Source organism: Cygnus atratus, chromosome 7, assembly GCF_013377495.2.
Source record: "Cygnus atratus isolate AKBS03 ecotype Queensland, Australia chromosome 7, CAtr_DNAZoo_HiC_assembly, whole genome shotgun sequence".
In the NCBI taxonomy this organism is placed as follows: domain Eukaryota; kingdom Metazoa; phylum Chordata; class Aves; order Anseriformes; family Anatidae; genus Cygnus; species Cygnus atratus.
Window position 1 is genome coordinate 27,724,450 of NC_066368.1, and position 249,696 is coordinate 27,974,145.

The window sequence follows — 249,696 nt, forward strand, 5'->3', positions numbered from 1 at the left end:
CCCTTGGCAGCTGCTCTTTCCCTGTGGTGTTGACAGATCTCAGCTCCTGCCATGGCACCTGGCTCTGGCTGTCCTTGTGTGAGGAACAAGATGTCCAACCTTGGGGACACAGCCTGCAGCTCCTGAGCCCCAAAATGGTTGACCCTAAATAGGCAGGGGCCATTGATCACCCCTCTGCTGCCTCCAAGTCTGACGGGGTTTGATACATATGCAAATATTTGGAAGGGACAACCTGGCTGCAGGTTTTAAACAGTAAACAGTTTGGGCGCCAAAATGGCGAAAGAGCGTCTCTTGCTGGTTCATGCAAGATGAAAATTTTTGCAGCAGCACCTCAGAGCATGGCATCACCTCACGGCATTGTGTCACCTCATGGCATCACCTGATGGCACTGTGTCACCTCATGGCGTCACCTCATGGCGTCACCTCATGGCACTGTGTCACCTCACAGCATGGCTCCACAGCCTGGCACAGCCCTGCAGCATCATGTCACCTCACAGCATCACCTCATGGCACGGTGTCAGCTCACGGCATGGCCTGGTGGCACAGGGTGGCCTGGGGCACGTCCACCCCCTCAGCCAGGGAGCCACACTGAGGGTGCCGCAGAGGGGGTTGGGGACAGCCCCTGCCACATACCTGGTCTGAGGGACATCCTGAGACATTGCTGAGGGTTGATTTTATTTCTGCAGGTCAATTCCAGAGTGAAATGAGTGAAAATTGCAGGCTTTTGCCTCCCTTTTATCCTCTGTTGAGGACAGCCCCACGTGCCTTGCACCTCAGCCCCTGGCTGCCTCGCTGAAGGGAGGGGGGAGGGGTGAGGAGTCGCCATCAGGTGGCCGCTTGTCACCAGGAGTCTGCCAAGGGTTTTGTTGCTGATCACAGAAAAAAAGCAGCTGTGGAGCAGCTCTGTCTCCTCAGGAGGAGGAGGAAGATTTTTTGTGTGGTAAATTCGCCAATGAAAGATTTTTTTTCTTTAATTTTCTGCTCATGGTGAGAAAAACCCTTCCAGGTCCTTGAAGCGCATTTTCCCCCAGTACAACGCCTTAGCATTACAGTGCTGGGTTTGTAACCCTCTTTTGGCACAGCAGAAGCAGAGGCTTGAGAGGACATGACGGTGCCACTGCTCCACTGCTGTGTCCCCAGCAGGGGCTGGCAGAAAGGGCAGTATGTGCTGTGGTGAGGGGACAGCTTCCCTGCTGCCACCGCTCAGGACCCGAGCCCTTGGTGTTTGCCTTCAGTGTCCCTGGGCAGGGCCATCCCTGCCCTACCCAGCTGCCACCATGACCCCCGCAGCCCATGGCAGCCACTTTGGGCTGTGCCCCAGGGCAGCAGTCTCCTGGCTCTCCCACGTAGCGGGGCTGCCGATGCCCCGGCAGAGACAGGGCTTGGGGCTGAGCTCTGCGCCTGGGACAGGCCCACTCGGTTCCCAGTGCCCCAGCAGAGGATGTCCCATCCCATGGCAGCTCTGGCTCATGCCTCAGGTAAGACACTAGATGGAGCATGTAACATTTTTAATACTTTTTTTTTTTTTTTAAATAATCCCGTGAAGGACAAATTGAAAAAGCTAACTGAAAACACAGCTGAAGCCACCACCAGCAGGCCTCATGTCCTGGAGACAGCCGCTGCATGGGCAGCGGTGCTGGGAGAGGCCCTCGGCCCCGCACAGCGGGAAGCAGAGCTCCTCTGCACTTCTGCCCCCTGCACTGCCCAGCCTTGCTCTTGCCAAACTCAAGTGACCCCAGCTCCAGGTGCACATGAAGGGGAGGTGCCATGTCCCCTGCAAGACCCACAGGTGATGTTAGCACAGACCTCTTCCTCAGCTCCATCACCTGTGTGACTTCAGCTGCTGCCCTCTGGGGACAGGGCTGCTTCGACTGTGAACATGCCTCTGAAGCTACAGCAAACGACAGACTTCGTGCCTGTGTTCCCCCCACCTCCTTCAGTCATACGTGGGTAGAGAAAAATAAAATGTTTAACCTTGGAAAAGACAGAAGTGGAGGGGAGAAGATGTTTGCTGGGGGGGGTCCCATCTTTTCCTATAGTTTCACAGTTGGTGTGGAGATAGCACATAGGACATGGCTATTTACTCTTTGTTACAAAATGTGAAAAAAGTAACTCAGAAAATTATCTGTTAAACCAGAGAAAGGTTTGTTCTGCTGGCTCACACATGCTGCATACCGAAACCACGACCATCACTGCACAGCCTGCTCTGAAGAATGATTGAACAAGGAGTCAGACATCAAAAGAGAGAGGAGATCTGCCAAGGGCATTAAACACGGGCTGACAAGATCATTAAACACGGGCTGACTGCTCACTGGCTCGGGCAGCACCTGGCTGGGACGCTGCAGCTGGGCCAGGCCATGGGTGCCTGGTCAGTCCCTTCACCGGGAGGTGGTGCAGGGCTGCCCACTGCCGTGGTGCAGGGCTCTGGGTGGCCGTCACCCAGGTGTCCCCCGGGCAAACCCAAATGATGCTTGACGTAGCTCCACAGTGCCCAATGGCACTACGGTGCTTCACGTGTGCTGAAAGTCTGCCTTTTCTCCCAGCTGGTATTTCCCCTCATTTCCCCGCATGCACAAGAGTTGCTTTTTTTGTGACTTTCCCTCAACCGCAGCACGTATCTGGAAGCCTCATCTAACGGTGACATCAGCCTGCTCTCTGCTTGCCCGCCTGAAGCACAGTTAGGGGAGCATCCCCCACCACGCTCTGTACTCACGCACGTCCCCACAGGCTGGGCACCCCGTACTGTAACTGCATACAAGACAAAAGCCATGGCTTGGGGATGTTGAGTGGGAAATTGCTGCTCAAGTGCCAGCTCTCACTAGGGCTGCAAATGGCCTCACCCAGAGATGGGAGCACAAAGCAGCAGCCACCTCTGGCACCACCATGGCAGGCGCACAGCTCTCGGGACCCCTGGGATGGGGATGGCTCCCCCACGCTCCCCAGGACCACAGTGCTAAGCCACAACCTAGGACTGCAGGGCACATCTGCCCCTGCTGCTGAGGTGTGTGGGGCAGCAATGGCACATTCCTGAAATACAGCCAATGAAAAGATTTTTCTGGCTACAGAGGACAGGAGCGTACCAGTGCTCTGACCATGCTTGCTGCACCACAGCTTTCTCAAAGGGCCGCCAAGTTAAGGGGGCGGGTATTGGACCCAGTAACCAACAGAATGCAAATTCATTTTACTTGATGGCTGCTTACTGTCATCAACAAAATCACCAGTTAGTGTCCGACTCCAAAATCTTGCTCTTGGTGGTAGTGGGAAGAACAGAAGGTCATTTTCAGGCCCCAGTTTGAGCCTGCCATACCAGCGGGAAGAAGTCCTGCTCTAAGATGCAAATGGAGCAAATTTGCTAGCAAAGCCACTGGCTAAGCATAAATGTCATCCCATCCAAAGCTGTGACTGCAGTCAACATAACCACGACACACTTTAATGTGAGCACACTGCGAAAATAGAGGGGCACTGAAGATCTTGTCTCTTCCTCCTCTAGGAAATTACAAACTTCCATTTCTTTAATCTAATCATTTGCAGGAGGGGATATTTTCTCTCGAAAAGCCAATAGAAGAGGGCCGAAAGGTCGGATGGGATAATATGTAACCCAATGCGATAAGGGCTGTTTACAGAATTATTAATCAAACACAAAAGGGAACAGATAGTAACATTTTTTATTAAATATTACAGTGGATCAAAAAGTACAAAATATCTTTTGCCTGCTATGTGATTGGGAAACTATTGGCACATAATACAGTATCAAAAGCATTAATAAGTACAATTTGGAAAACATACAAAAATTGAGTGTTTATAGTTGGCTCAGCTTTATTTCTGGTAGTGTTTAAACTAACGCAAAGGTTACTCAATAACCTTTTAAATGGGAAACTATATAATATTACTGGGCCATTTTTATATATACAAATCATCACCTTACAGAGCATATAGGCTACATAACTTGAATCACAAAAAGTATACAATATTTACAACAAAAGAAAGTTAAAAAAGTATAAACAGCTAGTAGATTATGCTGCCATTATTAGAACATATTTAAAACTATGGGGCCAGGGAAGGAGGGGAGGAGGAGGAAGAGAACAAGTGAAGTATCAACCACGTTTACAGCAAACACCATAGTAAGTGCTCATGGAAACAGTTCCAATGCCGTGGGCCTCACACCAGCGCAGGAATTCTCAGGAATTCTCACTAAAATGTGACAACTGTTCGATCGGCCCCGATGCCGCCTGGTTGACCACTGCAGAGGAGAGCGCGCCAAGGAGCATCCCCGTGTGCCCCGAAAGCTCCCGACACCGCTGCCACGTGCTGCCGCCTTGTCCCGAACTGGGACAAACTACTTCCCATGCATGGGTATACCAGGCAAACACTTCACGTTGCCAAGACAGACTTGCAAAACGCCGTCCTCGCACACCTCGGCTCTTGCTAGGAGTGCACTGCACTGACAAGTGCTACTGCTGATGTGCTTCGTGAAGTCAGGCTCAGCCTGCAGCCAAAAGGCACGCGTGAGCCGTTGCTGCTGGGCCGTTACAACCTTTAGCATCCCTAATGAATCCTGGACATAGTGCGTTCAGCTTGCAACATTTCTTGGAACTGGTTCTTGGTAAATAGATTTATGACTCTATTGCCAATTAGATTCCACAGTTTCCTTTACAAACCTAGCAATAACAATGGTTTGATTGCACAAAGACAGGCTTGTGCAATTTCATTCAATAATAAGGCCCCTTGAACTCAAACAATGCAAACAAAGCCCTATTTAAGACATTAAAAAAAAAAAAAAAAGACTTTTCAGCCAATGGAGAATTCAATAGCCTTTCAAAAGATTTCCAAGATTTCTCTTAGGAGTTTTTAAACAAATAACACACCACTTCTGTTGGGGGTTTACACTACCATTTCTTTTTATTTGTCCTGAGGTTTTGCCCATCATATGATGAGCCTCCCCAGACTGAAGGGGCCAGTGTCCTCCTAGGGCAAGTGAGGAGCCTCCCTCCCCGCTCACCTTCCCCCTGCCCCGCACGGTGTTAACTCTGCTTCACAAAGGCTACGATCAAACTCCAACACGACACAATCAAAAGGGAAAGCGGACACTTTGCGTAAACAAATGCACAAATCCAGGACACACGTTTTAACCTAAACAAGAAGGAGAAACGCTTGCTTTGCCAAACACACAAGCTCCTAGTTGTGTTTGCTGTAGATTCTCATATTCTCTCTGTCCCCCCACCCTCCTTCCCCCCACCCATCCCTAAACCCCTGATTCTCACATGATTCAGATCTAGTGCAACTTTACTAGAGATGTCCTCAACATTATGGCCTCTGCCCAGCTGAGCCTGCGGTTTTGTTCCTGTATGATCTGTGGAGCAGCAGGATGCTCTGCATTGGCACATCCATGTTCTAAGTTCTACTAGTCTGTTTATTGATCAATTAAATATAGTTTTACCACAGGAATATAAAGTATTTAATCGAAGAAGCTGGATCTTTAACAGTAGATGAGTATATTATTCTGGTTTCCACCTTTGGATATTAACTATGATACATTATATATTGTATTTGGCTTCATATCACGGGAAAATTTAATGACATGCCTAGCATGCAAAGTGTTTCTTAGTAGTTTCCATTTTTGTTTTCGTATCGATTATGCTGTCTTTGAACAATAACTGAGATGGTTTGAATCACAACCAATGTTCACATTGTAAAAAGCCTCCAAGCCACACTTCTCTTTATCGATGTCTACGCTCAGCTGCATGGCGGTGACATCCTTCAACGTGAACATGCATCCACAGGAAAGCTCTTTCGTTATCAAAACCCAGCCCCTCTGCTCCTGGCTTCTGCTCTGTGGAGGATGCCCGGGGAGGGCTGCGGTGCCCGCAGGGTGTGGAAGGACCGTCCCAGCAGGCACCAGCTCCGCTGCCACCTCAGGGGCTGGATGCCACCAGCAGAGACCCAGCCCACGGGCGCTGGCTGCGCTCATCAGTGGGGAAGCCGGGGCTGGCGGGGCAACCACTGCACACAACCCCAACCCATTCCACCGAGCTTGGCCCATGGCATGGGACCCAGCCACCTCTGGTTCAAACCAGCACGGGCTCCTGTCCTAATTTCTGAAATTCTCAACATTCTTGCAAACCACAAATCCGTTTTCTGGACCCCTCTGCCAACCAGCAGCTCGTGTCAGTGAGGTTTTGTTTTCTAGATCTGGTACACAGGAGGGTTTCACAGCCTAGGTAAGGTAAGTGCGACTCTTGACAAATTCACGGACCATGATATGGGAAAGCAAAGCTTGGTGGGAAGGGGAAAGCAGTGCGTGAGCCGCCGCAACAGCATGAGGAGAGCGGGAGGTGCTCAGCACCCTGCAGGACTGGACTGTAGGGAAAGGAACCTTGCTTGCATCCTTGCACCATAATATTACCTACAGTATGTTTATATCCGTTAAAATGAATCTGAACCAGTTGCTTCAGTTTGTAAACAGTAAACGTTACCACAAAAATAAAACAAAAACGCTGCTCCAAGTATGAAGAAACTGGAAAAATTACAAACACATAAAAAAAATTAGGACAGCCACAGCCTTTAAAAAAAGTTGCAGATAAAATGATACTGTTTAATTTAAAAAAAAAAGAAAAACAAAAACAAAACAAGAAATGAACATAAAGAGCACAGAATATACTGGACAAACAAAACTATATAAATTATTGTGACCAAATGTGACACTGGTAGTTTATGAAGTGGATATGTACAGTCAAATTAAACAGTGTTTACCCTTCTGTTCTAATAGTGTTAAAATGAAAAATCTATTGCCGTTTTACTATACATTGCATTGATTGAATCTTTAAAAGTCAGGAAAAGTTACCCAAAAAAGCACATCCAATGATTGTGTGGATTCTCGGCCCTCTTCTCCTTGCCAGGTTCATCTTGAGTCCTTGACTCATTTGCAACAACGCTCAGCCTCTGGTCCCTGGCTCAATGAAAAGCAAATGCAAATGTCACCTCTCATTTCAGTGAGCTCAGGACTGGGCCTGCATTTCCACGGCTCCCTTTGAACATTTGCTCTTACCATACACAAGTCCTTTCAGAAAACACATATGCAAAATCCAAAGACTTTTTTTGTGTGTTTGTGTGTTGTTGTTTTGCCAGGGCAGGGGTGAGGGGAGAGGGGGCTGACGTGGAGCCAGAATTAAAGAAGTAGTCCTGTCTTGATCACACTCTGAAGCTTTCCGCTATGCGGGATACGACTGCATCCTGGTTGACAAAAATACAGATTGCTAAATCTGCAAGACATCGTCACAGGGGAAGGAATGTCGCTAACTGAACTTGTTTTCTCAGACTTTTTTTTCGAGTGAGGGGGTTTACAGTTTTGTGCTGGGATGTACAGAGGACAGCTGGGAAGGTGGAAATGCAGCTTGAGGGTTTATAGCAGCTAAAGGATAAATGCTGTTATGCAAAAGGTCACCGTACGAACTTCCTACAGGTGTTGCTGCGGCTAAGTGTCTATACAGTTGCTGAGAATTTGTAGGGGACGTGAGGAACTGTCTCTGCACCATGAAGGAATGAAGAGCCAAAGGCTGCATTAGTGGGGAGAGCACGGTCTGATTTTTCAAGTACTGTAAAGGATGGGAATACCCAGGCGGGAGGCGATTGTTCAGCCCTGTGCACAGGGTTCCTGGATACAAGCCTGGGAAGATCGGGGCCGAGAGGGGAAATTTGTGGCTCTCCAGCACGCTGCCTGAATGCAGGCCATGCAGCGGCTTGCTGCCTTCCCCCTCTGCATCGGGAACCTTTTCTTTCGCCGAGGTCTCCTTTGGTAAGTGCAGAGGAGAGACAGCTCGGATTTTTTTTTCAGAAATGACTTTGTCCAAGTCCTCCAGGCTCCGCTTCAAAGGCCGGGCAGCCCCGATGGTTTGAGGGCTCGTTCTGCGGCTTATGATAGGATGCACCATCCCCTCCATCTTCCTCAGATTCTCCAGTCTCTGTGCCTGCTGCTTCCCAGACCTGTGGAGCAACTCACTGTGTTTTTTAGGGGCTGTCATGGCCATGGGGGACACACGGCAAGCTTTGGGGTTACAGTCTATGCTCACTGTCTGGCTGCTCACAGCCTGGAACGGGGAGATACCTTTGCCTTCTTGCTGGGCCACAGATGAATGAGAGAGGCCGGAGCCGGGAGCCTTTGCAGTCTGTTTGTGTATGCTCTTTGGAAGACTCAAATCTGTTGGCTGATCATCTGAAGAGGCTTCCACTGACGCCTTTTTTTCTTGCTGATGCAAAGATGGGTGATAATTTAAATTTAGTTTTTCTTGGTGTTTGTGTTGAGTAAAAGTAGAAATATTTTCAGACTCTCTGAACATGTCCCGGGGGAGGTACTTTGATGTCTGTTCATTATTAAGGTGGTGTTCTGTGTGCCTATAAAGGCTGTGCAGATGAGGTGATGAATAAAAATCTGCCAAGAAAGTGGGCACATGGGAGTGCTGCAGTGCCCTTTTCTCACTCATTTATCTTTGCAGTCCTGGATATCTGTCTTCGGTACATACGACTCAGCAAGAGAACTGAGGTGATGTTTTGAAAAATCACAGCGCTGAGGATCCGGTTTACTTAGCACGTCATGTTTAAAAACGTCATTAATTGATTTCCTTTCTTCCTTGGTTTTAAAACTCTGTACATGTTGTATGACTGTTGGCCTATTAATTGCTATGGGATCAGAATTCGGGATGTGGGGACCTTGTGATATGCTTGAGGACAGTTCATCTCTGCTGCTCAATTTCTTTTTGCTAATCAAAGGTGGAGGAGAACCATAAGGATAACTACATGACAAGGCTGCCCCACTGACCTGCGACAGCAGCTTTTTCTTTGCTAGGGGTGACATGATGCCTGGATTACCCTTTGAGTAGAGCAGTGGTGTGTAACCAAAAGTGGAGTCTTCATTCATGGACCCAGGCAGCTCCTTTTCTTTGAACATGTCGAAGTTCTGGACCACCAGTACTTTGGGCGTTTGCTTCAGTGCGTCGTGGATATCTTCGTTTCCCAGCTGATCCACTTTCACCGTGCAGTTTGCAATGTAATCAGCCATCTCTGGCAATTTGTCATCTTCCATGTCACTTTGAGTGGGCAGCTGGACTGGAAAAGCTGTGAAGGGCATTTCTGAAGGTTCGCTTTCTAAGCTCTCATTAAAAGCTTTGTGTATTCTTTGTTCCAGCTTTGGGTCTTCCAGGGCATCTGCTGAGGGGTGCATTCGTTTCGTGACAGTGGCATCCAGCATAGTATCTTCTTCTGGGGGCACAGATATACTTGAGAAAGAGGATGAGTGAGGAACATCCTCCTTGGCTTTCTCACTGTTCGAGCTGTTTTCTGTCAAATCTGTCTTTTCCAGAGGTAGAGGCCGAGCTGCCTCTGGTAAAAGAGATGGAGGGCCTTGCATGGGCTGTTTCATCTCTCCCGCTGTAGGATGTTCTGGGAAATTTTTCTGGTCTGCTGATTCTTGATCTTTCTCTTGTTCTGATGAAACCTAATAAAATGATACAATTGACAGTAATAAGAATGCTGTGCATTTGGCAGGCTGTTAATAAGATCATACACAGTACACTATTTGCTACTCCTAGAGATGTACTTGTCAATCACCTTGTTGGAATGTGAGAGCTCTAATACCAGGTATCAGAGTCAAACAAAGAAACATACCTCCTGGAAATATTAAGAAATACAACATCCCTGCCAATGTCATAATAAGGCATTTCAAAACAGCAGATGTTTGTAACCTGACTAGAGGCACCAGTGGCTTCACCAGATAACTAAACACTGAGGTTATATTCTTTTGAAATTAATTAGGCAAATGCAGAAGAGCAGATTTCATACCACAAACAATAAGGCTATAGAAATTTCTCTTGCTTGCTTTCTCTTTCACCTATGAAAACTGCACAAAGATCCTATGTTTTTTGTTACATAAAGATGAAAATGCAGTCTCTCCAGAACGGCTATCTTAAAATTCAGTGATCACAGAGGAGATCATTCACACCCAGTTCTGCATTAAAGTGTGAAAATGATAGAAATGGCATACTAGGAATCCCTATTGTAGGCAGCAAATCACTGCCGCAGCTTAACTAGGACACACATTTTTTTATTAACGGATTAAAATGAAGTTGTCAACATTCAGTAAGTGTGTGTGCACACTATTACAAACATAGCTTTTATACGTTATTGTCAATGGGACTGCAGCTCTTTCTGCTCCCCCATTAATACAGCTTGTGTGCACAATTCACGCTATTCATCCCATTATGTCGCTGGCTGAACTGTGACCCGCAGAGGTCATCAGAGCGTCCCATCTGCAATCCAGCTGACTGACAGCCCTTTTCAAAACTGCTGTCATTCTCCTCTGACATGTCGTGGTATAAGACAATCATAAAACAGCAGCATTGTGCGAGCCCTTTATTATTATTGTTTTCTTTCCTTCTTAGTTGTAAAGATAAGACGCATCGAGAAAGTTAGTATCTAAATGCTGCTCTATGGTCTGTCATAGGAGCGAGGGGCTGGAGAAGGTCCTAACAAATCTAACCATCTCAGAGATTTATTTCTTTGCAGCTGCTTTTAAATATTCCTGTGTGTTTCGTTGGCCTATTAGTTACAGTGTCTGTTAGTCATCGTAACTTCTTCTTTTTAAACTAATAGCAGCCTTTTGCAGTCCAAATACCATCATTAGGTCCTTTACAAAGTAGTATCACTAGTCTCTTGAGCTTATAAAATTACAGGAAAATACCAGACAGATGAGCAAAGCAAGGCGGAAAAAAAAGAGAGAAATCATATTTAATAACTGTACATTCTGCTCTTTGTTTCTGTTAAGCAACATTTTGATTGAAGTCTCAGCTATTGTGAGGAAATGTGCAGTCTAAGGCTAATAGCATTTTGTCTGGTATCTTGTTACACTGACAATGTCATTGTGATGGCAGGAAAACAGCGAAGAGCACAAAAGCAAATGCAACCCTAATAAATTAAAGTTATAGTATCTCCCCACATACTTCATATGCTGCATGAGTTGAACATGCAATGGAGAGGACCGCACATCTGTAGCGTGGTATGCTTTTGCAGCCCACTGCTACAGCCAGCTTTGAGGCCACGTGCAGGAACAGTTTCAGCAGTGCCTTGGCTGGGGCGATGCCTACACACCTACACGGGAGTTCGCTCCAGGCAGTGGGGCTGGACGCGAGGCTCTGGGCACGGAAGCCTCCCTGTGGAGCAGCACCGATGGGCGCTGCAGCTCTGTTCCCACCCCAGGGCGGATGTGCCCATTCCTGCGGGCGCCTTCCCTGCTCAGTCTTCGTGTAACCACCCATACTGTGACCTGATTGAAGGATGAGGTCCTTAATTGCCCACCCTGATTAAACTGGGGGCAGGACGGCATCTTTCATCTCAGTCAGAGAGAAGACATTAATTCTGCTGTAAAAGGTACCAATTTACAATGGGAAACTGCCACAATTGTACATTTTCATTGTCTCGCCTAGGCTCCTTACGCTTCCGATAAGCGCAGCTTAAGAACTCTTCCTGCGATCCACATACAAAAATAACTGCAGTTTAAGCAGCAGGAAGTTTGAGATAGGGAACAACAAAAGCAAGGAAATTCAAAGTTAAGTCTGACGCTCTGTTGCTGGCTTGTTATGCTGTGCTTAGCTGTGGCAGTACCAACAGTACGTGAGGTATCTTGCTGATCCAAGACGCCACAGTAAACAACCAGACACAAAGGAGTGACAGGGGAAGGGAGCACAAGCCTTAACTCCACATTTCCTTGCTTTGGGCGATTTGTATTGTGACCTTCCAGTGACTTAAAGACGCTTGGGTGCACTCTCCTCTCTAGGTTATTTTCAATCAGGAGCAGAGGGGTTCTCCCCCAACAGGTTTCCCTGATGTACAATTATGGTGCAAGAGTAAACCAAAAAAACCTCCTCTCTCTGAGGAGTGCTCTTATATTCAGTATTAAAGCTGCTGTTGATCAAGACAATTTAAAACAAATTCTGGTTTGGACAGGAGATGACATTTGTCATCGTAAGCACAACTTAAAGCGGTAGTGGGACATGCAAATCAGAATTTTTTGTTCTTGAAACACAAATCTCAGATGCATTTGTGTTTACTGGTTCTGTGATTTTTTTTTTAAACAACAAGGAGGATGGTTGTTGGTAGCTGACTCAATACCGATTTCCAAACTGGTTTAGAAACAGGACTTAAGTACCTGCCAGATGACAATGAAGGCAAAGGAGCAGCTGTAGTCTGCTGGGCACACCATGTGTCTAGACATTCTTTAAATACTTCCACTGCAACGCCTTGAAGGCTGCTGTGACCTGGCAGACTGAGACAGGGAAAGCAGAATCTTGTGCATGGGCTGTGTGCAAGGAGCTTCACTGCCTCACTCACACATGGGTGCACGGAGGGCACAGGACAAAGTGGCTCAGATGGGCAAAAGAAGTGCTTAAGAAACATGGCAGCAAAAACCCCACTGGTTTTATATCACTGAACAAAACATGAAACTTGCCCTTACCTGCAGACAAATATGAATCCCACTGGTCTATCTAATCATGGGCTGTGAACACAAATACTATTTTATGAGAGCTGTCCTATGGGTGCACACAATGTGGCTCTATCTGGAAACCAGGGCCTGCCCATGTGAAGCAGGTGACAGCATAGGAACCTATCTCAGCTGAAAACCAGCTGTGGTATGTGAGAGAGACATCGGTCTCAGTTAAGGCTTCCCTCAAAATCCAACCTTTGAGTCTAAAGCGAGATTCAGTATAACACGATAAAAATCCTGGGGAGTGATATCCTTTTGGTGGACATGTACATACATCTGTAAGCATGGAAACGCTGATCCAGGAGTTACCACTAGAAAAACCAGCTGTATCCAACAGTTACCACAGCATTATCAGCAGTATTAGGGTTCTTGTACCCTATACTTAGATTAGGAAATAACTGTGGTAGTTGTGTGGTTTCCTTTTGGCAGCTGCTGATCTTTTCGTGGTGACCACTGTATAATACAATGAGCAGAAATGATACTTGCTACATCCAGAGCTTGGTCTTCTGCCATCACTCTTAGGCAATAAGAAACTAACTGGTCGCTGTAGCCCAGTGAAATCACAACACAAACAGTACCACAATAAATGAATTTCCATTGCTGAACAAACTCAAAGGCCAACTGATGGAATCCTCCAGTTTAAATTACCTATTTTATCACTGTATTTTGAGTGATTAAAGCTGCACATTTTTAATTGACAAGTTGAAAAGCAGGAAAGCAACCAACCTCAGATGCATCTTGGGGTTTCTGTGCATTATCTTTTTCCTTCTTGCTCTTTTGGTTTTCATTTTTGATGCGTTTTGTTCCAGACACTTTTGTTTTCACTTCACCCTCCTGGGAACTGTTATCCTGTTTTCGAGGTTTCACTGGAGGCAGTGGCTTATCTTCCTCTCCTTTAATAAATCTTTCATACGGCAGGATTAATCTAGGGGATTAAGGAACAAATAATTGATCAGATTTTGCCATTCTAGCAAAGAACAAAATGTATCTACTATGAGCAGTTTACTTAATAAATCTATTTTCTTCCATGGCATAAAAGCAACACTGTAAACTCTACATCTACAAATCCAAGTATGATAAATCAATTTATTTGGCAAGATTATCATGTGGCGTAAATTCCATGGAGTTGGTATGTCTCAGTTGTCAGTAAGGTTGCAGTGGTTTATGCGGCTACACCAATTTGTAAAGATGAGGATATGAGCCACTATGTTTTAGACTGATAGAAAAAAAGCGCAACCATTTACTTTTATTTCCCCTCCCTACCCTTAAAAGCATGCAGTAAACCCCAGGAAAACACCTCCAAAGCCACAGCCAACCTGATAACAGCTACACAGTTCCCAGGCTGGAGGTTCCCCTGAGTGCAAGGGTAAATGCCAGAAACTGGGTAGAAGACATCGGAGTGCAGAACGTGCAACGGCAGGCACAGCACGCAGCGTGGTGCAGCACCAGCCCACCCGGAGCCTTCCAAACACACCCGCAAAGTGACAGTCACCATGGTCCCTGCCTTATCAAATGAGTCTTGTCTTTTACAGGAAAGAAAGACGGAGAAAAAGAGTTAAAAGTGAAGGAATTTTGAGCCGTGGAACTTGCCTCCACAAAGCATACCAAATCACTTTAAAAAAGAAAGAAACACAAACAGAAAAAATATCCTCCCCCAAAAGCATCAAACACTTTGAGTTTTAATCTATCTGTTTTCCCTTTGCAATTCTTGATCTGAAAGGAAAAATAACTGATATAATTAAAAGGGATGGATTGCATTACAATCTCAGTTTCAACTTCAGTGATTAAAGTTTTTATAATGCATTTGGTATGATTAATGACTCACTGTGGGATTAATACAAGACTGAGACTTTAAAAATATGAACTTTAATACAGCAAACATAATTTGTTTAAAAAAAAAAGACAAGTTGACTCTATGAAGAAAATGTACTTTGCTTATAAACAACATAAATCTGTTCAAATACCAGGAATCCGTAATTATCTTTAATCTAAGACTCCAAGGCAGAAACCTCTTTGGTTCACATATTCGTTTGTTATCCTAGAATCAGTTCCTAAGCATGCAATTTTGATTTACATACTTAGATGTTCAAACACAGTTTGGGCTTAAGAGAGCAGAAATTAGATTGCTCGTGATCATAATATTTTACATTTTAATAAAATACAACATAAATTATGTTAAAATATAAACCTAATTTATGCTATATTAGAAACAAAATTCATTAACTGAGCATGCTCTGACATGGTATGTGCAAAGAGGCGTGAATAATACTTTCTAGCCCTGAATTTGGCAGGGCTCCAGTAATGAAGCTAAGCAGAGCCCACAGGGAATATTCATCTTCAGATCCCATTACAAACTGAGTTTAAACATGTTACAGCTGCTAAAACTGGAAACTGCTCCCTCTATGCAAACTTAGCAAAATAATATGTAGTTGCCAAATACCTGCTTCCCACTGTAATATTACAGTTAATGTTTATATAATAAAAAGCATAACTAAGCAGAATCAGAAAAAAATAATCTTGTTCATACTTGAGGCTGCTAAATTTCACTCTCAAAGCACAAATATTCATAAAAGCACCGGATACCTCCCCATGCTGCACACAGCGCTCCGGACTTCACTGGGGGCGAGGCCGGGTTTCACACAGGGCTACATCGACGTCGCCCTGCCACGTGTTAAATATTTAAAACCTCTTTTAATAAAAGCACGTTTTACAACAATCACTGCGAGCGCTGCGAGGGGACTGTTTGACTCTGTTTTGTTTCCATGGGAACGTGCCGCCCGTTACGAATGCCCGCGTCCCATCAGCAGGCGAGGAGGCTGCCCCGGCCCACGGCCCACGGCCCACCGGTGGCCCTCGCCGTGAGGAGGCCGCGTGCCGAGCCCCGTGGCCGCAGCAATGGGCGGCAGACGGCTGGCGGGCCTCCCGCCCAGCCTCACGGGGTGCCGCGGCACGGCGGCTCCTCCTCCTTGTGGTGCACCTCACCAGGACTCATTAGCTTCGGCGCTAATTAGCGACCGTGCCTTAAATTTCCTTTTCTGATCTGAAGAGTTCACGTGGGAGTACAACATTTTCATTTTAGCTATTTTTCACTGAGCTCAGCAGTTGGCAGTACGACAGCAGTAAAAATACATTTCACATCACCGGTCAAAGGCCTGGAGCCAGCAGCAGGAAATCTGGAATTAAATGTTTCTTGTATCTGGAAGGAGGCATGACTAAGGTAAAACTGAATCAAAACACAAGGATGGCTTGTTCTAGGAGCTCTCCCTCCTCGCTTCCAGCGAGCCCCACGTGCCGCAGAGACCGTTTTGGGGGGCTGCTGGGGGCGGCGGGGGAATCCCGGCGAGAAGGTGCGCACGAAGGCCAACCACACGAGCAACTGCTGCTTCGCATCGAGACTTCCGCTGGTTACAATTTTCACTGAATGTTTTTTCGGTTATCCTGTCACGGTACAACACAATTACCCACAGGATATGATCTTATCATTTGATTATTAGAAGTTTTTATAGCACAAGGGTAATAAAGCTAACGCAGCTCTCGGAACAGTTAAAGCCCCAGCTCACATGCCATTACCACTCGCTGCGCAGCCAAGTTAAGGTCAATATTGCCCAACGCAGGAAGAATGCGATTCGCTATTATCCAAATAGTTTAGCAGAATGTGACATGTCTGAAATGAACACAAGGGTTTTGTCAAATATGTGCAGTGCAGGTAAGATTTAATCAATCTTTGCGCAAGGAAGGGCAGAGACGGCGCTCACAAACGTGTGCCCCAGTGCCTCGGACGTGCCCCGCTCGGCACAATGCCCGCGCCGCCCTCAGCCGCGGCCGCCTCCCGCGGGGGGCATCAAAGTGCCCATAAAGAAGGAAAAGGGGGGGAGTATTCTGTGGGCTGAAGAATATTTACTTGTAAAGCCTGCGAGGAGACCAAATAAAAGGGTCTTTATCATGATCATGATTCCAATATTAAGATTAATAAAATGTATTATTTATAAGTCAATTAACATAAATAGAATATGTAAGCACTAGTGTATTAAAAAATCTTTCCACAGGCAGCAGATTTTTAGCAGCATGAGTTTTTTTTTTTTTCCTGGAATAATACAAGAATAACATTTTCCAGCCAAGAGCAGAAACAGTAGGGGAGTCTTTGCTATCACAGAGCTTCTTATTAAATTCAGTCACTGTGAAAAGCGAGTCCTTTTTTTTTTTAAATAAAGACAACTTAAAATCAATACAAGTTAGATTAACAAATCAGTACTATACTAATCCTGATTTATTACAATCGGCAATATTAAGTTTAATCACGTATAAACTGCTACTCAAAAAAAGATTTTGCTTTACTAAGTCCTGAATTAAATAATGGTGCAGAGTGTACTCAGTTTTTAGATCTGCATCATCTGATATTATGAAAAATTCAATGTACTTCTCTGCAGCAGATGTCAGAGGTCAGTAAATCTATTACAGTAATGTAAGTAATCTGGCTTTCTGCCAACCTTTTTTTAAAAAACACTGAAGCAGATAATTTTATATTTACAAATTCTAAAATCCTCCAGGGACTGAATCTCTTTCCCAACAAAAAGCAGAAACTTCACATTAGAGAAATGTATTTCACAGTATATCAAACATGTCTTCATCATTAGCATTTCATAAAAAGAAAAAAAAAAAGCCCTTAATCCTTATTAGTCAACATTTTTTTCCCAGCTATAGAAATAACAATACAAAGTCTAATCTGAGCCAGTAACCACTACATCTTCATGTATTGATTATGCAGAACAAATGACTTTTTTGGCCCAACTCTGCTTCACAGGACACATGAGAGCACATCTATTTATAGACATGATAAAAAAAGTAGCTACAATAATGCAAAGGATCTGACCAACCCAGAAAGAGGAAGGAAATTAAATGTTAAGGCTGCCAGTTTCCTCTCTAATTCTCCCCACTGTGTGTGGATATTGCGGAGCGCTCAGGCCAGGGAGGAACCATATGCCCAGGACACAGCGCTCTCTCCATGGGCTGCACGGGGGAAGGAGGGCAGGAGGCTGTTCAGCACAACCCCTACAGTATTTTTATACTATTTGTTTCAGTGGTTATTTTTGCTTGCTTTCTGGCAGAATAAAATATTCCGGCATGTCTCCCATTGACATCATCTTGCTTTCTCAAGGGCTCCAAGCCCAACACAAAACAGTGCGCAAGGGAGCCTCTCAGCCACAAGAATAATCTTGGAAGGACGTAAAATACCAAAGCCCATTACTCGGGAGACGCTGCCCTGTTTCCATTCTTGGCAAGAAGGTTAAGGAAGCTGTTTGCAATGGGAATGGAAAAAGACTTAAATCTGCTCCACCAAATGAATACAGCCACCAGTTAACCCGTGGAACTCACTGCCAGGGGGTATCTCAGGGCCAAGGGATTAGCGAGATTACGCAAGGATTAGATGCTAATGTAAATCATGAGAACACTAAATGCTTAGAGTTTCAGGAACACTCAGAAGGGACAGGCAACAAATCACCTTACTGGTAGGAGTTCAGAAAACACCTCCCTCCTGGGCACTTTATGCCACTGCGGGTCTTGCTCCTTCCTTCCTCTGAATGCATTGCTGGAGCCAGCCCAGTTTGACGGGGAACCCTCTGTTAGGTCCTCGAGAGCAGTGGGGCAGAGCTGCCTGCAGCCGTGGGTCTGAGCACAGCCCAGGATGAGTAGCCACTGAGATGGGGCGGCTCCAGGGACAGCCCCATGCTGCCCCCAGAGTAGAGGGCCCCCAGTTGATAACCTCAGTTGCAGAAGCCCCATTCTCCTTCCCTAGAAACTCGGTGGCAAAATATTCAGTTGTTTTAAGGGACCAGAAGGAATGCCCTAGCTCTGATCCCGAGAGAAGGCTTATCTTTTTTACACTGATGCTCTTTAAAAGGGACAAATCTTGGGGCAATGCTGTCGGTGCAAGCATAGGAAACAAGTCACCTTCAACGGCAATCAGCTGGTGGGGATGGACGGGAGCGTCAGGCAGCTCTCCTGGGCACCAGCGACCAATTCCCCGCAGAGAAAAGGGGGGAGGAATAACCCAAGCTCTAAGATCTCAGCCTATTTTCTGAAATGGGAATATAAAACACAATGAGGAAATCAAGCAGTGTGTTCCTCCAGCCTGATTTCCCCGTGCTGCATTGTACAATCCAGGGTTACGAAAGCAAGCCTTGCATGCTTTTGTGCAGAATATAATAGCAATAGGATTATTTGCATTTGTCTGAAGTACAAAACTGGCATGTATTTTATCAGCAAAGGCAAAATATGTCTGAGTTCAATTTTGTTCCCAAAGAACTTTCCTTCCTTAAAGAAATGGCTCTTTCATCCTTTCATCAACAACTTTCCTCACAGCCCACTGGGAGTGCTGGTGGGTAATGAGAATGGCTCGCTGCTGAAAGGTGGGAACTGCCTTGCTGTAAGAGAATTCAAAGACACTTTGTTTTAAGTAAACTGGAAATTAGTGACATTACAAACACAGCTGTTGATTTAGCTGCACAGCCAGGTGATGGAAGCTCAGACACTCTCCAACCTATGGCTCAGCAGGGGGAAATGAACAACCATCCCAGATTTACTGCATGGGAAAGATTCAAAGGAAGGGTGATGGGGACTGCGAAGGTGACCCAAGTCACCTACCAAAATCACTACAAGCCTCTGTTTTAGCCACAGTCACCATTTTCCATCTACAGGCAGTAATACATTTTGCCCAATAGTGCAAAATGGTCTGCACAGACTGTGCAATGCCCAGCCCCTGTGCTCAATACAAGCTTACAGATGTCATTTTGCACTGCTGGCAGGGTGCAGGTCTCCTAGAGGGAAATCCTGCTGACCCGGCCTGGGAGCTTGGAGCCACATCTCCACTGCACAAAGCTGGGCTAACCACAGGCAGCCCCTGCCATGTTAGCAAAGCCCTGCAGTAAAATACAAGGTGGAGATTCCCATCAGACTTGGGGAATGTGAGAGGGAACAACTTACTCCCCAGCCCTGGTGCTGCTCCTGCAAAGGAGAGTTGCACATCTCCCATTGCGCAGCACCCTCCTGGGACAGCTCAGCTCCCAGCAAGGAAACGGGCCATGTCCCCGTGAGCACAGCCTGTCCCTACTCCTGGATGTCACGAAGTGGAGTCACCAAGAGGGACCAACACGCTTGGCCTGATGCTGACCAAAGATGCACACCCAGCTCAGATGCTAGGAGTGCCGGGACCCCGCGTGTGCACAGCCGCAGTGCCTGCTGAGAGCCGATTCACACCAGTGCAGGGGGTGCACGGACAGGAAGCTCTTCTCTGCCTGGCTGACACCCACCCCGGGGCCCTGGGTAGCACACTGCATGCCCCAGTCCTGCTGGGACAAAACCCTGGGTGGAAAGAAGGCTGGGAAACAATTTCGACAAGGGAGAGAGACCATTGCTGTGCAGTCACTGGAAGGGAACGCCTGGTCGCCCAGCACACTCACCCAATGACTCCAGTGCTGGCCAGTAAGTCTCCTGGGTTGTAAACCCAGTCCTGACGAAATTCTGAAAAAACAGCGTGTTCTCAGATGTTTTGAATGGACAGTTAAGGATCTGTTTTAATGGTAAACAATTACATTCCTCTGTCATCTGATACTTTTTAAATTTTGGGGAGGGGGAAAGCTTTCTGAATTTTCAATAGTTCCTTTGTTACAGCATCTGTTACTCACATAATTGAAAAGATGTTTGTTCAGTGGTATGCTTGAGAGTACAGTTATTTAATCTTAATGATAAAGCCCTGAGGGCAGAAAATCATAAGTAGAAACCTCTTGTTATTTATCAAAAAAAAAAAACAGGAAAAGAAAAAGAAGGAAAAGAGGACAGACACCTCATCTATCTTCAGGCTTAAATTCATGCTTGATGGAAAACTATTGAGACAATTTGAAACTTGCAAAGTTTTCTGGGAGTCTGTGACTAGCTGAAGTGGGAGGGGGGCAGGAAAGTGGGGTGAAGACAAAAATAAAACAATCAAGTTAGTATGACATGAAAAAACTACTGCTTGGCAAAATTTTTTGGGTCAAACAAAGAGCTAGCTGTAGTTTACAGGATGACATAACACTTGATTAATTTTTGCCTAAGGATGTTTTCACACTTAACATTGTAAACCAAAACCTTCTATTAATTATAATGTGCATTAAAAGACAACCATAAGCATTTCCATGTATACGTTATAACAGAATCTTATTTTTTCTCCCCTCTAAAAGACTGGCTGCTATTTCCTACAAAACTCCACCAAAATGCTTACACTCCACCAGAGTTATCCAAACACTTTAACAAAACCAAGCAGCATTTGTGTGGAACGCAGGACTCTCTTGCATATTGAATTACTTCACAATATCCTTAGGGTAGAGAAACTTTACGGTTGTTACAAGAAAACCATGTAAGGGACCGACTTTGACCTGCCTTGTGTTTCTGATAACGTGTAATATTTATGTGAGCGGTTACGACAGAAAAATGGCAGAAGGGGCTCTGAGCTGCACAAGAGACTATACCTCCTCATTTCCAAATCCTGGGAGCACGTGGCCCCTTCCAACGCGACACAACTGCCCGCCGGGTGGCTGCGGGGCAGTAGCGCACGCCGCGGCACACCCCGCATCCCCAGCCCCGGCCGGGTTGCCTGGGGCTGCCGAGCGAGCGGGGCTTGCTTCGGAGGAAGCAGAGATGAAATGCGGCCAGACTTTGAGGCAGAAAAGGCCCCAACAGGCCACTGCTCATATTTCTGTTTTGTTCAGTGAGCTTTATTTGGAACTTCTTATACCTTGCGAAATAGCAAGTTGGTGGTGGATTTTCGTTGTTGGTTTTTTTTAGGGGGTGGAGGTGTGATATTTATGAAAAATCCCTAACGACAACGTCACCAGCATTGCAGAAACACAGCCTATCGTTTACGCAGGATAAGTAAAGCTGCTGATCATGTGCTTTGTGTAAAAGCGAAAGAAACATCAGCCCCTGCATGTGAAAACCACATCTGCATTATTAGGGGAAGGCAGCGGGGAGAAAGGTGCTTCGCAGAAAAGTAGCTGTTTCTGACAACCAAGAGATGCGGGGCACCGACAAGGACCTCTCCGTTTCCCAGGAAAGGCTCAGCCTGAACCAGCCAACACCAGCCGCTCACGCCCCTACGCTGCACGACTGGGCAAGGTGACTGCACGGAGAGGAGCACAAAGAAAGAAAGTTAATGACCAAAACAACAACAACTCACAAGCTCCGTACGGTCTGAATCATGTAGAGAGCAACAGCCCCACGATGGGAAAACATTAATGCTTTTTATATTGGTAATCATCTGTAACATGAGCAATTAAGTGCAGTACTAATGGACTATAGCCAAGAGCCTGGTACTAATATTAAAAACTGACAGAGATGAATAGGTTTGGAAGGGAAACTAGGCTGACAAAGACATTTTTATGAAGTGCCTGGGCCTACGTGAAATAACCCAATCAGAGGCAGGTTCAGACCAGCCATGCCTACAGTGACAATAACGCATTCATTGGCATTATGTGATTCCGGCTATGCTTTAAATAAAAACACCCATTGCTTCCACTCAGCAACCTGCACTTTCATTATTATACTCATTAATAAAACAAAAGTTGTCTAACTAATATACAGACAACGCTTACTGAAAAACTGGCAACCTCGCCTTGTTTTAAAATGAAGCCACTTACTGGAAACCCAAACTGTACTTCATGAAATGAATCAGCTGACATTGCACACAAAATCTTTCCCCTTTAGGAGAGAAACAAAGCCATCGCCTCGCTGACCCAGGCGCTCTGCCCACCTGCAGCACCCAGCCTCTCCTCCCCGCCTGGGTGCTGGAGGGGGAGCAGAGCAGTCGCTATAGATTTGGCCATGCCGTGACTCCTCTGCTTTTGGCTCTGCTTTAGTGTTTGCCACATTGGTACCGGGGGGTTGCAGCCATATCCTGCCTTTTTAGAAGTTATAAGCAGTGGAGGGCATGTGCCATTTCGCTCCGCAGCATCCTAACGATGTCATTGAAAGGTCGCGCCATCTAAGCAGCCATGGTATGCTCAAGCCAGTGTAAACAGCTGGTAGCTTCTCCATCATGTTGGAAAGAAGCTAGTTATCTCAACACGGCTGCCCCTGACATCTAGTTGTAGAGACAAATGGCAAGGCTAAGCCAAACAGCAGCGGTACCAGTGATGCCAGGGAACCTTGTGTTCTGCCTCCAGTAAGCAAGGAAAGACCCATGGGATTCAGAAAGGAAAAATCATGAGGTTTATTCAGCATTTACTTCCCAGCTTAATTCAATTTCCAGTTTAGCTTTACAGCTCACCTTCAAGTTAGAAAATGTATGTGTGTCCTGAATCATGAATGTGTATTCCTGTGCTGCAGTTCTAGTTTTAGATTAAATGTCATCTGAGCACTTCGGCTATAAATGAACATTACATTTACAGGTGCTGTAGTTAGAATTACCAGCTGAAACAAACCATGACAATTTAATTTACTTTTTTCCAAGTCTGAGGCTTAATACAGCTTTCCCATAGTGGAAAAAAGTGTCTAACCCTAGAAATCTAGAGATTGGACCAGTCACTGAGTTTTTTCTTTCTATATGTATTTTTGTTTTTCAGACCAGATTTGATAAAGCATATTTTAGGTTACCTCAGGGCTGATCTAAAAATTCTACAACACTTTTTCTCCAAATGCTGTCTTCTGACAGCCTGCCACAAAGACCTGAAAAATAGGTCCTGCCTTGTATCAGACCGAACCCAGAATTACACAGTGGCTCTGGAATCCAATGGCTCACATTGGAGCTCTTTGGTGTCTTAAGACCCATCCTAACCATCGACTATAGTTGTGTCCTCCCTCAGACTGGCTTGGGGCAAGCAGAATTGGTTTTGGGTAGCTGGGAAAGGCTGTTGAGTTCTCAAGGCATGGTGAGTCTGCTCAGTTTTTCTAGTGAGTGTAATGGACTTTGTAGTACATCCCTAAGTAATGAAGTCACATGGAGGAGTCTCTGTGCATCAAAGAAGAGTGCAATTCCAGGGTTTTGCATGTAAAATAATAAACCACTAGCATGAAAGCAGAAGAAAGAGAGAAGGGTTCATGGAGTATTTGTGAATGGCTCATTTATTTTTCCACCACTACAAGAGAGTTGCTCTCTCAGTGAATCTCGGATTTCATCACAGAGCCCAGCAACAGTCGTGACCCAAACCCGCAGAGCCCTAACTCTCGCGTGTGCCCGGGTCTCCTCTGAGAAGTAAACAGGATTTTGCACAGCGCATCTGGCGAGGGAAGACCCAGACTACCAGCTTCAAACCAATCAGCTGGCTTGGGTGCAAGAGGAAGCCTTGAGCCTACCGGGGCTGTAATAATGGAGGGGAAGAGCCGAATGCCCACAATCTGATGAGTCAATTACAGCAATCTGTAACATTTGTCAGCAATGCAACGGCAGGGAAAACCCCATCTGACGTGTACAGCAACGTGCACAATTTGCTCTGCTGCTTGGCTCGATCTCTGGAAAGCTTCTAACTCTAACTGTTATGGTGCATTAGATGCAATTTCTTTGTTCACCCAAGCCCTTGTGGTGGAGATGTCTCCTGTAAATGAGGGTTGTGAACCTCCCCTCCACGATGAGGGCAGGGTCTCCCTTGGAGTGGCCAACATGTAAGGCACAAAAAGAAGGTGAAAAACTGCCCAATGCAGCTCTGCTGTGCCACCTTCTGCACAGGCAAGTACAACCTCTTCCTGAGCTCAGTACAGTAACTTTCTTATGCCCAGAAACAAGAGATTGGACTTCCCTTATCTGAGCCTGAAATTGCAGAGCTTTTATTAACGTTTGCTTGTCTTACAAAAAAAAAAAAAAAAAAGAAAAAAAAAAAGAGTTGTTTCTAAAAACCAAAGCAAACCAAAACAACATTCCAGCTCCAGTATTTTATTCAATGCGTGTTGGCTTCACAAGCCCTGGAAGTTATTATCTACATGTGAAGAATAAGAAATCAACAGTTCTGACCAGCAACAATGGCTGCAGAGAAAGAGTGCTTGGCAGCAGCTTGCAGGCAGGGAGGAGGGAAGGAATGCAGTGAAGAAGAGGAATGCAATGCTCTGCATGACCTACAACATTAACAGCACCCTGCATTGTGGGCTGCCCCGTTATTTTGATCACAACCACAATTTGCTTAATTGGTATTCCTAAAAAACGACAAAAGACAAGTGTTTGCATCAATTAGCTGTCATTCCTCATTTTTCCTTGAGTATGCTTTGCTCTATTTTTTGGCTTCTTTACTCAGAAAACTGTTGTAAAAATTAAGATATGTACCAAAGAAAAATCAGATTCTTGTTTTATTTGTTTAGTCACCGAAGACACACACTCTGGTTTAAATTACAATGGATTATCTGACTAAAATGTTGGGGGAATATTTACTATATCTTTAAGAATCCTCTCTCTCTCTCTCTTTCTCTAATTCTTTATAAAACACTTTGAAGGCTCTCCAAATTAATTTTTTCATTATTAAACAAGCATTTCAGATTTGTTATCTTACCTTTCATAATGTCTGCGAGTACATGTAGCAGCACTTGTGCTTCCAGGGTTACCACCTAATTCATCATAAATATGTTTCCATTGTCGACGGGCTGTTATCTGTAAAAATGGCAATGGAAAATTTAATCTTGCATCTTTACAGATTCTACAGCGTTTGAGTTCACAACAACAAATGTATGTGTGGCACTTTCAGAACAGCATGTACTACAAGCACTATAAAAGCCCCTACAGAATATATAGAGCGCGCAGAGCTTTGGGTGTCGTTTTTTCCTTTTTTTTTTTTTTTGTAAGTTAACACTATGCCTGTTTTCTCTCTCTCTAAAATGGAGTGATCTGACTGATTCATTATCAAGTCACAAGCAATCCGGTCTCACAAAAGAGAATCTCAATCAATACAGGGTCATTAACCATCAGAAGTTTTGCAGACAAATCCCACGGTGAATTACGAAACTGAAGCTAGAACCATACTCAGCACAAATAATGATTACATAGTTATTTTAACTAAATTAGAGAAAATAAATCTGCTGCAAAACCCAAATCCACCACAGAATTCTATAAATCCATAAAAGCATAGTCTGTAACTCTATATGTTACAAGCTGTTTATTTTTATCCATTTATGTCAGTAAAATATATAGATCAAATAGTAATGAAATCTTAACATACTCCAATGTTAATATTTGAGCTATGTACTTTATTGGACCATGCTGATGAAAATAAACATCTTGTAACATATTGAGTTGCATACCATGGCTCTGTTTTTTTGTACAGAAATTAGGATTATACAGAATAACAGATGGAAGACCTGGCAAAAGAATTGTTTCTGAATACCACTTCATTATTTTATATATTCCGCTATATTTAAAACAGGAAGAAAAACAGGAATAGGACAAGCACAACAGATCACCCTCCTTTGCCTGCAGCTCATAAAGAAGGCCAGTGGAAAATTGCGGGGGCAATTTGGGGAGAATTTTGTAATTTTCTGTGGAATGCTGTGGATTTTAATATATTCAGCCCCGGAGGCTTCTTTGGAGTTACCCACAGAGCAGTCAATGGCGTTTACTGAGGAGCTAAAGGCAGCAATCAGAAGAAAACAAATATTACAACTTGCAATCTGAGGCCTGTAATTTTAATCTAAACAAGGGGAGATAGCTACCGTCATTAAATATTACTGGGCAAGAGGTATTTCTGTTTTGCTCTATATAAAAGGAACATCCTTGCTTTGCAGAAATCATTCTCTGAAGCCAAAAGGATGGCTGGAGACTTAGCACTTGATAATGTTACAATTCCAAGTTCGTCGTTTGCACAGATTTCCTCAGAAAACATCAGCACTTCCTCCAACTCACTACTAGTACCTTTTTTTGGACTTCTAAATACTTGGAAAAAAGGGAGTATTTTATCTTAAAGCTCATTCAAGGCAAAACGGGCTGATTGTATTCAACTGTTTCATTTTCTGTCTTCTGTAACAAACCCAAAGAACATGGGTGGAAGAGAAAGACTGCGATCCAAGGCTAAATTCTCCACAAATTAATTATTTAAATAAAACCTAAACACTCATCTGAGGAAAAGGCTCACTTTAAGTCTTAGTTCTCTCACTTAAGTTCTTACGCTGTCTCTTCCCCAGGCTACCCACACTTTGGTCTATTACTTTTACTAAAGGGATTGAAGAACTGGAGTCCTAATGAGCCATAAAGAACATTGCCTCCCAGGAATATGAACAGATGCTCCTTCTGCAACCTGAAAGGTCAAAAAAGCATTGGACCAATCCCCCTGCTGTGGAGGAATGCCTGGATGGAAAACTAGCTCTGCTCCTGCCTCCCACACCTTTGTCGCAGGTCCTTGGGACAGGCAGAGGGACAAGGCATGGCCAGGAAGCCCTTACCTTTTCTTAGTTCCTCAAAATCATGGATCCTCTGTGGACTGTTGCAAGGAGCTTTCTATTAAATATAACCTGGCAGCCTCACAGGCTAAGGGACCCAAGATGCTCAAAGCCAATCTGGGGACTGTGCTCTGACCCTTAGTAAGCACAGCCCAGCTGGCTGGCAAAGCTTTGTCCAGGACTCATCTTTGGCTGAGTACAGTGATGCTGTGCAGAAGATATAAATTAAAGCAAAGGATTCGTCCACAAGAGGACTACTGCGAGCCCCTTTTTTAAACGCACCCATGTTACTAAGAAGCACAGCAGACATTTTCAAAAGGAGCATGGTAACCTTAGAGCCCAAGTCTCATCAACTGTGAGCTGAATCCAGAGTCAACACTCAAGTTGGAACAACACTAAACACATCCATCTTTAAGGTGAAAGGGGAATCGCTCTGAAATCACTGGACATTTTTCGGTGTCTATCTCCTCTAGGCTGTTTGGAATAATAGTATTTACATAAATATTTGCCCAGCTTTATCCAATTCTGCCTCTGCAGTGGATCAGAACTCCTTGGCAATTAGCAGTTGTGCCCTCCCACGTTTCAATTTGACATTCCCTGAAACAATTGTTATTCTAACAAAGCCTAGGGTTGAGTTTTCCCCTGCTCTGGAAAGTTTAAGTTTTATGCTTAATAAACTTCAAAGGACTAAAGTAAGTGATAAATTACATCCTTAAACAACCTGAGCAAAACACTGCACTGTGGAAACCTCACAATTGTCATGTAGGGCAGCACTGTTCAAGCTGGATGCTCATGCTGGCAACGTTCAAATTAAGGACTGCTTTCTTTCCTCATTGAAGTCACTCCCAGCCACCTTCAGTGACCATGAACTTCTTGAGGAGCCAGGAAAGGGCACTGCTTGGCAATGCTTTGCTTATGGTTACTGTTTGTACCAAAATGCCTGCCTTGGCTGCTTTGTGCTTGGTGCACAGGGGTCTTCTACTCAGAATGGGCTCATATATGATCCTGGTAAGTAACATGCCCATGGCTGGGGCACATGAGAAACAGAACTGCAGGTAACAGAAGGTGCAAAAATGTTCAAATGTTTTAGTTGGCTGAGCAGGGAATTTCCTGTAAACATTCAGAGGTGTCATTTTTTTTAAGGGCATAGAGCTACAGTGGAGTAAGACAACTAAGACGCTGCAAAAGCTGTAACAAGTACCTCCTAAGCACTTTCACTGCACACTTTTGGTAAATTCAGCTTCAGTTTCCTGACTTCAGTTGGCCTGCTGCAGTAGACAACATACAGAGGACAAAGTTCCTTAGCTGCTTTAATTCTCCAATTTGTTTTTCTCTACACCCGCCATCCCTCATGTGTCTTGTACATTTCTACAGGTATAGGATGCTCCAGGCTCACCTATTAATCAAGACAATTGCAAAGGCCAGTCTCATCTCTGAGAGCTTTCCATTCTGATGCTGGCTTTAGATTTAAAGTGGTCTTCTGTTTTGCAGACCTCTCCCACAATTTGCTCCAGCCTACAGGTCCACAATCCTAGACCTGGGCCCATTGTGAGCCAGGAGCATCGAAAATCTCCATGCCATATTTTCCTATCAGGAGAATTTAGAGTTAAATGAGAGACTGCTCTGCCCAGGGACCTGACAGCAGATTCTGATCTCGTTCCTATAAGCATAGTATTAGGCAGTAACGGGTACTCAAAAGCAACCAAATAAAAACAATGATGTTATCTATTGAAGTAGAGGACTGTTTATACAAATGCTTTTAATGGATCTTCTGCTTTGTGAAATTTAAGGTCTTCTGCACTGCCAATCCCAGCTCCCAGCTCTCTTCCTCATGAAAAGGCTTCTTGCTTATTTCCTGCTGTAAATCTAATGGGGGATTTTCTGGTCATGGTATGTGATGTACATAAGGCTCTTCAAAACAGAGCTCTGGCTACTAGCTCTCTATGAAACAAACACAGGTTTGCATTCCACTGAGATACCAGTTCCTGCAGGCCTTCCCAGACACAGAACTTTTCTATGCATCAATCATTAATTTTTAAAAACTAAAGCACTTTATTGTTGCTTCCAGGAGGCAGCAGCTAATGGGATCCTACTGACCTTCAGCAAAACTTAAGCTGCTGCCCAGTGAAGGTTAAGCCCCACCTATTTTTTTTTTTTACCCTTTATCTTTGTAAGACATCTGCAGGTAGAGTCCATTCAGCACCACACAGTCTTCTACAATTATGCCAAGGCATTCCTCCTTTGTTGGCTCAGAGGGAAAGATGCCACTTCATGATTTGCCAAAGACAGCTCTTAAATAATTCCTGGAAGTTTCCCATCTATGAACATCTGCATCTTTTACTCACTTGACTTAAGGTGACTGACAAAATTTCAAGCCACGGTTGTTAAATGTCACTGCAGCTGAGCCCCCTGGAATGTGACATTTCATCCAAGGATTTGGGGACATTTTTAATCATTCATACTGTGAAGGTCTGCTATACAGAGTGCTTTCCAATGCACTCTCTTATTACTAGCAGTAAAGATGCTTATTTCATCTATCTTCATTTAAGAGAAATGTGATCCCACCAATTCAAAATAGACAGCTTCATCTGTTAAGGAGTTAAACCAATTTGTATGGGTTCCTATTTTTATTAAGAGTGTATTACGTCCAACAAGAACTACATGGGAGTGTGGTATTACACAGTTATGGATAACAACTAAGAATTAGTAATCAAACAGATAAGAGATGAGAAATGACTCTCACAAGCAGTGTAACTGGAGAGCCCTTAAGTAAAAACATGACACACAATGATGACATGACACTACTAAATATCCTGTTCTGTACAGGTAATAGTCTCTGCCAAACCCCACTGGATGCATTCCAGTACTTGGAACATGACAATTAAGGAAAGACAGACAGATGGTTAAGAAAGTTGTTCTCTGCCCTTCAAATCCAGTCCCTGGCAGTTTTCATTCACATTTAGATCCTTAAATAGGACTGGACTCAGAGGACATGCACTGTTCTGTGAATTTGAGCAGAAGCTGAAAAACACTGTACATAATCTTTGCTTGTTTCTCATTTTTAAAGTCCTATAAAGGCTTCTGTACATGTACAAGGTGGACAGGGCAGGGGCTGCAACTGAAAATTGGCCAAATATCATTGTTTTGTCAAACACAAGGATGTAAAGACTGCAACAGCCTTAACTGGGGAAGTTTCTGCACTCGCCTATAAAAAAATTGTCACCTGACCACTCTAAATTCTAATGTGATTTTAACCTATCTTTAATTTGCTGCCTGTTCAGAAAATGGCTGTCACATGCTGAAGCCAAATATTAAGTATTCATATTAAATATAAGTATTATTTTCTTCACAATACTTCCAAGAGAAAAGGCCTGCTTCTATCTCAATGTATAAACTAGAAGAGTGAAATTTTAAAAACAAGTTAAAGATGATGAAGCCCTTATAAAGACTAATGGCTCATCCAAGCCTGATGACAGGGTCCATACAGATGAATGTATGCTAATCAGGGTAGGCTCCTGCCACCCTAAAACTGGGGAAAGCCTTTGCTCTGCACATGACTTCTCATCAACAACAGTGCGTAAGAGTCACAGTCACAATTGTGCGTGTGAGTGGTGCAATTTAATCACTGCTGAATTACAGCACTCACTTGAAATTTAAATACAGGACTAAGCAGACCTCTCTAAGATTCTGGAATTAAGACTGAGGTCCACGTCATCTCAGTCATCTGATGCCTTGCTGAAAAATGAAACCCAAATCAAACACAAAAGCCTCTCACCAATGCTCACCATAATGAAATATGTACAGACAAACACAGTTAGACAAACTTAACGAATATAAACTGGTTATAAAATAATTTAAAAAAATGGCTGTGCACAGGTCAAAGTATTGCAACAGCTATTGGTTTAACATTCAGGGAATGTAAGGCAAAGGCAGATCTATACTGAGGATGAGGCTGCTCAAAGCAGAGGATGAGGTCAGGCAGGCTCACATTCCATATACAACCCAAATCACATCAACGTGCTCCTCCCTACTTCAGCTCTTCTGTGGAGAGAGCACAGAAGCCACTCATCCAAAAAACAGGATCAGGCCCATCACTTCAGCCAGAGACATTCCCAAATCAAAGGTGGGCTCCCAGGTATGTTAGACAGCTTGAACTATTATTGCCATTTTCATCAAACGAGGCAAGTGTCCCTAACCAACAAAGAACATCTGTCACTGAGAAAAGGACAGGAGCTCTGACACAAGGAAGGACTGATGCTACTCTGTATGACACTCTCACGTGTGTGCTCCTTTCCCTCTGATCCTCACATTGCCTCTCACAGTGTCTGCTGCTCTTGGTAGTCCTGGCTCTCCAGCCTCTTGTTCACAAACTCACCCTCCTATTCCTGCTCCTCCAGGCACAGGGGTTCGCCTTCTTCACCATCTCTAAATCCTCCTGCGCTCTCTCATTCTGGCACTAAAGCTCAGCTCTCTCCAGCAAGCCACCATTTTGGCACCCCTGCTTCTAGCTGCAGTCCCTTCAAGTAGGTCTGAAACATTGCTGTCTCCGTGAGCACTCCGAACACCTCGCTCTCCTCTCAACTTTCTTCCTGGCCTTCTCTTTGTGCTCTGGATCAAGATCAAGATTTAGCCCTCATTTTCACTGTACTTTGCCACTCACAGCAATTATTGTTGGCTCATAGTTCCTGTAACAATATATCTATGCTAGCTATTCATGCATATATACCCCTGAGCACACCTACACACACTCCTGTACATAAGCATGGTATGTGCTGATTAATGAAAGATATAGAAATAACAGAAGCCAAATCAAGCATAGATTTTTGTTGAGAATGTCAGATTCCATGTTTCACACAACCCCAACCACACCCATGCTAACAAACCCGGGCTGTTAATTTGTAGAACAATATGCTTTATTGTATGGAAGGAAAACGGTGAGTTTTGTATTTTGGTTCAAGTAACTTTCAGTCTCTTGATAGTGCATTTCTTCTTGTCAGTTCTCTACAGCGCAGATATCTCCCAGATTACTTCGTAAACAAAGCAAAAATAATTTCTTTCATCCAACTGCGGCAGGAACTGAACAACTTAATCTGATCATTGTGTGCAAAGAAAATATTTCCAATGACGACATCTTCCTATGTCAATTGGTTTTTATTACAGATGTCATCTCTATGTGCCATATTAATGCAGCTCTTTCTTCTCATTTCAAGATTTTAATCTAAGTTTGTTGCTCTAATATTTTATTGGTTCAAAATACATGCTGTAAAATCCATGGCCTTCAAATTTTCCTGTGAGCTAAAAATAAACTGCTCTTGTCAGATATGGTTAGCTGATAAAAAGTGTCAGAGACTTTTCTGAATTACTTTGATAACTTCCTGTTTATGTGGTACTGACCCTTGTCTAATAAAGATCTTTTACACTTGGAATAAGAGAAGATACTGCAGCATACTATTCCTTAATGGACAATGCTGATTACTTTTGAAAGCCTTTAATACATTTCCCATATTAGACATGAACAGATGTCAGGGATGTTGCCAAGTGAAATTTCTTTTATGCAATCTTGGCTTGTTGTACAATAATAGCCCTTTCTCAACATGGGAAAAAATTACAGACCCAACTAATTTCCTTGACAGGGAAGAGTTACATATGTTTTCCACTTGTAGCTTTTACGACAAGTTTACAATTTTGCCAAACCTGGAACTAATTGGGACTGTTTCCAAAAACGGTCCAATAAACCCACAATGTGTACGGCTAGCCTAAAATGCAGCAAATGATTGTTTGCTTTAACTTTTTTTTTTTTTTCTAACAGGGAAAAATCAGATTGCACAATTATTTCATTTAAGTTACTTAAACACTTACTGTTTCATATCCTCCCAGTTTTTGAGCAGCTTGAAACATAGTCCAAAGGTTAACTGTTAGAGGGACAATAAGTATTTAGATAAGCATTGCATTAACCAACATATTTCAAAGAAATGTAAATTAAACAGTTCTTTTTAAAAAAGCAGAAAAAAAGAAAGCTCACAGCCCCTGAAAAAGCTCCTGTGAAACATTTTCCAAAGAGATATTTACATAATCTGAAAAGTAAATATTAGCCCATACTATGTATATTTTTTTTAATTACATATAAGAGAACACACTTAGATTCCTTAACAGGACTGGAAAAACACACTGAGACAAAGGTATTGGGCTCATTTGACTTTGCTGATAAGAAGCACAGTATAATGAGACTATAGCATATTTCCATAACTTTGATAACAAAAATTACTCATTGGGAAGAATGTTACTTTTAATTATTTGTTTAATACTGATTTCATTAGCAAGCAAGCATGAGCCACACACTGGCTCCCAGAGAAAGCCTATTGATTAAACAACAATATCCAATATTTACTGCAGCTCAGATAATGGCCTCCATAATCAATAAGCAATAAGCTGTGTTCTAATGGATCTTGTGTAAATGAACCTGGGGGAGCCCAAATGCAAATTACCATAATAATTAAGGTATGGGTGGTCGTGCCGTGCCCATGGCTGTGGGGTGGAAGGAACAGAGGCAACTCCTTCAAAAGGCATGTTGTAAGATGCTTGTTGCTTCCTGCATAATTCCTCCCCTCTCACGTGCTTTTCATGCTGGTTTTTATTTTTTATTTTATCTGAGAGAAGAAAATTTGATGTCTCAGCTTTATGAAAAGTCTATGCACTGTTCCACCAACGAGCAGTGGCTCCCAACAGACACACTGCAAGCACTGCAGGCCAGACTCAGCAGTACGCTGCACAGCACAGCAGACAGGATCTCTTCCTCCACGGGGAGCATGCTCGTTTGCAGTGTACATACTGCTTCTTCCCACTAACCTATTTATATTGGCAGTGTTTGCACAGGTCTTGCTGGACAAATACAGAGCCCTGTCCTGCAAACATTTCTGCTCTTCTCAGCATACTTACTCTTGGCATTTAAGTATTTGCTGGATCTGGCCCCTAATTTCTAATGAATGACAGGCAACTTTCAGCGTATTTCATCTAAATGTTAGGAGAGAGCCCTACCTTAGATGGGGAATTTTAGAAATAATACTTGAGCTCATCTTTCAAGCCTCCCTATCCCCATGCTTGAGGGAGTGCAAAATAAGGTGGGGGGGGAAGGTGAATTCTTTCCTCAACACAGAACGTTCTGAAAGCCTCATTGAACCTTGTACTGCTTCAAAGCTATCAAGAGCTTTGCCTAGGCCTTGATTTAATCTGAATCAATGCATAATGCAACGAAGCCGTTCATAGTACATTAATTTTACTTCCATTTCAAGCAGCCAGTTTTCAGACAAACACTGTAATCATTCGGAGTTATATAAGTTTATAATGGCTGCTGGAGGCCTGCTGCAATCAGTGCCAATTGCTATTAGGTATGTAAATTGTTATGTAAAACATACAGGTTTGACATTCTTCATCAAAATAACACATGGTTTTAATCTGGGAGATAAATTAGAGTAAATAATATTTCAGTCCATGGAGTCCTCCCTTTAAGGAAATAAAGTATCATTCAACCTATAGATAAGGAGAAAAAATACCCCCATTTACAGCTTTTGTTGGAAACTCTGAAAGATCTACATTGCACTGCAATATTTACGTGAAATTTAGTTACAACTGTATCTTCTCCACCTACAATTGCTTTACAGATTGTGGCACTACAAACTGTACATGCCAAAGCAATTTTAAACATTGTATTCTGTATTAAGCAGATACAGTCTGGTTTTATATTCTCCAAAGTCAGTAATTTATTAACTATAAACACATTTTTGGGCTTAAAAATCTGATCCCTTTTGTGCCTTTCTTGACCACCTTTAAATGTCTTCCTTTAATATTTGTCCTTTCATAAAGAACATCTGGGCACAATAAACATACGTCATATTATTAACTCAGAAGAAAGGCATTACAGACGCTGCAGATTTACAAAACAGAAAACTACAGAGTTTTCAACATGCCTATTTCTAGTCATAATCAGCGGATTTAAACCTATAAATATCCAGCAGCAACTACCCCAGAAGGAAGAGATGCAAATCTGGGCATAAGACAGTAAAATGCCTGGACTGAAAAATGTGTAGATATAAACATGGTCCCCCCATCAGTAAGGATTTAAAATAGGCTCTGTGTGCAAATGCTTTCTCCAGAGAAGCCAAACCGTTCTAAAATGTCAACAAGAAATTGAGAAAAAGGATACTTACTCTGCTTAAAACCTAAATAGGGTATTCGTTCAATTGGTGTTTTCCTTTCTTTCATATATTTATAAAGTGCCACAAGGAAAGCCTGCTCATCAGCTCTGCATTCTTCACCTACGGCAATCTTTGATTTATCCTCACTTGAGCCTTTTTTACAGTTGTTGTTGTTACTCTTGGGTTTGGGCAAAGCTGACTTAGCCTCACATTTTACCTGGGAAAAAAAAAAAAAGAAAAAGATGTCATATCAGATCTGGGTAACCTTTAATTTTCACTTAAGGAATAAATACCCTCTCCTAGCAGAATGGATTGTTGAAAAAACGAAGGCCAAACCATGCAACTGTGTTTGAGAGGAAACAAAGGAAGCTATTTATAGAGCTAAATGTCTTGTTCTGAATCTTAGTCACAACATTTTTAAATAGCCACATCTTTAAATCATTATAACCCATTGGTAATGCTCTCCAGATCTGCATTTTTATGACTATACATTGCTATGTCACAGACAGCTCCCATCTCTCACATACACTTGCCATTAGCAAGTCTAATAATAACCTTCGTTCCAGGACTGACACTGAGCATTGTCAACTCTCGTAGACAACCCTTGGAGCTGAGGGTGCTCAGCCCCTTCCAGGAATGCTCAGCAGCCAGCTCGGGAAAGACACATTTTTCTCTCCTTTGGCCCACCAAAATAAATGCAGACCTTGGCAAGCCTTACCCAGGCAGACCCCTCAGCACACACAAGTGGAGGTTCTGCTGTAGCACAGACTAAAGCCTAGTGGGTTTGAGCATCTGCTTAAAGTTAAGCACAGCCCTAGGTATTTAGCAGATGGAAGAGGCTGGTAACAGGAGCCTTTCCTGGTAGGCACCAGCAGCCTCAATGCATGTGAGTCGCAAAGCTCTGCATCTCCCACTGGCCTCCCCGGCTGACGTGTGCCAGTCAGGAAGCCAACAAATTGGAACCACTTTACTTCTCATCAGTATTCAAACACGGGAACAAACATCCAGCGAGACTGGCTTAATCCTGCAGTCCTCCCGGAGATAATCCTCTCATTGAATCAAGTGAGTTACAGTTTGAGCATTCCCATAATTTGTGTGTACCAAAAACAAAACAGCAGAACCTTGCAAACTGATGTTTACAAGCTCTCCACATCCAAGATGGGATCAATGCATTTCCAGTGAAATACTGGAAGTCATCTACTGACAGGTAGCGGAGATGGTTACAGGCTGTGTTTCGGATTTGCACTTTCCCTTCAGTGCTTGCAAATGCTGTGAGGAGCCTTATGGCAGCTCCACATCCAAACCTAGAGGTGTCCTTGGGGCTCTGGGAGCGGGCAGGGAGACCATAAGAGCAGTACTTGGCATCCTGGGAGGGCAGCAGTGTATCTCGCTGAACAGGAAGACAGGGGCTCTCGGTCAAATAAACCACCGACTCTCCTTCGTCCTCCCCACTTCTATACCAGGTGCTTCGTGGGTACTTCTTGACTTTTCTTGAGGTAAGTGCTATGAAGAGCATTATGTAAATGCTGTAAACAAAAAGCAAACATACCACTGGAAAGTCTTTGGTATGCTTATCTCAATAAAGCTACCCTGTGCTCAGGCTCAGGGAAAGCAAAATCTTTTCTTTTATACTCCCCCAATGTGTTAATTTTGCAAAAAGTACTGATTTAGGGTTAGCTGTCTCCACAGTTTTCCACAGACATTGGACAAGGCAATGCTGGAGGGGAGATGTGGCCACAATTTTCCAAGATACTTGATGCTGCTTAAAAACTCCCTGTTGGACACCGCAGGGTACAGGCTTGGTCCTCCCAGGAAATGCAGCAGGGACTGGAAAATGGACTTCCTGCAGGGTTTTTCTTGGTCACTTACTCCTGAAGAATGCTTCCTGTATTGCTCAATATTCTCTGCTTGCATGTTACAAAGAGATATTGTCTTCCTATGGCACAAGACACCATGCTTTGCCTCTCGGTAATAGATATGCTCGCTGATTGAACTTCTGTAAAGATCCTGGGTTTCATCCAAAATAAGAATCTTTTCCTAGTAAATGAACTTTGGATTTCCTCACTCCGCTTTTCAGTTCAGAACTGTATTCCCTTGACTTTTTTACTTTGGCTCCTTGCAAAATTGTTTAACAGCTTCCACTTGTAAAGTTTAGATTATACTGTCATAATTTTCAGTGCATTACCGAAGACTGGGTTAGCACTCCCAATATAAACCCATAATTTCATTAAATATAGGATTTTAAATTTGAGCTGCAAATGTGTTGCAAGGTAAAATTTGGAATCAATTCACTGGACCTGGGAACAATTTTTTAGTTTTGAAGCCCACTTGCTTGACAGAGCCAATCTATCTATTTATCTATGTCCACCTTTTTAGTGTTTTCTTTTTTTTCTTTTTTTGAACTGGGCAATTCAACTATGCTCTCAAAGGCAGCCTGGGCACGAATGCTAAATCAAATCAAAGCTCACTTCTCTGAAAGCAAACTAATGGTAAGGGATGTTACTCCTAAGGAGACAAAAGGAAACAAAGAAAGTAATGTATAAAAAAAGCCACTGGGAGTGAGAAATCCCCATGTTACACATAATGTCCTTCTCTACAGCATACAGAGAAGAGAGGTCAAAGCGCCTGTGGATCTCAAAGGTGCCAAAATGCAAAAAAAGGCCTCCAAGTAGTGTCAGGTTCAATGAAGCTTTGATGAAGGCTGCAATGCTTCATCCACAAATGTTCGAGGCATAAGCCTCATTTCTGGAACTTCCCCTGCATACGACAGGAGACATGAATGAATGGCGTGACCAGTGATTAATGACAACCCAAAGGGCCAAATGCCATTCTGGATTACACCAGTGTAAATGCAGCATAAATGCACTGAAGTCAGTTAGAGCTATGCCAGATTTGCACCAGGGGACAGAGACCGACCTTCTCTCTCAAAGCACAGTTTCGAGTCTTCCTAGAAGGCAAAGACCTGGACGAAGGCCCCAAACATGGAGTTTTGCTTGGCTTTGCTCTCTTCTCTGGTCTGCTCAGAAAGCAGAAACGACTCCGTTATAAAGGGAGAGCTCAATTTCCACTGGAGCTAGAGCTCTTGTGCTGTAGCTTCAGTGCAAGTAACACATCCAAAATGAAACTGAGGGCTAATGCCCCAACAGGCAATCCAGAGCTGCAGTGTGGAGAGGCTGGGTGTGTGCTGAGACGGGCTCTGGAAACATCTGAGCACATCTTTCTGCTTGTTTCATCAGGAGTGCATGATCTGTGGTCAAACGCCCGGTGAGCATCACGGCTACACCCGTGTGTTTGTTTTCTCCTGCCAGAGGTCACACACACAGCAGACCACTACAGAGATGTATTTTAGAGTTTCAATCAGATAATGTCTGAGGCTCTCAGAATAAATCTTCAGGTCTGAGAGCGTGCCAGGCCACCTGTGGCCACAGAAAAAGCAAATCCTGGCAACTTTTAAACTAATTTCCCAGATCTTGCCAAATAAATGAAGTGAGAGATTTACTTTAGCATTTACACTAGGAGATGTAATGAGTAGATTCATTTGGGGACAATCTCCATGTTTAACAAGTTAATCCTTTCAGCTCTTTGAAATGGTCATATCAGCCAGTTGTAAAAAGCCTTACAGTGCTCTTTTACACGCTTTGAATGGGAATGCTCTTTGGGTGCATGAGGTGAGAAGAGTTTGCAGGTATACCGAGGGTTATGCTGGAGCTTGCAAGCCACAGAAGCCTGTCCAGCGGTGCTGACGTGAGGTATGAAAGGCTCCAGGTTCCTGGGAATGCCGGATAGAAGAGTTCGACATATGCCTCGCCAGCAGAGCTGATCCTGCCTGGGCCGATGGCCCAGCCTGGGAGGGATCTCCCCTGGGATCTTCCCGGGAGGTAAGAAAAGGAGACAGCAACCAGAAAAGAGACCAAAAGCAAGAAGTGGTACACGCATGAGCCACTTCCCCTAGCAGCAGCCGCAGGCCCAGGACCGCACTGTCTGTCCCGCTATGGCTCTACTCTAACAAGCCACACATGTTGGACTCTGCTCAGAACTCCTCCTACCGAACCAAGGGCTCTTCTGCTTCAAGTAACAGTAAAAGCCTACGAAACGATCTGCTCGTGGCTCAAGGTAAACATGCCTAACGAAAACTAAATTGTAAGAATGTACAAAGCTTTCTAGTCATTGGCAGCTGAGAACACGAAATGCAGCAAGTCATTATAACCATGTGGTTTGTGTTCGTCTTGACAGGCTCAAAACCGCAGTCTTCAGAATGCCACTTCTGCCATTTCCCTACCCAAACCCTACAGCCACTGCGTCTCCATCAGAGCCTTCTCCCCACCACCCTAGAAATTAGGCTGCTGTCAGACACTGGGTGCCACGAGCTGAGGATGAAAGCAGCACAACTTCTGGTTGAAAGGGATTTTAGCTGGAACAGGAACACGGCCAAAACCATTGCCAAAACGTTTCAGCATCTGACACAAGTGGATTTGTCCCATTTAATCTAGCAGTTTTCAGCTCTGCTTTTCATGAACCCATTGTCAGCATTTGTCAGAGGTAGAGCAAGGACAGAGGAGAAAAACTGGTGGTGAAGCCCAACATGAAGCCTAAGCTGATGACAACACCTCAGCTATTCCCCAAAATGAGAAGACAGTAGGTGGGTCTCCACCCCACCACCCAAACACACTTCCCCTCCTCTCCCTGAAACCTACTAGCAGGGCCTCCATAAAGTGCAATCCATCTGCTTTGGAAGGTCTCTGATTCACGGCCCCCCCTCTTATTAAAGTATATCCGTAGCTCTGAGACACAGATTGGTGCAAAGAGCCACAGTGAAGTCACTGTGACTACATGCAAGGACATTATATCATGAGTACGTCTATTATTTATAATGAAATTAAGCTGGCCAAGATAATTAATGCTATTAATATCTGCACAATGATGAGCACAGTATGACTAGATAAATAGGCAGAATTACTTCTTATCTGAAATATCCTCCCATTTGACTAGTAGGGTGAACCCAAATATAAACAGAGAGGATAAACAATTTGGTATGAAGTGTTACTGTTGTTTTTAATTATCTAACACCTATAGGTCAGGTGCTAAAGAGGCAGAACTACTCATGCCACAGGGCAGGGTGCTTTGGCAACACAGCTCATGCTGGATTTTCCTAGTAATATTTTAACATTAAAAATGTCTGGGGGGCAGGGGAATTGAGGCAAATTGAGACATTTTCACATCGCAGCTTTTGCACATTCCTCCACTGAGCAAAAACATTCAGGCAAACTCTATAGTATCTGGCAGGACCCTGCAACTCAACACACCAGGCTCCATCGCCTTTTACCACGCCTGTCTAATACGATAGTACAGCCTCCAACTGAGCACAATAGGGCACAAAGAGAAGAGAAACAGTGACTTAAGGGCAGAGCTTCATCATGAACTTCAGCCTCTTTTATCGTCATCAACAGAAGGCACAATTTTAACTGAACTCCTAGGGAGGAGGAGGAGGTGGAATTTAATTTGCCTTCCTATGAGAAACCCAGAGCGGAACACTTCCACTTGACCTCTTTAACCTCCTAATCTCCCAGGACATTCACAGACTATAACAATACAAACGTAAATGGATCTATAGATTCACTGTATTTCCTAAGGAGATGGTCACAACAATGGAAGCATTTTCCAAATACACATCCATCTAATTTAGTGAAACAATGGACTTAAGAGGAGTTGGCCTAAACATTCAGTCTATGCAAACATGTTTAGCAAGGGCTCAAAAGTATCACAGTGACAAAGTTCTGTCATAGATAAAAATCTAAAAGTATTGCTCTAAGTAATTTTCCATCTTTGCATCTTCCAGTTTCAAATTAAATCATCTTGAAAGAAGACATTTGTGCTACTTTTTTTAAGAGAAAATCAAATTCTTATTTAAAACCACACAAACAACAGAGAAAATAGGATGTAAATTACACTATAGAAGCTCAATTTTTAAAGTAGCTTTAAGGAAAAGACACAAACCCCCAAATACCTAAGAGAGAAGCCTATAAACACAAACCAACAATCCAATTTTTTACCAGCAGTATAGGCTAAGCACTGCAGTAAATACAGAAGGCTCCGTACACTGAACCTTGGAATGAATACGCAGCTCAGCACCAAGTATTAAAGAAACAGCCTTTTTCTTTTTTTCTTTTGTTAAACGTTTGTACTCCCCCCCCCCCCTTTTTTTTTTTAAAGTCAAGATCGTAACATCAGGGTAATCTCATTTGTATGTGCTTCTTAGAAACCATTATTTAAGCAGCTCTTGTTTCATACTCTGTTTATCTTCAAACTTATATTTAGAAGTGCATTGTAACAGGGTGAGCTGCTCCCTGGTTTATTTTTAATTTGAAGATACTGTCACAAACTATGTTTGTGTGTCACAGAATGTGAAAACTAACAGTGGATGCCAAGAAAGCTTAAGCACTACCAGTTACTAACACGCTGATAGCATTAGGTTGTTAGGCGATTATAGTTACTGGTAACTTTGAACACAGACATGATTTAACGTGAAGAATAAAACTGTTGAAAAAAAATTACATTTATCTCCCCAAGAAAATAAGTTACATTCTAAATTCAAAACAGCGTGCTAGGAAACAAAGGCAAGGCTGTATCTAAAAAAAGGAGAATGTACTGAAAAGAATATTATTAAGTGATTTACCTTGGCAACAGCTTTGCTTTCAGAATTATTGTTGGAATCCTTAATGCCATTTAATGAATCTCTTCTTTGTGGGCAAGGCTTCTTTTTGCGTGGTCTGCCTTTAAGATTTGGCGCTGAAAATTAATGGAGAACAATTTGAGTACACTGTCTTATACTGGATTCTTAACAGCTGAAAGCATAATAAATAATTCCACTACAATCAGTCACAGAAACGTACACATCTGTCTACAGTAAATGCTTATTACGAGATTCCCGTCCTCCATGGGTTACATCTTGACACACTATACGTTTCTATATCATATTCTCCAAGGCTAATCTATTCTACTTTCACGTAACTAATTAATACAAAGTCAAACACTGGTCTCTGAGGGACTGGGAGAGAAAGCACGAATATTTCTCCATGGTACAAAAAAGAAGAAAATTGAATATTAATAGGTAACTTTGCATTAATCAGCCTGCTGCATTTATTATTTTCTATCTTCAAGTAAGAGGACTAACTACTATTTCCAACTTTGGGAAACATCTGTTTTTGGAAATGTTCTGAAATATTGAAATTCCTTACAGCTCCAAGAAATGTTTATATACCCTGTCATTCTTGTCAAAGTTCTTCTAAAAAAGTTTTTTTTTTTTTAAAAATTACCCCTGAGTCCTGAAATGGATCAAAAAACGTAACAACTAGCTCTAGAAGTTGACAAGTACTGAAATAAGTGATTGATTGTTTCATAAGGGTTACATACCACCCGTATAAATTAACGTGAATCACTTTCAGTTTTGTCCAATTTTTAAGATAAAACAGCTCTGAAATAACACAGTGACTAAATCCTGGCCATGCTGAGCCACACTAAGAATGGGATATGGATCATCATAAAAAAAATCAGATTCATCTTTCAATCATGATATTACAATATAAATTATGACCACATATAGAAATAAGAGATGAAGCAGATGTTTGTTCATTATTAAGTGTCCTGCTTGCTTTCAAATTTAAAAATCAGCCTCCAACTACTATGGCAACATTTAAAGTGATAAACAATCATTAACTAATGACTGTACTGAAGAAGATAATTTCCTTTAAACCTTTAATTTCTAGGTAACCATTGTTTTCATTACTTAAAGGGATGATTAGAACAATGTCAGAAATCTGAACACCACAAACCTCTTGAGTGCCTTCTAATTGTTTCTAATCTTACATTTGTCACACAGTAAGCCACTGGTTTCAGGACATTTTACATTTTAATTAGTTTGCCAACACAATAAAGGGTGCTAATTTGATTTTATAGTTTGAATAACAGTGTCATATGTGGTCTGCTCTGAGAAAAATAAAAGTCATGGGTTTAAAACCAAAAAGTCCAGAAGACTCATCCTTTCTTCCCCCTGCACTGACACGGAGTAAATATACGTACGTGTACGTCTCTGAGTCTCTATTTGTGTATGTATAAAAATATGTTTATCTCCCTACAGAAATATCTCCATCTATCTCCAGCCAAGCTCATTCTGCTTATTGAAAAGTACTGAAGAAAGCAATTTTGAAATTGTCATGTGAGGCTAGCATGCAAAATCAAACAAAGAGATAAAGAAATTATTACCCACTCCAGCTGACAAACATCTGCCTGATTCCTATCTGTACTCATGAATGCTACAGCATGCGACTGCACCCCACGCCATGGGAAGCCTCGGCGCGCTGTGGGTGTTGCTCTGACACCGGCCGCGCACCGCCGCCACTCGCCCTGCTTGCCCCCGGCCGCTCCATCGCTCCCACCAGTGGGCGAGCGGCTCTGGGGCCCAGGGCAGGCACTGAGGGCTTGGGGCCCAGGTTGCTGTCCCCGCCACTGACACCATGCTGGGGCTGGCTGCTCGCACATGGCCCACACATGAGCTGTGCGGCCTTGCTGACGGCTGGTCCCAGCGCTTGTACCTTGCTTGGCAGGGCACTCGAATAATAGCAATGGTTCCTCCATGTGCTGCACCCTGGCACACGTGTGGAAATGTCGCCCAGCCTTCTAATGGGTCCCTGACACGGCCCAACCGGCAGTGGGAGAGTGGTTCAATGTGGACCAAATATGCTTGGACATGAATTACCTTCTTCTTTATTTTTATTTTTATTTTTTTAAGTAAAGAAACTAGTTCAAGGCTCAATGTTTTCCAAACATACTTGTTATCCTGAGTTTTGGCACCGTACTTTGTATCGCACTATAGAGCACTCCTAATGTTTTGCTAAAAGCCTTAACAGCAAAAAGGCTTTTGTTACTAAATTCCAGGTATATCGAGCTTGCATACAAACACTGTTTGCGTTGGAGCCCTCGACGGCCGAACTGGCACAAGACCATTACCACGGCGGGTTTTTGCGCTCCCCCAGTTGCCAAGGTGCTGCGGCAGGGAGTGCTTGGAGCACCGCGCGTCGCTTTGGGCTGCTCCACATCAGGCGCACAATTAACGAAAAAGCAGCCATTGGAGTTAATACCAAAAGAAGGCCCTTGCCTCTAATATCTACTCCATAAAAGAAAACATTTGAAATAGCTCCAGTCGCACTTGAAACAAATCCATTAACATTTGCTCCCTAAATCATTATAAATAAATGCATTATTCGAAGATTATTTATATTTCAGCTAGATCCATTTTGTTCTCTTGAGCAAGAAAATATGACAAGGACTGAACAAATAATTTACAACAAGGCATGTTTTAATTTTTTTAATTTTTTTTGTTTCATTTATGACATATTCATGAGCACACTGCAGATTTCTTGAATTTCTTATTCATAATTATTTTAAAGCAATTTTATGAACATGTTGTGGCTTAATCTCTGTCAGCTTTCCTGATAACATTGGATGTTGAATACGGACTGGATAGTAAAGGGAATATCCTTTGTTTTTTTCTGCTTTCTGTTTGGAGAGGGACTTATGGCATCAATACCTGAGAATATCTGAAACAATTCAATTTCTTTACATGTTTGCGCATATGGCTTTCAAATTCATTTCCTGAAAGCATTTGTGCCAGTGAGAACTGGTAGCTTGTATGTTCCCAGAAGGTGAGAATTAAAGCAAAGTGAATTAAAGTAAAAAAATTGAATAAATAAGTGCAGAAAAACATTTGCATTTATTTGCCACCTCTTCAGGCAAAGTGCCTTGAACAGGAGCACAAGAGGGATGATATACTACCAGTGCAAGTAACAGACTTCTCTTCCTGTACGTTTGACGGTCACTTTTGCAAATTTGTGTCTTTTTTCCTTTCTTTGTGCTTCCTGATGTTTCTCAAAGAGGGGAAAACTGGGTTACTGAAATGTCCACCAGGACCCTTGTGCTGCTGGGAAATCTTTTTGCCTCTACTTAGTGCATGATTCAAAGGATCCTTGCTGACTCAAGGACCTTCTTCCCAGGTTGCCAGTCAACCCAGAAGGCAGGTTCATTCAGAAAACGGCAACGCACATGAAACTATCTTCCTTACAAAATCTGTTGGTGCAACAGCAATCAAGAGCACAGCATGGAAAGCGACTTCACCTGCTGAGTCCTGGCAAACCCTCCAGGTATGACCAGGTGAAACACACCCAGCCACAAAATGCCCAGCATTAGAAGGAGCGCTCCGTGTGCTGCACAGGAGCGAGGTGGAGGAGCATAAGAGCTGGTGAGCTTCACACACGTCACTGGCGAGCCAGCCACCTTTACCCGCCACAAGGAGCTCTGAGGGACTGCTTCAGCTCTCCCCTGCTGCCAGTTTCGTATCAGCACTGCTGCTTTGTTTCCCTGCGCAGTGGATCAGGCTGGTGCCACTTAAACCTGCTCCTCGGAGCCCATCACCCGGCTGGCCCCACAATGAAACCACCACCACCTGCAGCACTGCCTACTTCTTGCAGAGGAAGCTGGGGCCGTGCCACGGGTTTTTACATGGAATCAAGCAAGAATTCAAGGTGAATGAAGACCTAATTCAACCACAAGTGTTTCTAACAGTAAAGAACAAAAGGGTTGATTATTAACTAGGATGCTTGTGGTGTGGACTTTGTTTTTCAGCTAACCACTACTCAGTAAAAGTCTTGTGCTTCTGATTAAGTGAAAGTGTGTGAAACGTGTATGTCATGAACATCAACAGTTACACAAGCCACGATGACAACCGTATCTTGACAACTCTTCCCATTCTGGAATACGTCTTATTGCCATCTCAGCTGTGAATTCCCAGGGAAAAGAAAATTATTTAATGGGCCCTGCCCAGAGACAGGAATGTTGTTTCCTCTTCCATGTCTGAAACGGTCCCTGGATGTTGTCTGGAAACAGGTAGCCACCACAAGTCACACGAACTGCTGCTTGCAGTCAGGTTAACTTGTGACTGAGTGGGATGCAGAGGCTGGGCAGGCAAAGAGAGAAGAGGGAAGAGCTTATGGCTGTGCCAGTGGAGAGGGAGGGAAGGGGATGATGCTGGAGCTGTGCCACCAGCCAGCTCCTCTTTACTGCATGGCTGGAGGCTCTGGGTTCAAATCACTCTCCTCCTGTGCCCGCCTGGGTGACATCCAGCCACATCCATGTGCGGCGAGCCTCCCAGGTACCCAGGTAAGCTGCAGGAGGAGGCAGTCAAACCCTCCTACCTGTATTGTATTGTTTATTCCCCTACACATGGTCTCCCTGGAGTGAGAGGATGAGGAGGACTAATAGCCAGATAAAAAAAGCCAAGAGTAAGGGAAACAACTTTTTTGGGCTACAGCTGTGCTGAACTCCTTCCAAATGCCCCTTGAGACTGACTAGAAACTCCTTTTCTACCCACACATGAGCAAAAGTAAGAGCACACAGCCCTGCTCTTCACAGGGCAGGAGTGAAAGGAAAGCTGAGGTTCGTAAGCTGCCACCTTCTCCTCTGTGCCAAATCCTCACCCTCAGGCATATGCCTGCCTTTAAAAGAAAAAAAAGTTTTGTACCTGATATAATGTAACTGTAGTAGTTCCTTGCCTCCTCCTCCCCAAACTGTGATTAAACTCTGCAGTACCAAAACACCAGCCACGTCCCACATGTTTTTATTGCAAACTGACATACCTGATAGGTTAAATGCAAACCCTGTGTTATGCACAGCACAGAGAATTAAATTACCTGTAGATGGAGACTGGCAAACCTTTGCTGACCTAAATTTACCCCAGGAAGATGCTGACCCAGCAATCTAGAAGCCCAAAGCTTGTTCTTGTGAGCTGCCTGCAGAGCACCAGAACCAAACACAGACAGTCCAGGGCCACCCCCAGGAGAGAAGTCAAGTCTGGGTGTTGGAGATAAGCTCGGTAGAAGGCACAAAGCAAGAGACCCACAGAGGAAAGAGAGGAGCTCATGGTTAATGCTGCTCAGGCCTGCTAGGTGTTTCCTAGAAGCTGGAGGTTCTCTGTGCTCATGAAGCCATTGTAGAGCACCACTGCTCAAAAATTACATCCTCCCCTCGAGCACATTCACCAGCCTGTGTCAGCACCAGGATTCAGTAGGTGACTGGGAGAGGGCCAGAAGGTGAGTACAGGGAGACAGCTCCAATGCTGCCCCACTCCGAAAATCTGCAATGTTGTGGCCACTGCTCGTCTGCCACAAGGCCTTCAGCTCCCCAGCCTTTAGATATCCTGTCTGCTCAGCAGGATGGGGGAAACAGGAGCATTTCCAAGCCTCCCTGACTAGTGCAACTCCCAGCTCTGGGTTAAACACGGAGATGCCAAGTTCTGGGCAGGCAAAGAATGAGATCCATGGGAGATGCCCACGTCAGCCATGATTAAACACCACATATGGTGGAAGAGTGTAGAGCACCATCAGAAAACAGTAAATCCATTAGCCTATTTTAATACCTGCATCCCCAGGAAGCAGATAAGATAGGTGGAGATATCATCTTCCCTGTTATCAAGCCAGTCTTACTTGAGCCATGTCCATCCTGAGAATGCAAAGTGTTCTGTATGCATGGGCACCCCGGGGTGCACAAGCAAGTCAAGTAATAATGACCATGGTTTTGGGGTAACCTGGCAGGTTAGTTACAATGGAACTGTATATATGTTTATTTTTAGGGAGTCTGATTATCATTGGAAATTCAGTTGTTCTCATAACATTGTTCTCTAGATGCACATGCTTTGATGTTAGAGATGTGTTGTTATAGGGAAGGTGTTAAAAAAAACAGTGGCCTTCACACAGCTGAGGTCAAGCTATGTTGGCACTTTGTCAAAATCAGTGCTGTAGCCAAGAGGTTTTAATGAGCCTGGAATGCATTACCTCATTTGTCATACCTGGATCACTTACTCATGCCGAGTCCAAAATAACCTTGGACCTTGTTGGCTGCTCAGCAAACCATGTAAGTAAACAGCCCTGTACTCATGCCTAAAACATGTACCTTTTCCTTGCTCATTCCACATTACTTACTCCAGAGAACATCTAAGCAACCATAACGTCTAGGATCAAAGTTCTCACCTTTTCCAGGCCTCTCTGACCTGCATAAGTATTTCCAGATACAACTTCTGATTCTTGTTTGCTGGTACTCCAGTTTCTCAGAAACATTTCAAAAGCAGGAGAAAAAGAGAAAGGAGTAGGTGAACTAGGCCATCACTGTATTTTGCTGAGGCGTTTACCAGGATAGCTGCTCAGTATTGCTAATGGCCGTACAACTTAACTGCAGCCAGAATCTGCTTGGCAGTGTGGTTTTGTGACCATTTTTCTCTCCCGTGGAAAGATGAAGAGAAGGAGTAAAAGTACTTTTGCCAACTACAAGAGTATGACAAAACAAAAAAAGCTCAAGCTGGTAAAACTGTCCAGGGACATCAGTATAGAAGGTCCAGGGGAAGATACGGGTCTACACCTACGGTGGGCCTATACAGCCAGGTCAGCCCTAAGCATGAGGGAGATAATCACAAAGCTGGAATTAGGGTGGAGCACTGGAGGGTGCAAGGAGAAGTTAATAAACAGAGATGCACTGGGGTGCTGGTTACACAAGAGAATTGTGCTCCCATGAGACAAACTGTAGCACACCTGCTAAGTGCATCAACAGTCTCCCCTCTCCTTCTGTGAGGTGTCAGACACCCCACAAAACATCTTGCAGAATCCCTTTGCACTGTGCCAGTCCTTATATTTTTCAGCTTTCTCTCTCTCTCCCTCACACACACACACACACACACACACAAATTGCAATACCAGTATGCTTGGCCCTCAGCTGCAGACACAGAGCAGACTAGGAGACTTTCCCTCTTACGCAGGTGGAAACAGCAGGACGTGTCAGATCACAGAGTTATTCATAAGTTGGGTGCCAAACAAAAGCTGGAGGTGGCATAGGAGGTGCCTGGCCATCAAAGTCACAGTGAGAAGCACAGTCCCAGATCTCCAGCTCATCCATGAACCAACCATCTCTGCTGGCAGGTGGCAAATAGCTGGTTGCTGAGGACATCCCTAGAGCAGCCTGGCAAAAGTTAGCTCTTGGCTGAAAAACATGCTTACATGTTGCACCTTTTAAAATGTAATGAATAGAAAGTTAACAGTTTTAATGGTTTTAACACTTACCCCTCTAGGGGGCTTCTGGCATTCTGCAATATCTGAAAGTTCAGAAAAGCATATTGCTAGATTTAAGTACAGTCTCAATAACTGTCCAAAGGTTAGTTAATCTTGCATACTGTCCTGGAGTCTCAGCTGCTTTCTTAATTTCCTCGTCTCCTCTGTCTCTGTTTCCTTCACCTCATTCTCCTTTCTGAATCCCAAGTTCAGGATCTTGTATTTCATTTGTTTTCTTTTCACCCCCCAAAGTTTATTTAAAAGCTGCTGCCTCCTGGAAACAGCATTCGATGCATAAGGCCTGGGGCATGCATAGCCCTGGCACACAGAGCAGAGCTGGTGGGGACAAGCATGTTGCAACCAACGCAGTGTTGCATCAAAGAGTCAGAATTTTAACGTGGCTAGAAAATAAAGGAAAGGATCGGACTAGGCTAAAATACCCCAGCCCTTTGTTTAGGGAACAAAACTATTGACTGAGTTGGGGGATACTCTCTACAGGCTCCCAAGAACACCCACGGTAGTGAGAGATGAACACCTACCAAGAATTAATGTTCTTGACCTCTGGAGGTCACCCACCCCCTCCACAAACACACACCTCTTGCCTACACAAGCTGCACATAAAACAATTTGAATATTAAAGCTGTTTTTACTAGACTTTTTTCTAAATCCAAACACTTGTTTATTCCTTTCTGCAACTCCTCTGCTCCGTGGATGTATAACTGAACATGTCAGAACTGACCTGGAGTACCGTGCGGTCACAAACAACACAACGCTAAGGATCCACACCGCTCTCTAACCCGTGTGGAGAAAGAGGACTTGTGTAGCCATTTCTCAAAGTTTTGTTTTGGAAATGAGATATCCCATGCTCCATGCAGGGAAAATCAATTTGCTACCTCTCTAAAGAAAACATTCCTCATTTGGAAATAACTGAAACAGACACTTCCTTGTGTGGATTAATGTGGAGACATATGACTTGCTGCAGACTGTTGTTTTGACCCCCCTCCTGACCAGACAATCTCTGAAAAAAGCAAAAAAGGTGGTATTTTTCACGGATTATGGGTCAGACCGGTATTGTTTTTAACAGTAAAGTTAGAGGCATTGCAAATACCAGGTTGGCTAATTATGCCCAAACCAGAATGTTTTTAGTTTCCATGGAAGACAGTGACGAGATTCAGGACAAGGCTTGGAGTCTCATTTTCTTCATTTCAGCATGGCTGGAAGTTAATTAAGACTTCTGCTGTAAGGGCTTTGTTTTGTCCTGCTGACTAATTTGGGTTAAAAAAAAAAAAAAGGGAAAAGGGTGTGTTTTTTTTTTTTGACAAATCTATGCAGATGTTTGATATTGTGAAGTATGGCAAAATGAAAAGGGAAGATGAAGACTTCAGAGAAAAAATCTATGCCTAACAAACATGTGACATTCAAGTAGTCCTCGTAGCAAATCTAAATAATAATAATTAAAAAAATATAATCCAGAGTATGCCTATTACTGGCTACAGATGACAGAATTGTTATTAATGATTCAAAAAGAGGCAGAGGTGTTTGGTAAATATTTGTTCCATATTTGCACAGAAGCCAGATGATATGCTTGCAAAAGAATATAATTAAAGTCAGTCAATTGACTCGGTTTTACATAAACCAGATCTTAAAACAACAAAAAAAGAAAACAAACAAAGCACCTTATTTTATACTTTGAAACTGCAAGCTTGATTAGAGAAGCTAGCAGCACGCAGGGAACTTACCTGCATTTTGGCAAGGCAGTTGATTTAACACTAGATAACACTTTGATTAAAAAATAACACCACATAATTTTACTCTAGCATACATTAAAAAGATTAGGAACTGGTTAAATGATAGATCTAAACACAGGCATCAGCAGGGAATTTCTATCAAATGAAAATATTTCTGGTAGGATTCCACAGGGGTTGCTGTTAGACTTGATGATATTCAGCATTTTCTTCAGTGAAATAAATACAAGGTCCCTGACAGTAATGTTCTCCGTGGCACCAGGACTGGCACAATGCTAACATTGAGGCTAAAGAAAATCAACTCTCTCCAGTACTGCTCCAGCATAAACCTGTGAGCAAGGACCCCAGGTGACACTGACAGACCCAAGGGTGGCATTTCACGGGCTGCCTCAAGCTCGAAGCCCAATGTACTGTGGTTGGAAGATGCTGTGGCACAAGGGCCTGCCGCCCTGGGAGGACACCCAAAAAGCTCAACCTGTGCTGGGTTTCAGCAAAAATGACTGAGAAATGACTTTGTGAGGTAATGTGAGAGCCCTGAAGGGGAGAAAAAGCTGGCACTCAGAAAGCAGGAGGTGTAATGACGCACACCGAGGCACTGGAGTCGACACACGAGAGCTGATGCCAGTATGCTGGGGCACGTGCACCATCAGCTTCTGGAAGACCTTCCAGGAAAAGCCTGAGCCAGCCACAGGCTGGGGGCACCGCGCAGGAGAAACGCACACGCTTGGAGGGTCTCTGTCAGACACCCGGCCAGAGCTGGGTGTCCTGCCTCAGGCAGGCCGAGGGCCAGATCCTGGCTGCTGCTGGACAGCCTCGGCAGGCGTCCAGCTGTCTGGCCCTGCTCCTTGCTCAAACAGCTGTCTCCCTTCTCCTTCGGAAAAAAGGTGGTGAACTGGATGAAAGCGCTTGCTGGTAATTTTGGCTGATGAGCCACTACTTGGTTCATACCAGACTGGATGACTCAGGGGTTTGTTTGGTGAGAAACTCCACGATTATACGAACAAATACAGTAAAGTACTGTGCTATTCAGGACAAGGAGCTTGAAGAGCCACAGTCTTGATTCAGCAAAGTACATGTCTAACTTGTAAAGACCTGGAGCACGCCCAGACCTCTGATGACCTCTGGGGCCATTCATATCTTTGAGGCTGAGCCAGTGTTAAGTGTCGAACTGAACCGAGCCAGCATGATTCTGTTTGTGACTAAGGGGAAGGAGCATTCAAGCCCTGAACAAAGAAATTGTCCTATCTCATCATGAAACACGCCGCGTTTGGGCAGCATCACAGGACTTGCCATGGGTTCCTCTGGTTTCACTTTCCCTCAGAAACCTGCAGCCAGCCTCCAGCCTTCATGGCCTCCGCACCCAGAGGCCACCCCTGGGAGGCTGCGGACAGGGGGCTTGGTTTTTGCAGGAGCATCACAGCAGCACACAAGCAGTGCATGTCTCATTTCCCAGGATAGTCTGGGTTTAAAAAAAAAAAAAAAAAGTAAAGTGAAGGAAGAACGAGCAGGTACAGGTACAAACAGATTATGTAATAGCCAAGACAAAAGCAGTACAAACACAGCAGCAAGGGAGAACGCATAGCAAACCCATGCAAGTCAGCCAACCTCATCACAACTCTGCAGAACACACAAGGTAGACTCCCCATTAGACTACGTTGGAAAATACAAGGCAAATAAGAGCACACAGCAAATGTTAAGACGTCTTTCCTAGCAATATTTCCTTTTCTCTCCCGCAAAAGTGAGCGTTTGTTAAATTGCTGTCTAGCAGAGTCAGCAGTGCCCAATGGAGACGTGACCTACATACCTCGAAAATACAATAGCTATGTAGCTGATGCTATCCGCGCAGATAGTCAGATTAGGTGGTCTAATTGACTGGTAAAGGATGGACACTGCGTAAACAGGCAGAAACTCATACGAAACGCATAAAATGGATGCTTTCCTGAGATCTTGCTTTGGGGAATGACAACAGCAGGTAGGAGGCTAAGATCATCCAAATGCACAAAACATGAAAATGGCAAATACATTATTTAAATCTCTTGCACTTCTGATTTGTAGTGGATTATATAAAAAACCAATATAAATTTTTTCTTAGGGTAAGTATTCTATATTTTTTTTCTCTTTTCTTCCCACCTTATCATTGTACCGTACTGCAATCATACCTTGTTAGGTGCAACCAACCTGCATGAAGATATAAGCAAAGTGATGCACAGGATCTATGCCAGCTCCCTCCTTGATGCCTACATGAAATGTCCACTGCAATGGAGACTACACACGGAGTCAGGTGGAGGCAGAACAGGAGCAATAGCCTAAGCCCTGCTCCCGTTCACATCTCCGTGTTGCCACCAGCTCCAACAGCAGCAGTTTGGCAATGTCCAAAAGCTGCTGCCTGTGAGGACACCCTGTCATAGTGCGGGCAGTGGGAAGGAGGATGAGAAGCAACGCTGCTCCCACACAGAGCTCGGGACAAAGCCATCACTCTGCACCGCATGCTCTGGGTCCTGCACCCACCTGAAGAGTGCTGGGGTGGGATGGGACCAGATGGGATGGGATGGGATGGGACAGGACGCTGACCATCACTGCTGAGCAGGGGGGAATCTGCGCTTTTCACCAGTAAAATGCAGCAGTGGTAACTCCAAAAATTTGTACTAGTAAAAGGGGAATTTCTGTGTCCATCAAAACACCTGGAGGATGGTGGTTTTAAGGTCCTGCCGGTAACATCATCTGGCCAGGGTTCAACGTGCGCAAACCCAGGGGACTCGGTGCAATGGCCCCAGACGTGAACACAGCCCGGAGCGAGCCCATCTCCGCTCCACGCCCCCGCCGCAGCCCTTAGCACTCAGGGCAGCCCAAATGAAGCGGGGCTGCGCTCGTTAATTCATCGGAGCAGGGCAGGGTTTGAACGGAGCACGACGACGGTTGTGCAATGTTCCCTCGTAGCCAGCGCCGGTTCTTAGGAACCTATCGGCGTGAGCCCGGCGGAGGGGCCACTGCACGCTTTACACACGTCCCCGTGTTTCACGTGGCTAATTACAGCCGCCTCGCCTCTCCGGCCGAGCTGCGTGATGCCGCCCGGCACGCACACCCGGCGCCGTTAACTCATGACCGACTGTCAGTCGATCAGCATCTAACGGACGGGCCTACAAAAAAATCCTTATTTGGGCAAAAGCCGCCCGCGGGCCAGCCTTTTCCCTCACAGCTTCGCCGGGCCCGCTCCCTGCCGCCGGTGGGCCCGGGCTGAGGGGGCCGCGCTGAGGGAGCCGCGCTGAGGGGCTCGCAGCCGCCCCCTGGCGCCGCCCGCCCGCCACCGCCGCGGCCCCGTCAGCGGCCCCGGGCCCGGCCCCGGCGAGCCCCTCACGGCTAAAAATAGGGGGCGAGAGCCGGGGGAGCGGGCTGCGCTCGCACCGAGGCCCGCACGATTCCCTAATAAGGAAGAGAAGGCGAGTTTTCCAAAGCGGCAGTTTATTTGTTTCTGGAAATGGGCAACACATGTGGGGGATTTGCCGCTCGGAACCAGGTGTATATATAGCGCAGGTCTTCGCGTGGGCCCGCTTTCGTGCTATATAAAGGCTTTGTGCAGCCTGGAACTATAAATTTAATAATAGATTACTAAATTAAGTCTGCACAATCACTTCATAAAAAAAAAAAAATCATTTCAATTTAAAATACAGCTGTAGGGGTTTGGACCATTTCCTGCATAATACAGGCCCATCCCTGAAATGTAAATAACACCGGTATTAAAACAAGTCAATCAGGAAAAAAAGGTACCTGAAAACATAAATGCATTTTCCAGCCTATCCTAAGTGAGGATGCCAAACCTGTATTTTATTTGAATGCTGCTTTGATAAATCACTACTGCTTCAGCAGGCTTTTTTTTTTTTCTTTTTTTTTTAATGTCCTGTTTTTCCTAACAGAAATCCAGGGCTGATTAAGCCTTAGCAGTTTGAATATACCAAACCAACAGGGTTTTGCAATAGGAATTATTCACTTCTTTCCTGTGTACCGTCAGCATTCTTAAAATACTGTTACTATAAAACTAAGCGGCGTGCTCTTCAGAAACGCGTGACGTTGCCTGCTCTGTTGTTTTCAGCTGCAATTGTGCAATTTTAAAATTCTTTTCTTTCTCAATGCCTTTTCCCCAAACAAATACCTCTGATAGTTAGAGGATTACAAAAACAAGTTAGTTTTTTTTTTGTAACTTACAGGCCACCTGTAATATTACTGACTGATTGCACAGTAAAAATGCCAAACATTACTTTATTTGTTATGTATCCTAAGTTAATTGTCAGGCTTTCTCTGCCTAATTTGACAAGACTGAAATATCACAAGAAGTGCATATGGCAATTCAAAAGTCATAACCAGGGAAAAAAAAAAAAACACGAACGTTTGAGAAGACAAACCATTTAGTTCGCATACCCAGGTATGTGTAACATGCTGCCTGTCTGTGCCGGCCGAAGGCCACCTCCACCTGCCTGCTCCCAAGGGCGCAGCCCAGGAGCCCAGCAATTGCCCTGTCTGCAAGAGCCACACCTTGGGGGACCAGTGGGACCCACCTTGCCTGCACACCGGTCTCTTGGCTGAGCCTTCTCGTCCTTTACGCACAATGCCTGATGGGGTTTTGTGGGATTAGGCTGCTGGAAGACTGTGGGAGGTTCAGAAAACTTCTTTTCTCTGCCTCATGAAATACACAGCAAGAATTTTATTGACTAATCTTGGTCAGTCCCCTCCTCCTGATAGCATCTGGAAGGGCTTTCACACTGCATGGGAATCCTCATCTCACTTCCAATAAAAGGACTGCTCTGCTCCCAGATACGCCTGTGCCGACTGCTGCAGGATCTAGGTTTTTCCTAGAAGCCTCCCGACCAGACGTGACCCGACTTAGCTTTGTTTAGGAAACCTGACAAAGTGACATGAATGGCCAAAGCTTCTGTATATCTAATTTTAAACAGATAAAAGTAGCTCCAAGACAAACCAGCACCTCTCCTAGATTTCCAAGTACACTATTATGTAGATCTGGACTTCAGCTAAGGTGAATATGAAGATTCATTGTCCCAAGAGATAAATATTGACTGAGGAGAAGCAAAGGTCAAACTGGCCAATATTTACTCAAGAAACTCTAAATCTTGGTGCTGCGTAACACTCACTCTGAATGTCTTCATCACCTGCCTCTGGAGATCTTTTCATTATGACTGAGGATTTCAAAAGTGCAATCTTTTTCCCTTTGAAATCCTTGTTTTAAAAAGAAAAACTGATGCAGACCTATTGCAAACAGGAAGCTTTCCGTGCCCACAGCCTCAGCAAAAGCAGAAGTGTCTGTTTGCAAATGCTATCTGACCAGTCTGCATGCCAGAGGTCAGTATCCCTGACCTCTGAAGACGTGAACAATAAAAATTTTCTGACTCATCACATGACAGTATTTCAGGCTACCATGAACAGGAATTTCTTCTTTGGTAAGGATTAATGCACTCCCTTCTCCCTCTGTCTCAAATATCTGTAAATTAAGGCTGAAATTTTATCTCAGGCTTCTATTTCACATAAGGAGTTACTTTGAGACAATGTCAATCAAGACCTTTGGGGAGTTACAGTCCTATTATTTACTGTGGCGAGTATATTAGTCCTATTATTTATCTAAGGTTTCACATTTACTGTCTCTTTTCTGAAGCTCTTCCACCGTGCTATTTTTGTCTGAAGCCACAGCCTGACAGACTCTTCTTTCCACAGAACAGCATTGTTGAAAGCAAAAATTCAAGCTAATTTATAAAGCCCAATTTTTCTGGAGATGCGTGAGGAAAGAGGACACCCAAATCCATTGGATTTTCAAGGAGGTTATTCCCCGGTTTCCCCTGGGCACCTTCACATGGCCACTCCAATGGCTGTGAAGGTACCAACCCTTTTACTTCTCCGTTCAACCAAATCTCGTAACAGTGTGTAAACTCCTATTTCTAACCTTTGTCTCCACTAAAAGCCAAACACAGCACACATTTGTTGCAATCACCATGGAGATCGGTTGGTTTCGAATTAGGCAGAAACTGTTTGTTTCCTTTGCTATTTTTATTGTGTTTTGAGCCTATTACGCTCCTCCCTCCCTGCCCTTTCTTTATCTTTACTGGCAAATGAGACAATTTTATTCCTGGGAGCCAAATGGCAGCCGCAGCCGCCCCTCGCTCAGTGGGGGATGGCCGCGGTCCCCCCTCCTCAGCTGCCTTCCCTCCCTGTTTGGTGACCAGAAAGTGCGCGGGGCCTAGCTCCGCTGCTGGGACGAGCCAGAAGGGCTGGATGGGTGGAAAGCATGAGCCTTGCTTTCTGCAATTTCGTAGTTAGGCCTACAAGGGATGGAGGAATTAATTTAATCTCTGCCAGAGGGAATATTAGGTGGGCATCCCGTCTGCAATGTCGTGGATGAACCACTAACGGCTGTCAAGAGGGAGTGGAGTTATGCTGGTGGCACACACAGGACGGGTGGCGATGGGGAGAAAGAGGTGAAATGAGGAAGGGAGACTCGGGAGGACAGAAGCAGTGGGGAGAGGGGGAGCCAGGCTTTTGGGCTCCTTGGACTATGCGCAGAAAGCCACGAAAAGCAGCACTGCCAGCCCAGGTGCGTGCAGCAGCTCTCCCAGGTGGTGACTCCTGAGTGGCTGCAAGCAGAGACAACAAGCACCCTCTCGCCGGGACAGGCTGTCCTGCACCCCCGAAAGCACCGAGCTGTTGTTACTCGACTCCCAAGGATGCAAACTCTCTAACAAGTTTTTGGACGCACAGAAAAAGACACAAGGACTGATAGTGCTGAATGTAGGTTTCCCACAGCCCAAGTCAATGGTCTCCCTGTGCCAAAAATGCAGCAGGCTGGGATCTGACAGTACCAACGATGCATATGCCAAATGCAAGCTTTTCCCACAGCTCTGTGACAGGTACATTATTTCCTTAAAAACAGTATCACGTCTCCACTAAAAAAATCCCTCTGCTTCTGGAATCATATGCAATCCATAATGTGGAACTTAAGTTTAATTCAAAGAGCAATTAAAAAAAATCAATGAAATGCTTTTATGAAACAGGAGATTGATCTGCAGCTTAAAACTTCCAGTAATGTAATATTTTTGAACTTTAATAAATAATGCTTTTATCTTGATTGCAAAATAATACCCTGCCATGAAAACACAGAGTAGAGGTAGGAAACTGTTCAACAAGAATTAAAATGTCACACTTTGCATAGAATGGAGCATTACAATTATTGGTGAAACACATTTTTCAAACTTGTTAACACAAAATTAACAATTACATACATCACTTAATTCTGTAAGTGCATATCCCTCGAAGTACCCATTAGCTAACCTTGCCTAGTTCAGTTTTAATACACATGCAGGCTTTGTAGCACAGAGGGGATGTAACCATGTGAGTGCTGGCACAGTAAACCCTGAAATGGCAAGTGCTATTAAATTGAGATGCAATCACGTTGAAAGGGAAACATTAACAAACAGCAGACAATTGAGAAGAAAATACAGGGCGCTTGTGTTCTAATACATGTGCTTCAAAACCTTATATAACTATTCATTGTCTAGTTCATCTGGCCAGGGGCCCGGTTTGCTCTATGCTATGCTATACTAATTTTATAATAATAAACTGTTACACAAGCTTTATGCAGTCATGCATATGAAGAGGTTGTGGAAGACATTACATTTGATTATCTTTCTAGCAAAGACACCATCTTGAAATTAAACATTGCCTGTTAGAAGTATGTATAAGATAAAAAAAGAAAAGAAAGAAAGGGACTATCTCAAGAAAAAAAAAAATCATTTCAAAAAGGAGATGTTAGATTCTTTTCCCTGTCTGAGTATCACCTTCACATTATGCATGACAGATGAATACCACTAATCCCATAATACAATGCAAGAATCTGCATGTTCCTGGACTATGTTTGTTTGAAGAACAATCAGTGATTTTGGAAACACATGCTTGTGTGTGTGTGTGTGTGTGTGTGTGTTAAATGCACCTTATTTTTGTAAAAACAAGGCAAAAAGGGTTTACAAAGCCAGAAGGAATGTGTGAAATAGCTGGGGTTTAAAAACCCTTTGTTACTCGTTGCTTTAGCATGAACCAACATGAACCACTGAGATGCTTCAGTTAACGTTTAGCTGTACCATGAAACATTTTGTAAGATAGCAGTTGGAAAACATGGGCATGAGAGGGCACAAAAGCATACACAGTACAAACCAGATGCGATCCAGAAAAGTCATTTCATATTCTGCATTTGTCTATGGAATTGTCTGAGAATTTTCTGCTGAACATTATTTCCAGGTTTATCACAGCAGTTCAAAACTGGCTATATTTAGTCACTGACCAGTGCCAGAAAGCACTACCAGACTATAGGATCATGGCATATTTTAAGTTTGATATCTCATCCACCATCAAGGCCAGAAATAAATGCCTTTTATTATCACAAAGAGCGAAAGCCTCAGACCTCCAAGATACATAAGTGATATTTTTCAGCTCTCAGTCACAAGATATCAACCTCAAAAATCACATTATTCAGATTACCATTGTGTATCTGCTACTTCCCTACCACCCCCTACATATTTTGATTTCAACATTTTAACGTCTAATCTAAAAAAAACACTAAAGCTAGTGAACCAATGTTTTATGTGGGGCCCCTGAGGCACTTCCACATGCAAATAACAACAATACATACCAGAAGCAAAGAGTCGGCAGCCAAGTGGCGCAGAAGTCAAGGGGTGTAGCAGCAAACCCCCAAAAGCTTCAACAACAGATTCTGATCTAAATCACATCACTGTCAATCCCGAATAATTGCCTCCTGCAGATTTACAAGAGTGGAATGGAGATCACAGTCTTTCTCTTAACCTTTACCTTTGAAGTTGAGATGGTCAAAAATACGATTTTCTATCCAACAGGAAAATGCCAGAATTTGATCATTTTGTCCTAATTGGGACAGGCAGTCAAAAGAACTCTGAGCAACACTAACAGGCAACTATCAGGCTCCTCAGCTTTAACATTCCTGATGGAAAGAAACCAACTGAAAATACTTCAACTAATCAAACCTTTGTCTCAGAGCGTTCTGACATTACCCTGCATCCCTCTGAACCGCACCCGAGCTTGCCTCGGCCCACGTGCTGAGCAACCCGCTGCTGCCACGCAGCCAGAAGGGACCAGCACGCCAGCATCGCCACGGTGCTCGCCTGAAACCCTGCTGCCCAGTGGTCCCCAGAGGAGGCTTTCAGCTCGGCCTGATAGGTTCAGTCATTCCAGCCCTACGTCAAAGATTTCATTTCAACTGTTTTGATGGACAAGAAAAAAGAAAAAGAAAAAAAAAAAAGACCAAAACCAAAACAGAAACATAGTGGCTGTGGGGAGCTACTGGGGGAAAGATTTCCATTTTATTCAAATGGCATCTTCCAGTCCAAAGAAACGGACCTGACTTGGAAGAGTGAGAAAAATCTCATGTGAGGTAAGTTATGCCACAACTCAAATGCTAGAAAAACTGGGAATCGGGTGGTGGTGCAAGAGAAGGGCCAGTGTCAAGTCTGTCACGCTGGGCGTGTTGCGGTTAGACCTGGGCCTGAAAATCTCCGCTCAGCGAAGTGGGACCTTTAGTTGCAGGTGGGATGGAACACAAGGTGGCAAAATTTCCCCAGCAATTAAGCAGGGTTTGTTTATTTTCTATAATTTAACTGCTTTCTCCGTATTGTTTTGGTTTAGGCTTGTGGAACTGTGGAAGCCCTCCCGTAACCGCATCTGGCCGTGGGACTGCCCCCCTTAGCTCCCCTCTGCTTCTGCCTCAGGGGCAGGCTGGAGCTGGTGTGCGTGGCGCTGGGGCTGCCTCCGCTCACAGGCGTTCAGGCTTAGACCCCAGCAGGCAGCGCAGCCCTAGCACCTTCCCAGCTCACCTGACATGGGCGCCGACGTGGCTGCTCATTCATCTCGGCTCCCTTTGCTCTCCTGAATATTTCTGATGGTTGCTAGGCAACTATTGTTGAATACATGCATGAGGCATTAATTGTCTGAGCACTTTAAAAGAGGAAAATTCTTTAAAACTGAGGACATTGCCATACCAAAAATAGGATATTTCCTTTATAATGGGCAACACTCGTGGCTGGGAATGTTGATGGCTGCAGTATGTCAGAGGCTAGATGAGTCATGGCGATTACTCACAGCGCAGCACAAAAGAAGTATCTTAGGAGACCTGACTTTATAATAAAGTTTTATTTTAAATGACGTGCTTCAGATCTAGTTTTATCTTCCAACTGCTGTCCTTGGGATATCGTGGTCCACGTTTTCACCATGAAATTAAGGGCGTTGGGTCTATTGGCTGTTACAGTGTTAGAACTTACTGAGTGTATCAATTCACTACCTTCCAAACCCAAAATGGCACTGGCAAGTTTTCCTCTTTGCTACACTTCAAAGAGATACTCCAGTCTCACTGCTGATCCTAAGTGCTCTGTGCTCCCTACCCGTAAATGTGGATTTCATTTTATAGGGTCTTTTTTTCCAAAATACATTCCAATGTCATGATCAAGCTCTAAAAACAGTAAACACAGACTTCCATAAATTCACTTAAACTTCTAAACTAAACAATTGCAAGGATTTGCAGCTAGGTAATTTTTCCTTTTTTTTTTTTTTTTTTTTTTTTTTATAACAAACCCATCTCTATCATAACTAAACATTCACAGTGTACGTATATCCAGCTTAATTACAGGGTGACTTTCAAAACAGCCAACACCAAAACCCCTAAAGATCCATCCTTTTTTTTTTGGCAAATCAGTCAAACGACTGTGGTTCATCGCAAAATCAGGATGTATAAAGGAATGAGGGCAACTGTACTGCTGATTTTGAACATGGTATTCTGAATGAATAGGTGCTAAACACCCTGGGAATAATATTTTCTCTTTTTCAAACTTGTGCTCTACTTCTGTGCAAGTATGTCAAGAGACACAGGCTCACCTGAAATTCAGCTGAGGTTAGAAAGGCTTGAAAGATGAAGATGAAGTGACTTATTTAATCAACGAAGTGAGAAGTAGAATCATCAACACCTACTTAAAGTAAACATGCCACCCCATGGCAAAGAACTGTTTTCACTGGGAGGTTAACTTCTTTTACTACAGTTGCAAATCCCAAATGAAGCACAGGAGGGTGATGACAGAGCTGGAAGGGTGCACAGTACCTTTCTGTTGAAGCAGCAGCAGTTCTGTGAATGTCACCCATGTTAGCAGGATGATCACTATTAGCCTTTTCACAAATTCTCCTACCCTTTCTGGGGACTGAAACTGCTGATTTCAACTAAATTCCTCTTTTTCTATTACTCACTTGTTGCTAACACCTGCTTTTTAATTAACGCACTCTTTAAAGCTATTGCACAAAAAGGTGACTGGAGATATCTGAAGGACCCATCAAGGAAGGCTCATGAAGTTGGTACCTTAAGTCTGCACATGATCTTGCAGTGTGTAACAGCTTCTTTAAATGGATGCTACTGGGTTACATTTCCAGCTATACTTCAGCTGAGGAGCTAGTCCTTTGTAGAAATTACTGAAGTAGCCTAAAATGGACCAGTTCCCATCCTCCCTGAGCTGAGCTGCCCACCAAAGAACAGGCAGAGCCCACGCAGACCACAGCAGAGGAGCACTCTGCCAGGTCAGGCTCTGACACTGGCCACTGCTCGCGGTGGATGCAGACTGGTGAGGAGAACAAAGAGCAAATTTTAGGAAGGTTTGTTTTATTGTGTAATAATGAATGTGTAATGATCCAGCACAACCTAGCCTTTACTGACACAGATGCTACAAATGATTTGACATTAATACAGTAATGGTTTTTAAAGCCAGAAGAAAATAGTAGGATATTATTGCCTTGTTTACTTTCTGCACACAGTCTGTACAATTTCAGAGTGACTACTGGCTGAAGACTGTATCTCTTGTTTGAGTAAGGATCATGTCTTTTCGAAAGCAGTCTTGATTTCAAAGGTTCAAGTAATAAAGAATCCATGTTACTTCTAGCTGAATTATTCCCCTGGTTAATTACCCTTCGCTGCTAGATAATTGTTCCTTAGTTTCAGCACTAATTTACCTGCTTCCACTTTGAAGCACTGGGTCCTGCTATGTGCCTATTTGCCAAATTAGAGAGGCCTCTGCAGTCATGGGTCTTCTGCTCATGGAGGAATTCTCAGGCCCTTCACAGCCTTCCCATCCATGCACTAAAAGGCTCACCATCCTCTGGTCTTTCACTTGAAGGTGTTCCCATGCCATGAGCTGTTCTTTGAGTCTTCCCTTAACCCTAGCCAGTATTTCAATACAACGTGCAAAACATGGCCATCAGAATCCGGCACAAAGCTGAAGGTGGGAAAAATCTCTCTAATTTCTGCTCTTTCATGTTCCTCTGCAGCCCGTAGTTCAGAATAATGCACCTGTGTATTAGCAGTGCAGTTATCCCATGAAATTGTATCACCTTTTTTACAGAAAGCCATCATCATTTGACTGACTTACCAAAATGTTAGCTCTTAGGGGTTTTGATAATGATTTCCTCTAATGTTATATGCAGCAGTAGCAACACCTCTCTATTTCTTCTCACTATTCATCTAAGAATCAGGTTTGCTCTCCTACTCTAGTCAATTGGTTATCTGTCATTATCGTCAAGTAATTTATGGCATTAAGACCAACACAGCAGCCCTGAGGCACAAGGAAATGCTTGTCTGATGACTAAAAGACCAAGACACAGCTATATATAATATGCAGGCCCAAACTTCAGTTGAAATGCAAACTCTTACTGCCTCACAGGCCTTTGGCCCGTAATGGATAATAAATCTATTAAAAAACATTACAAAGTCCTAATTGCTGATGATAAACCTACAAATAATCAACATTTTTTTTTTTTGAGCTAAATACTGTTTTTTTTTTTTTTTTAGTTGCCTCCTTATTCAGTATTTATGCATAAACCCAAGGTCTATCAGCACCCATTGGCTATGACTGTGAAGATGGATGCTCACACCCCTTTTAGACAACATCAGTACCTTCTTCTAGTGGACATGAGCACAGAGGGATTGCAGCGGTCTCTTCAGCTCTGTAATTCTGTAAATGATAAACTAATTCACATATTCTCCATGATCTGTCTAATCAGGTATACAAGGATGCTGACAAGTAATGAGAACTTCCTCAAAAAGCATGAGAGTCAGTAGAGGAAAAAAAAAAAAAGCCTCTAGATTACCCTTAACACCCTAACTCAATTTCAGAGAGAGAAAACCATAGCAAAATTTTATTAATGCCCTATCTCACCTCTTTTGTGGTTTAATTTGAAAACAAACAAAACTAAATTCACAAAAATGCAGCCATGGGGAATTTAAATTCTGCAGAAATCTCACCCACCAGTAATTACTACTGCAGTGTTTAAAATTTCAAAAGAAAACAAACCAAAAACCAAACAAAACACTATTTTTCAATTAATTTTCTTCCTCTGATTTCTCTCCACATTGCATCATCTCCCAATTACTGTGATTTTGCTGAGTGTGCCAGTTTCTTAAAGACACAGCTATAAAATGTATGGACTAATTGTTGAGCAGTACTGAAGAGCTATTAAAACTGCAATAGTACAGCACTTCCAATGGTAGTCTATTATTTCTACATGATTGGTTTTGTACAGTCCAACTCAGGCAGCGAAACTCCTAGATAAATTAACTCCTTCGTTTTGACATAAACATCAAAGGCAGAATTAAAGGAGAATGAACATTATTTTCTGCTGCTATTTTATACATAATGTTCATAACATCCATGCGTGTTCCTGGAAAGTTACAAATTATTTAAATTGAGAAACCCATTTGCTGTTTTATCAAGTCTGTAATACACAAAATTTGGCTCCAGAATTATCTCATTTTCCCATTTCATGTTTCCCTGTCATCTACATGGTAGAGCATGTTTACAGAACTTTATAACTATAATATACAATTCAGTCATTTCTAAACAGCTCTATAAGAGTAACTCTGAAATGTACACATTTTAAAGATTACTTAGTGAACACCAAACCCTTTCCCAGCTGTTTTAAATTTTGAATTTCCCAATAAATGAATAACATACTAAAAAAGCAAACAAGATCTGACATTATTTAGTCTAAGTTTCTAAAATGGCATAACATCTGTAGCTAAAAACAATTTTGAATAACTATATTTAACTATAGCAGTATTCTATTATTCCTAGCTCATTTTCCTTACAGACTAGGGGACTTAATGTGGTGTTCAAACATTTCAAACATTTCTTTTAATTGTTTAGTCCTTCCAGCAGCCAAACTGCAGCAAAAAGGGGGGAGAAAAATCTTCGCTCATATCTTTTATATATATTCATGTGACCAACCCATGATCTCAGTTAAGTGCCACAACTGTTCATTAACGCACATCACAGCCCCACAGTCAGTACTGCAAGCTTTGAAACCGTGCCAGAAGCAGGGGCTCAACAAATGGCACTTTGACCTTTTCACTACTAACTTCAATCTTTATTAAAATCTCTAAGACGTCAGCTCTGTCTCCCTCTTTTACCATCTTTTATCTGCCTCAGAAATACCTAATATTCATTCATTAAACAGACAAGTTTGCTACATTCTTACGTAATGATAGATCCCCTTTTCACTTGCGATCGGCTTGTGAAATGCCTTTGATTAAAAAAGAGAAAGAAACGTGCCCTCCCCCCACCAAACAGCTCTAAATTCAGATTGCTCACTCATTTCCAGGGAAATCGAGCATGGTGGCTAGTATTAAAAAATCTTGCAGTATCGAGGCAAATTCTGCTCCATGTTATGCTTCTCTTATTAAAATCCAACTTAGTAACACATGAAATGCACAGCCTGTTCTTTTCTTTCTTTTTTTTTAATTTCAGGTTGGCATCCTCATACCATCAGCCTGGCCATTTGTGCAGGGATAGAGACCGATTTTTTGCCCAGCAGGGTTTCCATTCCCAACAATGGAGTCACCAAAACCAGTAGTCCCATGGAGTAAAATGCAACTGGAGACAAATAGAGGCTTTGATCATTTTTATGGTGCTCAAATATAGATTGGGGGGAGAGAAATCATGTCTTTTTTTGTTTGTTTGTTTGTTTGTTTTTTTGGCCTAGCAGTAAATAACTAAATATACGTTAAAGAGAAAAAATCAGAAAAAGTTCACATGAGTCATTCATGTGTTTTCATTCTTTGTAAACTTTCTGGCACACCCTATATGCTTCATTTCTTGCTTTAAATAAGTACTGGAAAATATGCATAGTATTTGGAACCAAGGGGAATGACATATTAATTCAAAGTTTGCTTTGTGTAAGTTTGCATTTTCCAGATTTGAAATGCAACTTCAAGGAAACTTAAAACTTGCCTGCAAGCTTTAATTTATACCACCCTTCACCCACGGATTATCTCGAACGTATAAGCTATTCGTTTAAGCAACACAGTGAAGTATCATCATTAGGTGGTTTAGTTGCCTGGGATACTACTATCAGCAGGGCCAGTGGGGAACCTGGGAAGCAGGAGCTCGAAAGGGGGAAAAAAGTAAACAAAGTAATGAGTAACAGTTAGAGCTCCTTAAAATGTGTACATTAACCTTGGTATTGGGAAACTATTTGCTTTTTAGAGGCAGTACCCTCTGATTGAAATAATGACAAATATTTTGGAAATTCCATCCAAAGCCGAAATGAAATTACTCAAGCGCACTCCACGAGAACAAAGCTTTTTAGTATACGTTCAAATGAACTCAGGTAAGTTTACAAATGGCCTATACCTAAAAGACCATTAACTAAAATTACATTTGTTTTTATTGAAAGACAGCCTCAAGTGCTGACATGTAATATATGACATGTGATACATAATAATACTCCTAAACCAGTTCTGACATAATATCTCCCAAGGCATAATAACCACAAATGACTGCTTTAGTTAAGAACTAGCCAGAAGCAAAATAGATCCATGTAAAAGTAGCTTTAACCATAAATACCTCAACAATATTTTATGTCACTTTGTAAAAAAGTTAAAGGAGTCCCATAATAATTAACAACAAAAACTTCATGTTCTTTACTATTGTATGGTGGTTGTGAAAGGTTATTTCATAGTCCCGCAGCTGCCAATGCTGTAAATTATGCAGGCACCAAGAAGCATTAAGGAGAAATAATAGCAATTTAAACCAAGGCTGACGTAATTCATGATAAACAGTCATTGGAAAATATTACAATGTTGTCTTTTTTGAGTGGGTTTAATCAGAAGAATGTGACCGTATTCTGACACAAACCACTTCTCTTTTCCATCGCAGGGGCGCTGGAAGGCGGGCTGGCCCTGCCTGCACAGCTCGCCCCAGGCAGGGCTGGCAGGCAGGGGAAGGCTCCAGCCAGGACACCGTGAGGAGCACTTCGTCAGGACAGTAATAATGGAGAAACGGTGGCTCCATCAATGGCGTCATGGACCCCTGACATCACTCTCACATCTGTGATGAGAGCAGCTTGTCTTGCATTTCGCCAAATGGCAGAAAATAATTTTGATGCCTGAAACATAAAACTGGCCACAGAGTGGAAACTTGACACAGAAGGAATTAGTCACTCGCCTCCAGGACCAGTTAGCGGCTGGACACCAGTGAGAAAGGCACACGTGTAATAGGTGACAAGGCCCCTGCCATAAGGTGCACCTATCACGCGCAGAGGAACGGCACGCTCGCTGACCCCATTTTTGCTGGAGCAACACACTGATCCCGCATCAAACGCTGCCCAATGAACCACGTGAGCCCCACGTCCAGCACACAGGCCAAACCTGGAAGAGGAGAAGAGCCTTCCAGTTACAAGCGCCGGGCTGGCATGGCTGTGCCACAGAGGCCCCATCTCCGGCCCTGAGGCCTGCCACAGGGCCAGGTGCCCAGCTGTGTGCCTGGCCTCCCGCCTTGCCTGGCCCAGCCCATGGCCCCAGGCCCGAGGCCCGGCCGAGTGCTGAGGAGCAGGGCAGGAGCGAGGGGCGGCCACCTCCTCGCTGCCAGCCCCTGCCCCGCGGGAGCACACAGCGCTGAGGACGGCCAGCCGTGGTGTCGATGCTCTCCGTGAAGGAGTTTTGACGTGGGTTTTATGGAAGGAGAAATAATCTATCTTAATATTTACCCTGGTTACAGCTGCGGTTGCTAGTGAAAACGTAAAGAAAACAGCATTTGTTTCTACTGAAGTTCTTACAGACAGGAAGGTATTTTATCTTATTTTACCACACGTTACTTATGTTCACTTAGCAGCTTGCTGTTAATGTTGGGTGAGATTCTGCCCTGGGTTAACTGGTGAAAAACCTGAGTAACAGCCACTGGAGCACATAGAGTTATTTTGGATTTACGCCACTGTAAGTGAGACAGAATGTGACCCCTTATCAGTGCCTTTTTGCTTTGAGTATACAAATATTTTATGCATTTCAATGAGTGACAGAATGCAAAACTTGCAAATATTTATTTTTAGATGTATGGGGAAAAAGCAATTAGAGCTAAAAATGTTAAGAATGAAGAAATCACTTAACAGAAGCAATTATGTTGGGCATATAAACAGCTCTGCCTTCAGACATTTTATTCAAATGCTGCAGAGCACACTAGAAAATATCAATTGTTTAAAAAAACTGCAAGTATTTTTTCACAACCGAAAAATCAATCATTATAAACAACATCTGGGGATCATTAATATCTTACTCTACAGTTGAATTAACAAAATAAGAAAGAGGTCTGACTGGAATCCAGAACATTTCCAGATTTTCTTTTTCAAGCTAAAAGCTTATGTTTGCAGAGGTGGGGTGTGAGGGAGGAGGAAATGTACGTTTATCTATCTACATTGTATATAGCACCATTATGCATTAATCATTACTTCCCCTCCAGCTATGTCCTGTTTTTGTTTTGAGAGTTAAAATCTGAAATATTTAGCTAAGCCACTCTACCCAGGACCTAGGAAAAGATTTGCATATTTTTCAGACTGTTGGAGATGCCACCGTAAAGACCCATCTAAGGAAGTCCCAAGTACCCACACTAATAAAAAGCCTCCATGCTCTTCCAATCACGTTTTTAAATGCTTAAATGTTCTAGTGTTAGCAGAGGAGCGCTAACAGCAATCCTACTCTAATATCACATTTTTGTTAAGGTACCCTGAAAGCATCTCTCTGGAAACTTAATAAATGGTACTGAGGAAAGGGTAGAGGTAAAAACGGGGGTTCACAGCTTCTGAGTGTGTTTTAAAGGTCTACAGGATACCTTTTCCTCTTCCTGGAGAAAAAGCAAGCTTCCACTTCCACTATGACAGTGTAGATGCCGTGGAGGGCGAGATCTAGCCGGGCGTTGTGTTAGCCCAGCCCAACCCTGCAACTCGTCCCGGCTGTCCCCAGGTGCCCATCCCTGTGCAGGAGACGTGTGGTGCAGGACGCCCTGAGACCCCCGTGCATGAGGAGGCCACTGCCCAAGCCCCCAGCCTGTGGACAGCACTACGGGGGCCCTGCCCACGCAGTCCTGGTCAAAGGTACAAGAAAGTGTGGGACATCAGAACCATACCCCTGAACTGGTACTAGTCATGCCAGGATCTGTTGTCCCCATTAAACACAGACTTCTGCAACACGCTCTTAGGTGAACGCACCAGACCCAGACCTCTGGTGCTGCCTGTGAATGAGCACACAGCAACATAAAGAGGACATGATTCAGAGCAGTGTCCAGCTCATGGCGTTCTTCCCAAGGCTTTGGTGAACAAGGAAACATGAATATCTCCTCTCCCAGTATGCACCCAGTTTTGTGCATTATCAAAGATTTGTTCCTAGAAACACACATTAACAAACAAACACAAACCTCTTCCACTGTTGAGCTACCTCATGCTGGATGCTGATCTCAAAAGGTAAAAGGTGAAGGACTCATGGCACATTGATGGGAATCTTGCAGTTAATCACAGCTAATGCTAGCTGATTAAACATTCCTGTGACCTGAAAAATTACCATAAACTTAAGTGATAAAACATTATCTTCTAGCCAGTTTTGGAGACTAAATGTTGAGCTTGCTGGACTTGGTATAGCTGCTCTGTTCTTCCAAAGAATGAAAGCTGGCCATGTGAAACTGATACCAATTCTGGCTAAATTAACTTGTGACCTATTCTTGATCATTAAAACGTAGTTATGAGCTACATTGATGAAAACACTGACACAGATTTGAGGCAGCAGATGGATACAAACTAAGGAAATCCTGAAAAGGAAGGAATATTGCCATGCCAACCTTCTGGACAAGTGATCACCTAACATGATAGGAGAAGATTAGAAGACCTGAGATTAGAAAACCTGGAATCAGAGGAAGATCTTGTTGGCTTTGCTGAATTTCATTGATATAAATTATCCTGCAGGTAGCCAAAATAATCAATAGCGAAAATGCTGACACTTTACCTCAGCTGAAAAACATTAAATAAAAAAACAGCCCTTCAGTCTTAAGCATGATTTTTATACTAGAGCTGGTTTAAAAGCAAACGCCAACTTTGACTCGCACAAATAAAGAATGTCACCAACAGGAAAACTGTATTTCATTAGACTAGAAACATTCCACTCCCCTCCTCCCCCTCCCTTTTTGTTTTTTGTTTTTAACTTTCATTCCCTGCCAGGGTTTTGTTTTGTTATGTTTTTTCCCCTAAACAGCTTATCTTATCTAGGAGTCACAAAATTCTGTAAGCTAAGATGTATAATGAGAACAAAGACAAAATTTCATCTACACCAAGAATAAGGGTACCACTCTATATGTAGTAGTTTGGGGGGGTGGGGGGGCACATCACCTATCCCTAAAAAGTCCCCTCTTCTTTGTAGCCCTGTCCTGCCATGGTTTCCCTGGTCAATGATAAGAAAGAAGGTAATTCCTGAAATCATCATCCCCGAAACCCCAAAGGCTGGGTACATCATGGCTCACTCCTAATCATTCCCTGCCCACCTGGGCAGTGAGAGAATCTGTTTTCTGCATTGTTCTGTAGAGAGATCCAAGCTGGTGAAGGTTTTGTTCTGTTTTTGTTGAGGTGGTGGTGGCATTTTTTGTTTGTTTTTATTTTTTAAATTGAGATGATTTTTCCCAATGTAAGCAATATACTGTTAGTTTTTTTTTTCTAGGGGGAAGGAGGAGAGAAGGCAAGTGGGAACTGCTGTGCCTTTACACATCATTAACACAATGAGAAGTTTCTCTCTGTATTGCTCTTCTTATGGCAAAACGAAGAAGTTTCATTTTTCAGAGGAAAAAATGATATTAATACCACAGCAGGCTGCAGTTCTCTCACTTTTTGGTATGAAATATTTTATAAAAAAATTGGCCTTTATAGGCAAAAATAAAACTTTTAACCTTCTTTTGGGGGTGAACAAGTGTTTACAGCACCCCAGGGACCAAACAGCTTTTTTAACGGCATACTGGACCCAGCCTGCTATAAAAGTAATCCAGGATGATTTAAAAATTACCAAATATATTTTAAAAAGAATGAGAAGAAATAAAGTATTCAGTTTTCCCTCACACCCCTGTTATACAACACGCAACCCCATGCTCACAAAACCAAAGACAGGCTTCTGGTTCATCTTTAGCAGGCAGGATTTATAATATTTATCCAGCAAAACACCATGACAAATCTTTCTGTGCTGGGTTTTCAGCTGGTGAGGCTGATGAAGCTGCAGAAATCCACCACCTGAGCATACGACCATTCTGCTTCCAAGGTGCACGTCTGTTTTCACAGGACCGTGCATCCCCCAGGCTGGGGGCAAGTGGAAGTCCTGCCGACAGACGAATCTGTGTGCTCACTGGCTGCAGGGGTACACTTGGTGGCGCAGCCCACAGCTGGGTGGAAGAAGCTGCGCTCACTGATGTGCCCTGAAAGTCAGTCCCTGCAGCAGAGCAGGTACAAGGCTGGCAGAAGGCCAAGTCACCTTGTTTGGACAGGCAAAAACAGAGAGGACGTGTGCTGCTCTAGCAACAACTTCGCGCACTGATTTCTGGCCAGGAGCCCTCAAGTACATCTTCTGGACACCATACAGGCAGCTTTGCCTCCAGCTACATCTCTTTGGACTATAACAAAACTATTAGAACCCCGATTTTTTCATTCCTTCGCTCTTGCAGCACGTATGACCACATGGCAAATGCTGGTAAATTATATGCATTTACAAAAGTTATGCCACAACAGTAAACCCAGTGGCTGATAAATCAAATGAACTTTGAAAAACGTCTTTACCAATAATCTCAAGTTGAAGAGAAACTAATTGTTCAGCTGTTATATATTCTTGGTATTTTAAGGGAGCAGGGGAATGAGGAAATAGTATTTGATTTTTTTCACATGTCAATTAATACGAGCAGTTAGGTAAAGGAACACGAAGTCTAGTCTGCACAGGGAAATAAAACGAGGCCACCAAGAGCACCGACACTGTTTGGTCACCGCCGCATGGAGTGCCAGGGCTCCCCACAGCCCACCGCGTGCTGGTGGCACCGCCAGCCAGGGCTCGAGCCTTCCTGCGCCAGTTGACTGTGGACAGCTCAGCTCCCACCTTCTGTGCGGGTTCAGAACATCAGAGCTCTTGTTCCCAGCCTGCAACACCATCGTTTTGTTATCCAGCTGGAAACCAAGCCACGGGAGAAGCAGAAAAGGACACATGAGAAACTCAGCCCCGAATACTCCTGCCCAAACCACTAAGGCACGTGCCATACAGCAGTAGACACACGGGAGACATGCAGACACAGGTAGATGCTCCAAGCTTCCCGCACCCTTGGCAGTGCTGAAGCCAGAGGTGAAGCTTCCTGCAGCCCTAACCCTTGAAAGGAGCTCTGTGGAAATAAAGAGGCCATCCACATGGGACTGCCCAAAGCATCAAGGCCTGAAGTGGCTCACAGATCTCTTCCAGCCATGTCTGTGGGAGCCGACAGGCAGCTTCTTCATATCTTCACTACTTAAAAAAGAGAAAAATCCCACAGCAAAAACCCAGAACTTTCCACCTTAACTATTGTCAACAAAACTTGATTTTCATTCCTCATTTCCTGCTTTATTTGTTTTTTGTTAACCTCCATAGAATGGGGAAAAAAAAAAAGGGGGGGAGCGAGAAGGAGTCAGAGCAGAACAAAATGTTTTTGTTAAAAAGGTATAATAAAAGTGGGGATAATACTTCCTGGAAAAACATTTCTCTCTATTAGAACTGCCTAACAAGAACAACAGCTTACACGCTGTGGTGAATGGGGCTCTTTGTAAAGGTATTTCTGGCGTCTCCCTTGTTACATGTTGTATCTACTGCATGGTGTGCCTATGCTCAGAGAAGGTGCAGCACCTTACCATACAGCAATGCTCCTGGAGAAACCCTGCAACCATAGCAGGCGTCTTAGGTTCTCACAAAGACTTTCATAAGCCATACTGTCCCAAATTTTGTTCTTGCTTTAGAGTTTGGAGAATTTCAGGTAATGGGGAAATACACGTGGTCAGATCTTTTTCCTTCTGCATGCTTCTTTCATTTGCGAGGTAAGAAATAGCCAAGCCCCGCAAATTAAATGTGTCTGGATCTCTTTATAAGCACCTTTTAAGAATTTTAGTCACATTTCTGTAATCTGGTCTCCCCCTCAGATTTGACTGATAAATACCAGTGCCTCAGAGTAATCCATTTATCTACTGTACCACCCTGCCTCTGTTTAGATCTAGCAGTCATCACTTCCTACACGTGACATCAATCTACATGATATCAATGTAAACTGTTTGTATAACGAAGTGTTGTACATTTTATTGTCCTGCCAGCGAAGAAAAGGATGAAATAGCACTTTGCCTGTTGCCTTCAACAAAGGTAGTATAATTGACACCATACATTCTGCAATATAGAAGCAGAACCATACATTGGCCAGTTTTTTCCTTCCTAGCATAGCAGGGCTTGCAAATTTTACCACATCATTATTTTCATAAAAAATACTTTTAAAGAGTAGTACATTTTTGTTTTTATAGGCATTGAAAAAAATCTGCTTCTTAAACCAAACTAAATTTTAAATACACACTATTAATTTCTATGGCAAAGATTTCTGTGGCTCTGGTTTGATAATGAGATAATTGCCTTGCAAAGGTCAACAGAATGGCATAGTTAGCTTTCAGAGACTGAACAAAGCACTTGCTATGGTTCACTAAGCGTAGTTTCTGTATCACTCCACATCTCTTTGATTCATCTATTACTAATATTCCATGATACACTTACATTATGGATCCAACTATTTCAACAAACCTGTAATCAAGGAATGACCCTGAATAAAATACTCTGCGGAAAACAGATGGTACGCTCATCAAACGCCTTCAAGCCTAAAATAACCTTTCCTATATGAGAAGGATAGTCAATTAAAACTGAACTTTATATTCTGTGCTGAAGCTCAGAGTAAATAAAAATCAACACGATACTATTGTGTTATTGGATCAAACTTCCAGGACATTTCATTCATTTTTTTTCCACCACACCCACTCCTAAGAGGAACCAACACTTTTATTCATAGTTCATTCAAAGCCTGTAATGTTTTGTGTAAGTGGACTTGACAATTTGGGCCCAATTCTGCAAAAGCTTGACACAACAAAATTAAAACTATTAACAGTAGCAATGTGCTCCAGCACCAACACTGCAGGAGGGCAGACCTCCTGCCTTCTGGAGGCTGATCAGTGCATGGTGCAGCAGAAGAGCAGTCCCACACCGCCCCAGAAGATGCCTCAGTTCCACCCGTTGGGCTGGTGTTTCTCTCTGGCACACACACCAAAGGCCCGGACTGGGCACAAATTAGCAGCCACCTTGCTAAGGTCAGGAAAATGGGGAGATTACTGTCCCACCACAGTCATTGTTGAGTCCCTTCCCTCTCACTCATGTTATTGCATGTTAAATGCATAAACCAAAATGGTCTCTCTGGAAGCCCCCCATGAGCTTCCTTGTGTAGATGTATGGATCTCACACAGCAAAGACATAGCCCACCGCTACGCATGCAGACTGCTAGCATTAGCTGCAGTGCTCATCCATCTGGAGATACTGGTAATAAAACTTGATTCTTACAGCATAGCTACATAGCTGAAGAAATTACACCAGCCCATTACTGGAGCTGCCCTGTGTGTGTGCAGAATATGCACTCTGCCACATGCTTAGCAGCACACCCTCTGCACTTGGGTTGACTTAACAAAGCAAAACAAAACCAAAGTGTTAAATCACCTGGCAGCTATTGGAGGCACATCTTACAGCCCTCTCTCCCAGCTGTGCGGGGCTGTGTACTCCTCTGGAGCGGCAGACTATTCTCCGCACCCTTTGAATTAAGAGGTCATCTCCCAGAAGTGCCTCTGCACTCGGAAAATCAAGCTCCTAGCACTGGCAAAATCCCTACTGAAAAAGCCCGTCTTCCAGGAAGGCCAGAAACACACAATCTATAGCTGACATTTGCTCAGGGCCCTGGGAGCATACGCGCAGTTGATGAGCGCTGTGCAGCAGCAGTGGGACACACAGGGAGTCTCTCCTGTTTTGCATTTGTTAGCATACTGCACCAACAATGACTTTAAAAAAACAACACACGTTGTAAAGTTTTTGCAAAGACATAGGCTATAGGCTAATGGTTAAGGTAGATGGATTTCAAATCCAGTCAATGGATCCTTTCACTTACACTGAGTAACTGTGCTCTACCCTTGTAACATTATCTTTGATTGTGATAAACTAAAGTTGCAATACTGAGATCACTAGCGGTTAGAAGCCTTCAGTCTCAGAGGAAAGAGCACATTTAGACTTAACATTTCAAACATAAATAGCATTGGTTCACTTTAAAGGAATCACATTTTCCCCTTGGAAATCAGTGGACACTTAAGAAGAAAAACGTCTTTACTTCTGAGAAAAAGAAAATAGATGAAAAGTGACTTACCAAACTCATCACATATGCTTTCATTTTCTATAAGAGTTGGATGATCAAATGTATCCCGACAGTAGAAGATTTGGGGGTTCTTGCTTGTTACTGCAATGCCACCCAGGGCTAGAACAAACTCATCTGTTAGTATTGAAGAAGGCTTGTCCTGAATGCGCTTTAGCATGGAACGATATCGACAGTACTGTGGGTAGCTGAGAATTAGCAGGTTTGAATCTTCATCATCTTCACCTGGAAGACGAAAAAGGAAAAAAAAATACTATGTCAGAAAAATACAAAACAAGGTTGTTACTCAAGCAGCTCAGAAAACCCATGGCCCATTAATTCATTCTTTTCTCAAGACCTGTATTTCATAGCATGGTGATTTAAAAAAAAATAAAGGTTAAAAATAGAAATTTTAGAATAAGTTTATTGAAACAGTTTCTTCTCTAGCTTTCTGTCCAGTTCTGCCACACTTACCCACCAGGACTCTATCTGATCACGTAAGGGAGCACCACTCTGCACAAGCTGGCCAATGGCCTGGATCAAAGCGATCGCCATACTTTGCCAACTTGGCTGCTTTGATAGAAACATTATCTGTCATTCTTACTCAGGTCTCTATACAACACCACTGAACTCATGTTTATACCACCTAGCACCTTTTAAAAATAATAACAAACAAGCCCCAGAGAGCACAGCTGCTAATGCTCCTTTGAAGTGCCTGGTACTGGCATCCATGACAGGCCCCGGGCCGGGGAGGTGGGCTGATCTGACCTGGGCAGTGATGCGAAGCTGCCCCAACAGGTGGAAGTAACTTTCCTCACGTTAATTGCAAATGCAGTTAAGGCTCAATAAAACAGCTACAGAGCTCAATGAGCAAAAGGAATTTCCAAGCAGCTCAGACTGTTGAAAGGTAGGCTCAAAATGCAAAGCAATCCCAAGCTCGCTCCTTTCCATTCCCGAGTTTTAAATGATATTAGGCATAAAGGTGGCAGATTCTGAACTATCACAATCAAGTTTCATCATATGATAACCAGCAGGAAACCTAACAGCAAAAAAACAGAGATGCAAACATGAGAAATTATTCATTTGCAGGTATGCAGCCAGTACTTAACAGCACTTCTTTTTATGCTCATTTATCTCCTCAGGTGGGGTAACTGAACATGCCTTTCCCTGCATGCCAATGAAGACAAAGCAAGAGTATGCAGCTTATGTTTTCTGCTCTACTCTGATTACTGAATAACTCAGCTATTTCTTCTGTCGGAGACAAAAGGTCTAATATTTAATCCCATTACTAATACTGAAATCATCCTTCTTCCCATTAAAGTAAAAATCTCTTCAGATATTGAAAGAAATGTCAGATCAGTTCTCCCCAGCTAAATACGATGGCACAGCGCATCTTGATTTGTGTGAGGCGATGGAAATGTTGACACATAAAAGGCTGAATTTTCAGAAGTCTCTGGAAGCAGATAGATCGCCTAGAATGTCACCGCCGCAGACTGCAGTGCATTCAGCACAGCAGAGGGACTCGGGAAGCCCTGCTTGCACAAGCACAGCTCCTGAAAGCCATCGCTTTTAAAAATTCAGAACTTTGCCCACCACCCGGAGGTAGGTGGGGAGATCAAACAACTTGTGTAAAAAAGTAAAAGTAACGCGGCTTGGTAAACAGCATCTACATTACTTTTCTGAGAAAATAAAATTGATGGCTCCAATGCTCCTTTTGGTCAATAAGGCTGTGGCCACGCTTTGTTTTCAGCAAGTATCCCATGAGCCTACAAAGCAGCATGACCGAAGGAACTGCTCCTGGGATTAAGACAGTCTCTTCTTTATTAGGGAACTCTAAAATCAGATCAGGAAAACTGTTCTAGGAATTAACGAGCACATGATCCATCCTTTAGCTCCTTTGAGAGTTTCATACACGCCTGCCTGACAGTTATTACTACTTTATACCTTCGTGTAGATAGTGGTGAGCTGAATCTGTTGATCTGACAGCACTTCTCTCATGCCAGGATGTGGTCAGCTTTTTAAACAGGGTGTATATAAATGCACGTCCCACGTGCCTTTGTAGTAAACCATTAGTTTCTAGACAAATGTGCTGTAAGTCCCTGCACAGAATTATACAAACTTCCTATCCCTGACAACTAACATCTTAACTCAAACCCACGGCATAAATTAAAATCACATCATTTTTTACAGGATCACTCTTACACATGCTTGTGCAACTCCAATGAGTACTTTATGATGAATTTTTTACTTCCCTTATTCACTCCAGGTTCAACAGAAACCTCTAAGAATGAATAAAGACTGAATAAACTGAAGATTTGCTTAGTGAAAGACAAACAATGTTCCTGGAACAAAGACTTTTTTTCTCAACCACACCCACACAAGAAAAATCAAAGTAGACCAATCCCTAATAAAATGCAAGCCCAAAGAAGAAGTATTTTTCTTCTAGCAAAATCTAACACGTCATGTAATGGTGGGCTTAGTGTATACTGCTGAATATTTTTGATACATGTGATCAGAAGGAGTTTACTCTTAGGAGGAGGAGAGATTGAACATCGATCGCATTCCATTAAAATCCAGAAAAGCAATGTAATTTCTCAAAACACTTAACTGAGGTCTTAGAAAACCATGATGCTGTATTTCTGAATCTTGTTCTAGCATCAGTAGAGAGAACAAGGTAAAAGATAATACCTACAGTATGCTGCTTGTAAGATTCCACTGAAATTACTCTAATCCTATGCTTATACCATAATTACTTGTTTTAATAACACCCTCTGATGTCAATTTTTCATTTACTTATATGTTTCGGAGCTGAAAACAGAGTAACTATAATTACAATGCAAGGTTCCGCCCCTGCGTTACGAACATTGCCTATATATGCACAGATGTAATCCAACAGTTTCCTTTGTGAGGGGTAAAGAGAGCAGGGATTTGGCACAGCCTGGCATTTATGTTGGATTACATGTTCTTCAAGTTGTCTTTGTAAGTAAGAGATGCATGAAATGCCAAACACAATGAATCTATGCAAGAACTGACTTTTCAAATCAGCACAACCATTTTTAATATGTAATGCAAGACAATTAAAAGCCCCAAAAGAAGAAAAGCCTGCTAAAAGCATGAATTCCTAACAAATCCATCTAGAGCCAGAACTATTTACAGAGAGAACAGAGAAATACAAAAATGTAACTCAGCTTTTTGTTTGCTTGTTTCGGAAACATCAGACTACAATGTTATTGCTAACCGCCATAATCTACTCTCAACATCAGTAAGCATTTTTTTCTTTAAAAAGACCTTCACACCAGGATTTTATAGAGCTTGATGGAAAAACTATGCATGTTCCTTCCTGTACCTAATTACCTCAACTGCAAAATCTGCCAAGTATTTTGCCCTTTAGTTCTTTTAATCGTATTAGTGCAAATGCATTTGGGTGCCAACAGAAACAAACATTTAGAGATTTTTGCTTAAAAGACTCCAAATATGTATTCGGCTCGTGCTAGAAAAGCAGACGCTCCACTTCTTCCCAGAAAGCAGAGAGTTATTTCTTCAGAAGAAATATGAATTTGTGCCTCTTGTAAGACTAAATGTCTAGTTTCAACCCAATTTAAGTAAAATAATGTCAATATGAACTGCTCTCACAATGATTTATGCTACCTTCTGTTACTTTATTACATTAGACATTCCTTTCTCGAAGCTTTATACTTTTCGCTGTGCTCCTAGCAACCACATAAAGGCTGAGCAGCAACTTTACGCACTTGGCACAGCTCCAGGCTCGCCTGTTATTGATAATTATATTGAAGTTTCAATTTAATTGCTACTCTGTTGTGACACAGAATATTTTTTGTAATTAGGCATTTCCCATTTTCTGTCCATTCATTTTTTGTGTTACTGAAAATGATTTTTTTCCCCAGAAAACATAAGCAGAACAATGATGCAGATAAGAGGACGTACATCTGTTACTATCATTACCAACACTGCAATGTGAAGAAAAAAAAATTTAGAGGGAAAAAAATTGTGAATATAATTTCTCGGAAGGTAATTTTCTTTTCAGTTTAAGTGCTCTTATTCTTCTTCCAGTTACTCAATGATTTCCTGTTCTAATTACAAGACATTATACAGAAAGTCATTTTTAAAAAGGAAATGTACTAGAACAGGAGACTAAATAGCGTCACTCGCTTGCTGTGGTTTGAAATTCCAAACTTTTGCATCTATTTCATCAATTCTCCATTCTACCTTGGTGCAATATATTCTGCCACAGATCTACCATCTCTTCCAAGGCAGTTAACACAAATGTATACATCAAAGAGGAAAACACACTTGCAGTTAAACTGCAGGCAAAAGAGAAAATATATATATCTTTTTTTTTTCTCTCCTCACTGTAGTTGTTAAGTTGGAGGCAAGCCAAGCCTAGGAGTGGAAAATATTAAAAGTTAAAAAAAAGAAAAAAAAAAAAAGAAGAAGAAAGGTTGATTAAAAAGCGAGAGAAGAGATATTCAGTTCTAAATCTAAATGAATAAGCCACAAACTATTTCATAAAAACATACTGTGACGTAAATTACACATCAGTATTGCACTGTTGTGGTTATTTTGAGAAATGGCTTGTACTGTAAGTCAGCTGGTAAAACCCCACCCTTAATGATTTTGTAATTCTCCATACAGCAATCAACTGGAGCAGTCATGAAATTGCCAAGAAGGAAAACAGACAGAGCTGTAGAGAGTTTGTAATAAAAAGATAATGTACTTTTAACATAACAGAAGTAGAAGATTGGTTTTATTAACTAAAAAAACTACTTAAAAGGTCCCAGGCTTGCCATTTGTTTTGATAAATGTTAACACAGATCTTCATAAGATAAGCAATGGATGTATCAGGGGAACCGGATAAAATGGGACAATGCTTTGGTGTGTGGGTAGCAAATTGAGCAAGGGAGTTATTTGGAATATATAGCGAAAATGAAGGAAGCAGCAGTGCTGTGTCCATCAGGCTTCCCTCCCGCTCGCAGTAGGAGCCGCTCTGCCTTCTTCCATTACGCTCAGTTACTAAGGGGGGTGTCCCAGAGGATGCACAGATCATAATTAGTTTATCACTGCCTGCATGCGTGGCGTTGGCCATACCATCAACATGCAGCCAGCACAGAGGGAAGGGACGGTGCATCTGGATGTCCGGAGGGACTGGGATGGCGAGGGTTAGCGGAGATGCATGAGCACAGGCAGGACCCCCAGGTCAGGAGGGTGCCTTGACCATTGCAGAGCAGTGGTCAGGTCCCGTTGCTCCCCCAGACCTGGAAAGAGGCCAGGGCCTCAGCAACCCACTGGTGCACCCACGATGGGACTTGTTTCATTTCCTAACACAGCTCTAGTCAACGACAGATGTGCAGATCCCTCTCTAGTCAGACAGATCTCCTTACAACCTGCTGTTCTGTACGGTGTGGATCACTTCACTCTCTGGAGTTGCTACTGCCTCATCTCCAGTGACAACTAGCTCAGTTTCGGGGCTTAACCTGCAGATCTAATGAGTGACATGAATTACAACGATGTGCCAACGCAGTCTGTCCTGCGCCAAAGCAATGGTCCAAACCCATGCTAAATCATCCCCTTGCAGCAGATACACTCGCCATCAAGATATGAAAAGGTTGCCCTCGTCTGCGTTAACAGACTTTGGCTCTTCCAGCTGTTCAGACAGGACCCGATTCTCCTTCCTTCCCGTTCTGCACCTTTGGCCAGGACTTTCCGCAGCACGGGAACAAGGAGAGATGAGATGAAGATGCACACAGCTGACCCTTCCAAGCCAACAACCGCAGGCCAGACGGGCGCATCTAAAACCTGCCTGGTCCAGTAACACCCCACGGGGGCACAGCACAGCCTGCCAGCAGGCAGAACGAACTTAGGGCACTACTGGCTAAAAAACCTGACCACCTCAAAAATTCCAAGAGCAACAGAAACAGCAGAACAACGAAAAAGTAACTAGAAGGAGGAAGAAGAAACTCGGTCTTTATGACCTAAAAACCTTTAAGAGGAATCTTGAAATGAGAACACCTTCCCCTATCGCCCCCCAGTCACAGCCTGCCATATACTCCCAGTTCATCACCCAGGTAGCTGCAGCTGGCTGAGAAGCAACGCCAGTCCTCACCTCCTCCTCCGGGTACTCCCATGACAGAAAGGACAGTTCTCCCAGAAACAGCCATCAGGGGAGAATTATGGCAGGCTCCTTGCTTGACCACCCCACACATCTCATCACACAAGGCTAAGAGCTCCGGCAGGAATCCACCTCCCTTTGCACCAGGCTGCCATGACCTAGGATTAACAGCTGAGGAGCTTGGGCATCACTGGTATGAAAGTACTGCTGTATGCTCTAGCACACCAAGCCACTCTCACTCCAGGGATTAGGTCAGATTTACCAAATGCAGCTCTTCCAGGCCCCCCTGCCTTGTCATTTCCCTGTCTCTGTTCATCCTAGTAATGCCACTTGGTATGCCCTGGCTGGCTAATTAGTTACAGGATCTAAAAATATTAATCTAAGAATCATATTTCTCTCACAGATAAATGCAAATACAATAATGATTTAACCCTGCGACATGGAACTGAAATCTGTGTTTTTTGGGTTTAAAACAGTTTGGGTAAATTATTGACACAACAGGGATACTGCTTTGTTGGCAGGACCCACACTACTCCTGCTCGCTTTGAGAACCCCCCTCTATTTGAATGCTAATGCAATCAAGAACAAAGGCAACGTGTTGCAGGATATGGAACACAGTGATTACATTTATGTTTTCCAGATAATGATGATGTTAACAAGTTGCCTGTAATTCTTATGTGGACGTTTGCCTGCCTGATTTTGCTTTTAAATTGATCAAAAGGCAAAAGCTATTTTGCCAATACACAAAATACCATGTGCAGCCTTTCTGCCTGTATCAGGTATTTCTTCCCTTGTAAGTAGGAGTCAGAGCTAATTCTCAGAATTTTGTGCCACTTCCCCAGTTCTCCATTTTCTGTCACAGAGCCAGAAGAGCATCAGTCATTCAGAAAATTCCTAAGACTAGTGTAACATCTGAAAGAAAGAGAGGACTTAAAAATCTACTGGAGATTGAAACTACTGTTCCACCCAACAGCAATATAGTCATTTAAAAAAAAAGACAGCACCTTCTCATGCGTACTTAACGCGCACGGTTGAAGAACATTTTACAGTAAGTGATTTGGATTGGATTTGTTCTAGTCCTACTTAATGGGGATGAAACCGAGTATGTTCATCGATGGCTGAAGCAGCAGGTCCATATAATCAAATCTACCATAATATTTACCCCATCAAATCGCTGAATTTAAACCCTAAGTTTGTTTTTTGAAGAAGACAAAAGGAATTTAATGCCTAAAAAGTTTCCAGACAGACATTCAACATCCTTTTTCATACCCTGATTCAATACTCAGCTCCTCATAACTGCAGCTCCTGCTCTGTGCTCCCCGGACCCTCCTGTGCCATAGGAAGCAGGTTTATGAGGTGTTTCCAGGCTCCAAAGAAGAGTGACTGACAATCGCCATTTCCAGCTTTTATATAACCCTTCCATCCACAGCCCTCAGACTGCTTTATGGAGATGAGTAAAAATTATTATCCCCATTACACGGAGAGAGAAACTGAGACAGAGAGCGCTTAAAGGATTTACTCCACAACATCAAGCAACTTAGAGAGCAATGGAGACAGCAAACAGCCCAGAAATCCTCATCGGTGGGGATTTCTGGGTAAGTCAGAGTTTTCCTAAGTTTCCTCGAAAGGGAAACTCAAAAGGCCTCCCCAGGATGGGGCAAGGGCTCTGTGTCGAGGTGTCTCTGCCACCACTGCCACCTTCTCTGCCCTGCCTGATCCCAGCCACACTCCTTCATGCCACCGAGCATCCTCCGCTGCCTGGCTGGGACTGCCTGGCCCCTCCGCGGGGCTCAGGAAGCCTTACTGCAGGTGAGTGCCGCTACAGCAGCTGCAGGAGCACAAGAAAAGTGAGCTGGTGCCACGGATGCGGCCAAGTTTGGGGCCAGACTGTGAAACCCTCTCCCTGCCCCTCTCCTTCCCCTAATTTCCTTTTCTATTTAATCCCTCAGGGCACAGGAGCGGGCTAGCCCATGGCCAAACAGCCACAGATCACTACAGAAAACCGCTCTGAGAAGGTTTTTAAACTGCCCTCTTAGCTTTCTAAAGCAGATGGAGACAGGGGGAAAGGGGAGATTGATTGTAGAAGGGAGCACATGCTGCCTATCCTCTTGAATGTTCTGGGTCATGCGGACCATTCAGGTTGAATGTGCATCAGCTTTAAAACAAGTATTTATCCTGGTTGTCGTGGTTACTGATAAGCAGCTTCAATTCTGCTGATAACAAAAAGAAGAAAGAATTAAAAAGGGGAGGGGGGGCTGAAAACATAATTTGGTAATATGACGAAGACAAGAAGAGGAATTAAATCACATTAAACAAGCCAATTGTACTGTAAATGGCTCTGTCTCTGTATTTGCTTTTAAATCATGTAAGGCTCAAACATGGCAGCTGCTTCAGTTTTAACAAACAAACAGTAAAAAACCCTTTTAATAACGAAAGGAAATAATGATATACTTTGCTTTAGCTGAATTCAAACATAATTTAATTTTTCCTGAGGTGAGATTTGCACAGGGAACAATCAGATAATAAGTGTTATCATTCTCATAGACAAAACTGAACCAGCACTTTGCAATTCAAAGTGCTATTTAATGCATCATTTTCAGCAGTCTCTGAACACCATCCAACATACCACTGAACCACGCTTCAATACTTACATGTAAAGCCTGATCCTGCAAATACACGAGCACGGGAGTAACGCTACAAACACAAGTACTGGTATTGCTGCTACGGCTGACGCTATGCACTCCCTAAAGAGTTTCCATGAGTGGGGTCACATCCAGTAACTTTTCCTATAACACCTTCTCTTCATCTTTATTATTATTCCTATGATTATGTGTCTTAGGCTCCTTTCTTCTGAAGTGTAGCACTGCGCAGGTAAAATAATGGAGAGTGGAAAACTCTTGCAGAGAAAGAGGCAGCTGGAGCCACTGGCAAGAGAGGCACGTACTTACTTAAGGGGAAGACAATTAACCACTAGAACAAGGAAGCAAAGGCAGTAGCAGGTTCCCCAACCCAGTGCAGAAGACTGAATCTCTTTGTCTGAAGATATCCTGCAGTCCCACCATTTTTAAACTTGGGCTCTCTTACTTGCCTTCTGCGCTGAAGAGGTGAAGAGCAACATGGCAGATCTATACTTGCTTGGGAAAATGTTAAGGAATGAAAAATTGGAAACAATGGAAAGCCACTGAGAGTTACACTAAGTTACTGGGCTTAATATCAGCATAACGGGGTCTCCTGTCATCTCTTTCCTCTTTTCGTCCACACACCATTCGCACACAAATGAGAGAAGTGTACGACGCAGCCTTACTCATAAGGGACTGTTACACCACTACTGCCATATAGCAGAATCAGTCGCCTTCATTTCCCATTACCCCCAGACGCATGAGTCAAAAGCCTTATCTCCGTGCTTCACGCAGGGCCTTTCACTATCGTTCTGAAAATTCGGAGGAACTTGGCCCTCCTCAAAATAGCAACGGCAGAAGCTGCCGGTCCCAGAGCCATGACACAAGGGGTGGAGGGTGGAAATGATCCGATGATTTAAACAGTTCAGCTCTGCTTTTGACATTTATGCCCTCTTTGAAACCCTTAATGAAGTAACAACCCTGTTAATTCTTGCCGGGTATTTAGTACACATAAAAACTGCATTATCTACTATTTACCATTTACTACACACAAGCAGTATCTGGCTCCGTATAAAAATAACAAGCTCACTGTAACCCTCCGCTCCCTAACCATACTGCTGATTTCTTTGACACATGGAGAAGTGAGAATAATTACATTTTACTGAGTGCGTCTCATTACACTGATTTAAGTAAGATTTCCAAAGCTGCAAAAATATGCTTTTCAATTTCATTTGTTTCTAGCAATTCACTGAAGATGGTTAGTAAAACCTTCAGAAATCATCATCAATATGGACAAAAATTGTACCCTTCTCATGTGGACATTTGACAGAGGGATAATAGGGTCTAGAAACACCACAGTCAGACGTTTCTTTTCTATTTAATGTTTCCTTCTGTGCCAAACATAATATAACAGACAAGTGTTAGAGAGACATGCAGGGGGGAGCCTGAATAGAGAGCTTTAAAAGAGGTCCTTAATAGAGAAGCAGTATGCTTAGTCTTCGACAACATTCAGTGGCAATTTATTTGCAGCCATTTTCTCTTGTAACCTTTCACACTGGAGCAGGTAAGATAGAGCACAAGACAATTTGTCAACTGCCAGATATGAACAAAAGAAACCATTTTTAATAAGCTTCAGTAGCCCCTTGTATTTGTTTTGCAACATGTTAATAACTTTTTTGGAAGCCAATCAAAGGCGGGAAGAGCAAAAGAAGTCAAGCTGGGAAACAAAAAACCACAGTTAAACAATTTTACAGATAAACTTGAGTTATCATCTGCAGTGTAATGACGCTTAAATCCAGGAGTGGCACAGAATTAGAATTAGCATGATGCTGTTTCTTAAAAAAAAAAAACACAAAACCGCAGTTACAAAAATGTATTTTCTCCAAGAATTTACTGTCCTTTATCTCATCCCAGCACAGGATGTATGTGCTCCCAAGGACAACCCTACTCCAGCTCCCCTCCTTCCCTACGACCGGGTGAAAATGAGCAGGAGGAACAGCACCAGGCAAGGGCAGCCGGACACCGCCAAACTCCCAGCCACCAGGTACCCAACATCTCTGCACCACACTCCCCCAGCATCTTGGGGCGTCTCCCCTCCTAACCGAACGTCTTGCATTACATCCAATTGCCCACAAACTGTTGCTCTGAAAAACAACCCAAAGGCAGCTGCAGTGGCTGGTAAAGGTACAAGAGTGAGCCTGTGGTTGCTCATTTAATCCCAACCTGCATCCCAACAAGGCTGACTCAGGCTGAAGAGGAGCAGAAAGAAGAAGGTGTAAAGGAAATGGGAACTAACGTGCGCCCTCTCCTAGGCAAAGAGGACAAAAAAAAATGAATGATACGTAGAAAAAGATGAACAAACCAACCGTGCTGAGGTTGAGCAATGCCAGAGCCTGCCTGTGTGACCAGGCTTGTAGTACTACCTTTTTTTTGCGGTACAGCCGCATTTCAGTAGAAAAGGAATCGGTCACAGGTGTGCAAGAGCTCGTGGGCTGGTCAGTCCCTATCCCACAGGCAAAAGAGAACATACAGAGAGCTGCCTAGGAATGGCATCTACTGATACTTGTGCTAAAAAGGTCTCTGCAAGGCTAGGCTGCGATCACTGGACCAAATGCTCGTCAAAGCTCCCAGTTCCATTTCTAAGGGAAGCACCTTCTGGTGCTGAAGAGAAGTCAGAGCACCCAAATAGGGAGGCATCAAAATCTCAACACCTTAAGCTGAAAAATCTGATGAAGTGTTAAGCAATTTCATTAATGTTATTAAAACACAGAAAATTCCCTTGGAAAATTTCACACAGGTTTTCCCGTCTCATTGCACATTACTCATGGCCTGAGAGACGTGTGAGAAGCAAACGGACAGAAATAAAGCTTCTCTCGAGTCAGCTTGGACCAAGCCCTAGTCTCACTGGAAGAACAACCAGGCTTGTGGGCTTCAGTGAGAACAGGGCTGGGTCCTTTGAACTAGGTTATTGCGGCACCTGTAAGAGAGGTACAAAAGTTTCTGGTCAGAGAAGATGCACCAGGGAACAAAAGGAGCTGCCGGTCAGACAACAACCCTCCTTGTTACAGTGATGAAAAGACTCCCAGACTTCAGCAGACACATGCCTGCACAGTTTACTACCCTACCCCTCAAAGCACATTTTGCCTTCTGAGGACTTTGCAGGGGAATCTGTTAGGCAGTGGTGGAGGGAAGGAACAGAAGCATTTGCTCTCCAAGAAAGAGGAACAGCCTTTGAATAAGCAAGGGCTCCCTGTGATGGGAACCTGCCAGCCGTCCCCACGCTCCTCCTGAGAACCACAATGGTATTTCTCTCCCCTCCTGCAGGACCAGGAAGCGGTTCCTGGAGAAGAGAAGCCGCGCCACCTGAATTGTCTGAAAAGGCCTCAGGTGGAGGCAGGGTGAGAAAGGATTTCAGGACAAGTTATGCCTATGAGCTGAGGAGAACAAGCGAGTATCCTCCCACTCCTTTCTCTAGGCAGACTCTTTCCAAGTTTTCAGTGAGAGCATAAGTCTCCAGCGAGTCTGCCCAGGAAGGGCCCAGCGAAGGGCTGCCAACGCGCCTGGGAACAGTGGCTTGAGCCCCGCTCTCGATGGGCCTGGGCCCGACCTCCAACAGAGAGGAAGGCTCCCGAGCAGAAAACAATCCTAACATACTATCTACCAGTCTGGAGTGTGCTCTAATAATAGATAGCACTGTCTATTTCAAAGCACTTAAAGGACGCTAATTAGTCCTCAGGGCATTCCTATGAGGGAGGTAGATAGATAAGTATTATTTCCCGTTTTACATATGAAATAACCTCCTCAGAGATGTTCTGACTTGCTTAAGGCCACTGAATGAGTCACCGAGCTTTGCTCTCAGCAGGTCCTGGCTCCCAGACCTGTGCCTAGACCTTCAGCAATACCTCTTTCACCAACGCAAGTGCAAAATCTTCACTTCAAACATGGAGTGAGAGAGGAAGGAAGATCAAGGAGGGGTGATAACGCTGGGAAAAAATACTCTCTGGGAAAGGAGCTTCCAGAAGGATGACAAAACATAGCCTTGTATCTGCCGAGCACTAGAGATGAAATCTAGGGCAAGGACAGATGAAAAACATACTCTGATACAAAACTGTAGGAGTTTTTGGTACACACGCAATTCACTCACAGCTATTTACTGTGATTTGTCACCACCATTCATGGCTGTTTGAAACAGTTTTTTGATTCTTAACTTCCAGCATGGCTGTGAGCGCTGAAGCCCGTGCCTGGGCAGCAGACAGCAGCCCTGTCACACACGCTCGGTGCCTACCTGTAATTACAGGCACGCACCCACAGGGTTACGCTGAGCTCATGTTCCACGCTGGAGATCACTCCAGTACATATGTCCCCACATCACTGGACGTGCCTCCCAGTGACACGTTCCTTTTCAGCCCGCAGCCCCATCCCACTGTATGGATGTGCCAGGCTCCCGAAAACGTGCCCATGGCCCCATGGCATCCCTGTGCCCCCCTGCACCACCAGCACTTGGTGCTCGCTCTCCTGGGAGCAACCGGGGACGTTCTACTGCTGGTCCCAGGCTCTGGAGCTTCATCTCATCTGCACAAGGCAGCGGGATCATCTCACACCTCCTGCCCCTGCCCCAGGGGTGCCAGGAGCATCAGCACCGAGGCCCCACATGGAGCTCACGGGGCTGCATGGAGCGAGGTGCTGGCTGCAGGAGTCCCTCGCTCCCTACAGCAGGCACCCACCTCCAAGCTCCCATCCGTGCAAATTCAGTGAACTGGAGTCCTTGGGAAAGTGAACACAGTGTGACAGATGCCGAGAGCACTCACTCACTGCTTGTGCTTAAAAAAATCTTAATTTTTGCTTCTACAGTGTTCGAGGACCAATCTCCAGCAGCTATCGGCTATGCAAAACATTATTAATTTATCAGAGGGGAAAAATTATTTATGCGGTGCATTATCAATCTTAAATGGTGATGTTTAAGTACAAGTCTGATGAAGTATATGCAGTGTAATGCAGCTGCTTTGCATTTTGATTCCTTTATTTATAGACCACGGCAAATTAATAACTCAAAAATGTTGTTTCAGGCAAAGTAATGGACACACAATAAAACTATTCATTTCCTCAAAGGTCACTCTAGGAGAAGCATACATTGTTTAGAAGCCTACCAACAATGCTATTGTTCCAAAGAAAAGTGAAAATATATAATAAGCAGTTAGTGCATGTATCTGCATTGGAGACCCTAGGCTAATTTAAAGTGCAATCTTAAGGCAATCAATCATACTCTAAAATTACTTCATTTTCCAAACTGTTTACACTTTTTAAGTTACAAATCCACTTTCTGCTATTTCAACTCACGATTTACAGCTCCAGATTTAGCCTGCCTTGGCTTGCTGCCAAGCGCTAGTCATGAGGGAGCTAATGATCTGAACAGATCAGTGTTTTATAATGGAGAAAAGCGCATGTAAATTTCCAGTATGTCTGCAAGTAATCAAGGCATGCTGACTATAAATGAGGCGGCCTGAAATTTATTTTAGGAGAAATATCTTAAAGCCGCACTTTTTATCCGGGCCAAAAAAGAAATAAAAAAAACCCTCTTTTTAAAAGGTACTCCAAGATTATTCAAAATTATTCTAAATGAAACTGCTAAACAAACAATATGTTAAAGAATAGTACAATAGCTAATTTCCTTTAGTGTTTCTATCTCGGCCAGATCATATCCTTATCATGGCAAGCTGGAACATTAAACTCTCTACTTCATGGAATCAAAACACAAGAGTGCTTCATATTACATTATAGAAAAATGAGCCATTCCCTACAAACAAGGTCAGATTTCTGGAATGCCAAAGGTCTACATTCAAACAGGGCCGGGAGGAGGGGAGGCTTTGCCCACTCCGCTCTCTGAAAAGCAGTGGGAAACTAGACCAGCAATTTAAATGCGTTTTAATAGCCAAAACGCTAGAAAGAGAACAAGAAGTCTCTTGGGAGACAACGATACTTACATTAAGCATGATCTTTATTGTTTCATTACAGTGGCATAGCCAAATAATGACTTTGTGTTACTGTACAAATAATGCCGGATCCTCATTTTCTAGCGGAAATAATTACTCTATTCTATCATATTCTGTTTACTATCAACCTACACATGCACTCCCCCTTTGTAGGCACTGGGTTGTGGTAGCTTTGGGGCTGGACTGAGAAAAGTTTCAGGTTTTCTCCTGTTTTTAAAGACCATACCAAGGAGGCATATTCTGACCCCAAAATGGCTTTAAGAATGGAGCTATAAATATTCTTGCATTGTACTTCATGAAATTCAATCCATCATGATGGATATTTCAGTTATAACATTATTACATGCCTAAACTCAATTGTATAATTGGATAGGGCCAGAAACAATAAGCTGGCATTGCTTTGTTACAGCATACTACAGCTTTAAAATACCTGTAATCATAAATCAACATAATTATTTGAAGCACTGTCATGAAGCAGAGCAGGAAAAGAAAAAATAAACTAGCTGGTAGAGAATCTCATTTTACTTTCTAGAGAGTGAAAGTTTTTACTGGCTTTGAGTCTCACCACCGTTGCAACTGGTGAAGTCTTTCTCCTTTCTAGGTTGCCTCGAAAGGCACCTCCTCCAGAATGCTCGCTTTTGTACAGCTTTCCAACACGCCAGTGGAGGAGCCCTGCGGCACTGCAGCATGACAGACGTGGCTCCCGGCAGCCAGTGAGCAGGGGCACGGGGAGCCAGGCAGGGGGAGATAAGGGATCCCACTCCCCGCAGCCAGCCCGGTGCCTGGGGGCCCTGGGTCCTGCCCCATACATTGCTGCAGCACCATGGGTCATGCAGGAAGACCTGCAGAGAGACAACTGAGAGCCCTCCTGGCGGTGGGAGCACAGGCAGCTGAGCCTTCCCTCTCCCAGCTCATGAAATATTTTGCTACTCACCTGCACAAAATAATTTGCTAACTCCTCCCTGACCTCTCTACACTTCTCACCTCGCCACGGTGATACCAACTAACCAACCATTTCTGGCTCTTATTTTTTTTTTATCCCCAGAACTTACAAATGAGAGCAAGAGGGACCGCTTTGATGGACAGCCCCTGGCTTTGAAGAAAGTTTGTTGCCTGTTGGTTTCTTTTTCCTTACTGCCAAGTAACTGGCAGTGGGAGCTGGCCCTGGGGAGACCCCAGCCAGCTAAGGCAGTGGGCCCAGCAGAGGCGAGCACGAGTCCTGCGGTGCCTCCCTGATGTACCGACACCCCCGGGTGCTTCCAGACACAGCACAGCTTGTTGCTTTAAGAAGCAAAAGCACTGAACCTGGCTTCAGCATTTCTTCCCTCCCCTTACCTACCATTACGCAATGGGTCTCCAAATCTCATCTCCACCTACCTTCCAGCCATGCAGAATTTCATGCTCACTGGAGGCACTGGGCTACAGCACGACTGAAGTTAATATTAAAACATGGATTCCTCCTACAGCTTCACTGAAAAAAAAACATTGAATTTGCAGGGACGGACATCTCCAAGAACCTTCTTGTTCTGTTTTTCTTGCTGCTGTCACATTTTTTTCTTTTTCTTTTTCTTTTTTTTTTCCTTTTTTTCTTTTTCTTTTTTTCTTTTTCTTTTTCTTCTTCTGTTTTCCCCCCCTTCTTTCTCTTTTGATCTTTGAAGGTCTCAAACAATGCATCTTATTACTTTTGATACCTATGTGGAGAATGTTAAGTCTTTCACAAATATACTCTCTTGGCCAAGTGCTTTATGGCTATTAGAGCTCAGCAACATGCAGTTTTGTGCATATGCACACATAGTTTCATCATAGATAACTACACGTATATACATACACAATAAACACAATACAGTTACTGTAATGTGATAAAAAACCTTACTTTCTCAAACAGTCAACTTTCATTCTCGTGCACTGGGACATCATAAATTGGAGAAGCAGCTGAAAATAGGTGAGACTTGGACTTGAATTTCCTCAGTCAAAGAATAAGAGGAAGAAAAAACCCTTTCTCTTTAAATGCATCTAAAAGAAGCAAAAAAAAGGGGAAAAACAGATTTGGGGGCAGGGGGAGAAAGTAAGTCAACTCATAAGCTCAGCAAAAGTTACTAAAAAAGAAGAGAGATAAATAAGTGATGTGAACATTTTGCGAGAACAAAAAAGCATTTGGTATCATCAGAGCTGGTGTCACAGAGTGGCTATTAAACGGCATAAACATTCACTTTCAGTCCCACTGAGTCACCCAGAAAAGCTGGCTCTCAAATAATGAGGCTGATGGAGTCTGAGATCCCGTTCTACTTTTCTTTACTCCAACTTGGAATTGCTGTACAGTTACGATACAGAATGTCAGAATACAATAAACAGAGCTGAAAAAGGGAAAGAAAACAATTTTTTCCCCTACAAGTCAGGTTCAGTGCTTTTGCCTATTAAAGTAACCAAATATGTTCCCTCTGAAATCAAAGCCAAAAGGCAGCATGCCAGACACAGTTAACAGATAAATCAATGTTCCCGAAGGGCGGGCTTTTTTGTTTTGGGGGGTTTCTGCCTGACAACAATCTTGCAGCGAGCAAACAGAACACCCACTACACATCTTGTCAATCTACTCACATGAAACAGGAAAGGAAAAGTGAATACTTTTGAAGATCTGTGCACTGTTTGGAAAAACTTCATGTTCTAACCTCTCTGTCAAAGGTCACGGTTTTCTTAACTATGAAGTCTGTAGCTATTGTAAAGCCCACTACATGTAATGTGTAATTGCAGTTAATTTATCACTAAGGTTATTGTACACTAGCTGGGAGTTTGTAAACAAGAATGAATCACAGGTTTCATTTTTGTGTCCCTTTCAAACTGGAAGACCTAACAGTTTCCTGTTCCAACATACAAAATAGTATTGCTTCTATAAACCCACTCCAGTCTCCTTGCCAGCAGTTTCCATTTAATTAAACTGACAGCAAAACAGGGCCCTTGCTAATGTGATCCAGACCAGTTTTCCTTCAATGTAAACTCTCAGGCATGAAATTACATCTGAAACAGACACAATAATCTCTCTATATCTTAGTCATAAGTTTAATCTATACTAAAATAACATTTTCTTTGTCTATATTGAAGTCTGTTTTAGAATTCAGTGATCTTTTTCTCATTTTCCCAGTTGAAGTTCAGGGAATTATTCAACTTCCATTCACCTTACAGTCAATTCAGAATTTTCTTCTTGCCTGCAATTTATACATTCATTGTTGGTTTCTAGGTCACGGGTAGCACAATGACCTCGCACGTGAGAAACCAGATTCAGGACCTACTTCAAACTTTCGCTTTCTGGGAGCAAAACAGGCTGGCAGTGCTAGAAAACCAGCCCGCAGCTGCTTAAAGCAATCTAACTTTCCTGGGCTGGCAACTCGATCTTTCACACGGATCCTCAGGTCAAGTAGCTGTGAAGAAGAAAACTGATGAGATTTGTACGTAGCTTCAATAAAATGAAGGTGGGGTTGGTTGTTTGTTCAATGACCCGCAACATTTTACTCTAGCCTAGTCATTCTTGTCAGTACACAACTTAAGCATGAATTCCTACAGCGCCCAGGAAGACGAGAACATGCCAGGGAGTAGTTCTTTGTCACCCAGTGACCACTGCGCTCACGATGACCAGCTCAATGAACTGCAGAGTGCATTTATGCCAGATTGAAATGAGATTGGGATCTCTGTGGTTAGGCAAAGCATTTTGTTGCTGGCCCACATGCTGCCTTTTCCTGCCCCAGCTCTGGGACCAGGCTGGGGACACTACAGCCCCTCTGCAATTCAAGCCTGAAATAGGAGAGAGCTTTGAAAAACAGAAAGGGACGGTGTCAGAGTGTAAAACCTGCAGAAGTCACCATTAGTAGGGGAAGGGCAAATAACCGTTCTTGACTCACTCAAGCCAGAGTGTGTCACGGCAGGGACCTCGCTGTAACTGCCAAGCCACACCTTTCCACTTGATAGGACAGAGAAGCTTTATCTCTGCCAGTTAAACAGTGATTGCAAAAACACTCTCCTGGACTTGCCACCCGACCTGGCAGCCAAGTCCACAGAACGGTATCGCAGAGAAGCTGCTCCTCCATGCTGCTCTGAGGAGTCCCGATTCTGGAAGAGCACATCACCCCGTCTCTGCCATGGCAGGTCTCCAAGCCTCATGGGAATTATACAACATTTAGCCAGCAACACCTGAAGATACACCAGGACATACATTGAGAGACGTCCTGTGGCAGGGTGGTGTGAGATTTGGGTTGCCTAGCAGTGACTGTCATCTCAGTTTTTTGAGCCTGGAAAGGGTTCTGGCAATTAGCTACATGCCTCCTGATGGCAGCCGTGCCTTCCAAAGGATGGTAGGTAAAATGATTGTTTTAAAAGAAAAGCCTGAAGCTATTCTGAAGACAGATTTTGAGTGAAGTTTCAGCACCACCAAGTTTTTACCAAAAGCTGTATAGATGAGTTCAGATACAGGTACAGGTAGCTGAAGCTCTTCTCTTCCAGCCAGCGTGCCCTGTAAGCTGGGTTGAGCTTGGAGCTTTCCTTACACTACCTGTGACACTCAGTATGTCGTGGGCCCAAGGACTTTTGTTTCTTGTGAGCTTGTGCTCCAGCTGTAAATATGATGACCATAAAAAGCACAAGTGACAAAACCACTGTAAAAACAAGAGAAAACGAAACCACAGCTTATTTTGCTTATTTTCCAAAATTTCTACTTGCCCAACCAAACCTCTGCAAAACCTTTGTTACCTTCCCAACTAGAAATAACTGCTGCCCAAGAAATGCTTCATGATTTTAAGTGAGAAATTTGCCATCTACCCAGCAACATATGAACGACGCTTTTATAAAAACGTACTCAAACCGTTTTCAGAGCCTGGACAATACAATTTCTAAGCACTATTGTCACAATCTTCCTCTTCAAATAAGAAAATTAATTGCATTGTTTTCCTAAAAAGTAGAAAGTGAATTATTTAGGAAAAACAGCCATACACTAAGCAGTCTGACATTCTTGGGGAAAAAAGAAAATTTCATTTGTGCAGCAGAAGACAATGGTTAGTCATTAGCTTGATTAGAAGTCATTACAGACCCTTCTGGCAACTGCTGTTCTGCTTCACCGTTCATGAGGGTCTCTTATTTTAGAGACAACGCTCAACAAGTATTCTCCAGGTAAAAGCTATGTAAACCATTTGTTACCGTTGGGCTGACTTTGTCTGCAAGGTGACAAGGGGAAGAGGAGTCTAACAGAGAAGAGCAGCCTTTCTTCATCTCTGCCCATTACGAAGCCGCTCCCTGTGCTTCCCCAAGCCAACAGAGGCAGCAAAGAGATACTGTGCTGTACAAACACCCTACACGACCGGCCAGAAACGGGGGAACAGCTTTTCATACTAACTTATGTGGATTTGCCCATTTGTCTGATCACTTAAAAGTCTCTCAACGAGGCAGAGAAACTAGCGCTAGAGTTTCTGCTGTAGAGGGTGAAAAATGTTCCTATTCCATTTGTGCAAATACGCTGGGCCCATGTTATCAAACACACAAATTCCTGTCCACACTCTCTCCTTCCCTCCTGCGCACCCTGCCATCAAAATCGCAGGGACAAAATTGGCCTCATTTCCTGTAAATTTCATTTAGACCCAAATGTTCTTAAGTATGTTGTCAGGGAATATATTTTAAGGCTGTTATGCTCCCTTCTGATCTCCTACCCTATGCTTTTAAGATATTAAATAGGCTTTGCCCAATAAATCAGATGTTTTGTGCCTTGGAATCGCGTGGTATCTGAAATCACCGAAGGCAAAATCCTGGGCCATTCACATCTGCTATGTGCAAGTCAGAGGGCCCAGGTCTAAAAATGTGAGGTGAAAAATGAGCTCCAAACCTTCCCTGCAGGGAAGGCTCACGGCCACCCTTGTCCCTGTGGCAAGGCAGAGGGGCGCCCACCGTGCTGCCCAAGCAGTGCCCGTCCCTGCTCCCAGCACAGCGCCATGCCACCCTCCTGCTCCCCATGTGGCGCAGAGCTGGAGCTCCTCGTGGGGTACAGTGCCTCTTGCATGTCCCAGGCCAGCCTGAAAAATAAGAAAAATGGCACTGACCACTCCAAAACTGAGTGGAATGGTTGTCCCAGGGGCTCTTTTCCTGTTGAGGAGTATAATAGCTGGGTAGGAAAATCAAGGCATCCCTCCCTCTCTCAGAAATGCTCAGGAGGGCTCACATTGTCCTGCCACGCACAGTGCTAAAAGGTTTGCTACCGAGCATCACAGCAGCAAGCCTCAACCCAAGGTCCGGCCCTGAATATTGACAAGAAATGCTCCCACACGTCCTCCCTACCTGAGCTGGACGGCTGCCCTGGCAGCTGATGGCAGGGCTCCAGCGGCACAGCAATGCCCAAGGGAGTGAGCCCCCAGCCCCGCCAAGCTGACCAGCCCCCGACGTGCCATGAGCCTCCCCCTGCACAGGCTACGGACCCAAGCTTTGATGTTTTACAATAAATAGCACAAAGACAACAAACAAAACACATTCAAGAAACACGGTGGGAAAGGCGCCAGTGTTTTAAGGAACGTTCCCTTTGGAAATGAAGCCTTTTTTAGCCAAACCACTATGATTTTGTTTTAGTGACTCACACAAATGGATTCTGGATTAAGGTTTAAAAATGGGATATTTTCTCTTCTGCTTCTAGGTTCACCTCAAGACATGTGAATGAAAAAATAGCAGCAAGAATATTAGGTTGGACTTACATTCACCAGCAGACACTAAATAGGGATCTACTAAATTTGTAAAGCTTAGCTGAAGTTTCAAATATGTAATTCTGAAAATACAATTCCTCCTAAAGTCAGGCTGGGCAAGGACCATAAAACTATAAAAAGATACTTTGTCCCCATGGACTGTGAGAAGCTAATCATTAGCCACTCATTTACAGTGTTTACCTGTTTATCACATTATTTTAATATGTTTCCTTCGTAGCAGCCTACCCCTCATTTCTACTATATGGGTTAAAAAAAAAAAAAGGATCCACTGCCTCTAGGCAAAATGTTTTTAAAGACAAAGACATTTGCTGGATGAAAACTGAGCACACAAACAAACAAAGCGTACAGAAATTTGTGTTTGACTACTGTTGGGCAGCTAGAATGGCATTCATTTTCTTTGCAAAAATTTTCTTCCAGTTTTTGATACAAATGACAGTAAAATATGTACCCAGCAGCAAATTGAGAGAACTAAATTTAAAATGCACTCTCAGACCACTCTTTCATTATTTTTTTTTTTTAAACTTTTCTTTTCCAGGGTGAGAGGGGAAGGGAAAGCTTGTACCGATGTTTTGAAGTACTGCAAGTTCTTTTGCCTTTTAACAGAAATATGTAAACAAGGTGTATGGCTGTAGGGTAATGTTCTAGTCACAAAGCATTCAAGAGCCAGAGTGAAGCTATTTAAAGAATGGAGTATTCAATTCCTGAGGCCAGATGCTAGTATAAATATGAAACTATGTTCACACTGCAGACTAAATTATTTTTAGTTTCTGCATTTGAACTGCCAAAATTATTTGGTTGTGTTTTGTGTTTTTTTATACTATACCACAGAACTTATGGGGCCACATTTATAAGTTTCTGAACAGAGGATTAACAACACAGGCATAAAAGGACTTTTTCAGCTATTTTCTCTGTGCAACAAAACTAGGAGTGTATACTGACATACAAGTAAGGGTCACTCAGGGAGTAAGAAAAATAAAAATAAAGATGGAGCTGAAACATCTGAGATTCTTGAAATAGATTTTTATAGTACCTTATCATTTAATTTTCATCCCACAAAGCTTTTAATCTGGAAATACTCGGTGTGAAAGAAAAGTGGAAACTGTGGTTTTAAAATAATTGAAGAGAAAAACATGCACTAAGATGGCATTACGCACAGTCAAACAGTACTTGGGTTTGCCAAGAGAACTCACACAGACGCTGCTAATAATATCATGTCAAAGTCATCAGTAATTAACTAAAAAACAAATAATCAATAATCCCATGACCCTGCCACAGCAAGAACATGCATGAATCCAGACAATGAAATAAACTGGGGGAGATCAAAGCAAATGCAGGCTCAGAGACTAGCTGGGTGAGGACCTATGGCTGACACATGCCACAGCCTTCAAGTCACCCACGAGGCTGACAAGGACCCCCTCTTGCTGTTGACCCCTTCACTGTTGTTTTTTTTGGTCCTGTAATTATCTTCTCTTCGCTTCATCAGCTGGCAAGGGTAGAAAGTCCAGGACGTATCTCAAGGTCCTGATCCAACTCTTACTGTCAGGGGCATTTGTCCACCAGGACACAGAAAGTAACACAAGAACTGCATGGAGGGATGTCAATGAAGCCAGAGCCCCTTCCCACTGCAAATACCACAAATGCCCTGGGAAAGCATCTAGGAAGGTCCAGACATAAAGCCAGGAACGTCAGTCTGTGAGAAGGATAAGCAGAAAGGCTGTAGCTTGGTCAGTCAGGAGACCTCCTGCAACACTAAGGAATGTGGAATTACTGCGCAGACTTGCTTTGCACAGCGTTGAACATGCATATTTTGCCGATGACTTACAAGAAGGATGAGGCCAGTAACGCAGCACAGCTGTCTGGGGGAAGATGGTGGGAGGGGAAGGGGTCCTGCTGCAGCCTGTCTAATATCGGGATGTGTGAGCCGACACTAAGTACCTGTGGAGACACTGCCACCGCCCCGATCCAGGAAGGCAGGGGACACCAAGCTTAATTACAAACAGGTGACACGGAACGTGCTGAAAGCTGAACATGCTCTTGAATATCGCGTCAGGGTCAGGCCCCAGTTCCTAATTAACTGTTCTTATCAGGCACGGATCTGGTATCACAACAGCGAAGACTCCTTTCGGTAGACAGGCTGACAATCCCAACCTTCCCTGGGTATTTGCAGCTCGCTTTTAAAATGCATTAGCCTGCACTTTCAAGAAACCTGGAACCAGAATATCCGGGCCTTGGTTGTTTTGTTTCTTCAGTAATAAAAAGTGAAAGAACGATGCAGCTGTGGACAAAATGTTCAGAAACCCGCCAGCTACCTTGTCGTACTTTACCTGTTTTCCTCTCACTAGCCTCATTCGCAGGAGCAGAACAGGACTTGAGGGAATCTGGAGGAGGCCAAGAGGGAAAGTTTCCCTCTTTTTTTTTAAATTGTATTTCCAATTTGTTATAGGATCCTTGAATTGTACAACACATGGGGATCTATTCCACTCCTGACACACATGCCTAACTCCCCCTGGCACTAACGGGAATGGCTAACATGTTGCGAGAGGAGAATTGCCCCCTAAAACTGCAGGAGTGTGAATGAGGTTGTAAATCTATCTCGAGGTTCTGGTAACATTAGAAACCAGCCTAGCATCTTTCTCATGGTTTATTATGATATCACCAAATCCCCTCCATGTATTTATAGCCTTGTAATTCACAATTATTCTGGGTCCATAAATGTTTTTGGCATCTGAATGTAGAACTGATACTATTATTTCACATATTATGGTACTGTCCGTGAATGCTAAATTTATTCCAGCAGAGACTCCTGGAGTTCATTCATCAGATATTTTATGCTACTGTTCTTTTAATGATTCATTTATCCTTAGTAATATTTGTATTCTGAAGTGTGGCGTCTCCAGCCGACAGCACAATGCTCTGCTGAATTATCTTTTTCTTTCACAGCATAACAAAGTAGAGCACAGTCAAATTGAAGATGGCCTTTAGTACACTGTCAGAACAATACTGCTTACCAAGCATATCCAGACACATTTCTCAAACCACATGTAATGCTCTGGCTGCCAACATGCTCATAAAGTCATTAACCAGCATCTTAAAATGAGGGTGTGATACATATATTTAAATGTTTAGGAAAATCAAATGTGTGCTCTGCTAGAAGCTTATTTTGAATTTCAGCATCTACATCTATCAATTATGCAGCAGTGTGCAGATGTAAAAATACACCTTGATTTTTCACAACCTGCTAAAATAATACATATTATCTATCACTAGCAGAAGCTTCTTTACGGTGTTAAGTATTTGTCCTTCATAATGTAAGAGAGCAAGAGAGACCCAAGCTCAAGCTTTACAGCACTAAGGATTCATTTTTACAAGCAAATTATTATTAGCAATAAAATTAAGGAGGAACTTATTTTACATGGTACAGGTTTCACTAAATGAAGTAAATAAAGGTGATGCCACAGCACTCTCCTGTACAAAATCTATCCAGTTACAAGTCACGCTGTTACATTTTTTTAATATTCACTTTCTCTGTCACCCACAAACTGCACTCCAATTTATACACCTACTAGGTTTAACCCCTCCCTTCCCCAACACCCTCATCTATCAATGGTCTCATCCTGCATGGATCACCAAGCCTGCAAAGACAAGCACGAGCCTGCAAAGACAAGCACGAACCAAATTAAGCAGCCACAATGTCAATACTGAGAGCCTTAAAACTTGGTTTAAGAAGAGCAAGGATACCAGATCCCCCCTTCCCCTGAGCGCCCACAGAGATGGGTGCTCACAAGGGCAGCACACAGTGCCGGGCAGGTCCAAGGCAGTAGGATTTTGCAAAAAGAGGAGAACAGGGAGAAAAAGCAAGTCTCCTTCAGTTTCAGATGCACAAAGGATACTTTCCCTGATAAACCCCTGTGGCATGAGATGGGCCAGCTGTAAGAATAGTGTATCTTGTAGAACAAGCACCAGCCCTTCTGAAACAGAGTGGTCAGAACCACACTAAGCTACCTAGGAAGACAGACAGGCCGGGCACGTTGCAGGCTGTAAACAACAGACAAGCTGTGTTTCTGGGCATGGGAGCTACGGGCAGGCACCTCTGAAGAGCACCGTGGAAGGAAGGTGCTGAGGAAGCTGGGTCTGGCCCCCCTGCTCCCCCCAGCAAGGGAACTGGCTCCCAGGACCGGCCGTGGCACAAGAAGAGCCAGAGCATCCCAGCATGGCCACGCAGGTCGCAGGCGGGGTGATTCACGAGCTGTATGAAGACAGCTCCCACTTGATTAACGGAGCGCTCGAAGTCAAAGGTGACCGCAAGGCTCCCAGTCCCGGGCTCTGGCAGCGCAGAATTACAGCCCAGGAAAAGAGCCAGGCAGGAAAAAGAGGACGTCCTCGGGGCCCACCCAGCAGCGTTATGTAGGTGCTCGGCTTACGGATCTCCACGCTCAGCCGGGTTGGGCTGGCTGCGTGGGAAGGATACAACACAGGGAAAAAGCACTGGTGGTCTGTGGGGGACCAGCAGCTCTGACCAGCAGCCATGGCACATGAAGGACAACGCTGATCACCTCCATCGTGGCGCTGGGCAAGGCACGCTCAGGGACACAGAACAAGTCCCAAACTGGGTCCCCTGGGATCCAGAAACAATATGGGCAGGGACGGAAATGAGAGTGAAGGCTGGGGAGGAAAACAGCACCCTCTAAAATCAAAAGTGGAAAAAAAAAATAAAAAAAATAAAGGAAAAAAAGGCAGACATTGAGATAAAGTCAGATTTAAAGCACAGCAGCGCTGCACCAGGAGGCACACGTTTTCAGTTACTGGAACAAAACCTCATGGTCAGTAAGAATTAAATGTAAGATCCAACAGTGACTAGAAGGGAAAAAATCCTGGAGAGCAGACACATGTGGGTTATTACACAGCCTGGCAAGGTCAATCTCGGTGCTAAAAACAGACAAAAATAAAAAAAGCCGTCAAACATTTTTAAAGGGACACTGTCCCACACTGGCCGCTCTTGCACACTCTGCGAATGGTCGTTATTTTTTATCTACTTATTTTGCAATTACGCAGGCCGCTCCTGCTCCAACCAGAGGCTGCAACAAAACTCTTATTAATGGTGCAAGCTGCGGCAACTTCAGCTGCAGAAGAGCATGGGGCAGCTCCCTCCAGCTTCTCGAGGCACTAAAATTTAACTCTTCCCCCTCTCCTGCCCTGCAGCCCTGCTTTCTCCCCTGATGTTTTGGAGCAGACCAGGACCGCAACTGCAAATGGCTGTGCTCCACGGCACCGACAAAGTGCCCTGTCATACCAATACATAATTGAAAACGCTGACACAGTGACAACTGCTATCAGCGCCGTTCTGATAATCACGTTAGCTTGCTCCTGCCGCAGGAAGAGGGGGGGCGGGGAAAGGCACTGCGATTTAGGGGCTACCCTAAGAGAAGTTCTGTGGGATCCTGTTTGCATTTCTTGGCAGAACTTCGGCATTTCAAAGACCAAAATACCCACCTCCTCAATTCCCAGGGGCAACACCACCACCCCCTTCTATAAGGCCTTTACAGCATGTCAAAGTTTGAAAAGAAATCCCAATTTTATCTCTTTGATAAGGCACGCTTGAAGTTCGAGACGTGTGGTGTTAAAACTCCTTTCAAGAGCCACAAATAGATGAGGCTCAACACAATCCAGCGGTGAAAGAAAAGCTTCCATAGCCAGTGCTGCGTATTAAAATGTTTTTGTCACCCCCATACGCTTCCTCGGTAGTGAAGCAGGATGTCACCAGAGAAAGGAAGAAATTAACAGCACTTAAATCATCCCAGCATTGTTTGGGTAAACACGTGGCCTCATGAAGGTCCAGGTGGCTACAGACAACCCCTGAGGACCCCGCCAGCCTCCTCCGAGAGAGGCTGAGGGGGTGCAGAAGGGAACAGCCAGGGCTGAAGGGAGAGGGGCAAGTGAGAAGGGGGAGCCCAAAGATGCTACTGGGTGCAGGGTCACCCCCAGGAGAAAGTAAGCTGGTAGCACAGGATTACCGGGGCTACATTGCACCTAACAACAGCACCACCCTTCAGCATTCAAAATGCAGCCAGCAATTGAAGCCAACAACTACTAGTTACCTTAAACCAACTGGTTAACAAACAAAAAAGTGACCATTTACCTTGCCCTGTTCATGCAAGGCCAAAGTTGCCTGTCTGCTCAACACTTCAGGTTATGTCCAATACCAAACATGTTAACACCGAAGACAATTAAACCAAAGGATGTAGGACCAAAGGAAGCCTTCCTACTCGGCAGCACTCGGCGGAGCAGTCCCAGCACTGCCCCACAGCCCACAGGTGCTCTCGCTCCGCTGTAGCGCTGCCAGCATGTGCTGGGCGCTGCACAGGCACAGAAGAAAGCACCACAGTCCCTTCCCCAAGGGAGCCGTCCTCCTCCTTTCAGGCTCCGTGGGGCACAACAGACAAGCCACGTAATAGCCTCATCTACGGCAAAAGAGCTCTATCAATTGGGCTGGCAAAAACGAGTTAGAGAGGTCACTCTGACCCACAAGACAAAAAAAAACAACATACAGTGCACAAGGGCAGAGAGGGGAAAATGGGATAATGGGACACTCACAGGAGCTTTATCAAGATCAAAATGGCATTCAGTTTGGACAACGGGGACAGGAAGGCACAAAGAGGAGGCACAAAGTGCAGACAGAAGAAGGAAGGGAAGAGAGTTAGAGGCATGGGGCACGAAATATCCAAAGTAGCTGTACTCTGAATGGCTAACAATTAGCTGGTCAGAAAATTATTGCATCAGGCTAAGCCAGGCGAGCCTGAATTCAGCAGCACATGACAAACAATGAAAAAGGAGAGTCGGCATCAGTTCAGAAGTCCCCACAAGTGTCTGAACGCAGTACAGCTGCAGATGATCAGTTTTGATAGTATTACAGTTTGACTATGTTACGAGCTGATAATCTTCACCTGGAGAAGTCATGCCTGCTGCAATGCCCCTGCCTGTGAAGTGAGCTCAGTGCCTGCTGGAGCCGGGCAGCAGCCCTGCTCCGCTCCTCCTTCCAAACTCACTGCCATCTGCCCTGGATCACCCAATTTACATGGAAACATTATCTCCTAATGGGGACCCAGGATCTGCCTGCTGTGCCAACTATGAGACTGGTAAAGAGAAGGAGCTGAGAGGGTGAGCCAGTCCTGCGGCACTGCCCCAGCCCACAAGCTACACTGTTAAAAAGAGCGAAGTTCAAAAGAGTGAAGCAGAAATAACCACTGGAAAACCAACTATGGACTGGGGAAGGGCAACTGTCAAACCATGGCAGTAAGCCATGAAGTAGCCAAAAAGTAGCACTAGATTTTCCTGGATTTCCCTGAGAACAAAGATCCTAATTCTACCCCCAAACACACGACTGTGGGGAATGAAAGACAGGACAGGGATAATTTCTAAATTTTCTTCAAGTTCTTCCTCAGTGGATCCAAACTAAAAACCGCAGCAAAGTCTTTAGCAAGCCCCAAAACTTGGTCATCCATCAGTAATGCCACCAGCATGGGAACAGGAGAGCCCACAGTGTGGCAACTTCAACCACGCGTTTCGGTGTCATAATGCTTCACAAAAGATGGATAAAAAGAGCGGTGATGACAGCCTGGGGACCCAACCTGGAGCATCGTCATGACGGCCTCCTGTGCTGCAGGGGTGCCGACTGCTAGCTCGCCACGATCAGCCTTCTGCCACCTCGCTGAGCCTGGCATAGGGCGCTGGCTCCTCGGCTACACCCAGACAGCACCTCAGCCCAGCTGAACCCAAACCTGCAGAGCCTGCAAGTGCTGAATTCAGTCATTTTCCCCTCCGTCTCTTCTCTCAATTTCAGCTCTGACTCCTCTATCTTTTATTTCTTTTTCTAAAGACACATTTAGAGATGAAACCATTCATAACTGCCTATCCACAGACAGTTTGTGGCAGCATAATTGACAATGAGTCTGCTGCAAAAATGAAAATGCTGTTTTAATAACCTTGGCCTAAAATACATTCTGTTGTATGCCTCAAAGGGTTTCAATAAAAAGTCAACCTGTAGAGACATATTTTCTTGGCTTAAACAACAATCCAAAGCATATAAATGTAGTCCAACTATAATGACATATTTATAGGCCAATAAAGCTTACACTGCAGCTTTCATACTTCACTTAAAGGAAGTCTGTAAGAAGCACTGTTATATAAAATAATTTGAATTTTTGTCGAACTATAGCCCAAGGAATACAAATATGCAACTTTGCCATATTTAACTGATAGTGTTTACATTGCTTAGTTGCTAAAAATTTTGTAAAATGAAATAATTTCTCATTTGGTGACTTCCCACTAGTTTACCAAATATGGGTGTACAAGTCCATTTATTACAAAGAAAAATCCCCTAAATAATTCTAAAGACAAAAATAAATAACTAGCGGCCTTAGTAGTGAATGATTTAATCAGACCAATTCTTCTGGAAAAACAGGTTCTCATGTTCATTATGAATAATACATTCCTGAGCAACTCTATTTTTATATGCTGCATTGTTGTTATTCTTTGTTTTTCTCAACATTTGAAAGAAATATTCAGAAAGCTATGAATAGTCTTAAGATATAAACTGCTAGCATTCAATATTGACATATTTGTAGAAAGGGACAGAATGTATAACATAAATACCTCAAAATGCAGAAAGAAATAATTCTTAAAAATAATTTCTCAGGCTGAAATCTTGAAGCTTACCAAAAAAAAGGGAAAAAAAAAAAGGAAAGAAAGCCATTGCTAGATCTTTTATTTAATACAGTCCTAAGGAAAAGTTCTGCATAATTCACTAGTGATGAGAACAATGCCATTTTACAGAAAAAGAAAATTTGCAAAAAACAATGAAGGAAAAGAGAAAAGAAAGAAGAGAAAAAGACATGTGCAAAAAAAAGACTAGAGAAGAAAGAAAAAAGAAAAAGAAAAGGAGAACAAAAAGAAGACAGAACTACATAATTTGAATTAGGGTCAACTTTCAATTCTAGGTGCATAGTTTCTCTGGGTTGTGCATTAACCAGGCCTTATTTTTGTCTAAGCAAATGCCACAGAGCATATGCTACAATGTGTAAGCTGCTCATATACCAAGGCCCGGCTTTGCCTGGTTATTGTTTAAAGCCACCCTGCTCCCAACATAACACGTTTAATTAAGTATATTCACACAGTGCCACTTCTGTGGTTCTGTATCAGCCATGTTTTCATTTCATCGGGGTTCTTTCACCCTCCACCACTTCTGGATAGTTTGTGAAAAATGATTTTGTTTCTTCTGTAGTTTTTTGAGGGCTTTAGTAGGGATATAATTTCCTATTACTTTCTGCAGCTTGGTACAAAAACACCTAGTAGGAAAAATTTCAAACTCTAATCACTTTTATGGGGTTTTTCTGTAATGGAAACATGCCATTTCACAGGAAAAAAGGGGTCCACGAGATCACCTTGCTTATGTAGGCCTTTTCAACACACGTTTCAGCAACTTCCTCGTCTACAGTCAGGGTTACATATGAGCGTCACTAGCAGACTTGTGCATGGCCTGCCAGACTAGCACAAGAAGGGATTTGTTCCCTTCAGACCTTCTTGCCTGTCAGCTGCAGGTCTTCTTGAACCCTTGGTTTTACTCCCACCAACCAGTCATGAAGAAGAAACAGCAATCATAATCAAACATTAGTCAAAACACCCTTTTCTACTGAAAAAAAAAACAACAAAACAAAACAAAAACACCAAGCATAAAGCCAGAGCCACCGACAGAAAATGAGCAACATCGGAATGTGGGTTATCAAAATTATAACATACAGTTTGGATTCCATAAGCATTTTCAGTATAACCCTTACTTTCAAAGGGCTTAACATGCAAATATAAGCTTTAGGCTTAAGCATAATTTTCTTTGGCTCCTAGGGTAGGTAACAGCAATTTCATAACTTACCACAAGGGCCTTCTTGTTTGTTAAAAACAAAACCAAGAAAACATTAACACACAAAGTTCTATCTGAAAAACATTAAGATTCTTTTGACGTAAGAAACAAACACAAATAAATGTAGTATGCAAAGAAGATGCCAGGGCAATATCAGAGAAAATCACTGCATGTAATTATGAACCAGAAGAAACCACACGGAAAAGCAAAGGAAAAGAGAAAGAATTGTATGGGTCTTTTTTTTTCTTTTTTTCCTGGAGAGGTAATGAAAAATAAGATCAGCTTTCAATTGTACTTTAATCCTCCAACCTACATATCTAATAGTGAAATGCAAGACTGACAAAATCACTTTACCATTTGGTAAGATCAGAAAAACGAGATGCAGAAGATAAATCCTCTAAGACAGATCTTCAGCACAGTGTAAATTGGCTTCGACGCCAACACAGTTGTGCCATTATGAAACCAAACTTGGCCCTGTATCTCCTGCTCACATAGGTACAAAAGCATTTGTTCACATGCATTGGCCTTAACTTTTATTTTCTTACCTTTCAACCATTTATGTCCTAAATTTGTCTTTAAACTCAGAACGTTTGTTAAAAGTTTGGTTCAACAGAGAAACGTGCCTGGGATAACAGCTATCAGGCATCCAAGGTCCTAATACCACAAATAGGCATGTTTACCAGCAGGAGACCCATCTCCCTTGGAGAGGCCACCCACCACAATTTCAGAGATCTGAGTGTCTTAGAGGTGTGAAAGCAGTCACAGAGCTGTAAGCCTGTTTGCAACCATCCAAAGTAGCAAAGCTACCATATCCCTCCCTAAAAACAGCCAGGAAAAAAAGCACGTCTGTCGAGTACAAACCACAGCCAGAGAACAGCGGAGCACACGCAGAAGGCCTAAACTGTGTAATAACATAAATATTAGAAGAAAACACACCAGGCTCACAAGAAAACACATGAGCTACAGAGCAGTCTCTGAGGAAATAGTGGACATCTCCCTGCTGAATAAAACACAAAGCTGATCGTACAGAGCCAGGACAAACACTGAAAACTGGAAACAATCCTGCACTTCCAAAAAGATGGGATTTAAGAAGTGAAAGGCCTTCGGTCTCTCCTTCCTTGTGTAGGAAGCCTAGAGGAGACGTGTCATATTTCTTTCACCATGCTGCACAGCTTTGACCTGACCCCAAGGCCTGCACAACCCCAGGGAAAACCCTTGACAATTCACTGTGTTCCCATATTCGAGATTTGAGCCTTAGAACTCAGTGATACCTCTACAGAGTAGACAGGTAGTACAGAGTTGCCCCACATTAATCTCCACGGAGTCAAGATGCAGGGCAAGCAAGCCTGCAATGAGCTCACCACCAACACCCATCCCGCTCGAGTATCTCATCACCACACCTCTGCCCGAAGCACAGATATACCCTGGGAATCGGCAACAGTTTGGCAGGATTAGGCTCATCTGCCTCCAAAACACAGTTGAACACAAGCCGCTCCCCACAGGAGAAAGCAAGGGACACTTACCGAGGTCAGCCTTCTCCTTTAGGATGTCTTTGAAGTTCAAGCCGCTGTTGAGCGTGGATTGTCTATATCTCATCAAGGCTTCCTTCTGTCCATTCTTCCCCACATCCATTGGCTTAACCGGCTCAGCCCGGAAACCACACTTCCACTTGGAGAAATCGGACTGGGCCCATTTTGCCAAGTCTTCAAGCTTCACAGTGACTTTCTCTGAAACAGCAATAACTTCATCCTGCAAGAAACAGTCAGATGAGAATGCAAAATGTCATGCAGGGCTCCACAATGGCTGATAAACTCTTAGCCCCCCCCACCAAAAGGCGGTTGGAAAAGCCTGTCTTGTTGTTGGCAGATTAATTTTCCTGTGATACAGAATACCTAATACTTCATTTATTCCTCCTGCCACCTAAGTGGAAATATTAGTTGTTTACTTGAAGCAACTACACATAATCTAAAGACAATTTCTAAGACCAGGGCAATGATCCTAAAAGGCATTTGAAATACAGGTTGCCAAATCACATTGTGTATAACCAAAAGCCTTGAGGGAAAGTTTGTTTTTTAGGTGCAATTAGCTGCAAATGTAAAAATTCATGGCTGGATGACTAATGGTTATAGCTAGTCCTGAAATAAATGGACTAAGTAAATCTCAGATTCTTGGAACTCTGACTCACCAGAAAATTCCTGTGTTTATGGTACATTTTCCCTTGGCTTATACACAAATATTGAATTTAACTTTTGTCCTAAAAATTAAATAAAACTGTGATGTAATCCCAAAAGAAATACTACATAAATGTTATGTGCTTCCCACCAAAAGAAACTTGCACATTCTCATGTTTCTGAAAACCCTTTTCAAGATCAGAAGAGAACTGTAATTTTTTTCCCTTCTTAAACATACATTCTAAGAAAAGCACTTAAACCTAGTTTAGCCTCCAGAACATATACTTGAATTAAACAGCTCTAATTGCTGAATTTTATCCTTCCAGGAAACAATCAACTCCTCTCAGTCATGATGAATAAGCAGAATGTTTTATAGCTGACTGTAGTAAGCAAGGGCTCAAGAAAGCCTCAAAAAATAAACATACAAACATACATAAATATCCAGGAAGATACACTCCAGATTTTTTAGTTAAAATAGCAGAAATAATTTATATTGTAATGAGAGCTGGCTGCCCACCACACCTTGCACTCTGCACATTTCTAGCACTAAATAAGGTTACAGGTTCTTGAAATAAATAAACCAGAATCCAATTTTCCTTCCAAATAAACACAACTATTTGCAAAAGGGAAAGAAATCCTTTGAGTTATCAAACAAAGAGAAAAGCATGATTGATTCTCTCTGTGTGTTTTTTTTTCCACTGAACACATTCCTCAGGAAATAAAATACTGCTCAATAGGAAAAAAATAATAAAAAAAAAGCTCTATTGTGATAAGTTACACACAACACAAAACCTGAAGGATATCTGGTAAAAAAGCAGATCTGATATTCCACTCTCCCTCATATAATAAAAAATCGCTTCATAAGCAGGCACCTTCATTACATTTAGTGCAGTAACATGTATTTGGTCAGAAATGAAAGGCACGCTAAGCAAGCTTGTAATAAAATCTTTTCCTTTTACCATTGCACAGCATAAGAGCTTCCACCGAACAACAAATAATAGCGGTGATGTTTTAAACCTCTGTTTATGACAAACGTCAATACTTTGTAAACAAGTGTTGCATACTACAAAGTACAATTTCAATGGATGGTTTCACCCAATTTCATTACACCATCCACTTGAAATAATAATAAAAAGAAAAGCTGTAGTTGCTATCTATTTCATAGCTATTACGTGGTGATTAATAAATGTCAGATGAAAAAAAAAATATATATATATATATCAGCAGTTTGTGGATGAAGTTTTCTTTCAGGATGTTGCACACAATCACCAACCACTGTACTATTTCTAATATTAAACACTAGAGCACTTTAATAAAAACCTGACTTGGAGATCAGACATGTTTTTGGTTGAAATATTATTTTCCAAATAGCTCTCATGATCAAATGATTATGATTTCAATTACTAGTTTCTTCATATCCTTTCCAAGAACTGGTATGACTAATTTTGGCTGGCATACAAAGTAAGCTGAGCAGACAATTTATTAACCAAACGAAAAATACAATCACTATTACATCATCAATGAATAAACTTGTTTTCCAGAATACAACCTTCACACACACACACACACACACACACGATGTGTACATAGGAGGAAAAAAAAGAAGCCCTACTGTAACAAACAGTGAATGGGTGCCAGTGCAGCTGCCTTCACAAAATGGCGCTGGGTGTCTGAGCACAGCCTCAGTGGCACAGAGGGGTGCCCAGGAAGGCAGCACAGAGTGGCTGTCTCTTGTCACCCTGCAGCAGCCACGTCCCCAAAGGTGACAGGTCCCCGTCACCCTGTGGCAGCTGCATCCCCAAGGGCACAAAACGGGCAGGGACGCCCAAGGAGGGTGGCTGACTGCAGGCCTCATGCTCATGGCAGCTGGGCCGGGCCTCAGGCTCCAGGGAGGCGCCGCCGCGTAATGGCGGCCCTCACCTCTTGCCTGTCAGCCTATCAGGGCCTACCCTGCACCCTCTCAAAGCTGTGGCTCCCCCACCATCAGCACCCCCAAAACTGAGCTGTTCCTGATGCTGAAGAGACACTGTTGTAGTCCTCTGGCACACATGAAACCCAGGCACCTCCAGAGGAGGCCATTTTCCCCAGATCTTGGCCCTTTGCTAACACAAGAGGTCATCTGCTCCCATGGCACCCAAACTGTGGTCACCCAGCTGCTCCATCACCTTTGCTTATCTATGTATCTTGCCACCCTTTTACACACCCTCAAGCAACCTCCCCATGCATTGTGGTCAGACCCGAACTGGGAGTGGCACTGGAGGTCACCCAACATGTCCAGGGCAGCCCCCTTCCCCATTTGACATGAACCACTGCACACCCACTTCTGCAGCCCTTCTAGAGGAACCCTTTCAATGAGATGACAAAGGAATACAGATGTTGAATAAATAAAAACCAGGTACGCAGTGACACATGACTAACAAACCTTTAGAAGATTAAAGAAATCTGCTGTATAGCCTTCATGTCATTCATAATTATATCTCTGTGTAAACATGAAAACCACCCGCGTCGCATACAGTGCATATATATATCTAAACAAAAATCAACTTGTAGTCTATTAGCTATGCTCTGAAGTGATACGTTTATGAGGTCTCCATTGCCTGGTAAGTCTTTAATTGCAGGTTTTTTCCTGCTACACCAAAACTAGACTTACAGGAGGAAACAGTGAGTGCCGATTTCAGCTCTGCTCAGGAGCGGGATTTATCTCAGGTGCTCCTTTATGGATGCTGGTGGCCAATGGGAACACTTTTCCCAGCCACATAGTTGTCTAAATCTTGAAATAGATACTGACTATATAAAGAGGCACTTTTTCTTCTGTTTCTATAAAAGTGGGTATCTAGTCAGCCTGTAATTTCAGCACATCTTAAAAGACTCCTGCACGAAGCAGAATACTTCCATCTATTGAGTGGAAAAAGGGGAGATGGTTAAGAAACGGCGATGATACAAACTGTCCTCATCCCTCGCTTGTTTCTGAACAGCATAATCAGATTGGCATTTTCGGAGAAGAAATCCAGGGAGAAAGGGACAGTATCTTCTCGAGAGCCGTTATGCTTAAATATTATGTCACTGTTGTCTAAGCAACCATCACGGCCTCCTGCAAGCACAGACCACTGTATTGCCTGACTCAGCAGATGGCTGGAATACTTACATTCAAGGAAAGAGGTCAGGTAGTTAGAATAGTTTAAAGCAGATAATTATTTTTTAGAAGAAATATTAACTCTTACAAGGCAGGGAGTCACAGGGCACCACAGGGAGGTCGTACATCTCAACTCCACACCCGCATATGCTACATCACAACTTCTCACTCATTGCCAATAACTAGGAAAGATTTATATTTTAGAGACGCCAAGGCAGCCTTAAAAGAATTACGGCAACTGAGATATCTCAAAATTTTGACGTGCTGAGACTGTTTTCACTCCAGTGCTTCCAGAGGTCACTTAAGGAATTCTGGAGGGCAAGAGCGATCCGAACACCTGCTTGGCTGTCTCCTAACATCAAATATGTGGCCTGGAGAGAAAGGGGAGATGCACTGTAAAAACTCTTGCCAATAATTATAGGAGACACCTCGTGTCATTTATCTGATCAGTCCAACTTGCATTAGAAAACACCTTCAGCCTTTTTACTGAAACCTTTAGGACAGCAGATAGCTGAAGATGCATATTTTACAACCCAGTACACTGCCGATGAAAACATTCATCCACAGGAGCAAAAAATACATTGTGACTCTTACGCACTGTATTCACCACAGATAATAGAACTACATATTTCACTGGGACATAAAGTCCCCTGTTATTTAGGGCTTTTTTTTTTTTAATATATCCCATGTATTTTTTAGTTTTCCACAATTTAGGGGAAAATGCCCTTCGCATAATTTGCACAACAATGCTGCTCTCACCCCAGGAACCGGGCACTCTGTTCTCTGCCAGGCAGGAACTGCTGCTCCCATTCTACAGAAGGGATCACAGAGTCACAGCAAGCCTCACGGGAGGCTCCTGCATGTGGCACGGGCAGGTGAAACTTTCTTTCTCCTTTCCCTGCTTTGGGTGCCTCACATGGTGATGTGTATCCATGCACTGCCCTTGCCCAGGATGGACGGAGGCATCCTGCAGGATGTGGGGATTGGGGCTGGCAGCCTAGAAGGTACCAGCGTGAAGGGACCCAGGGTGACCATCGCTCTGCACCCATGAACCCCAAGGAAAGCCTTGAAAAGGGAAACGTGCACAGCCCAAGAATTGACCGGGCACATGGGAGAATTTTAAAGAGGCCAAGGCAGAAACTTTCATCTGTTAATCCTTCCCTAATTACTTTAAAGGGCTATAATGATCTCGTTAAATTCAGGTGACAGGTATTTCCCCAGCCTCCTGCACTATTTCCCCAGACTGTGCTAGGCCCTACGTGGCTGGCTTAAACTTATGCTGATGGTGAACACTGAATCCCAACAAGCTCTCCCCATCCACCAGCATCTGAGACCAAGTAGAAGACAGCAAAATTAAGGACGCAGGTGAAGCCCCTGAGGTCGCAATTCCCTTTGTGTTTGTACACAACTATTTCTACGTAACTCAGTATTTCCAAAGCGAGACATGCAGTGCATCCCGGGGCAGGGCAGCACCGTGCTGTTGTAGGATACTTTGTGGGATACTGGTCCATCTGGGCCAGAAACTGGATGGAGATGGAGCCCTCAGAGGGACGGCTGCAAGCAGCCATATCTGACATTTCTACTGCCAGCCTCCTTCTCCATTTCTTTTCTTTTCTTCCTCTGGCCCCTGAGCACAGGTTCAAACTGAATTTCTATCTGTCACTGCAGATAGAAGTTCTGACCAAAGCGAGAATAAGCTTCAGTCGAATTGTTTTCCCATCACATTGTTCACAGATCTCGAAGAGTTGTTTTAGTTTAGGCAAGTTCACAAGCAATTAATTCCTAATTTTGCCTACTACAGTTACAGTACGAAGAGCTTTCCTTGTAGATTACATAATTATATTTTTCTTAACAAGGAGTACATTGCATTAGCAGGTTTAAATTATGCAAGCTTATTCTTTTGTCTTTTGTTATACTGCGTTCTATTGTGCTAGTAAAACAATATGTGCTTTAATTAGCAAATATCTGTAAATAATTTACTTGCTTTTCATACAGCAGAACAATGGAGCCAATTTTCACATACATCCACTGAGCATGTCTAGTGGGTTTCTTGCCAGAATCTTCCATTGTTCAGTATCTGTATCAATCTGCCCATCATTAGCAGCTAACATCCAACAACCCAGAAACAAATCAAAGTTTCGGCCCCCAGGAGCACCCCCAGCCCCCCCCCCCCCCCCCCCCCCAAAACCGAGGCCACAGTTTGCGAAGGAAGATTAAAATATCTAGAAAATGAAAACAAACTATTTTATTATCTATATTACCCTGGCACCTTCACGTAGAAACATGGATGCCTGCCAAGCACTAAGGTCATTGGATTCATGCCATAAAATGCTGATGTTCATCTGACCTTCTGACTGCTTTTTAGCTACAAAATAAAAAGCTCAACTTGATATGACACTATGAATCACGCAAGCGTCTGGCCTCTGCAGGGTTAAATCTGGGCGTGAACCCACACTGCACACACACACACACATACACACAAAGAAAAAAAGCTCTTAAATCAAGAGTGGATGACTGTTCTGAGACTTAAGGCATTGTTATTTTGAATGCGAATGAAAGGGCCAGAATAAGCATTGCAAGAATATTTCAATTATGTATTTCCCAGAACTACATCTCTGAGCAACTAATGCAAATATTGCTCCCATAACAGTAGAACTTCTTCCTGAATAAAAGCATATAGGAGCGTGAATCAGAAGATACTTTCTATATCACATGCATATTGTTTGAATATTATTAAAAATGCAAAATCTATGTATGTGTTACTCTCCTGAGCAATACAGTAATTATGATTAAGGGACAAGCAGCACAAAAAGAGCCAATTTATCTTACTTGTGCTTAGGAATACTATTGTGTAACTAAGCAACTAAAGACAAAATATAGTCTAATTAATTCACTCCTATGCTTATTTAAAAGACACAATTAGAACTTTTTTATTTTCCAGCCTGCACAGTATCTCAACATGCTTGAGGGTGTACCATGTGAAGCCTATTATTCTCCAAAGACAAGAGTTTAATGTTTAGTGCCACTGATCAGACTGGGAACAGCAACTCCAGAGAGCAGTGGGTGTATTTTCACAGTCTGAATGCACTGGGAAAGGGAGGGAAAAGGGAGAAATGCAAAAATGTGAAAGAAAAAGGGATCTGCCTTGAGTGACCAGACGCGCCAGATTGCTGGCTAATGGCTAGCAACATGTGGCTTCTCTGAGTAATATCCCTGCCCTCTTCTTCCTTTGCCAGCATATGCTACTGGTGGCGAGAGAGATAAAAATATACAGAGTGGATACGCAATTACCAAAACCATGATATTTTATGACAAATGCCATTTCTCTAACACCGCTATTACGGTGCGCCCGATTTCCAAAGCTGAATTACTCTGAGCAAGTGTACGGTGGAGATTGATGCTATTAGCATGATTTTTGAAGCACCCTTTAATAATCGTAATCTGCATGTTCGAAACGTGTTGCCATTACCCGTGTTGACAGATACAAGCATAAGGCATGCACCACGGAGACCAAAACGGGGCCGTTCGCATTTCAAGTGAGAGCGTACAGGATCCTGCGCGTGGCAGAAACCCGTAGCCATGCGGAGGGAGCAGCACGTGCCCAGGGGGTGGAAACAAGCCGCGGTCCTCACGCATGCAGACAGGACCTGGCCACCCGGCGAGCCCCCGGCCGCCAGCCAGGCCCCTCAAGGGACGCTGCTGGCATCTGTCCCCAAAGCGTCAGAGAACGAGCCCGCTGCACGCCTTAGCTTTCTGGAAGAATCTCTGCAATTATAAATGAGATACATTTATAGAGTGATGACTTTTTTTTTTTTTTTTTCAATTAGTCTGAAAATGCAAAATACTGCTAGGGAAATAATTACAGGAAACTAGCTCTCTCCTCTCCTCTGTATGAGCAATGCTTACTCATGTAAATTACTTGCATGAGTAAGGATTATTTGCAAGGCGAAAAGCATTGCATCAGATCCCCAGTTTGGGAGAGCAGATGAAATCAACATGAGTTTGTAGTAAACTTAGATCCTGATGAATGAACCAAAAGCAGATTCCTACTGATGGTGCAGCCTAAGCGGAAACTACATTTATGATGATGCGGGACGATGCACAGAATGTCATACCATGCAAAATAAATCAGTCGCTTGTTTGGGGCTTTTTAGGAATTGTACACACCGCACTACAAACCGTCCCTGGATTTAATGAGCACCGGCTTTGATATCTATTTTTAAGCCCAGCCTAATTAATGCCAACACCTTTAAAAACATGAAAATACAAGGCACTAATAAGCACATTGCTCTGGAACTGCTTCTGCCAGGGTCAGCCCCTTCACAGCCCTGCACTACCCCTCAGAACAGAGGAGGGTCCGAGCCTGAGGAGGTCTTGCCCAGGGCTGGGAGGCCGCAGCCAGCCCCTGCCCCCAGCACGGCAGGTCCCAGGCACCGGGCAAGGGGCTGGGCAGGGGCTTTCATCAGCAGCACGACTGCACAGCCACCCCCTCGGGGCCCAGCAGCCCCCAAATGTCCTCCTCTGAGCCCACACGAGGCGCTCGCCCCTCCTGCACGAGGTGACCCCATGCGCAGCCGGTGCCTTCGTCTCAGCGCAGGTCTCACTGAGGCCCTCCTGGGAGCAGGGGGCGAGCTCTTCATCGCTGCTGGGCCTTCCCGCTTCATCCCCCTCAGCGCCGCACCTGCTGCAGCTCCTGGGCCCCGGTGCTTCAAAAGCAGCGGCGAAGTTTTCAGCAGGGCAGAGCAAAACTCTTCTGGTGCACCCAACACTGTCCCCCAGGGCAGCGTCACTGTCCCTCACACAGCAAGACCCCCGTCCTGAGCCCAGCGCTGTCCCTGCTCGCCAGGCTCATCGTGCTGGGAGGCCACGGGCTTTGTGGCCTGCAGCAGCATCTCCCTGCCGGGCCGGGGGTGCTGGAGCCCAGCCGGGGCAGCAGCAGGGGGCACGCGCCTCAGCTCTAGCCCCTCAGTGGCCTGGCCCTGGGCACACGGCAACGTCCGGCTTCAGCAGCGCTGAGGGTTATATTTAAGTCTGGGTGATGAATTCAGCCGGCTATAAAAAGACTTGTATTTACACTTATCGCTGATTAGCTCAAACATTTGGCAATCAGATAAAATACGCCATCAGAGATTTCTGAGTAACAGAAGCGTTACATACCTCCTTGCTCACTCTCTCTCCTCGCAGCCACTAGCTGAGTATCGTCATAGTGTCAATGCTGCTGTTACAAAAAAGCCGGCGGCGAGCTGCCTCTATTAACCACGATGCTAGCACAGAGAGCTGCCAGCCACCGTGCCTAAATCACTGGCGGGCTCGACCCAGGCCTGCCATTCGACCAGCCGCTCCCCGATGGATGCTTTTATTCACAGTGAGCGCCTCCGCTGCCCTTTGACACTGGCGGGAGACTCCGACACTGCAGCCGGACAGCACACGCCGCAGCGCTGGCTCGCCTCACCCACAGCCCTACTACGTACAGCACCAGGCGTTTTGGCCCAGCGTCGCTCCTTCGCCAAGCAAAGGTGTCCGACACCCACGAATTGCCTCTCCCCTCAGCTGGGAGCAGCGTGTGCCCCCTCACGCGGGAGCCGTGTGGGGAGCCGCGGAGCCCGGGGATGTCACCCACACGGGGGGCTGTGGCCCACCTACAACACCGGGGGAGCTGGAGACCCCCCGTCCGCCTCCCGCGCGGCGCCAGCCAGCACCGGCCTTTGTCTGCCGGCTGCGCGCCGCTGAGCAGGAGTCGCATCCTTGAGAACTATTAAAAATCAATGCTAAAAATCGTTCCGGTGTCTATAAACAAGTTAATGGAGTAAGTGAAAACAAAGTACATGTCTTAATGGGAGTGTTATGTTGCCCTCTCTAGGCCCTGGCTCTCAGTGCCGGTTTCTGTAGGCTCCCTGCCAGAGAAGTATCACTCAGAGCTGTTGCTGTTGCTGCTGCTGCTGCTGCTACTCTGCTAATGAATGACTAACTTAGGCCAGAGGGGAAATGACATCACCGGGGTGTAAAACACAACTGCATTAGGAAACTTTTTACCTGCTTTACATTTGTCATAATTATTCTACACAATACGACGAGCATTTGCATAATTTCAAGGCGTGCCATTATCTTAATTGAAAATTGTTTTCATATGGTTGAATAATGCGGAATGACATCAGTTAAAGCCCCAGTGAAACGCAGAAGGATAATCACACGGCTAATTACTAGCGGTGTTTGCACGTAAAAATAAATAAAATCGAGCATATTATTAGGAAGGTGCACGCAGCTGAGAACTCTCGTACCGGAGCAGCGTTCTGCTCGTAATGGCAGGATTAATTTTCTCTGATGTTCCTACCACAGTAACATGAGCCGATCATTACGGCGTATTAAAATGATTTGTGTCCCTTTCCCCACCCCCCTTCCCAATATCGCCGGCGTTACACGCGCACGCACACACGGCGCCCCGGACGCGCCGCACGCAGGCACAGTTTCAAAGAGTCGCCACGGGCAGGTCCCGAGCATCCCTCGCTCGCTGTCACCCCGGCGGCTCCCGGCGAGCTCCCTCCTCGCCCCGGCGGCACCCGCGGGGCCCCCTCGCCAGTTCCCACGCGGGACCCCGGGGCCGGGCGCGGGCGGAGCGGGGCCGGGGCGCGGGGGGCGCAACCTGCGCGGCCCCTGCCCGGGCTGCGCGGCCGAGCCGGCGGCTCCGGCAGGCGGCGCGGAGCCCCCTGTGCCCCTACCTGTCACCGCTCACCTCGCCCGGCGCGTCCCCGCCAGCCCAGTGCCTTTTGATCTCCCTCGGCCTCCATTTCGTAATTTCCGCCCTCCCCGGCGCACCGGCTGCCGCCGAACCGGCCCCGAGCGCTGCCCGCGCGCCCCCCCCGCGCCCCCTCCTCTCCTCTGCCCCTCCCGGCGTTTCCAGCCCGGCCGGGCCCCGGCGACGTAGCGGGGGGTCGGGGCGAGCCCCGCACTCGTGCCCCGCTGCCGGGCCGGGGGCGCCGCGCCCGCCCCCCGCCCGCCCGCCCGAGTTCCCGGGCAGCGCGCACCGGAGCGCCCCGACGGCGCGGCCCCTCCGCGGGCACCGGGGGGACACGGGGGGGGCCGAGCCCAGGCATGCAGGTGGGGACGGGATGGGGACGGGAGGGGGGGCGCGGGGGGGGGGGGGGGGCCGGAGCTGCGTTTACCACCTCGCCATGGTCACTGGTCCTGCCCTGGGGGTGTCCTCGGGGAGAAAATAAAGTTTGGCGCTGGAGAGAAGTTGCCGGCTGGTGCGCTCCTCCCAGAGCAGCTGCAGCTCCGCGATGCAGGCGGGCTCCTCCGCGCGGCACCGCACGAAGAAGAAGTCGCCGAGGGAGAGGACCCGCGCCCGGCCGCCGCCGCCGCGGCGCTGGAAGCGGAACGCCCGGTAGAAGACGTAGGGGCCGTGCGAGCCGCACGGGGCGCCGACCCACTGCGGGGAACAACAACACGGCGGCGGCATCAGCGCCGGCTCCGCGCCGCGCAGCGCCGCGCAGGGCAGGGCGGGGGGGGCGGCGGAGGGAGGGAGGGAGCGAGGGAGGGAGGGAGCGAGGGAGGGATGGAGGGCGGCGGGGGGAGAGGGAGGGCGGCGGGAGGGGAGGGAGGGAGGCAGCGAGGGAGGGGAGGGGGCGCGGGGCTGCGCGGCGCTGCGCGGCGGCGGGGCCGCGCGGTACCTGCAGTGCGCTGCGCTCCATCGCGGCTCCGGCGTGATTGAACTCAACATTCTCCCAAACTTGTTGGCGTGAATGGAGCCCGGCAGGTCCTGGCAGGGCGAAGCCGGCCCCGCCGCCCGCCGCCCCCCGCCGCCGCCGCCCCCGCGCCGCCCCGCCGCCGCCGCCGCCCCCCGCCCCGCCGCGCGCCCCGCCGCGCCCCCCCCGCCGCGCGACCCCCGCCCCGCCGCCCCCGCGCCGCCCCGCCGCGCCCCGCCGCCGCCGCCGCCCCGCGACGCGACGCCCCGCGACGCCCGCCCCGGCCCCGCAAAAATGCCCGGGGGCGCCGGCGGGGCGCGGGGGGGCGGCGCGGGGCCGGCGGGGGGGCGGCGGGGCCCGGCGGGGCGCCCCGCGATTTTTGGGGGGCCGAAAGGGCGCGCGGGCGCGCTGCGGATCTGACAGGACCTGCGTGTATATGTCTAATATAAAGCCCATTTCCTGCGGCGCGAGGGGCGCTGCTCGGCCCCGCACCGCGCCCGCTCCGCACCGCGCGGCCGGGAGAGCCCCCCCTGCGCGGGGCCGGGCGGAGCGGGGCCGGGACCCCCCCCCGGGCCGGGACAGCCGCGGGGGGGCTCGGTGCCTTTTTTCTCTTTTTTTTTTCGTTTTTCCCGGGGAAGGAGGAAAGTGGGTTATCGATTATATAAACGCATCAATATTAATGCGCGTGTGCGCGAGGGACAGGCACGAAGACAAGAAGCACCGGGGGGGGGGGGGGGGGGGCTCTGCGCATCCCGCGGAGCCTCCAGGCTCCCCCCCTCTCCCTGGGAGGGGTCACGGGCTGCGCACCCGCGCAGGGGCCGGCAAAGTTTCCGCCGCGGCCCCTCCGCGCCCGCGGAGCCCGGAGGGGGCATGGGGGGGCTCCGCTGCTGCCCACCCCCCCCCGCCCCCGGGCGCTGCCGCTCCGCGCCCGCGCAGCCCCGCGGCCGACCCGTGTGCGCACCCCGGGACCGGGGATATGGGGGGGGGGTGCGGAGCCGCCCCCAGCGAGGCAGCCCCGACCCCCCCGCAGCGAAACAGCGGGGGGCTGAGAGGGACGGGGGGGGGAAATAAATAAATGAATAAATGAATGGGGAAATAAATAAATAACGTCCGCACTAATGACGCCAGCGGTGACGTCAGCGCTGCGTGCCCCACGACACAGCGCGGGGGGCAGCAACAAGTGCGGGCGGCGGCGGCGCCGCTCCCGGGGCGACCCCTGGCGCCCGGCCCGGCCCCCCCCCGGCCCGGGGAGCGGCGGCGGAGCCCCCCCGGTGCGGGGCTGCCCCGCGGGGCCGGGCCCGGACGCGGCTTCCCCCGCGGCTCGCCAAGGCCGGTGGGCTCCGGGCGGCGGCCCCCGGGGGCCCTCTGCGGGCACCTCGGGGTGCGGGGCGCCCACGGGTGAGCGCCCCGCTGGTTGCGTTGGGTGTAGGAGGGCGCTTCCCCGGGCCCCGAAGGAGATCCATGTGCTGTGCACGTGTCCGAGCTGGCTTTGATAACACGGAGCTCATCGTGCCCGCTGCCATGGCTGCGTGAGCGCTGCGGGCACAGCCGGGCACCCCGGTGCTGAGTGGGGCGGCCGCGGGGTCCCCCCGCTGCGAGGGGCCACCCCGGCTGCTAGTGAGGTGAAGCCACCGCCTGGGCTGCCGGGAGCCGCTGTGAATGGGGTTTTGCTGGCTGGCAATAACGAGCAATGTTGGCGGTGCTTCCCTGGGGGAGGCGGTGATTCTCCTGGTTCCTCTGGAGGGAAAAACCAAACTTTTCGTTCCAGCGTGCAAAAGGTTTGCTCCTCTGTGCCCTGTGGTCCTTTAAGGTGGTGCCCTAGCGTCCATCTGGTCCGTGGCCCTACAGCCTCTTGGCTTGTACACAGCGGGACGGAAGAAAATCATCTTCAGCACAAGGGATGGGGAATTTGCTTCCATGCCAGAGGTGGAGGCAGTTGGGGTCCCTGTGGTGCCCTCCTGGGCTTACGCCTGTGGGAGTGAGCACCTGAGCTGTGGGCGCTGCTCTGGGGCAGGGGGGAGGCTGGCACGGGGACGGCGGGAAGCCAGCAAGTGGCAACGCTGAGGGTCCTGCACAGCCTGGGTCGGCAAAACCAGCCGCACAGCTCAGGAGAGCCACTGAGAGCTGTTCTGGCCACTAAAATCCAGTGCTTTGTGCCTGGGAGCTCAGTCAGCCAGGGGGAGGATATTTGGAAGGGGATGGGGAGGTGACACAAGGAGACCTGCACATTGAAAAATCCCCACAGAACCGGGAGCGCCGCTTCATGTCACCCCCAGCCAGAATAACTTGCATTTCTTCAGCAATTCACCTTTGTTTTCACTGACCTTGGCATGTTTAATCAGGGTTATACTCTCACGCAGATAAAGCCGTCCTCAAACGATTGTTACAATATATTGGGCACAAACAGGTTTTTATTTGTTTATTCATTTGCTTTATCTCAGGCAGGTAGGGCTGCTCCTTTCCCACAACATATATTCAGGTGGCAAAGAGAACTTCCCGTTTCCTTTCGCACCCAAATTCCTCTGCTTCTGCCCCGGCAGCCTCGGTGCTGCCACCGCTGCATGGAAGCATCCTCCCCGGCTCCGGTTGCCCCATCTTTCCTGCCAGCCATGACCTCACGCCTCGGGAAGCGAGCATCCATCCCTCCGCAGCACGGCACGGCACACGAAGGTGAGGCTGGGGAGCACAGGACGAGGTAGGGTGCACGGGTGCAAGGACACATGGTTTTGGTCCTCAGCCTTTGGTCTCCTTTGGAGACTGCTTGTTCATGCAGCACGCCAGCAGGCAGGGCTTGGCACGTGATGAGCTGAGCCACCACGCGGTGTGCTCAGCTCCTGCAGGGCTCCATGGCACCTCCATGGTCTGGGGCAGCTCAGCTCCAAAGTCCGTGCTCGTGTTTATCTCCTCAAGGGGTTACATTGAAAGCCAAAACTCAGATGGTGGCACCGTCTGATGCTTGCTTCAAGAGCCAGCTGGGCAATGTCAGAAAGGTCCCTAAGCAGGTTGGGTTCTTCTCACCAAACAGATCACCTGGCAGGTTGGTGTCCAGCATGAGCCAGTGGCCCAGCTTCGCCAGCAAGAGGCAATTCCCAAGGGCGCTCGCGGGGTGTTCCTGTTCTCCTGCGGGACAGGTGGCCCCTGAAGGTGCCCCTGCCTCCCTATAGCTGCGCTTGGGTCACCTGCCTGCCCTGCCCTGTAGGTGACCAAAGCATCTGTGAAGCACCGGCCGCCATCCTCACACCAACACCTTCTCCTCATGGCTCATAGCGACAGGAGTTGGTGCCACCTCAGAAGCTGGTGAAAGACCCATTGGGCTCCTTCCTGCACGCTTGCAGCTGAGCCGCAGCCCAGGCAGTGACTCCTTTCGGGAACGGCCCAACATCCGAGGCCTCTCCTGCTCTCACCAAGGATGCACAGAGCCATCGGGGAGGACGAGGTGCACACATACATTGCCAGCCATCCGCCCATTGTCCCTTTAGGCACCTTCCCTTTCATCCCCCAGCGTCCCCGTGGCAGGGGAGGATCCCAGCGCGGGCGGGAGGAATCATTCACCCTCCATTGCCATGCTCCAGCGCCCAGCCGATGCCATCTCTTCAACCAGTGCTGCTGGCTGTGAGGACCATCAGCATCCTGCTGAACTTTATGATGGTTTTGACATTTTGAAGGTGGCATCAACAGTCTGTTGCAGTGCACTCGAATACATATTTCCAGCAGCAACAGTACGCACATTGATCATTGCTCTCACATCAATTGCATAGAGGTCTCCCCTCCCCCTCAAACGCAAAAATAAATAAAATATAAAATACCCAGCTTGTTTATAGCAGAAATTGAAATTCCACATATAATCAAAAAGTTGGATTTTGTCCTGCAGGCACTGGATAAGTTTCTTCGTATGAATATTTTGTAACTTTCGCTGGCCAAAAGAAATGTGCAAAATGTTGTAATGTTTCTGTGCTCTCCTTTGGACATTCCAGGCTTTTGCTTAAGCTTCTCATAAAAGGCTATTTTCAGCAGAGGGAGGAGAAAAAAAGCTTACAGTATGCCGAGTCAATAAAGTAATGCAAAACCATAAAACATAGCAATGATAACAACAGAAGATCTGTAGATTACAAAGGAAATAAGATCGGGATCAGACAGAGCAGTAGCTGGAAATGAATACACAAAAGCCAAAATAAGACTGCTCCTAATAAACAAAGTTGAACCAAAAAGCATTTAAAGCGTTAATTTATTAAATAACTTTATTTTCGTGCCGTACAATTAAAAATATTTGTGGTTAGGAATGTTGGGAGACAGGAAGCAATTTAAACTGAAGTCTTCTAAACCCATTTTTATACTTGGAATGAAACCCAACCATGATCCAATCTTAAACCTCATGTTTGCATGTGCGGGGGCTGGGAGGCCAGCATTGTTTTGTTTTATTTCATTTATTTATTTTCTGCTTGGAGCTTTTCTCTTCCAGGCTTTTAAGTCACTGAGGAGTTTTATGGAGCGTGCTCGGGGTGGCAGACGGATCCACAGCAGAGCTGCGAGGGCGACGCCGGCCCCTGCCCGAAGCCAGTGAGCCGGGCGGGACCCGAGGCCCTTTGAAGTTGATGGGAGGCCCGGCGCTCACTCCCCTCGGGTTGGGGATCGGTCCCTTACTTAGGGAGTTCTTTAGATCAGACGTTCGCATCACCCGCTGGAAGCACTGAAAACACAAGCAGACAAAGCGTTTATCTCCCCTCTGAAAAATCCACAAGCCCCAGTCAACGGCCCCTGACCCAACTGAGAATAAAACCTCACGTGAGATCAGCTTTGAAATCACAACCTTTAAAGCATATATGCATTTGGAGTTATTTTTACTTACCTTGTGCTTTTCCACGATACTGGCATCACACTGTAAGCTGCCCTCTAGGACTGCCAGGTGCTCCCATGAGGCAGACCCCAAACTGCCCTGGCATTCGCAGGACTCCAGGGGCAGGCTGGCTGACAGGAATCACCCTGAAGATGAGAGGCTTGGCAGTCACGGGCTGGCCACCGTGGGACTCCTCAGGTCGCAGTGCAGAAACCGGGAGGATGCCCGGATACTCACAGAGCATTTGGAGCCCCGTAGCAAGGGGCACGTGTCACTCTGAAGCTCTGGGATGGGAGTAGCCGGTGGTTTGGCAGCCCCTGAAATGTTTGCTTAGCTCTCCCGGTAACAGTAAGCTGAGGTGGCTGCTACCTATTGCCTGAGGAGCTGGTTTCTTGGAGTGGCACGGGGTGATGGGTCAGCGAGAGCAGAGCCCACACAGGCTCTGCCTCATCAGTTACTAACCAAGATACACTTTTCAGATGTTGTTAATTGAGTCTGATGAATTTTGCTCCGGTGGGACCTATTATAGGCAAAAATACAAGTGACATCAGAGCCATAACTCATAAAAATCAAGTCCCTGAATTACATCTGAGAGCAATATGAAAATGCAAGTGGGATTGCAAATGGTATCAAATAACTTTCTGTCATACCTTATTAATACCACAGAGCTAATAGAAACAGCTATATTATCATCCTAATGTCATTATACATATAAAATACACATGCGCACATACACACAAACAGTGTGTGTAATTATAACAACATTATTTTGTTCACACAGCCTGAAATACGTGATTAGGCGGCAGCTCTGAAATGGCAATATTCAATCAGGTATGACTTGTATATTGGCTCAGAGCACAGTCTCCTACTTATGTAAAATTATGCCTTGCTATGTGCGGCGTTAGCATGGACGGCTGTGACAGAAAGTCGGAGCTGAGGCCACAAAGATCATTTCATCTCGAGTCGGAAGAACTGAATCGTCATTTTGCAGCTGAAATACCCTCAATGCCCAGCAAACTATCCCAGGCTATCATTTCTTGCCTGTATTACCTCAGAAAACATGCTAATTTATCTGCCAAAAATAGCTGCCTTTTCACAAAATCCTGAATAAAATCTCTCCGGTGGAACTGATCCTAGATGCAACCAAACTATTTCTTTTTTAATCATAAAGCTCAGAAAGGAACATCGTTTGTTAGGGCTTCAGATGTGCTTCAGTTTCTAAATGTTGCACAGGAAATGCGCACACCAGCCATTTCACATCCATCTCCTGTCAAATAATTTACCTCAACTGTTTTTAGTGAAAATATCCATATGTATATATATTCCTGCGCAACGGGGATAGCTGGAGTTGTAAATATCATCTCAAGAATGCCAGGCCATATTTACCCAAGTCAGTGGTCAAAGCAAGTTGCTATTCTCAGTGTGCCAGATTTAAATTGATTTAAGTAAACAAGCTGACCTCTTTCCACTTAGCAGGTCTTAGCTGGCACAGATCTTTTCCTGAACTTTTTTTTTTTTTTAAATGAATTTGGTGGGCCACAGAGGAGGGCAGGCAGCTACCTCTGAGGAAGCAGACAGTGCTGGTCGGGGAGCCAGGCAAGGAGGGCAATGTTTCCCAGGCAAGAGATGCACCAGTCAAACTCAGAACTTTCCTTTCTTCCTGCCTTGCCCTCATCTGAAAGCAGGGGACTCCACATCTTCATTAACCTTGAATATATTGCCCCATGCCTAAATCCTTAGGGCAACACTTGCTCTTCTGTTTTGGGATTCAAGTTTCCCATTTTTTCCAGTTGGTTTGTGCAAGGACTTCTGACCTCATGGTTACTGGGATCTTTTTTTGACAGCACTCCCATGAGATGCAGCAACACAGGGAAGGGGCTCCTGCAGCAGCTGAAAAAAGCAGGTTGGTTTGTCTGGGCACCGGGACCTCCTCCCTTGTCCCTCTTCATGCAGACATTTTCCTGTAAGCTCTAGCAGTCACTTGTACACAGTTATTCCCATGACTCCATCCTTCATCCAAGTTACAAATGCGACAAAACTTATGATTCATTCATCTAGCACAGTTTAGCAACTTTTAACCTTCGGCTAAGCTGTCTTCAAGCCGTAGCTACTTAAGTGCATTCTCAAGGCAGCTCAGCAAACAATTTGCTGCCCACATAAAACCACTAATGCTACAGCTACCCTGCTTAAGAAGGCCATATAGAGCCTAATTGCTGAGCATGACTCAAGAGGTCTCCCTGAAACTAATTTTGAGAAGAAATTACCTGCCGGGGTGAGAGGATGGAGCCACGTTCAGATCCCAGTACAGAACATTTCTCTTGCCCGTTGTGAAATTTCTTCCCAGGACATCTTTGCAAAGTGCTGAGCAGTCCCCAGCTGCCCGACACCTTGTGTGCATGCAAAAGGTTTTTGGAAGCTCACAAGCAGCAGCCAAGGCTGCCTGCATGACCAAGGAAGGGGAAAATAAAAATGCTGCGAGTGGGAACCCGGGCTGAGCCCTCAGCATCATTCGCAGGCAGGATCCAGGCAGAAAAGCTTCCCCCATGGCAGTGCCAGACTCAGACCCTGGTGGAGGCACAGTGAGCTGGTGGCAGCAGTGACTGTGGAAGGGTTACTCGTCCCCGGCTGGGACCTGCCTGTTGGCTGCAGCCACACAGTGCTCAGCACCAGGCAGAGCTCTTCGCTGGGGGCAGGAAAGGTCCTGGCTGACTTTTGGTCAGGTTCAGGTAACACCTGCCTTAGCCACCCAAGGAAAGGCTTGTGCCTTCGCCTGTGGGTGGGTAGGGACACCTCTCTCTGTTAACACCTGTGCAATGCTCAGACCCCTCCCTGTCGATGCCACCACACTGGAGCTGAGCCCTCGGCAGCCTCTCCTGTATTTGCCCTCATGCAGAGGGGAGCCTGCAGCTGGGTGAGGACATGACATCTGCTGGGGGACCTCCAGCAACTCGGCTTCTCCCAGACTTTACCTGGAAAAAGCCATTGGCATCAGATGTGAAGCAGCAGTAGAGCAGACACAGAACAAAATAACTCGTAGTGCCTCGACTCCAGGGCCTGAAGGCCTCTTCTTGCTTTGCCGGACAACCAGCTCAATGAGCAAGTGCTTTTCTGTCCCAGGTGGCGGTGGTCCCTGGTGTGGGGGTTTCTGTACCTCCCCACGAACCGGCGTTACAGTTGGGCTGACATAACTAGGGATTTTAAACACAAGACTTGTCTGATAAACACTGGAGAGGATGCAGAAATTATTCCTCCTTTTCCTGATGCATGTAAACACGTCAAACTAAAATACTAGAAGGGAAAAGGAATTGATCTGTAAATCCAGGCTTGCCAAATGTACCGGGTTATCCAACCGTTGTTTCCAAGGAGCAGAGATATCTGTCATACCAGAGAGTCTTTCTTTACCTCATCTCCAGCACCTCCTATTCTTGCTCAAGTTAGCTCTGGACACGTTTCTGAAGTACAAGAATCTCTGAGATCTAACCACACTGGATCCAAGCCCCTGGGGATGATAGTTTTTTTTTTTTTTTTAAGTCCTCTTGAGAAACAGATGCTTTGGCTCATCTTCATTATACCTAGTCTGATTTATTTTAATTGCTCTGGGTAACCAGAATACTATGATTGCATAATCTCAGGCATATGCCTTTAAAAGGAAGCCTTGGCTGCAATACTGAAAAGGCAATGTTAAATACAGAAAAAGTACTATGCAAAGTCTAATTTATTTTGGAAATCAGTGGAAAGAGTTCTGCTGAAAATTCAAGGGAAAACATATGCCACATTTGAATAATGAGTTGGAGAGGTGCTTTACCTAGCTTTTCAATAAAAAAGGGCTCTGAAAATTGCATTCCTTCGAAAACATCTCACATCCAAGCCCTGAATGTAAGTGAAATCAGAAGGCAGTTATGTACATGGTGGCAGCTACTGTCCCAGGGCTGGGCAAGAGCCTGACACTGAGCACTACGGAGATCAGTCGGACCCTGTACAAGAGTAGCTAGAAAAGTAGTAACTGAAAAGAAAAGCATGCAAGGGAGCATTTTGAGCAGCGTGAATGAGAAACACAGGCAAGAAAAGAGAAGGCCTGCTGAGATTCACCCTCGCTGTACCTAGAAATATAGTACCATCAGTATAACAGGACAGGCTTAGCAGGACTGCAGAGAAATATCGGAATGCCATCCACTTCTCTTCTGATCTGATGCAATTCACAACATGCCAAATATTGTCGGCTTGCAAATAAAGCTCTGCAGAGACTTTCCAATTAAGAAAAAAAATAAGGTACTTAAGAGTTGGAACTAGAAAAAGAATAATTTATTTTGAAGTCCTGTCAATATAGATTGTCATTAATACACTGGTTGTCTGGAGAGAGACCCATACCTTACAAAGAGCTTTCTCTTTCTGTGTATTTTTTTAGATTATCTATTTGGACAAATGAATAACTGCCATAAATACTGTCCCTAAAGCCAGTGGGTGTTCTCTGAGAGAATTTGTCCAAAAACTTGGAGAAAAAAACAAAAAACAAACAAACATAAAAACCCTGCTCTTGGCATATTGATATGCTTTCCTGTCTCAGAGGGAAAGGAAATGCCATGGATTTGGTAGGTTACCTACACTGTATTCACTATTTAAAAACATAGAACTGAGATTTTGTTTTGCAGGAAATACACTAGATTCATCCTCAACAGCCTTGGTGTGCACAGAGAAGCGTATCTGTGTAAACTGTGTCTCTGGACATGCAAGAGATATCGTGGAGGACGTTTAACCAAACACGGGCTTTGCACAAAGCTGAGAAAAGTAAGCCCAATAAATTTCACTGGTGAAAGAGGAGACCCATAATCATATCTTTTCTGATCTTTAAGAGAAACCACAAATACTTTTCCCTTAATTTCACTTTGTATTGTTTGTGTGGGAACAAACTTTAATTCGAAAGGACAAACCCCAGAACTGCAGTCAGTACTACCATGCCGAGAGGACAGGTGCTTTGAAACCAGGTCATGTAAGCTATCCATACTAACATCGCTAATTTTTCCAGAACAATCAACTCTACTAATCAATCCCCATGCAGCAAAACAAGCACATTCTTAGGAGACCAGTGGCTGCTCAGCACAGCTGGATCAGTGGGGACATTGAAGACACCGGTGGCTGCTTTCCTTGCAATTTGCAGCACAGAGCTACGAATGACAGAGCCTTGGTTTGTGCCTGGGCTTCTGAGCCTCTGCCGTAGGACACCGAAGAAACCATAATCAGCAGCAATAGCAGAAGTGCTGCGAACAGGCAGTAACAACACAATATAAAGGCTACACCTTTAAACACCCACAAATTTACTTCAGGTTTGGAGACTATAATGAGATTCTAGTTTGGGAGAATGAGCCCTCAGAGACTATTAGGAATATTAATGTTATCGCAGAAGTTTATTAGTGCCTGCATATCTAGAAGTGAGTAAGGAAACCCTTTGGGCTTTGTTGCATTATCAGCAATTATCATGCAAAAAATTTCTTTTCCTGTTCCTCCCTCTGATAGGGTTTTGAAAGAAAGGCTCCAAGAATAATCTTTGTGAAGTGTTTCAGTTTTTCAGTGGAGCGGATGCTTCTGCTGTTGCCGTCTGCGTACCTTCGTTTCTCAAACAGCTGAAGGCTTTCCCTCTCCTTACTTCTCACAAATGTTGCTACTTCCAGATCAACTATTCTGCATGTCTCCTGCTCATGAAAGTTGTAGGTGCATCTGCCATTGCACAGAATTAAAACAACTCTTCAGATTTGGGGTCGCACGTCTGTTTTGTTCACTTTTTCAAACCAAGCTACGGTCCTTTACTTTGCTCTCCTCTTTCTATTTATGCTCTCATTTCTGCTCGTGGAGAGGTATTGCCATCCCTTGATTTACAGTGGAAGCAATGTGGTTCTGTTGTTTATTCAGATGCCAAGAAGTTGTCGGTGATCGGCTTTGCAAGGAAAAAGCCATCAAGATGTAAGCACGGGTTCCGGAAACGTGTCCCTGACACCAGAAATCCTTCCTGTCCCTTCTCTTCTTTTTAATGGGTTAAGGGCTATAAAATCTTGTGCCTATTATCTATGCTGTGATCTAGTGCCTTGATCAGTCTTTCTGAAAGGTTTGCATTCTTTTAAGCTCCTCATATGTTAAGGGAAAAAAAAGTCAGCAGTCACACCGACCGATGGGATTGGAAACTCAAAGCAAAACTCAGCACTGCTGCACGCTGAGGTTGCAGTGCTGCAGAAATCAATGGGCTTGTGGCAGGAGGCTCGGGAAGAGGAATGTGCCTGGGAGGACATCCATTTCTCCTGAAAGCACTGTTAGTGCTCCTCTGCCCAGGAGGCACATTTAAAGATGAACCAGACTTTTTCTGACTTCAGAAGAAACCTGCCCATGCTTGGCTTCAATGGAGCAGCTGCATGGGTGCAAAATTTCAACCTTGTCTACTTTTTGAAAGAATATCTTGAACGCACCCCTTGCTCCAGGAGCTTTACAGCCTGAGATAAGGGCTCCATAGCAGTCAGCTGCATACAGAACAGGAATACCATGCCTTTCTGAAAGCAGAAGCAACAAGCACCCCCTAGTTTTTCACAAGCAGCAGAAGCAAGCTCCTGCACTGGGCAGCTCACTCAAAGCCAGCCAGAGCACTCTATGTCAGTGGTACCATCAGAGTGGTACCCCATTAGAATCTCCTCTGACATAGGCAGGTATCAACAAACCTTTCCGAACTAAAGACAAGGCCTTGATTTAGTCTTGGTTAAACTCTTGCTGCTTGGTGTGCTTTGAAAAGTGGGGCATATTGCTGATGGAGGAGCTCTTGGCTGTTACATTTAATTAAGGATTCTGCTGAAAGTTCTGCTTAAAATAACAAAGCTTGCTGTTTAGAGAAGCGTAGGTGATTCCCCCAGAGGCCTGGCCAGCATTCCTCCTCCTATTGTATAACATTATTGATTAATCAAAACTAATGCTTGCAGCTGTTGCCTGATGGATAATGTCTTTGGTGTTTGCCTGCATATAATTATTTACTACTTTATTGATGTTATTTATTTCTTCATTAAGTATTGTTGGCTGTTTAATTATATGAAACACAACTGCAAGTGTCGCTGCTAAAAGCCATGGGAAGGACTGCCCAGAGCTGAAATCTTTCAACCATAAACTCTAAAAATAAATCTAAAGATAAAAATATTTTAGCCAACGTTTTGAATGAAGACCATCAAACCCCAAATGCACTACATGTAATCCGGAGACCAGCGCTGGAGTGCCATGTTCAGATAGATTTGCAATGCTGATTTGATTGTGCATGGCAAAAGACCTTTACAGACTCGCATGTTTTATTAGATCTCCAAAACACATGAGAGGTCCCTATCTATTATTCTTGGTAGCTGAACGTTTGAAATAAATCACAGGGAAACTCTGATTTCCAAGAGCTTACACTCCAGGAGTGCCTGACAAAGCCCCTTCCAGAAAAATAAATCCTGTGCCGAGTTCCGAGGACCTCCCAGGCCAGATGCTGGCCCTGTCCAGCATCCCTGGTGAAAACCGCAGTCTTTCTCAAAGAGCTCCCTTCACAGTCTCCCTTTTGCTCCCCTCACTCTCCATGGGGGACACAGACCCCTGTGCCCTCCCTGCCCCAGCATGCCACTGCCCTTGCCCCTCCTCAGAAGCACCAGACACAGTTGTTGCAGCAGGTCTCTGCCCAGCCTCACTAAATTAAGAGCCAACCTCTAATCTGTGGATCCACATGGGATGAGAAGGGATGCACTGAAGTTTACTTAGCTCATGACAAAGCTAACCTTAACAGAATTGCTTCCAAGCCATTGGGATCTGAGGGCAAAGTCAACATCTCAAATTCTATCTGGTAACCACAAGGCAGTAAGGACTAATCAGATTTAAGGCACGAAGCGGCTTTCAGCAATCTCTAGGTACCTACCATTTCAAAAAAACATTGAGGTACGTGACTACAAATATGCTATTAGAGAACTCGGAAGGATCTTCTCAGTCTGTAAACAAACTAGAGGACCTACAAACCCTGTTGTTAGCTCACAAATCATTAACACACCTATAAAATATCCAAAGTAGCCTCTGTATCTCCTTACTCATAAAATAAAAATTCCTCTCTGACACCCTTTCCAAACAGCCCTCAGCAGGCCTTTTCCCCAGGGCAAGAGAACAAACAGCTCTGGCAGTCCTTGCTTGGCCATCAGTTTGTTATTTGGTAGCTACGAGCGTGAATATTTCCACACAGCTCTCTGTAGATCTTTTCCTTACTTCTGAGGTTGTGCATTAAAATTAGCGAGGTCTTAGCTACCACTTTATGAAAAGTGCATAGGATGGCCAGTTGCTAAATCTCTTAACTCCCTATAGCCTCCACCCTAGTGCAGAGGCCTCCACTTTCTCTTCAGGAGCCCAGAGGAGGACCATTACCACCAGATGTGGTGATCCAATGTGCCTCAAACTCAGAGCATGATCAAAAGTTTGCTGTTGAGGCCAGATTCTGTCCGTGCTTTCAATACACAGTGTACACTCACATCTCTTTTAAGACACATCTAGGAAAGACCCCATGCTGTCAGGTGGTATCTCCAAGGGGGAAGGAACACACCCAAAGGACCATGTTCAGCTGCGTTGGGAGTACGACCATACACAAGTGCACGGGACAGCCACTGAAATCAAGGTAAAACAGCAGAAAAATCAGGCAGTGCCTGGCAACCAGTCAACATCTCTGTGCCTAAATGCACTGCCCTCGTACCCTGGGTCTCTAGAAAACAACCAACTGTCCAGTGGATTCATTCCACCCATGCTCTGCTCCCTTTTTGCTGGATTTATAGCATCTCGAGGTGCCTCAACGGTAGTTCTAAAAGATAGCAGAGGGCTAAATGACAGAAGAGAAAATGCAACAGAAAGACACTGAGAACAGAAAACCAAAGAAAAATAGTAAACAGGCGTGTGTGTATGTGTAAAAAGAAAAGAAACACAATGGGCCAAGGGAATTTGGTCTCCATTTCCCTCTTTGTTTCCTACCCAACCTCCACATTTTCATGCATTTCCTCTGTCTAGAGGCAGTTCTTCCTCCTTCTGTGTTTTGAAATGTCACAATCTTTCCTGTATCCCTTATGCCCACATTGTGCAGGGTACCACGGGCACCATTCCAGCAGCGATGTGCAGAGCTATGGGGAGCAGAGCTAGGATTTTCAAAGGAAACTAAGGAAATCTTTATGGAGAACTTGGTGAGAATTTGGCACTTGGCACTCTTCTCCTCCTTTGAAAGTCCCACCCTACAGGAACAATCTAAACAAATGTATGCCCCAACGCTGATAAATCCATTTGGAAAGATATCAAAGAAAAGCTTGCTAGGTTTGGAGACCTTTGAAGAAAGGGAAATATCCTGCCAACCTGATGCTGAGATCTATCTTGTTCCACCATGTGGTCCAAATCATCAGAGTTCTCCATGGCTCCCCTTCCTCCTCAGGACATGCAGGGCAGTACTCTGCCTTGCTGAATAAAGGAATTTGGGGGCCAGGAGGACAGCATTATTTGAGGAAAATTCAAGTGAAAAATTACTTGACAATGGAAGTTGTTACTGTGCCTAAAAATATCTCAGTGACTCAGATTACTGAAAACGGCAAAGCTATAGCGCAAAACCATAGCCTCTTCTCAACAGTCAGCTGGCTTCATTCACTAGCCTGGCATCTCTTTCACCTTATGTTTTTAATATCATAAGAGTGGGGTGGTTTTTTTTTGTTTTGTTTTTTTTAAGTCTACAATAAGTTAATGTTTAATGGATTGCCATGTACTGTTCTTGGTGTTTACATGCTCTCCAACTAACCAAATTTGTAGAGCAAATTAAAAGTCTGTAAGACCAGGAAAAGCGAATTACAGATATTTGTTGCTCAGAAACTATCGCCTTGTTCAGTCCCACATGCCACCAAAATAAACGGTTTCAATTACGTTTTCACCTTCCCCAGCAATATTAACATCTCTCGCAGTTGCTTGCCAGGGCTATTGCTCCTTAGTCTGCAACTGTTACGGCTTTGTGCACATATGCTTCCTGCGAATGTGCAACCTTGCAAAGTACCAGGGTCCCAGTGTTTGCAGTGTAACCTATTAAACCAGGCTGGCTCAGGACCAGGAGCACTAGAGAAGCACGGGAGAAGGAAAGGTGGAGACTACAATGCTGTTGATGCTTTTTTTTTTTTATACAAATGAGATATGTGGGTGTGGCCTGATTCTTTCACCGACCAAAATATAAATAGCCAGGTAGATTTTTCCACTCTCAAATGTGCAAATCGCCATTGAGTGGGGTCCCACCACTACGCCAAAGGTAATTAGCTTGGCTTCTCCAGAGGTTGTTACACATGGGGGACTTGGCCTGTTGACCTAAAGGCCCAGGCACCTCTCCCCTGTTCCTCCCAAGGGACTGTCCTGCAAACTGCTGTGAAGGAAGCCAACAAATTCCTCAAAAACACACAATGCTGATGGGAAACTGGGGGACCCCGGGAACACCACCTTCCCCACGCACATACTTTAAATCTATTACCTGCTTCACATGATGTCTTGGGTTTGCTTTTCATGTGGCTGAGATGTCTGTAGTGAGGAGACCTGAGGTGACCTACTTCTGGGCTGGAAGAATCGCTGCGGCGCAGAGCCCACTGCACCCTTATGGGAAGGGATGCGTGAATCTCCTTGTTCCACGGCATGGGGCAGCTCCCACACCAGCAGATGTAGTAAGCCAGGATCGTGGGACCTAAGGAAACAAAATAAAATTTTTAGGTTTGAAATCAACAGAGAAATGTTGATTTTCTCATATTATTGATAGTAAAATTCCCATTGGTGCTGATGGGGCCAGGATCAGGCCCAGGCTGTACCCCTGTGTTTTCCCAGGCTCATGAGAATTTTAAATTCTGGATTTCAAATGATAGTTTATTTCTGGATGACCTGTTTGGCTTGAACTGTTACGTGTTTTTGACTGTTGGACTTATTTTTAATCTACTGTATTAGTACACAAACTTAATCAAGAACAAAATGTTACCAATGCAGAGTTTTGTTCCTACCCCCTCCTATCAGTGGAGCAGTTTAAAGTTCCCCAAATCTATAGAGATCTGCCTGCGACATCTGACTCCTTTCAGAACATTACTACATTCCTTGTACTGTAAATATACAAAGGGGAGGGAAGAGGCAAACACGAATGCACATCGACTACAACTCTCTTGCTTACAAGAAATGCCACAGTGCAGATTTTAACAATTAACATTCCTACCATGTAGGCAGCTACGGATAAAGCTCATACTTTTTTTTTTTTTTTTGGTCAAAGAAACTTCTCTCACACACACATTTGGGACATTTTTTGTCATTTGATGTCAATGGCAGGCTGTGACATTCCTCTGTGTTATTTTTTTCCTCCCTGCTATTTGAAGAACGAGATTTTATCTTTCTTTCCCATCCCCCCCTTCCTTTACCCCATGCCTATTTTACTAAAACCTGCCTTTTGGGTCAGCATGCTGGTAAGAGATTAATTTTACACTGCAAGAAACACCAAGCAGACTATTTCAGCTTTGACATATGAGAAGCCTGTTATAATATTGCAGTTTCTCTAAATTAAATATTAGGAAAAATTAAACCCAATTGTGGTTCGTATTCCTATGGAAAATATTTCTGTTCAAAACAGTCCCTCCATGCTAAATGACTGAAGTAACTGAAAACACAATAAATATGCAGCAAGTTAAAAACCCAGATTATTCAGGTTTTAAGGCTTATAACTAAAAGTGGTTTAATGTTTCATGCCTAATAATAGATTACTCCTATCACATTTCTAACCTTTATTTCTACCAGCTTTGAAGTCCAGCCATATAAAGACTGTTTGTAGAACCACACGAAAGTTAAAGCAAATATTACTCAGAGTGATTCATATGAACAAGAATTTGCAATGAAGGCAGAGGGTTTTTTGTGTCTGTATCAAAGGAAATGAAATGTTTGCAATATTTTCCAGTTGATAAATGCATTAAAACATTTTAGTTGTGTAGTACGAACATTGCTGACATAAACAGACTTTGACCTGAAACAGATTGTATTAAGCTCTGTGGGGGAGGCAGCATTACAAAAAATAATAAAAAAAATTAAAAAATAAAAACATAACTTCCTAGATTTCAAAATCTCCCACAAGGTCACTGCAGTCCTTAATTAGCTGAATACATTACGAGAAGGCTAGAACACAGATTCTGTAAAGAGAGCAAGTGTATGTTTAATCCTCTGTTCTTTGCTTACAGATTACCCTTTCAGAATGAGTAACCTTATTTTCTTTTTAAATATCTATTTACCTTTTTGAGCTTTGCATAGCAAAGCAGATTTTTTTCACTGTTGCAAAAGAAATTAATTTGTTGCTAGTTGCTATGCATTGGCAGGATTTCTGCATAAAGAATGTAAGCCATCTATCTTTGTATTCAAGATATAGTTAATCTGGCAGTTAAAATACTTTGGAAACATTTTGATGACTTATCTGGAAAAGTAGCTTTGCATTTTCAAAGAAAACTCAGAACTGTATTGCAAGGGGAAGATAAAAGATATATGAAGTGTTTATTCCAAGCGATACTATTCATTTAAAGATCAGAATGTAACCCCACCCAAGCAATTATTGTGGAAAAACAAGAGAAAAATCCTTATACAGCTCTCTGACACAGTCTTTATTTGGGAAACAAAATAACTATATTACAGTTATAGCCTAATGGATTGCAAGCTGTTTTATTAGAGTCAGCTGAATCCTGTTTAGCATAAAAAAGAACTCTGTTTGCTATCAAGAACACATTTACATTAATATGACTTTGACAAAGTAAAATAAAATCGCATTAAGATGATGTAAGTAGATAAGACAATGAAATCTCTGTGAGATAGTTTTGGCACACCAATTAGAGTCAAGTCCCTACAGGAAAGAAACATATTTTTACACCAAGTATCTATGTGTTTTTAAGTCATAGAGTGGCCAAAATTAATTCCATGCCTAAAATATTTCCAGCAAGGGAAAAAAAAAATATTATGATTATCTTTATTTTTCCCTTGAAAAGGTAAAATTTCTGATAAACTACTTTTTTATTTGCAATAATACAAACAAGTTTTGTTCTCTGTACTAGCCTGTAATCATCCTGATTATTGCAAGGGACTTTCCAATATAGAGCAGCTGAAAACAAGGTTTTAGATTACATGGTAATTTAGGAATGCATGAAAAGCCAAGCAGTCACCATAATAGAGCACTGCATAAACTTCATGGCTTTTACAGCAAAACATAACATATGTTTTGTGATTCATTCAAATGATTTTTCAGTTTTTTTGGGCAGGCTTCTATCAGAACACGTCGAGACCCACTGCCTGTCCTTCATTTCGGGAACCTCATTCCCCCGAAAACGACAACAACCACAACAGAACTTTGATGCCTCTCTTTTTAGTTGGGTCATTAAAAGAAAGGCAGTGATGGATGGCGATAATGCTGTGGATTTTATGACTAATCAGCCCTTGGCAGCCGCGATATTTCTTTGGTAGTGAAACTTTAATATTCCTTCCCTTCGGCCGCGCGTACGCCTTGCCTCCTCACGGCCCTCCGCTACGCAAGCTGCGCAGCGCGGCTATTCCCGAAAGCCAGCGCTTCCGCGCAGCGCCACCGCGGCCACCAGGGGGCCCCGCTGCGCCGGGAGGCTCGGGGAGGGCCCGCTCCCAAAAAAAGGGGAAAAAAAGCCATTTAGGTTGTTTTTTCCATTGCTTCCAATCAGCCCGGCGCGAGGCTCGGTGCATGTGCTCGCCGACATTCTCGTGCCGGGCTCGTGTTTTATCTTGTCACCCGCTACGCCTCGGTCAGGCAAGGCAGGGTTGGCCAGAGTTTGAAATCATCCAAATTCAGTCACTTAAAGCTGCTACAAATGCAACTCCCAGCAGCTCTTCTAAATCAATGACACCTCCAGTGTGCTCTGAGCCTTTCGGTTTCCTTGGGCAAGGGATGTCCTGCTGCGGTGGCAGCGGTAGGGGAGGCACGGGGCTATCTGTGAAACGAACGCCAGCTTTTGTCTGATGGTAAAAACCCACGCACAGTGAAAAAGGCACTTCATTTAGGCATTTATTGCCCCACAACTAACATCTGTTTCTTCGTGCAGTCAGGCTTGGCCCCGTGCTTTGGACAAGTGAACATTGTGCAGTCCAATCTATATGAAAGGATGCTACGATTAAACCCAAATACAAGCTTGTTTTTTATTTGGGGTTTTACAAATACAGCCAAATATTTTGTTTGGGTGTAGATATTTTTTTTTTTTGTGTGTGCCTCGGGCAAGGTTATCAATGCAAATACTAGAATGCCAGCCACAAAAGCCCAATCCCAGGGCATAGATGAGATTTTGGCAAGAACTGGAGAAGAAAAAAAAAAATCTCCGTAGCAAGCCCATGCAAATTTCCTTGGTTTGGGGTTTATTTTGCAAGTGTAAACATTCATCGGGTTTGTCAAAAGGCTCGCAGACTTGAGAACCTTTTGATCAAACCTTGGCTGTGTTTTGAGGAAACCTGTCCTGGAATATGGTTTTCAAGATGCAGCTCAGTGGCTTTGCTTTTGAAATACAAACAAGCCCCAAAATTCTAATCAAGGCTTCAAACCCTCACACAAGCTTCTATGGTGCGCGGCTTTCGCTGATACGTAGGGCTTATCACCTTGGGCTATGTCCTGGCTGCAAGGGCATGTGTTTCATAAAATCTTTTTCCTGAAACAATGCGATGCAAGCTGTCAGAGTTAAATTCAGGACAAGGCATTTCTTTAATTCTGATTTTTCAGTTATTTGCTTTATACGAGGAGAGCCTGGCTGCTTCTGTGCTAAGCGAGACTCACATTGCCAGACAGTATGTTTTAAGTTATTTTTAAAATCGCTGGCTTTTGAAGGCTCTTAAATCCTTTGATGTAAATGAAAATAAAATCATAGTTTGAAATCTAACAGAGACTTTTAATCTTGATCTTAAAAGCATGAATCATGCTACAGCATAGAGTAGGGCTATTTTCTGTCCTTTGCATTCACCTTCTCCACACATTGATATTTATGGGTGGCAATTAGAGATCTCAGGTAGTCCCAGGTGCCTTGTGCCAAGCTCTGCACACAGCTACTGCCTGACAGTCTATGGATGAGTTTTCTAGAGTCTTACTCATTTAAATATGACATTTCAAGCAAGCCTGATTAAAACAAAGCAAAGCAGAAGCAAGATGTCGCAACTACCATGTTGATTTCAGACTGATTACTGTCTCGGAAGAGAAGAACTAGTGGTAGGGTAGGGATGTTGCAATAAAATTGCAGAAAAACTTCTCCCATAGCCACCTTTGAAAATCCGGCCATCATTTTCTGCCAGAGCTGAGGCAGAGCCCAAGGCCAGTCCCAGCCCAGACAGGAAGCCTGACCGTGCGACTGCTCCTCTGGATCTCACAAGTGCAGCTGCTGCAGGGGTGATGTTTTTCAAATAGTGGGTGAAGAATGATCACCTGAAATGCCCACATTTTTAATCAAGCTTTCTTATGTCTTCCCTTAATGCTAAAAGGAGAGGAGGACAGAATATCCAATTCAACAGTGCCATAGCACACGGACAGAGTCCTTCCTGGGGGAGCCCTGTCGCACACCTTCTCACCATGAACTGGGTCACTGCCAATACCTCAACATCATTTCTCCTTTCTAAGTGATTTTGCTCAAAGACAGCCACACTGACTACAGCCCCTAACAGCAGGCACTGTGCAGGGGACCCATATGGGCACAAACAGGTTGGTATTTACTACTGGAAGATTTAGCACATGGTGGGTTTGGCCCAGGATGATGTCCCTGTTTCCCTCATGCTCCTCAGAAAAGCCAGAGTCCTTCCCCTCCTGGCAGTGCCAGCAGAAATGTCCTTTTCCTCTGCCTGCATCAAGCAGGGGTTAGCGGCTGCCAGGATGTTCATCTGGGATGGGCATTTGGCCGGGGCAGCAGATACCAGACCCCACTGCCTCTCCCAACAGTCCCCAAACAAAGGTGACAAAAGTCATCTGGGGATGCTCTCCTCAGGCCAAAGTGCTTCCCAAGGTCCTCCAACAAGCTGACTGCCTGGGAGCTGCAAGCGTGCAGCGTGGCTGATGGCAACCAGACATATTGGGGGCCTTCATCCCAGTGGTCATCCCAAGAGCTGCCAGGAAGCTGTTCACAGCCTGTGAGTGCACGTCTGTGAGCAGAGGCATGCAGTGGGGAAAAGAGGTACCTGGCCCTTGAGGCAGTGCCACGGACATTGTCAGGCTTTCATTCTCCAAAACCCTGCCATGGTTTTTGTCCCAGAAGAATAGGCTGCAATCAGCAAGAAATTAATTCTAGTATTTGCTTACAAGTTGCACAGTCTGCTCCTGGCAAATCTGAAGATGACTCATAATGCTTTCCACAGTTACATCTGCCAACAGACCACGACAGAATAAACAATCAAGAGAAATCAATCAAATTCATCCTACTTGTATGAACCAGGCATGAAATGCCATGTCTGAATCCTTAAAACTCTTTATGACCTTCACTTGAGTTTTAAGGTGAAGAATTTCAACATTTGTCCCTAAATAAAAAGTGCCAAACTAATAAAACAGCATGGTGGAGTTCCCATTTACTGCACACAACAGTCAAGATATTCAGACTTATTGCTCCCACTACAATTGTAATTCAGTTTCCTTGCTCATACATAATGGTTTTATCTACTCTGAATGGGGTTATCTTTAGTTCCTTAACAAGCCCATATAATTCAGCTGTCACAGTTTCCATAAGAATACTAACTTGGAATTTCCTGCCTTTAATTTGGACTAACTCCTGTCTACAGCACGGCATTAATAATGTTTCCAGTGTGTGCGGTGACTGTGAAATCAAGCATTAAGTACATGTTACATATAGATTTATAATGTTCAAGTAGGGTTTGTAGAGGTAGCATCCCAAAGTAACGTAAGGATCTCATCTTGACAAATCTAACAGTCCCAGCTCGCCTGCCTCATCTCTGTCTCTACTGCAGACTTTGCAGCTGGGCTCTCCTGCCCGAGCAGGTAGAGACAACCCATATGAACCTGCCCCATGTCTTTTCCCTGCCATGGGGACTTTTCCATTTGTCTGACCATGAGAGGATAGTGGACCTCAGGACAGAAATATCTCCTTGTACACACAGCAGCATCATACCTGCCACAGAAGCACATTTGGGGAGCATACTCAGTCGCTCCCATTGTACTGAGCTGTGCCCAGTCCCCAAGGAGGTTTCTATTGCTACCTCTATTTTGTAAAGAAATGAAGCAGGACATTTAGTGGTTGAGACCTGAGGCTTCCCAATTAGCCATCCAGTAATGTATTGACAGATGGTTGTTTCTATTTTTGCTTCCCTTACTCCAGGCCCATTCATTCAGTGTGCTCCTTTTAATTACACAGAACCATGTGCCAAAAAGCTTGCCCGCCTTTTTTTTTTTCCTTCTTTTTTTTTCCTTTTTTTTTTTTTTTTTCCCCTCTGAGTGTATTGGTTGGTCTAACAGGAGATGTTACCTTTCCCTAAAACACTGCTCATACTTGGCAGTTCCTCTGCACTTCAGGAGACCAGCAGCTCTTTAGAGAACAGCGACTATTATCTCTCCCTTGCCTCTCAGTCCCCTGCCACATACCCACAAGCCAAGCTGGCAAGGAGGAGCATCAGCACGCAGCAGAAGGCAACAAATGTTCAGGATGAGGTGATCTGCATCAGCACAAACTCAAGCAAGGCAGCATCACATTAAGACATATTAAATCTCCCTTTCTAGCTTTTCCTCCCTCAAAAGCACGGGTGCTCAATTCAATATACATGTAAGCCAAAACATACAGGTAGGCAGCCCAGGAGTGACAAGTTGTTTCAGCCCGCTTCTTCTGACTCCATACCCTCTTCTCCTCCCGAAGATTTTCTACAATGTTGGTAATTTTCAAACTAAGCAGGTCCTAACATGCAGGATAAAGAGAACTGGAGGTAAAAAGCTAGACCCACAGAAGGCTGGAGTGGGTGACCTCCAGCATAGCTCTGGGGGGAATGAGCTGCCCCCTTGCTGGCTGCAAGCTGCCCTCCCTGGAAAAGCCAAGGCCTGGAGCCAGACCAAGGGGCTCTGGACTACCTGAGGAGAGCCAGCACCACACACAGTTTGGAAAACACTCGCCATTTCTGGAAGGATCTCAACCCGAAGACCACTGCTGTAACGCTGCTTACAGGGAATGGCTCTCACCCACTGATTTCCTGTTCACCTGTGATCAATGACCCTATGGAAAAATGGCATCAATAATGAATAAGCATCAAATGATATGCTCTGTCTCTCCAGCTCTGGCTATAACAAAGACCACCAGGTGGTACAAATTACTTGACTGTATTCATGTTGATTTTTACCAGCTGGGAATCTGGCTCACGTTTTGTCTGGTTCAGGAGGGAAATAAAACACAGTATCATGGCTGAATTGACAACACAGGTAGACTGCAATTTCCACAAACTCTGGCTGGTGGGAGGGTATGGCGATTTGCGCTCACCAGCTGGCACAAGCACAGTTTACCAAGCATGGAAAAAAATATCCAGGCACAGAGAGGCTGCAACTGGCTTGGTTAGGCATCGCGTGAGGCTCTGGCACAAAATCTCTGCATGAACCAAAGCTTTCTAGAGAGTCTGTGAGAAGATGCAAAAGCCTGTCCAAGGCTGAGCAGGCAGCGCCAGTGACACAGCAGATGCATATGTTTCTAAGAATACTGACTGGCAGCCTGGCACTCTGGTGAGTGCTGGAAGCTGCACTGCACATGCACACACAGCCACTATCATTAGAATTTTGCTGCTTTGGCACCTCTTCCTGATTTACTTAATTTCTATTTATACCGTTCTGTTTCTGTTTTGAGCCTTTATCAGATGCTGACATGTTTTCTGCAGAACCAAACTTTGGAAGGAGGCTTTGGAAAGAAAACATTCAAGGGGAGCTTAAAAATGACAGAACACTTAGAAGGGCCATTCCCAACCTAGCAGTGGCCACTCTAGCTATGAAAAGACAGCTTGGCCAGTTTTCTCCAGAACTAGAGCAGTGCTCTCCTGCCTGGGCAAGGCAGATCCCTGAGTGTCTGTGGAGCAGACGGAAAGTCTGTGAAGGTCATCTGAGAAAAACACAGCCTTGCTGACAGCAGGCCTAGGCTTTCCACACGTGGGTCTGAGCCTCCATTTTCCAATGAGGTCTGCAGATCAAGAAGGCTGATAACCACAGCATAATGTTCTAGCTCTACCTCTGGGGTAACAAGCAATTGTGTCCAATCGATGAGTACTTTTGAAATAAACTGCCTAGTTAGCATGATCTTATTGCAAGCATGGGCAGAGTGTGGGGGGTAGCACTTCCTTTCCTTTGCCTCCATCTGTGACCCAGTGATACGTTTGTCATGGCTTGGCTGGAGGACATATGGAGCTCCTGAGGAACAGCTTCTAGGAAGAAGCTGTATATATTTTGCTTGAACTGCACTGATTTAAAGTTTCAGCTGTTAAACCTCCAAGAGCTCAAACACAAGTAGCAGATCAGAAGAACACAGCTGTTGATGTTGACATGTTGCTGGCCTTACGGAATGAGTATAAACAGCTGGAAATGCATTTGATGAACTGGGGAATAGGGACAGAGCAAAGAATTTCAGGCTCACTGGAACACTACAAAACAAACGTGTCCTCAACTGAGGACATCAAATTCTTCCTTTGCAAATCATTTGTAGATCTTCCATTGCTTCATACTACAATGGGCTTCAGTTCTCTGGCTTCAGAAAGACACGCATGCCAAGGCTGCGAGCTTCCAAGCTGGCTGAGCCTGTACAGACTCGTTGTTAAAACTTCACAATATGGCAAAAGTATTTAAGGTGGATAAGTATCATCCAGAAGCAGAAGATTAGAGAAGAAAAACTCTGGTTCTCTGTTTTTGGATGACTGAGAAGATGCAGAATAGGTTCAGCAAGAAATCTTCTTGGAGAAGCCTTCTTTTTTTTTTTTTTTTTCCCTTTAATAATTACCCCATTAGCAAATCCTCTGTGCAGAGTGGTCCCAGACCTCAGAGCACACTGCTCCCTACAAGTCCCTGTCTCAAAGGACAGGTTTGGCACTGAGAGCTGTAGGACTTCACAACAAACCATTCCTCACGGGGACCAGCTTCTGAAGCACCGAAAGCCCTCTCTTAGAGATGACTTAAAACTGGGGAGCTTATCTCTGTATTTCAGTGGCTCCTGCTGTTGTACTCTGACATAAGCTTTAATTGTTGCTATTCTGAAGAAAGCTTTTTCATTCAATACAAATGCCTACTTCATGATGACATCATCTAAGACAGAAGAAAAAAAAAGAAAATAACCCACCAACACAGCCTGGAGTAGTCAGGCATGTGACGATGTATAAATAGCACTGACAGAACAATATTATAAACTCTATCGGTGCAGCTGAGATAAAAATAGCAAGTTGCTGATTCATCTAAGATATCGGCTACAGGGATGGCAGGAGGTTCAGCTACAATAAACCTTCCCAGCTAAAAGCATGCTACTTCACCATGAATCAGCTCCTCAGATCTTTCATCCTTTTCCAAAAAGCACCTGTCTTGTGCTTCTTCAGTCTTCCGCTACTGAACACACGAAATATAGGGACTGAGTTTTTTTTGTTTCCCTTATGCTGAAATGTGCTACAGTCAGAAAATTCTCTAACGCTTTATAAACATGTAAGAAAGACAGAATCATTTCTAAAACTGCTTGCCAAGTGCTTGGCAACAGCAAGGTTCGATGGTATTGCTCACAGCTTTTTCTACATTGCCTACCTTTAGAAAAACAAACAGGGGACCATTATTTCAATAAATCTGGAAATGCTGAACCATACTTGTAAAACATCTGAATCTATAATGACTAGGTCATTTTATGGTTTTCAGTAAGATACATGCAAAGTACACAACCACAGATGGTGTTCTTTTCAAACCTTTCAAATGAAAGAAAATGAAACCTCACACACCAAGCCTAGAAATACATGAATTAAAGAAACAAAACAAAAAAAGAACACAAGATGGGTGATTTGCTCCTTGGAACACAGCAGCAGTGATTACTTGTGCTGCATCTCACATGGCCCAGCACTTGTGTTCTTGTTTGAGCTAATTTTTAAGTACCTGGATTGTAACAACAGCCGTATCGATGCTATGCCTACTCTTCACAGAAAGACCCCGAAGTAAAGTACATAGACTACAGGACCAAAAACTAGTGCGAGTTCTGCAAATTCAGGTGCAGCTTTTCTTGGGAAGCAGAGTCTTGCACTACAGCCTCTCTGCTTCCCCAGCACATGTTACAGTGACAACAAGCTGCCCAGTGGAGGATGCTAGCTGGCCACAGATAAACATGCAGCTCCAGGAATCCCTTTCTTGTGGCAAATTCTCATGCAAGCTCAAGTGAATTCTCCCACGCTGCAGCCAGCATATTTTTAGACACAACTAAAAGAGGTCTTTGATGTTTAACTTTCATTTTTTAACACTACAGCCACATTACAGCAAAAAAGAAGCACACAAAATAAATGGTAACTTGTAAATTGGAAGATGAGGCTCCTCTCCCTTCAAAAAGGGCAAGCTACCCTGTAATGTGAACAAGACCGCTCAGTGCATTGACTTGGACTAATGGGTGGAGACAGGAAATTTACAGCCTGCTTTTTCGCCCCCCGCATGACTGATCGTCCCCCCCAAACCTGCTTCTGCATCACCTTGTGATCACTGCATAATGATGACAAAACCTCCAGAAGCAAGGTCAGCCTCCACTTGTGGTAAAAACCTTCCTGCTAGATATCTGTGGACACCAGGTGACAGAAATAAGCTCTCCTCAAATCAAATTAATTGCTTTGCAATTGATTACCCACAATTCCACTTACTAGTAACCTATTAAGTTTCTATGTGACAGCAACTGATGTCCACATTCTGTTCCTCAAGAGCATGACCTTACACTGCAATCATCATCCACATGAGTATCAACAACACGGACATGAACACCACCAGCCCCACTGAGCAGCTTGCTTGGTACAAGTAGAGCGCTGTATCCACTGCCTGCACCTTGGTTTACATCAAAGCAAAGTTGCTTGTTTAGGACTATTAAAATAAGCAAGGCTTATGCAATTATGGAACTTTATATTAATTTTTAAGACTTGCAGATGTTGCAGTCTGTACATATGGGAATAATGCCAAATACTACAATGACAAAAACAAAAATTACATTGGCTGGCGTTTAAAGGTAAAGAGGCAGAATGAAACATCTCACCCCACCACTGCTAAGGCATTGTACATACCTGGTTTTGTCCACATCATTCAGTTAGCAGCTTTGCGTTTCTGATAGTGACCTAATCAAATAATATTTTTATGAGCATAAAACTGAGAAAATGTGTGTGTGCTTTATAACAAAAAGTCTTTATTTGCTTTTAAACTATTTTTAAATCAATAAAATTATTCTTGCTATGCTCAGAGTAGACCTTTGCTGAACATGAATTTCAGAGAGCAAAGCCAACAGTAATTCTACATATCTGCCACATCCCCCTCTGGGACAAGCAGAGCTGGAAAGAAGCACAGTTTGGGATGTCACTGCACTGCTGTGTAGCATCTCAAAGAATGTGAGACTCAAGTGTTACTTTGGCTGAAGTTGCTGGTTGATCAACATATTGAGGTGCTTTGCAGAGAGCATTTAAGTGATACACAGTTATCTGCATAAGCAACATATGTTTCATATTATCAACATCCCCTTTGTATTTCAATTGCATGTCAATATTGGTAGATCCTACTGATTCTAAAATCAGCTTCAGCTTTGAAGCTTAGGACAATAACAAAATAATCTGCTATTTGTTTATGTTAGTAATAAGATCTACCAGCAACTATGATTTGATCATGGCCGTAACAGCAAGACAAGCCAAAGGAAACCTTCTCAATAAATAGGAAATGAAGGAAGTAGATGGGTTGTCTTGAGGATCTTCTAAATCTAGTCCAAGTGACGGTGACGCCCTTGTCACTGTCTTTCCTGGGCATCCCTCCCTGCTTCTCCTCCTGCCCTGCCTCCATTCCTTCTGCCACACGATCAGCTATATGGATTATCCTGTGCCTTTGGGCTGGGACAATGGACGTCCTTGTATTGCAATTCAAAGCCACCTGGAAAACTACAGCTGCATATACATAAGCACTGGATAGTTTATTGATTTTTTTTTTATATATATATATATATATATATATATATACACACATATATAAAACATAGCAATACCACAACTATAGGCATGCTACATGTGAACAGATCAAATATATCTTTTGTATGTAATCAGTCCTGATGCATTAGCCTTGCATTTCTGAGGTAAAATAAAGTTGGTTTACAGAGCACTCCTAAGCAAACAATTTCAATTTTTGGTATCTCTTCCCCGATATTTATACCATGAGTAAACATATGAATGTAACGTTGGCTCACCACAGCCTGGCTCAGTGGATTTTACAGTAGAGCATTCTGATAAATCCATAGACTTACATGTGAGTAAGACTTCTAATATAGCAGCACAATTTATTCCCATTTCCAGTTTAATGGAGCTTTTCTGATTATTTTCACACCATCATGCAAGGCTTTTTTTTTCCTACTGCACAAAAGGGAAAAGCTCCTAATATATTCCTGAAATGCCTTATGGAGTTAATGCAACTTATTCTCTATCATCACGAGAATGATACTGGAATGAATGAAAGTCAGTACTTTTTCCTCGAAGTCTCTTAATATTCAGTCCTCACACAGCATAAGGGAGTAAACTCTCAGTTACACAAAGGCACATACAGAGAAATCCGTCAAAGTCAATAGAGTTATTCTGGACACCTGAGTAATTTGTCCCTGGGTATGATTCATTCTCCAAAATCCACTCTGAATGTCCATAATGACCATCTGCTATTCACTTACATTTTTAGCTCTGTTACAATTCTAATTTTTTCCATGTTTCACAAATAACCTGAGTCAGTTTCTTTCAGAAGATGCTGTTTCTCCAGCTTGGCTTCCCTATGAATAACCTCCATCATCACTATGCTACTTTTACTAAATGTTTCATTTTTAACAATAAACATCTATCCCAGATGCCTTATTTTCAGCTTCATTAAATGTTTTACTAGTTCATCTTGAGTCACGTCAATATTTACCTTGGACAGGGTTCCATATCCTTCAGTTTCTAATACCAGAATTCTCTAGACAAGCTTATTGTTCCTGGCTTGACTTCTCCAAGTCACAGCTTAAAACTTTTTTTTTTGATGTACTAAGTAAGATGCAAATTCACCCAGCTATGCGCTCTGCTGCATGCTGCCAGCTCTGCCTATTCCAAACATCTCTAAACTGATTTACTTCAATTTCTGTGTACACACAGGCCCCAAACCTGTACTCAGTTACTCTGAGGTAATTTCAAAGTCATTTAATCACAGCAATTAGCAGAAAAGAAAGCAGAAATTAGATATCAGCCTTTCAGGCATAGTACCACAACAGGCCATTTCTACTGACCTTCTGCATCCTAGAAAAACGGTGTCAGGAGGCGTTGCCAGCCCCTGCCTCCTTTACTGGCACCTTTCTATTTTTCCAAACTTAAAACTCAGAGGCTTTTCTGAGAAATGGGACTGCTTTTCTTCAGTCCAGCTCTCTTTCCTGCTCCTGACAAACAGCATCAACTTGTGCTGAGCTGTGCACAGCATGAAGATCATTGTGCTGTTTCTTGTGCTCACCTACGTACTGAGCAGGGCAGAAGAAACCTTGTAAAACAGCGAGTGGCAGTGGGATGCCACGTTCACCAGATAGGAGGGCAGCATAATGCGGACATAAGTTCTCCAGCAACATCAATAACATAAAGCAATGGCAATAGCAAAAAGAAAGGAGGGATTGGTTTTGAGGGTCATATTGGAGCAATGCAAAGCCTAGAATGTGTAAAGGCAAGTGGAAAACGTTATGCCCCTTGGGAGGCTGTGTAAAAGCAACCTCTGGCTTTGGCAAGAGGTTGGCAAGAACTGCTGTATTGCAACAACAAGATATGTAAAGGAAAGTAGCCACAGCCACGGGGAGGAGCAGTGCAGGTGTCAGAGAGATGGGGTTTTAGGGAGGGTATTAGAAAGATAGTTTGTCTGTGTAGGTCCTCAGTGCTAGTGATACCTGAAACAGTTCAGTCAGCTTACCCCCAGGCGGTCCTGAGCTGTAGTCCACAGAGCCTTCTGGATCTGCACTGCTCCTTACTGCTGTATGCATACTTGCTTGAGAAAAGTTGTTCTAAATGAGAACAAGACAAAGGGGAACAGAAGTTTGAGAAGTGGAATTTTCTCAATAATTTTCTTGATCTTTATGCTGAGTTTACTTCAGGTCCCTTTTCAAAGCAGTAGCACAAAAAAGGCAGTGTGAGGTTTGATATATTTATATTTTATATTCATGGACTGCATTGGAATAAAACATTTTGAATTTTATATTGGATATGAAAAAGCAAAGGTGTCAAGCTGGGAAAGTGCTTTGAAAATAACAAAGGACTTTATGTGGGATTGTTTGAGGTCATTTTATCTGTTGTTCCTGACAGTATTTAAATACCTCCTTTCAATTTGAAATGCCTTTGCTTGTCACTCACAGAAATCAGTGGTGGAGACTAGCAGGGCAGCTGGGCACACACCACAGGGGGATACATGAGGAGAGAAGCACTCAGATTTTTGGAGATCTCCAAAGCTAATATTATACCTCTGCCGGCAACCCACATTTGTCAAGAGTTGTCAGTGTGGCCTGGAGAAGCCGTGAGCCACATTCTTGTGAGAGGGGAGAGAATTTCAAGTCATGTCAACTTCCCCGAGCAAGATACTCCTAAGAGCAGATCAAGGAGATGGCTTTACATCTCAATCCAGGTGTGTAACAGTTTTATGCAGAAATTCAGGATATTGAGCTGAGTTTACAGTGCAATCACTTCAGTGATTGCTACACATTCAGATACATGGGGCTAATTCTGAAGTACCTGGCTTAGGTGCTTTAGCAATAGCAGCACATGTAAATAATGTCTGTATTTAGCCCACATGCTATTGCTAACATCCCAAAGTTACATCTGCACAGTGTAATGAAGCTAATATTTCTGTGTACCCTAGATAATCCTGTGTCTTGTAGGTCCTTCCCCTGTGATTTGACCCTACAGGGCTCTACTGCCAAGAAGACAACTGAGAATTTATACGTTTTTGAAAGATCTTGCTCACCTTTAAAACAGAAATTGACAATTTCTGCTTTTGGTCTAAGCCAGAATCAGAGAGAGAGAAACAAAACTGGAATATTCAAAATTCCCTTCTCTTCTTTATGTCCTGCTCCACATATGTACCAAGTGAACAAAAGCAGTTCAGTACAGGAAGGGAGATGAGACAGGATGAGGGACCACTGTTCTCCACAAACACATGCAGCCAGAAGATAAAAGGGAAGAGCTGAATACTAGATTAAATGCAAGTTTCATGTAAATGATCACTTACAGAGACCTAATAAATGATTCTCTGCAATGTATTGTCAGAGATTTTTCTCTGCCTTTTTTTTTCTGTTTTGTTTTGAATTTGAATTTAGAAGCTTTTCCCCCTTGGAGGATAATGTTCAGGTTTTAAAATTTGTATTAATCTGTGACGACATTTATCTGTCATTCTATGAAAGTTTTGTTTGTTTTGTTTTAATTGTCTTTTCTTTAATGTGTTGACTTATCAGAATGGAGTATTTAGAATAAGCCCTTTGAATACCAGTCCTGCATAGGATGGGATGGCATGTAGGAAGGATGTTTTATAAATAATACAATTTCTTTTGACCTGAACAACAAATCAGTTTTGGAGCTTCTGTATTAACTCTAGCTGGGACTGACAAGGGTCTTCACTGCAAATCTCTCTGCTCCCAAGGACAGTCTTTATTTCCAGAACAAAGAAGGACTCAACCGGAGACAGAGGCTTTTCTGACAGACACCCACATGCCCCTTTCAGGCAAGAGTGATAGTCCGAAAGCTCTCAGTTTTGGGGGTTTTGTTTTTTGTTTCCCCATCAGGTCAGGGATGCTACTCTAAAGAAACTACGAATTGCTCCCTCCAGAACAAAGGTCTCTGACAGCCTCTGCTGGGTCCCCTCAGACACCTCTGTCCTACTCTGCTCTCCATGCCACCATCCAGCTAGATGTACCACAGGATGCTATCTGCACATTGCCTGCTTCACCTCCTTGTCAATACAGTTGTGAAAATCCCTCTGAGAGATTTGGGCTGTGTGCTGACTGAGGCATAGCCATCAGCTCAGTGCTGCCATCCCTGCTTGGACTAAGGACAAGAAGGGGACAATATAGGAAGGCATCACAAAAAAAAAAAAAAAAAAAAAGGAGGGCAGAGGATGCCCATCAAATCTCCACATTTTTTGTTGTGGGTGCCCTAGATAGCTTCCTGGAATAACTGCTTGTCCAGGGTCTGATGCAAGTTTGAACATTTGAGCCCTTGTGGCTACAGAAGACACCTTTCTCTTGCTCTCTGCTGTATCAATGCTTAGTCTGAACTTACTCTACCTTGTGATCTAATCAAAAATCATGTCAAGTTACTGTACCATGATCAATCAGTGTTTTCAGTTTCTCTTATACACACTTTACCTATATATCTTCAGTTATTCTGTCCCTCTATTTTTTTCCTCCGATCAAAATACCTGGACACATTCCGATACCTTTTTCCTGCTGCTAAATACAAACCTCTTATTTGCTAATTTCCACTTGCATTTGACCTTGAACAGCACAATGGCTTTCCATGTAATCTTTCACATACAGCCCATGATTTCAGTGTTGATTACAAGACAGAGATATGGTAGTCTCACCTGTTTGAGCTTTGGGAGTTTCCACTTCACTTGTCTCCATTCTCACCAGCCATCTTGCATTTGTCCACATGATTGCTGTCCTCCTGAAACGGAGAGGGGACATTTGTTTAGCCTGCAGGTCATACCTAGATTGTCTTTAATGATAGCAATCTCATTTCTTCTTTCAGAATAAGGGAAAAGCTCTCCATGAAAAGATAGATGATGTGAGTATGCTTCTGCATTACTCACTGAAAAAAGGTCCAAAGCTTGATTATTATACCTGTCTCTCCAGTGGAAATAGAGCGACTCCTGGAAAAACAGTGAAGCCACAGTGGTATAGCAGAGACAAACCAAGACAGAGGTTTTGGAATACACTGCTCTGTTTTGTTGTTGTTGGGTATTGTATTTAAAAACAAAAGAAAACATCTCATGTCCTGCTTTATGAGAATTTTTGAAGGTTTACACAGCAGCTAGCACACCTGAGAAAGTAGAGCAGAAGTTTAGATTATGAACTTTGCTCATGGTTCATTCAATATTTTTAATAAAGTTTGTAAAGGTTTCCTTCCATCAAAGAATGCCCCTTTTGATTAATCAATTGAATTTAATATTTTCTCTATGGAGAACACAAAGCAGTATACCCCTTTGCCAGTTATTTACAAGCAGCTTCACAGCACACAATAGAACAATTATTTTCTAAGCATAAGAGCTGTGATTGGAAACTTAATAAACCACTTAATAGTGTAGCATCCTTTTCTTCCTTTAAAAAGGCACAATAAGGACATATCAAGCCATGTTTTGTATAATCTGCATAATTTCAAAATAACCTATTCAGGGAAACAGACTTGTCTTAAATAGCCTTCTCTGCATTTACATCTGTAACAGCTGCAGTAGCAGCACTGACAGGCTTGATTTTATTCAGTGTTTCAGGATCAACATAAAATCTAGGCTGAAAATTAAAGGGAGTAAATGTACCCCTGACAGTCAAGAAAATGATCTTGGTCCAAGAATATTTCTGGCCAGAACTCGCTTTCAAAAGCAGCTTTGTCATTTGTGCCTGGCCTAGTCCCAATAAGTGCTATTATGATTTGTTACATTTTCTATAGAACCAGGAGACCATTTATTAGCCCCATGGTATTGTATTGAGCTTCAATTATGTAATAGTCATTATTCTGCTGAATATCCAAAGCTTTGTAAGAAAGTTTTAGCTCTGGAAAGAAATCTACAAGGTTCTCAAATGATTTTGAGGAAGATCAAACTCCCCCTTTTTTACTAGTTGAAAGAAGAAAGGTCCCTTCTTGATATAAATCATGAATAATTTGAATAGTCTTTTTTTAAAGAAAAACTCCTTTTTCTTTGAAGGCCCTTGATAGCTTAGGACTCAAACAGAAAAGAATAAAAGAAGAAATAATAGTTTCTTCCTAGAAGAGAACGTGATAGGTATGCCTCCAAATTAGTAAGATTTTAATTTAATTATAACAGAGGAATGTGTGTGCAGGTGTGATTTGCCTGCTTATAAGTAAGGAATGAGGGTGTCTCCCATATGTAGCTTGGACGAGGACGGGGGCAGGTCCTCAACCAGTGCAAGCCTTGCTAGGGCTCCCTGAACAGAGTTTTTGCAGCTGACGTTAAGTCAAGAATGCGCCCTCCAGTCCTCTTTGCTCATTTAGCTGCCCATTCAGGTCCTGCAATGCAAATCAAATCAAATTCCAGTGGCCTTCCACTTCCAATCAGTCTGAGCCATCCACATCTCCCAGACTGTTGACAAATTAACTTCCATAAAATAGTATGTGCTACTAGTTACCTGTTATCACCATCTTTCTGTGACCCCTCAGTGTTTAAAAATCAAACAACCCAAAACATAGATCTTAAAAAGCACTGACATCAAAATAAAATTTGATCATTTCCAAGCAATTGTCCTTTTCACAAACCACTTCATGTGATGAAGGCCTTAGCTTCCAGTTCTCAGAGGAAGTCTTGATCACATGTGATTTTTTCCCTGCTCTCTGCTGGCAGGCCAGATGCTGCAGTTCCTGTAACAACCAAATACCAGGTAAAAGTCAGTCCAGCTGTTGCTTCTGGTTTGTTTTTGTGTGTGCGCACGCGCGCATGTGTGTTTGTTTGTTGTTTTTGTTTTTTAAACTACTAAACTACTAACTAATACACCACATACAACACACATACAACTTATACACGCTACAGCTGCTCTGCCTCAGAGTAGCAAAACCAATTATTCCTTGGTATTCTCAGGAAATGGAAGAGAAATGTTCTCAAGGCTGACAGATTTCTGAAATGATATTTCTTTAACGTATGCTCAGTTTAGCTGCTATTTTAGTAAAATGACTCTAGCTTTATACCAGCTGAAGGGAAAGCAGAAAGTAAATCAACAAGCTTTCTTTCAGCTAGACTTCAGTATCTCAAAAATTCACAGCTAACGGAAATTTGCTACCAAGGTTGTATCCCTATTATGAAAACAACCATTTCAAACACTGCTGTACGACTTGATGTGATTACAGCCAGCGCATAGCAATGGCTCACGTGTAGGTTTTCCCATCTGAGAGGGAGCAAGAATAAAACAGGTAGTAAGTAATACAGTTTGGCCACAACCATATCATCCCCTGGTTATTTTTGCAATATGAGTTATAAATGGATCAGATGCATTTGCATTTCATTCACTAATTCCAATCAAAGCAACATATGTGTCCTTATTTTTCATAAGGGAAAAGAAGTTGGATATCCATTTTATCTTTAAGAAAGAAAAAAAAAAAGGCATCAAGCCAGAATCTAATCTTGTCTGCCACTATGTGCCACTATGTAAACGATGAGTAAGTCTGCTCAGGTCAACAGAGCAACAGCAGAGTCACATGAGTCACAGCACACTTCTCTTTGGAAAGATTTCTCCATGGCTAAATATACTTTTACAGTTGCTTTAAGAAAAGCTCTGTGTCAAGGTCTAATAAATGCTGGCAGTGATGCTGAGCTCTGAGCAATCATAAAGCCAAGAGGATGAACAAGAATTAACAAGTGGACTTAAAAACCTATTGAAGAAAATGGAAGGTTTTCTTCTGCATAAGAACTGAAGTATCAGAACATTGGTAATGAAAATCATAACCTATTTTTTCCGCTATCTACACTTACTCACCTTTCAAATGGATCTGAAGAAAAAAAATAGAAAGTGAAACAATTTTCTCCAGGATCCAACTGCAGAAAATACTCTGAAATCAACAGACTAAGCTTATGTAAGTTACCACTCAGCTATGCGACAACACAGAGTTTGTTCCACTATCATTTTAAGCAGTCTTTCCCCAATAAACATCTTGTTCCTTCCAGGGGAAAGCATTAAATGAACGTACTACCTCTGTTATCAGTGAACAGGAACAGCCAAACCAACAGAAACTAACCCAACACACCACCCATGATCCAGCAACATGGTAATTCCAATGAATACCCTTTATATCTCCATCTGATATACACAGTGCTGAATCTGGAAAAATGAGATCTCAATAAGCCATAAAAGAGATGCCCTTTAGTCTTTTCTTCCTTTTTTTTTTTTTTTTTTCCAGTGGGGTCATAATTTAGCACTATTACAATGATAGTTTTAGGTAATCAAAATCGCTTATCAAATGTGGGTTTGTGTTCCCTATCAAAAATGTACTGAATTAGAAAAGATTTAATAATTCCTTGTGAATTTCTCTTCTACCTAGTCTTTTCACTGGAAGCCTGATTAAACAAGTATTATTTCTTCTTAAGTGGTTTTACAGTTCGTTTATCTTAGATTTATGACTATCAACTTACTTTAGAAGGTATTAGATAGCTTTAACGTTTGACACACATTCTCTAAATCATTTACAGTGCTCTCCATTTGTACTAGATGATCAGTAATCTTCTCAATATTAGGTTTTATTGACAATGCACCATATAGAGTTCTTATTATATGATAATGATTTAAGATAGGTGTAGGACTGGGAACTAATAAATCCAAAAGCTCATATTTGATTGTTGACACAAAGCTGGGGAATAATGTGCATCCATCTAAATCACAATGTTTCTCAATAATGTAGAACACATACATGTTCAACCTGTTAGGAGCACAGCACAAAGGATCGCAAACAGATCTAAATTCCTGCTTTGAGACTGACAGACTCACTCTCCAAGTTCTGTATTTACTCAGAAAACCACCAGTGGGTACGAGACTCCTCCATTGTGTGGAAGTATCTGTGCCCATCCCACACCGCGAGGGGAGCAGGCAGTGGTGCAGTAGAGATGAGCAGGGGCTCAGCCCGGTTCTCCTGGTTCCTGAGCCTACATCCACCCCGCCAATGCCAGGCTGCTGCTGGTCCCAGCCTGACAGCCTCAAGCAGCCCAAGCACGCCTCTGTTACACTTGAGTCACACCAAGGTAAATATGCCTGTTGAGATCAAGAAGCGTTTCACCTGAGCAGGGAGTAAGCCTGGAGATTAAGGTTGTAAAAGATGATCCCTCTGATTTATGTTTGGGAGACAATATACAAAGGTGTCATATATAACAAAGACATACCATCATGCAGCCCTGCACAAGAATTATTTCACAGAAATATTGGCATTGATAGTTATTGAATTCAATTGAATAATTTATTCAGCTACTTCTACAGAATATCAGACCCCACATCCTTACTACTCACAAAAAAAATGAAGTAGGGAAAAAAAAAAGCAGGAGCCTTTGGTGGCAAATGAGCACCTCTCCACTGAATTCTACAGAATTAAAGTCTCATCTGCAACCCTGTAATCCAAAGGTAAGTCTTTTAAATGTAGTCAAGAGATCTGTATCAGTCCTGCTTTTACAGTACATCATTGGAAATGACTTCTGGGGCATCTGAGCTGCATGAACTGGCAATTTGTTAAGTTGAAATGTGACATCTGAAAAAAAAAAAAGCTGAAATGATCTCAGAGCAAAAGTAACACAAAATCTGAACCTTGCTTTTATCCAAAAATCACCTGGTATAAAAACTTCAATAAAAAAATTGTATTAGTGGCAAATTTGTCACGTGGCAATTGCAGATGACTGTAAATGTGAATAGTAAGGAAGTACAGTAAAGAGCTTGCTTTGTCTCACCTTGCTCATTCAGAAATACAAACAAACCAAAAGTCCTTATTCAGACTAAAGGCTTGGCGGGCTCACCCAGCTGCCTACAAATGATTTAGGAGGAGAGAACATTGAGAACTCGGCTCCAATCAAAATCAAAGACCTAGTTCAATGCTATGTACTAAGCATCACTGTTACATTGTCTTACTTTGGCAAAAGCAAGCACAGATTTACAGGTGGAAGGGATAAAAAAAAAAAGTACTCCTCAAATCAATACTCCCCAGTACAGTATGCACGCTTCTGGCTTTGACGTGAGGGAGTGCTTCAGACCCACTACTTAACATGTTAGCAGGCAATTTACTAATGTACTGTGAAATAGCAGAAATATCACAAGTTCTATTTTTCTTATTAATGGAGCTAACTGCATTCTGCAATGCAGAATCTACATTTTTGCCTGCTTGTCTCATTCACTCAGTTCCTAAATCAGCAAAATTTAGCAATCTTCAATATCTCTCAGTGATGAGTGAAATTTCTTTTACTACTGTGAAGAAGGGAGGAGGTCAATAAGGCTTGGGAAAATTTGTTAGTATGATCTGTAATATGAATTTGGCAGAAAAGAAATTGAGAACATTTTGGAAAACAATCAAAGGGCAAAGTTTTTCTCTTGGAGCTGCATGGTAATTCACGACTTATATGCTCCAAAGAAACTTGCTACTCTGATGATTACAATAGCAAAATATCCAGTGTCTGCCTGACAGACCAAACATGGTCATTTTTCCCCTCTTTGTCAGTATTTTACTGTTCAGGTGGGGGGCCACATGTATGTCTGTTGACACACAGATAAAAACTGAATGATACATCTCTGCTCAGGAAGATTATAATTAAGTTAGGTATGGCGCAAGAAAAAATGACAAGTAACAGGACTGGTGGCAGAAATTTAGGTTCAGCCTAGCACAGCGCAACATAACGCTTTCTCTTACCCGGATCTTGGCTCCTTGTGTACGTGAAAAGTCAGCAAATTCGTGGCTCACTGCTTGTACTACCTGAAAACAAAGAAGCTACTGATAAAACGAAGGAACTTGACAGGCTCTGGGACAAGTAATCTCAAACCTCTTACATCCATTTAGGCTTGCGTTAATCAATACAAAATTAAAGCATGGAACTTGCTACTATGGAATAGTATGGGAGGTAGAGTTCAAAAAAAGGCCTAGGCATATTTATGGAGAAAATATCACTTAATTTCAAACCACTGTTTGGTCTGGGAGCATACTTGGGCTCCACAAGTTTCTAAACCACTGAACAATAGAAGGCTATGCCAAGGATCCCTCAGTCTGAAGGGTATCCTGTTCCTACACTTTTCCCTAAACATGTCTTATAAACAATGCCAAAGGAAGAACACTGGGAGATTTGGATCCTGCTCTGTCCAGACATGACATTTCTTACACTTATAATGAATGCAATCATAAAAACAGACTGTTTAGACAAGAAATTGTGTTGGCTGGAGTTTAAAAGAGACAAGATTCAGATTTTAAGAAAAAGTTGTATGAGACATCTTCAGGAAGGGTTAAAAAAGAGCTCGTTTAAAAATTTGATATATTCACAGAGACTAACCTCAGTGGAGGGAGGCAAAATCCTGAGGCCTTCTTTGCAGTCACTGGAGAAACTGGCTCATCCAGAAGATTCTTCAAAGCACTTGCAGAATCTCCCAACCTGAATCACCATCCACATCAGCATCCCAAATCAATACAACTCCAACAGCTTTTCCTCCAGGAATGGAGAATTACTATCCTCATTTTAGGCAAATAACTTTTATGGACCATTCTTCCTCATAGCCTTTGAACAACCTCCTTCTGTCAGGCCATAGGTCTCCCCTCTTACTCCCCCTATTCCACCGTACCAGGGCACTTACAGCAACTGACCTTTCCCTGTTTTGTTCTTTTAATCAGCTGCTTAAATGTGCGAAACAAATACAACTACTTGCATGCCTAGCCAACAGTGAGAGCGTAGAGTTCTGTGTGAACACAAACTTCATATTTAATGCAGTCTTTGCTTTGTCAGTGAAAGCTTTAAAGCAGTGGGCCACTAATTCTACTATGTAAAAAGCCGGGCTGTTTCTGTCCGGGAAATATTTTACATTCTGTTCTTTCTGCAGTATTACTAATTCCAAAGTTCTCTTTAATACTCTGCATCTGAATGGGACTCTCAATTACATGAGTCACTGCAACTATCCTTTAATTTTTTTCTTTCTTTTTTTTTTTTTTTTGGCACGAACGTGTAATCTAAATCCACAACTGCTGGAGTTTGAAGCTTGCTCTGCACACTTGAAGTGCCACAAGAAAATGGGTTGAAGCGTTACATGCATGAGTTTTGAGTTGCTCATGGCAAGCAACGCAGCCTGAGTGTTTTGTCACTGCTGTCACTTCCTTGTCAACCGTGGCAGAGAAATGGAGGTGATCTCACCTTGGGCACAACTCCTCCCTACACCAGTGTACAGGAGAACCACACACATTGTGGCAGGGGCAGGTATAACACCATCCTAAAATGAATAGGAGGGAGAGGAAAGAGGGTGAATTGCCCAGTTACCTTAAAGTATCTTTTGCTTCAGGATGACACATCGCTCTGACTAGTGCTAGTAAGAGTGTAAACATCCCTTCCACACCACAGGAAAGCTACATGCATTAGCTATGAATTCTTTACCAGCCTTGATATGCACGTAACCCATGTCGAAGTTCATCTGTCATATCCACACTCTGCCATATACAGGGGCTAGCTGAGGATGAGAGGGTACAGCCCATATTAGTATTCTTTCTTTTGAGCAGCTGTCTTCTACTTACTTCTGGGTTACAACCTGGGATCAAGCCTATGCTAGGGAGGCTCTGTACAGGAGAAGTAGCATCAGAACACCCTTCGCTGCAGTGGCTTGTGTAAATCTCACCAGAACGAGACAGATCTCACAGGAATCACTTAACAGGAGAGTCCAAGCACCGTACAGGATGAAAAGGCAGAAATAAGGACTGAAAAAGTTTAAAATATACTACTGGAAAAAAAACAAACAAAACAAAACAAAAAACACCACAACCAACAAGTGTGCATAATACAAAGATGTTTCTTGTTACACAGTTAGTATGAACTGAAAACCAAAGCCCATAAATGAAAACAATATACTACTCACAGAATAAATCCTTACAAATACCTACACCTGGATACACGCATACTGGTGGTTAACTGAATCATGTGCTTAAAAATCTGATTTAAATTGACAAATGCTGACTTTGCACACATTTTGTGGTCATGTTGGCAGGGTAGATTATTGAAGAAAATGTCTTTTTCTCACTTGTGGAAAGCTGAATACAAAGCCTACGCACAGTGCTTTTCTGGGAAAGCAAATTTTCTAGGAATGTCAGTTATAATTTTAGGAAGGAAACAATGTGGTAATTTTCAAATTCAAATTAAGTATTGGTGCAGAAGGAGAGAAGCAAGGCTTGAGAAGAAAAGGTCATGGCAAAACACTATGGAACAGGTTAAAAAAAAAAAAAAAACAACTTTTCTCTTTTTGCCCCCTTTTCCATCTTTTCCAGCCAGCTTCTTATTAGGAAAGCTGTTTTCCATCTTTTATAAACTTTCATCCTCTGTCAATGTAATGCAGGAAAGTGCTGCTTTCCATCTTTTCTAAACTTCCATCCTCTGTCAGTGTAACACAGGAAAGCACTGCTTGAAAAGCTTTTCTTTTGCTAGAGGATAATTACTAGTTGTTCACTATCTTATTATAAAATCCTAGAGGAGACCAGGATTTTACCATGCAGATGCTAAAAAGCATCAATATTATACCTTACACAGGAAAAACTATAGTGTTTCTTCTATCCGTTTTCCCCTGGAAAATCCTTATTTGGGAGACAAGGCAGAATGTAACATCTTTATTCTTTTCTACAACATCTGCCTGATTTAAATTGAAAGCTTTGTAGGGTGGAACCTGTTAAGAACTACGTTAAGTATGTATATTTTAAAGAACTATGTCACATCAGTAGTGAAACAAAAAATCAAAGATTATTATGCCAAAGCCTCAAAAGCCTCAACTGTAGGTCCCAGAAATGACAGTATAATTATTTTTAAAGACAACTATAGCAGTAACTCAACATGACACGGGAGACTTTAAAAACAGCAAGCCTGATTTAAACCAACGGAAAAGCCAGGAATACAGGCTGGAGACTGTTCTTAATGCACCATATTGCATCTGAACATTTTGTTCCTACCCATCCATCCAAAGCATGACGTTTTGCATTTCATATTAACATTCTGAAGACATGAAAGGATTCTTCAATTTGATGTTCATATGCTGTGTCAGAGCATGTACTCCTACTACTTGGAGAGATGTCATGTCCACCTTTTGCTCATCTTCCCGCCTTCACCTTAGTCTCCTTAACTATCCCCCCTCCCATTTCAAAAAAATAAAAAAATCCCTGGGGCTGTTTTTATTGGTAGCATTATTTCAACAGGAGCATAGCTACAAATATTATTAGTCAGCAGGAAGAGGGCTATAAGTATGGTTTGTGGGATTTGAACTCCACATTGGATTTCTGCAGTACCTCAGCTGTTATGCATATGTACTAAGAGCGACTGCTAACAAATCATTGCAGTAATACTTGATGTTCATATACAACTTCTTATCTTCAAAGCACTTCAAAATTTTACAGAAGTTCTACAAAATATGGGAGAGGGAGGAAGAGATATGGGCAAAAGCCTTTGTTTAGCATTGGTCCTAACATAAATCATCATTATTCCTTTTCTGCTTTGTCATATAGCAAGAATGTTGTAGTCGTCAGATTTGACTGAAGTGCTAAATTGACAATAACGTTTTCAGCAAAAATTTTAAGAAATACTCCTCCCCTTCCATACAGACAGTTCTCTTCAGAAGTTATGTTCACACCTTTGAGTTCAAAACCAGGGAAACTTGTGACATTAGCATAATGCTCTGGGAAATTAATTTATGTATCAAAATAAAGGTCCTTTTGATTTTAGAAAGTTTTCATGACAAAAAAAGTCATATTTCAAAGCAATAAAACATTGCAGAACATAACCATGAATCTTAGAAATTTTAAAGGATTTTTTTTTAGGATAAACCAATAATTCCTCATGAGTTACCTCACCATTCAAATTGGAATAGTTAGCTTTTATAGCTGAAAGGAAGCTCTTATTAACTTGGTGGCCCATGTTGGATAGAAAAATGAAGAAAACTTTTAGTGAATTGCTATAGAGCTTACTTCTGATCATGTAACGGGAAGAATTTTTCTCAACACGTGAGACCAACTAAAATATTCTGCCCACTTAACATCTCAACAACTGCTTTACAGAAGTCCAGTGCCCACACATCTGACATGTACTTTAAAGAGTACTTCCAGGCTATTGGCACTCAAATGCAGCTACTGAATATTGTCTTTTAATTCTGGGAGCTCTTTCTGATGAACAACGTGCAGGCAATGCCCCCTTCTGGCTGTGCTCTCAGCTCTGAGCACAACCAGGGAGCACACCCATGCAAGGCAGGCAGTGACAAACAAGACCTTTTAGGCAAACTATTTCAGGTTATTGTCATTTTTGCCTGGATGAGTCAGGCTTGCGAAAATTTTTCATTATCACCATAAAAATGTGGGTGAAGTGAAACAAAGCCTAACATTTTACTTAATGAGAAACAAATACAAAATTGTAACGAATAAAATATTCTGTTTCTTAAATATTCCCTTAAACATGCAATCCAGCCCTTATGCTTGAAAGCATGACTTGTTTTTAACATGCTTTTTAGGGCACAGAGTTCTGTAACATAGCAATTAGTATAGTTTACTATTTTGAAACAGACGTTAAACCAGTTCTGATGTCAATTATTATATAGTTAGATTCCTCTTGTGTTTACAACATTTCTATAATGTCTGACAAAATACGGAATGATGTTAACATACAGAGGAATAGAAAATACATTTTCAGATGAAACGTTACACATATTCCAGAAGAAAATCCATGGAAATCAAAAGGAATTCTTTCTGGGAAGACTGTAAAAGTACATACTCTTCTTTTATGCAATTTTAGTATGGTGGAAATAAAGAACTGTAATATATGAAACTAGTTTAAAAGCTTAGAAAAAAAATAAAATGAAATAACATACATGTTATTAATGAATAACTATAGAAAAAAGTGTATAATTACATGTTAATTAAATTCTCTCCTTATTGTATCTGCAATGCCTCAAAATTATATTTTCTTTCTGTGTATTCTCCTTCCAGCAAAATATCCAGAGAAAGCAGAAACTTTTAAGCATTTCACAACTGGAAGAAAGAAATAATAAAACTAGAGAGTTTTGTGTTTTTTTTTTGTTTTGTTTTGTTTTGTTTTTTTAACTGAGATTTATATTCAGAAATAAACTGAACTTCAACATGCTTGTATTACATATTCTTCTGTTTACAGTCTCCCACTTAAGTCTAAACTAAACAACAACCCTGGCAGAACACAGTGAATTTGAGGAACTTGGATGAACTATTTCTAGGTAAAAGTTAAGTGAACCATTTTCCTTTATACAAAAATAATTATGCTCTGGCAGAGAGCCAGTCTTCTGTGTGTATCACTCCCCACCCCCCCAGTTTCTGTAAAATTCAACATCACCTTATCTGGTTATTTAGGACTTTTTAATTTTTCTGTTCTCAAAGTATAAGCTTATTCTTGCATTTGCAGCTTTTCATTTATCTCTGCCTGTAAAGAAAGTCAGAAGAAAAAAGTGGTTATGCTGGAGCTATCTTAGGCTGCACATTGTCTTTGTGGTTTTGACACAGTGTGGTGCAGTCAGACAGACATTATCCTACACACCTTCCTGTTTTGCAGACATAACGGTGTTTCAGCCTGTACTTACGCGATAACACTTTATCGTATTACTGTGCGCAATCCCGATGTATGGTATGTCTGCCATGAACGGGAAGTGATCTGGGACAGCCATTTCTCATATAACCTTGTCTTGGGAGATAGGCTAATTTGCCTGTATTCTCAGACAGCCTTTACCAATAAACACCAAATCAGAAAAATTGCTTTGGGATTTGGTTGTTTCCACTGTTTTCCTTTGCTGCAGATGTTTGTTCTCTAGTGTAATACATTTTATTGAAATGGCTGGAATTAGGAAGCATTACTGAAAATGAACAATAAAAAAACATATTTCTGTGATGTTGCTTGTCTTTCTTAATTACAAACACAATTATGAATGTGTATCATATTCTGGAAATCCAGACTGCTGTACATACTGAACACTTAATTTGCAATGCAATATTTGTGGGGGAAAGTACAAAGGTTCTGACATATTTTAGTGAAATCTGCGTCAGTGATAAAGTGTAGCAGTTCTTAATTTGATAGCATTTAGAAATGTGGGATCACTGGGACAAAGACCACAAATACTGGGGTTTTATGGGGAGTTTATGTGTATTTTTCAGTGTCGGCATACACCACTGCCAAGATACATGAGGAACAGAAGGAGTGCAATGACACAGTCCTTCCAAGAATTGTGATGTTTTGTTGAAACAATTGGAAAGGGCTCAGAGGTCCTTCACAGACTCCACCAAAACTGACCCAAAAATTATAGATACATTCTGAATAGACTTCATATAATTTTGATAAAGCGAATGGATGTGGCCCATAAAAACTTGCAGTAACTCGCCATGTTAGGAAAATTTTGTTTTGCCAGTCCTGGAAATCCCTACTGCCGCTATCCTAAAAACTCCCTGTCATTGGATAGCCTCAACATCTGTTGTATGGAGAACTTTTTTCCAAAGTTCTCCATACAATTGATCAGCATCAAAAAGCTGGGATTTCTATCTCAACTTTGTGTCTTTGGATATTGCTTTCATCATATTAAATCCACCCTCAAGTATCAACAAATATGTTCCTATCCCTTTACTCCTATAAACTATAAGTATACTTAGATGCTTTCCTGTGGAACACTGACCCTCCAGGCTAATCCTCTCCTAGCCACCCCAGATGCCTTTTTTTCCTCCAGTATTTTTAAATCTCTCTGCCTCCAATTCTACATTCACTGGAAATCAGTTGCCACCATGCTTACTCTGGCTGCTGTTACAATCACTGAGCGTCAGCACTGTGATTTCAGACTAAAAGTTATTTTCTAGACCCAACGAGAGCAAAAGCTGTCCACTGTAGACAAAATGCAGATTGTGGTGTTATGAAAGAACTGTGATTTTGCAATGCCATGAGTTTGATTGTGTAGCAGCTAAAAAAATCTAATGGTGGGACTACCCCAACTGAAAAATCAGGTGAAAAAGATGAACTGTTGAACAACTTTCAAAAACAAAAAGGATTTTTTTTTCTAGGTATATAACCAGTTCTGAAAGAGGAAAAAAATGCATTTCTTTCATCTCAGCAGGTTTTGTAAAGAAGAAAAGCTCTTAGCACTGACGCTAATGAAATCAAGGTCAAGTGAAAATCATGCATTTCCTTTGTTCTGTAGGTATGGAAAGGAGTAAGAGAACATAGGCTAGGTTCTCTTCCATTGCCAAAGGCATGCTGAAAGGGAATATGAAATCAAGTAGGTAGATCTAATGATGGTATCATTATTTCAATTGATATTTCCCATTCATACATAATCCATGTTAAGCAATTGATCAATATCACACTATTTTCAGATAATAATATATATTAAACTTCTGCTTAGTCAACCGTATCCAATGTGCTGGATCAAAAACTGTAATGACACAAAGTTTAAAGTGCTTAATGCCACCTGATTGCTGAAATAAGACCACGTAGTATTTCCATTTTTGAACTGAGTCCTAGCTGGTTTAGTATCAATAATTTCATACGCTTGAGGGAGCAGTTTACAAAATAACAATGGTCTACTCTGCTGGCTTTCCACATGTTTCAATTTACAGACTACCCTATGGAGAAGCAGATCACCCTACTACAAATTTAAGCCCACTGACAATAGCTTACTACCTTTCATGAACCCTGAAGAAATAACTCACAGACTCTTCAGAGTCTGCAGACCACACACTGGAACCTGATCTGTTCCATTAGGGCAGCTCTTCTACACTTATGCACCTACCAACCAAGATCTAGAATTGGTATGAGTGTGTTATTCCTCATACGGATTGGAGGATGTGTAACAAAGATGTGTCTAACAATTTATATTAAGCACATATTGCACATGCCTCATCCTAGCAGCTGGTCCTGAACCCCCGAAGAGGAATTTTACCACTGACATCACTGAGAGCAGGATTTGGCCCATGTTTCTTAACACATAGTAATGCTGAAGATATATGTTGTTATATTACTGAATATTTTTTATCTTGTCACACGTAGGCTGACTAAACTATGAGCTATTTATAGAGGCTAATTCACATTCTTACAGCATATGGACGTGCTTTTTGCCAGCTTTAGCATGAATACAGTTTATATTCATTAAAGCTGAGCTGGCTAATTAACCATAGAATTAGCGAATAGCTTTCTAGCAATAGTACCTCAAGGTTGCCAATAATTTCATCTGGGATTCCACCCACTGCAGACTTCTGATCTTCAACAGTGAAAGCAGCCACAGCACCTGCCTCAAGGGACTCTGCCTCTGGACAGGGTTCTTCCAGGTGACCTTCTTGATCAGATCCCTAGCAGCAATGAACCATAATAAGAAATATGTGAGTTAGAGCATCCTCTTGTTCTCTACAGGACCCAACAGTGTCAGCCCAAAGACACCCAACAATCACAGAATCACAGAATCATCTAGGTTGGAAGAGACCTCCAAGATCACCTAGTCCAACCTCTGACCTAACACTAACAAGTCCTCCACTAAACCATATCACTAAGCTCAACATCTAAACGTCTCTTAAAGACCTCCAGGGATGGTGACTCCACCACTTCCCTGGGCAGCCCATTCCAATGCCTAACAACCCTTTCAGTAAAGAAGTTTTTCCTAGTATCCAACCCAAACCTCCCCTGGTGCAACTTCAGCCCATTCCCCCTTGTCCTGTCACCAGGCATGTGGGAGAACAGACCAACCCCCACCTCGCTACAGCCTCCTTTAAGGTAACTGTAGAGAGCGATAAGGTTGCCCCTGAGCCTCCTCTTCTCCAGGCTGAACAATCCCAGCTCCCTCAGCCGCTCCTTGTAAGACTTGTTCTCCAGACCCCTCACCACAATACACAAAGCCAGCATCTGAGAACTTTTGCTGACAGACTATCAGCATCACACCTTCACTGCCCAGGCCAGGCAGATGCTGAGGTTATGAAATTGCATGGGGCAAGAGCCCAGACATGCTGACTCAAATAAACTGCTGACTGGTTAATGCAATGAAAGCAACTTCATTCAAGCATTCGTGTTAGAAGTGAATGCATTCTGGAGCAAATAAACATCATTAGTGACTGGGCACCAATAGGACTGAATGAGGTAAGAGACTCATTGAAAAATAGCTAGGGGAAAAAAAGAAAAAAAAAAAAAAGGAACAAAACTCCATACCTTTGATTCCATCTCTGCAGCTATTGGCAATACTATCAATGATGCACAGCTCTCTGAAGGCATACCTTCTTCCAGTAAAGGAGGGAAGGGGGTAACTGCAGGTGGGGCAAGTTCAATCACATACTGGCAGTATATACGTATATATGTAAGAAAAAAAAAAAAAGTAATTCAGGTTTAATTATTGCTCACAGGTTTAATGCTTTTTTTTTTTTTAAAACAGAATTGAAATCCTTAGCAAACAGCAAAAACGATACTTTTTTTTTTGGTTACTATCCAGGTGCTCAGAACTGGAAAGCATACTGAAAATGATTATAGATCAGCTTTAATTTCTAGTTGCATCTCAAGGGATCCCATTTATAACACTTGGAAAGAACAGATGATTTTCATAATTTCATAACACTACAGCTTCTTACTCATACGGATAATTAAGTTTAGAAAACACAGTGCTTAGGTAACATGCTGTCTTCACAATGCAAATTTGTCACTTCTAAACAGGGATCTTGCTGCATTTTGGGATCAAATGACCCTGTTGACTTCTGGGGCATTCAATCACAGGAGTGAGCAGGAGTAAGACTTGTTACACTGCATAAAATAAGGCCCTAAGAAAGAAATTTAAAGATGTGACTTTACCTTAATGAATTAATCAATTTTTGTTGTTAGACCAACTTGCTCCCATTTCTTTTTCCTGTGACCATGGGAACTTCACTGGTATCCTGCTGGCATGTGAGCTGCTGCTCCAGGAATGTTTAGACCAGGAAATGGCGGTTTTGCCCCAGCACTAGCTGGAGATGCAGCACTTCATCCTCACTCAGGCTCTGTTGCAAGTGATGCAGAAGGCTGCCCTGAGTCCTCAAAAGGGCCAAGGTTTTTTGTTTTGTTGTGTTTTTCTGAGGGGGGGGTGTTTTGTTTTGTTTTTTGTTTGTTTGTTTTTTTAAATCAGTGACATACCAAATAAGGTGACAAAAGTCAGTTTTGAACTAGCAAGGAACAGGGTATAATAATGATATGTTCTGGACCTCTACAAAAGGAAGTGCCCACTGAGAATACCAGGCAGATGTTCCTGTTCTGAGTCAGCTATTAAAAAACAGGGATTTGCTTGGATGGTGCAAGTCAACTGCATTAATTCAGAACAGGGTAATTGCAGCTCCCATAAATTAAATTTCCTCACACCTTGGAAAGTGCAGCTAGGTTGATATTTGGCTTACTTACACATACCTGCTACAATTAAACATGGTGAAAAACATGAAAGCTTCTGTAAATTTGCAAAAGTGATGACAAAAAAAAAAGAACAGATAGGCCAATTCATTTTACTTTACTGCATTAAAAATCTCTTTTGTAGTCCTACAAGTATTTCAGAAGTTGTGTTTGGACTCTGTCATTATTTTCAAGATACCCTGTCACACGTGAGCTACCCATAAAAGGTAGATAGTATCATCTCAAGTTTATAAGAACCCAAAAGGCTGACAGAAAGATTTCCAGAATTTAAGTGAGGAGAAAAGCAGGTTTTATAGAGCCCAAGAAGCATTTCCAGTAACACTTGCGACTCAAATTTTGCAGCCCTCTGCTACTGTCTAAATATTGACAAATGAAATAGTCAGACGGTTTATTTTTCATCAGAATGTTGATCTAAACGCTATTCTTTCTAAACTACACCAGAAGATTTGTTTTCAAATTCTAATGCTTTTTAAAATCAGAGTCCTTTTGATTTAGCAAATATTTCAATTTTCTGATTTCTCACCCTGTATTTTCTCATTGAAAAATATTTGCTAAGTTGGATGAGAATTCACAAATAGTTTCTGCTTCTTTAAAATAGCTGCTTTTAGTTATTTAGTTAAGTATTCATTTGAAATAGTTTGTTTAGATCAAATCATTATTTTTTATTTTTTATTTTAAATTGAAACCAAAGTGAATAAATGGAATAATGTAAAAAAACCTAGATGGGGTTTTAAAATCAATTCCTAACTAATCAAATTTTTGTAGCTTGGATAAGATTTTCAGAGATTCTGTTTTAGAATAACATTTTTACTTCACTGCGTCCCTTTAAAGAGAGCTATTCTTTACTCATCTGTTCCATGTCTAATAATAACCCTTGGATCATTAAGAAATAACTAAATTACAGCAGAACTAGTCTCTTTAATGAGCTGTAACAGTCTCAACATTCAGCCAAAAGTTTTTTAAAAGTCTCTGAAACTGCAATGTAGAATATAAAATATTTTGTTTAGTAATAAGTTTGTAAGTTTGTGAGCAGTACTACATTTTAAAGCCAAAATATAGTGACCTAAAAATGCCATTCTGCATTGCTCCTTCCTATACATCGTCTCCTTAACAAGTCCAGGGGAAAATTAGAACGAATGAATTGTGGTGAGAGCCTGAAGCCAACAAATGTATTTAAATGAATCCTTCTGATGCAATACTTTCCTTTAAAAAAAAACACAACAATTAAGTCTTTGTATTTCCTTTGAACAAAACCCCATGTTTAATAGCACCAATGGCTCCGTAGTAAAATCTATTTAAAAACAGAGGAGACACAGTAAATTTTATACAGTTACAGTTAGTTTTAAAAAATGTTGCTAGTTTCTGAAATCCGAGTAAATTTATGACAAATTACTTCCACTGACCTACATTAAAAAAAAAATCATACTTTAAAAAAAAAATCCTGAGGATTTGTCATTATCTGAGCATTATTCACTATGACAAAGATGTATTACTTAAAGTGTCCTTTTGAATCAATGTAACTACCAAAACATGAGAAACAGTTTGGCAAGACGATAATGCCTTAAAATTAATTAGCAATATTTTCATGCACATTGAGATCCAATGGGTCCACGAGAACTCAAACATAAATAAAGGCAGTGGCATAAATACAGAGAACATATCAGTGTCAGCTGCAGATAAAGGTCTGAGAGAGACCAGAGGGAGCAGAAGTTAAATGCAATTTTCTTACTAATTCCGAGGTGCAGTGGGGTGCCAAAAGGCCCCTTGAACCCGGACAAGTTAGCACAGGCTAGAGGCTGCTCCAGCGTTCAGCTGAGGATCATGTGGGAAGCATCATTTGGCATCACCTTTACTTTCCCACCCCAGTTGCATCAAGTCCCAGCAGTCACAGCTGAGGGCTGCAGCCAGTGTTGAAACATTGCTCTTAATTTCCAGGCACATGCCACCATTTTTTCCCAGAATTCTTTCTAGTATAAGTTTGCATAAAACCAGGTAAAGTATAAAAAGCGTCATGCTGTTCTGTATGTAAACCCACATGCTTTTCTTTTTGTTGAGAGCTAGCAAATTACGTTTTTACCAATGTAGGCAGAGCAAAGACAATAAAATAGTATACAGGAAAATTTCTAAAACAGAATAACGGCAGGAAAGAAGATTGGTAAAGTGTTCTAATAAATGAGTTCCACAGATGTGGTAGTTATTATAAAATTAGCTTTGCATAACTTACCAATATAACATTACATTTTCCCCCAGATGTTATCTGTTACTTGAATTAATTTTGCTTAAGTTTCTATTATTGCAGATTTTATCCACACCGTATTTTATTATTTAAGTTTCTGTGGCATAAAACAAGCCCTGGCTGATAGCATTACATTTAATAATACATGTAAGAGGTTTCAGTATTATACAAATGGCTGCTGGGTATATCTTAATAGTCATAGCGCAGAACGTCTGCTCTCAAAATATTATGTAGATTAAAACCAGCTATTTACTTGCACTCTAATTCAAGCCATTGGAAAGGTTTGCAGTATTTATGTACATGGTATGAAGGGAACCAATCTACTCAGGGAATAAATGTCAGAGTTTGAAAATTAGCAAAGCTGAGGTCAAGGTCAGTTTGGATTTGCTTACATACTTGCTGAAAATTAGAATTTACAGTGTATGCTTATTTATTTTTTAAATGAGAAAAGAGAAGGTGGTGGTGGTGTATTTGCTTCTTTGATGTAAGGCTTTTGTATCACAGAAACATTTTTAAGCCACCTTTTCAGCTTAATATTATCTGAAATTCTGTACTCCTGTCCACAGAGTCTTAACACAAATTCTCTGTAGCTAATCTTACCAAACATAGGAAAATCATAGAATATCCCGAGTTGGAAGGGACCCATAAGGATCATCAAGTCCAACTCCTGGCACCGCACAGGTCTACCCAAAAGTTTAGACCATGTGCCTAAGCGCACAGTCCAATCGCTTCTTAAATTCAGACAGGCTTGGTGCAGTGACTACTTCACTGGGGAGCCCGTTCCAGTGTGCAACCACCCTCTCGGTGAAGAACCTCTTCCTGATGTCCAGCCTAAACTTCCCCTGCCTCAGCTTAACACCGTTCCCGCAGGTCCAAAATAATTATTTATAAGGATTAGAAAAAATATCCCATGTTCAGCATGGACCATTTCTAAAGCCTAGTAACATCTTTCAAAGCTTTTCAATGTCCTTCAGTGGGATATGGATTTGATTTTATATAATGACAGATGCATTTTTAAAAAAGTGTTGTGTGTTATTCTCCATATTTGTATCATCTGTGTAGTTTCTAACTGTATGCTATGGGGCCGGAGTCCTGCACAGACTTCTCTCTTACATATGATCATATGTGAAATTTGTTATGAACCAAAATCTTTAATATAGGATTGACATTAGTTTGTCATTCATGCTAAGCATGTCCAGCTGCACACCTACTGACCTTCTGAGTTTCAGTTGCTGGAATAAAAGGCATTTACAAGCTGTGGTGTGTTAGGTGCCTATATTTCATGGGGTTGAGTTGGAATGAAAAACTAATGCGTGGAGATGTGCTGCCTGACCCTGATTCAAACCAGCTTTTTTTTTTTTCCCCTCCTTAGCCTACCAGCATATGCAAACACAACAAATCCACTTTACCTGCCTTCTAAAGCATCCCACCAGTGTTCTCACAGGTGAGGTTTCTGGGAGGCTGCTGATAGCTTTTCAAATGCATTTCCTATCCTATTTTGCAGCAATGCCATGCACAAGATCCAGAGGACTGAAGGATGTTATGAGGCACTCAGAAACTTAATCCAGACACATGATCTGTACAGTGTGACTAAGATGACAGAGCTTGCTTCTGAACGCTTTCACTACACACATTTGTATTAATATTTTAAGTAGAAATAAGATCAATGAGGGATTAAACTTGGCTTCTTAAGTATGTTCCTCAGTTGCCAATGATGTACATGGAAAGTCTGTGTGCATGTTCCTGGGCAACAATCTTCAAACCACTATTCCTTAAATGAGACCAGAGTTTAGTAAGTCAAAGGTATGCTTTACGTTCTTTTTCCTGCATTTCAGAATTCAAGTTAATACATTTTAAAGACAGTTTTCCATATTTCTGAGCTGAGATGTGAATCAACTTTGCTGACAATACATCAGCAATTAATCTAGTCCAAAATAGCTATCTGAAGCAATTTGGTGCCTACATTGACAAAACAGGATCTACTCCTCCCCCCCAGGAAGCTGTAAATCAGTCAGTGACATCTGGCCTCAAGGACATCGGAGTCATCTGAAATGTGGTAATTTATATTAATGAACAGCAGTATTAATTTTTAAATAAAAAGAATTTGCTGCTGCCATTATGTTTACATACGGAATATTATTTATAGCTTGTGTTCCTCCTTTCCTACATTTTGCCCATAAATTATTGTAAGGAAATACACTGTCACAGTTATAAATATTTTTCCTCAGAGTTAAAGCTTTTACATATCCTCTTACTGTTTTCAGTAACTGTATGAGGGAAGCAACCAGGATTTTCTTGCTTCTCTAACAACTGCTGCCAATTTTAATGCTTGATTGAGCAGAAAAGGGTGCTTCTACAAAAACAACCAAAGCTCTCCTCTCTGGAGACACTTTAGTCCAGAACGCCCTTAATACCTAGATTCTGTAAGAATATCCTAACATCCCAGAAAAAATAAAATAAAATTCTGATTTTACTGGGCTGCAGTCATGTATTATCTACTTCTGCTTTTACCAATCTTCCAATTATTATTGACAATTCACGGATTATTTAGAAAGACAAAATAAGAGACGTTAAAAAAAAAAAAGGAAAAAGAAACAAAGAGAAAACAACACCAAAACACCCAGTTGGCTTTCACGCTGAGGGCACATCACTAAATGATTCAGCTTGGAATGGTCACTCTAAATTCACATTGTGTTTAGCATTGCCAAGTCTCCTAGAGTCATGGGATTACAAGAGAATCTCAGCTTTCATTTAGAAATAAATTTAGCGTCTAGCTCTTATGGTTGCAGAGGAAAGATGGAAAACAAATCTTGAAAGCTCAAAAACTAGACTGCAAGCAAAAGGAACCAAAGAACAATTATTTTTAAGCAAGTCTCATGATTTTTTTGAGGTCTTGCTCAATATTTTAAATTCTTGAGGTTAACAATACCTTTTTCAAAGCAATGCATACAGATTTTGAGAAGGTGTGAAGGATTTTTTTTAGTCCCTGAAAGTGCAATGTTAGTATGGCAGAACTCTTCAAAGTACTAGCCCCCTCCCTTCCACTTCAAGGGCACTCAACAAGCAAACTGCAACCAGCTCCCATTGTGGCTCCGCAGTTTTATTCAACAGAGATCTAAAGCCTTAAAAATAATAATAATAATAATAATCAAGAGCCTTTCCCACAGAAAACACCCAGCTGAATCTACAAATACTGGAAAAAATTAAGTTGTTTTTGTTTGTTTGCTTTGATTTTTTTTCCTAGCCATGTGATCACATGAGAAAACCCTAGAAGTACATTCTGTTGAACCTAATGCACAATAGGCAATCTAATATTTTGGTGGCATTCACTTTATCAGGCTTTACGTTTTCTTGTTGTGCATCTCTTCTTCCAAGTCATTTGATCAGGAAAGATCTGACAAGAATGCTGAAAATGTTATGATAAAAATATAAATGTATTTGGCCAGGTGTATTTTGGTATATCTTTCTGGAAGGAGGTCTTATACATTTTATAAAGACTTGCTGCAGTTTCAGAAAACAGATTTGCAACAGAGCATATGTCTTTGGCAACAAAATGGGTTAGAAGAATTAAAATGCTTAGAGGGATGGTATTCATCACACCTGCTTTAGGGGCTTTATCAACCCCCATAGTCAGCACTAAGAAGACTGCATCTCCTGGGGGAAAGTCAGAGCCACTAAGATAAATTAAGAACATAATAACTGCTTAATATACCTGCCCTGAACCACAGCAAGCACAGCCAGTTACCTCTCTCATCGGCAATACAGGGAATCCAGGAAAGCTGGGTTCCTCACTCGGGCATCCCTGTTTGCCTGGAGCTGGGCAATAAGAAATATTCCCTTTCCTGTTAAAAGGACGTCTGTAGGAACTCGGTGGGGACCAACAGCACCACCCACTCCTCCTGCAGCCCTGAGCACATATGGCAAATTCAGGCATCTGTTGGCCTTATCCTGGGCTGCTTTTTCCTGGTGTTACTCCCTCCATACAGCAACATCTCACTAACTATAACCGTTCCACAGTGCTTTAGGTCAGCCCCAAGAATGCCAAAACATGCTAATGGCGACATGCCTGTCTCCAGCATGTGTCTCTCTCTCTCTGGCACATCTCACGCTGTAACACGCTTGTTAGAGCAGGCGCGTGTCTCGGGAGCTGTACTACCCCACTGGATTTACCTCGGTTCAGTAAGCACAGTTGTCAGGCTTTATCTAAATATGAGTACAACGTATATGAAAGAAAGACACAATGAAGATCACCATAAAACTAGGGGAAAAAAAATTAAAAGATACCTCTGAAACAAAAAGGGTTCAAGAAGCAATTGGGAGCTCCTGCTGAGAAAGCCTGACAGCAGAAGAATATTTTCTGTTGATAGTCATTTGTAGTCAATGCCTCAAGTTAGACAGAGGTCCCACCTCCTTCCTTTATCCATTGCCCCTCTTGTACAGACTTACGTTGCCATCCATTTCCTCTGAAAATGGCATTTTCTCCACACAAGACTGGACCTGGAAAGGCCCCTCACACAACTGCCCCACGCCCTGCCCACCACCAAACAACAAAGAAGCCCACTCTCCACAAACTCCTCGCAGACCTCAGGTGCATCAGCTGGGAATAGGCTTGTCTATATTGGTTCACCCTAAGCTCATGGCACAGAAAAAGCTGCTCTAACATTTAAAAAGTTGCATTAAAAAAAATTTACCTAAACAATATTGATTCTGAGCTAACAGGGAAAAAATTGCTCATATAATTTAAAAACGACAATATAGATTTTTTATTTTTTTAAAAAAAGCTATATTAGGAAACTTTTCAGGACATAAGGACACATAAAACGTGGAGCTCATATTCTTTTTTATTAGACCTAAAACAAAGTCTTTGCCTGAGTGTGTAAGTTTCTGTTAAAACAACAATTTGTCCTGTGGACTGTAAATTCAATTACTGTTTTTATTGGAATCACATTTTGCTTTGGAAACAATCATGCTGGAAAAAGAACCAGTAACTTAGGCATCTTAAAAACATCTCAAAACAGGCATGGCTGTGAGAACAATTCAGTAATGGTAATTCTTCCACTGCGAACTGCAATGTTTTTAAAATCCATTTCCATATTTTTAATTAACACCTAGTTCAAAAAAAAAACTTACTGTAGGTCATTTTAATCACAAATGGGAAAACAAATTTACTTTATCAGAAAATTGACTCAACACTATTTTAAGGACTTATTTTTCATGTTTTTATCATCCAAATTAAGTTATTAACATACATTTTCCAATTTAGGCATGCAGAAGTAAGCCAATTTTTCTCTCAAATTTCAGAGTTGCAGTTTTCAGTCACCTCTACGTGAAACTAGTCTGTTTTAACACCAGAATATTTGATCAGTACAAACACAAAAACACATCAAAGATATCTGTTAAAACTGCGTTTCTGCCTAACTTGAATCTGAAGTATTCTAGCCATAGTCTTTTAGTCAAAACAAACCATTACTTCCTTATATAATACTTAATTGTCATACCCCATTGTAAACAGGCGCTCCTTATTCCTCTACATATTCATAAATCTGTTTATATTGGAACTCAGCTTATACACTGGGGTTAGTTTAAATTTTATCTTACAATACTGTCATTCATCTTAAATCAAAATGCAGCTGTGGTTAGGGGCGGGGTTAGTCTGCTCCACACAAGAGTTAAACAAAGCTTTGTTGCAGCATAGCTCAGCTTGGTAGGTGATTTGAAAACTAGTAAGTTTCCCCTTGGTTAACTGCCAAAGCCAACCACACCTTGGATGACGTGAGGTTGTTTTTGAGAAGGTAAATCTCCTTACAGGCTTTCTCCTCCCACCTTGACTTGGAAGGCTTCTGAGAATAAGAGTCATTTCCATTTCTGTTGGGGCATGAAATGGTTTCTGGGGAAAAAGCATATAAACCTCATTCTGCTTTGACTTGTTAGGAAACTCATAGCAAATCATATACTCAAATGCGGACATTTCAAAATTTGTTTAAACAAAGGATGAAAAGAAACAAGCAATGTTGCTCAATCATTTCTCCTGAAGAAAAAAAAAATGATACTACTCACTTATCCCTTATACACTAACTTAACTTCATCTTTTAGAAAATTTCCACGATCAAAATTAACAAAACCAACATAAATCTGAGATTTGTTCAAGAAGGATTTCCACAATTGTAGAGAATTTTAACACAAGTCAGGATTGTGAGCAAGTACTTAGAACTTTGAATTAACACTCCACTGAAGCTAAATTCTTGAGTCACCTATAGAGAATGTGGCATTTAAATGTTTTCCAACACTGTTTGTTGACCTATGTGGATTTCTAAGTAAATATTAGTCAAAGAATTTGTTATTGGCATACTCACATGCTACCTAACATTCATATCATTCCAACTACCAAATCTCAACATTTCTGTATCAGTTACATACCAAACACTCTGAAAAGTTTAAGGCTCACCCAAGCATTATTGAGCATTAAGGCAGAAGATACAACTATTAACACTACTGACTAGGAATACTGCCTAAAGTTCCATAAGGGAAATTACACCAAGGGAAATAGTTACACCAATTATACTTTGCTAGTAATATAGTTAATTATGCCATGTTTAACACAGTAAAGAAGCTTGGATTTTTTTTTCCCCTGTAAATATTACTATGGTATTGAAAAAACAATGCACGAGTTTTCAAGAGGCCCCACAAGTGAATATGACGGGTACTACTTTGAATTATACACTGGATGCTTTCTTCTCCTCCCTTATGTTTTGTCCTTCCAATAAAGTCTGTTCTACAAGAATAGGTGAAGAAACTGCGATTACAAATCTAAACACAGTTTGCCTGATGAGATAAAGACAATATCTGTGATGGTCAGTTTGCAATGGGGAAAAAGAAATGAAGCAATGATGTCAATGGGATTTATTTATTCCTTCTAGTGGTCATGTCAAAGATGGCGCTCTAAAGACAGACCCTGTTCACCTCTTTATCTCCATTAGCCTGCTTCCCTCTGATAATCACTTGCTCAATCTAGATAAAGCACCACATATCCTGTGTCCTCCTGTCAAATCAGTCTTTATTTTGATTTTAATATTTGGCAGAATGTGAAGCAACTCTCACCACTGCCACTGGGTTTGTGGTCTTATGTTGGCTGGGAATATTTAACTATGACCCAAAATACAGTTTTTCTCCAGTTGACACAATCCACATATGTAACTGTAACTGCTATTTGTTGTTTAAGTTCAGAAGAGCTAGGGGAAAAAAAAAAAAAAAAAAAACACAAACGGCTTTTAAAGGTGGATTCAATACCAAGACTCAATAAAAAGAGAGAAAACTCTACTTGCTAAATATAATGGACAAAATTTCTCTGAGTCCTCTGATTCTGCACACACTATCTCCATATTTATAGCACTGACTGGTTTAAGTGTTCTTTGCAGGTGTTCATTGTATCATTTATACACCCTAATAAATCATACTGGATGCACAGCTCCGTGTGGAAGAAATAGAGTTGGTAGGAGGTATCTTTTAAAAACTTGGCCCTAAAACCACAGACAGGTCCCTTCTACTTGACAACAACTAGCTCCACAGATGTATTTGTTTCAATAGTAAATTAGTCTCAAAGCAACATCCTCCATCAGACAAAGACCCTATGATGCTGTTAGAACACAAGCAATAGCCAATTTGAACCATTTAACCAGATTTTTTACAGCCCTAAAATTATTAAAATTGTGCATTTAAAATAATTAGATTTCAACCAGTGTTTTACTAGTTCTCTCCCCACCTTCTCTGATTTTAATTTTCTCACTTGTCAGCATCTCCTGGCAGTGAGAACAAGAAAGACCTCAAACCTTTACTGATTGCTTTCCACACAATCTGATTTCTATAAATTAGAAGTTGCTGATGGGGAAGCAGACAGCAGTACCCTTTGATCAAGATACACATCTTGATCTCTTTTATCATTTTTTTTAGAAAAACAATAATATTACAACAAAAAAAAAATCATCATACAAGCTTTTCGATCAAAGTGTGTCACTGTCTGCTTCCCAGTCAACATACTGCCAGTGAATTGGCAAGGTGCCCAGGAAGAGCAGGCAGCAGCTGGTGGATTTGATTACCATCTGTATATCCACTAATGTATAACATATTATGTCTCCACCTAGCGGGCAACTGTACTTGACAGAAAATTTGAAAATGGGTTGGAGCCTACTTCCATGGAGGACAGAAGGAGCTCTGCTAGGCTTCCCACCAGCAGAACTAGGCTCTAAGGCTGTATAGTGTTGGAAATTATCTAAAACAAGAAACTCTCTGTTGGTTCCATCACTGGGCTGGTACTTGCCCTTGAAATCATATTTTCTCCAGAAACATTCATAGAATATCAACCTCTGTGTTCTCCCAACAAACCACCAGATCCTTCTTACACTCCACAGCACCCTAGAGGTCTTTCTGGGCAAATTTTGAAAAAGAGAGAACAGGAAAAGGAAGGTAAAAGCAAGGATGTCATTAACGTCCAGAGCTCGGGAAATAAATAACAAGGAATAAGATAAAAATGCCAAGACAGTGTCTTACTTTAAGAAGAATTAAACTACAGAATATTAAAGCATTACCCTAGCTACTTGATAGCCTACTGCATGCCCAACACTACATGAACTTTCTCATATAGTTTCAGATAACATCCTTGACTTGCAAACCAGACTGGATAGCAACAGGGGTAACAAAAGGTAGGCAAATCTGTTTTTCAGAAAAATGCCACAAAAATCAACCTTGCACCACAGATTTCAGAATCCACGTGACCATTCAAATAAAGGTGAAACTGAGGCACAAGACAGTGCTGTGACAGCTCCCATGTGATGAACAGAGGACTAGAACAAGTAGTTATTAAAAGACTAATTCTACCATTTTCATTATACCACCCGCCCTTTCATTGATTACCATCCTTTTTGACAACAATCCAGGTAGCAATGTACTGACTGGGCATATTTATGCACAGCCATCTAGCACAAAAATTGCATCCTAATGAAGAACTATCAGTAGAGCAAAATGAAATAAAAAACAACAAGATCATACTATTGATTTTTTCCATCCACATATGGGCTAAACCTAAATTCCCTTAGCTGGAGAAATCTTTTGAGATAACTCTCCACCACAGCATGATTACATTTCATTTAATGACTTTCTCTGGGTGCTTGATAGGTCCTAAAATAGCTCTTCTTTTTCTGAATATCTTTTAATAAAAGTTGTGTGTTGTTTTTTTTAAGATGCATTTTGATTTGACATACCTAAACTGGTTACAGTAAAGCATTTTCTACTTTTATCACATTCTCTATTGCGTTAAAAGCAAGTTTATTATTCTATAAACAATTCATTCAAAGGAACTTCAGTTTAACAGTGCCTAATAGACACAATCACTTAAGGAATCATGCTGGCAAATTTCAGCTTTAAATCAGAAGCCTACCTGTTTTCACACAAAAAAAAATCTTATCAGAAAAAAAAGCACCATTTTGTGAGAAACTCAGTCATGAACGCTTAAAAATGAAGTCAATACACACCAACAACTTTTGTGCTAATTTATTACATTGCTTGTTTGTGCAGGAAGGGGATGAGATTTGTTTCAATCTATTCTAATTTCCTTTATTTCAACAAAAACTACAAGAATTAGAAATGAATGTTGTTGCCTCAACAATTTGCTGTGATAGAAGCTTTATTTTTCAGGTCAGCACTCTCAATTTTTGATTGCTAAATGGGAGTGCAACAATGGCTAAAAAAAAGGCGGCTCTGAAATGCTAGGAAATAGAAACTGCTGACTACCTGGTGAAAGAATAATGATTTATAATATATGAATAGGGGCAATAACTGGATAGCAGGCTGTACTCAAAAAAGCCTTAATTCACAGATCTGACATCAGAAAGTCATAATCCATCGATCTAGCATCAGAATGATGGATTATGACTTTTTAAGAACATGTAGGCATATCAGCTTCATGAGCATTCCGGGAATTGTAGTCCAAATTGTTTTACTGAGGTCATTTGAACAATTTCAGTTCTTTCCAATAAAGCTGATACACTAATATTTCGAAATTTTGAAGTTTTGTTGGATCCATTTTTTTCTTTCGAACACTAAAAATCCTCCAGCCAAATATTGTAGCTTACCATTAACTTGCAACAGAAGAGTATTTTCAAAATTACTTCAAGTCCTGTGTCATTTAATTATAGAAATGAAAACAGTTTCAAAAACCTAATTGTTTTCTACATCAAAAGTGTTTTAGATTCAAATTTGGAGGAGAAAAACTCAAGGTGCAAAGTAAGGAATTAATTACGATGACTTATTTCAGAAAGAGCAGACATATACTATGTATATTTCCCCCTGGACTACTGCAAAAATGTATTATTTTTGACCTCTGATTCCTTCCTTTTTTTGACCCTGAGTATCTCTTAAACTGTTATTGCCAAAGAAAGTTATGATATGAATTTAGGAGGAGTCTTTCATGAAAAGAAAGAATATTTTTGAAATGTGTGAATATCAAGAGCTTGCGATGTATTTTTTATAAATAAGCTTTTACCATATTAACTCAAAAAGGCTTGTAAGCCTGTTCAATGAAATACTTTGAACTCCACTTTTTTCACAGAAACAAACATGCGCTAAGGTTACTGCAACAAAAATTCAGGCAAGTTCCAGAACTCCTTTCACTGAGTTTCATCTACTTATTTATAACATAATTTCATTCATAAAATTCTATTACCAAATCTTGTGGCACTTCCCAATTAGAATTCAGTGAAACCACCTACAAATTAGCTATTACTACATTAGACTAATTCAGTGGCTCAGACAGGTAAGAGTACTTCAAAAAATGCTTTCTACTCCAGTAGAAACAAGTGTTGAGAATAAAAAGAAAAGCCCACGTTAAAAATAAAACATGACTATTTTCAATGTATATATATATTAAAACCATTTAAAAAACTGACTAAAACCTCTTCTAAAGGTATAAAAGCTTTAAGTAACAAAAGCTTTAAGTAAAAAGCTTTTAAGTAACAAGCTTTAAGAAACAAGGCTAAAGGGCAAAAGAAACAAACCAACCCAAAACAGGGTTGCTTATCTCTGTATGTTATTCACAAACCCCTTTGCATCTCCCCCTTGCTGAGAAGTAGGTTTTTTTTTTTTCCCTCTTTCTCCTTTCTCATTGGTAAAATGATTTTAGGAGAGCTTATTAATAAAATAACTTCTCATGTAATGCTGTAAAATGCATATATTTTGGCCTTTCTCTATGTTCATAACTAAAGCCACTATGGAAAGGACAAGGAGTCACAGGGCTCTTTTATAATGGTTGAAATAATTTATTTCACTAAAATCCACATACATTGAATAAAGTCATCCCAATCTCAGCCAAGACTCCAAACTAAACAAACAAACAACAACAGGACCAAAGGAAGAGAAAAGGCAGCTGTGGAACAGTACCCTTTAAAATCTCAATTGTTGACAGAACAAAAGTGAAAAATAATTCACCTTTTGCAATGCAGAAGTAACTTCATTTTGACAAGTAAATATGAAATGGCTAATAAAAATCACTGCCATGTTACACACATTCCTTCTTTTGCTCATGCCTAATCTCCTTAGAGGTTTCATGTAAAGGGATCACATTACTGAAAAGCAACCACTTCTTTAAAAGAAGCCTTAAAGAACAATAACTCCATACAACTGATCAAACGAGAGGATACCTCATTTGATTAAATTTACTGAGGCATTAACATTGGCAGGCTGTAATTACTCACTTGGAGGGTAGTCAGGAGGACACCATGCCTCACGGTTTTCTGTTTTGTGATTTTTATGCTTGAGGTAATGATATGTGATCAGGATATCAATTTTACATCTTCTTTCAAAGAGCCTGTTGTGCAGTGCCCTAGCAGCATCAAACCAGGTTCATTGGTTACTCCACCATCAAACCATTTTTGACCTGAATTTTCCTTGGATCCTTCCCAACCCAGTATTAACCTAGCTCAACTCAATTAAGCTTATGAAATCAAATAAGACCAAGTAGGGCGGCTATAACCTTTCTGACTTTTCCAGACCAAAGAATAAATACAGTCCACAAGAGCTTCCATAGGGGAAGATGGCAGCCTGGTGAATTGGACTTCTCCCAATTCCTTCTCTCTTTTTGGACCTCTGTATTAGTCCTACACCTCTTTTCATGTTATTAAAACAGTTGTATCCTTTCCTTGTCTTAACTGACAAACTCACTTCATGTATATTATGAAGCAGCAGTCAGATGCTAACTTTCTGTCTTTAATGATGTGTGCTTGAACCAATGACCTTGAATTGAAAGGCTCTGTAGATCTTTAGCATTCCTTTAATACTCCAGGCCCCTTATTTGTCTAGTTTATAAGCAAAACCTGTGTGCAAAAGGAACGCTTACTCACAATTACTATTATGATTGTTCTGCTGTGGCAATACATTGCCCTGAAAAAAAAAAAAAAAAGAATTATAAAGTGCATGGGTTAGTAAAATTTAAATCAAGCAAATGTTTAATATTAAGCCATTTCATCTATTTCCAAAGTTCGGCAAATTTATTACAACGCATTGAAATTGCACTTCAAGCCCTAAGGCTTGCAGTGTTGGAGCCTGCCTGATTAATGTAATTAAAGGAACAGCATAACTCAAAATTTATTAAAAATTAAATATATGTGGCCTTATTGTTTACTTCCAACTGATAGCATGATTTCTAGCTAACAATCTGCACTGCTTAATACTTGACAAGTTGTTAAAGCACATCCCCTTTCTCCTGCTGTGCATATGATTAAAAGAACAGAGGTTAAATGCAGCAATAGAAAAAAAATCCAGGAATTCTATTCTGGTCACACTGACACTTCGTTCCCCCTTCTCAGTTTTACAATAAGCAAGCGCTGCTAAAGAGGTGGAAAGCTCATGACAGGATGGCATCAAGCTGGAGAAGGGTAGGAAAATGCTTCCTTGGACAAAATCTTCTTCCCTTCCATGGTCATTAAGCACCTTACATAGCTGTTTTCTATCTCAGCCAAGACCCAGCTTGCAGGAGGAGCCAAGCTGTATGAATCAGATTACAAGACATACATAGCTGGTAAGGCCAGACCCAGAATAATGTTCAATGGGTTCAAAGCTGGCAAGTTTATACAGCATAAAAATACCCTCTTACACACTGCTTGTGACACTCCTGAAAGCACAAGGCCAACAAATGCTGGCTAGTTTACCAAGGGATCCCAGAAGTCCAGAAGGCAGGTTTTATGAGATGGAAATCTAATTTTCTTTACTCTGAAACTACAGTCAAAAGCTTACTTTTTTTCTGCAAAAGTTGCCTGCATGTCTCTGTTCTCTCCTACAATGATTCTGCATTTTCCTTCAGCCAGTGTACTGATCAGCAGCCCCTCCCAATACAGGAAGTAGAAGGCAAATGAAAAAATTAAAAGAAGTTGGCAAATGTACCTATATATACAGATTTCATGTTAGCACAGTTATGCTTCAGAAATTATGGCAACAGCAATAGAATTCTGCTGCTATGATGAAGGATAATCAAAGGAAGAGGGGGAAAAAAAGCCAGTGCTAAAATATTTTCAAAGGCATGAAAGTCTTTACTGTTGTGTAATTTAAATTTACTTGCCATTACTTGAAATTTCCTTTTGCCTGTGTGATTAGAATGTAAATGCTCCTGAAGTATATTAACAAATATAATCCCTGTTTTATTGCACAAATACTGCAGCAACCTTCTCTTACTGTTGAAAACTAAGTAGATTTCTTAATTTACTACTGAAACTACAGAACAAAATTAGTTAAAATGTTTTGAATATGAACTGTTACTCAGGCGTCATCCATAAGGGTGAACTAATATAGCACTTTTTGTTTTACTTATACATACCGCTGTAGCTTTGTGATGTTTGTATTTTACACAACTGTAAATATGGAATGTTTGCATTTTTGCAAGAATATTTTAGCATTTAATCTCCTACAGTTTGAGGCCCAATTTTGGTACCAATACATACCATAGTAATATAGTGTCTATTTTGGATACAGTCCTACTAGGTTCTCTGGAATCACTTGGCATGCCGTGGATTGAGGATACATGAATTGGATTGTGAAACCTAATTGCACACTCAGAATTTACACTTGACAGCAGTAAAAGAAGCATAGGTGTGAAAAACCTTTTCATGGGTATCCCATGATGGATTTGCCCAAAAGTCTCCATCTCCACAATTTCTTTAATTTTCAAATTCAAAATGTCATTGTTGAGTAGAAGTTACTGTTCCCTGAACATAGAGTTCAATAGAATATGATCATCCCACTGAAGTCCCTATGCAGCCAAAGTAAATTGGGTCTTAACAGAGAGCTAACTGTCAGAGTTAATCTGACCCCCAGGTAAAAATGAAGCTGCAGTACCCTCACTGCACCACTGCTGTTTATTGTAGCACTGGGCAAATTCTGTGTACTCTTACTGAGAAACTATTTATTCTCCCTGCTATACTGATCTTCCTGGACTTGACACACAGCATTCTTTAAGTGGCACAAATCTATAAAAATGGCCTTTTTATACAACCAAATTTCACAGCACAGAGTTTAGTTTGTTAACATTCATGCTACCTTTATTTACTCTTCACTCATTCTTCCCCAAATACATTTGATAGAAAGAGAAAAGGGAAAACAAAAATAAAAACCAAATTCTCTATTTCTGTATACATTGGAGTTAATGACACCAGATTAAGCAATTACTTCTGCATCTAAATTCAGCAGTCCATTAACGGATAAGTGCTAAGGAAGAATGCAAGTTGTCTTTGTAATTGGTATTTATCCACCACGTACTGTAACAGAACCAATTCATGTTATAGACTGCAAAGTGGTAACTGTATTAAACTGGCAATCCAGCACTGAAAAACTTTAGAGTCTAATTCCCATTCCCATAGCAACCCACAGTCCCCTATTTAACACACCATGTCTTGTTGGCTGTTTAATGTACAGTCTTTAAACTTTCCTGTTTCTTAAATAAGCTCCCTTACCACAGACCTTTACATTTTATTCTAATGCATATGCTTTCCCGCTTATTAGTTTGTGTAATGTTCCCTCTACTATGAGAGGGAAAAAAGTAATCCATAAGACAAGTTTTCATTTTATCTTGCACTTGTCACATATTAAGATTCTCCTAGTCTGTCAGACTTCTAAGCTTGTCTAACATCCATCATTTGTACCCAAAATTATTAAAGTCTATCCATGCTGTATGGTTTTTCAGTTGCTCTGATTTTGATTATACACAATAATTTGTAATTTAAATTCACAGAAAATGTGCCTATGTAGCAATGTGTTTTCCTTGTCAGATATAAAGGCTTGGCCTTTACGACTGATACCAAAGCCCTGTTTTTCCGCTCATTACAAAGTTCCAGTAATGCTTGGGCTGACCAATTACTTATAGTAATTTGATTATATACCCTTTTTATTTTATTATTTACCCATTTAACTGAGGATTGATCAGAACAAAGAGAGACAATTGAATATGCTGCAATAAAAGCAGTATGAATAACAACAGTAGGAACTGAAGTCAAACCAGCAGCAGTTAGGAAGCATGGAGATAAGACTGAAATCTTGTCTTTAACTTCTCCTATTGTGCTTGTGCTTTGCTGTGCCAGGGTTTCAAACAGAAGGATATTAGTCTTACATTCAGTAATTCATTTGCAAGTGCAACAGGGATGGACAAAAGATAAAATCTTTATCATGGCAAAATTAGTAGCATTTGCACCCCTACTTTCATCCTGACAATTTCTTGATTTCTCAAACATTTGATTATTAAACAGAAACGAATGGTTCAGTACTGAGTCACATACCAACACACCTGCACCTACCAATAGACTCACTGGGTCATTCTCAAGATGGACAGAAATGTAACAATGTTTTTAGAAATCTCACTGGGGCACACCTCAGTGCACCACTTGTAGGGCTTAAAAAGAAGAAAAGTCAGCAACCCAGCCTCTAGCTACCAGTTGCTTTTAACCTGTTGTCCTAGAGGGACAACAGTAATGCTAAAAATTCTCCAGCAACAAGCTTAAGTGAGGGTAAAACCTTCAAATACTTCATTTGAAATATGATAATTACAGGTAATTTAACATTTCTCCAAACATAAATCTTTAACTTTATCTTAAATCCTGGAGAGCACAAAAAGTTGGTGAAGTATCTTCTTTAGAACAAAAGAAAATCATTAAGTGTCCTAAATGTGCAACAGACAGGGATGAAAATGATAAACGGATGTCATGAATACAAAATGAATCCTAAGAAAAACTCTGAGAGAATGTTAGGCAGATATTCAAGCTATAATAAATTCTAAAGAACACCCCTATCATTCCTCAATGTTATTAAACAAGAGTAATACAGAGTCTACAGACATTGTGACTGGTTGCAATGTATCTCCGTTCACAACACACAACATTCAGTGAATCTATGGATATAGACGTAAATTTCAGCCTGCTAGTATCTGAAACTTGCCCACAGCCTTGATCACTCCAAAATTAAGACTTCTCAAGCACAACGTGTTTTTGCAACTCTGAGACCATATTTGGTCAGCCTTACAATAAAAGAAACATGCATCTCTATCATTTAGGATCTATGCATTGCCTTAGCCTGTATTCACAAGCCCCATTTGATACACACAGTCAAAAGGAACTACTGAGAAACCGCGCAAAAGATATTGTTCCTTGTGTATTGTTATATGAATAGAACAGAGGCAATAAAACTTTTACCAAGTACGGGAATTCTAGCATCAGGAGAGTAGAGTATTACGTGTGTTACGATGCAATACCTGCAAATTTTTACTGCTTTCACAGCAGAGAACATTATTTTCTGCAATATGTTTTTTTAATATTGTTGGACCTTCCTGTAGAAGGATCAAAAAGATGACAAGGACCACTTCTTAGAAAAAAGCAGAGAGTAAAAATGTTAATGTATTTCAGCTGAAAAAGTCCATCCATGTTTGTTTGGGTTTTATCCTGGACACAGCATCATCTGCAGTGTAACTCTGCAGAACCTACGCAGGCTCTGGTGTAAGCTTTACAATCTGAGACAAAGACAAATTTTGAGGGTGAAATCAGTTTGAAAAATAAAAAAGGAGATAAAATTCGTAGAGATACTACCTTAGCATCTTAAGATCAGCCAGAGATGCTGCCCACTCTTACTCTTTACAAAGCGAACATCAGGTATAAACAATTAAATGTTCCTCCTCAGCTGTTTTAAGTCGGTCAAGAGGAGACTCAGGATTACTTGGCTACCACATTTTTCAAGAGCACACTGTGAAGCCAAACCATAAAATACTTCAGCTCATAGTCTTAATCATAAAACACATTAAAGACTCCTGCTGCTGTCTCTTTTCAAGCCTGCCCTGAGAAGAGAGTGTGGTCTACCTGTCCGATGTTGTTTTACTGAGTGCAATAGCTGGAAGAACATGATGTCTTAGCTTCTATAAGCAACGCTGTGGATTGGAGGGGGATTCACAAAACATGAGGTTAACTTAATTCTGATGAAAGTTACAGTTCAGAGCCCGTTTCCCAAAACGGAGGAACAAGAGAGACTGAAAATCCATGGGTGGGAGCTTGCCCACACTGCAGAAGAGGAATGAAAGGCCAAAATTTCCCACTTGGCTCTGTCACTTACAACCTGCCAATGACTCCTGATTCTGTTTCAAATGACAAAAGAAACAGTGCAGGAACTTGGTCATGGCCCCATTCTCTTTGATCTGAACAGCTGCACATGGGCTACCTCTGCTCAGGCTGCAAGGCCTACACGATCCATTCAGATGCTCAGTAGGCACAAGGAAAGAAGGACACAAGGAGGGGACTAAGCCCAGGTATATGGCTCTCCCTCAAGTACCGTTTGGCAGCTTCCTCTCATATTTCTGGTGTCTCATAATAAGATTGCAGTGTATTTGGCCTCCCATTAAAGAATCAAGCATTATCCTTCGGATGGAGTCCATCCCTTTGCCAAATGTCTTCCCCATTTGAACCCTAATGAAAACATTCTGAATGATTAGAGTGAACCTAAGTGGTGCCAGAAGTCTTCCAAAAGCCTACTAAGTTACAAGCAACAAATAATAAAATGTTGAAGAAAATGGTTGTTTTGTTAATATTCTATTTACACAGCTGGGATCTTGGGAATTCTATCCATCCATATGTTTAGTAAGCAAGGCAGATTAATGCGAAGAATTGCCATTTCCTAAGTGAAAAACAAAGAAACAAAACCCAGTACAATTAAAAGAAGGCTCCCCCTAATCTGTCTTTCTCAGCTCCATTCCCCATACACCCACACAACTCCCCCGTAACCACGAAGTACGAAGTAACTGGAGAGGATTCTTCACAGACAGATATAATTTATAACAAAGACAGGAAAAGACAACCCTAACTCAGAGCTTGCTGCCCTTCCTATAAAGTTCACCTCCTTACCAAGAAAAAGCAGAGGATAATTTGTTTGGTTTTTGTACTCAACTCCTTTTTTTTTTTTTAATTGTAAAAAGTTTCCATTGTCCTTTTATGTTTTGATTATTGAGTAAGTTTAAAGACTTGCCAAATAGCCCTAGATTGTTAACAGACCACCACTATTTAACTTTGAATGCTTTAAAAAATAAAGACCGAGTTCACATTAATATTCTATGCCCTCCTTTTATTTATCATCTTTTCTTTGAAATTTAAACAATTTTCCTAGCTAAAGTTTATTAAATGTAAGCCTAAGTAGCAATATAAAAGTTACCTCACATATGAAACAGACATCCTATAAAACTCAGCTTTCTAATTAGTAACACTCTATTTTCCTGAAGTTAACTTATATGCAGGAAATCAAAATAACATTTTATGAATTAAATATTCACATACATCAGATTCAAAGTTCAGTAAAAATTCTTCATATTGTATCCTATGACAAGTTAGAAAATTAAAGGTGAAATTAGAAAACATACAAACTTTCTGGTGCATTTAAAAAAAAGGAACTTTAAAGGACTGCAAAACTAATCTGTTATTCAGACTTTGAATAAGTCTTCTTATAATATCAACTGAGAGGATAAAAAATTATAAAAATGTATATTGAATATAGATCATCACAGTAAGGAAATACCGTACTATTTATTTATATGAATAAGGTCAAAATTTTATTCATAACATAAGGTCACAAGATGTATGAATTTGATACATAAATATTCACCCATGGGGATACATTCCCTTGAAATACCACATCGCTTTTCCATTCCAGAGATACTTTTAAGAATACAATGTGATCTTCAAGATGATGAAAACCTGCAGGTAAAGGTAGGGGTGCAAAAATAGTCGGCACTGTAATGTAAGTTCATGGATCTCTACCTGCTTATTAATAAAAATGATGCAGGAAATTTTGGAATTAGGCCAATTGCTCTAACAAACTAGTCACCAGTGTCTTCACACTGGACCAGCAAATGGTACCTGTCCCCAAATGGTACCTGTTAGCAATCAGTAATAATAATAAAAAATAAAATAAAAAATAATTTAAAAAATTAAAACAAACTATCAAAATATATATCAAACAGTATTTTCTTGAATAACTTCTTGATCGGTGCTGTATTATATGGCTAAGTTTAACAGAAAAGATTATTGTTCTGTAGTGGACATAAATTTTTATTTATTTATTTATTGACAGATTACTCACAAACCTTATTATTTTGAACTAAATACAAAATTAGGGTGTAGTACGCAAATTTCTACCACCGTGCCACCAAGAGCCTATCTGGTTTCCCATCAGCTTATGTACAAAGCTCCTTCGACAGTTTGCCATGCTGGCTGACCTCACGTTCTGCTTTCTGGATTCCTGGCTCCCCTACAACATGCCTTACAGACAGCTGAGGCCAGATCACAGATGCAGAATCATGCGGATCTGGTTCCAGCAGAGCCAACTACCCTGTGCGGCCCCAGGATGGAGCTTCCTGGGGCTTGGACTCTGAAATGGCCTTCAAGAAGACTGCTTTGGAGTGGGAGAGTTTAAACAGAGACATCTAAGAACAGCAATTCTGTTAAAAGCTATTATTTGTTTTAAAATGGAATGAAATCAAACTGAAAAAGTCTCAGAATCTTCTGTGAAACAGAATTACTTTGCTCAGTTCCAATTATTTTTGTTATGCTCTGGTCAAGTAAAACAACAAGAAATCCCAAAGGGCACCGACAGAGTAAGCTGTTCAGGAATAATTAAAAAAGTAAAACAAAATTAATATCCTAACAGCTTGCCCCCAGGTACTTTGCTTAATCACTTTAAAATTTCCCCAAGTCTTTATTTCTGCCAATCTCATTGTCTTCCATTAAAATTTAAATACATAAGAATTCTGATCTATAAATATTTTTAATGTGTTATAGTCCTACGATAGAGCAATTAGTCCTCTGGATCTTACAATACCCTGGTGAATAGCAGAGAAATGCTGTCTTTTAATATGTCTATCCTTTAAGTCAAAGCCTACAATTCCTACTTGGCCTGCATTCCAGCAAATAAATAAGCCATTACTGCTATTATCAGAACCACGTATGTTAACATACACACCCACAGAGTAATCAAGTCACTTTCTAAATAATTAACAAACCCAGAGAGCACATCTGTGTATATCCAAATTCCTGCACAGTTCGAGATGTTTCAACATCAACAACTTTTTTTTCTCTCTCCTATTTAACATAATACAGTCAAAAATACAATGCTTTGTCAGATAAACAAAAAATGACGATAAGCTTCAAAATTTTTATTATTTTTTGCTCTCAGCTTTTCATCCTTCAGGCTGCTGAACAATGTGACCCCAGTCACTTCTCAGTTTAACTCTGTATGTGAATAGGTCTACTGAAATAAAATTTCAGAAGTGTTTGAAAGGAGGCACTTGTTTTAATGTTGGCAGGGTCAGAAGCATAGTGCTCTGTGTAATGAATGCATAGTCTCAGCTATTCTGAATTTTTCCTGCCAGAATTTTTACTTTCATGACTTCCTACATGTTAGTGAGTTAAAAGGCATGCTTGTTTTGTATTTGATTTTTCTTAAGCAAATAATTTAAAAAGCATTTTGTCAATCATTCTCTAAAGCAAGATTTGCAAAAGTACTCAGCACCATGAATTCCACAAACTCTCTAGAGCTCTCACTGGCTTTTAGGGAAGCACAGTTCAGCTACCTGAAGACAGGCACGTTAAAATAGCTGTAGAAAACCACCAGCATGCGACCTATATCGAAACACAGCTGTTAAAGGTCAGAATATCTCCACTATGGGTAACTGAGTATAGCAAAGAGTCTTTGTAAACCAAAGGAGGTTTCTAACGTGCAAGATATGCTTAAAATATTTCTAGTAATAATGCATACAATCCCAATAGACTCCACTTTTCATTCAGTCTAATCATAAGCCCTTCACGATCCCTCTAGTTATAGCCATAGCAAACTTCAAGATCAAAGGACCAAATCTCAGTTATTTTTGTCACCAAAAACCACTGGCTCTCCAGCTGCTTACTTCAGTAATCAGGTCTTTGGGACTACACACTTCTGTAGAGGACATCAAAAATTTTCCTTCAGACATCAAAAGCCCAAGTACCAGTTTGCTAGTTTTAAACATTCATAATTGTGAAATAATGAAGCTGCTCCTGAAGCTGTAGTTTTGATCTTCATAGTAGTAAAAGCTTGAGGACCATGTTATGAAGGAAAAAATAAGTAAGGACATAGAAATTAAAGAAAAATGGCATAAAACACAACATTGGTTTATCAAAGATACGTGATGCCAAACTAATTTCATAGTTTACTTAATAAGATAACCAATTTTCTAGACAAAAGGAACGTGAGAGACATGATCAATGCATGAGAGGACAAGAATATCACACAGAAGGGACTGAGTGACCTTGAAGAATATTCACTCTTGTATTTAACAACAGACTGTTTGGTGACATTGTTGGGACACAATTTTTAAAAATCTGTAATGCACTGAGAGTACCTCAAACAGGAAAAAAAAAAAAAGGTAAGAAAGGAGAACCAGAACAGCAAATCTACAAGACAGCTACATGATACAGGTGTGAAATGTGGACTGATTCTAGGACCTATCATGCAGATTATTCCCAAAGAGAAAAAGAAAGCAGTATGTCATTGTACAGGGCCTTGCTTTTATCTCAACAACAACACTGTGCCATTCAGTCACTTATGTTCAAACAAAACTAACTTAAAGTGGAATAATTACAAAAACGACCAACAGGATGACTAAAGGCTACTATGTATGTAAGAATGTATATATCAAAAGCCTATCATAACAGCAGAGATTAGAGAAGACGGGCTTTTCTAATTTAGCTAAATGAAGGCTGACAATAAGATTGCTGTCTCTTTATATGCTAGAAAAATAAACACTGGGAATGGAATAATAACTAAAGGTCAATACTGGCACAAATTGGCACATGGACAAGTGCACATAAGCTTGCTGTGAATACACTTAGCCTGGAAATTAGAAGTTTTATAACCATTATAGAAATCAGGCTCCAGGGCAGCTTTCTAACTGGAATAAGAGAGGCAAAAAAGTTAACTTCTTAGGCTTGAGCTTGACAAGTTTCCGAAGAGGATTATACATGCTTGCCTATGAGAAGGCAGCACTAGACCTGATAATTAAAGAGGTCCCTTCCAGTCCTATGTTCTTAATTTCCTTCAAAGTAGTCTTGTCTTTGCCATGGTGATATTTACAAAACAAAGCTACAGAAAATCAATTCAGTGCTTTTTAAGCATTACAAGTATTTGAAATCTTCAAACTTTGAAAAACATGCACTCCATTAGTTGGGGAATGTGTCTCTCTAGTGTGAACTGATATGCTTACAGAAATGTTCTGGTTTCATACATTCTTGAAATGCAATTTTCAAAAAATTGTTGAGCAAATTTGTTTTAAAAATGATTGATTAACCAATTTAAGTGTGCAACACCTAATGAGGATTACATATCAAAGTGAAGTCCCAGACTTCAGGACTTTTGCCATCAAGAAAGGCTTATTAGCTTTCAGATAGTGTACTTTTTCTACGCACTCTCTTAAATTCAAAACACAGAAGAGATTTTATTCAGACTTAAAGCAAGAAACCACCACCAACAACAACAAAAGACTAAACAAAAACAGCCACCCACACTTGGATAAATACCAGACATAGTCTGAAAGCTTAATGTTTCAAAAAGTAAGGAGTTCATGGAAAGACAGCATTAATGGAAACTGGAACTCTAAGTAGGGGATGATATCTAGTGACTGCTATAACACTGAATCTGCACTGTCATTAAACTTAATCTTTGATATTTTTATTGCAACCTGACCTACTATGACATCTCTAAAGAAAATTACATTGTACACTACTACTTCAAGAAGTCAAACTTAGCTAGTCATCTGGGCCATAAAATAGCAGATTACTCCATCAGGCTGGCTAAAGCAACTAGGAATAAAACTAGATTTACCAACCACATTATTTTTATTAGGAAATGTTTCAAAGCAGACATAATCCCAGAAGACATTAGCCTCATTCCATCCAAAAATACACAACACAGCGCAGCAAAAAACATGAACTACAGTAGAAGGTACAATTTTTAAATCTGGAAAAAAAAAAATACTGCAATATATCATCCTATCAAAGCAAAATAAATTAGCTGACCATAGAAATAGAAAATAATAAAAACTTCTACACAATTCCTGTATTAACTAATTAAAACTTTTTTATAAGATCTGACGTGTTAATAGGAATTGCTCCACTGAATCCCTGCACATCAAGATTTGGTGTGTACTCCATTTGCTTTCTTTGAATTTGCAGGCGTACTAGGTGTACTAACCCACAGCTAGAGGGCAAAACCTCCAGAATGGGCAAAAGGTAAAAACAGTATCTTTAACAACAGCATTCTTGAAGAACTCTGGTATGTTAGCCCTACATGCATTTTATTTTGGTTCATGGCCACAGTCCAGATAAAGCACTGTTTCTTCTGCAGTTCTTCTAGATGTTGAGAAGTGCTCAGAACAGTAACAAAACAAACAAACAAAACAAAACAAAAAGCAATGAATTTACTTGGCAATCTTAACACTTCTCAGTAATTCCTTGTACCTTGTACTTACTGTGTTTTCTAACAGGTATTTGCACATATGTAATATATAGGTCTTTGTAGATCTGCAGTGAAGGAGAAGTAAAGGATTTGATAGCTGGAAAGGTAAGTTTTAAATTTTAAAGACTGCCAAACTAGGTTAGATTTACGATGTGTGTTTTATCATCTAACCAAGCATTCATGTCTTTCAGCGTTAACCTTTTTTTTTTTCCTAGGCAATATGATCACCTCAGGCAGTTTGATTTAAAGGCTTTAGCTGACGCAAAAATACATTTAAATTAGCCAGTCGTTTGTTCCTTTTTTTTTTTTTAAATACTTAAATACTGTCTATATTTTACAAAGTTTTTTCTATCATGCTAGCTGCATTAAAATTCAGAATATTAATCAGATTGTGAAGCTCCACTAATTATGTGCTATATTTAAGTAACTTAGATTTTGTTAAGTGGCATGCAGATATTGTATGCATAATCTAACTTAGTTTTGAGTCATTTCCCTTTTCTTGTCTGATTGTATTTTACACAGGAAATGACAGGGTCATTTGGAAATAAATGCACTGAAAGATCAAAAAGGAAATCTGATTGAGAATGCTGTATAATTGCCCTCACTAGAGAAAAAGTAAAATTCAATGGGTGTATAATCCATTGCTATAAGTTTTATCTGGAAAACACATACCATGGCTTCTCTAAAAGGATATCCAATACAGCAGTAACTATTGCTTTTATTTGTCGCAGCTGAATCTCTGCTAAAGAAGAGGCTGCTGGACTTTTGTTCAGTAGGTGATACCTTCAGCACACGTGAAGCACAAATTTACTCAGTGAGCTAAAGCAAGCCATTTCAGTTAAAGCAAATAATTTCATTGATTTGTCCAAAAGTCTTTATTTGCAAAATAAGATAATACTGTGATTAAGCTCTTAGAATGCCATGGTTCTTCTTATTTGGGCAAACCTGGTCATTACATTTTACAGTCTCTCATTCCAAAAGAACAACTTTCATCAACGAAGCTAATAGAAAACTTCTTAGACAATAGCAACAGTGTGCTTGGGAGTAAGGATCGCATCTAGCTGTTGGCCACGGTGTATCTACAGTGGCTTTATTTTTTATTATTTATTTATTTTAAAGACAGTAATCTACACAGCGAAAAAACAGTCAACCTTTCATCATAGATTTATCATCTGCTTTTAGTGCATAGATTTCCCAGATGATCTCCAGTCCCCTTCTGCTCTCTGAGCACATGCACTGCAGGGCATGTGACTCCAGGCATGCTCCTGCCATAGGCATACACATTGAACCACATCTGCCCCTTTAGCTTTTCAGGGTTTGACCTGCTCATCTAAGGGACTGCAAACACAGAAGGGTAATGCTCTCCTTTACGGATAAGCATTTCTAAATATAACAAAGCTGTAAGCTAGAGAACTTGACGTCTGTGCTGGGCTCACCTCTCACCACACATCAAGCACCCATGTAGAAGTGTGCTTGTTTACACATCAAGCAAACGCAGAGAATGCCATAAATTTGTATGTATAGTTTCAAAGTGTTAAACTAACTTATTGAAGAACAATATATCACCCTACCAAAATAAACTCTGCACGAATATAAGTATTGATCTTCTCGGGTATTACACTGTGGGTGGACAAATGTGGTTGGAGTCTCTGCCATGGGACTTAGAATACAAAACAGATGAATTAAACCAAACTGGCGCATAGGTAAGAAATGTCTGTAAGAGAGTTGCAGCTAAAAATTATCATGAAGGTTTTTATGACAGTTTTATTGTAAATCGCACTTGTTCCTTTGATGGATTAACACCAAAGTCATTCACAGAAATACGTTTCTGCCATTCCCTAGTGGAGGTAGATGGTACAGGTGGTACTCCCTAGCACACAAACAATGCAGAGCAGCTGCTTTTCCTTGGCTGTGAAACTGTAGCATTTTACGCTGATCTTAGACATCCAGAAATAGGTTTCAAGAAAACAGAAAGACATTTATTTTAAGCTAATCTGCAACTGATATATTAACCAAATTTACACAAGAAATTATTTAATTAAAGCCTCATTAAAAATAATTTTACCAATTAGAAAGCTCTAGCCAACCACCGATCTCATTAGCTAATATGAAAACCACAACAACAGTGTGATGCTGAAGTCCTTCTTGACTTATGTAATTAATTTTGTCATTGATTCCAGCATAGCTGGAATTTTAACCCACCTTACAAACAACCTCAAAATAATCTCCAAATATTTGCATCCATGGCGAGAAAAGTCCTTCTTGAGTAAAACAGTTATTTAAAAGCAACATGGGAGGAAATTATACCACATCATTTACAGACCCAAAACCACCAGCTTAATGTGGAAAAGATTTTTTTTCCAATGCATTAATAACTTTTAACTTCCCTGTGTGCTGATAAGATAAAATACATGCCATAAGAGAAATTCTACTACCGTGCCTCTCAGAGTAACCAGTTGTCTCCTACATTATAAATGTAAATTCTTTTCAATGTATTGTAACATATATCTTCAAAATGCACCATCAAACAAAAGGAAGGTATGTTTGATTAACTTAATTTGGCTGTTTGATTAAAGGTCACCTCCTGAGTCAACACTATGTATTTTTTCAGGTATAAGTTAGAACACAAAGTTTAATAACAGTGAATTAGCTTGACTGTAAGAGTGCCTTCAAAATGCTGGATTTCTAGCTAGCTTGTTTCTCTACAATCAGTATAATTAACTGTTGGTGACTACAATGGAAAAAAAAACTGTGCATACATAAATATCAGCACTGCGGTCAGACTCTTGCTTGGTACACAAACTTTTCTGATTTTGATTGCTGATTTTAAAACAGACTCATGCATTGCTAATTCAAATGACATGCACCAACTTATAAATACATAAACAAAAGTATTTCTGATTTAACACATTTTAGCCAACAATTGCATTTACATTTTTTTGAAATCCAAAATTAATTTTGAATTTGAGGATCGAAACATCTAACTTGTATTCTTTAATCAGCCATTTTACTTTAGTAATGAAGTAATGTTGACATAAAATTGCTTTGAGCAATAAAAAACATATGTCATAGTGCATTCATTAAATAACTCTACATAATGAGTTCCATCTATATAAATGACTTACCTTATTACTTATCACAAGTTCTTCTCTAGGACTGTGGAAGAGATGTTCATACAATTTATAGGGTTTAAGTAAACTGGAAAACAAGAGAAAAATACCGCTAGTACAGCTGTAGATCTCTAGAAAGGTAACACTTTAAAAAAAAAAAAAATTGTTATAGTGAGAGTTACTCTCCAGATGGGTAATACTCCGAATGTTAGGGAGAAATGGCTGTTTAACTTCAGCAGATGGTTGTTTAACTTCAGCTACGATACACAGGGTATTTAATTTACAGGACGTACTGTTAGATGGCTGTAGAAAATCCAGTATGATAATTAAGAATAGAACTGCTTTGTTCTTATGGAATCGAACTCCAAGAAGACTAAGTTCTCCTCTGAAAAAAAGTAATTCCTGAAACGCGTATCACCAGGATACTTATGTCTTTAATATCAGCAGTAGTGGACAAGAAGGAAACAAAGCCAAATGAACTAGCAGATTTGGGATGGGCCGCTTATTCCAGCGATCAAGTTTGATGTTGGAACACAAAACCAATAAAGAATGGAAGCATTTAGCCTCTCAAGGTCATGTTTCAAAATCAGCGCACTATTTCCTTAAAGAAAAACTAGAAAACTAGATTGACACACTGGAGTTTTGTGCATTACACCAAAAGTAACAAAGTAGTAAACTTATTTTCCCTTAAAACATATGTGGATTTCCATTTCATGTTTTAAATAATTTTCGTTGTTTTCTTAATGATCAATGATATCACATTTGTTTAATCAAAGGCTTGGTTTGTCACAGTTCATCTGTTACAATTACTTTTTCCTCTTAAAATCATGACACAGAACTTCTGGCTTCTGTCATGTCATTCTGACAGGATTTAAAACACATTTCTGTGATTTCATATCAAGTTCAGGTCGAAGAATGATTCTAACTTTACCACACTCCTGTCTGACATACCCATGAAAGATACGGCAATATTTGCAAGGAACATCTGTAACCAGTTCCTATCCTTTCCCCCCACTACTCTATTAGAGCCACGAACCAGGATGGTGGTGCCTCTGTTCAGTATTTCTAAGACCACAACTAGAATACTGAAGCCTGCTTTGAGTAGGGTTTGGACTACATGGCCTCCACATGCCCTTTCCAACATGAATTTCTCTATGGTCTATGGAAGTAACTGTTAGAACAATGTATGCAGTTATCTACTTAAAGCTAAGGACACTGCTACTACGTACTGGATGTCATGCTAATGCTATACTTACATATCTAAGCCTTCCACTGTTTCTGAGCCAGGAGATTAAGAAATTAATAATGTTGCCTTCAAAGCCACCTCTCAAAAGGTGTGCTTCTACATCCTTTGGTCTGTAAGGCAACTGCCAGTACAGAGACAGCACATATGGACACTGACAGTCCCCTGTCAGAAGATGTATGCCAACATTTTTAAGCTTATGTTTTAATTTGATTACTTTTAGAGAAGCTTCTTCCTGTTTTGCCAAGTGTCTCTTGAATAGAGTGCCTGGAATACCCTGGCTAGCTCAGAAGTACACATGAATTTCAGTTTTTACTTGGAGTATCAAGTATGATGCTTTCTTAGGAACCAAGCAGAGCTCATATACAATATTTTTGAGTTTTCCTATTTTTTGTTTTTCCTTTCAGAAGAACAAAGTCAATATCATGACAGGCATGGTACATATTAGAAAGATACGGACTTCAGAGTAAGACTTCTCTCCTGCAGTACTTTAATGATAATGCAAGTAGTTTAAAAAGTTATCACAGAATCCTGGTCAAGAATATTTCAACAGTGGAAGGGGTGGTGGAAGAGCAAGCCTAACATCTTAAAGCCAGAGATAATTGTTTTGCAGCATTTTTTAACTTCAAAGTAATTAAACATACTTTTTTAGGTGAGATTCTTCAGAAACATACTATAGAAATGTATGCTTTCACATTGAAAATGTGTTTACAGTACCATACGCCGCCACACAATGCATCATGGGTTGCTCTTTGACACATGGTGTCCCCCAAGACTCTCAGGGAGCCAGCCCCCCACAGCTGCCACCCCAGCTGGCTGCCCCACGCTGCTGGGACTCTTCTGTCCCACCACGGGCATGCACCCCGTGTAGCCAACAGTAGGGCTAACCAGCAAGCCATGTGCAAAGAGAGAAGTTGATGCACTGGGATGTAGGTGTCTGAAATACAATCTTGGCTATGACAGTTAATGAGGAAGCCAACGGTGGGAGTCTGTGTTCAGTACCCACCATTTTAGCTGAACATCCTTCTCCAAATCACCTTCATTTACACAGCACCGCTGGCCACTGCCACAGTACCACTGAGATTCCACGAAATACTGCAGACCAGGGACAATTTGCTCTCATGAAAGTGGTGCTGAAGTGGCAGCTAACATACAGCAGAGATTCTTCCAGCCTTAGAGAGCAGCTCAGAATTAGAAGAACACAAAGGCAGTACTGCCAGCCTCTCTTACATGACAATAATACATTTTCCAGCACAATTAGTCAAACGCACCTGTGACTCTTTCAAATACATTTGTACCCAAATGGCTGCAGACAGTTTTGCACATATGTACAGATGCATTTCCTAGTTTTGTGAGAAGTAGTATAGCAGCCTTATTGAACATTTGGCTCTGCAAGTAACTATAGAATAAAACTTTTATATGGCACATTTAATTCAGCCAATTACCATTTGTTAAAAAACAAATTTGATTACTTGCATAAGAAATTTGGCTACCATAAACTGTAAGTTCCATTCCCCCACACCCAAAGCACATATGTACTATAAATGAAATGGCAAATATTGTAGCATCTTAATTATCTATTTACTGCAATGTTTCACCAAAGAATTCCTGCCATGTTTCAGTGGAAAAATAGGAATTTGTTTATGAACTATGTTTAAACTGACTTCAGAACTTACGTGGAAATGACTCAGACAAATTCATGAAAATACGTGTCCTCTCTCACACACACACACAGACCTATTTTTGGTAATATTCTAACACGGATTATTTGAATAAAAAATATTTTATGAGCATCGCAGACATACAAGAAATTAGATACATATCTTTCAAACTGTATTGACAGAACCTAACATTTCAAACTTCTTTCTTTTCTTTATTCCAATGCCTTGGAAAGGAGCCAGATTGAGAGAAGCTGAAAATTAGTTATTTCCCTTAGATCTTCTAAATATGTTATGATATTCTTTACAGACTGTGTTCCATGTAGAGATAATTTACAGTATTTCCAAAAATATAAGTCATTACTTTTGGCATTTCTGAATTTATTTTTATTTTTCAAACAGAACTCTGTTTGACCTGTCACCCTTAATCCTATATCAATGAAAGAATTCGTCTATTAAATGCTCTTTAAATCAATTCATGTAGATTATACAGCATCAGTACTTATTTTAAAACTGGTATAGTTTTCTTCCACCATGCATTATATAAAATGCTTGTTGTGAACAATTAAGAGCCTGTGCCAATGTATTTAGCAATTACATAAAAATAATTTTTCTCATGCAAGTAAGATTTTTCAGAATAAAACCTCTTATGATGTCATATGAAAATATGAAGGTGATTAACAATGACATATTTTCCTAACTCCACTGCTTCCTGAAAGAAAATGTCAAGAGCTATGTTGATATGTGTTTGCTGCAGGAGACAGGATAAAAAGACGATAACTGTCAACTTCCACCAAACCTGAAGGTATCATTATAGCTGTTATACAGCTTGTGCCAATGTAGTTGAGCATTTGTCCCCATTTCCATTATGAATCCCATGGGTTTATAGCTCACCCATAAAAATGTGATCTGAACTAAAACATGTCATACTATCTCGAATAGAAAAAAAAAAATAAAGCTATAGGTCTATCATTTAAAATTAAACAAAAAAAAAGTGAAGAACAAGAAAAAATGTTGATCTAATACATAAATTTGAGTTGTAATAAAACTCAGCCTGTTCCTGAGTTCATAAAGTTCGGAATACAACCACATAAAAAGTATGCTGATTCAGTTCCGATTTAGAAAAAAATATTCACGTGAATGAAATAATGGATTGTATAAAGTGGATACACATGACACATTTTGTCATATATATGTGCATATATATATGTACATGTATATATCCATGATCTTGCATCAGTATGTACTTCTAGTAAGTTGACCGGTATGAAAATAGAACTACACGTCTGGCAGCCAGAACACCACTGCTGTGTTGAGGCATGATTGTATTCCTGCTGAGTTAATGGTTCAGTGGTAATAGGATGGAGCATCTAATCTCTTGGATGAAATTCTTGACACTGTGAAGGACTTACTTCATGGACAAGATCTCTTTCAATGGATAGTTCACACAAGAGCTACAGAGATCCTACTTGGAAAAAACATTCGTTCCAAATAAATATACAAAAGGCACAGACAGGAAAAGAGAAGTAGAAGTTGAGTGAGACATTTTAAATGCCAAGCTTCCTTTTAGTTTAGGGGAGTACTTGGCAGGACATTGGTTTGCCTTGACTACAGAAATTTGAGGTATAAAGAGATGTTCTCATTTCATATGGGAAGAACCTGAAGTTCTTTTTATTTTCCGTGAAACAGAACCAAACCAAACCAAACCAACATCATCATCATCATCAACAAAAAACACAGAGCAGGAGAAAGCCAAATCTTACAACTCAACTGTAAGAGAAATCACCTGTGATGGGTTTACATCCCCAGTAAGAATCTATCAGTGCCCTAAACCAGGAGACTGTCAGCCATCCTTGTATTTTTTGTCTGTTTTCAATAAAAACTTTAATGCATTCAAAAAACACTCTTAAAAAAAACTCTTTGCCATGTTAAAATTCTTCTAGCAAAAGAAGAGTCAGAAAATTCCCAACAATTCTACATACAGATCAGTGATGGACTTACTCACTTTTTATGACCATCCACCACAAAATCTCTCTCCCTAGCACTACCATTGAGGTCATGAAATGGACTCAATGGCTGAAGATATACTATAGTGTATAAACATATATTACAATCATTCCTTTTCCATTTTCCATCTTTTCTTGCCCATTCTGGCAATACAAGAACTTAAGGAACCATTCATCCATCAGGTACTGGAAGCAGTGGTGTAAGAGTATAGGCTGCTGTCCTAACTATGGCACTTCAATGAAGAAAGGTCTGTATATGTTACTAAGACTTTATATGGAGAGGAGTGATTAGCTACTGACACTTCATTTTTTTTCCAAGATACATAACTGAATTACTGCTGTTTGTATCTCTTTCTGTGTCTGTTTAAAAGCTGAGACCTGTCAGGAAACCTCTTCATGCAAATGCTGAACTTATGCTAACTTACAAATGCAACATTTTTATGACTCATACTTATTTACCATAGCCTTAATTCTGTAAAGTACAGAACTTTAAACCACTTAAGAAGTCCACTACAGCTGACAAGGTCACACAAATACTGAAAGTTACAAATGAGACTTAGGATTTTGTTCAACTGAATATAGAATTAGAAAGCTTTAAAAGCAAAACAAGAGTATTCTGTATACACCTCTCTCCTCTTTCCTTTAAATCACCCAAACCAAAACCCAGATAGAATCTTTTCAGAATAATCTTATGTCAAGATAAACTTCCCATCTAAATTCTGATTTTTCCAGGCTTTGACATCTGAGGTCAGATCTTTACCACTGCTTGAGTATTCTCTTTTTACTTTTTCAAGTTTGATATACGTAGCATGTTGGCATAGTAAGTACATACCCAATTAAACAATTTTAACTTATTTTATCAGCAGATTTCCTACCACATTAAATTATTTGAATAAGACATCATGTATCCTAGGGTAGTACCTGATATTCAAGTAATCAATGATTGCTTTGGCTTGCTCAATGCTGAAGACATCCATGTCACCACTTCTTTCCGAATCAGTTTCTCCTATTCCAGCCATTGCTTTTCCAAGTTCCTTTATGTTATCTCCTAAGGTCATATGTTTGTCTGCAATTAATTCCAAAGAACAAAAAGTAAATATAAACATAATAGGGGTGGTGTCCCCCCCCCCTTTTTTTAGGGCATTTTAATTATAAGACTTCTAGAAGCGGAAACAGTTATATTATGAGTCACATGGAAACTTAAAAAGCAACAGTGGCCAAACACTTTTGTCTGTTGCCATTATTCTTACCAATAAAATATGCATTAAAATTCCATCATAAAATCACTCATGAGCCCTAATAATGCAAGGACCACAATAATGGATGTTTAAGACACTACAGGTTGGTCTTTTATGTATGCAGACATAGCCACAGGCAGAATAGCATATAAATGCTAGATGCATAGTATGATTATCCTTAAAATGAATTTACTATTGCTTATGTATTGTAAATAGACTGTTCTTCTGACCATGTCCCTTGCAAGATAAATCAGAAATACATGAACAGATTTTAAAAATGGCAAGCAATTTTTAAGTACTTAGTCATAATTGATTAAACTTGAATATGCTTAATATTCTGCTTGCATAATCGTTTGCACCCCCCAAAATAAATAATGACTTTACAGTTTTAACTTTGAAAGCAAAACCAAATGCCAAAACAGTTTTGAACTAAAAATTTAAATTCCTTTTGTATACTGTCTTGACAAAAATCTGAAAATATATCAATGCTTGCTAAACCTTGCATTTAAAAAGAAAGGATCCATCTTTCTGATTTGTGTGCACTGTGTGCTATCACTAGAACCATGGTGGAGTTTAAAAAAAAAAAGTTACAAACACAATTTACTTGTTCTTTTTAAGTCTAAAAATCTAGAGAAGAAAATGGGGAAATATCCACCAGTGGTGAAATAGATTTATTTTCCTTATTGCTTTAATTCTCTACTGATCTGCTTCTTGGTTCTTTGTACAGAAAACAAATTTAAAAACTTCCAAGATTCTGGTCTTTATAGTTTTGCCCTTTAGTTGTACAGCAATCAAAACCCTGAAAATTTCACCTCAGTTTTCAGTAACAGAGGCAGCACAATATAAATAACCATAATAGGAAAAAAAAAAAAAAAAGAAATAAAAAAGAAATACAGAGAACGTGGGGGGAAATAGAAGAGAATCCATGGGAAATGAGAAAGAGTAACAAAACCAGAAATAACACAGTTAGTGGGGAAGTAAAGATAACAAGATCACGAGAAGTGACAATATTCAGGCCCAGGTCCTCTCTCCAGCTAGTCCAAATTTTCTTTCCTTTGTACAACTGATTTTCAGGCCCAACTGCCTGTCTCAGGATGGCTCTCACACTACATCTGTGAGGTAAGGAGCACTTTATGTTCAAAGTGTAGAATGTAGACCAAATCACACAAGTAGTTCCATCCTGGGTCCTCAGCTGGTTTCAGTCCCTATCGTGTTTCACTTTCTGTGCAAGGAATATTTATACAGGCAACAAAGATCCCTTGGCTCTCAAACTGTTTCTCCTCAACCACCCAGTCAAGAAAAGCCTGGAGTTTCTAAATCTCTGTTTTCCTCTCTCTTTTACCAGCCTTAAATGAATTTCCACTACCCTCGTTGTCTAAATCCATTCTTTCCGTTCCATGCTATTGTTGCTATTATGATCAAATTAGCTTACTTCTCCAGGCTGCTTGGGTACATTGTAGGGAAGGAAAAGGAAATGGTCATTAATATAGAAGACATTAGCATTTTATTGTTAGTTGAAATGTTTGCTCTTGGAACTTGCACCAGCTGAGAACAGTAACTATAAGGAAATTCATCTCAGCCCTGGGCTAGAGCATAATTTGTAAAATGGATTATTTGGGGAACTTAGCCATGAAAAAAATATAAGAAGTCCCCTGCATTTACAAACTGCATTTTCTTTCCCTGGAAGCCACGTGTCTTTGCCAAATATGAATGGATTTTCAGAGGACAGCAAAAAGCAAATTCACAACCCTTGCTTGCCAAATCTTAAGTCTTTACTTCAAAGCATAGGGGTATTAGAGCTGTTATTAAAAAAATAAAAAAATAAAAGCTCAAAATAATACATTTATTTCTTTGACAGCCTCTGTCTTGAAGCCCACTGAACTGTTCTAGTGGTAATTTTATATGTTAAAATTAATCTGAGGCAGACGCTGCCATGGAAAAATTTAGCTTAAAGAGTTAAAGCTTTGCCAGACTTTATGCAACCAAGATCACATTCCTGAAAAATATCAGTCAACTTTAATAACCAGTTGTGCTACCAGCCTGTCTAGTACACATGCATTACAGTCTCATAAAACTAATTTGTGTCATGTTTCCATTCTTCTCCATTGTTATATTAATATAGTTAGCATATGTTAAGATACTTTCTCATTGGAGACAGGAAGGACAACTGGAATTCCAATAACCATAAAGCACGTACATATTCTGTCAAAATTCCAAGTCAGAAAGGACCTTGATTTAAACTACAATGAAAGAGTATAATAATTATTATGAATTTGATTTTAAATATTCATCTTTACTTTGAATAGAACCACTGTGTCCTTTCACTTTTCCTCTGGGATAGACTCTTCTCAACATAATCACCTTCAAAGTGAATGTAAATTAAGAATTGTGATCTCTGAAAAGGGGGTTTTGAGAGGATACAGCTACAGTTACTTTTTTGGCTATTTTGTTCCCACCAGACCCAAGATGCATGCTTTTTAGCAAATCTCCTCATAGCCACCAGAGCTGAAGTCCTTTCATTGTTATTTTTCAACTTTGGCAGTGATGCCAGTTAACTTCCCTCATCAGTCTTTAATTAACCAATACATTTTGTGCCCCAAATGCAGAATTTGCTGTAGAGAAAGCTCCCTGAGAGCTAACCTCCAAGGACAAAATAAGTGTAATTCTCCTGGTATAATTCTACAGGATGTACCGAATATCTCAAACATCAGAGGAATGTGCCCAAGGCTATGGTGACTCAGTCACTGAGAGAGCTGAAACCAAAATTTAGATGTTCCTTGCTCTCACTCTACTGTAATGATTATTTATTTTACCGTACCAACGATGAGGTCTTTTCAGGACCTGGTCCTTTTGCAACATATACTGTACAAAGAAAGAATGAGGGATATTCTGCTAAACAGACTACAGTTCTCTCTAATCAAAGTTTAACATCTTTCAAGGAGAATTATTATCAGGCACAAGGTATAGCATGACAACATTCAAGAGGAAAATAAATCATTTTACAATCACTTGCAATTAAAAACCACTTTATTAAAATGACTGCAAAGCATTCTTGCCTTCCACTTCAGGTATTTTTATTTTATAATTTTTAATTATACTTACCACGGAGGTTCTCCAACAGGAAGTTTAATAGATCCATGAATCCTGAGAGCTGCACAAGACTGAAGTTCTTTTCTTTAGCCCACCAAAATCCGTCAGTATAATAATCTAGCAAAATAGCTTCCTTCAAAGATGTCTTTAATTGTTTAAAATTCAGAAATTCTTCCAGCTTTCTAAAAGAAACAGCAGAGTAAAATAGTGAAATTTTGAAAATAGAGGTTTCAAAGTTTAATTTAGTGATTGTACATCTATTAATATATTACACATATACATGTATATATTTCCCAGAAACTTAGCTACATCAATTTCTAGATATGAACACTGATGGTTAGAGGAAAAAATCAAATGAGAAAAGTAAGCAAGCACCTACAGGTTTCAACAGGCACTAATTAAATGTTAAGATATAATTAATGAAGTAAAGAGATTTACAAAAATCAAAGAGAAATGCAGGCAAAATTCCCAAAGAAATTCCCAAAGTGTTTGTTCAGGAAGGGGTTTGTTGGATGAAATGGGACAAGTCTCTATTTTTTTGAGATATGTTTACAATATTAAAAAAGATCTTGCTTTCCATTAGTGATTATTTTTCACATAGACTCTGAAAAAAAAATGCATTTGAAAAATTAGGTAAACAATATAAAATTACTAAAAACATCTAACATATTTAGAAATTTAAATTCCCCTTTCATAATGGTAAGAACATTTAGGAAGAATCTCATTTTTCTGGCACACTGGAAAATTTTCCACTTATTTTAACTTGACGTAATAATTATAGAAAAATACATTTCCTTCTAGGAGACTATGATGCTACTGACATATTTACATCTACTCTATCCAAACATGGAATTAATTATGTCTTTTATAAAAATTGTATGCATTTTTCCACATAAAGAGTTTATAGGGGATCAGGGCTAGGACTTCAGTTTGCAGTTCTGGTATAACTTCAACCACGTCTCAGGTAGTTAAGTTTTACATCAAAGCAATCCTTGGTTTCTTAGCTATACCTGACTACACAGGTGCCAGCTGTGATCACAGTTTTTCCTCCCCTGCAAGAGTGAAGTCTTTTTTTCCCCCCCCCCGTTTCTCATTCCTTCGTAATAATAGCATTAATATCAGACCTATTCAGAGGTAACTGTTAGTTTTTCAGGGTTTTCACCAAGCCAGTAGAGATACACTGCCAAGTAAGATGAGTTTTTTGTTTTTTATTTTTTTTAATTAAAGCCTCAATAGCTAACAAAGTAAAGCATATAATCCAATCAGTTTTGTTTAAAACATGTACTCCTTTGTTCTGCATGACAAATTTGTACGGCTGTACACATGCAACTCGGTTAAAAACACTTAACTATGTACTGAAATAGAAGTGGAATGTGGCCAGCTGAACTTTCCAAGGTTTAAAACAGTCCATATCCTCTCTTTCTGAAGCTTCTGCCAACTCTGTGTTTTCATAATCAGAGCTTCTCAGGGATTTAGATTTTCTGTGATGCTACTAACAATGCCAGAACTCATTTTTTCAATATTCTGCAAGGCTTCTCACTGACAACAGTATCTATAAATGATCAGGAAATTATGGGTGATTTAGATTTCTTAGTTAAATCGATTGTTGTTTCTTCCTTTATGGGAGGTGCGCAAGTCCTATGGAGATGGATGGCAGTACAGAACTCCAATATATACGGGAATGCAAGACATCAAAATTCTCATACTGAATTAGATCATCTATTCTGATTTTCTATCCTTAGCTGTGGCCTTCAAAATGCTCTTGTGTAGAGAAATGATGCTCTGCAGTAAACTAACAAAATTTCAATGCTGGTGCTAAACTGCTTAGAGTACATAAAATACCCTGCATCTACCCCCTTCAGTCAGATGCAGTATATACTTTATGATTAACTTGTGTGTGCGTATTTGTGTATATATATATATACACACACACATATATATAAATACATGTGAGCAGCTGAGACTAAGAAAAAACGTACGACCTTTCAATGCTTTCCTTTTTAATTTTAGCAAGAAATTTTCACAATAAATTGCATCATCGAGTACATTTTAGTCTCCTTTGAGTTGTATGCTTCAGTCTTCTCCAAAGTAAGAGGCTTATCACTCAAGAGAAAATAATAAATGAAAAAAATATATATACTATTATTTAAAGGGAAAAAAATATATTTTTCCAGTTTTCTTTAAATAAAAAATTTAAAAAGGAAAAATAAATCCCATCAGGTAAAGAAGTTTTTTTTTCCTCAAAACAAAGACAAATGAGATGAAGAGAATATTTCAAGAATAATATTTTAATCTCTCAAAAACTCTATGTATTCAGAAAGACAGGGTTAGTTCTGTTGTTGCCTTTTTTTTTTTTCCTTCTTCTTCTGTCTCCCCAAAACAGTTAAGAGCACCAGCCCTTTGGCTTTCAATTCTTTAAGAATCTGCCAGTGGAGAAAAGTGCTCCTAAATTATTTGGGCACTTCTGAAAATCCCATTCTAAAAATATAAGTCTAGAGTTTCAGGTTGAACTCCTGGCATCCTAAATTCATCTCCTATTAAGCAATAATAATGAGAGAGGGTGCTGCTAAAGGGAAGACAACAAGGGCTTACTTCAGAAGTCTTTGGCTGCCTCCTATTTCCCCAGTGCACCGTAATAGCTATCTACTTCTTAAGCTTTCCATCCCTTTCTGAACTGTTAAAACCCTTCTGATTTTACAGTAACTCATGGATCTGTAAAGAGTCCTAAATGTTTTAGCAAAAGAGTTACCAAGTGAGACATATGAAAAGGCTCAGCATTGGCCTGTGCTTATTTGCATCTTAGTATTTTATTTACAGAATATTTAGTAAGACTGTAAACCCAGAAACCCTATCGTTGTGAAATATTTACCAGGGGCAGGACGGAAGGAGTTGAAGAAAAATCAAAAGATATGGGCAACACACTAAAATAAAGCAGATACGAGATCAATGGCTTTCTTTATAACCTTCATGAAACATTAATTGTTCAATTAAATCATTTATGATTTAAAGTCTAATGTTGTAACTATCACAAAAGAAATCCATCAAATTGTCTATAAACTTTATTTCATGATAATATTGGTTCTAGCATTGTTATCATTGCTACTCACTTTTGAACTCCTTCTACATTTTGTTCTGACAAAGCAGTAATTTGGGAAAGAGAAAGAAATGTCTGATTAATAATCTTCTGTCCACCTACTGCATCCTGATCTTGGTCTTCTTCCTACACACACATAGATATATGAATATAATTTTTGTAAGTTGATTCAATTATGGCAGTAACTTATCTAAACAACATTTTGATTTTGAGGAAGTAGGTAAGAGATTAATTCAACAAATGCCAAAATGTAACACAGCTATAATTATAAGGCAGCAGCACAATACCCTAACACATTTTCACTAGGCAGATACATGGAAAATAGTATTTCTATCTTAAATTCATGTGGGAACATAGTGACATATTGTGTGCAGCATAAGATTAAATCAAGTTGTAAGTAAAAACAATAGAAATATAAAGGTGCAAAGAATCCATGAATCTAGATTTGACTAACATGATACCAGATTGCACAGTAACTAAATTTTAAAATCAGTTTCTGCTTAGGATATTATGAGCACACATACACATTACCACACTATTTGATCTCCACCCTGCCCTTTGGGAATTTACTGCTCCCTTAACCCAAGAAACCCCAACTTGTTTGCTGCAACACAAAGGTACATATAAAAGAATCCGACCCTACTGTTTCAGGGAAGGTCTGTGTATTTGCAATAATACACAAAAGGCAGTTCCTTTCAGGAAATACGATGGTGTACATGTTATGAAGGAATAACAAACTGAGCTTGAAAAGCTATGCAATCATCTTACAAAAAGTAAGAACATTTGATGATACTTTATTTAGTGTGTCCATTAAGAAAAAGCTATGAAATATATAAAACACTGGAAAAAAATAACTGTTTTACTTTAGAATATTTAGGCAATGAATTGAGGTGTCAAAGCACATTATAAAATCATTATCTGTAAAGTTACTCATAAATTACATTTGACATCTATCTATTGGACAATCTCTATGCTGTTAAAATGAGGTGTCGCTGATAATGGTTATCAGTAGTTAGTTCAGATGAGCCAATTATGTTCAGACGCAATCCCAGCAAAGGTCAAAACTATGTATAGCATCGTTTTATCAATTTTAACTGAGCCCTGCTGAGATCTGTGCATTATATAAAAGGGAAACTACCCAAAAGCATTTTACAAAGTTTTAAAAAGAAACTGATACGTAAAATAAATTTTCACCAAACCCTTGTACCCAAGCTGGGCTGTTAGAGTCTACATAGGTGGACAACTATGTAAATGAAAATCTATCTGGATCATTAAGCTCAAAGAACAGGGGGTAAGGGTTTGTACCCTACCTGAAAGTTGCTTAGAAATCTGAGTAAAACCCAACACTCATATCAAGTATATCTTTACATTCGTGGGGTTTTATAGAGGCACAGCAAGATGAAGTGCGTAGAATAACATTTCTAGCTCAGTTTGAAAAAGAAGTGGAAGATTTCATAACATAGATGAATTTAGACTGAACAGCATTGTTCTGGGCTAATTGATCATCAACTAAATCTAGCACTGGTCAAGGAGAGCCCCCAAATAAAGCTACACTACTCCCCCTGCTGCTGCCAAACTGCAAAATATACTTAAAACTAGGACAAGCTGAATTGCATCGAAGACTGATGAAACACGAATGAGGGCAACAAACATCACATTTAGTGGACAACTAGTTTTTTCTCTCTAATTACGTGCCAAAGTACTTTTACACATGCACTTTAGTATTAAAAATTACTGTTCCCAACTGCAAAGAAGTTAGCCTTAGATACACTGCCTTATCAGAACAACAGGAATGAAGTACTCGAAGGCTTTCTTCATACAGTTAGGACCATGGCATTAGTCTGCTTTTGGTTGTATTAGGAATACTTCATGCATAATTAAAAGCAATACCCCTACAGTCAGTAATAGTGCTATAATTGAAGCTGCATGCCCCAACTAGGAAAACATGAATGAGTAGCTCAACAAAGGAACATTATACAGTTATTGAGAGACCGTTTTGAATAATTAGGAAAAATATGAATGCTTTCCTGCAGTGACGAGCAGTGTTACAAATACATCAAAAAATGGATTTTTTAGAAGTAGTGAGAGCTGAACTCATAATATCAGTTATTCTTTAACTGATAGTGATGCTTTGGAAGTTGAATTAATACCAGCTCATCCCTTTCTCTCACAATGTCCAATACGTGGGATACTTTACTATGGCTTTTCGCACCATTATATAAATGGCATATGACTGGTCATTTGATAACACTTCACTGACCACAATGTTAACATTTCCCAAGAATCACCGTGATGGACTTTATCGGTATCTGATGAAGAAATTGGCACTGATATAGAAAGAAAAGCTTAAGGAAGTTTAGGGCATAGCACTTTTATTCTCATCAAGCTATCTTACAGTTTCTCATCTGTGGTTACTAGCCAGGTGTAGCACAGAAGGGACAAGGGGACTGGAAGATTGAGCAAGGAGGAAAACCTTCCCAATCCCTGCACTCTACTCCTCCACCATTCAAGACCACGGCGGGAGCCCCATGCAGAAGTACAGGTGCACCAAAAGCCTTTTTTTTTTTTCCTCCCGCTTCCTACATCTTGTGCTCTATGGAAAAAGTTAGTAGGCAAAAAGTTGAAAAATATGGTAAAAAAAACCACTGAATTTCCAGAATCTATCCAAACTAATTCCTCACCACTTCTTGAAAGGTATCAGGCCACATTCATCGTATCAGAAAAAGCTTGACCAAAAAGTCATTTTCTCCTGCCTACAGTATGTAGCTGGCTTACTACAGCATGAAGCTTTCTCACCTACCCGGTATTGACAGGCCCAGCACACTTAGCATGCTGATGCTAAGGCTCATCTCATTCACTGAATTACAAATAGCAAGAAGGACCTCTAGGAAAAATTGCTGAAGCCTTAGCTTGTATATTGTTATAATACAACACTATATACTATGTAAGATAACAAAAAATTGTTTAAAAATAACTCCAGGTGCTTTGCACTTGGTCTCCTATAATCTCTTTCAACACAATAAAAGATCCATTGGAATTAGAAACACACTCTTTAACCAACTAAAGTTTGAAGTTTAAACTTAAGAGACACTCAAGATATTGCAACTCAGTATTGCAGATAAAGCTCCATAATCTGCACATCAAAATTCGACAGTTTACATGGCAAGGTGAAAGCCTACTTTAGAACACCATTTCATCACCTACTGTCTGTAACTTTATTCCCAGCAGCAAGCTCATCCTCCGCCCAAGTTTTATTTTTTATTTTTTACTGTTTTGATAAGGATGGATTTGTGGCACTGCTGTCCACAAGAAGTGCAGGTATTAGATAATATGAAATACAGTTCAAAATGACTGATGAGTAACTATGGGAGAGAAAGCACGTAATTTAGAACATTAATTTTTAAAATTATAAATGGTTTTGTAATTTAAAAGGTACTGAAAGTCCATGAGCCCTCTACATGATCCCATATTTGTGGAAAATTTCTGGTTGGGCAGAGCCCCACTGAAAGTTTATCATTCTTTTGATAAAATACTTTTTTGTCTTTTGATTGCAGTCTTTAACCACCACTGAAAAATCAAAGGGAAGTTGTTTTTTGCATGTTCACTGCTGTCAGAGAATTTATCTTTCCTCTTACTGTTAACAACTGTAACTGACCGAGGTAATCCAAAGTGATTTAATTCTGGTAATACTATCCTCATGTGCTGTGGGGAAAAAAAAACCTCTACCAACATACACTGTAAAGCAATAGACTTAACCTATTTAAAAATAGACTACTACAAGGGAATTATTTGTTCCTTTATGTTTTATTTTCCTTCAAATAATTTGTAGCTATTCTGAATGCATAATATGTTTCTGGCTATTCAGTATGTCACTCCAAATGCTTTGGGCACCCCTTGTCAACAGCATCGAATCGAAATACCAAATCAGATATTCTAAAACAAAAGAACAAGATCCTCCTTGAATCTCTCAGCCAATGTTTACAAATCACTGTGAAACAGAAAATAATAACAGAAGAGTGATAAATAGCAAGCTGCAAAAAGTTTTGCATTTGGGGTGGGGAAGAACTCTAAAACAAAAACAAACAAAAAAAAAAGAAAAAAATGGCTAGAAAAGATGCCCCACTGTCTGCAGTTTTAGTGAGGGACTTTCCAGAGTGTCAAAACCTTGAAACACAAAAATGGAAATTAGCACCACTGTTTCTGAACAGAAATAAGCTTGTCCTTTTGGTTGAGACCTCTGCTCTGGCTGAAGATGCCACTTATTTGCACTTGTTTGAAGATGCAACAGCATGCTTTTGCAAAATCATGACTTTCAAAAGTATATTCACAAAGGAACGGCTTGCCAGTCCTCTCAAATTATAGCAAATACCTGAAGTGTAAGGAACCTGAGATACTCCTCACTCCATCAGGGAAATGAGACTGGACTAAACTCTGCTGCCACAGCTAGATAGTTTCCAGTACTGAACTAGTTCATTTGAAGCTGGCTCAGCTACCTCCCTCTGAGCAATACTGCTGACAGCAGTACAGATGTATCCTGAAACAGTGTCGCGTATCAGTTACAACTTTAATCAAAATGGGAATGAAAAAAAATAGCAACACAGGCTGTTATTTGTATTATTATATGCATTTTGTTATCAAGCTGTCAAATATTTCAGCAGAAGCAGAAAATCTTGAAGCTGTCTACCTAAATAGTTAAGGCAGAAACAGGGGAAAAAAAAAAAAAAAAAAAAAGCCCCACTTGTCTGCTCCCACAATAGGAAGTTAAAATCAATAGTTGTTATTTTTAGTCACAGTATTTCTTTTGTTGTTAAACACATAAGGAAATACACAAGAATAGCACACTGATTTCAATTACATTCAAAAGCAAAACATGCAGATATGCCAAATGCGAAAAATAAAACCTTTATGTGAGGAAAGCATTCAGAGGACGACAAGGACCATTATGAACAACAGAAGCTGACGGTATCCTCTTAATAACAAAATATATTTAAAAAAATACACACCATCCAAGCATCAAGACATATGGGTGACCAAATGTACCAAATGGCTTTAGACTTTACTCATGTTTTCGCTGCTGCAGACTACTTAATAGAAAAAAAAAAAAGTTTAAAAATAAAGCAACAGCAAGACTTGCTAAGAACAGGATTCAGGTTTTGTGACATGCTTTCTGCTGAAAGTAATTACAAGTCTGAGCAATTATAAAAGTATTTTAATTCAAGAGGAATTTTCTCAAGATTTAAGAGAAAATAAAGAGTGGCAGAATACCATGTTCTCTATGGCTTATATATTGAACATGCCAGCCTCAGCCAAAACTGGAGACTTATACAATAAAAAAAAAAAAAAGTACAATTCCACAGGGTTTGCAATACAATTATATCATAACGGATAGTAGGAATTATCACTAAGGTAAGCTATCATGTATAAAACAAACTTCAATACGTAAGGAACAGAAAACACATGAAAAAAATCCTACAAAGAATCCTTTTATAAAGCCATGAAGTAATAAAGACAAAAATTTCAGTGCTACATTTCAAATAGACGTACAATATATTCTGACAGCCTGTCCTTTCCCATACAGTACACCTTGTGCCCTTTCACTAGGATCTGACTGACTGCATTACCCCCTTGTTACGCTCTTCCCAAGAACCGTAATATTTACCAATAATAACACTAGTAAGAAGTATACTGTGAAAAACGCTTACATATATCTCATACAGCATTAAAACATGTACTAATACATTTTACATAGAGGAGGATTTATTTAAGTAAGCCTATTTTTTTGTACCAATAATTGTTATGGTAGCTTTTTGCCAACAAATGCAAACCTACAGTGGCTGAAAGCAATTAATCACTTCAGCAACAGCCACAGTAACTTCTCTGCCACCTGAGACAACAAAGTTCCACCTCAAGAAAATGACCTCAAGGTTACTACAGCTTTATAGACAGACTCGAGACAGAAACTTTGAGCTGAAGCAACACCTCATGTGTTCTTGGGAGGAATACCTTGTGTTCTCAGACTCCTGATACCAGGTGAGGTACCTGTGTCAGAAATCACACCTCCACCAACTAAGTCAAAAACTGCAATAAATAATAATGCAGACAAAGATATGAAAAGGAGCAAATATTGAGGAGAATGATGTGAATTTAGATCTGTGGTAGCACTCTGGCTACCTAAGGAAACAAAGGGTGAGGAATACATCTTATGATGTTGCTGGAAGCAAGATGGGAGGGAAACCATGCCCCTTTGCATTAACAGTCAAAAATTCAGATCTCTCTAAAACCATGAAAAAGCCAATAGAGCCATATGCCTGAAAACAAGAGTCTGCAACTGCTGGGACACACTGTTGGTATGAAAATACGTATTTTTAACAATTACAAACCCCAACAGAAGCTGCAGAAGAGGGGGGAGCTACTGCTGAGCTAGGCCAGGATGAGGACATGGAATGGCTGGTGGTGGTTTTCCCCAGTAAGGATGGACCCATGGATTTCTGAAGCCCTCCACAAGTTTTGGAAGTCCTCTGTGGGTTTTCAAAGCCCTCTGTGGGTTTTTGACAGGGGAGCTGCTCCCCTGAGCAGATGCCTTTCTCTTCCCTACACGCTCTTTTATGAAAAGCTCACGCTGCTTTCCTTTGATCCTCAAAAAGGATTTTTAACACCCACCCTTTCTTTTTAAGTGTTCAAAAGCTTAATGAAGGCATTTAAAATAAAATTCAATTAAAAGAGCGAAGAACAGAAAAAGAAATGTGAAGGAGGCAAGGCGAGGGAGGACCACTTGGGGAAGGGCGGGCTGCCCCACCTCAGCGCCTCGCACCCTGCCCGGGGCTAAGGGAAGGCAACGGGAAGGCCCGGGGCGACGAGAGCCCCGGTGCGGCGGGGTACCTGCCCCGACGGGCTGCCTGCCTCCGCCGCCGCCGCCGCCGCCGCCTCCGCCATGGTGCCCGGGCTCGGCGTCGCCGTCGCCCAGGGAACAGGGCGGGCCCCGAATCTCCTCCCGCGCGGCCCCAGCGCCTGTTCTCGCCCTGCTGGGCGCCATCTTAAGGCATGCTGCGGGGCCGCAGTGCGGGGTGAGGGCGTTGTTGCCGTCCGCGGGCTGCCGCCCCGCAGAGCTGCCGTGATGGCGGGGGGCCGGGAGCTGGCGGGAGGCACCCGCCAGAGGCCCGGCACCGTGCGGGACACCTGCTCTCCCCGCCCAGCCACCGCCGCCTCAAGGTGCCGCGTGGCTGGACTTCCTGAGGCAAGCGCTCGGGAACATCAGGCGCTGCGAAGCACCGCTGCCGTGCCTTTTCAAGTTTAGATCTTGCCATTTTCCTACTCCAAATAGTGCCCTGAACTACTGCACGGACCATCTGAATAAGTTACGTGGACAGTACCATGCAGTTGTCCTAGCAGCTATCCTAACATCACAACATCAGCTTCTTGAGACACCATGTTCAAACTAAATACCTCACTCAGAATGCCACTACACATTACTGTAGGTCAGATGGCAGCTGGTGTAAAGCAGCAGGCCTCTGCTGGACCGATGCAGGCATACAGATTTACTCCAGCTAAGGATCTGGACTTGTTTCAGAATAATTCACAAACTATAGTAAGTGGGAAACAATTTAGGGACTGAACTATTTTTTTTTATTAGGATTTACAGAGGAAAATGCTTAGTATACATAAATTTTCCTCATTTCTCCTCTTTGTCCTATTCTTTTTCCTTTTTTAAACATGGAGGACTAATAATGCTAGGCTGAAGCATTTTCTCTGTTGGTTTGCTGTGGCATGCAGGCTCATAGCAGCAGCAACAATTCAGAGTAATGGCACTTACCTGCAAGATCAAATAAAACACAAGCATTTGGTGGGTGAACAGTAACAAGAACAAAGAAAAAGCAAACTTACTTCGCAAAGTTTGTTGATGTGCTGAGGGAGCTGCTATGACAAAACAATTTCTTTGCACAGGCCCACATAAAGAAAGGACCTCATGGGATTTCTGCAGCTGTTTCAAAGTCTGCTACTGTTTCTGAGCAGTTTGCCACTTTCTGAAGGTTGTCATCATTGGTTTCTCACACCCTGTAAAATACCAAGCCCAGTACCTGTGTCGTAAGAGACTAGAACCTGCCCATTCATTATCCACCGTGACTCTGATGCAGTTTGAGATTCAACATGTACGCAACTCTTCCTTCTCAAACAGCCTGACCCGCACTGACACATGTACACCTATCACGCTTCCAAAAGAAGTCAGAAATCTGTTTGAATGCAGTTCAGAGAGCTGGATCCTGCAGTGTGTTCTAGAATTATTCATGGTATTTTAAAGAATTGCTTAGCTCTGTGCAGAGCCCACACTGTGAATTCCTACCATTTGTGCTGTGCTCTGTAGCTGACAGCAGTACAGCTGCAGTTACTTCCCTTTTTACTGTGTATATAAATCTAACCAAATAAGAACATTATTCAGAGCTGCAAGCACTGCACGCAGTAAGTTGTAAAAACTGGGGAATTAAATGTGATGTTTGGATGCAATATAACATTGTATACATTCATTCTGATAATCTAGTCAGTAACAGATTTTGGACATAACCCGGCATTCCTCTGGTACTGAAAATATCTACTGACTTCCATAAACATTTTCCATGTAAAAGACATGAAGGCTCAAAGCCTTCAAGAGGAACCAACTCCATTTCTCTTATTTAGTATTAAAAGACCCAGCCCTGGACTGTATCCTTGCTTATGCAAAACATGAACTGAGTAAGCTGATTGAAGCTGAGCACTGATTGAAACTCAGTCCATTATTTCCAGCAGTGAGCTACTAAACTTCCTACTTTAAAATTTAAATATTTAGATAGTATCACAAATCTTAGATATAGAAAATATCTAGGGGGAAAAAATAAAAATAAAAAAATAAAAAAAAGACACTAACAAAAAAGATTCAACAGCAGCATTAAACCATTCCTTCTAATTTCTGTTGGATCCTTCATGTTTACAAAACCCACATTTGTATATACATGTGAGTATTTAAGAAGGCTCATTTTCATTTCCTTCAAAAGCATGACTTGTAAGTACAACAGAAGTAGTGGTCTTAAAAGTCTGGTCTAGTCCTTTCCTACCATGGGCAACCATGGGTGACTTTGATTGCTAATGGTCACAGACACTCCAGGTCAGACAAGAAAATCTCCTTCTCTGTGTAGCTGTGTTAGATGAAAAGGTCTGTCCCTGAGAGTGCTCCAGCATGTATAATTTAAACAGTCCATATTTGAAAGTCTGGTCTTACACAGCATTACAAAATAAGTGCTATTCTATAGTTATCTGAGGAGGAACCAGAGTTCAAGTTTCTGAGATTGTTTTGCCAAGGCTAGTATCACTTAGCACAGAGGGTACGTTTTCCTCCTCTTCCTTTTGTTTTCGGTTGATCCTTTTCAGCTCACAGTGCCTGGACAGCCTCTATGTCATTAAAGATAGCCATGTGGCCCACTTACACTCACCCTGTCTGGGGCTCAATAAAGATCTGGTTGCTCTTCCCAGTTTTCATCAGGTCACGGCTAATGATGCTGTGAAGCATAACGTCTTCCTAGAAATGCTTTCTTCCTTAGTTTATCACTTCTTTTGGAGAGGGAGGAGACTTACATGCATCAGAGAAGTCCATGACAAAAGGGGAAAGGAGATCACAACTGCACACAGCTGCAGGGACTTGTCAGTGGTAGGCCACCTGCGACTGGGAAAAAAACAAACAAACAAACAAATAAATATAAAAATAAAAAAAACAGCAGCTGCAAGAGAGCTCTCCAAAATATTCCACCAAGTCCCCCAAAGTTCTCATTAACCAAGGTGATTCAGTTTGTCCTTTTTTTTTTTTTTTTTTTTACTTGTTGGCAGAAGTCCTTGGATTTCAGGAAAAGATGAAGTTTAAGCAGAATTCAGGAATGAATTTTCAGTAGCCTTATTTTAAAATGCAAAGTTCTTGTAAACTCCCAAGCCTATTCACATGTCCTCCTATTGATAGAGATCTTATGAAAATGTTCAGTTGCAAACGTGTTTCGATTCACCTTTAGTTAAGCATCACCAAGCATGGTAATTATATGTAGGCAAATTCAGGATGAAAAGCAAATGGAAATTCCTGTTGGAGCTTTGCTTGTTACAACAACACCAGATGGACATATAGTTCCCCTTGCTGCCAACCCTCACAACAACAAATTGCTTGATTTCTTGCCCTGTGAGACAAGGATCAAAAAACCATGGGCATGCATGAAGATCTTGCACACGGTATTTGGGTTTGACTCCCTTAGTAACAAATGGATAATTTGTGAAAGCAACAGTACATTAGTGTTACATGGTTCTTAATAGTAAGTTGTGCATTATTGTACATAGGTGCATTAGCATAGCAATTAATCATCCTTTCCTGACTCCTTTATAACATTCATCACAGTTATTCTATCCAGGGAACAGTATTCCCTCTAGGTAATGTTCTTCTGTTTTACATATCATATATCTTCAGAAGAAAATTCAGGGCATGATTATGTACTAGAAAAAGAAGCACATAAATCCTAGGTTGTCAGAGAAACCTGTTTCCAAAACAAAAAGGTAATTTTGCCCTTTCTCAGACAATATCCAATTAAAATAACTACCATAGCAACTACAAGAGGATACCTGCTTCGGTGTATCAGCAACAGGATGGACAGAATCCTGAGTTACTTAAGGGGAGAAAGTGCTTTGGGTTCACCATTCTTCAATACAATTTAGCTTCCTCAGAATCCCTCCCTCTCTATTTAATTAAAATGTAGGAAATATTTCCTTGTGATTTGATAGTGATTTTGAGAGACTCATAACATTAGTACTTGGCCCAGCAATAAGAAAGTGCAAGTTAAATTTAGCAAATCATAATTTTTCAATTATTCAAAACAATCCGCAGAGAAATGAGAGAAGTAAAACATGTATTCTATCAATGATTCCATTATCCTCTCCCTATAAAGACAAGTGGCTCAATGAAGGATAAAAGCAAATATTAGATTGATTCTTTTCTTGATCTTAGCCAAAAGACTTCTATATCTAGTGCCAAGAAAATGAATTTAGGTTCATAGAAATACTAGAAATTAGATAGAAAAGACTTAAAAGGACATGTAGCCCATCTCCAGGGGACTTATACTTTTTCCTGCCAACAAGAACTTCAAGAAGAAATATGAATTTATTTAACCCAGTAGTTCAAGACAGTCCCTTACCATGTATTAAACTGTAGAAGTAATGTAAATGTGCATATAACATTGCAGTATGCTATCAATACAAACTAAGAAAGCTTAGGATTTTCTCCAAGTACTTTTTTGTTTAAGAATCTAAACCATGAGAGGTGATGCATATGATAAAACAATATGGATAATTTAGAGGGTAACTATTTCAGACCATCTACCTCCTACGTCACCAATTGCTAAAATAAAACCAAAATCTGTCTAGATCTAAATGACTTCTCAGAGTCAGCATTCAGGCAAGACTAATATACTAAGAATTCCCAAATTCAAGGCTGACACAAAAAGAATGGCAATGACCACTGAGTGACTCTAAGCCCCTCGAGACAGGAGTTGTCTTTCTAAGTCTTATACAGCCATGAGTAGTCTGGCAACAATGAACAAGCAAATAATTTAACAGAAGCTTAATTCAAGCCTTTGGGTTTATTATGAGGTACATAGGAAAGCATCATTTCACCATCTAAATTCTTCAGGGGGACAAGCTGTTTAGTACATATCGTATCAATTAATGTAGTAAGAAAAATTACCTGAAGGAATACCCCTAATTAAACAACATATATTCCAATGGCAATTCAGAGATACCAGTTAGGTAGAATGTTAAATATTCATATTATTTATGTGATAGATATAAATTATACAGAATTTAAAATATGTATAATATATATTGTTTTTATATAATATATATATACACATATATATATACATTCTTTGTTCAAGTGCTTTCAAAGCACTTTTTGATCTCAGATTCCCATTTCCTGTATGTCTTTTCTAAATTTATAAACTACCATTAATTTTGACAAGTTTGCAAGAACTGGAATATTAAAATCTATGCAAAGACCAGACATTCGTCTTTTGGGCAAACTATCTTCAAATTTCATTTAGGTAGTCAAAACTTGACTTTTCAATGTGAACTATTGTTTCATTCTGTTGGCAGACCAAAGAAGATAGAGATGTACTACCGTGTAAAGTAAAAAACCAAAACTATTATTACATTTTAATAACACAGACTGGGAAAAAAAATATATAAATTCACTGATTCCATTGTCCCTGCCCTTTTGCCCCCAAATGGGAACATTTCTTTCAGAGATTTCATATTTTACTTCTTTCATGTCTTTGTTGTGTAGCTCTATTGATTTTTGCCACCTTCTCCATATGATGTTAACCAGCTTTTAGAATAACATATAACAATCTAGAGAAGTAAGTGAAAAAATACATCCAGCTGAAATTACAGGCAAATTTTCAATATGGAGGCTATAATTACCCAAGACACAAGTTGGCTTTTATACGGGAGCATATGAAACCATCTTTTGAAAAAAACACCCCATGACTTTTACGCCAGCCTAAATCTGTGTGCAACTTTAAGCACGTCAGTATTTCCAGTTTAAACTGACTGTATTTTATGTTTGTGTTTTGTGGGCAATGTCCTTATTAGACTACACAAACAGCTTGCAAGATATCTTAGTATTCCTTTCCTTATATAATACGGACTAGCAAGCCTGAATTACTGGGATATATCATAATATTTAAGTGATGTCTTGGAGCAAGATCACAACTACAGCAACAATACCTGGGGAGTCTGCATGGCAAGCGTACCTCCACTTTACAGAGTGGGGTTCATTCAAGACAGCAAAACTTGTCACTGTGAAGTCCAGCAAAAATCCTTGTCACTGTGAAGTCCAGCAAAAATCCTAAGTGTCCCTGCCACCAGAAACAAGTAGTAAAATTGGGGTAGATGGTGCACATGTCTTCTCTTAGTGTACTTGGAATCTAGAGTACAAATCCCGGTGAGCAGATGAGCACACTCAGGAAGGAAGAATGTGTCCACATAGTCTCCTTAAATATTTAAGCATAAAGGTTATTCTGTGTTCACTAGGCAATATGGTTAAAATTACAATGAAGCTGTTTGTTATTGCCCTTGCCCTTTTCTTCCCTGACTCATTTGATGTTATGGACTCTTCTTGGCAGAGTACATTAAAATAAAAGGGTATATAACTCAGTAATCAGTCCTGGGAGCACTTTCCATCCTGGATTCTGAATTTGAAATATCTGCTGTGCCAGCAGATGTTTATACAGAGCTGGAAGGAGTTAATGTCCATATTCACTCCAAAAAGATTATGTAGTTGCATGTAAAAAATGAATTTGGAGAGCTCTAGAGATTTAAAGTACATTACTCGTAAAAATAAAACTCATTGAGCAGAGGACCTGAGGCCAGCACATATATTTGTACTTTTAACTGCATATCAGCTCTGCTTGTGATGTCATGAGGAACATCCATGTTTGTTTTTTACTAAAACTGGGGTCAAATGTTTCCAATAAGATCTCTATTAAAGTAATTTATTGATTTAGTTAGGGCAGAATCTAAAATTAGCCTCTCAGAGAATGGAAGTCTAATGAGTTAGTCTAACCCAGTCTAACCCATTCCTTGAGTTCTTCAGTACCTTGGAGCTCTAAATTCAAAGGAAGACAAGGATGGCACTCAGGTCATACAGCAACTATTTCTCTCAGCTTGAGCACCCAGAAGTATCAACTCGGCTGATACTTCCAACAGCAGAGCTATGGAGACCAATAGTGTATTTTGGTCCAGCGGTAGCAGAGTTACCCACATGCTTATCACAGGAAATTTAGAAGCAGAATGAAAGCCTCAGTGTACTGTTTAGGATTGTTCCTTGAACAGGAGCTTATGCTTTTCTCATTTGCTTGAAGAGAAATTTGAGGAAAGATGATAGAAGTTAATGGAGTTTCATTACCGTAAAACATCATAAGTGAATCATCCTCCTTGTTTTAACATCTGTTAACAGTCTTCCCCTTTCTCACAACTGAAACATGACATCCTGCTCAAGTTTTAATGCTGTTTGGCATCCATGCATATACTGCCAGTGTTATTCAGAACTATTTATATTAACAGCAAATATTATTTTTACTCTAAGGAAGGGAACATATCCTTATTGATATTCAGCAAGTGGTGCATTGTTGCAACCAAGATATAATTTACTCACTTGTCTGACAGGGTTACAGTACTCCATGCATTCTGTAGTTTCATCTGTGAAAAACTGAAATTTGATTCTTTTGTTGTCATTTCCCATAATTCTTTAAAAACAATCTGTGGCAAAAGAACAAAATAGCTCCAACAGGAACTGCTTCGGAGGATGGCATTTGAAAGGACATCAGTTACAGTTAGTGAATTAGACTAAGAAGTTTGTCGTATTCTTTACATGAGCTGTGAGTCAGACTTTGTATACAAGTGTTTCTTCCATTTGTGTACTTTGCAAAGGCCATGACTTCCTTTGTTCCTTGGGAACTCTGCAATAAAGGCATTTGTCTTCAGAAGCACAAAGCTTTTAAGGCTGCATGACTAGCATTTCCAGTCTTCTCCTCAACCTTTCGTTTTGCTCAGAACCCAGCAATGCATCTGCCTGTTGTAATCCCCAGTCACGGCTCCCTGAACTCTGCATTGCAGCCACCTAAACAGGACAACAGCTCATCACGTTACACCAAAGCCCAGAGGAATTCAGCCTACGCAAGGATAGCTGAACTGTGCCATTATTTACATAATTAGCAATTAGAACTCGAATGCAGTAAAAATGTAATGTCCCAAAAATGTAGGATCAGGGAGTGCTCTTTCAACTGTGGTTTCTTCCTCTACTCCTTCAGATATCAATTCTGAAACTGCCTTTGATGAAAAAAGAGCAAGCTCCAAAAGCAGATTTGGCTTCAAAAGATGATTATAGTCTTTCCTACACATAGCTGACTTAGTTTTATCTCCTGGACCTATCAAGCGCTGTCTGATGTTTCTTCTACCTCCTGCTTTTCTGCTATCATATGGATCATACATTAGTTTTTGGTTACTGCCTTTTCCATGGTACCCAAGCCAACAAAGACATTACTCTTGATAAATGACTATTTAAATTTTAACTGCCTCTGCTGTGTTTTAAAGTGTAAACTGTAACTAGATGTTTTATGTACATATACAAGGAATATTTTTCCTCACAGCCACAGTGAAAAAATATTTTTGAAAATATAGAGAAATTGAATGCAATCCAAATAAAACATTTTTTAAGTAGAGCTCAGCTCTGTGAATTTTCAATGCCAAATAAGAACTTCTAAAGAAATCAGAGCCTGCAAATAGGGGATTATATGGGAAGCCATTTTTCCAGTCTTACCTACACATATTGCTACTATGCATGAATTCATTTCTACTTGCGCAATAATGGTAAAATAATCATAATTATTTATGCATCAGTCCAGAAAAATTCTCCATATGATTTCATCTGGTGTTAATAAAATGTAAATCATTACACTAAGTTGGTAATATTTGGCTGGTCATGGAAAAAAAAAAAAAGGAATCAATCTTCTTTTTCTCCACCCTATATAATTAAAAAAAAATCCATAAACCAGTTTTTAGCCAAGCATTCATCAGAGTATGCATTGTTAACAGGTGTTGTGTATTTCATTTCCCATGCACGCAGTGTTGGAATGTAAAACTGTAATACTGCTCCTAGGAACAAGTAGCGTAATTAAAATTCTTTCCGAGTTTGATTTCCTGGGTATTTTCTTTCTTTAAAATAACTACATTGTAAACAAGAGCCAATTTCTTAGATTTGATCTATGGGTTGTACAGCTTATAGTTCAGGTTCAAAATGGTGATTTAGACAATAATGCATAACAGCTGAATAGTTATTTATAATAGCACAGCACCTGCGGCAGATTGTCAGCTGGAAAAGCAAATCTAAATGCTTTCAAATTCTCTTGTGTATTATAATTGGAGTAGTAGTGGCCACTATAGATACAATAGTTAGGCATGTAATGTAACTTTTGTTTCTGATTGCTTGCCATTTTCTCAATTTTATTCCTTTAAGACTGAAAATGTTCATATGTAATGTCAGTCCATATGCATTTTGAAAAGCTCAGGCACAATTTGGCTTTTTGCTAATTATGGGTGTGTGTCAATGAAATTAAATATTAAATAGAAAATCAAACTCTCTTCTCATAATTTCAAGATTTCCTACATTTCCTGGACTTTTGTACATGCATAATTAAAACAACTTTGGATTTTTTTTCATCTTGATAAATGCTGCTGATTTCTCTGGAAAAAGTGGATCACAAATTTGAAAACCATGAAGACATTTTTCTCACCTCAGTATAGAGTTGAGTTTTCCTATGAGCCCGTTAGCAGCAGCTCCCATTTAAAATTCTGATATTTTTCATATGCAGTTTCATTTTATAGCTGGTTCCCTCATGGATTCAAAAGAGTATTGATAATTTGTATGATGATGCAATAATTCTTCAGTGATCTGAAACACAAGTTAATAAGAAATGTAACAGCTTGTTGCAACAGATCTGGGACCATAAAAAAACAGTCACTGTGCTGATGTAACCCCTACCCACAACTTAAAATCCGCTTAGATGCGCACCCTCCATCAGTGTTCAGATTTCCACAGATGGAACAACTTGTATGTGACTGTACAAAAACAATTCTCAACATGCAAACACTCTAAACCCATTAGATTTGTTAAGGCAAGACAGAGTTTTATTTTATCTTGTCCATTAAAATACCTATAAAAGTACATATTTACTTTCTGAGTGTTACAAGGCATAAGGTTGACAGCATACTTTGAGATCTTCAATTACAACTGCCTGACAGGCAGTGTAAATACAATGGTACACTTTTATCTGAACAAGCAAAGGCATTTTAGCTTCTAGTAACACTGAAAACATAAACAGAAGTAGAATTGTTCTCTGGATGAAAGGGAAAATAGTTTTCAAGGAGCTAATTGCTTTAGAGTAGAAATAGCAACAACAGAAAAAGAGAAATGACTGGCCTTTGATAAAGGTAACTGTAAGGAAGGCTAGAAGCAATCCACTTGCTCTGGAGTGATAGGGTGATGTCATTGCCAATTAGCATTAGTACTTCCTTTTATAACATCCATCTATTTAATGCATGACCTAATGTAGCGTACAGCTACAAAATCATCTTTGGAGTACTTCCACTGGAGCCAAGGGAGTTACTCCAAGAATTAGCTTGGCCGGTGAGGTAGCTCATATGTGATAGAAATACTTGCAAAAAAAACTTAGTCGGAAAAGAGTAAGAGAGATTCATTCTTGCCATAAATCTTCTTGGCTTTGTGATAATGTTATTTATCCACTTGAGATAGGGAGCATGTTATATAATGTATGAATATTGTGTAACACGGGATAGTGGCTTTGTAATGTAAACTGTCCATTTGTAATGCAAAGCAACTTATTTTCATCTGCTAGATCATTACTGCAAATTTTTCTCCTGGGTTTTGACATGTTATAAATCTTGGTGAAGTCAGCATTTGTTCTCTTCATCCTTTATTTCCGTTTGATTCACTCTACTTAAAATGCATATAAATGCACCGTAAGGCCACTGAGCTTTATGTGATTTCAGCAGGATGATGTTTCCACTGCTAGGAACCAACTGATACCCCCTGCACATTTCAGCTTCCCAGTCTAGCTGGGGAAGACTCCGATTCTCCCCAAGGATCTATCACTCTGCGGTGCCTGTACCACCATGAGACTCTAAGGTTTGAAATGGGTTGAAGCACAGTCTGAATAAGCCAAGAGGTACTGTGGCTGTGGTACAGTGGCCCTACAGCCACCCACTAGCAGGGTGCCAGAGTACAAATTGTAACAGCTGCTCCAGTATCCCCCTCCCTAGCAGCAACCTAAGTCCCTCTAGAGTGGCGTGAGCTTCCCAAGCACACTGGCAGTGATACAGGATAAAGCAGCTTCAGACCACTTGGAGGATAGCTGACTCAGGGTCTGACTCACCTCCCATTCAGCCTCCCTTCCTTCAGTTGCACAAGCACTTCTTGGCATTGCTCTTGCGAACGTAACATTAAATGATTGCTAGCAGTACATTCAGCTTCTTGCCAGCTAATGACACCAAACCAAATGTGACCATTTCCACCAACTCAAACAAATTGCCGTGTGGTAAGGTTGTAGACACAGGTTCCTTTGGATTTATACTGTATGGTCATAATACTTGTTTCACACACTCTCCATTTTGCCAGTAAAAAAAGGTTAAAGGTTGGACTAGATGATCTTAGAGGTCTTTTCCAACCTGAACAATTCTTTGAGTCTATAGAAAAGGTGGAATGACAGCAGCAACAGGCTGCTTCTCACTCTGGAATGACTTCAGGTTCAGTGAGAATACTTGGGCTTATTAACCCTTTGCCTACAATGCCTGTACAGTACAGAAGGATGTACTCATCTAGCTGCTGCCTTGATTCCCTCCCTAGAAGAACAATTCTACACCAAGGGGGTAGCTTTGCATTCCAGCACCAAGATTATTTGCACACTGTATATTATTCCAACCACCTCATATGATAACATTAAAAGAAATAAATAGGGTTGTAGAGCACCTGTACTATTCTTCTTCCCCCTCAGGATCTGCAAACACAGACAGAAAAGCCCCCTGCCAATTCTTCCACACTAGCATGTTTTCTCCACTGTTTGCTTTATGTAGGTATCACTGCAGACTCCGTCAGCAAACATTCAAACCCAGGTACAGGAGAGCATAAGCTTGCTGCTGAAACTGCCCCTACAAACAACTTTGTTGCATATAATCACAAGGTCCAGTGAAGTCTGTGTCCGATGTCTCATCTTCATCCGCAGATCTCATGTCATAATTTCACTGAATATTCAAAGCTGAACCTACTAGTACCTCAAGACAGACAAGCAACATTTGAGCTTCTCTGGAGTCAAAAAAAAAAAAAAGAAAGTCCAATATACACACAGGTTGGTTAAGGCAGAATGATCTTAAAAATGAAAAAAAGGACATTAATTTCGAAGTCTTAATTCTGCCTCCCACTCATTTTTGTGGTTTTGGTCAAGCCAAAATTAATTTCCTGGGAGGTATTTACTAGATTTAATAATCTCTACTCTGTTGGAAGCCTGCAAAAATTAAGATTTAGCTGACGTTCACTTATCACTAATGAGGATTTCCTGGATATCTTACACAAGAAATATGGAAAAATAATGCAGTTTCATCCTGTCTTTAGGAATGGGCTCTGGGGGTCTGTCCCTTTGCATCTTCCCCCTCACTTTGGTAGGCAGGAAATGCCTTTCTTTCTTTCATTGGGGCAGGCTGCCCAGGGAAGTGGTGGAGTAACCATCCCTGAAGGTGTTTAAGGAAAGGGTAGATGCGGTACTTAGGGACATGGTTCAGTGGACGATATTGGTGGTAGGTGGACAGTTGGACTAGATTACCTTAGAGGTCTTTTCTAACCTTAATGATTCTATGATTCTTCTGCCACATCTATTAGAAAGGTTTGACAAATGATGAGCCTGTACCATCTTGTATTTACATCAAAGTGGCAGAATCATATTGACTTGTTAGTCCATACCACTTGTGGGTAGTCACTCCACCATTGATTACTCTATCTTATTTGATCATTTTGAACTTAACAACATCTGACAACATCTTGACACCAGATATTCCTAAAGCCTCACTCATTTTATGTAGATAAAAGCAATATGAGCCCATAGGTAATATTTGACTATTGGAGGTAGTTTGTTAATGGTAATCTATCACATTTCAAATTCTTTAGCAACAGGCAGAGTAGCTCTTAAAAGATGCAATAATTATAAGGCTAAGTAATTCCTTTATATTTCTTTTAATAACATATATTTTAAAGTGCCCTCTGGGAACAAAAAGATGTTTGCAGAGATAAAGCTGTAGGGAGTAATACATTCATGCCAACACGTGTAGCTGAACCACCAATTTTGCTTTATTAATTTAGTTGCTGGATTTGTTCCTGATATCTACAGCTGTATTATCCCCTCACAGAGGTGGATGAGTGGGTGGAATGAGGTTGATTACAATTGATTTACTAACCAGAAAGTAATTTTTTCCATTGTTTGTTCAGCACATTACTAAAGATGTGGCTTAATTACAGTTGCCTTGTGTTCTTTTCAGTCTGGTATTGCTTATTTTACTGAGACACTGATTTATGCAAAATATTAATTGAAATAGAAAACAGACTTACTGTGAGAGCTGACATCCATGAAAACATTAGTTACTCATATTTTGCACCGAGTATATTGCACTTCTCTGGGGAATCAGTGTTTACAGCTGAATTTGGAACAGCATGGGCTCCCTCCTCCCAGAAACAGTGGTAGTGCATGCACTGCATCCTGGAGAGCAAGTCAGATGTACTTTCCTTTTCCTAACAGCTGCAAAAGGAAATCCTAAAAGTTCTACATTCAAAGTCTCAAAAATATGCTGAGGTTGCTGTTCCTTTTCAGTGTGATTGCAAAAATTGTATGCAACTGTCTGATTAAATGTAATTCAACTTTATATAGCTATAAATAAGCTACTATGCTGTTGTAATGTGTTTCCAGGCCATTAATACAAGAAAGATTCATTGATTCTTCCAATAGTTTAGATAATCAAAAACAACTACAACAAAAAAAAATCAAGCAACTATATGTTGAGAGTTCTTGTTTCTTTTTCAGAGTCATTTCTTCAATTTGTCTCTTTGGAATGAATAATTCACTAAATAGAAAATAATGTTCTGTCATAGAACTAATAACTCTATATATCCAGGAGGAATGTTTTTATCTCATTTCCTATTCAGGATTTTAATGCAATCTATTGAATTTCACTGCCTCTTTTTCATAAACCAAATCTAATATACAATGAACTTTATAAACAGATAGTTGGAATGCAAAATTAAATGATTTTGCAGAGACACACATAAAATCGTTCCAAATATTTTTTAGGAGAGAGTATGAGAATTTTGTAACATTCACTACCCATTAATAGGTTTCAAATATCCACTGTAAAATGATCCAAATATTTCCTGGATAACAGCCTCTGCAGTTTAATATTTTAAGTTAAACGCACACACACAGCTAATGCACATATCTCTACACTGCAGTACAGAGATAGTTGTAAAAACCAAGGCTATACAATGAGTGGAAAGCATGAGTGAGCCACAATATCAAAACCAGCAGAAATAGCAGAGAAAGAGAATAAGCTACGAGGGTTTGTATACCACCACCCTGTCAAGAGTAAGAAACATAAAGCAAATCCAAAAGTGAATTTAAAGTCTGGAATATGAGGAGGTGGGGTCTAGGTATGCAATTTCCCAATGGTGTCATTTGGCAACCCAAATGTGTGCACACTGAAGTACAACCCTGCAGGGGTGTTGCTGCCTCCTGGATTCCCCTCTGCCTGGCCCAGGCTCCACTGAGAAACAGTTTTAAACACAGAGAGTAAGTTTGAAAAATCAACAGACTTTCTAATACGGAACAGAATACTAGATGTTCTGATGCCATAAAGTAGTGTTAAAATGGATGTATTACTTTTTTGTCTTAATTTAACCTCCACAGGTTTTCAAGGATTCAGAAACAGGAGGAAATACATCTAGACTCAAAGCAGAAAAAGAGAAGGGAGAAGACAGGGAGGAGAATTGCTCAGGATTCTGAAGTAACATTTTTACCTTTAGTAACAGAGAAGAACAAGATGATATCATATGGTTGTGAGACATTAACAGAAAAGAGGGAAGGAAGTACTTGGGAGAAAGGCAGGAGCATCATGGAAGATATGGTTATCCTCTGCTCCAAAGTTAGCTAGAATAGAAAATAACCATGGTGAGTACAAGGTACAACAGAACATGTGGTTACTTTAAATGGCAACCACTCTGCACACTGTTTTGCTTCTGCTTCCTTTCACTCCCCAGATATCATGGAAACAAACCAGAGACAATTGTTTCAAACCCTAAATGCTTTCAGTGGCAATTTCAGGAAGCATAACATACCTGATCCTTGCACTAGCATCTGTAGATGGGCACTGTGCAGGTTGTAGTGTGAGGCAGGTTCCCGTTAGCACCAAAAAGAGCTCACCACTCAGCGCTGTACCCTGGGAATGGAGGGAAAAGAAGGGCATAGAGTTACAGAGCTCCCCAAATGGAGTGAGCTCAGAACAGATGCCAGGCGCAGGGGGACAAGGCACCAGGTCTCCAAACAAGGCATCTCCTCCCTGAGAAAGTCCTAAGCCAAAGAGGTAAACCTGAGCAATTCCCAGTCATGATCTAATGAACTTAATGGGCAACTAGCAGCACTGACAAGCAGGATCTGGTTTTGTAAACCTTTGCGGACAATTTCCAAAAAACCCTCCAGCTATTAGAGACTACCCCATATCAATGTCTTGCATCCTCCAAAGGTTTGTAGCAGCCTATTAAATTTAGTCCTAGTATGGTACACCCCGAAACCTTTCCTCCTCTTGGAATGAAATTGCAGCATGAGGTGAGGTGTGACCCGGTGATACAACATGCATAATGACAATTTTACGGAATGCAATTACAGGAGAAAAAATCCAAATCCATCACAGTCACCCTCACATATTAGCTTGGAAACCTGAACCAAGAGGAGAAAGATAAGCTAACAGAGAAAGAAAAAGAAATAACTCCAAAATGAATTGTTAATTCAAGATCGCAATATAATCTGTATAAAATATTTAAACTGTTTTCTATTTATTCCTGAACCTATAGTGATTAAAATGCAGCCATAATACATTGTGTTGTTCTTTTTTTAATCACAAATGCAATTTTAAGCAAGTAGACAAACTCTAGGAAATTAAAGTGAATATTTATGTCCATATAAACTTCTTAATGGCAACATTCTCGCTGTGAGCACAGCAGCTGAAGAGGGTGGATTAAATTATTTTGGCCAGATCCTGTTACTATTGTTTTCACTGGCAAAATTCCCGCTGACTTAATGGGAGCTGGATTAGATCCTGACTTGAATAAAGTCCAATTCTCAGATGCATATATGACATAATCACTGATATTTCATGCATATACTCTAGTTTTCATATCTGTTTTCCCTCACTGAGTTTTACTAATACTCCGAAAGCACTAATCAGGTAAATTACATACCAGCGATTAAAAGTGTACGGTCCCGTGTTTCCAAAAACTGGGAAAAATGCTTGTGTTTTACTCATATGTGGTTTCAGAACCCACAGCCTGAGTGATATCCACTCTCTTGAGTACTGAGCTTCAAATCTCGGTACATTTAGTTCCTCCTCCTGCAGGCTTTGCAATGCATATGAACAACATTTATTTGAAAGGCTAGGGAATTACAATGCATTTGGCAGTCAGCAAATGCAGTTGGGATGACGTTCTCTATTTACAATTTCCATCATTCAGGAATATTTAGAGGATCCTGAATAAGTTAGAAAGCTCCTATGCTTCATTCCTTCCATCTCGAATGATGATTTGGTACAGAAGAGAACAAGAGGATAAGACTATTCTCCTAGTCTCCAGAAATTTTAAGAGGACACATTAATGTAATAAGGACACTGCTTCATCAAAGGCTTTACATTAGAAGTAATAATTCTGACATTGCCCTAGACAATGTGCTTTGATGGCTGTAGCTCTTCAGGCAGATACTGCATTATGTGGCTCTTCCTGCCGAAGGACAACCACTGATTGTCACACTGGCAGTTCCAGTTCAGAGGGACCTTGACCTGGCACATACATCTGAATTTGTTGTTCTCAGCAAACCACCCATAAACATCACTAAGTGTGTGCTCTGTTACAGTTTGCATGTACCAGACATGAAGTCTGACCCCTAATTATCTGACTTCAGATGTACACACAGCCCTCTGAGGGTTGGACAAAGGCTTGTCATTCCTTAAGTACTCAGAGAGAAAAGCCCTGGCAGACGGCTCAGTTAGAACAAAGTTCAAGCTGTCCTTTAAGATATCTTGTTCCTAGAAAAAACACAGGCTAAAGTTGGGAGCTTGGGAGGTTCCCAGGACAACCAGAACTAATGGGAATTAGCAAGCATGTACTTCGTATGCTTCGAATCAGGCTCTGGTTTTGCAAAACCAAAGGGGAGTGGGTTTTCTGAACAAGTTCTCCAACATTGCGAAGCTTGATCTGTGGTTACTTATAGCCCTCTTTGTTTCAGTTTGGGAAAGAAATGTTACTCTAAAATGACAATGTAATTTCCTATGCAGAGGCTGTTTCTCAGTATGACTCATCTATGTATTGTATTCCAAAATGTACATATGAATCATAGATAACTGATAGAAGAATACAAATGAGGCTATTCAATTTTTTATTATTATTATTTTTTGAAACAGAGCAACTCTTTTTCTTCCTGACTGCAAAACTTACTGGAAATAAATTGGATCAAATCCAATTGAGACATTTTTGCATTATAGAAAGCCACAGGGTTTTTGTTGCTGTTGTTTTGTCAGGGGGTGTGAACATGGGGGCAGCTGTTAGTTAAGCTTTTTTTTTTCTTTTACTTTGCAGTAAGCTTACAGCTGAAGCTTTATGGCAAATGTCATTAATAGCAATATAATTAGCATTTTTGTTGTTTTAAATATAATAAAAAGCATAAAAAGAAGATAGTTGTTGCTTATTATTGGTGTCGGAGTAATGTGTTATAGGTGAGAATTTAAATACAGTAATTCCAGGGTTAATACCAGCATCTAATGAGTACGCATTTGAAAAATTCACTCCAGACCTATTTTTAAAGAAAATAATATGTTGTAGCAGTTAGCATAAGCTAGGCAGAGTAGACTATAATATTAGCATAAGTAGGTGACCTTTACTCAACTCTACAGCATAAGGGAGTGATTTAATTATAAGAATAGGGAAGTCACTTATAGGGGGGAACCTCTGAGAGGAGCAGAATGTAAGCACCAGCCACTTTCCAGGCACTGAGTGCAAGAAAGAGCCAGTCAAGAATCAGATATTCTCTACCTGATCCTGTTGCTGATGGTATCCAGAGTCCCTCGAGGACACCAGGGGATGCATGGCCCTGCAGCAGGTCTTGGGATCACCTGAGAGGAAGGGGATGCTTAAAAAAAAAAAAAAAAAAAAAAAAAAAAGGACACATGGTGTGGCTGGGAAGATTAAACTAACTTGTGAACTTCTCTTCTGGACTGTGCCACCTCTCCAACAGAACAAGGAAGATGTGCAATTCTGAAAAATGCATATATCTGTGATCAAAGTGTTTTGGTATCCGCACCCATTTAGTCTCTGCACTGTTATTTGCTCTTAAACTGCGATGCATATTAGGACTGCTCTGAACTTTAAGGAGTACAAGAATCAAACCTGTGGGTCTAATGAAAACTGACAGATTAACAACATCAGATACAGAAACAAAGACCTCCTGATTTACTGTGTTGAAATTTTACCACAGTTTTATCTTGTCTCAGAGTTTTTGTCCATTACAGAAACCCAAATTAAAGCATATAGGTTTCTTGACTTTTTTTCCAGTATACTATGGCTTTTCCTATTTTAAGACCATAAAACTGATTCAGAGAAAAAGAGACTATTATGCCTGGCATAATGACCAAAACTCAAAATACCTTTCCCTAGAGTCCCTGGGGCAACAGGACATTTATTCCTTGGATAAATTAAACTGACAATGTCAGCTTAATATTCTCCCATAAAGAGATTAGGATAGCTTGTATTTAACTGTATTTTGAGATTCAGTAAACATCTACCTGTCCATACCTCTGCTTTCTGGAAGCACAACTGCTAGGTCTGATTCCTTACAAGTAGAGGTAGGTTATAAGGTAACTGCCAAAGGAAGAAAACAGAAAAATGCAATGCTGGCTCTACTATTAACTTTATGCTTTTTGAGACATTATGTCCTGAAGTGAAAAATAAAATGTAAGCTTCACAAATCTCAAAATCTATAATTAAGAACAACACCTGACAAGATTATTTTTTCCAGCTGACAAATAAACGTCACTTTTAAAGAAATCTTCCACAGAGAGTGATAAAAACAAGCAAAGGGGCAAAAATTGTTCTGTCTTCATTGGTAGAAAACATGGAGGGGTTTTTGATAAGTACTTACAATGACTGCACTGTTGACTTGGCATATACATCAAAAGACTGACAGGCTTGATTCATGTTTCTGTGCAATACAAACAATGACATGGGAGCCAGATCTGAGCAGCTCTCAGCAAGTAATTGAAGGCAGCACAAACAGATCCTAAAGAACAAGCAGTGCACAGTTCTGCTGTTAATAAAAAGAATAGCCAGCAAGACACCCGCATTATTATTTCACGTTTTACTCAGTTATGTATTTAATAAAAAAAAAACACTTTTTGCATTGGGTCAGGAAATTTCAGAGGCTAACTGGTACAGTTACCACACAAGATGATATCACAAAGCACTGGTTTCTTGTAGCTGGGGGGGGATTTCTGCAGTAACCAATATTGGTTTACACAGATGATCTGCCTTCTATTGCTGCAGAAGTGAAGATGCATTTACAAATGAATACATATTGACCCTGTGTATTTAAAGGCAACAGAACTGGAATGTGTCTTGCTCGATCAGATATTAGCTGCAGTAGGTCTCCTTAGTCATTTTGCTTTGGGGAGTACTGTTCTAAATAATACAGCACTAGCAGTTCTGGTTTTAAATACAATACTCTTTTCACTGGTACTGAGGCAAATGAATAGAAAATTACTAGTATCACAGCAAATCATGGTAGGTCAATACATAATGCTTTCATTTTCCAGATGTCTGAATTCAAATCATTTCCTCTAAAGATGTTCATATGTATTCCAAATTAATAATGCATTTTCTTGTTACATCTTATGAAAATTTATGTCAGTATATCATTCATATTGAAGTCAGAGGCAATACAGATTTAAAAACAAGAAATTGGAAAGCCTGGATATTTGGGAGGGGTGGCAGAGAGGCTCAATAGAAGGATAAACTAATAGTTTTTTTATTCAAAATTCTTCACCTTGGTCACTTAAGCATGATTAGTTCTGTTTTCATCTCCATGATGTCTGATTTTAAATTGTTTAGGTAAACAGTTGTCCTCAGGTGCTTGGGGGAAGGTCGGGAATAAAGGGATTCTTTTTTGAAACAGAAGATACTTATGAAATTAAATGCTCTGAATGTAGCACTGTTTAGGAATATAAAATTCCAAGTTCCTTGAAGTTCAGCATATCTTAAAGTGGGCATTAAATCCATTTTTAAAGTGAAAAAAGACAGAAATCAAAGACTTATAAAATGTTCTTTGTAAGCTGTCTTTTCATCACAAAGGTGTGTTTTGACTAAAGATTGTAAGTGTCATGGGAAAGTTTCCCTTTACTAGAAAATGCAGCCCAGGGCTGCACTTAAAAAGATGAGATTACATATTTTTAATCTGGGCTAGCTTACATCATCATCATCATTTAAAGCCAAAATAATTTAGTTTAAAAATTTCTATTGAAATTAAACTTTTGTCCAGGGGCTTTCTGTTCCTTAAGGAAGTTCTGTGGCCATTTTCACTGCAAATTAATTTAAACAAGTCCCTGATTTGTGTGCTCCGGCATTTAAATCTGTGAAGAACTAACTCAGATAGTCCAACCAGGAAAGGAAAGCAATAATCACATCTGGAGGCAAACAAAGCATAAATCACTGTGCTGGCAACCAGCCAAGACAGTAGGGGACAAGTGTAAAAATAATACTGAAATGGTAGTGCAATATTCTAACCACATGCTGTTAACAAGACAAAACAAGGTTGAACATTATTTCTATTGTCACAGATCATTGCATATTAGAAGGAAAGAAGAGTGGGGACTTACAAGCAGAGGGTCAAATTCAGTTGTGCAATGACAGGGAGCAAGTCCTTTCAGAGGCAATAGGGAAGCAGCACTTCTTTACATCAAAACCATGCTTAACCGAGGTATTCCCACTGGGGAAGATTAAGTATTCAAAAGTTGATATTTCTGATGAGTGCTTTGATATTACATTCCTGATTTAAAATACAACCACGCAAGTTCAAAGCAAATGAGGCTGGAATGGTAGAGGGCACTTGGAATGCTATGCACACTGGTGACAGTTTAGTTTGTCATCAAAAAGGAAATGTAACGGCATGAGATGAATGTCAAAACACTTCATTATGTAAAGATTTACATGATGCATAAAATTATTACCAAGTAATGTTTAAATATGAGCAAGACACTCCAGTCCAGCTCAAGGATCCATTATTTTAGACACTGCTTAGAAAAAAGGGGTAGCCTTTGCCACAAAAGTAAGTTTTAAGGAATTAGACTTTTACATAATGATCAGATAATTACAAAAGTAAATTCCCCTATGATAACCCTGCAATCTGCAATACCAAATGCAATCTGCCATGGTTCTCCCCACTCTAGAGAAAAAAAAAAAAACAAATTACAACAAATTCCTTGGAAGATGGTAAAGATTAAGATAAGAATCCCCGAGTCCAGAGAAGCAGAAAGGGTTTATTTACAGACAGCAATAAACAACAAACGTAAGCGCCAAGCCTCCAGGTATGACTGGATCCTAATATCACAAAATACACTTAAAATCAATAAGCATAAATGGATCCAAACTGGGAGGAAAATTTTTGTGCTATTGCCTCACCATCTAGATCCTCAGAACTACTCAGATGATGCTTGTTTCCTGGAAAGAACCTTTTACTACGGGATTCACGGACCCCTTCATTATTTCTTAACATGGCCAATAATTTATTTGCAAATCATTCTGTCTGTAAAGCAAGGACGGACTACTATGCAATTGCTTTCAGTTTGGTGACCCCTTTAAGCTCAATGCCACACTTTGTGAACAATAGCACAAAATACAAAAAGTGAATAGATCTTTCTTTGCCTTAGCACAGAAAGGATGGGGTGATGCCAAAGGGCTAATGGTCACTGTAAAGCAGGTCCCCCTATGCTATAAATCCCATAAAACTAGTTTCTGTAGAAGGAAACCACTGTAGAACACGCTTTTGGGAAGAGGTCTGAGAGGAAGAGAGAGAAGATTCAGAAACAAGCCAGAAAGCCAGGAAAAAAAAGGTTTGAGTTTGATGAAACAGGATGAAAGCCAATTTGATGAGACATATTACTTCTATTCCTGACAGCTTAAAGAATTTTTTTCAAGCACAAAGTACATACAGTGGGTAAAGGAAGCATGCAGTTAACCACCTGATGAGAAAGGGAGGCAGAGCATTCATCCTTTCTTCTCTTAGCCAATAGTTAGCAGTGGTGAGACTTGTTTAATCTCATGTTTTCTCTGAGAACAGATAAAATTGAATGGAATTATCTTCAGTCCTGCTACCCTGCCCTGATAGGGCAGCACAAATAAGGTACCATCACTGCTCTGGGCAGTGAACTCTCAGTGCTTGTGCTGGAGGGCTGGTCTCTCTCCTGTCCTTATGTTTTTCCATCGAGTAGCAGAGAAGACACTGAATGCATTGCTCTGAACTGGTGTGCGTGTGCAGGTTCCTGATTTCAGCTTTACCAACACAAGACAGTTGTCTAAAGTAGACAATGCAAATTCTTCTCAAAATAATAACCTTTTCCCAACACTCTTCCTCCTGCCCTCTCTCTGGCTTGTGTCAGAGTACTATGAGCTTATGCTTTTTCATGTCACATAGAAACAAAACAGTGTTAAAACAATTTCATTACCAACAGCCTCTTAATTATTTCAAAAATCCATTTTAATTTTCCAATAATCCGTCCCTTCCTACTTCTGCAACACCTCCCTTTCCCTACCACAGCTTTGTAAGTCTGCACACGTTCACTTCCATTTTTTCATCTTGCAGCCATTGTTTGTCCATGAAGTACAGGACAGAAGATTATTCACCAGAACACAGCAGCCCCCACCCATACGCTTGCTTTAGAGCAAGTTAAAAAAGATGTTAAGAAATTGCTCTCCCTTAACACATGGTCGCAGTTCAGAGTGAAAACAAAACTGCCCATCAAGCAAAGAACTTTTCAGAAAAATGTAACAGGGACAGCTGACCAGAAAGCCCATTTTCCTGTTCATAGGACTTATTTTAAGTCAGCTGGAGATGTCTCATATACACATGAGAAGTTCCCCATACTGGGGGAAGCTCAGCAAAGCCAAAACTCACATCAGCTTTATAACCACCAACAGCAGCAGGAAGCTGGCACATCTGTTTTCTCATGCAAGCTGCACACCAGGAACCTGCTGGCTCTGCCGTGAGCCTGTGTGCCTCCAGCCTGGAGGTGTGAGCGTGTTGGGCTGCAGATCGTGGAGAGCACTCCAGAGCTAGGTATGCCTCAAAGCCAGGCAATCCTGGTTGGGGGAACACCCACCCCCATCAATGGGAACCATTGCTGAGGAACCTTCAAGAAGATGAGCACAGCAGGCTTAAGTCATCTTCCTTCTGCCCCATCTTACCCCCAAATATCACTGGGAATAGGTAAGCACCAATTTTCTCTCACCAAGATGATGTACAACAGGAGGAATCCATACCTAACCTTCCCTCTGCTTTATATCTCTGTGATAGTCCTATGGGTATTTCACCTGGTAGAATAATCTGACCATGCTGCCAATATTTGAGTACACTCATCAATCATAAAAACAAACCAAGGTTACAAGCTCAACTATACATGACAATAATGCCAAACTAATTAGATTCCTGATAGAAGTTTGTCATATTCTATCCCTTTGCTTTCAATACCTGATCCTGATCTTATGCCAGTTTTACACTGGCACAACTAGTTTGACTTCAGTGGAGCTAATACTGATTTGTAGCAGCAGGCAATCAGAATAAGACTCTTATTTCTCCTTGGCAATACATCCCCAGGGAAAGCTTGTCCATCTCCAACAGCTGTTGCTTTGCTATATCTGTCTAACTTTCCTTTTTTATGTCCATTTTTCAAGTGTTTTTTTTTTTAATGTCAATCAGCGTGAGATAACATCATTCAGTTTTCCCTCTTGAAATCAAGTTTTAGCAATCATAGCCAGATGTTGTTTTCATTACAACCCCAACCCCTTTTCAATAAAGTTTCAGTGTTTAACTATCAAAAGCGCTCTTTATTTTCCTTTCAATTGCCAGATCTTAATGCTTTCATAGTCTATTTCACCCTGACATCCTGTCCATCCACAAATATGGCATGTTTGATCACCCCTGAATGTTTGCCTTTGTGTTCTTTTCACTTTCTTTTCTGTTTCTTCTGCACAGTGTACTTTATCCTCAAACCAGGTCAGTCCAAAATACTACAATGCATTTTTCTGTCTAAAGATATTTAGAGATCATTAGGCACCAGGTGGGGGAGGGCAGATAGATAGAAGCAGATGAAAATTTATCGATTTCAGGATCTGAACTTTAAAGAACTGCTTGATCCTTTTCTTTCAAAATCCTGCACATATTGAGGAAAGATATAGTTGATATATTCAGTATTATACTCTATGTCTATAGGGATAAATTCCTTCACAACTGAACCTGCATTTGATTTTATGTTATAAAATACAGACAGTTCTGCATCTAAGGAAATGTTTCTAAAAGGGACGTAAAATAAAACATTCTAAAAACAAAACCACCACCTCGCATTGTACATTGCTCAGGGGCTTTTATGTGGCTACACAGTTGTGCTAACGAGGATATAATCTCACTCGTGGAGAGAAAGTAAGAACAGAAGGTCAAATTCCTCTCTACAGAATGGGGGGGGGGGGGTTCACACACATGTCCAAGATGCAATGAATTCAAGTAAGCCTAGAGCAGGCATGGGGAACAAGCAAGCAAAATAAAATGTATCGGAATTACTGCATGAACTACGTAATCATTTCTGTCTTGAGTACAGGCCAGGTTTGCTCTCACCAGTTCTAAAGCAAAGAAAGAGGAGGTCAGGGCCAAGTCTTCATCACTGTTTATTTGCCATCTCATAGCAGCTGAACGATGACTACACTTCTCTGAAGGAGCTGCCTGGCTGTTGGAAATGTAGGTTAGTGTAATGGGTGTCAGATATAAGAAACAGGTTTCAGAACTAATCCTGTATTCAATTTGATTACAAGATTAATTCCCAAATGATGCTATATACGAGCAGATCTTCCTCATATATTTCCTCTCTGCACAATACAGGTGTTCTTAGGCTTCAGTCTTGCAATCCAATCCACAGAAGCCGTTCTTATGTTCAAGATGATAGGCACCTAGTTCCAATGAATTAACAATATAGGCTACATCCTTACAGATAAAATTGCAGGACAACTTATTCTGAAGGAAATTCATATTCCTTCAAAATAAACTTGAAAATGATTGAGAATTAAACTGTAATCAGCACTGGGTTTACTCTGCAGAGGTATGAAGAATCCAGCATACAAAATCACCCTGACAATGAAGGGATTTGTCATCAAGCACCTCATCATTACCTGCACTGTGCCAACTATTGAAAGGAACAGAGAGTGCCATAACAGTCGCTAAACAAAGAGCAGGCTATCATAGGATTACATGGTTTGTATCAAAGATTCCTTCCAATCTTTCAGTGAAGAAAGAAAACACAAGTGTTAAATTAAAATACAAATCGTGAGTACATCAGTGAACGTGACTGAATAGCTAAGAAATTACTCAACTCTCCTTTTCAAAATTCTATTTCCATTTCACCTTCTGCAGTTTCTTTGCTAAGAATGATGACATTTAACAGGATTCTTTAGATCACTTCTGTAATTCAGCGTCCTAATTACAGTCAGCTATGTACTTTACCAGTAGCCTGATAAAATTGATGCAATTTTTCTTTTTGTTACCAAAGGAAACAAAATCTTAAGCCATAGTTACAGACAGGTTGGAAAACAGAGTTGCATTATGCTTAGGAACTGCTAAGAAGAGAAAAATGTTGAAGGGAGTCTTAAGGAAATTGAGTATTGTTAGCATGACTAAAACAAATGTATAATCCACTTACAATAGATTCATGTAGATATATGTGCATTTTAGATACCAGTTAAAAAACCCAAAGTACCTAATTACAACTATCTAGTGCTGAGTACTCACATTTTTATCCAGAAAAGACATAATACAAAAATGCACAAGCTGTGTGGTCAAATGCATTCAGCCCACTGGCCTTAAGGAGAAGCTCTAGCTGGTGTTCCACCTGTCGTGGTGGATTGTGTAGAATGGTGACACAAAGGCTGTCGGCCAAATCCATTGCTTTGAAAGATAAGAGGAGCTCAATAACCCTTTCAATTGGGTTCAGAACACATTCGTCTCACATGGTCCTGTTTCTGCAGATGTGTCCTTGGGTGCAATGCCTCCATCAGCATTTTGGCTAAGAGCAACAGGGACATGTACCCGCGCTCCCACCTGGGTTTTGTGCACTTCCACCCAGCCAGACCAAGACACCACGCTCCCTGGTGTTTGCTGAGCAGTCAGGGTAAACTTGCTGGTGTGGAAGGTAACTAAGGTATGCTTCTAATATAACAGGTAAGAACAGGTAACACTAAGAAGTGTTAGGAGAAAAATACTGACCAGCAGGTGCTGCTGGGAGGTAAGAAAGACCATAAACTAAATCTTTTGCCTTAGCTCCCATTTACCTACCTGATTTTAACAGTAAATTTAGTTAAACTGGAATGCTTCCAGTACAAGCCTCAAAGGCCAACTACTTCACAGTCCTATTTGCCGGTACTGTCACAAGGTCCCAAATTCACCTTTTAAAGTAATGGTGATGAGCTTTGTGTTCCATGTCCCCGATGGTCTGTCAGAGCCTCCTCCACTGCACAGAGGGAACTGAGAGGAAGGGAAAGATCCTCCTGGAGTTCAGGAAAATCACAGCTCCTTCACGGACCAGAAAAGGAAGGACTGGGTTCTCAGCTGGCTCTCAGGTAGCTGAGGAACGCAAGCAAAACACTTTGTTTCCCTTCTCTCCACCTTCCCCACCTTTTCAGCAGGGTTGAAAACCTTCTCACCTCGGGGCGATTTGGTGGAAATAAAGACCATTAACACTTATGAAGCATTCTGTCACCGCAGCAGTGATGACCTTATGTTAGATAAGTAGCTTTCTGTGAGAAAGTGTTTCTTAAACTTGTAGAATCCAAACAACTATTGAGCTTGGAATAAAGAAACAGGATAAGATAATTTTTCCACTATCACATTTGAGTGTTACATTAGGGGAAAAAATAATAAGAAGAAATCTCTCGACTAACATATCTGGCAAATACATATATTCTTGAATTATCTGAATAAACATTTTCCATTCCATTATTTGCTTTCCCTTTTAAGGTCCAAGCTTGCAAATGTTTCTCAACCATAGCTAGCTCTACAGGTTAATCATGATTTGTTAGGGAAAAGCTTTCAGGTCCTGGGCACTATGGTCATATGAAGGAGGAAGAAAAGTGCAGTACATGAATAAGTTGTCAAGATAAGGAATAGAGCAAGTCTTATATTCCATTCCAGCTTACATTGGAAACTATTCATTTCAGGAAGACCAGGTCAAGACAGATATTTAAAAATGGTATTAATCTCTAATGCAGAAAGATGATCCTAAGGTGGAAACGAAGGAAATTACAAGCGGTGTTTTTCCCTCCCTCTCATTTCTATATTATGTTATTTGGATTGATTAGTGAGAACTAACATCAATTTCATTCATGAATCCAAAGATGTCCAGAATTGTCACAAGTTCACCTGAAGTTCACGTCCCTGAGCAATATATCAGGTACTTTTATTTCTGATGACATTTACACTGCAGCCAGAAAAGTCCTATTGGACAAACAACTGAGGAGGGTCAGGAGGGTAAATTATCCCCACAAAGTGCAGAAATAATTTATGCTAAATAAATTAGCTCTGGATCTATGAAATCTAATGTAGAATGGTCTTTTTTGGCTAAATTTCTACCCTTCTGGAGACTAGCCATCACAACAGCAAACGAAATCTAGTTTTGGTGTGGGTTTTGTTTTTTTTTCCAGTAGTGTTTTTTGTTGTTATTTGAGTGTGGCAAATGATCTGGCTGCTGAGACCTGCCTAGGTTTCTGTCCTGGGGCAGTCTGCACTACAAATATGGGGCACAAACCTTGACCAAGGTGACAACAGTGCTGCTGGGGTAGTAAACCTCCATAAGCAGAGCATGGTGTGAGGTGCCGAGACACTGCCTGTGCTCATCCTCCACAGCACAGCTCCCTCCCCAGCCCACCCACCTGAAGGTGGTGCCTGGAATACAGCACTGGGGTTCAGCCTGAGCCTCCACTGCTAAAAACAAGGAGAGGAGTGAGCTCTTGCATGCTACTCAGCAACAGCACTCTTGCTTCCCCCACTTCTCTGCCTTGCGAGCACGCTGCAGCAAGTAACTGCAAGTAGAAAGAGCTTCTCAAAGAGGTTTTGCCCTCTCCATCCTATCCAGAAGCCTAAGAGGCAAGGGATTCAGCTACCATACAGCTTTTTAGGATGAAAACTTTTGGAGACTGCTGCTGTAGTTTCTCTAGAGCTCTACTCCTCTTCCTACGGAGAGAAGATAAATAAATATGAGCTCATTTCCTATTGAAGCACACAGAATATAAAAATAAGTACTGCCATATATGGGGAGGATTTCATTTCCTGTAACAGCATCCAAACACCCTTAGCAATGTTTACTTCGCTACACTGACTCAATTTTATTCTTGGGTAATGGAGTCAGGTCATCAATTTTACAGGATATTTTCTCAATGAGCTGTCAGATATATGCCAAGATATTTCAGGTGGTGTTACTGAGATATTTGCTGTCCCAACTAAGCTGCAATGTGTGAAACACAGGCTTAGGATAACTAGTTCAACATGGTGCTCCTACCCAAACATAGAATACATTGAGCTGAATGTGGTAGGGCATTTGCTTAAATCTCACATTCCCATGAGCTGCTTTACCTGCTGCTGATAATCTTGAAACAAAGATAATTACAGTAATTCAAGCTTAAATTCTCACACCTGCACACCCCTACCCCAATTTTAATCCACACATTTGCCAGCACTTGATATATCTCAGCTTGTTTTGCTGTCCAGAGGTCTCTTCCTGGCTTCCCACGGGTGCCCCAACCCTCCTCTGCTCCCTTCCAAAGGTGCAGGACTGAACCGGCCCCGCAGAGCTGGGAGGGAACAGGACCTGCTGCTTGTGTGGTTAGAATCATAGAAAGCTTTGGGTTGGAAGGGACCTTAAAGGTCCTCTGGCTCCAGCCCCCCTGCCATGGGCAGAGGCACCTCCCAGTGGACCAGGTAAGGGCTGCAAGAGAAACAGATTGCTTGGTATGTTCCCCCCTGCTCTGTCCTAGTTCCTGTAATAGACCAAAGGTGAGGGAGTGAGGAGAGGCTTTTGTTGGACCGTGAGATGAAATGCTAGACCACAGACCTGTACTGCTGCTGCTCCCATCTTCTGTAACCATACAGCTACACCTGCCCTGCCTCCACGAAAACCAAGGAATGTAAAGGAGGGGTTTTGGCCCTAAGCTATTACTTAGCTCTAATTCTTCTTCTAAAGAAAATTCGCTTCAACAGTTTGATTTTTTTAATTTTTTATTTTTTTTAAGAATAGATTATATTAGCTGCCTCCTGCAGATAAGACTTTTGAGGTATAAAACTGTTTTCATTCCAACAGTTTGATTAAAGGTTTCAAGGTACTCATTTTGGTCATTTTAACTTCTTTTCTATGGATGTTTATAAAGGTGAGACTGAAGAGAAAAAAAGGCCTGAAAAAGTACTTGAATTCCACTTCTCTGTGGTAAAATAATACAATTTCAGTCTCCAAAAAAAGTTGGGATAGTAGCACACTAGGCAATCAACATTTATCCCGTTTGAGTATGGAAGCACAGCCTCAGCATAGGAAAATAAGGGTCAGTTGAAACCACTGGAAGGGCACTGGTTTGGATCAGGGATGGCCAGGAATTGGTGGACCTTTCTGGAAGCTTTTGGCAGACCTCAGCTGTTGGTAGGACAAAAACATCAGAGCTATCATTCTGCAGGGATAAATTCAGCACCTTGCCAGGGCAGGGAGAGGAAATCTCTGATCACTGGGTCAGGAGCAATGCACAGAGACAGCTTGGTGTGTTCACCCCATTACCTGAATGAAAGCAAAGGACATCTCAAGGTATGCAAAAAGTTGGCCATTCCTGCCTTAAACCTATTGTTTCACATGTGCGTTACCGTCCAATTCCATTCAAAGGCTTAAGGGTTGGGTTTCACCTCCCAGTTTCATCTTACACAGCTGCCTTGATTTCTGTGGTGTTAGACTTAACTCCTGATAAGAATCACTTCGATTTTGTATCTAGGTATGAGCATGAAACAGCCCTGTTTTGTTTTGTTTTTTATTAAAGTGAAGTCTGCTTTCCCGCCCCCACATAAGCACACATCTTAACAAAAGTTGGTATAGAGGAAAAAAAGCACACAGGAATGAAATTCATTTAAAAAGAGTCTCCTGGAAACAGTTTGCTTGAAGTAAAATAAATTGATCTTTTTAAAATGTTATTTCACAGCTTGCCAATAACATCAAATATAACATGGTGCCCCCTACTAGCATTGCAGCAGGGCATACTAGTTGTCTTTAAGAAGTCAATAACAGCAGCTACTACTAAGTTCTAATACAAATGGGCTTTTCCTTTCATGGGTGGCAATGTTTGTTCCTTGCAACGAAAACCAGCTAATCACTTAAGTTTCATGACAAGTAAACATATAAATATAATTCCTCTGCCCCCAAATGAAAATCTACCCTGAAACTTCAAAATTAACAGATTTTTAAATTCCATACAAAAGTTTTCAGACCTGATAGTTTAAAGAAATTGTTTCTTGAGAAATTTAAGTGCCACTGCTATAAAAAACAAAAATAACTTCTGAGGTATTTGAGATGTTTTGAGATGCCTATGGTGTATAATTTCTTCCACAACTTCTGTAAGTAGTTTTCTTTAACTCTTATTTACCTCATGGCATTTACTTGACAACTGAGAAGGGTTCAAAAGGTGTCGTTTCCTTCTGCAGCAAACAAACAAGCTGGCTGTCTTAATGGATGGCAAGATGCCCACTGCAAATTCATATCCACCATTGCACAGAGGAAACTAGAGTACCTACCTGCATTTAACCTGAAAATCCTCTTTAATCACTGCCACTCAAATAGTACCTGAAAAAGTGTCCCTTCATCTGGGAAATAAGAAACACATGCAAATAAGTTTTTTGGCTCAGCTGCTGTGATTCACTATTCCCACATACCACAGCCATGATTCCTTTGGACCAGAGCATCTCCTGCATAAACATGCAACTTTTCTCTTTCAGAAAGCAGTCTCAGTTCTGCAGTAATAACTACAGTCCATGTGGCTGCTGACGACCACCACTTATTACCGCTTTTGAAACACAAACTTAAGGCAAAAAATAAGGATGGAAGCAAAAGGAAAAATTAAAAACAAAAAATGAATGAGCTGAACAAGAGAAATGGAAGTAGTTTGGGGAATATTTGCATTTAAGATAGTATGGGACACATCAAACATTTTCCTTCTCTCTTGCATACTTGTACATTTTATATTATTTGCATGATATTA

The 249,696-nt window shown here is 41.6% G+C and overlaps 2 protein-coding genes and 1 long non-coding RNA gene across 8 annotated transcripts; all 3 read right to left on the reverse strand.

Annotated features, from left to right (window-relative positions):
• Positions 1 to 3,648: 3,648 nt before the first annotated feature.
• Positions 3,649 to 120,247, reverse strand: ARID5B (AT-rich interaction domain 5B). Its single transcript, XM_035544563.2, is given in 12 exon segments — positions 3,649 to 8,476; positions 8,479 to 9,487; positions 13,256 to 13,454; positions 25,036 to 25,133; positions 32,771 to 32,823; positions 35,116 to 35,320; positions 41,777 to 41,889; positions 75,826 to 76,056; positions 108,701 to 108,926; positions 119,645 to 119,676; positions 119,679 to 119,907; positions 120,149 to 120,247. Coding segments are annotated over 12 exon segments (3,555 nt in total). The 5' UTR covers positions 120,170 to 120,247; the 3' UTR covers positions 3,649 to 7,337.
• A 4,127-nt stretch (positions 120,248 to 124,374) lies between these two features.
• Positions 124,375 to 159,981, reverse strand: LOC118246973 (uncharacterized). Of its 3 annotated transcripts, none has more exons than XR_004778260.2 (8): positions 159,454 to 159,981; positions 158,823 to 158,885; positions 154,665 to 154,814; positions 152,806 to 152,888; positions 150,148 to 150,238; positions 135,511 to 135,717; positions 125,010 to 125,517; positions 124,375 to 124,850 (listed from the first exon to the last, which is right to left on the reverse strand). It is a non-coding gene; the product is annotated as an uncharacterized LOC118246973 (long non-coding RNA). The 3 variants fall into 3 exon arrangements; XR_004778267.2 differs by having other exon boundaries at positions 154,713 to 154,814; positions 159,454 to 159,885; XR_004778271.2 differs by lacking the exons at positions 154,665 to 154,814; positions 158,823 to 158,885; positions 159,454 to 159,981 and adding an exon at positions 153,065 to 153,244 and having other exon boundaries at positions 124,623 to 124,850.
• A 3,034-nt stretch (positions 159,982 to 163,015) lies between these two features.
• CABCOCO1 (ciliary associated calcium binding coiled-coil 1) lies at positions 163,016 to 233,023 on the reverse strand. Of its 4 annotated transcripts, none has more exons than XM_035544520.2 (9): positions 232,930 to 233,023; positions 227,594 to 227,751; positions 220,709 to 220,938; positions 208,169 to 208,338; positions 204,750 to 204,894; positions 198,937 to 199,009; positions 168,322 to 168,444; positions 167,334 to 167,474; positions 163,016 to 164,574 (listed from the first exon to the last, which is right to left on the reverse strand). In XM_035544520.2, exons 3-9 carry the CDS (start codon positions 220,783 to 220,785, stop codon positions 164,539 to 164,541), a joined length of 765 nt encoding a protein of 254 aa, XP_035400413.1. In that variant the 5' UTR covers positions 220,786 to 220,938; positions 227,594 to 227,751; positions 232,930 to 233,023; the 3' UTR covers positions 163,016 to 164,538. The 4 variants fall into 4 exon arrangements, with proteins under 4 accessions (XP_035400413.1, XP_050568063.1, XP_035400401.1 ...); XM_050712106.1 differs by lacking the exons at positions 227,594 to 227,751; positions 232,930 to 233,023 and adding exons at positions 219,132 to 219,302; positions 225,457 to 225,653; XM_035544508.2 differs by lacking the exons at positions 220,709 to 220,938; positions 227,594 to 227,751; positions 232,930 to 233,023 and adding exons at positions 211,264 to 211,376; positions 216,254 to 216,331; positions 219,132 to 219,151.
• Between the last annotated feature and the right edge of the window lie 16,673 nt (positions 233,024 to 249,696).

What these genes read in the sequence shown, in the direction of transcription:
- CABCOCO1 (XM_035544508.2), bottom strand. An exon ending in CTGCAGAGATGGAATCAAAG is followed by an intron (nt 167,475 to 168,321) that starts GTATGGAGTTTT and finishes CATTGCTGCTAG; the next exon opens with GGATCTGATCAAGAAGGTCA. An exon ending in AAATTATTGGCAACCTTGAG is followed by an intron (nt 164,575 to 167,333) that starts GTACTATTGCTA and finishes CTTTCTTTACAG; the next exon opens with GCAGAGATAAATGAAAAGCT.